The sequence below is a fragment of the Catharus ustulatus genome, chromosome 23, assembly GCF_009819885.2.
Source record: "Catharus ustulatus isolate bCatUst1 chromosome 23, bCatUst1.pri.v2, whole genome shotgun sequence".
Taxonomy (NCBI): Eukaryota; Metazoa; Chordata; class Aves; order Passeriformes; family Turdidae; genus Catharus; species Catharus ustulatus.
This window is the reverse complement of record NC_046243.1, coordinates 6,353,728-6,582,344: the sequence shown is the minus strand read 5'-3', so window position 1 is coordinate 6,582,344 and position 228,617 is coordinate 6,353,728. Positions and strand designations below refer to the sequence as shown.

The 228,617-nt window shown below is 55.8% G+C and overlaps 14 protein-coding genes across 31 annotated transcripts; 8 read left to right on the top strand and 6 right to left on the bottom strand.

The window, feature by feature from the left end:
- The first annotated feature begins 18,071 nt into the window (after positions 1-18,071).
- Positions 18,072-45,019, top strand: MAP3K14 (mitogen-activated protein kinase kinase kinase 14). Of its 3 annotated transcripts, none has more exons than XM_033079041.2 (16): positions 18,072-18,185; positions 25,802-26,074; positions 26,614-26,683; positions 28,819-29,026; positions 29,141-29,737; positions 30,741-30,878; positions 33,016-33,145; positions 34,295-34,426; positions 34,847-34,951; positions 35,990-36,153; positions 36,496-36,646; positions 37,238-37,588; positions 38,811-38,917; positions 40,172-40,316; positions 40,798-40,898; positions 41,936-45,019. In XM_033079041.2, exons 2-16 carry the CDS (start codon positions 25,822-25,824, stop codon positions 42,098-42,100), a joined length of 2,817 nt encoding a protein of 938 aa, XP_032934932.1. In that variant the 5' UTR covers positions 18,072-18,185; positions 25,802-25,821; the 3' UTR covers positions 42,101-45,019. The 3 variants fall into 3 exon arrangements, with proteins under 3 accessions (XP_032934932.1, XP_032934930.1, XP_032934931.1); XM_033079039.2 differs by having other exon boundaries at positions 28,816-29,026; XM_033079040.2 differs by having other exon boundaries at positions 18,072-18,189; positions 28,816-29,026.
- Positions 45,020-46,024: 1,005 nt separating this feature from the next.
- Positions 46,025-63,732, bottom strand: FMNL1 (formin like 1). Of its 6 annotated transcripts, none has more exons than XM_033078883.1 (28): positions 63,635-63,710; positions 57,875-57,958; positions 57,540-57,623; positions 57,378-57,451; positions 56,739-56,822; positions 56,394-56,525; positions 55,443-55,568; positions 55,090-55,198; positions 54,803-54,879; positions 54,617-54,710; positions 54,203-54,277; positions 53,587-53,697; positions 53,364-53,513; positions 53,171-53,272; positions 52,829-53,066; positions 52,311-52,616; positions 52,072-52,193; positions 51,410-51,612; positions 50,674-50,908; positions 50,528-50,596; positions 50,335-50,415; positions 49,622-49,751; positions 49,371-49,534; positions 49,053-49,154; positions 48,693-48,785; positions 48,389-48,512; positions 48,043-48,130; positions 46,025-47,462 (listed from the first exon to the last, which is right to left on the bottom strand). In XM_033078883.1, exons 1-28 carry the CDS (start codon positions 63,677-63,679, stop codon positions 46,748-46,750), a joined length of 4,017 nt encoding a protein of 1,338 aa, XP_032934774.1. In that variant the 5' UTR covers positions 63,680-63,710; the 3' UTR covers positions 46,025-46,747. The 6 variants fall into 6 exon arrangements, with proteins under 6 accessions (XP_032934774.1, XP_032934775.1, XP_032934776.1 ...); XM_033078886.1 differs by having other exon boundaries at positions 47,415-47,462; positions 48,039-48,130; XM_033078884.2 differs by lacking the exon at positions 55,443-55,568 and having other exon boundaries at positions 63,635-63,732.
- A 5,923-nt stretch (positions 63,733-69,655) lies between these two features.
- LOC117006244 (myosin light chain kinase, smooth muscle-like) lies at positions 69,656-76,470 on the bottom strand. 2 transcript variants are annotated; one of them, XM_033078618.1, is made up of 10 exons: positions 74,361-76,470; positions 73,870-74,028; positions 73,432-73,522; positions 73,107-73,310; positions 72,473-72,690; positions 72,012-72,135; positions 71,781-71,933; positions 71,513-71,633; positions 71,350-71,440; positions 69,656-71,005 (listed from the first exon to the last, which is right to left on the bottom strand). In XM_033078618.1, exons 2-10 carry the CDS (start codon positions 73,883-73,885, stop codon positions 70,890-70,892), a joined length of 1,134 nt encoding a protein of 377 aa, XP_032934509.1. In that variant the 5' UTR covers positions 73,886-74,028; positions 74,361-76,470; the 3' UTR covers positions 69,656-70,889. The 2 variants fall into 2 exon arrangements, with proteins under 2 accessions (XP_032934509.1, XP_032934510.1); XM_033078619.1 differs by having other exon boundaries at positions 73,870-74,024.
- Positions 76,471-85,368: 8,898 nt separating this feature from the next.
- Positions 85,369-86,824, bottom strand: HEXIM1 (HEXIM P-TEFb complex subunit 1). The gene has a single exon (XM_033079270.2). It carries the CDS (start codon positions 86,613-86,615, stop codon positions 85,680-85,682), a length of 936 nt encoding a protein of 311 aa, XP_032935161.1. The 5' UTR covers positions 86,616-86,824; the 3' UTR covers positions 85,369-85,679.
- Positions 86,825-88,309: 1,485 nt separating this feature from the next.
- Positions 88,310-95,574, bottom strand: ACBD4 (acyl-CoA binding domain containing 4). 5 transcript variants are annotated; one of them, XM_042779943.1, is made up of 10 exons: positions 95,470-95,573; positions 95,281-95,401; positions 95,112-95,196; positions 94,921-95,041; positions 92,733-92,846; positions 91,757-91,863; positions 91,044-91,194; positions 89,717-89,880; positions 89,050-89,094; positions 88,310-88,770 (listed from the first exon to the last, which is right to left on the bottom strand). In XM_042779943.1, the coding sequence occupies exons 1-10, from the start codon at positions 95,537-95,539 to the stop codon at positions 88,660-88,662; spliced, it is 1,089 nt and encodes a 362-aa protein (XP_042635877.1). In that variant the 5' UTR covers positions 95,540-95,573; the 3' UTR covers positions 88,310-88,659. The 5 variants fall into 5 exon arrangements, with proteins under 5 accessions (XP_042635877.1, XP_042635878.1, XP_042635876.1 ...); XM_042779944.1 differs by lacking the exons at positions 88,310-88,770; positions 89,050-89,094 and having other exon boundaries at positions 89,788-91,194; positions 95,495-95,574; XM_042779942.1 differs by lacking the exons at positions 88,310-88,770; positions 89,050-89,094 and having other exon boundaries at positions 89,788-91,194.
- Positions 95,575-99,556: 3,982 nt separating this feature from the next.
- PLCD3 (phospholipase C delta 3) lies at positions 99,557-111,275 on the top strand. Of its 2 annotated transcripts, none has more exons than XM_033078782.1 (16): positions 99,557-99,850; positions 102,150-102,311; positions 103,515-103,743; positions 103,819-103,948; positions 104,434-104,659; positions 105,436-105,637; positions 105,722-105,866; positions 106,009-106,161; positions 106,239-106,391; positions 106,561-106,596; positions 107,118-107,277; positions 107,948-108,064; positions 108,148-108,296; positions 109,273-109,408; positions 110,455-110,604; positions 110,685-111,275. In XM_033078782.1, the coding sequence occupies exons 1-16, from the start codon at positions 99,748-99,750 to the stop codon at positions 110,771-110,773; spliced, it is 2,340 nt and encodes a 779-aa protein (XP_032934673.1). In that variant the 5' UTR covers positions 99,557-99,747; the 3' UTR covers positions 110,774-111,275. The 2 variants fall into 2 exon arrangements, with proteins under 2 accessions (XP_032934673.1, XP_032934672.1); XM_033078781.1 differs by having other exon boundaries at positions 106,236-106,391.
- On the bottom strand, positions 111,240-129,104 carry NMT1 (N-myristoyltransferase 1). The gene is made up of 12 exons (XM_033078783.2): positions 128,860-129,104; positions 122,792-122,906; positions 121,425-121,569; positions 119,241-119,359; positions 118,650-118,741; positions 117,934-118,050; positions 117,026-117,196; positions 116,561-116,669; positions 115,379-115,549; positions 114,995-115,162; positions 114,471-114,608; positions 111,240-112,751 (listed from the first exon to the last, which is right to left on the bottom strand). The coding sequence occupies exons 1-12, from the start codon at positions 129,087-129,089 to the stop codon at positions 112,731-112,733; spliced, it is 1,596 nt and encodes a 531-aa protein (XP_032934674.1). The 5' UTR covers positions 129,090-129,104; the 3' UTR covers positions 111,240-112,730.
- A 101-nt stretch (positions 129,105-129,205) lies between these two features.
- Positions 129,206-138,286, top strand: DCAKD (dephospho-CoA kinase domain containing). 3 transcript variants are annotated; one of them, XM_033078786.1, is made up of 6 exons: positions 129,530-129,601; positions 130,835-130,938; positions 132,583-132,700; positions 134,695-134,898; positions 136,714-136,801; positions 137,247-138,286. In XM_033078786.1, exons 3-6 carry the CDS (start codon positions 132,589-132,591, stop codon positions 137,530-137,532), a joined length of 690 nt encoding a protein of 229 aa, XP_032934677.1. In that variant the 5' UTR covers positions 129,530-129,601; positions 130,835-130,938; positions 132,583-132,588; the 3' UTR covers positions 137,533-138,286. The 3 variants fall into 3 exon arrangements, with proteins under 3 accessions (XP_032934675.1, XP_032934677.1, XP_032934676.1); XM_033078784.2 differs by lacking the exons at positions 129,530-129,601; positions 130,835-130,938 and adding an exon at positions 129,206-129,411; XM_033078785.1 differs by lacking the exon at positions 129,530-129,601 and having other exon boundaries at positions 130,854-130,942.
- A 6,293-nt stretch (positions 138,287-144,579) lies between these two features.
- Positions 144,580-150,830, top strand: C1QL1 (complement C1q like 1). The gene is made up of 2 exons (XM_033079284.2): positions 144,580-145,246; positions 150,110-150,830. The coding sequence occupies exons 1-2, from the start codon at positions 144,686-144,688 to the stop codon at positions 150,287-150,289; spliced, it is 741 nt and encodes a 246-aa protein (XP_032935175.1). The 5' UTR covers positions 144,580-144,685; the 3' UTR covers positions 150,290-150,830.
- Positions 150,831-159,445: 8,615 nt separating this feature from the next.
- Positions 159,446-160,760, top strand: FAM187A (family with sequence similarity 187 member A). The gene has a single exon (XM_033078688.1). The coding sequence runs from the start codon at positions 159,446-159,448 to the stop codon at positions 160,682-160,684; it is 1,239 nt and encodes a 412-aa protein (XP_032934579.1). The 3' UTR covers positions 160,685-160,760.
- Positions 160,761-164,655: 3,895 nt separating this feature from the next.
- Positions 164,656-168,986, top strand: LOC117006547 (glial fibrillary acidic protein). The gene is made up of 9 exons (XM_033079072.2): positions 164,656-165,141; positions 165,604-165,664; positions 166,040-166,135; positions 166,202-166,363; positions 166,637-166,762; positions 166,964-167,184; positions 167,370-167,413; positions 168,058-168,143; positions 168,437-168,986. Exons 1-9 carry the CDS (start codon positions 164,678-164,680, stop codon positions 168,476-168,478), a joined length of 1,302 nt encoding a protein of 433 aa, XP_032934963.1. The 5' UTR covers positions 164,656-164,677; the 3' UTR covers positions 168,479-168,986.
- A 1,079-nt stretch (positions 168,987-170,065) lies between these two features.
- Positions 170,066-175,352, bottom strand: CCDC103 (coiled-coil domain containing 103). Its single transcript, XM_033079073.1, has 3 exons — positions 174,834-175,352; positions 173,754-173,886; positions 170,066-172,428 (listed from the first exon to the last, which is right to left on the bottom strand). The coding sequence occupies exons 1-3, from the start codon at positions 174,968-174,970 to the stop codon at positions 171,961-171,963; spliced, it is 738 nt and encodes a 245-aa protein (XP_032934964.1). The 5' UTR covers positions 174,971-175,352; the 3' UTR covers positions 170,066-171,960.
- A 217-nt stretch (positions 175,353-175,569) lies between these two features.
- On the top strand, positions 175,570-196,707 carry EFTUD2 (elongation factor Tu GTP binding domain containing 2). The gene is made up of 28 exons (XM_033079110.1): positions 175,570-175,621; positions 175,842-175,947; positions 176,630-176,795; positions 177,252-177,330; positions 179,395-179,470; positions 179,979-180,044; positions 180,298-180,333; positions 181,116-181,206; positions 182,044-182,126; positions 182,602-182,768; positions 183,759-183,883; positions 185,450-185,513; positions 185,879-185,969; positions 186,736-186,871; positions 187,135-187,262; positions 188,301-188,494; positions 188,631-188,742; positions 188,995-189,135; positions 189,583-189,684; positions 190,145-190,227; positions 191,823-191,909; positions 192,165-192,291; positions 192,741-192,828; positions 193,174-193,292; positions 193,644-193,738; positions 194,498-194,651; positions 195,549-195,656; positions 196,139-196,707. Exons 2-28 carry the CDS (start codon positions 175,843-175,845, stop codon positions 196,232-196,234), a joined length of 2,919 nt encoding a protein of 972 aa, XP_032935001.1. The 5' UTR covers positions 175,570-175,621; position 175,842; the 3' UTR covers positions 196,235-196,707.
- Positions 196,708-200,816: 4,109 nt separating this feature from the next.
- GJC1 (gap junction protein gamma 1) lies at positions 200,817-226,520 on the top strand. Of its 3 annotated transcripts, none has more exons than XM_033078861.1 (4): positions 200,817-200,864; positions 220,313-220,426; positions 222,213-222,285; positions 222,417-226,520. In XM_033078861.1, exon 4 carries the CDS (start codon positions 222,436-222,438, stop codon positions 223,615-223,617), a length of 1,182 nt encoding a protein of 393 aa, XP_032934752.1. In that variant the 5' UTR covers positions 200,817-200,864; positions 220,313-220,426; positions 222,213-222,285; positions 222,417-222,435; the 3' UTR covers positions 223,618-226,520. The 3 variants fall into 3 exon arrangements, with proteins under 3 accessions (XP_032934752.1, XP_032934753.1, XP_032934751.1); XM_033078862.2 differs by lacking the exon at positions 200,817-200,864 and adding an exon at positions 201,552-202,895 and having other exon boundaries at positions 222,216-222,285; XM_033078860.2 differs by lacking the exon at positions 200,817-200,864 and adding an exon at positions 201,552-202,895.
- Positions 226,521-228,617: the final 2,097 nt, after the last annotated feature.

Here is a 228,617-nt window from a genome sequence, read left to right as displayed (position 1 = left end):
GAAGAGAAGGATCCAGGAACCTTAGAACTTAGAACCCCTTCCAGTGCCTAAAAGGGTTCCAACAGAGCTGGAGAGGGACCTAGGATGGAAGGACAAGACACAGGGAATGGCTCCCCACTGCCAGAGGGCAGGGATGAATGGGATATTGGGAAGGAATTGTTCCTTTTGAGGGTGGGCAGGCCCTGGCACAGGGTGCCCAGAGCAGCTGTGGCTGCCCCTGGATCCCTGGAAGTGTCCAAGGCCAGGTTGGACACTGGGGCTGGGAGCAGCCTGGGACAGTGGAAGGTGTCCCTGCCCATGGCAGGGGTGTCACTGGATGTGCTTTAAGGCCCCTTCCCACCCACACTGCTCTGGGGTCCCATAACAGGTTAGGTCTTCTCTCACCTCACTCTCCTGATCCCACACAGGGTGAGCAGTTCCCAGTGCCACAGAGGAACTCTTGGCCACTCAGGCCTGGATTGACCCTTGATCATACATCAATTTCTATTGTGGTCTTTGACATTTCTTACAGCTGGCACCAGCAGACTTTGTCTTTACACCAGTGGCCATGGTGTACTTGGAATTCACAGGTATGGGAGCAGCATCTCCCAGTTGACCCCTTCACTCCTCCTTGGTAAGAAAGGTGAGAAAACCAGAATATTTCAGGGATGCAAACTGAAGCTGTGCTGGCCCTGGCTGGGCTGTTTGCAGTTAACAGCTTCTCTGTGAGTGTGAACACCCAAGTGCCACTGGCGAGGTGACCTGCGCTCCCCCAGCACCGAGCGGGTGCCAAGAGGCTGCACCTCGCCAAGTGTTTACAGTAATCCTTGGCAGGGACCCAGGCTCCAACAAAGACATCTGCTAATCTGCAGAGAGGAGTTTTCAGGAAAGAGAAGCTTGAGGGTTTCAGGGAAACTGCTCCCAGCCAGGCTCTGCAAGTCACAGATTTGCCTGTCCCGGCTGGAGAAGCACACCTGAATCTCCCGAGACTGGGATTTGTCTCAGACAGCAGTTCCCAGTAGGTTCCCTCTCTTGGATTAATTATTCTGCAGTGCTTGTGCCCTCTGTCCTCGTTCCTGGAGCCTCCTGGCTGTGCTGGGATCAAAGGGGATCCTTGTGAGACATCCACGTGGAACCTGAGCCGGGCCAGGAGCTCAATGACCGAGCAGAGCTGCTCCCCTGTCCCTCCCTGAATCACGAGGCTGAGGGAAAATGGGACAAGGAATGAGGTGCTGGTGAGAGCCTGGCAGCAGAACAAAGCCTGATCCTGCTGCCATGGAGCTCAGCCACACTGCCCCCATCAGAGCCAGGTGCCAGCTGCTGTACAGAGTCTGGGGCTCACCAAGGGGACATTTCCTCACATTCCATCACCTCAGTGTGCTGAACCAGGTAGGTGCAGCCCCTCTGCCCCAGTTCAAACTCCATCTTTGGAAATATCCATCCACATTTTTACAGCTCTGAGAGAAATAAGCCAATTTCCCAGGAAATGAGCTCAAAATCCAGCCAGATCTGAAGTTTTAAGGTGCTCAAACTTCTGACAGATTCAAAGTTTTAAGGGCTTTCCTTCTCTGAAGAGTGCAGTCTGCATTCTGCATGGTGCCTTGGCAGTCCCATGTCCTGGGCAGAGTCCTGCTCGGACACCATGTCCTTGGAGAGAGGATAAAGCCTTCCCTGCTGAATCTCAGCTGGCTCAGCACAGCTCCTCTCCCTCTGGAGGAGGGAGGCTCCCAGTGTCGGGCTGGGAAATCACATGCTCGATGGCTTCACCATGAGGTCATTGTTTTTGGAAGAGCCCTGGGCGCCGGTTGGGTTTGCTGGTTTGTCAGGCACACACCGATGTGGGGCAGGGGCATGGGTGACCAGAACCAGCCCGGCCTCCCCCAGGCACTGCTGGGTGTAAATATCCAAATGCTCCTTTGCAGCATCAGTAATTCCTGCAGAAATGGCTGAGAGGGGCTGGTGGGTGCAGTGCCACTGGGAGATCTCTCCATGGGGGTCACAGGGACCTCTGAGTCCCCCCTGTGCGCTTGTCCCCAAACCAGAAGCTGCCATGGGGGCAGTAGCAGTGCAGGGACAGCAGCCACAGGGAGCCTTCAGCTCCAGAAAGTTCTGCTGGGGAGTCCCTGCTCTGAGGCTGGTCGGTGCCAAGGTGCTTTGCCAGATGATCTTTGATCTACCCCATTAATGGATCTGATTCAAGCTGCCTCATTAATGAGCATTTCAATGTCACAGAACATGAACTGGGCACAGCCCCCATCTATCTCTGCCCACAGCTTCCAGGGTGTTGGATGTGTTTGTCCTCAGCTCTTGAGATGTGACACAGAGAATCATGTCCAGGAGAGTCATCTGCCATCCTTCACCTCAGAAATTCAATATCCAGCTACCAAATGAACCTGCAGTAGCTGAATTAGCCCTGCTAGCTCCAGCTGACCTGTGGTTGAGAGCTGGGGTGGACACAATCTCAGAAGCTTGACAGATTTTCCAGCACCTTCCTGTCCAAATCTTCCTGAAGGATCACAGAACCATAGAAACATTTCAGTTGGAAAAGCCTTCTAAGGTTGAGTCCAACTGTTCTCCCAGCACTGCCAAGGCCACCACTAACCCATGTCCCCATATGCCACATTCACATGCCTTTTAAGTCACTCCAGGCATGGTGACTCTGCCCCTGCCCTGGGCAGGCTGTACCAAGGCTGGACAACTTTTCCATGACGAAATTTTCCCCAACATCCAACCTGACCCTTCCCTGGCACAACTGGAGTCTGTTTCTTTTTGTCCTTTCCCTGGGAGCAGAGCCTGACCTACCCCCTCTCCCACCCTGGCTATTCCCTCCTCTCAGGGAGTTGTGCAGAGCCACAAGGGCCCCCCTGAGCCTCCTTTTCTCCAGGCTGAGCCCCCCATCTCCTTCAGCTGCTCCTGGTGCTCCAAACCCTTCCCCCAGCTCTGTTCCTTTCTCTGGAATGCTTTCCCTGGAAGGTGAGCCCTCTACAGTTCTCTGAGGAAAACTCTGAGGTATCCCTTGGACAAGTCCTTGTGCCACATGCAGGTTGGAATGGTCACAGCACAGGTGATTCAAGGGTCAGGGTCCCAGACCAGCTCATGAATTGAACACATCCCAGTGGGGATGCTGCAGAAGGTGGGAAGAGGATCCATCCCAATGGTTGCAGCTGTTTGCAGGTATTGCTGGACCCTTCACTCTTAACTGGACAAATACAGAGCTGGTAACAGAGATGCTGTTCCCAGTGCCCAGGAGATGAGGGCACAGTCCTAAAAATGGTATCACTGGTAAAAGTGATCTTTGAATTTTTGGAAATGGTGCCTGTGCAGCTTTGATGAAACAGGCAGCAAAATCCTGCATCTTGCTGAAGGAACATGGGACAATGAACGTGGCTCCTGGTGACACTCCCTGTCCAGGCTCCTTACCCAGCTGCCTCTGGAAGGGGCGTGGAGAATGAGTGTCCTGGGAGGGACAAGAGGGGATGAAAGATTCTCCTCAGATCTGTTTTTCTTAAGAAACACATTGATTTCTTATTTTTTTTTAAAGAAGTGATTTTTTAAAGTGTACTTTTACATTAGAAAAGAAGAACTTTTTCCTTAACCTCACGGGTTAGGAGCTGCTTCTGTCTAATACGAGAGTGTCTGCTCTGATCCATGACAATGCTTTGATCTGTTAAGACATGTCCGAGCCTGGTGCACAGAGGAGAGAATCTGGTCCCCGTCTAAACTTGGCAAAGCCGCAGCTTTTCCCCGTGATGTTGCAAGAGTATCTTGGGATCCCGTTGATGAATGAGCTCTTTTTGTGTCTGGTGTTACACGAGCCAGACTGGAGAGTTCGTTTCTGAGTCAAACCAGTGACAGTGTAACACGACACGGGCGGGGAGGGGACACTACCGTGAGCGTATCTGCGCTGCAATTCCATGTTGTGGCAGGAGCCGTTTATTTTAACACAGGAATTACTGTGGGAGATGGTAAAGTTGAGACAGACTCTTCATTTTGGTCCACTAAAGTGGATTCAATGACCTTTCCTGCTCTTTGTGCCAGCCTGGATTTGCCTCCTCCCTCCTCCTGGCTGTTGGCACTGGTGTTTCTGTTATTAAAATAAATGTCCTCCAACATTAGAATCGCCACTGGAGAACATGATCGAGTCACTGCTTAACTTTTCTTAAATTCAGTCTAGAATCATAGGATGGTTTGGATTGAAGGGGCCTTAAAGATCATCTTGTTCCCACTCCCTGCATGGGCAGTGACACCTCCCACTCCTGCCTTGGGCACTTCCAGGTTCCAGGGGCAGCCACAGCTGCTCTGGGCACCCTGTGCCAGGGCCTGCCCACTAATTCCATCCCAATATCCCATCCACCCCAGCAGTGGGATGCCATTCCACCTGTCCTGTCCCTCTGTCCCTTGTCCCAAGTCCCTCTCCAGCTCTCCTGGAGACTCTTTAAGCACTGCAAGGGGCTCTAAGGTCTCCCTGGAGCCTCCTCTTCTCCAGGCTGAACACCCCCAGCTCTCCCAGCCTTGCTCCATACTTGAAGACTTCAGATTTGTAACAGTCTGAGCTGACTCTTCTTGCATTTATTAAGTTACCAACAATTCAGGCAACCTCACAATGACAGATGGAAATGTTTTTCTGACCAAAACTCCCTGGGGAGGGGATGAGTGTCTAATCAGAAGGACATGGGTTTAGGACAGCAGAAGCCCTGTGAGAATGGGCTGGTTTAGTGCCGGAGCCAACACCACAGAGTGTGAATTTGTTTTCTATAGACCCAGCAGATTCACCCTGGGGGTCCTTGTTGTGTTTTTCCAGCCCATTACTGTCTTGTTGCTCTTACTACTGGGTTCCTTGGGTGAGCAGCACAGCCTGTGAACACAAACACCTCGGCTTTGCAAAGCTGGGAACAGAAGGAAAGGTGAGGCTTCACCTGAGTGTGCTGTGAGAACTCAACAACTGCACTCTGGGAAAGCCCAGCTGGGCTGGGCTGGAACTGTGGGCTAGGCTGGAACTGTGAGCTGGGCTGCAACTGTGGGCTGGAATGCTGCAGCTTTAACCCCTTAGGGCTGTGGAACTGGGTGACCTTTATGATCCTTTCCAAGCCAAACCATTCTGTGATTCCCTGCTTCTTCAAAGCACAACCAGCCCTGAGCTTCCCCTGGAAGCATGACAGGTCATGGAATCACCTCTCAGGTGCACACACTGCTCCCACCAGCAGCTCTCAGCTGTGCTACCAATGTCAATGGCAGAATGTCACATGTGAGCTCCAGAGAGCAAGTGGAGGAATCAAAAGGTTCCAAAGGCTGAGACATCACAGCCACCTGGCAGGTATTGGCTGTGCTGAAATGTGCTGGGCTGTGCCATGGAATCACAAAGATTTGGATTGGAAGAGATCTTTGCAGGTCATGGCACTGGCTTTGCATGGACAGATTTTGGCAGTGAGGTGGCTTCTGTGAGAAGCTGCTGGAAGCTTCCCCCATGTCCAGCAGAGCCAGTGCCAGAGGGCTCCTCATGGCCAAGGCTGAGCCCTGTAATGATGTAATGGTGGTGGCAGCACCTCTGGGAAAACAGAGTTAAGAAGCAGGGAAAAATATCCACTTGCATAACAGCAGCCAGAGAGGAGTGGGAACATGTGAGAGGAACAGCTCAGCAGGTCAGAGGAGAAGGAGCAGGTGTTGCTCCAGGCTCTGGATCTGAGGTTCCTCTGCAGCCCATAGTGAAAGCTGTGCTGAGGCAGCTGTGCCCCTGCAGCCAATTGAGGGTAGGAGGGTGCAGAGATGCACCTGCAGCCCCTGGAGGAGCCCTGGCTGGAGCAGGGGGATGCCCAAGAGAGGCCCTGTGTGAAGGCCATGCAGGAGCAGGGTCCTGGCAGGGACCTGTAGCCCTGTGGAGAGCAGACCCCACACTGGAGCAGTTTTCCTGACAGGACTTGTGACCCTACACTGGAGCAGCCAGTTCCTGAAGGACTGACCCTGTGCAAAGGGACCTTCACTGGAGCAGTGTGTGAAGAACTGCAGCCTGTGGGAAAGACTCATACTGGAGAAGTTCCTGTAGGATTTTCTCCTGTGGGAGGGACTCACACTGGGGCAGGGGAAGAGTGTGAGGAATCTTGCTCCTGAGGAGGAGGAAGGAGCCACAGAAGCAATGTGTCATGACCTGAGTTTAACCCCCATTCCCCATCCCCCTGTGCTGCTGGAAGGGAAGAGATGGAGAACTGAGGAGTGAAGTTGAGCCTGAGAAGAAGGGACTGGTGGGGGGAAGGTGCCTTGTGATTTGGTTTTATTTCTGATTTGATTTATAACAAATTAACCTCATTTCCCTGTGCTGAGTCTGTTTTGCCCATGATGGTCCTTGCAGAGTGACACCTCCCTGTCCTTACCTGTACCCTTGAGCCTTTAGCTCTATTTTCTCTCTCCTGTCTGGGTGAGGGGAGTGACAGAGTGGCTTTGGGGCACCCACTGTCCAGCCAGGGCCAACCCACCACAGGCAGCATCCAACCCTCTGAAAAGAGCAGGGACAAATTCAACTGCAAGAGAATCATAGAATAGAATGATGGAATGGTTTGGGTGGGAAGGGGCCTTAAACACCACCAGTTCCGCCCCCCTGCCATGGACAAGGACATCTACTGTCCCAGGTTCAGGCCCCAAGGCCTGTCCAACCTAGCCCTGGAGATTTCCAGGGATGGAGCAGCCACAGCTTCTCTGGGCAATCTGTGCCAGTGCTGCAGGAGCCCAGCTGTGGGGCTGTGGGGGCCCAGCTGTAGGCAGGCAGTCCCAGAGGAGCAATCACAGGAAGCTGGCTCCTTGTTGCCTTTGCCATTTAGCTGAATTTCCTCTTTATCTCCCTACAGATCCCACCTCCAGCTGGAATCCCCATCCCACAGGATGCCTTAAAGGCTTTGTTATTTTGACCAGATTATTACATAATTCCCTTTAAAGTATCACATGCATTTTTCTGTCAGATTAATAACTAATGTCTGGTGGAATTTTTAGCCGATTTCCATTTTTACACATTTTTTACAGTCTAGTTTAATTTCATTAGAAATTCTAGTCTCTGACACTTGATTTATCATATTGAATTTCCAAAGCCAAGGCTGAGCTGGCTGCTATTGCTGGAGAACTGCTGCTTTAGGGCTCTGTGTAAAACTGACTTTGTGCCAATGCCCTTGCTCCATCCTGGGCTGACCAAGCTTCTGCTGAATTGCTCTCACCAGGATTTACTGTCACAGGCCCTGCATTTCTCAGCCCAGGTAATGCTGCCTGTGAGCTCTCAGGCTGCTTGGTAAAGGGACATTTTTGGTGTTAGAAAAGCAAAGATACTCCAGGTGTTGGGCTTTGCAACCTAATATTAATTGTGGTTCTCCTGCCTTCAGCCCTGATGTCTCTCTCTGGATATCTCCCCAGTGACCCCACATCTCACTGTCAAACCTGCTGAAGGAAATTGTTCTCCTTTTTAGGCTCCAGGAGAAGGAATGGCTCCTGCAGATGGGATTACTTTGGACATGCTGCCTATGTTCCATGGCCAGCTCTGAGCCTCTGATGTATTTCTATCTCTCTTCACACATGACAGCAGGAATGAGGGCCACACCAAGCTGGGCTCCCTGCACCGAGACCATCCTTCTCCTGGGAAATTAAAAATGAAACACAAACAGGGAGTTAAAGCTCTGAGGTTTGTGAGGGCTTCCTGTCTATGGGCAGGGGGGTCACTGGGAAATAAAGGGAGGGAAGGACGGATGGATGGATGGATGGATGCATGGATGATGGATGGATGCATGGATGGATGGATGGATGGATGGTGGGTGGATGGATGGATGGATGGATGGATGGATGAATGGATGGATGGATGGTGGATGGATGATGGATGGATGGATGATGGATGGATGATGGATGATGGATGATGGATGGATGGATGGATGGATGGATGGATGGATGGATGGTGGATGGATGATGGATGGATGGATGGTGGATGGATGGATGGATGCATGGATGGTGGATGGATGCATGGATGGTGGATGGATGCATGGATGGATGATGGATGGATGATGGATGGATGGATGCATGCATGCATGCATGGATGGATGGATGGATGGTGGATGGATGGATGGATGCATGGATGGATGGATGGATGGATGGATGCGTGGATGGATGGATGGTGGATGGATGGATGGATGGATTGATGGATGATGGATGGATGGATGATGGATGATGGATGGATGGATGATGGATGATGGATGGATGGATGGTGGATGGATGATGGATGGATGGATGATGGATGGATGGATGGATGGATGATGGATGGATGATGGATGGATGGACAGATGGATGGATGGATGGTGGATGGATGATGGATGGATGGATGATGGATGGATGGATGATGGATGGATGGATGGATGGATGGATGGATGGATGGTGGATGGATGATGGATGGATGGATGGATGGATGGTGGATGGATGGATGATGGATGGATGGATGGACAGATGGATGGATGGATGGTGGATGGATGATGCAGCAGAAGATGAGCAGAGTTGTGGGAGAGAGCATGCAGAGAGCAGTGAGTGGGGTGTCACTGGACTAAGGAGCTGTGTGGGAGGCTGGGGACATCAGGAGAGGGACAGGATACCCAGAATCAACACAGACTAAAGCTCTGGAGCTGGAATGTCTCTAGCATCGCTGTATTTGGGGGGAAGGGAAAAGCCTTTGCTCTTCTGTTTTTATGGTTCTCATTAGCCCTTCCCACCACAGATGAGAACAGGAGAAAATTTGTGAGTATTTCCAGCATTTTCTCTTATTTCCAATCAGAGAAAATGAGTGACTGCATTAGAACTGTAAACAGTGCTAGTGGTGGCAGAGGTGTTCAGGCAGGGTGACAGCCTGGAGTGGGGCAGGAACCTGGGAACGCCATGTAGCAGTCAGGTAAAGAAATCGGCTGGGAGGATACCAGGAACGGCAGTGCCACGTCCCTTCTGCAGCTCCGGGAGGGGCTCGGAGGAGGAGGGGAATTGGGAACATGGACCTGTGCCTCCTCCTCACAAGGCAGGGCATGAGCACCGGGCAGAACCGGCGAGAAGCGCCTCACACAGGCAGCAGTGCTGGGCTTCGGCTGAGACCATCTGAATGCCTGAGAGAGCAAAGAGCTTCTGGGCTCGCGATTTCAGACGGTTCAAGTGCAGGCCAGAGGCTGGGATGAAAGGGGACATTGCAGAAGGGAGGCTGCACTGCAGCAGCCGCCGGCAGCGGAGCCCTCGCAGCGCTCCCCGTGCTCGGGATTTCCTCCGCTCTTGTTCCACTCGCAGGGAGCGTGTCCTGCTGCCCACCCTGTGCGAGGGCTCGGAGCACCCCAGCCTGGCAGGAAGCTGAGCAGGGATTCCAGGAAGCTGGGTGAGAGGCTGTGTACAGGCAGGGGATCCCACACACCTGGCACAAACGGAACTCAGGAGTTTCGCAACAAAATCCCACATTCTGGCACTCGGCAGCGACTGCAGAGCTGCAATGCCTGTAGCTGTGTGGGCTCAGTCCCACGCTGTTTGTCCAGCTGAGATTTGTTCAAAAGCCCACATCTGCAGTGCTGGGAGCAGAGAGGTTCCCAGGGCCTTGTCCCGGAGCCAGCCCTGCTCCTTCAGCACAGAGTGAGCAGGGGATGAGGGCTGAGCTCAGCCTGACCAGGAAGGGAGCAGCAGTGAGAGGGACGCTGGGCTCTGATCGCGGTGCCTGAAGCGCCAGCCCAGGGCAGCCCCCGCCCTGCCCGCAGACACAGCCGGCTGTGACAGGCAGGTCACTCACACTGCCCAAAGCCACCTCCCTCAGCCCCTGTGCTCGGGCTGGGCTCCAGGTAACACTAGCCCTGTCCCTGGGATCTGTAAAGCACAGAATCCCAGAATGGTTTGGGTGGAAAGGGACCTGAACCAGCACCCAGTCCCACCCCTGCCATGGGCAGGGACACCTTCCACTATCCCAGATTGCTCCCAGCCCTGTCTAACCCGACCTTGGGCATTTCCAGGGGTACAGAGGCAGCCAAGCTGCTCTGGGCACCCTGTGCCAGGGCTTCTTCACCCTCACAGGGAACAATTCCTTCCCAATATTTTATCTGTCCCTGCCCCCTGGCAGTGGGAAGCTATTCCCCCTTGTCCTGTCCCCTTGTCAAGTCCCTCTCCAGCTCTCCTGGAGGCACTGGAAGGGCTCTGAGGTCTCTCTGGAGCCTTCTCTTCTCCAGGCTGAAGCACAGCTCTCTCAGCCTGTCATAGGCGATGTGTTCCAGCCCTTGGCTTCATTGTCTAGCAGGAATCAGTCCGTCCCAGTATGATGACAAAGTCTTCTCTAAGATGCAGAAGCACAGATAAGACGTTGTTCCCCTTCCTGCCCCCACTCTGGGCTGAGGAAGGAGAGAAATGGAAATGAAAATGGACATGAAAATGGTAATTTATTAATATATTGTGTCATTATTAGTCACATGTATTCATACAAATGGACATGTATATTCAGACATATATATGGTCATATTATTAATAATATGAATGACCATTTATTCATATATTACAGTTCTCTGGAAGGTTGGATGGGGCTTGGAGCAACCTGGGAGAGTGGGAGTTGTCTCTGCCCATGGCAGGGGGTGGAATGAGATGGCTTTTAAGGTCCCTTCCAACACAAACCATTCCATGGTTCTATGATTTATAGACTACTGCAGTTTGGGGAAGAGGAAACTTTGAAACCTAAGTAAACCACTCAGTTTGTGTCTCATCCTGTGGCCTTCAAAAATTGCTAACTGGATTAATTCTTGCAATCAAACGTGCCTGTAGCCAGCCTGCCCAGTGAGAGCTGTGCTCTGCTGTGGAAGGAACAAACCAGATGCAGGGAATAAAGCCAGTGCTGTCCAACACAAGGAGCCCTGCAAAGCTGGGAGGCTGCAGCCAGGGAAGGATCAGCCTCCTCTCCCAGGTAACAAGGGATGGGACAAGAGGAATGGCCTCAGGTTGTGCCAGGGGAGCTTTAGGTTGGACATTAGGAAAAAACTACTCCCAGAAAAGGCAGCTCAGCCTCGGCACAGAGTGCCCAGCACACTGGTGGGTCACACCCCTGGAGTGTGGATGTGGCACTTCATGCCATGCTTTAGTGGTGGTGGCACGGGGTTGATGGTTGGATTTGATGATCCTAGAGGTCTTTTGTGACATGAATGATTCTATGATTTTGTGAAGTGCTGCCAGAACCCTGGATGGAAGCTCAGCCACCAGCTCACTCAGCTGAAACATAAAGCCAAATTCCTTCTTGCAGGTGTCTTGCTTGCAACAAGCCATGGGTTATCTTGGAATGACCTGCACACCTCAGCTTGGAATCCCAACAAGCCAGGACCCTGCCTTCTCAGCTCAGCTGTGTGGGACATTAACAGCAAACATTTTATCTGCTCATAGTGAAATCTGCTCATCACAGTGGGATATGACCAGAGCAGCTATCTAGTGACAAAGTCCTCATTGTACACAGAGCAAAACCTGCAGGGAATGTCAGCACTGGCCCCTCCTACTGCTGAAATACTCCATGGAATGGAGTTTACTCTATTAAACCTCCATAAATACTGTGCACAGGCAATCTCCATTGACTTCCCATCCCTGATCTCTATACATCAGCAAAGACAAAGTCCCTTGAGATGCACACTTTTCCCTTCCAAAAGGATGGATATGTAGATCCAAGTGCTAATGAGTAAAGGTGTAGCTGGGACATATTTTTGACATATGGCTACAAAGAGGTGAATTAGAACCAGCTTCCTGGGAGAAAAGTATTGCTCATTTTGGATTAAGAGTCACCAGTTAAACCAAACATATTCAATCAAATAGAAATACCAACCTCCTGACTTCTCACAATTCATGAGCCTGATCTCTACAAACCATATATTAACAATTCCTTTTCAAAAAACAGTATTTGAATTTTTCATTTGCTGTTTAATTATCAGAGCTGGAGCTTAAAAAGAAAACCACCACATGCCTGTTGTAATATTCTGACAAAGATTTGGGGTTATTCTCTAATATATTCCTAAATATGTGAGGTGAGTGACATCTGCACAACCTGTCACAGGTTTTAGGGAGCTGAGTTTGGAAAGCCTTTAGGGAATCATCACAACCACAGAAATCCTGTAATCTACAAGAAAAAGAACACTCAAATTTCCTTAAACTGAGCACCCACCACCCAAAATCAAAGGCTACTTTTAGTAATCTCAGCTTTGTCTTCCCAGTGCTCATTTCCTCTTTGATAAGGGCAGTGCCCGTGTCTCTGCAGCAGAATCTGATCAAGACTCAGCTCCACACAGAGCTCGGAGGAGCTCTGAAATCCCCAGCTGAGCTCACAGCAGAGGGAAAATCGATGTTTACTCGATCCTCCTGCCCATAAATGAGCACCCACGAGGAGCTCTGGCCCAGCTCCCCGTGGCAGCCCCGCCGTGTGTTTCCTGGTGATAGCCCTGCAGCGAGAGCTGAAAGCAGAACTTGCTCACAAACACAAGTGGCTGGATCATGTCTTGGCAAAGACAACAGGAAGCTCTGCAGCAGCGTATTCCCACAGGGCCCATCTCTGATTAATTGGAACTGCTTGGCATTCAGAAGAGCTGATTAAAAACTTTGGGAAGCCATTGAGGCATTTTCACTGGCACAAGCTCTTGGGAGGGATAACATCTATGTGATGTAACTGAGATTAGAATCGGACTCAAAGCCATTCTACAAAGGCCTGAATTGTTTGTTTTTCATATCCCCCACCCCAGGGAGATAAAACCAGCCCATTTCCAATGCTAGGATTCATTTCTCTTATAGAACCATTAATATCCCAAGACATTCTCTTATAGAATCATGGAATATCCCAAGTTGGAAGGGACACCCAAGGATCATCCAGTCCAATTCCTGCCCTGCACAGACCTCCCAGCAATCCCAGCCTGTGCCACCCTGGCAGTGCTGTCCAAACACTCCTGGAGCTCTGGCAGCCTCAGGGCTGGGACCATTCCCTGGGGAGCCTGGGCAGTGCCCAGCACCCACTAGGGGGAAGAACCTTTCCCTGAGCTCCAACCCAAACCTCCCAGACACAGCTTCACATCAGCCCTTTCTGCAAAACCTTTTAAGCACCAGACAGATGCTCCCGTGCCAACATCACACACTTTTAAAACCGTGGGCTCTGTTACCTGCGGAGGAGCAGCAGCAGCACTGGGTTGCTCTGACAGTTGTGCTCTTGACTTGCCCTGACACACACATTGCTTGAGGTGAGGTTATGCAAGGGGATGAGATAAGATGACCCACTCATTTTAAAATCTACCCATCTAGGTGACTTCAGCTCTTTCTCAATAAAAACATACAAACATTACAGACCTATGCCCATTGAGACATATGTATACAGAGAGAGAGAGAGAGAGGATATTTATATATTTCTAGGATATTTATATATTTCTATAGTATATTTATAAAACATCAGCACCCCAGCACTTCAGTCAGTGCACCCTACAGAGACAGAGCCTAATGGTTGAATTTCTAGTATATATCTTTATTCTATCTATCTATCTATCTATCTATCTATCTATCTATCTATCTATCTATCTATCTATCTAATACATATATATGATCTTTAAGGTCCCATCCAAGCCAAACCATTCTCTGATTCTGTGATAAGGAAGAAATTGTTCCCTGTGGTGAGGCCCTGGCACAGGATGCCCAGAGCAGCTGTGGCTGTCCCTGGATCCCTGGAAGTGTCCAAGGCCAGGCTGACAGGGCCTGGAGCACCCTGGGACAGTGGAAGGTGTTCCCTGCCCATGGCAGGGGTGGGACTGGATGGGCTTTCCATCTCACTTTGGGCTTCCATCCAGACCATTCCATGACTCTATGATATATATACACAACATGTAAAGAACAAGAGAAAAGCAGTTACCATTTGTTTTATACAGAAATGAAACCAAGGAACTAAGACCTTTGTCAAGGATCATAAATCAGTTGCAGAATCGGAAATTAAAGCAAACTAACTTAAGTACTTCTTTGCTTTGGACAGGAAAGTGCTCTGAGATCAGTTGATAAGAGTAGAATAAAGTACTAATATTCCTAAAGCAATGTCTTCATTCTGTGATATCAAAACAGCTGGAAGAAGTGAGTTTTTCCAGTCTAACTGCAGTAACTCTGTGTGCAATTCCCCTCCCTCTTCCCCTCCAGCAGCCCTCAGCAGCTCAAGGCTGCAACACGATTCTGTCCCACAAGCTCCTTACCTTGTGTTCACTCAAGGGTTAAGGAGTTTGCAAGTTACAAAGCCTGCTGTGTCCTGTGTGGGAGTAAATGTCATATCCCACTGCACAGGGTATTTATAGCACAGCACTATTTGGGAAGTGAAACTTTTGAATGGTGAAGTTTTCAAGCAGTTGCTTCAGGATGAAGTTCTGAAGAACGGAACAACCAATAGTTTGTCACTCTGGCTCAAGGTGGCTCCAAATGTCACAATGAGAGCAGCAGGGTCTGAGTGGGGCCACCTCGGATCTGAGAGCCCCAGTGTCCACTCAGAGGGAGGGTTTGTGCAGCTGGAATGTCAATCCCATATCCCTACTGGAGGATGGAGCACTGCTCTGTCATCGTCAGCACAGCACCTGGTGGAGGAGCTCTTCCCACAGATAAGGCACCCAATGTTCCCTGCGAGGGGCACCCTGCACACAGCTTCTCCAGTGTGCTGCCATGGCCAGACACCAAACTCCAACACAGCCTAAAGGAGGGGAGACCCTGACCCAGCAACAGACTCTGTTGTGCCAGCACACATGGTGGCCCCCAACCCCCTGTGCTCCAAGCTCAGCAGCACCCGTGAGGGCTGGACTCAGCTTCTGGGAGAGGGATTAGGACAAGACAGCATAGACTGGAGTGGCAGAGGGGCCAAGTGGTCAGGATTTTCCTTTGTTAAAATGGTGACATGTCACTGGGATTGGTGTGATGATGATGGAGGTGAGCCAAGGTACAATGAGCTGTCTCCATCTCTGGATCCAGTCTGAAGCAGCCAAAGCCCTGCCTAGCTCGAGTCTGTGTACTGTAACACGCCATGAGCACCAAATGTGGAGCAACAGATCAAGAACTTCCAGCTAAGAGCTTTTCTTGGCCAGTGGTCTCAGAGTGGATCACCACAATCCATCAAGGCAGGAACAAAAGGTTTCTGTGAGGCCTACTGGGGCACCCAAAAGGAAGACATGGAATACTTTGCAGCAATTATTAATGCAGCTATTTGTGCTAACTCTCCAAACCAAGTACAGATATGTCCTGTGCTGTTTCCATAATCAGGAGCACAGCTGTATTTGCATTCTCTCCATGTGTGCTGGTGCTCAGAGCTACTTGTGGGTTTGATTGCCGCAACAGAAACCCGAGCCGGCCGTAGGAGCCCCCGGAGCCAGGACAGAGGGGCAGGGCAGGGCCGGGAGGGGCAAGGCAGAGCCGGGAGGGGCAGGGCAGAACCGGGAGGGGCAGGACAGGGCCGGGACCAGCGCTGCTCCCGCTCCGGTGGACGGGGCGGGCGATGCTCTCACCCTGCTCCAAGCACTGGGGCTGGGGCTGCAGAGGTGTCGGGAGCTGGGATGGATAAGGACATGCTCCTGCTGCTCCCAGCTCTTCCCTTCTCTGAGCTGTACTTGTGCCATGATGGCTCGCTGACTGCAGTGTCATTGTTAGACCAACCAAACTTTGTTCGTGCCTTCAAGACATTCCTCACAGCTCCAAGAATGACAAACTTCTCTGCCAGTAACACTGAGAGCATTGATTCATTTTTGCACAATTTAACCACAAGAAAAAACAGAGTGTTCTGGATTTCAGTGTTGAACCTGGGCTTGTGACAAGCTCCACGTGTGCTTTTCTCAGTCCTGTCCACCTCCTGTCCTCCCTCCTCCCCAACTACTACAGAACATAATTCCAGTGGAAAGTGTGGCTTGTTCGAACCCATAACATGGGTATTATGGTCTTTTATATTTTGTCAAAAGCTTTGTTTGCTCTTCTTTCCACTGTGATAAAAATATCAAGGTCATAAATACCCCTAAATGCAACACCACAATCACCTCAACTACTAGCAAAAATAAAAACTACTGAGGTAAAAATAACCTCAGACTTCTAAAGGCAAATTATATCAAATGTGACCAGCTATTTTCACAACTCCTGCCTCACTTCAAGGTTTCATTCAGCTTGAATTAGGAAGAAATGCTCCCCTGGGAGGGAGGTGATGCCCTGGCACAAGTTGCCCAGAGATGCTGTGGCTGCCCCTGGATCCTTGGAAGTGTCCAAGGCCAGGCTGGATGGGGTTGGGAGCACCCTGGGACAGTGGAAGTTGTCCCTGCCCATAACAGAGGAACTTTCAGGTCCCTTCCCACCTAAAGCAGTCTCTGACTCTATAAAGCTGATTCTTTACTCAGGGATGATGGAGGTTGTGTGGATCCCAGGCTCTGTGATTCTAACACATTCTGCCCAAACACGAGAGCACCCAGAACATGAACCCAAAACTCAACTCTCTCCATACACCCAACCCAGAGCTGCTCCAGAGAGGACTGAAAACCACTTTCATCTACTGTCTCTCTCCCTGGAGGACTTGCCTGATGATAGCAACTCCACTCCCCATATTTTCCATGCGCACTTTAACCAATTCCACAAGTTCTGGAGTAATCTGCAGAAAATCCAGTCGACTACAACACATAAAGCATGACAGTGTCCTACTGTGATGGGTTCTTTTAACTCAGGGTTCATACCAAGAGTTAAACAGGAAACAGGGGACTGTTCTGCAAGATCATTGAGTGCAACCAACGCTCAATCATCAACCAACACAGTAGAATCCTCCTATGAAAGAACTGTTGGGAGCTAAAATTTCCGTCCAAATTATGCAAGGAGTTTGAGCAAGAGACTCCTGTGCAGAGCCAATGTATGCTGAAGGTGAGGGATGTGGCATCTTGCTACTGCCCATTCCAAGGCTGCTCCAAGTACCATCCCTGTGGTTCTCATACACTCTGCCACACAGAGTCTGCCACAGCTGTGAATTATTCCATGCTCATGTCTCACACAAGGATTCCTAATCCAGAAGGAATAAGCAATGGAAGAAATCCTTCCCTGTGAGGATGGCACAGGGTGCCCAGAGCAGCTGTGGCTGCCCCTGGCAGTGTCCAAGGCCAAGCTGAACAGGGCTTGGAACAACCAGGGATAGTGGAAGGTGTCCCTGCCCTTGGCAGGAGGTGGGACTGGATGAGCTTTAGGGTCTCTTCCAATCAAATCTATTCCACGTTTCTATGGTTCTCGAAGTTCATCAGAATCCTTTCTTGAAAGCTCTGAAACTACCTCTGAAATTATCTATTTCCCATGGCTCCCTCACCTCACTGAGTCAAGGACCGAGTCACCCACACCCACTCCTTCCTTTAATGTCAAAGCAAAACATAACCGTACTTGGGCAAAGTATAACCCGAATAATAAATTGTCGTTTACTGGGGAGATCAGAGTTAAGTTATCATAAACTCATACTACTCGAAAATTTCCCCACAGCAGGACTGACACCTCCCACTCCCCATCGCCGGGAGCAGCGCCGGCATGGGGGGACACACTCTTGCGGCCCTTCCCTTGCCATTTCACCGGCAAAGGGCGACGGAGTCTTAGACTACGGAAAAAAAAATAAAATCAGTAGAAAGTCTCAGCTTCCGGAGACAACAGCAATGTAATGAGCGAGTCTCTGGAGCGGCTGCTGACAGAGAAAACGCGCTACTGCGGCACCGAGGTACCTCCAAGGGGGCTTCGAGGTGGCCTCAAGACGCCTCTCGCCCCCAGTCCGAAAGAACCGAGGGACTCAGCGGGGCCCAGAACCGGCCAGACCCACAGCCAACATGGCGGACGAACGTGAGGGGACCGGCGCCCGCTCCCGACCCCACCCCCCGTGGCCAAACGCGCATGCGCAGCGCGACGGCTGCGGGGCGGGGCCTGCTTGGGAGAAAGCCCCGCCCACTTCTGGGAAACCCGGCCGGCCGGGGCCGCGCCGCGGGGCAGGGCCGCGGCAAGGACCGCACGGTGATTGGTCATAGAGGCGTGGTGGGCGGGGCCATGCGACCAGACGGGGTGGTGATTGGCTGTGCGGAGACCGGGGGCGGGGCCGTCGCTGGGCACCGCCTGTCAGTGAAGCGGGAGCTGGCGAGGAGGCCTGAGGGGCCGCGCCGGGCTGTGCCGGGCGAGCTGAGCAGAACCGGACCGGGCTGGACCGGGCTGAGCCGAGCTGTGCCGGAGCGGTAGGTGCGGGCCCGACCACCGCCGCGGAGGCGGGATCCGGGTCCGGGGTGCGGCGTTCGGTCCGGGAGCCGCGGGGTGTATCTGCCCGGTAGGGCCTGGCGCAGCTTCCGCGGCTGCCGGCGGGAACAACGCGTGAGGAGCCCCGGCCCGGCCGGGGGGCTCGGAGCGGCTGCTGGGCTGTGCGGGCCCCGCCGCAGCGCTGAGTGTGTGTGTCCGGAGCGTGGCTGTCAGTGCGCTGCCGGCCCCTTCTCGAGTCGGCGGCTCCCGGTGCCCCGAGCTCCCGGTGTCCTGGGCAGCCCGACTTTCTGATCTCCTGGTGCCCCCTCCGTTCCCTGAGCTGCCGGTGCCCCGGGTTCCCGGTGCAGGGACTTCGATGATCCCTTACTCTGGAGAGAGGAGAAGGAGCAAGGGATGAGCTCAGCCCATCACAACACAACCGAGCCAGACCTTAATTCACCTGAACCACCCCGTCCTTTTCACTCTGCGCGTCTCTTTGACACAACTAAATGCCTAATTCTTTTTCTTTTTCTTCTTCGGTTTTTTTTTTTTTTTTTTTTTATTTCTGTCAAAAGGTTAAAATGTTTCTTTGCTGATTAATAAGTTGCTGCTGTGGTTGATCTCAGATGCTTCCTGTCAGCTTTAACTGGTTACATTAGAAACATGTGTTGAGTGCTCCACGCATGTAGGACAGACTGCAGTCTGAAACCAGCACCTATAAACAAAGTCTGAATTTCTTTTTCGACTGGCTTTCTAAATGCTTTTATGAGTAATAACTCGCGCTTCTGTGCTGTGACATTAGTGATAAGAATAGTTGAATTGAGTGTGTCTGTAGTGAGCTGCTTTATTGCATTTTACCTCACTTGAAATCTGTTATTGGCACGGCCACCGGATTCCTTGGGAATGAGTCACTTGCTATTAACTATTAAATTTTAACTGTATTAAGAGACTGAATCTTGTAGAGTGCTGTGAAGGAGCATAACAAACAAACATAACCGAAAACCTAAAGGGTTTGTGGGACCTGATCCAACACCACCGGAGTTAATGAACTTGAAGTTAATGAGTCTGTCCTGAGTCTTCATTCTGTGTTAACTGGGAGGGGGTAGAGCTGAGCTGTTGTAGCAGTGATGAGGTGCTGAATTATTATTGTAATTGCCAAGATGATGGAGGCAAAGTGAGCATAAATCAGCTTTCCTTCTGTGACTTTTGAACTTTGCTGCCAAGTGTCAGATGTGTTAGTGGAGACAGAGGGATTGAGGCCTGGAGGACAGAAAGATTTCCAGGTTCTGAGATGAGAAGCTGGCTGGGACTAAAAGAGCCCTGAGTTAGGAAAGGATCAGGAGATGCTGGGAGAGGGAGATGAGGATGCATGGGAGGGACCAGGAGGAGGAACAGACATGTGGGAATTACATTTGTAGGAGACTGGGCTTTGCTGATCACAGTGTCATGATCAGGACCCTGAAGAACATGGACCTTGTCTTGCCTAAAAGCAATTCTGTTCTTCAGTTCATGTGGGAATTTGTGTCATGAGAGTCTGCTCTGGCTGGACAGGTAGAAATCTTCCCAATCAGTTCATATTTTGACTTTATAGTATGAAATCATCACAAGTGAATTGGCAGGACCAATGATAAATTACGATCATGTAGAACTGCTTCTATCTATACTAAATTTATCTAAACTTTTAGGTTGGTTTTGCCTGGCATCCCAGTCTTACTACTTCCCCATAGATTTAAATACAATATTTTATAAGTATGATTGAAATGTAAAGCTGCACAGCAGTGTAAAGTAATAGCTGGTGACAGTCTGGCTCCACCTGCTTGGGCAGAATTGATTTTCAGGTGTGTCTGTGGTGGTAGGTGGAAGTTGTCCCTTGAGGTGCTTGATTGTATCATTTGTTGTAGTTTAGGAAATAACTGCACAAGTGGATTGTCAAAAGCTGGATGTTGTTAAGCAGTGGCCTGAGAGCTGTGTGAGAACAGCTGGGAAGCAAATCCTTATCAGGCTGAAGTTTGTTCTGATTATTTCTACTCTCCTTGTTTGCAGTGGGGTTCAGAAAAACTCGCCATTCTTTGAGTGAATGGGCTTGTGCTGGTGTTTGTAAACTCTGGGCAAGTGGTGGTGTTCATACCTTTGTTCAGCAGCATGAAAAGAATTGTTCAGGGCTGAGCTGTGCTCGGGCTGTCCTCGAGGAAATGAGGATAAAGGTGTGTTTGGGTACTTTTAGAAATGTGCTGATAATTAAACCCAGTCAAATATTTCCCTGCAGATTTTGTAACCAAACTATTGCAATATCTTAATGTCTGGCAACTAAAAAAAACAACTGAGGCTCATTATCCTGATGTTTACAGTAAGCAACACCAGTGGCTGAAGCAGGATTTGGGAGTATTTACTATCAAACCACTTTAAAGAACATGTTTACACACACTGCCTATCATTTGTAACCTGACGTGCTCGTACACAGGGCTGATAGTGCAGTGTTCAAGCAGGGAGTTTGTGGTGCTCTGGGGAGAAGGTTTTTAGCCTTCCCTGGTGCTCCTCAGGTAAATCTGTGGATACACATGGGAGGAACCAGAGGGGATTGTGCAGGAGTCCCTGGAATGGCCAGATGGGTCACAGTGGTTATTGAAGGGGAGATGAAGGCTGTGAGAGCTCCCTGGAATAGCAACTGCTGCTCTGACTCACCAGGATTTTAATCAGTCAGGCATTCTATTTATTTTCACTTTGGAGCTCTTAGATACACATGGGAAGTCTCTTTCTTTTTTTCTTTTTCTTTTTTTTTTTCTTTTTTTTTTTTTTTTTTTTTTTCCCCTTAGACATGTTCACTTAAAGCAGCATAAAGTGTGTTTTGAAGTCGGGGGGCTGTTGAGTGTTACAACTGGATTTTTAAAGTCCCTTCTGACACAAACTGAAACTTGTCCTGCTGACAGCTCTGAGCAGTTTAAATCTCCACCCCAGGCCTGGGCTGCAGTAACAGGCCTTAAACTGCCTGGGCCAAAACCGGAACTGTCTGAATTTCAGTTCCATCTGAAACGTGGGCAGGCAGGGGAGCCATGGGTGCCATCCAGGCAGGGATGGAGGGCACTGGTGCCAGGCTCTGAAGGGGCTCTGCAAACAATTATGGAATGGTTTGGGTTGGAAGAGTCTTTAAGTTCATCCAATTTTACCCTCTGCCATGGACACATTCCACATTCCAGTATCCCAGGTTGCTCCAAGCCCTGTCCAACCTGGCCTTGAATCCTTCCACATATCTATCTATCTATAAATTATATATGTATGCATAGATGCCTTTGGCCCCAAACCAGATTTTTAATGTGATCCATCCATGTAACAAGTATAATCTATTTTTTTTTCTTTGGAAGAAGTTGTTCTTTGATAAGGTTTGGTAGCTTTGCACAAAAATTTTGCAGCTAATACCCTGTGTAGGTTCTTTTGGCTGCAGACTTGGAACTTTCTGCCGTACTCACTGACAGCTGTTAGGACTGGAAGGTCCCCAAAGGTGTGTGTGGTGTTCTTCTCAGTTGACATTCCCTGCTCTAGTGATGCAGAAATTCCTGGCTCTTCCCAGCTGTTGCTTTGTTGTGGTGGTCAGCAAAGCAACATGGCTAAAAATGCTCCTTGTGTTTGATCAAACCAGCAGCAACTGCAAAGGCAACCTGAGTTAGTGCTCTGTGCACAGAACTCTCCATAAGGAAGTGGGAAACCTCACTGAGACAACCTAATTTTTTATCTTCTTCTTTCCTTTCAAACTAAATATCATTGTGAAACTGCTGCTGAATGGATACACTCAGAGGAGAAGAAATTTCCATTCTGTGAACTTGACTTAGGAAGTCTTATGTATATTTTAAAGCTCTTTCCCAAGTCGTTTTTGACCAAATGTATGGGCTGGTCCACAAAGCATTAACTGAAATTCTCCCAAAAGTCATTGTGCAGGGGATTGGAGCCAGGCAAATGCCACATGCTGGTGTGCTGTGGAGAGGTGCAGTGCTGGAAAGGTGTTTGCATGGCTCCTGTCCAGCTCTGAGCTTCTCTCACAATGATTTCATGAAACATAGAAATGCTTTTTTTAAGGTCCCTGCTCTAAGCATCTTCCAGTTGAGATGGAAGAGCTGAAGAGGGACTTTAGAGAAGGAGGGAGGAGGTTTTAAAGGAGCAGAATGCACGTGGTTATCTCTCAATTAGTGTTTGAGTGTGTCGTTAACTCTGGCTCCCTCCCAGTCTCAGGTGACCTGATCCGGTATTTTAGTTTCTCCCACACGTTGGCTGAGGGAGGAGTTGCCATCGGAGCGGTGCCTTCACAGCACAACTGAGACTGTTTGGCTTTCATTCTGTAAAAACACACTTTCTGTTTTACAGCAGTGGGAACTAACATGAGTTAACCCAAGGTGAGAAAACTCTTGGTGAAGATAAGGAGCAAACAGGCTTTTAGCTGGTATCAAAAGCCCGTTGTAGGGAGTGCAGTATCCACTCTTATCTCCTGCATCATTACCTGACTTCTCCTTTCTGCCTCGAGAATAACGAGCCCATCACATGCCCACAGAAGGAAGAAAGTCTGGGATATGGAAATCAAGAATGACAGCTGTATCTAAGTGTGCTGAGGAGGTTTTGAAAGCCAGAGGAGCAGTTCTGGGTAGGACACAAGCACCCTGCAGCTCAGGCACATGAAGCTCCTCGTGCTGCTGGTCTGTGCCCTGTGTCTGTACAGGAAGCTGTGCTCATCCTGGAGCACATAAACAGGCAGGGGAACTGCAGCTCCAGAGTGGCTCATGTGGATAAATCCGGCTCTTACTGGGCTTCTTGTGGATCCTCAGGTACCCATCTGCTGCTCCCCAGGCTCCCTTTTAGCTGGAGCTCCCTGAGAAGGGCTGTGGGCTGGCTCTGGGCAGAGACCAAGTGCCTGTGTCTGAATTATGGGACTCAGGAGCTCTTTGCACCTCTCTTTGCCCTCTCCACCTGCACAGAGATGGGTCAGGTGTGTTCAGTTCTGAATCACAGAATCTCTGAGGTTGGAAAAGACCTCCAAGGTCTTCAGTCCAACCTTCAAATCCCACCATGCCCACTGAGCTGTATCATGAAGTGCCATGTCTGCTTGGTGCTTTAGAGGTTTTTGAACACCTCCAGGGATGGGGACTGCACCTCTGCCCTGGGCAGCCCATTCCAATGCCCGACCAGCTTTTGAGTGAATGAATCTTCCCAATACCCAACTTGAACATCTGACACAACTTGAGGCTGTTTCCTCTTGTCCTGTCTCTTGTTTCCTGGGAGCAGAGCCTGACCCTCAGCTGCCTTCAACCTCCTCTCAGGGAGCTGTAGAGGGCAATAAAAGTCTCCCCAAGCCTCCTTTACTTCAGACAGAAGTTACGCTTCAAAAACTCTTTTTAAAAAAAGTTCTGATTGCTTATTTTAAATCAAGCTTCTGCCTACCATACTTTGCTGTACACACCATAAAAATAGTTGGCATTTGACTTTTCCAAGGACTGAAAATTGTGCAGCAGCAGTTAAAGCAGGCTGGGCATGCAGGTTCTGGTCCTGCACAGCCCCACAGACCTGAGTCACACATTAAACTGCCTGAGCTGTACCCGGGTCGAGGCCGTTGCTCACAATTGCTGCCTCGGTCTCTTTGAGTCTGCAAGTGAGGTAGAGCTTTGTTGACTTTAATCTCAGTTATGTTTCCTTGTTATTCTTTGCCATTTCAGAGAGCAACAAGGACTTGCAGTTTTGTTTCTCCCCTCTCTCTGTTCTCCTTTGACTCAGCCAAGGAGGGACTTGCAGAATTCTGTATTTTTTGGCAATGGGGATTGGTTTGTGCTGAAGGACCTTGAAGGTGAGAGGAGGGCAAGGAGAGACAGAGTTAATGCAAGTCAGGAGAGAGTGAGGATAAAAATAACTCTGAACTTGTCAGTTTGGTCACTGGTGGCTGGGTTAGTCATCTGGCAGGCTCTGCTCCTGCTGCTCCAAGGGATTATTTTACAGCACTGAGAATTGACATAATTTCTGTAGAGGAGAGGGAGCGGGACGGCCCTAATGAGTGGGATACTGTCATCAGCACTTCTTTTGCACAGCAGCTGTTCTCTGTTTGGCCACTGAATGTGGTCATTGTTGACTTTCCTTGTATACCTGCCAGGTTGTTAGGTGACTCACAGCACCAAGGTTCATGCACTTGGCTCCCAAATGCTTCCCCTTTTTCTTGGTGGTCCTTCAGGCATGAAGTACCCACTCATTTTGTTATTTTCGTGGTTCATCTTGGTTGCCAGAAGCCTGTTGGAGTAAATGACCTGTTGCCCCAGGCAGCTGCTCAAGGTGGGGAAAAAGGAAAGGAAAAGGAAAAAAAAAAAAAAAAAGAAGAAGAAATATTTATGCAGATTGAAGCTGATGAGCTTCAAGGTGTGCTCCTGTAATGGTGCTGATATCTGGTTTCCTGGCCTCTGTTAAAATGTCCCTCCTTGTCCTATCCTGGGTTTGTGGTACTTATCACCCACATACATTGCCCAAGGTTTCTGAACTTCCATGGGTTGTTTAAGGGTGGAACTGTTCATTTTAAGGTTTTATACTTGTGGTACGGGAGGACTGGCACAAGGAAAGGATCTCTGCCCTTAAGAGGCAACAGAGCACATTCTATTTAAAAGGAAACAACTGGTTTAACTTCTCCAGAATCCCAGGTGAGGGGATCAGGGGCTGCACCAAAGCTGTATTCCCCATGGCCTTGTGCCATAGGGAACTCCTCACTCTCCACATTGCTGATTTTCACCCCTGGGTATCCCTGTCCTGTCCCTCAGAGCTTTCCTTCCATGCTGGTTTATGCTTCTCCCTTGCCATCCCCAGCTCCCTTCTACCTTCCCCTGTGCTGCCAATTGGCCAAGGTTTGGCCTGTGCTGGGACTTGTTTGGAGCTCCTTTTGTGTTCCTGGTCAGCTCACAGCCTGTGCTGATCCCCTCCAGCTCTCAGGCAGAGGGATCTGTTCCAGCACCATCACTGTCCTCTATCCCACACCAACTTCCATGGATCCTGCACTCTGTGAGAGCTCCAGTTCTGCTGGGCTTGAGCAAGGATTGCAGAAGTTGGTGATGTGAAGAGAGTGAGGGAGGATCTGTGCATGGGCAGGTTTGGCTGTCAAGCCTGGCTTCATTGAGGGAGAATGAGGAATGGTTTTGAGAGGACTGAGCACAGGGAAAAAGGGAATTAGCTGAGTTTATGGCCATTCATGTGGTGTGAGAGGTGTGTAATTTCCCCCAGGTGCACTCTAGGAGAACTTTGTCTTCCCTTTCTCCCTGTTTTTGGGGATTAATATTCTTCCTGTTTAGTGATATGGGAGTTCCTTCTTCTCCTTGGTTTCACTGTTTGTATTTAAGGGCATATACCAAGAATTCAATTTCTCCAAAACCCATGCAGCTGCATATTTTCAGTCATGAGAACGTTGAATATTCTGATCTTTACTGGTCCAAATTAGAAATGGAGGCCTGGCACTCCAGGGTTTTTCTCCAGCTCAGAACATGGGCAGGACCTTGATTTGAATCATTTATTAATCCGATACCTTCAGGAGCCTCCTGTTTATTGTGAACTTGAAGCTGCTTCTGCCTGTGAAGTATTTTGACAAGTGTTTTGTTTTTCTGTTCTTGCTCAGTGTCTCTCTGAAGCTGGGCAATGGCAGTGATGGGAATTGCATGCCAAGGAGCTCCTGATCCAGCCGTCAAGCACAAAAAGGAGCTCACAGCTGCTGAGGGGCTGAAGGAGACAGCCAGTGAAAAGCAGAGCAGTGTTTGCAAAGTAGAAGATTCAAAGAAGGTTATCTTTCACAATCAGTGGAAAATCCTGAATGATGTAATCACCAAAGGAACAGCAAAAGAAGAAACAGAAGGAGGCTGTGCATCAATTTCTATTATTGCCCAAGCAGAATGTGAGTAGCAGGACGGGCTGCGCTTCATTGAGAAAAAGGAATGTGTAAAGAGGGATGAGATTTCACTCCCTCGGCACTCCTGGAGAGCTGAGACCACATCTATTTGTAATCCCAAATGGGGTGGAGCTGATGACACATCCCAGACTCTATTTAGGAAGCTCATGAAATCTCCTAATAATGTGGCAGCATCCACTAAATAAAGCATAAATAACAGACCAGCATGAGGCCCATGCACCTCAACCTGTGTCCTGTGGGTCACCTGTTCTTAGCTGACTTCTGAAAGGTGTTTAAAAGAGGGGATAAAGAGGAGGAAACCAAAGGAAAGCTGTCATCTGGGAAAGAGCTGGGGGATCAGGAGATAACTGGGAAGCCTCCTAATTGTGGGGGAGGAGGAATGTAGTGTGGGTGGTGACATGACTGTGCACTGAATGTCTGCATCTCTCATTTAGCACAGTGGTGGAGCTGTTTAAGTCCAGTTGTTACTAGGAAACACTTTGCCTGGTTTAAGACAAGTGATGACCCTGTTTTTTTTCACACAGGTGAAAACAGTCAGGAGTTCAGCCCCACTTTATCAGAGAGATCCTTTATTGCCCACAGTAAACGTTACAGGTGAGAAACCTCTTAATGCAAACACCCCTCTCCACTGTTGTATCTGCTGACTTGTCCTTGTTCCAATCCACCCTGGCTCTCTGCACTTAAAATATTTTTCCAAAAGCACTCCTCTTGGAATTAACTCTTCAGTCTGAGGCCTGGTAAGAATGTGTCTTTCCCAAAACATCTTCCTATGAGGAAAAAATACCAATTTAGACACAGACCACTTGAAACACCTTGCATTGTCTTATTGCCAATACCTGCAGATTTACTGCCCTTGTAGGCTTCTACCACATTTGTTTTGAAATAACTAATTTCTTTAAGGCTCATAGGCTTGAAGTAGAAGGATCCAAGGAGAAATTTTCTTTTTAAACTGAAATGTGTTGATGCTTTTGAAACTGTTACACCATCTGCTGAAAAGCTCTGTAAAACCTGGGCTGCTGCTGCTAGAAGGAGTCCTCAGAAAAGGGAACAGCTCCATTTCTTGGAAGGATAAAAGGGGATGAGAGAACCTTTGCTTAATGACAGCATCAACAACAGAAGTGAACACAGAGAAGCTGGAAGTGGTAAAAGAGACCATGACATTTGTGATGGACAAGTGGAGGCCTGGGAATTGCTTTTCTGGAGTCACCTGGGAATGAGCTGCTTGTTCTTCATGAAAGGTCTCTTCCTGCTGGGGCACATACTGGAGCTGTCTGATGCACTGGAGCCCTGTCAGGCAACCCCTAAATGGGTGACTGGGGTGCAGGATTAGGTGCTGCCTGTTACCTTCAGGCACTTTGTGGGGTGTGTGGTTTGACACTGCCCAGTGGCTTTATGATGTGGTCCCATGAGCCAGCTGCAGAAGTGCAAAGTGCCCCATTTCTGAGGGGTTTTATGTGGGATCTGGGGTTTTCTGGGATGCACACCAGCTGTGTGTTCAGGCTCAAGGCACTGTGCTGATGCCATCAGCCAGAACTCTACTTGTGGCATCTTTTAGCACTAAAACATCAGGAAAAGATGGAAATAGTGGCTGTGCCCTGCATCACTGATCAGGAAAGGCAGAGGAATGTATCAGAACTCTTCTGAATCAATGGAGCAATTGCTTCATTTGAAGATCAAAAATCCTGTTTTCTCTTAGAGCTTGATTTAAAAAACCCAGCTGCTATGATTGGTATTGGATCGTTGAAGCACAGAATGGTTTGAGTTAAAAGAAACTTTAGTGACCATTTCTTTCTGACCCTAAGTAACTGCAGGCAAGTATCCCTCTTGAGAGTTCATCTCTTTGTGCAGATCCCAGCTGGAGTATTGTGTATATCTGTGCATTCTTAAAAATCATGTTGTAGTATTGGGCTTTACAAGCCAGCTTTTTGGCTTTTTGAAGCTGTTTTATTCATGTGCACTTAGACATCCCTCTTCTCTTTTCCTTCAAATTAGAGCAGGCATTGATATTATGAACACATTTATTAATTTTAATAATTCTTTAAACTAGACTGCATTTATACATCATCTCTGTGTTCACTAGAAATCAACCACAAACTGTCTGGGAGCAGCCTGGAGACATGCAGGGCTATTTGCTCTGCTTCACTCTGTTCAAAAAAGAGACATGAAAGAAAACTGGAGAGGACAAAGGAGCTGGAGTGACAGGACAAGGGGGAATGGCTTCAAACTGCCAGAGGGCAGGGATAGGTGGGATATTGGGAAGGAATTGTTCCCTGGGAGGGTGGGCAGGCCCTGGCACAGGGTGCCCAGAGCAGCTGTGGCTGCCCCTGGATCCCTGGCAGTGTCCAAGGCCAGGCTGGGCTGGGCTGGGGGCCGCCTGGGACAGTGGAAAGTATTCCCTGCCCATGGCAGGGAGTAGCAGATGGGCTTGAAGATCCCTTCCCAGCCAAACCATTCTGTGACTGTACATTCCAGTCTTGTTCTTCCTGAATGTGTAAACCCTGGGACACTAATGTTTTGTTCCCCCCACACTCCACCTTTGGTTTTATACAATAGAGGTGCTGCCGTGCCTGGACCTTGAACTTACCCCTATTAGAAGGCAAGAAGTTGTGTTTTAGTTCTCTGTTGAGCTCACAGAGTTGCTGATTCTCTTTCTGTGGGTCAGAGGTGTCAGCTGAGCTGTGCTTGCACTGTCCCATCTCAGAGCCCTGCTGTGTTCTGGTTTCCAGCAGCCGCTCGGACAGTCTCGATCACATCCCCAACAATGTGGCCCATGCCACGGAGGGGAGGATGGCCCCCACCTGGAGAGGGAGGCACCGGGGCAGGGCCAGGAAGAAACGGCACAAGAAGAGATCCAAGCTGAAAGGACAACCTGTGGCTGCTGGCAGGAGAAGTCCAAGAACTCCAGAACAGGAGAGCTGCACCCCAATCCCTGTCCAGGTGAGAATCCTCCACCTTCCTTTTGTACTGTCCCTGCAAACTCCTAACAGCTCTTGGGTGGATTTTGGTGTCTGTACTGAGGTTCCTGCTCAGCTGTTTGGTTTTGTTTTCTAGGAGGATGAATCCCACCAAAGCACTCTTTACAGAAACAGGTTTTGGCTTCCTGAATTTAGCAAGGACTTGGGCTATGATCCATTGTCTTTTGAGAAGCCTGCCCATGCTTCTTTGTCCATGGGCAAACTCCATTCCCCAAGGAGCCAATACAAAACAGAACTGCACAAACTGATCAGCCCTATTCAGTGCCTTAATCATGTTTGGAAACAGAGGGACACTGTTCCCCAGCCTGAGACTCTCCATCCTTTTCCCTACAACATCCTTCCCCCCCATTTCCCTCACATGGACAATCCTCTCCATGCCATGAAGCAGAAAGCTCTGGACACATACTTCCATGGTGACCTCAGCCATCAAGACTGTCACTTATCTGGCCTAAACTTAGAATATAATTTCACCAAATGCATCAACCAGTCTGTGCAAACCAGTTCGGACAAGCTTTCTGTGGAAGAATATTTGGTAGATGCCTTGAAGGGGAGCGTGAGTTTTGGTGAACCACAAAATTTAGCCAGCCTGGCCAAGACATGGAGAGGAGGTGGGCTGGAGCTGAAGGAACAATTCCATGAAGAGAGTGAAAATGAAGGCGTGCTGCTGAACGAGGTGATCTGAGCCACACTCTGGGGTGTGGGAGGCAGAGTTTCTCCAGGGCTTTGGGAGAGGGATAATCTGCACCCATGTGCTAGCTTCTAAAATTGCAATTTCTGAATGGTTCTGGATTTGGCTGAAGCTGCCAGATAACAGTACAGAGTTGTTTTGTGCAGGAATTAAAGGCCTGCCTGTCTCAGACTGCTGGCTCCGTGCTGTGCTCAGTCACCGGACGCAGGCCTGTCTCTGAGCAGTGCTTCTGTGCTTAGTCAGTCTTCAACCATGTCCTCTCTTTGCTGGAGAAGAGCCCAATCCGTTCAGCCAGCTGTAATATTTATTGGCTCTGGATGAGCTGGAGTGTGACATAAAGCAAGGCTGGGTAGAAGGGGAGGTGCAGGAGGCCCCAGTCTGTGCCTCTGCTGGGACCAGCAGCTCCTGCAGCGTCCCTTGCCAAGCACAGGGCCTGCACACAGAAATGCATTTGAATCTTAGGGACATGATTCACTTCTCCTGAATTCAGTGCTCTCTCAACACTTTAAAGTCCTCCTGGAGGACTTCCCAGAGTGTGACCCTGTTAGTGTGGTCTGTGGAGTTCAAGGTGCCCTTTACCTGCCTGAACGTGTTCACACTGAGGCACAGTCTCCATCTACTGACTGCAGAGAAGCTTTCACACAGTGTCTGCATTTAGTCACATTAATCTGGGTTAGTTGTAGGATTCAGCTTTGTGCTTATGTTCTGCATGAGAAGGGAGGTACATAGAACTCTAAAGCCATGGTGGCCTTTTTTACAACACTGGAGTGCACTTGTTTAGAACCAACAGAGCCCACAGAAATCAAATAGGTTGATCCTGTATGGCTTCATCTCAAGCCTGTCCAGAAGTAATCTTGTACAGGGATTTCTGGAGGTGCTGTGGTACCTGTCCTTGTGCTGCTTCTGAGAACATTGATCTCTGCCTATGCAGCTCAACATTTAAGTGTCTCTTTCCTTGTTTCATCTTGTTCTGTGTTGGGACTTCCAGAAGCTGAAGCCAGTGGATTACGAGTACCGAGAAGAGGTTCACTGGACCAAGTGCCATGGTTCCTTGGGCATTGGCTCTTTTGGGGAAGTGTACAAGATAGAGGACAAGCAGACAGGATTTCAGTGTGCTGCCAAGAAGGTAATTATGTGTGAGAGAAGGGGGGTCCTGGCAAGACAGCACATGGAGAGAAATCTCTTCCCAGGTTCTCTTTAGTCAGGACCAACAGCCCGGACTGAACAGTCACATTGAAGTGCTGCTGTTGTCTCCAAGGGAAAACTTCAGGGTGATGGCAGAGAGAGAGAAGCAGATGGAGGACATGTATGTGCACAGGGGCCAAGCTCAGCAGCCAGAAATAGCTCATTTGGCTTTAAAGTGTGCTGAATGGGATGCTAGGTGCTGAGGCAAGAGTGGAGATTTCTGACTGATTGTGAGTGACTGCAGGGGAGCAACAGCCTCACAGGTTGTCTGTTATCTGACTATTCTTATCCCAAACCATGTCTGGTGTAAATGGTTACATGACAGCTATTTATTTCCTGTTGAAAAAGAAATAAAGTAGGAAAAACCCAATCAGTCAGTAGGCTCTGAAAACAGAGCTTTCATCTCCTCAGTGTCAGCTGCAATGCTGGCACACTGGTTTGAAGTGCTGCTGTTCCAGATGCACCAAAGGATGTGTGTTTTTCTAGAAGCTGACACTAGAATCTGTTGTTCTCCAGGATATGCCATTGTCACAGGATGTAGGAAGTGTGTGGAATATAACTTGGGTCAGGGCATTGATTTGTGGGCTGCTGTGGGGGCCTCAGGGATGCAGACAGAAGGATAATGCAAGGAGACGAGGAAAATGTTAACTATTTTATTTGAACTTACACTTTAATAGTTTCATCACCCTGTGAACTGATGTTTCTCACATTACTTCACTAGAAAACTTCATGTGGGAAGTGTTTGCCTCAAGTACAAAAATATTGTGTGCAAAAAGAACCACAACTTGCGTTTTTCAGTTTAAAATGTTCATTTTCCCCCCCATTTGCACTGGGCCCAGCTTGCTATGCTCCCTGTGGAAAGATGTAAGTGGCAAGACAAGCCAGTGTGTGTATTTAACTATTTCATAACCATTCACTTGTCAGCTATAGAAACAAGTCTCTCTCAAGCATGTAGAAAATTAATTATTGTTCTGCATCCTCACAGTTCAGGTGTGAAAGCGTGTGGTGACACAACCAGCCTGTTTCCTGTCAGTGTGTAGCTATTTAAATGTATTTCCCATTTGGCATATCCACAGTCTTGGGAGAAAGAGCTGTTCCTTGTGGGGTGTATTTTCAGGAAGGAAGATGGTTGTGCTGAAAAGGGAAACATGAAAGTAGGAGAAAAGCTGAAGTCTTTCAAAAATGTCATTTTACCCCCTAATTACTGAAGGATAAATGATGCTTCTTTATATCAGAAATGCATCTTCTCAGCTCACACTCTGAAAGCAGAGAGTTCTAACATGCAAATTGGACGCTTCTCTATGCTCCAGTTAATTTTCCATGAGTAACTGTCTCCAGTTCCTGCTGCCTCCCTGTGACAGGAGGACACCACCTCACCTTCTTGCACCACACTTGGTGTTGGAAGCACCTGCTGTCTAAATTCTTGAGATGAAAGAAAACCAACTATAGCTGGATTGCTGACAGAGGGGAAACATGATGCATCTTTTTCCCACCAGAATCTTCATGACTCACGTTTTCCTTCTGGACTTCAGCAAATTCTTGTTTTATTTAGTTTGGCTGAACTTAGCAAGTACAGTTTTTCTTTAACCATTTGCAGGATAAGGACCACCTAACAAGGTGATTATGTAGATCACTGCTTGTGGACATATTTTTTATTCCCTTCTGCTTTGGGGGAGTTGAATTTTTGCCAAGTTTTGCATCATCCCCAGGGTTTTCCCCCCCCCACCCCTTTCATAAAAGCAGAACACATTCAATTGTCAAAATTATCTTTTTACTGAGACAGAAATTACCTTTCTCCTGAAGAGTACCCATCCTCAGGTGTAATCTGGAGTTATTGCAAGCTGGCATCTCTTGTGATGAATTTTCACTTCCATTAGACATTGAGGGTTTATCATCCCAAGTGTTCCTACCTTGCTGCACTCCCTTAGTTCTGCTAGGGTAGGTCACAATTAAGTTTGGAAAACACCTCCAAGACCACCAAGCCCAGTTAACCCATTTTCTGCCACACAGCCAGCAGGGAGGGACAGCTGTGTGAGGGTTCATGGCAGGACTTGCTGAGTGCCTCTCTGTTTCTGTAGGTGCAGGTGGAACATTTCCGTGCCGAGGAGCTGACGACGTGCGCGGCTGTGACGAGCCCCAGCGTGGTGCCCCTGTACGGTGCTGTCAAGGAGGGCCCCTGGGTCACCATCTTCATGAAGCTGATGGAGGGTGAGTAGGGGACATCACTGGTGCAATTCTGTTGAGACAGACAAGACTGGCATCACCACCAGTCTTTTATTAGAAAGTTTTACATGCCTTCTTTTCAGTGTTCTTCTTTCTGACAGCTCTGACTCCTTTCCTCATTAGCTGCTCCATTCAGCACTGACTCCTTTTCTTTCAGGCAGCTCCACACAGCTCTGACTCCTTATCTGCTCTCTGTATCACTGGCTGAACACCAACTCATCCCTTTCCCAGCCACCTTACCCTGTCTAACCCTCACCTTCTTACCTAACACCGTCTTGCCTTATCTGTCCCTTGCTTCCTCACAGCACAGCCAGGCTCTGCATGTCAAGCTCCAGCTGCAGCTAGTAGCCAGCTACCCCACTCTTTTATAACACCCAACCTCATTGGGCAGGCACAGATGTTTCCACTCCTCAGTAGTCAGTCCAGCTGTAATTCATGAGGAGAGATTGCCTTCTGCACCATCCTTTCAACCTATCCTCTCACACAGCCCTGTGCAAGCACCACTGGCGCTGCCCAGTGCACATTGACCTCTTCCTGCTGCCCCAGTACAAATCTGTTAGTTTGTCAATGCATCCAGAATATTCCTGCTGTGAATTCCCCAGTGGGTTGGGATGGGTGTGTGTAGTCCCTGCAGAGGGACTGTGGAGGTAGTAATTCCTAGTCCTGCCTGCTCCAGTTCAAGGTGTCTCTTTTTCCCAGTAAAACATGGCTGGGGCTGGTTTGTGCTTCCTGTTGATTTGCAGGACCCCAGTGGGGTGCATTGCCCTGGAAAAGGAGATACTGTCTAAGCAAACCTAGATGATTCCATTGCCTGATGCTATTTTTCTGGCCAGAACCATGGAAAACAGGCTGTGAAGAATGAGCTGGTGGTCAGTAACACCTAGAAATGCCTGTTCTGATCACAGAGCAGTTGCTTTTGCTCCAAAGCAACACTGTTAAACTGACACTAAGCAAAAAAAAAAAGTGGGCAGCAAAAACTCTGGGAATAAACAAAAGGAACAGAGCCATGTGTGGAAGATAAGTGCTGTCAGACCTGGAAAATCTAATTTTTTCAATGGAAACAACAAGGGATGCTAATGATGCTGGGGAGAATTCAAAGATAAGCTAACATGAACTCCCTGGATTCCTTTCTAGGTGGCTCATTAGGGCAGCTCATTAAACAGAGTGGCTGCCTCCCAGAGGACAGAGCCCTCAGCTACCTGGGCCAGGTGTTAGAGGGTCTGGAGTATCTTCATGCTCAAAACATTCTCCATGGAGATGTCAAAGGTAGGAAGGTGTTTGAAGTACCTTGTTCTTTCCTTTTCTTAGAAGAGGCAAACTGCTTGGAGATTAAATTATGGGATTACTTACTAAAGTAATGGGATCTACTTCCTAGATTTTCAGATCTATGTTTGATATTAGAGTTTCCCTTGGTTCTAGACTGCCGGGAATATCATATTTGTCACCTCTTCTTGTCACCCCGTGGCTCTGCCAGGCTGCTTGCCCAGGCTGCCCCACCACTGGGCTACAAGAATCTCCAGGGCAGGTAATTGGCAGTTTATAAGAGATAACTACAGCTCTGTACTTACTTAAACCAGTGACAGGAGAAATAGATCCTTTGGGCTTAAAAAGTGTAACTCTGTGTGCTTTTGAGTGTTTTTCCCATCTCCTAATCCAGAGGAACTAATGGAACCCTTGTGTTGGCAGCTGAGAACGTGCTGCTGTCAGCTGATGGGAGCAGGGCCCTCCTGTGTGACTTTGGCCACTCTGCTCACCTGCACCCAGACGGGCTGGGAAAGTGCTTGGTCACAGGTGAGCCTTTGCTGCTGCTCTTCTGAAGAATTGCCTTTCTGACTCATTCTTTCTTGTGAACATTTACATGCGGCTGATTTGCAAACAACTGCGTTTTCCAGGCTGAGCATTGCTCAGGGTGTCTCATTTATTGGTATTACTGTAAGGCATCCCACTGACAGCCAAAATGACCTGAAATTTGGGAGGTGATGGTCCTTATCTCCCAGGCTAGAAGGGTTACTGTAAGATTTTGTCAGCATGCTGCATTCACTGAAACTTTAAAATCCTACTCTGACTTGTTGTGTAACCTCACTAAATAGTGGGGAAGGGTCCTGACCTCCACTAAAGCAAAACTCCTTTTTTTTTGACACATAAACTTAACCTTGCTTCTTCATGCAGCTGTTGAAAGATAAGGTTTTCTAAAGTCAAGCTCATGTTTTTCCTCCCAGATTTGCTCGAAAGTGAAGTTTAATCCCTATTCTGTGTATAAGGGATGGTTTTGAGAGGGAGCAGCTTCTAAGAACACACAATACTGTTTTTTGGGTTAAGGTGGAGCCCCTCCACTATGGAGAAAAGGTGGGAGAGCTCAGATTGTTCATCCTGAAGAAGAAAAGGCTCAGAGGAGACCTCAGAGTCCCTTCCAGTGCCTAAAGGGGTTCCTAGAGAGCTGGAGAGGGACTTGAGACAACAGCCTGGAAGGACAGGACAAGGGGGAATGGCTTCCCACTGCCAGGGGGCAGGGTCAGATGGGATACTGAGAAGAAATTCTTCCCTATGAGGATGGGGATGGCCTGGCACAGGATGCTGGGTCCCTGGAAGTGTCCAGGGCCAGGCTGGATGGGGTTTAGAGCCACCTGGGACAGTGGAAGGTGTCCCTGCCCGTGGCAGGGATGGCACTGGATGAGCTTTGAGGTCACTTCCCACCCAAACCACTCCATGAAGCTGACATGAGTCTCACTTGAGCTGAAAAGAGAGGGATTCTGCCTTAGGCCTCCTACCAGTGGCACTGGAGCAGTTCTCTTGCCTGCATGCAGTGAGTTTTCTCCTGGATGCTTTTAGGGAACTACGTGCCTGGCACTGAGACCCACATGGCCCCGGAGGTGGTGATGGGGAAGCGCTGTGACTCCAAGGTGGATGTGTGGAGCAGCTGCTGTATGATGCTGCACATGCTCAATGGCTGCCACCCGTGGACCCAGTATTACAACCACCCTCTCTGCCTGAAGGTGAGTGACCCAGCCTCTGTGAGCTGCCAGAGCTTGTTACTGCTGGCCAGGGTGCACTGGCCTCGGGGTGGGTGGCTGGGAGCCAGCTGGGCATCTGACAGGATGCCAGCCTTGCTTTGGAAGCTGAGCTTTCCCTGTGCCTGCTCTGCTTGGGCCGGTCTTTCCTACCCTGCTCATGACTTGAGTGTGACTTTTAGCCACTCAGCTGTAATAAAATTACTGTTCAGGTCTCATTTAATGCTTTCATTTCAGTTGGAAATGCTGTTGGTGTGGGAAGAACCTTCCTGAAATCAAATTAAGCCTCTCTGGTCTAACCTCTTTCACTTCCTGTTTGTTACACAGATCGCTAAAGAGCCGCCTCCTCTGAGGGAAATTCCACCTTCCTGCAACCCTCTCACTGCTGAGATTATTAAACTGGGACTGGAGAAGGAGCCTCTGCACAGGGCATCTGCATCAGAGCTCAAAACTAAGACCAGTGTGGCACTCGAGGAAGGTAGAAATGTCCTGATGTAACTGTGGCTGAATGTTTGTATTCCCACTGGGAGAGCTGCTGGTGCTGTTCCTTTGGCAAGCACCAGTCTGTTTTATTGTCCAGTATATCATTTTCACAGCATTGATGCATATTTTGGGTTGATGGCTTTTGCCTGCAGCCCAGTGTTTGTCACCCAAATAAATGATCATTTCCTGTGTGCTGTCACATGCTCTTCTTCCTCCTCTACTGAAGGAGGTGAGCTCTGAGGTTTTGTTCAGGTGCTGTGCCTGGCTCCTGTCAGCTGATGCATCAGCTGCACCTGAAGCCTGCTGTGCAGCACAATTGCAAGCAGAGGTTTATTGCATCCTTAGCTCTTAACTCATGCTTGTGGTTTAGTCTTGCCCTTGACACCATCACTGATTGATTTCAACTTAATCCTGCTGAGTGGTTCTGTAACACAGCAAGAATTTGTGGAGGTGATCTGGTTTTGCCTTTTGAAGACACTGGGCATTTTACAGCAAATACACTTCAAAAATTCTTGCAGCAAAGGAAAACTTTAACCTCTTTTATTGCTTTATTTGATAACCTTTGTATCCTTTTTGCTTTTTGTAGTGGGAGGTGTGAGAAGCCCCTGGAAAGGTGAATACAGAGAGCCCAGACATTTATCTTTGAACAAAGAAAACAGTGCACAGACATCTCTGTCCCCCACAGTGAGCCCAGTTTCTGAGACTGGTTCTGACCCAAAACTGTCAGTCAAAGTTTCCTGTGCCAGCCCACTGCTACCACCTCCATCTCTGGAGCAAACAGAGGAAGTTGAGGGAACCCACTGGAGTGAGGGCAAGGAGTTACCTGAGACCTGTGATCCCCCACCTCTCTCTTCAACTCCCCTGCCCCTGAAGACCTGCAGCCATGTGGAAAGAGCCACAACCATTTCAGAGCAAGAACTTCAGCAGCTGGAAATTGGTGAGCATTGGGCTGGGGGAGGAATTCAGCAATTCAGCTTTTTTTTTTTTTTTTTTTTTTTGCTTGAGAGCAGGATAAAAATACAGCTGCTTTCTCTTGGTTTGTTGACAGTTATTTTTGGGTTTTCAGCTTGGATGTCATTTTGCTCACAGTTCCTTTCTCGTTACACAAATTGCTCAACCTTCCTCCATACTACCAAAACTAATAGTTCTTAACCAATTAAATGTGCAACAAAGGGAGTGAACAGAACTTCCTTCCCCCTGAACAGGAACCTGGGAGAGGTGCAGGAACCTCTTAGAAAACAGCCTGTTTCAGACTTGGGCTTGTTTGCACTGTGTAAACAGAATCAGAATTCCAACTTCATCTGGAATTTTAGGTTCAAACTTTTTTTTTTTTTTAAATTTAGGTAAACCAAGATAAAAATAAAGGAATGGCAGATGTCAAGCAAAGCAGTGCAGTTAAAATCAGCCTGCAGCTGTTTTGTTCTGGGCATTGGAAAACCTACAGCCATCAGCCAAGGAAATTAGTTACAACAGGAATCCAGAGTTTGAAAACCAGCAGTAAATTTAGTGTGGAAATCAGTGATTTGTCCAGTTCCATTGCCCCAGTATAACTCTGCTTTCACTTTTTTTTCTCCCATATTTTCTAGTCGTTTTGGGTGAATTGAAAGCTTCCAGTTAGGAAGAAAGTGGTTTGAATTGTAACTGTGTCAGGAAACTGAAGAATGAGGAATTTTAGGGGTTGCTGATGGGCAGCTGCTTTCTCAAATGGTTTTGGGTCTCAGCAGCATTGTAAGAGCTGGTTATGTATGGGATATCTGGATATTATCAGGAATATTTGCAGTATTTGTAAGTACTTGTATCCAGATAAGGGAGTACAAACATCCAGATACTTGTGAGAGCTGAGTACATGAGGCTGACCTTTCCCTGATAATGTGGATGGATCTAGAGTGACATTTCACAGGAGACATAATTGGGCAAGAATTGGTAAATTTTGGGTGCTATTTTGCATGTTGTTGTTGCACAATCCATCTCCTCTTGGCTCAGTTGCCCTGTGTCACACTGCATGGTAGAATTATGTGTTGGATTTTGCTGGCACCAATATGAATGTTCATTAAATATTGCTGAAGAAGCACTGGGTATTAGCTGCAGAGCTGTGATTAGAGCAGGGAGGCATGGATGGAAACACAGGAAATGTCTTCCTTCTCTTCCTTTTACTGCAGAACTGTTTCTGAACAGCCTTTCCCAGCCTTACTCTCTGGAAGAACAGGAGCAAATGCTTTCGTGCCTCAGCATCGACAGCCCCTTTGTGTCAGATGCCAGTGAGAAGGTGAGTGAGTGGGGATGGATGGGGGCTGGCTATGCCCCTGGGGGAAACAGGAAGCTGTCACCAACAGAAATCTGGAATTTCTCACCTTTGCTGCTGCTTTCTGACGCTCAGTTTGCTGGGGAGCACCTTGGGAACAAAGCTTTGCTCATGCCCAGTGGGGTGTTGAGGGTTGTAGCTGTGCTTTGGTTCCCTGTGGATCCTTTCCTCCAGAGGCTCTCCTGTGCTGCATCCTCACCAGAAGTTTCAAGTGTGTGGATATGGAAAATCTCAGCAGCCTCAAGCCTGTCTGTGCAGGAGAAGTGAGCAGTGATGGAAGTAGGAGCTGCAGCAAGCAGGGTTTTCATGGTGGGCCATGGTGGGAGGTTTAGGGAAAGACCAGGAGAGTAGGACAGGCAAACAGAGACCCAAACCTTGGACATTCATTCCCAGTCTATGGATCAATTTTCCATAAGCTTATTTTAACCCATTGATACCAATGAATACATAGTCCTAGTTATTTAAATACTAATTTAAATTAGATTGATTTACTCTCTCTGGTGTTCCTGAGGTGGGGAGTCCCAGTGAGGAACACTCAATAAGCATTGTTGGACCAGGAAGAACAAAAACCCTTTGACCACAGTTTTCAAAGACATTGAGTCCCAAATTTGTTCATCCTGGTAAATGCAGAGTCAGTTCTGATTGGGAGCAGCTTTGTGTCCTATTTTTGTCTCTCTTCTCAGTCTTCCAGTGCTTTTTGAGGAGGACTGAGGGAGCTCAGCTGTCGACACACACAGTGTGCAGTGTGGGATCTGACTCTGCTTGGTTTTTCCCACTAACACCTACCTGGTACTTTTAACTTCACTTTTGACTGGTTCAGACCACTGTGCTGATGTCAGAGTGACTGGGACAATACAGACCCTTCCCAACAGTGCAGCATCACAGGGTCTGTCGTTGGTTTTGTACAGTTAATTGTTTTTCCTGTGTTTCTAATGCCAGTAAGTGACAAATATTAACTGATGCTTAATTCTCCTGCCAGTCAGTACAACCTCTCTTTTCTCATCCAGCTTTTCAGCTCATTGTTGATTTAACTATTGAGAATATCTGATAATGTCTGCACACTTGCACTGCTATCCATTCCCTTTCCCAGATGGCACATAAATGTTGACTAAGGCCTCTGGATTTCCACCTTTTTCTTCCTGACCTTATTTTAATGCTCATCTCCTGCCAGCTCATTTTCTTTCAGAGCCTTAGGCAAACTTGTGCTTACTCCTGCAGAACTCCATGAAGGCTTCTCACAGCCTGAGGGACACCATGAGCTCTGGGATCCATTCCTGGAACAGCCAAGCAGACGGGCAGAGCTGCAGCTGGAACAACCTGCTGAGCCGCAGCCGGCACACGGACACTCCCAGCTACTTCAACGGTGGGTCTGCCTTCCACACCTGCATCAGTGGCCAGCATTATCTAGACAGGCTGGATATGGAGGTTTTGAGTTCCTTTTTTCCTTCAGTTGCTGTGCCCAGTCTGCCCCAGTGACAGATGGGTGGAAGGCACTGGGTCTGTACAGTAAAATCCAGGGAAGCTTCTGAGCACACAGAGCTGTGTGCCCTGCATCGTTCAACCTTCATGGAAGGAATGTTTTATAACTACAAACATCTACCCAGAATTTTGAGGGCATATTGTGCAAATTAATACATCCCTTCAGCTGCTTTCTTGCTAAATGCAGCTCTGCTCTGTGAGTCATTGCTGTCTGCAGCAAGCTCCATTCTCAGCAGAAGACCTACATAAATTAAATCCTTAATGACAAAAATTAATTTTTCCCCTCACCTTGTCAGTCAGTTTTGCTGTGGACTGAGCAGTCCTTGTGGCTCAGCAGAAGTTAAATAATCTCTTGTGCATTCCAGGAGTGAAAATCCAGATCCAGTTGCTAAGTGGAGAAAATTTGCACATCAGGGATTTCCACAGAACAAAGGTGGGAGACATTGCCACGGGGATAAGCAGCCAGGTGAGACACAGACTGGAGTTCAGTGCATCATTTGAGGAACAATTCTTTCCCTACTGCAGCCTCATAACCCCTGAATGCCAGAGAGATCCAGGAGTGGTTCAGGGATCCTTAGGACACCAGAGGATCTTTTCTGAATCACAGAATCATTAAGGTTGGAAAAGACCCCCAAGATCCTCAAGTCCAACCTTTGTCCAAATCCCACCACGCCCACTAAAACATATTTCCAAGTGCCACATCTACGCATTTTTTGAACTTTTTCAGGAATGGTGGTTCCACCACTGCATTGGGCAGCCTGTTCCAATGCTTGTCCACTCTTGCAGTGAAGACATTTCCCTAATATCCAGCCTAAACCTAGTACCAAGCCTGAATTGTGAGCCAGTGCCAATTGTCAGAGTAACCACAGAGATCTGTATCTTAGAAAGCATCTGTGCTGCAGCTTAAAAAATCCTTCTCCTCAATTATAAACTCTTTCCCCTCTCCCTAAAGAATCCTTATATAGCTTTTTCATCATGAGCAGTAGCATCAGCTCAGGGATATGAGCTGTGTTTGGCTGGGGTGCTTCCAACTTGTTCTGTTGGAGATGTTGGCACACTCCTGTGAACCTCACTGTGGGCTGCTTTGGCTGTTCCTGAAAGAAACTCTGGAGTGTCTGTGGGACTGTGACTCATCTGAGTGTAAAAGGGGATCATCTCTAAAAGACATTGCACCAGTCCAGAAAATGTTCTAGTGGTGCTGGTTCTCTCTAGATTCTGTTCTTGTGGACATCACAAAGCAAAATATCTGGAGAGGAGCTCATGTGCCCAAACATGGGCAGCTCAGGACCCCCAGCCCTGGCCCAGAGCTCGGGGAAGCACTTTGGCAGCAGGGTGGGCACTGCCCAGTCCCATCCAGATATTTCCTTATGAGAGGAGTTCAGGATGTTCCTGCCAAGCACGAGCCCCTCCCTGGGAGCTGTTCCTGTCTTGGGAAGCGAAGGAGGGGTGGGATGTTCTGGAGGAGCCTGGAAGTGGCCCTGAGGTGTGTGTTCTGCTCCACAGATCCCTGTGCCTGCCTTCAGCCTGGTGACCAAGGAGGGGCAGCCTGTGCACTACGACATGGAGGTGCCTGACTCGGGCATCGAGCTGCAGTGCACGCTGGCCCCCGACTGCAGCCTCAGCTGGGCCTGGCGCGTCAAGCACGGCCAGCTGGAGAACAGGCCCTGAAGCCCTGCCTGCTTTGGAGGTTTGCACCCTGTGCAAAGAAGGAATTGCAAAAGCTTCTGACCTCCCCTGCCACGGAGCACCAAGGCAGTGGCTGGTGTTTGTGCTGCAGCAGGATCACAGCTCGCTGCCCTCCGACCTCACTTCTGTTGGCTGTTCTGATCCACTTCCAAGACGTGTCCTGAGCTTAGACATTCCCCAGGACAGTGGGAATTGTTTTGGGTGTGTTAGAGCTTGAGAATGGTAGGTGGAAATTCCTCGTTTTTCAGAGGAAGGAGGTTGTGCTGTTCAGGAGAGCGGGGGATTGGGTGAGGACTCATGCTCTTGCTCCGAGGTGAGGTTGGTCTTTGCTGGGCTTGCCCAGAGGAGGAGGTTGGGTGCCTTCAGTGCAGCTGGGCTTGGTTGTGCCAAGGGGAACTGGCTGACTTCATTCCAGCTGGAGGAAAAAATACTTCTGTAGGCTCTGGGGAGCATCATCTCCACCTCAAGCCTTTTGCATGGGGAAAATCGACAGCAGTCACTGGCTGGCTCTTGGTTTCACCTCCCACCCTTCCCCGCAGTTGCTTCCTTCTTGAATCAGAAAAGAACTTTGTTCCCAGAAAGAGCTTTGCTTGCAGCTCCCACCTGCAGGTCTCAGAGGAGCTGGTGCTCTCTCTGGTGTCCCTGGCAGGCAGGGCAGGAGGAGGGTACAGAATTCCTTGGTGGGAGGGTGGAGGGGTTGTTCCTCCATCCTGTTCCCACCTCTGATGTGGGATTTCAGGTCCCATCCTTGGAGGAGTAAGGGACATCATCTCTGTCAGCTGTGACAGGGCTGAATTTTACTGCAGAATTTATAAAAATCTCCCACCCAGCTCCCAACGCAGCCCAGTGCCCCAGTTCTGTGAGCTCAGCCTGGCCTCAAAAGGCTTCCCACTCCTCCCCTCACTTCAGACTGGGTTCACTGAGTGGGATGAGCAGCTGGGCCTGGAATACCTTAAGCTTTGAACTGTCTTTATTTTTTTACTGATTTGTGAATGTTTGGAACATACTGAAATCTCACAGGTCAAGTCCAGGTGGGTGAGTGTTGTTCACCCTTTCCCAGACCAGATCCTGAGGGAGGTGTGAGCTCAGGTGCTCGTTCAGGGCTGCTGCAAGGCCTGGCACACCTGGAGATCACAGTCCCTCCCTGTGGCTGTGACTGAGGCTGAGCAGGGGCTCTGCATCCAGCCTGGGCAGAGAAACAGCTCCCAAAAACCAAGGTGGGCTCTGCCAGATCCGTGCTGCTCTGGGAGACACAACAGGGCAGCAGTGCTGGCAGTCTTCCCAAGAGAAGTTCTCTTAGAAAATAGCTGGGAAAAGCTGAACTCTGAGCCTCCTTTGTGAGGAGAAGCACTCCTTAAACAATGGATGGATGCTCTTTCCCTTTGGTCTCCCAGAACATGGGCTGGTTTTGCTCCACCAGACAGTGACATCCTGATCAGAGAACTCAAGTTGTGATGTAATAAAAAAGTGGAATTCACAAAGAAAAATGAAACCTGTTACCACTCTGGGTATAGTTTTTATAGCACTTTTTGTTCTAAAGCACTTAATACATTGTTCCAATAGGCACCTAATTATATCTACAATGCCACGTTCAGAGTCTTTTTAGTAAATAATTAACACATTATGCACATGTCTTCCAGGAGGGAGTGGAGAAAGGGAGAGGTTGGCTTGATTTCTTTTTTCAGATACCATAAACTACTAAGAGTTTAAGCTCTGGAGTAGGAGGGATCCAAGTGCCTCTTCCAGGGCTCCCAGGAGTGCCCAAGCACAGGTTCAGTGCATGCCTGGCTCCTTTCCTGAGCTTCCTCTGAGGGGGCAGGAGGAAAACTGTTGGTTATTTATGTGAGTCTGTGGTGATGTGTCACTCCCAAAGCCTCGTGGGTTCCATCCCAAAGGCTGTGCCTTGTGCCTCTGTCACCTGGGGGATGTTCCCATGCCCTGGTATCTAGTTCCAGGCCTAGGCATTGGGACTGAGCCCTGGAGCAGCAGGACTGTCTGCAGGACTCCTGGGCTCTGCATCTGCAGCATTAACCTGAACTCAGGCCACCTGCATGAGGGCAGGGAACCCTCCCAGGTCCAGGATGTCCTGACAGGGCCCATGGAGATGTCTGTGTCCCCCAGGCCCATGGAGCTGGCTGTGTCCCCCAGGCCTATGGAGAGGTCTGTGCTCCCTGGTACCCTCACAGCAGCATTAGCCAGGATTCACCCTCTTTGTTTTGTCCAAAGCTTTCAATCCTGTTCTGCTGCCACCATGAGTGCCCAAGTGAGGCTGCAGGTTCCCAGCCCAAAGCTTGGCCATGTCACTGCTCTCAGGGTGGGATGTGGTGTCACAGTCCCTGCTGGGGACAGCACCTCGGCAGCCCCACAAACCACTGGTGCCTTCCCAGTGCCTGAGCTGGGGTTCTCCTCTGGGACAATCTCCAGGCTGTGCTGCCAGCCAGCCTGAGCTCTCCCTGGCTCTGTCGTGCTGCCAGGACAGTTTCCTCTTCCCTTGGCTTGTCACTTTGCTGTGACAGGCACAAACAACCTGGCTGCCAGATGAAGGCAATACTGACAGCAGAAAGTCGGGGAAGATTTGCATTACCCTCGTTCAAATTTGGCTGGAACTGTCAGGTTTCATAACAAGTGTTTAGGACAGAACCCCAGCTCAGGGTGGGGAGGACAAGTAGGAGTGATAAACACAGATGGCTCTTGTCGTGCAGCTCCTTCCGGATGTCTGGAAAAATCGCTGCTGGTGAGGCGAGGTGGAGCTGAGGATCTCTTTGGGATGGGCAGGGGGGGAAGGTGCTGGAATGAGGAGCTTGCATGGAACGAATGACACTTTATAAAACTGTGATTTCTTGAAGTTAATGTTTTTGACCTGCATTTTCACAGGGAAAAAAAATAAAGCTAAAAAGATTTTGTTTGTTGTCGTTGCTGGTGGTTTGATGTGTTGTCCTGGAGAACAAGATGATGATGCTGAATAAGATTTTCCAGAAAGAGGAGCTCTGCTATATAATAATTACCCTTGGGTTTGGGGGATGCAGAAGAAGTCAGGGAGGGGGTTTGGGCACTGCCCAGGCTCCCCAGGGAATGGTCCCAGCCCTCAGCCCTGAGGCTGCCAGAGCTCCAGGAGTGTTTGGATAGGGTGGATTGCTGGGGGGTCTGTGCAGGGCCAGGGGTGGGACTGGATCATCCTTTGGTGTCCCCTCCACCCCAGGATCTTGAAGGATTCTGTGACTTTTGGGAATAAAGAAGCAGCACTAACTTTGATGGATCTAAGCCCAGGCTTTGCTGTATATCCTCGCATCTCTCTCCTTCCAAGCACAGTCCCTTGTCCTCCCTCTGTTCCATTGTAGGGGATTGGCTGCACTGGGAGGTGCAGGGGTGAGGCAGGTGGAGCTCTGGGGATCCCCCTACATCTCCCAGTGCTGCAGCCCCTCTGCTGTTGCAGGAGCTGTCTGCACAGAGCTGAATCCTTCCAGTAAATGAGCCCAGCGAGCTGGGGGGCTGTGGCCAGGCTGCTGAGTGAGGACAGTTATCCTGAAACACATTTTTGTGCTGTCATGCACCCACATGTCTATGCTGTGAACAGACCTCAGATCTGTTGTCCTCAAAAAAATGGTGGGTGGTTTATGCTAGAATTCCAGACTGGTTTGTGTTGGAAGGGACCCTAAAGATCATCTCGTTCCATCCTCTCACCTCCCACTATCCCAGGTTGCTCCCACACCCCATCCAGCCTGGCCTTGGACTTTTCCAGGGATGGGGCAGCCACAGCCACACCCTCCATCTTTCTATCCCTCCTTTCAGCTTCCCTCCTTCCCCCCTTCCTTTCTCCTCTATCCTTCCCTCACTCCATCTTTCCTTCTTTTCTCCCTCCCTCCATAACAGCATTGCCCTCCCATACAAACCCTTCTCCCAGACAAGTTCTTTATCCGCTGAGACATTTTATTACCAGTTTTGCTTTAGATTAAACAGGCCTTCAGTATATAAAAATAATGTATACAAATGAGCAGTTAATGGTTTACATTTCTGGCTTAAAGGCATTTATAAGTTACACATTCATTTCCCATCCCTCCCCGGACACGGAGCCGGCGCTGAAGCAGCTTAAATACAGCAGGAAGCAGCGGCTGCTCTGGCTAAAGCTGGGACGAGCGAGAAGGGACGGGAGGAGGGGCAGGAGGAGGGAGGAGCGGGGCCGGCTGATGAAGTAAATGCACCGAGGTTTAATTGCGGCACTGCGGGGTCGGGGCTGTCAGCAGAGCGGGGCAGGGCAGGGAGCGGCGGTCGGGTCCGGAGCGGTCCCGAGAGGATCGTGCGGCTCTGCAGGGACCCCGCAGCCTCGGGATTGCGGCTGCTGCGGGGCTGGGGCTGCCGGCATCTCCTGCGTGTCCCACCCCACAAAACGGGCTGCCAGTCCCGGTTTGTCCCGGGGCCCCAGCCCCGGCAGTGCAGGTGGATGCTGCGGATGCAGGTGGGCGGAGGTGTCACCACCTCGCGACAACTTGTCGCTGCTGCCGATTGCCACAGCTACGGAGCCTCCCCTGCGGCGAGGAGCAGCCCAGCGCTGTTCGCCACAGCCTTGGGGACACCCTGTGTGGGGGTGCTCCTTTCCCTGCTGCCGCAGCACAGAGAAATTTGAAGGAAGACTTATAAATTCATGTAAAATAGCACCGCTGCCAGCCCCTGGCTCCGGGAGGTGCCCGGGGTGGGAGCTTTGCAGCAGCTCCTCGCTGGCTCTGCAGCGCAGGAGAACGCGGGGCTGGGGGCTCTGCGGGGCCGGGGGAGGCGGGGGGGTGTGCGGGGAGCGCTGTGTCCCTGCCTGACACCCCATCCCCTCCCGCAGCGGCAATCAAAGGCACCAGCAAGCTCAGGGTGGGACACGCCGGAGCGCAGGGATGGCCCCGTGGCCAGCGTGCGAGGGAGCAGCGCCGGGGTCGGGATGGGACAGCCCCTCTTTTCCTTGCAGGACAAGCTGGAGCCCTTTCTGTGCTTCCCCCGCCCTGTCCGTAGCCAGGAGGGCCCCCCAGCCCTGCCAGCCTGGGGAGAGGAGCTCAGGGACGTGGCCAAGCAAGCGCCGGGGGTGCCCGTGCCCGGCCCCAGGCAGGCAGGCGGAGCTGGCGCGTTAAGCGGCTGGAGCAGCTCGGAGCGGGCCCTGTCCCTCCAGCACGAGCCCCGCGCTGAGGGACGGACACCCTGCGGTCCCATCCGCGCCGGGAGGCCGGTCCTGCCCCGCTGCCCCGCGGCAGGGACGGCGCCGCTCACAGCGCGATGTCCGGCGTGGCCTGCAGGCTCTGCCCCGCCGCCCGCTTCTTGGCGCTGCCGCGGGCCTTGTCCCCCCGCCGGTACGGGTTGTTCCGCAGATCTGCACCGGGGAAGCAGGGCTTGAGCTTCACTGCCCTCCCGGGATCACCCGGATCTGCCACCCACCACATTAACATGGAATGCTTTGGATTGGAAGGTTCTTAAACCTTGACTTAATCCAGTCCCACCCCTGCCATGGCAGGGACACCTTCCACTGCCCCAGGGTGCTCCAAGGCTTGTCCAGCCAGGCCAGGCCTTGGACACTCCCAGGGCTGGGGCAGCCACAGCTTCTCTAGCCAGGGTTCACCCTTACAGGAATTAAATTTTTGCCGAACCTTCAACCTAAAACCCTCCTTTGCTCGTTTAAAACCCCTGCCCCTTGTCCTGTCTCTCTGCCCGGAGCCGCCCCTCAGGGTATGAGGACACTCAGGAGAGCCCAGGGAGGAGCAGCAGCTACGAATGAGCCTGTGGGAGCCCGGCCGGCGGCTCTCGGAGCCCAGCACCGCATCGGGGCTCAGCCTGGGTTGGGTTCAGCGTGGGGCAAATCCGGCCACAGAGCCGGGGCGGGGAGGGGGGGAAGCCCGGCAGCCCTCGGCAGCCCCCGCCCACCTGCGCCGGCCCCGCTGCCCCACGTTACCTACAGAGGACTCTCCTCGTTGAAGCTCACGTCGCAGAAGAGCCGGGACGAGCGTTTGCCCGTCCGGGCCGTGAAAGGAACAGTTTTGAGAGCTGAGCAGAGTGGTCCAGAGACAGCGAGGAGGAGCAGGAGGAGAGAGGAGGAAGAAGCAGAAGAGGAGGAAGAGATATGAGACAGGGGAGGGAGCACTCGGCAGCTTTGCCATGTGGGATGTGAAGGTGCTTGCAGGTAGGTTTGGTCCCTGTGTTGCAGCTTGGTGATCCTCCAGCTCCTGTGACAGCCCCTGCAGCCCCCAGCCCTGGGTCTGTGATCTGGGGACACCTGGCTGCTCACCTGAAATCATCTCTCACCTGAAATTATATCCTCAATGGCACCATCTTTGCCTTCATAGATGAGCGGCTCCTTCACCATCTGCCTCTTCTTCAGCTCAGCAATCATGTCCATCTGCTGCCTCCTGGCCTTCTGGACAGGCAGCTGGGGAGGGGACAGGGTGCTTGAGTGGCCTGATGACACCCCAGAGGAGATGGGGTACCCTCACCTTCACCTCCCACTCAGTTGCCCCTCCCCAGGACCTGTTTAGTCCTTCTCCAGCACTCAGCCACTCAGGGCTGGGGCTGAGAACCCCCCAGGACACAGATATGGGGGCACCTTCACCTCAGGCTGCTGCTCGCTGCCAGGGGAGCAGGATTCTGCCTCTTTGGCTGCAGCCTCTTGTTTCTTCCACAGTTCGATGTCCTGCTCTGCTTGCTTGGGAGAGGGGCAGGAAGGGTGTGTTGAGGCAGAGGTGTCCAGAACTGCAGCCCCCTTCCTCCCTCCCCTCACAGCCCCCAGCTCACCCCAACCCAGTTCCAAAATCTCTGATCATCCCAAAGGGTCATTCCTGAGCACCAAGGTCTCCTGACCCCACGAGCCCCAGCTTTGCCTGTGACTTCCACTGGTTGCTCCAAAGTGAGGTCAGGTCCCCCAAATCTCCTCCCAGCCCTCAGAAACACAGAACCCCATGCCCCCTCCTACCTTGTAGGCTTTGATGAAGCGCATAAACATGGGGAAGAAGGTGGTAGGGGGACAGGTCTTGGGGTTCTCCCCGAAATACTCCACAGCTGACTCATATGCTTCCTGTGGGCAGAGACACCTGATCCAGGGGCTGGGGCAAGGCAGTGGTGCCCATTGCCCACCACCTCCTTCCAGCCTCTCCCACCTCCCCATCCTGCCCCGTGTCTCTCCTCGGGAGCCACATCCCAAGCAGGAGGGTCTCCCAGGGGGCAGAGGTGTGAGCAGAGGGCACCCCAGGGTGTCCCTATGCAGCGCCCATGACCTCACCCCAGCACCCACCTTGGCAGTTTTGCTGTCAGCCTGCAGCTTCTCCATCACCTCCGAGTTGACCTTGAGGAAGTCCTTGAGCACGGGGCTGTCGTCCTGTCTCATGAATTCCCTGCGGGTCAGCTCCATGCCCTGCTGCAGACTCCGCACGTCTTGCAGGACACCATCCAGGGACACTGTGGGAGGTGAGCAGTGCAGGCTCAGGGCAGGCTCCAAGTGCCAGGGGCTGCCCTGATGCCTGGCCCAGGGCACGTGGGCACTACCTGTGCCTGCCTTGTCGAGGAAGTGCAGCTCGGTGTGGAAGCCAGTGAGCTCCGGGTACTTCTCCATGATCACCCGCACCAGGTAGTGCAGCAGCGTCTGCTTGCGGTCTGTTGACTTCATCTCCAGGAGCTGGGCCAGGGCAGAGTCAGCCCTGACCTGCAGCCACGACCCCCTCACCCTGCCTCTGGTGGCCCTTTATCCATGTGGCTGGGTCTGTATGCATCCCCAGGCAGGTCTGCATCCCTCCATTCCCATGGCTGATTCCCATCTTTCTCCATCCCCATGGCAGGGTCTGCATCGCTCTGTCCCTGCAGCTGGTTCTTTATCCCGACATTCCCATGTGTGACCTTTCTCCCTCTGTCACCTTGCATCTTTCTTTATCTTCCTTCATCCCATCTTCCTTCATCAAGATCCTTGAATCGTTGAATCTCTCCATATCAGGTCTCCATCCTTCTGACCCCATTCCTGTGTATCTCCATCCCTTTGCCTCCTCCCCTTGCCTCTCTAACACAACAGACAATCTCTTCCTTCCTCTGTCCCCACAGCAAACCTCATGTCCCTCCATCCCTACTGCCGGTCCTTGCATCCCTGCAGGTTCCTGCATCCTCCTATCTCTGCAGCTGGTCCTTGTGTCCCTCTGTCCCCAGGGCTGGTCCCTGGCAGTGGCAGTGCCCCGATCAGCCCCACCCCAGGCACCCCACACCGACCCTACCGCATCGAGGCTCTGCAGCCGGAAGCCGTAGGCAGCTCCACGCTTGCTGCTGTTCATGTAATTCCCGAAGGCCAGGACGATCTGCAGGGACACCACAGCTTGGGGACACAGGGCCAGGAGGGCACAACGCCCACAGACACTCTGCCAGCACCCTGCGTGCACCCCTAGGGGCCACCTCCCCCGAAGCCCTCACCTCGAGGATGTGGCGCAGTTTGCTGGAAGACTTGAGGGACATGGAGGCGGCGATGATGGCGTTGAGTTGCTGTGGGGGAGGGAAGGGGGTGAGTGTCCCCGCAGGAGCCACCCCCGCGCCCCTGCCCCGCCCGGCCCCCCGCACACCGGCATGAGCAGCTGCGCTGTGTCGCCGAAGCTGCCCAGGAAGATCATGACGTTCATGCGCTCGGCCAGGCGGGGGATCTTGCTGAAGCGGATCATGAACTGGTCCTCGTCCGACAGCTCCTCTGGCGGCTGCTGGTCCCGCTCGAACTTCTCGATCAGGCTCCGCTCGTACTCGGTAGGCAGGAAACGCAGCAGCAGCTCCAGGAAGTCGAGGCTCAGGGCTTGCTGGTCGTACCTGCGGGGAGGGGACACTCCTGCTACTGTCAGGCCCTGCCATGGTCCCAAACACCCAGCTGGTTCCATTATCCCTCCACCCCCACAGGAGGTCCTTGATCCCTCCACCCCCACAGCTGGTTCCTGCATTACTCCATCTTTCTATGTCTCTATCTCTCCATATGGATCCCTCCATCTCTCTGTCTTTTGTCCCCACATCCCTTCTTTTCATATCTGCTTCCTGCATCCCTCCATCCCCACAACTGGTCTTTGCATCCATCTGTGTCTCTGTGTCTGACCCCCACAGCCTCATGTCTCATTCCTGCATTTCTCCATCCCCACAGCTGGTGCCTGCATCCTTCCACCTCTCCATATCTGATCCCTCACCCTCCATCTCCCCACCTCTATTCCTCCATCCCCACACCAACCTCTGCATCCCATCACACCCTCCACCATCCCAACCCCGTGCTGGCTGTGCCTGACCCCATCCTGCCCCTGCCCCACCCCAGCAGAGAGCACTCACGTCTCGATGGCCGTGCAGATGTCCTGGATGCTGCGGCCGCCCTTGCGCAGGGTGATGGCCAAGTTCTTGGCCCGGTTGGACTCCATGAGGGTCACCTTGCTGGGGGCCTTCTGTGTGGCCTTGGCCTTGAGGGCACTGATGTCCAGGGCTGGGCCCTGCGCCTTGGTCTTGAACTGCTCCTCAAAGTCACTCATGTCCAGCTCCTGTGGGGACACGGGGCTGTGGGCACGGCAGGGAGGTGGCGTGGGACATCTGGGGTGAGGACGGGGCCAGAGGAGCAGGGTAGGGGTGAGGAGTGAGAATCAAGATGAAGCAAAGGGATTGAGGATGGAACAAAGGGACAAGTACAGAGACAGGCAAGAGGACAGGGAGGGGGTAAGGAGGGGGTCAGGGGACCAGAGGATGGAGATGAGGAAGAAGAAAAGGACAGGATGTGAGGATGTGGATGGAGCAAAGGGACAAGGACAGGGTGAGAGGAGAAGCGCGCCAGATCCCATGTCCCTCTCCATGGTGCTAAGGAGTTTTCCTGACCTCCTGCTCCTGCTGCAGCCCTGTGACACCGAGGATGGGTGCAGGGTGGGCACCGGGCAGCTTCAGCATGGCCTGGGGCACTGAGCCCCCCCGGGCATCCCGTGCCCAGCCCCTTGTCCCCGTGTGCTCACCTGCAGCACCTTCTCATCGTTGAGCTCGGTGAAGACGGTGCCGTCGATCTGGCTCGGCTTCAGAGCCACCCAGTTGAAGACGGGCATGCGGAACTTGGTCTGGATCGGCTTCTTCACCTTCACTGCAGGGTCACGGGGGGATGGGGGAACGCGTCACGGAGGGGGCGTCCCAAATCCACCCCAGGGTACCCCCAGACCCCTCACAGGGAACATCCCCACCATCTCTGGGCCACACTCACCTGAACCGTTGGCAGTGGGGAGGGCACCCGGCCCGGCTGGGGGCTCCCCACCGAGGGGTGGGGGTGGTGGAGGGGGGGGCACGGGCCCCTCCGGCCCCCCCGGGAGCGGTGGGGGGGGTGGTGGCACTGCGGCACCCGGGAGAGGGGGAGCTGGGGGGGGAGCGGTGCCTGCGGGCAGAGGGGGTGCAGGGGGTGGGGGAGGGATGGGTTCAGCCCCCGGCAAAGGTGGGGGAGGTGGAGGGGGTGGGGGCGGGGGGGCAGCAGGTGCTGGTGGGGGAGGTGGGGCTGGAGCCAGAGCCGGAGCATCTGCAAGGGAAAGAAGAGGTGGGTGAGATGGTGACACAGCAGGGCACGGTGCCACCACCACGCTCCCTCTGCCACCGCATTTCCCCGAGTCCCCGGGCACATTCCCACACCCCCGCCTCAGTTCCTGTGCCCAGAGCCTTTCTGCCAACCCCTCTTTGGTGCCAGGTGTCCCCGCCCGCCGGGAAGGGGACATCCCCTCGCACCCACGGTACCTGTGCAGGTGGCGGTGGTGTCGGTGGTGGCGGTGGCCTCTCCAGAAATCACGGGAGCTGCGGGGGTTTCTATGACAACGGGGACAATTTCGATGGCGACGTCTCCGTCGGGCCCACGCAGGATCTGCACCAGCCCCTTCTCCTCGAGCTCCGCCAGCCGCCGCTCCAGTGCCAGCCGGTAGCACTCCTGGGGCTGGGGGGACGGCGGGCTGGGCGGCCGCGGGGGGCTCAGCTGCTCCTGGAGAGGTGACAATCCCCGGCAGGTCACCAGTGTCCCACTGCACTCTCTGAGCCCAGTCCCTCAGTCCCAGCGCCCTCAGTAGCGCAGCACCCCCGGCTCACCCGCAGCGCCTCCAGCTCCCGCCGTGCCTGGCTCAGCTGCTTCTCCAGCTCTGCTATCTTGGCCATGGAGTCGTTCTCCGCATCCTGCAGCTTCTCCGTCAACTGTGGGGGACGAGGCGCCGCCGCTCAGCCCCATCCTCATCCCTCCCTCGGGGCTTGCGTCAGCGGCTCTGCCCACGCGCCCACGGCCCACCTGGCTGACGTGCTCCTGCAGCTCCTCCATGTGCTCCAGCACCGCCGTCTTGGTCTCCGAATCCTCCAGCATGGTCCCCACATCGAAGACGTTGTCCAGGTAGGCTTGGATCTGCACCTGCAGCTTGTCGCTCTCGGTGAGGCGCAGAGTCTGCCGACGCACAGCCGGTGTCACCGCCAGCGCTGGCAGCGCCCCTGGCACCCCCACCCTCGGGATCACCCACCTCCAGGTACTGGTCCAGCCCCAGGTGGGTGAACTCGTACTGCAGGAACACGCGGAAGTTCATGTTCTCCACCGAGTGCACCACGATGTTGATGAACTGCATGCAGGCCACCTGCGGGGACACGGCTCAGCGTGGCCATGGCACAGCACAGGGTGGCCCTTGGGGATGTTGCCCCAGGGGCTGCATGGGGGGTTGGTGGCTCTCGGGGACATGGTGCCCCTGGGGAGTGCATGGTGGTTTACACAGTCCTGGGGACATGGTGCCTGGGGGACAGCACAGTGGCCTTGGGGATATGATGGCCTGGGGATAGTTCAATGGCTTAGAAGCCCTTGGGGACACGATGCCACAGGCCCACTGTAGTGGCTTAGAAGCCCCTGGGGACAGGAGAACAGCCTCACAGCCCTTGGGACATGCCACCCTCAGGACAGCATGGTGGCTCAGCAGCCCCTGAGGACACGGTGGTGTAGGGAGAGTTTTGGTGGCTCAGCCCTTGGGACATGATGCCATAGGGACAGTGGTCAGTAGCTCCTGGGGTGTAATGGCCTGGGGACAGTGCAGCAGCCTTGGTGACATGACACCCTGGGGACAGCAGAGCATGGGCCCAGCAGCCACTCACCATGAAGTCAATGTTGCTATCCTCATTTCGGAAATATTCCATCAGCTTCTCGAAGCGGTTCTTCTCCCCACAGACCTGGGGGGGAGGAGAAGGGTCAAGGCCAGGCAGGAAGGGTATGGCCAGGGGACACCCAGGAGAGTGGCAGGATAGGAGGTATCTATTGGTGACACCATTCCAACCCTGACTGGTGCTGCCAGGCACTCAGCCAGCTGGGACATGGCCCTGGGGACACATGGTAGCATGAGGACATCAAACCCAGTGAGTGGAACATCCATAAGTGAGGCAGAGATTTGAGGATGGTGCAGGGCTCTGCCACACACAAGGAAACTGAGGCACAAACCCCACTGGAGCACAGATATTCACATGGGGACTGAGTGTCCTTGCTGGGACTGGGTGTCCCTGCTGGGGACTCACCTCCTTGAAGTTGTCAAAGGCAGCCAGGATGATGTCGTGGCCACCTCGGACCAGGCAGACAGCAGCCAGCAGCTCCAGCACCAGAGCCTTGGTCCTACAGAGACCGTGGTGTGAGGGGGCTGGGGCCGTGGGGCAGGCAGGGGGACAAGGGACAACCCTTGTTGGGCAGGGCAGGGCAGCTCCTACCTGGCGCTCTTGTTGTTGAGGCTCAGGGTGATCTCATTGACACAGGCTGGGTGGTTCATCACCAGGCTGAAGCCAGACTTGGGGGGGAAAGGAGCATTAATGGGGTCGTGTGTCCCCCTGGAGACACTCCAGGACCGTGGCACACCCCCATGCCACACCCCAGCAGGCAGGAGGAGGTTGACATCCCAGCGCCGGGGGATGCAGAGCCGGTCCCACCCCGAAGCTGCGGGTGCGGGGGATCCCGGGGGAGCCCCGGGCGGATCCCCGCGGATGCCGCCCACTCCCACCTGGTAGTTCATGATGGCGCGGAGGCACATGATGCACACATGAACATCGTCCTTCTGGCTGACGAGCCGCGAGTTGCGCAGCGTCTTCCTGCTGTGCGAGGGGTTCAGCCTGGGCGGGGAGAGCGCGGCTGAGCGGGGCCCGGGGAAGCCGCGGGCGCAGCGTAAAGCGGGGAGGGGACAGCGCAAGGGGGTGGCAGCGGGGGCGGGGGGACACCGGGACACCCAGGCGGCTGCACCCCACGGGAGAAATGCTCGTGCCCGTGCCCATATAGAAGCCCTGGGACTGGGGCGGCGATGTGGGTGGGACGGGTTTTGGGGCCCCTTCGTGCACACGGGTGGTCTCGGAGGCTCACCGGGGCGGGCAGGAGCTGCCGGGTGACCTGGGGGCACTGTCCCCATCGCTGCCCGGGGCACCGCAGGGGACGCTGGGGTGGACGTGGCGGAGGAGGGTGTGGATGTGCTGGTTCGAGAGGCAGCAGCTGGAGGCGCGTTAGAGCCTGCAGGACAGGAGGGAGAAACGGGGCTCCCGCGCCGCCCCGGGGCCACCCGGGCTCGGGGACAAGGGGTGGGACCCCGTGCGGGTGCCACGTCCCTCCTGACCTGTCCCTGGGGCTGGGAGGGACACCCCGGCTCCTCCAGAGCTGCTGGCAGGCCGCGAGGGACCCCGCGCTCCCCGGGGTGCCACGTTACAGCTCCGGGGGTGACCGCGGTGGGGTGTCCCTGGGACTCCCCCGCCCACCGGGGATGCCCCGCAGGCCCTGTCCCCAATACCGGTGCCCAGCAGCGGGGTCCCGTGGGGTGTCCCCGTCCCGCCAGTGCCCCGTCACCTACCGTCAGCGCGTCCCGGCAGCGTGCAAGAGAAGAGCGGGGTTAGACGGGGCTGCGGGCGAGCGGCACCAAGCGAGAGCCACCAGCCACCAGGACCGGCTTGGGGGGACACAGGCCCGTCCCTCCCCCCGGGTTTAAACCAGGGGGCTGCGATTTGCTTCCCCAAAATCTCCAACACTCCCAATTTTTGTGTATTCCTGGGGTTTAACCAGAGCACCCCAGGACGGTCGCAGTGCCGGGGTGGGGACACGGATCCAGCCCAGCGCCAGGCAGGGCTTAGGTCCTGAGGGCACACAGGGGGATGTGGCTTTGTCCCCACCCTCAAACCAGCAATGGGCACCCATTTTGAGGGCCGGGCCTGCGTCTCCCTGCCAAGCCCCTCTCCAAGCGCGGCGCGGCCGGGGGTGCAGCGAGGCGAGAGCGGGGGACACGGCACAAGGACAGGGGGACAGTTTGGGGTCAGGACCACACGTTACCTTACAGTGAGAGGCCGCGTTTTGGAGGAGCCCTGCGTGGGGGACGAGGAGGTGCTTTTGTTCAGGTCCTCCAGTGACCGCTCCTTGCCCTTGTCAGAGCCGGGGCTGTTCTCTGCACTCTCCATGTCATACCTGGTGGCCCGTGGGGACATGGGCACGGGTGAGATGTGGCACCCTAATATGGGCACATGCCCCCCAGGGATGTTGGGGATGTTCTGCTCAGCCTGAGCTATGGAGCATCACCCTGATGACAAGGGAGGGCACCCCAGGGACCCCCCTAGCCCTGCTGAGCCCCAGGGGAGGCTGATCCCAGCCTTGGGGACAGGACACCCGGTGGGGACATACGCGACAGAGCACTGGGCAAAGGCGAGGTACTCCAGCAGCACGTCCAGCCCCTTGTTCTCCTCGTTGAGGAACTCCTGGACCCAGCTGGAGGGTGCAGAGAGTTAGTGGGCTCTGCCAAGCCCCCACTGCCAATCCTCTCTCCCCCTGCCCCCAGACTCTCAGCAGAGCCATCCCCTGGTCAGAGGTCCCCAGCAAGTGTGGAACATGCTGGGGACATGAGGTGACACCATAAGCTGACATTTTTCTGAGGCCAGGTGAATGCCATGGTGAACTTGATATACGGGGCACAAAGCCCAAGGGCTCTCCTGTCACCACTGCTGCCACCACTGCCACGACAGGACAGCCTGGCCCTGGGCACCGTGGGCACCCATCACCCCACAAGGGGTCAGGACAGCCAGGGTCAGGGCAGGGCCCCTCCTGGCACTCAGGGGGACCAGACAGCCCAAATGGGGCTCAGACCCACAGCACCCCCAGCTGCCTCAGCACCCTCAGCCTCCCATCAGAGCCCTCCTAAGGGGGCAGGATGAGGCCACAGCCTCCCCATCCTGCTGTCACCCTCCAGACAGAACCAGCAGCATGTCCATCCCCATCCCAGAGACAGTGGCAGTGGCTGGGTGACAATGCCACCCCCACCCTCACCCGATGTAGTTGGTCCTCAGGGAAATCTCCAGCTCTCGGAGCACCTGCGTTGACTCCTGCACTCGCCTCTTGAACTGTGGGACGGGGACAGCCATTGGCACCGTCCCTGTGCCCAGCCTAGCATGGGGACCAGGGGACTGGGCTGCAACAGGGACCCCTCACCTTCCTGCTGACACCACCCGTGTCCAAGTAACTCTTCAGCTTCTGGATGTAGGCAGACGGAGGGTTCTTCACCTGGAAACGCTCCTACAAGCCCCAGAGAGAGGCTGAAACTGGGCCACGGTTGTGGCACAGGGACATGCCTCTGTCCCCACAGCAACCACAGTGTCCCTGTCCCCACCCCAGCTGCATCAATGCTTAATGAGGTTAATAAGGTGCTGTGTCAGTAACGAGATGGATGTCAGTGCTCGGTACAGCCAGATTGATGCCCAAACCATTCCATGAGTGGCACTTGGGGACAGGGACAGCAGTGGGGACATTGTGAGCTTGGACCTCACCTGATCACAGATCAGTTCCCACTTCTTCTCGTTGTCATACTGGTTAAGCAGCTTCATCTTGTCCGGGGGCAGGTTCATGGAATTCTGTGGGTGAAGGGTGTCAGTGCTGGGGTTCACCCCAAAAACACCCCTGGGATGTAGCACCCCCTGCTCACCCAGCACTAGGTGTCCTTGCTCAGCAGTGGGACATGGGGACACCAGTGGGACATAGGGATACTCATGGGAGGATGGTGATGTTGGTGGAAGGATGGGAGAATGGGGACGCTAGTGGGACATGAAGATTCCAGTGAGAAAATGGGGACACTAGTGGGACAATGGGGACAGTGGTTGAACAATGGGGACACTGGTGGGAGGATGGGATCATGATGGAAAAATGAGAACAGCATTTTGAGGATGGGGACACTGGTGGGATGATGGGGACAACTGTGGGAGGTTGGGAACACCACTGTTCCCAGGATGCGAGCATCCCATGGATCTATCAACAATGCTCCCACCTGAAGGTCCCCAAGGGGAGGGCAGGGGTGTTGGTGGGGAATGGGAGGAAGAATTGGACACATCCATCCATGTCATGAGTGCACCATGTGCCCAGCCTCAGCCAGCCCAGTCCTGGCAGGGCCACACAGGGTGAGGGATGGGGACAGTGCCTGGTGACACACCTGAGGAGCCCAGGCCATGCTTGAGGGGCCACGCCTAAGTCCCCCCCAGCACAGGCGCATGACAAGCCCTCTGAGGAAATCAGTGTTTATTGAGAGACAATGATGTCAGGCCTGGCATATCCTCATGTCCCTCCGTGCCACCGTTGCACAACCCCAGCCCCCACGGCCGCCACAGGACGTGACGTGGTTTCCGCTTTAGGCGCTGCCGAAACTGCTCCTGCCGTGAGCTCCTCCTGCCTCTGCTGAGGGACACAGTGGGGTGATCTTCATGGGACACCCACCATGGGCTGGGCCAGTCTGCAGCTCAGCTTGGCTCACAGGTGATTTATTTTGCTAAAAGACCCGATTTTGATGCTCCAGCTCAGCTGGAGAGCCCCTGCAGGCTGGCACGATGGCATGTGGAGCCATGCACAGCCCCAAGTCACCCCTAAACCCCAGTCTTGGGGTTCCCTGACAAGGAGGATGGGGATGTGGGGTGATACCGTGCTGGAACAACATGCTTGGAGGAAGGCATCTCCCAGAGCTTTGGTTGCTCACAGAAGAGCAGGTCCAAGGGGAGAGGTGCCACTGTGGTGAGCAGGAACAGAAACCTCTCCACCACCTCCAGGGAGGACCTGTCAAGCTGCTTTCACAAGAAGCCAAAACCAGGAGCTGTGGGTGGGGACGAGCTGGGTTTGGCTGGGGCTGGCCAGCACAGAGAGCTGGGCAGGGGGCCCAACCAGGCTGCAGGGTCAGAAATGGTCTCATTGCGAAGCCACTGGAGCTGCTGGGTGGGTTCTGGGATGGGCAAGGTGACAGTAACCCCTGGCTGTCCCCATTTCTGGTCCCCACAATGCCATCCTTGAGATGGATGAGGGTCAAACCAAGGGACAGTGCTGTGCCAAGAGGGACCAACACCCAGACACCCCACCCAGGGCTCTGTCACACCCATGACACCCTCTGGGGGACACTGTTGGATGCCCTTGGCAGAGAGCAGATGTGGCACCTGCCATCACAGGTGGGACCTGGACAAAGCAGGACCCTGCACTGGCGGTGGGACAGGACCCAGCACGAGGGTGGGGCAGGGGCTGCGGGGCTGTCCCTGCAGAGGTGGCTCTGTCCCGCGGTCCCTCCCTTGCGGGCAGGATGTGGCACAGGTCGGGTACAAACTGGGTGGTGGGTGTGTCCCGGGTGGGCTTGTGGTGCCACGGAGGAAGCGACTGCGCTGAGGAGCCTCAGCCGGCAGAACAAAGAAACCGGTTCTCATTTCCTGCCGGGGAGGGGGGACCTGTGTGTGGGAGGTGGGGCTGGGTGGATGATGTGGGGCTGGGTGGATGATGTGGTGCAGAGCAGCAGCCAAGCACCCCACAGGAGTCTGAGGAAGGACTTGGTCCTCCTCCTCTTCCACCTTTGGGGACAAGGATGGGAGAGCCACAAGCGACTTGCACCCAGCAGCCACAACCCACCTGCCGTCATCCAGCACCCAGCACCCTCATCCCACCCCTGCCCGGGGCTTCCCAGCAGCCTCACAGCCCACCACGTCACTGAGTGGGTGCCACCAAATGTCCCCCAACAGTCCTGCTGTGACACAAAGTGTCACAGAGCCTGCAGTGCTGGCCCAGCCATGCCCAGCGCCAGGGTGAGCCTGGCTGGGACCCAGCACCGGCTCTGGGGTGAGGCAGGTTTGCCCTACACTGAAACCAAGGCCAGGGGAGGTGAAGCAGCACCATCATCATTTTCCAGTACAAAACAACCTTTTCCTATCATGGCTGGCAGGGATGGAGCTATTTTGGGTGTCAGACACCTCTTTTTGTTCCACACGTGAACGGGCAGCGCCGAGCAGAGCAGCGCTGAGCCGAGCTCTGCACCAAAGCTGGCACAGAATGTTCCAGCATCCTCCAGGGAAGTGTTTGTGCTGCAAACCCCGCCAGGCTGAGCGTGAACCGGGCTGAACCCTGGCAGTGCTGTTTCTGGGGCACGGGGGATGTGCATCCACACATGGAAAGCCTCGGCAGCACGTGGGACAGGACAACAGCCCAGTCCAGACACCAGCACAAAATCCTGCCCCAGGGAAGGGGACAGGAAGGAAACTGCCCCAGATGGTGGCTATGGGGCTCTCCAGCTGCAGGAGGGACCAGGTGCCCGGGTGACTGATGGACCATGCCACTCCTGGATGCTCCATCCCTCATGGCTACAGAGCACCCCTGAGGTGGTTGGGACATGCCCAGTCCTGCAATGCCAGTTGTCCCATGGTGTTCCCTCCAGTGCCCCCAACCGACACTGAATTTGTTCTCCTGCCTCTTCCCAGGGCTCAGTGCAGGGCACAGAGCAGGACCAGGCCTACCCAGGGCTCCCTGACCTCCCTCATGCAGCAAACTGGGCTGGGGAATGCTGCCAGGACCAGTTCATCCCATCAGGGACTCCCTGGATCCAGCCAGACCCCAAGCCACCGAGTGTCAGGCAGGGCTGGGCAGTGGAGGAGCAGACATGTCCCCAGGATGACCGGGGGGATGGCGGGAGCGGGCTGGGGTGGTGCCTGTTGCTCCAGCTCTATTTTAAGAACAAGCAGAAGCTGCTGTAGTTCAACCCAGAGTGCCCTCATCCCTGCTGGGTGCCTGCCTGCCCACCCTGCACTGGGATGTCCTCCTGGCTCACCCAGGGCTGGATCCAGCAGCACAGGAGCCTTCTGCACCAGGACACTCTCCAGGCCCTGCTCCAGCAGCTCGTGGCTCACAGGCAATTCCCCACCCAGGACACACGTCCCCCATGGGGACACCTGACTGCAGCCCTGCATCCCCAGCCAGCCTTGGCCACCGTGCTGCAGCCAGGCTGGAGATGGATCCCACAGGAAGCTGAGGACCGGTTCTGTTTCCTGGTTGAGCCGAGGCTGACACTGTGGCCAGGGCTGGCTGGTGACCTGTCCTGCTTCTGGGGCCAATAGCACATCTGCAAACATCTGCAATGGTGACGTTGGCCTTGCACTCCCCAGGGCCTGGGAGAAGCAGCAGCAAAGCCCCCACCAGGCAAAGCTCCTGGCTGGAGCAGCCCTTGTCCCAGTCAGCCACTGTTTGATTTTGACTCCACCACATTCAGCTCACAATCCCATTTATGTATTCCCAATTTATGCCTCTTGACATGCGAAGGAAGGGAAATCCTGACTGCTCCAGCAGGAGTGTGTGAGCATCCCTATCCCAGCAGCAAAATGCTCTTCCTCTGCTCCATCCCAAAAATCCACCTCATCATATCCCAAACCACTTGGCACGGTACAACCCTCCCATCGCTCTGCCAAAGTGGCATCTGCCACAGTGCCCCACCTGGGAAGAAGCCAATTTTTGAGAAAAAAGTTTTGGGAAAATAAATTCCCATCTCTTGGCACCGAATGGGTCTATCTGTCCCCTTCCTGGCAGCAATTTGGATCTCCTAGGCTCCTCCCTGGGCTTTTCTGCCAAGATTTTGTGCCACCAGCTCTCCCAGTTTGGGATGTCCAGCCCAAAACTGATTTTCACTGAGTTCTCATGGCATCACTGTAACCATGGCAACGTGTGAGGTCTGGATCATGTCCCACCAGGAGATTCCCAGCTCGTCCCCACCTGCTCCATCACTGAGCTCAGCAGGTAGAAAAGTTGAAGCCAAAGTCAGGGAATGTATTTGTGGTGGGTGAGGGCAGAGGGACCCCCTGTCCCCATCCCCCCGGGGTTCTGCTGCCCCCATAGCCACGAGAATGGGGAAGGGACTGCGGAAAGAGGAAGCGGGATTGGGACAGCTGCTTTCACAAGACACCCGCTTCCCGTCGGGGCATATCCAGCCCCTCGGGTGCCCCTTCTCCTAGAAAAGGGCTTTCCCTCGGGATGAAGGCAGACAAGGTGTGCTGAGGGCCTGGAGCAGCGCTTGCCCCTTTTCTGATCATTTTTTGGTTTAGGATTTTCAACCTTCTAGGCCCAGCCCGGCTGAAAGTGCTGCTTCCTGGGGCCTCGCAGCAGAAACAGCCCGAGGTCTCTTCCTGCCACCGCTGCTGTGACAACTGGAGCCATCACAGGCGCCACCACCCCACCCAGCCACCTGCCAGCACGAGTGTCCCACGGCAATCCCCTCCCTGTCCCACGGGGGTCCCACCAGGCAGAGCCCCTCACCATCACCCCCTGCAACTGCAGTGGCTCCAGCTGCTGTGCTCGCCCCCAAATAATCCCATCAACTGCACGAGATAGTAAAGCTCCCAAGTAATTCGTGCTCGGGGCTGGGATGGGGGACCCTGCCGAGCAGATCCCGGCAGATCCAGCCGAGCAGCTCCCGGGGTGCCGGCATCGTGGAAGCTGCGCCCGCCGCTGCTCCCGGCACGGGATCGGTGAAACGGCTCCATCTCCCAGCGGGGGCTCGGGGGATTAAAGCAGCAATTCTGTTTTCTGGGGGCAGTTTTGGGGAGGGCACGGGTCGGGCTGGAGCGGGTGGCGCGGTGGCGGGAGCCGGCCCTCCTGGCGCGAAGGTCACGGCCGAGCAGCGCGCTCAAGGACGGAGCAGCGAGCGGGAGCCGCTCTCCCGCAGCTCCGAGCGGCCCCAGGAGCTGCCATCCATCCCACGGGAACGCGGCCCGGCCATCGCCCGCTGCCCACGGCGGGCGGCCGGAGCGCTGCCGGGGCTTCCCCGGCTCCGAGGAGGAGGAGGAAGGGGAGGTGAGCGAAGCATCGCCAGCCGCAGCACCGGCTGCCTGCGCCGCTCCGGCCCTGCCGCCCATCCCGCCATGGCGGAGCCTCCCGGGGTCCGGCACTCGGGGTCACCCCAAGAATTTGGGGGGTGGATCCCGCCAAGGTGAGAGCGATGAGGGAAGGGGAGCGGCTGGGGGTCATCCCGGGGCAGGGCTGAGTGTGCCCGGGGAAACAAGGTGAGAGCAGGGCAGTCATCATCATTAATTAGAATGTCAATTAAATAATAAATCAAACAATTGTTAGAACGGTGAAATAGTAACAATACGATTACGACAAGATGATCACGGTGCTAACGCTGCTAACGATGCTGCTGCCTGCAGGGATGCTGAGAGACCCCCCCGGCGGGTCCGGTCCCCCCGCAGCGGCTCCCCCGATCCCCCGTTCTGTCCGGCCGGGCCCCCCCCGCCGCTGCCGTCCCCGCTCACCAGGACGCGGCCGAATCGCTCCTCCAGCTCGGCGGTGCCGGGCATGGGCTGCCGGGGGGACGGCGGGGCGGCAGCGGCGGGGGGGGGCCCGGGCTGCGGGCGGTGGTCGCGGAGCTCCCGCGGGGCCGCGCCCCCCTCCAGCCCCCCGGCCGCGTTGCCCATGGCGGGCGCTGCGGGGCGGCCCCGGCTCCGAGCCGAGCTTCGTCCTCGCCCGTGCCGCCGCCGCTCGCCGGCGTTTGCAACTTCTGCGGGCGTTATCGCGCTATAAACGCTCTGCCCGCCCCCGGCCCCCGCCCCGGCCGAGCCAGAGGCGGCCCCGGCACCTGCTCGGCTGCAGGGAGGGAGCGGAGCGGCGCTGCCCCGGCGGGGCTCACTGCAGCCCGTTTGGTTTATTTTATTTTATTTTATTTTATTTTATTTTATTTTATTTTATTTTATTTTATTTTAAACTTTATTTTATACTTACTTTTATATTTATTTCATATTTTTATTTTATTTTATTTTATTTTTCCTTTTTTAAACTTTATTCTACTTACCTTTATATTTATTTCATATTTTTATTCTATTTTATTTTATTTCTTTTTTTCAACTTTATTCTAGATTTACTTTTATATTATATTTATTTCGTATTTTTATTTTATTTTATTTTCATTTAGTTTTATTTATTTTTTTAAATGTTGTTCTTAAATTTTGGGGTTTTTTTTTATTTCCACTCCTTTTTTCCTTTTATTGTAACTTGCCTTATTTATTTAATTTAATTTTATTCTTATTTTAAATTCACTTTCATTCTACTTGTTTAATCAATTTTGCTTTAATTTTTATGTTCTATGTATGTATAATTTCATTACATTTTATTTAACTATTTTATTTCAGTGCTATTTCGTTCTGTTATTTATTTTATTTTAAAATTTCCATATATTTATTTTTTTATTTTTATTTTTTTATTTAGGCTTTTTGTTTGACTTACCTTTTATCATACAGGAATTTATTACTATTTTATATAATTATTTTTATTTAATTTTATTTTTTGCTATATTTAATTACTTTCTTATTTTATTCACTTTTCAAATTTTTGCTTTTTATTTATTTTATTTTATTTTAACTAATTTTCCTTTTTTTTTTTTTTTTTTACCTTATTCATTTTATTTATTTATTTACGTTTTAATGTCATGCTGTTCCATCACTCATTTATTTACAGGCAGAGGGAGAAGGGAGAGCACTCAGGAGTGCTGGGCTCCCTCTCCCACCTCAGCCAGCACAGGAGGGGCACTGAGCCCGAGCAAACTCTTCACAGCCCGGGCAGGGCAGGGCCTGGGGCTCCCTGGGTGGGGACACACGAGGGGCAAATCCTAAATTTGGGGTGTTCCTGCCGTGCCACAGGTCATGGGGACAGGGGACAGAGCTGGGCTGGCACCCACAGTGTCCCCACTGTCCCAGAGGGGCCACAGCACCCACGCCCCCAGCAGAGCACCCTGGGCACAGGGACAGGGATGTGGCACTGGATTCACCCTTGGGCCATGGGATGTGACACCAGATTCACCCTTGAGACACGGGATGTAACACCAGATTCACCCTTTGGACATGGGATGTGACACCAGATTCACCCCTGGGACATGGGATGTGACACCAGATTCACTCTTGGGACATGGGATATGACACCAGATTCACTCTTGGGACAGGGGATGTGACACCAGATTCACTCTTGGGACACGGGATGTGACACCAGATTCACCCCTGGGCACGGGATGTGACACCAGATTCACCCTTGGGACACGGGATGTGACACCAGATTCACTCTTGGGACAGGGGATGTGACACCAGATTCACCCCTGGGCACGGAATGTGACACCAGATTCCTGGGCACGCGGCTCCTGCCCACACGGAGCGCCAGCACATCCTGATCCTGCTGTGACCAGAGACCCTGCCAGGACTGCAGGGCATCAACAGAGCAGGTCTGCTGAGATTCAGTGAGGTTCAGTGACAGACACTGTGATTTGGTGAGATTTGGTGAGATTAATCACAATTTGGTGACATTTGGTGAGATTTAGGGCTATTTAGTGAGATTTGGTGAGATTCACCAGGGCTGGGTGAGACTCGGTGCGATTCACTGAGTTCTGGTGAAATTTGCTGAAATCTAAGGTCTGAGGAGAGAGGTGCTGAGGATGAGGGATGGATCCAGAGGGGATCCTGGCAGCCCCAGGCCAGACACCAGCACTGCCACATCCGTCTGGCTCCATCAGGACCTGCCAGGTGTCACCCACGGCACCGCGGGGACCGGGGGAACGCGCCGGGCCTGTTCTGCCAACCTGCCCCGCCCTCTGCAAACCCCAAATTCCTGGCAGGGGACACATGAGGACAGCAGGCACCCATTCCCTTGGGGTGACGTTGTGTCCATCCCATTGTCCCTGGGGATCTGGGAGCTGGGAGAGGACTCATGGACAGCTCAGCAGCACCAAAATTGGGGTCACCCATATTTGGGGTAGTTTTGATATTCCAAGGCTCAATTTTGCCGTCAAAATCTCTTTCATTAAATATTTCAGCTTCTCATTAAATATTTTACATTTCATTTCCGGATCCAGGTTTTTAAGGGAAGGCACTGCAGTCCTCTGTGGGCACAGGGATCCTGATGCAGTCCCAAAATATTGTCCCCTGGACCACGTGTGGGGACAGGCTCTGCTGTGGGACAGGGCACTGTGGGCACTCCGAGGTCTGGGACCTCCATGAGCATCTTGCTGCATGCCAGGATCATGGGATCATGGCTTGGTTTGGTTTGGATTGGATTGGTTTGGCCCTTAGCATCCAGTCTCCCCCCACATCTTTCCACCAGACCAGGTTGCTCCAGCCCCTGTCCCTGGACACTTGGGGCAGTCACTTTGGGATGAATCCCCAGAGCTGGGAGCACCTTCCTGACCTCGGCTGGAGCAGAGTGCGAGGAGCTGAGCACGGCTGAGGCTCTGCAGCCCCAGCAGAAGCAGGGCCAGACCAACAGTACCATCTCCTGGCCGCGGGGAGGGCTGCGAGAGCTGGGGAAGCAGGGTGTGACACGGCGGGGATCCCGCATCCTTTAGGGGGAGGTGTTCCATGAGGGGTCTGGACTCTGCTGATCCCCATGGGAATGGAACCGAGCTGCAAACAGAGAGCCCAGGCTGGATTTTGGGCTGCTGGAGGTGTTGGGTGCAGCTGGGACAGCGCAGTCCTTGCTCCAGGGACAGCAGGAGGATGAGCTGTGGAAGCATCCACCTCTCATCCCAGCCCCAGGCACGGGGATGTCTCTGGAGATGGGAAACCACCCAGACCGCCCGTGGCTAGTGGGGGCATTCACTGCTCATCTCCTGGGTGCAGCACCTTGGGGTGCTGGTTCTTGAGCTCCTGTAACCTCCAAGAGCCTCCTGAGCCCTCAGAACCTGGCTGGGACCCTTGGGAAGTGAGGACACCCCACTGGGGGAGCTTTGCTGGGAGGTGAGTGCATCCCAGCTCAGGTGTTCCTGGTGTTTCCTCAGCTTGCTCAGCCTCTCCCTCCATCGAGCCATCCTCACCTCTGCCTCGTCCATGTGTCCCTTGCACCACATCCCTGTCCTCATACTCCCATATCTTCTCTCCTTTCATGTTTGCTACATGTGGGTGTTTACCTGACAACTCCAATTAGCCCAGGGCTGGTCACTTCCTGTGTTCTACAAACATCAGATTCACATAACCATCTTCAGTGTGTTCCAGGGCTTTATTTTTCACATTAAGGGTGATTTCAGACACTTAAGTTGGTTTTCTTAATTAATTTCAATTCCTGGAAAACACAAGTGGGAATGGATTTTTTCCCTTCAATTTGCAGGTCTCAAAAAAAATGCCTTATTTCTTGATGTTAGAGCTCCCAAGCAATATTCCCTCATCCAAACAAGCATTCCCAGGTTTAGATTGTGCAGCCTGAGATTATCTGATCCCCTGGCACTGAAGGATAAAGCTCCAGAAACTGGAGGGTATTTGGACAGCTGACCCCACTTTGTGCTCCTCAAAGAGCTGGACCTGGGGGCACCTGAAATACCTGAGATAAAATACCTGAGATAAGGTGGAAATCACTTCTCAAGATGCCCCAGGGGACATCACTCATCCTTTCTGCCCCCATGGAGGATTCCTGAGGATTTGAGGACATTCTCTGGGGTTGTGTGGCTGAAGTGAAGGTCAACCCAAAAGTCTGTCTTGATGGAAGGACAAGATCTTAATTCCTTTGCCTCTGAGATCCTGAGATTAGAATTCTATTTTCAGCACTGCTGAATTTCTCAGTGGCTGTAATGAGTTCTAGGTATAATTCACTCTCCATTTCTTTCTGTATTGCAGTTTAATGTGTTAAGCCATGACAAGCAGCAGAAGAAGGAGCACACTTTCTATCAGTAAATGAGCTGCTTCTGTAGGTAAATCAGATTTTTACAGTATAAATATAGGTTAAGAGAGAAGAAGTTCATATCTGGAGTCCTGGGACTTGGACTTTCAGGGCCACGAGGAGTTTGGAAAACAGAGGAAGATAAACATCTTTCCCAACCAGAAATATTTTGGTAATGTCACATGGTAAATAGCTCATCAAGGGGATTGATTATACGCAACTTGGTGTTTGCTTATCATCTGCAGCCTGAGCACATTCAGCGCCGTCCCCGAGGGATGGGACTGGAATCTGTGTAATGAGGAAAACATGGAATTGATAGTGGGTAAAAACCAGGGTGTGATGTGTGGGAAAGGGGCTCCTCAGCCTCCCTCTGCTACTCTGGCATGGGAAACGCTGTAGGCAGAATATGGAATATTTTTGTTTGTTTATTTGTTTCTAAGGATTTTCTTCTCCAGCTAGGAGCAGGGAATCCAAGAGCTCTTGCTGAAAACAGGGGAGGAAGAGGAAGCAGGTGAGTTCTGTCAGGATGTCTGTCACAGCTGCTGGATCCTGTGAGGAATCACTCAGGTTGGAAAAGCCCTCTGAGATCAAGTCCAGCCATTCCCCAGCACTGACCCATGTCCCCAAGTGCCACATCCACAGGGCTTTTAAACTCCACCACTGCCCTGGGCAGCTGTGCCAGGGCTGGACAATCCTGTGGGGGAAGAAATTTTTCCTAACCTCCAATCTAAACCTCCCCTGGCCCAGCCTGAGGCCGTTCCCTCTCCTCCTGTCCCTGTTCCCTGGAGCAGAGCCCGACCCCCCCTCACTGCCCCTCCTGTCAGGGAGCTGTGCAGAGCCACAAGGGCCCCCCTGAGCCTCCTTTGCTCCAGGCTGAGCCCCCCCAGCCCCTTCAGCTGCTCCTGGTGCTCCAGACCCTTCCCCCAGCTCTGATCCTTTCTCTGGAATGCTTTCCCTGGAAGGTGAACCCTCTACAATTCTCTGAGGAAAATCCCCAAGCATCCTTTTCTCTGGGGAACATTGGGGATTTCCAAAAGGGCTCCCCCTTCTCCAGCAGGAGATCCATGCACAAGTTCACAAATAGAGTTCCTTCTTAAATTTCATCCTCCATTTCCAACAAGAGATAAGGCCACTGAGCCCCAGGCAGGGCATGTGACAATCTGCCGCCCCCCAGTGCTCTCCTGCTTCCCGTGGTCAGATGGACCCATCAGCCATGGGCATTGTAAACAGGAACAGGCTTTTGCCACAAAAATTTGAGTCAAGGCTGGGCACTGATAAAGCCCTGGCAGCTGGGAGTGTGTCTCACAACAGGGAAAGGGGAGGTGACACATCCCTGCCCATGAGCCCAAGAGCCACAGTGCCCCCAGCCCAGGGGTGCAGGCACTGGGGCTACTCTGCCATCTCTGGAGACTGCAGGATGCCAAATCTTGCTGTGGATCCTCCTACTGTGATGGCCACCAGCTTCCAGAGGGTTCAGCAAACTGCCCAAGACAGATTTGTCACCCCTGCCCCAGCAGCAGCTCCCAGGGCTGGTGTCCCTTTCAGTTGTGGCCCATGAGTGGCTCCAGGCAGAGCTCTCAGGATGTGCTCCCACGTGGAGCGGGTGGATTTGGTTCAGTTTAATAAAAATAACAGTTTCCTCCTTGCCCCTGCTCCAGGAAGAGGAGGAGGAAGGGTTGAAGCTGTGCATTATTTAGCACAGCTGGACCCTGGCACCGGGCACAGGCCTGGGCTGCTCCAACCAGGGCACCTCCAGGAGGGGTTGGAGGAGAGCAGCCCCCAGCCCAGATTCAGCAGATTTTATTCAGGGTTTTAATGGAATCACACAGTGGTAAATGCTGGAAGGAGCCTCTGGAGGGCACCTGGTCCACATCTCTGCTCCAGGAAGAGCCACAGGACTCTGTCTAGACAGATTTTGAATATCTGTGAGGATGAAGAGCACACAACCTCCCTGGGCAGCCTGTGACAGTACTCCATCAGCAGTAAAGTGTTTTTCTGAGGTTCAAATGGTGTTTCAGGTGGTGCCCATGGACTTTGGGCACTGCTGAGAGCTCTCCCAGCCAATCCTTGTGGCTGAGGAACTCCAGATTTTCCCTCATCTTTCATTAACCTGTCCCCTGTGTCCATGTCACTGTTGTAGTGGGGTGCCCAGAACACAGCACAGTCCTGCAGGAGTGGAGTCACTGAGTTTGGGAACGATCTCTCCCTTCTCCTGCAGCCCAGGGTCCCATTCACCACCCTTGACCAAGGGCACACTGATGGTTCATGGTCACCTCAGTGCCCAGCAAGAACCCCAATCCAGTCCCAGCTGGATGTCCCCCAGCACATCCTGGTGCTGCCTGTTCTTCCCCAGGGCTCCCAAACACAGAGTTCTGCCTCCTTAGGCCAAAGCTGGAGGTCCCACAGCAGTTCCCAACCCTACCAGTGCCAGAGTTGGCCCAGAAATGGAGAGACCAGAGGCCTCAAGGCTCCTCCTGGCTCATGTGAGCTCAGGACATAATGCAAACCCCCCTGATAAGGAAATAATACTCTTCTGAGCAAGGAATACCCACGGCTGCTGTGCCCAGGGCCATCTTCACTCCTGGAGAGGACAAGGCTGGTGGGCCAGGTGGGCAAGAGCCTGATCCCAGCTCCCAAAGGATGGGCACAGCTCGAGCAGCTCTTTCCTACCTCTCCCAGTGAGTTTGGGGAAAAGAGGAGCAGCACAGGGAGTGCAGATTGTCAGTGCTTTATTGGTGGCAGGTGCCTTGCAGGGACAGCAGCACAGGGACACCATGGGACCCCAGAGCTCACCCACGGCAGGGGGCTCTGGATCTGCCCCAGGCTGGCCAGGTCACTGTGGGAGGCACCATCCCCATCTCCAGGGGGTCCAGGATGGGACTGTCACTGCCCTGAGGCTGCAGTGCTCCCACCATCCTCCTCCTCCTGCTCTGGCAGCAGCTCCAAGGGGTTGGGACCTTGCTGGGGCAGAGCCCCAGAGGGCTGTTCCTTCTCCAGGCCTGCAGGAGATGGGCAGAGGGAATGGTGAGGAATTGGCTGGATCCAACCTCTCCCTTGTGCTGGAGGTGCAGGAAGGACCCAGGGGGATCAGCTCTGGGTCAAAGAGTGGGATGAGCCCGTCCAAGCCTGCACCAGAGACTGGCCCACAGGGATGAGGATGGAGAGAACCTCGGGCCCTGGAGCAGAAATGCCATTGTGGGGCCATGCCTGGGTGTTCAGTGGTACCCAGGACAGAGAAAGAGAGGAGAAGGCTGCCCAGGAGCACAGGGTGGAGATGGCAAAGCAGAGAGAATGAGGTGGGGGGGGGGGTGTGTGTTGGGAATGGTGTCTCAGCAGCAATCACCTTCCTCATCCTGAGCCTCGGACACCTTCCCCTCCAGGCTCTGGGACAGCAGGGTCAGTCTCTTGAGAGCCAGCAGGGCTTTCCCTGTTTTCTGGGGGAAGAGAATGGGCACTGAGCCCTTCAGCCAGAGCCACCCCCACGTCCCCATCATCCCACCAGGTACCTGCCACTTCCGACGCGCCAGGAACTGCCGGATCCTCTCCTTGGACAGAGCCTTGGGGCTGCTGGGCTGGGGGTGCTGCAGCCAGGGGTGCAGCAGAGCCCCTGCACTGGGGAGCCGCCGGCTGCAGCACACAGAGGAGGTCACAGGGGGGCTGCTCCACCCTCAGACCCTCATCTGAGGTGTCCCCTCCAGCAAACAGGCAGAGCTTTCCCCTGCCCACCCCCTCAGCACTGCAAAATCCAGCTGAGCAGCCACCCCCAGGCCCTACCGAGGGTCCTTCTGCAGCAGCTGGCTGATGAAGTCCTTGGCTTGCTGGGAGATCTCAGAGAAGGTCTCCTCCTCAAAGTCCCACTGGGCAGCTGTGACATTGCTCAGTGTCTCCATGTCAGTGTCCCCCTGGAAGGGTGACTCCCCACTCAGCCTGAAGAGGCGAACCCAGGGCATCAGTGACAGCTCAGCCCCCTCCAGCCCAGCCCGCCCTGCCCAGGAGGGCACTCACAGGATGTAGGAGATGACACCAACACTCCACATGTCTGTGGAGAGGCTCACAGGCTCAAAGGCGACCACTTCTGGAGCCATGAATTCAGGGGTGCCGTGCAACACCTTCACAGGGGTGTCTGGAGCTGCAGAGAGGATGCAGGAGGCCAGTTGGGATCTCCCTGGGGAAGATGGCCAGCTGGGAGTGCCCTGGGACAGGTGTCTGGGACAGAGGACACACCAACACATCCCAGGTGGAACTGCCACCCTCCAAGGCCGACTGCAGGTCTCTAGAGCATCTCTGTGTGCCAAACACCCACAGGTGCCTCAGCAGCAGCACTGGGGGCACACAGCTTTCCCCAGAGCATCGTGGGGTTGTCAGCAAGGGACCTGGGTTGGTGCCCCAGGGGCCAGATCCTGTCCCTGAGGCAGTGACCAGTGACAGTCCCTGCCCTGGACATTCAAGAGCTGCCTCTTGCTCACCCAGCTTCCGTGCCAAGCCAAAGTCAATGATCTTGATCCAGTGGCTGCTGGGGCTGACACAGACAATGTTCTCGGGTTTGAGGTCAAGGTGGACGATGGCCTGGCTGTGCATGAACTGCAGCCCCTCCAGGATCTGCTGCACATACTGGGCACTGCTGGGCTCTGTGTGCTCAAAGTCATCGTCCACGATGCGCTCAAAGAGCTCCCCACCTGCCACACTGGGGACAACGAGGTGCTGGGGACCCTTTGGGTCTTAGCAGCCCCAAGGAAGGGAAGCCAAACCAGAGAGCCCAGACTCAGGTCTCTGGGAGCATCTCTCCACCCTTATCTCCAGGAGCTGCAGGCTCCCCATCCATCCCACACCAGAACCCCACAGCACAGGGACCCCTTCCCACCTGCCACTGAGGGGACACTGAGGTTTAGGGACCCCTTTGGGATCTGCCAGCCCCGAGGAGGGGAAGCCTCACCAGAGAACCCAGACTCAGCACTCTGGGAGGACCTCCCCACTCATACCTCCAGAGTCACCAGGTTCCCCACCCACCCCCAGCACAGGGACCCCTCCCCACCCTCAGTGCTCCCCCTGGCAGAGCCCAGTACTGCCCCACCACCCCCAACCTGACTGCCCCTCACTCACTACTCCATCACCATCACCAGCTCGGTGGGGCCCTGGAAGGCGTCGAGGCACTGCACGAGGCGTGGGTGATGCAGGAGGTTCATCAGCTCCACCTCAGCCCGAGCTGCCTGCTTCTCCTTTGCTGTGCGTGTCCGGAAATATTTGCCAGCCCGGATTTTGCTGGTGGCCTTTTCCTGCAGCCTGTACACTGTCCCGAATTTCCCCCTGGGACAGAGGGAGGATGAGGGATGGAGGAGACACCACCACCTGCCTGCATCCCACCAGGGTTGCTCATGGACAGCCACAGGCCATCCCCAGGTGATGGGGACACAGGACTCTCACTTACTCCCCCAGCTTCTCCAGCTGTGTGTACAGATCTGAGACCTTGTCCTGGCTGTTGATGACCACATCACGGTGTTCAAAGGCCTCCTCAGCTCCTGGGGGGTGGATTAAGGTGGGCCATGCAGGGATTCTTCATGCTTTGGGGACCAGGGGGCCTGTCCTCCCCTGTAGCATTAATTTCTGTGTCCCCCCTACTCCATCTGGAACCAACCACCCTCCACAAAGGATGCCTCCACAAAGTGGATGGCACCTGGGGAGAACATGGGGCCAGGAGCTCCTGGGGCAGCCCAGCATCCTGCAAGTCAGGTGTGGGGTGAAAGGTGCTTTTAGGATCCAAAATCCCAGAGAAATGGGGCCCAGATGGGATGGAGATTGGTGCTGACAGGGGGGATGGACAGGGGGTCACACCATTGTTGGGGACAGACCCAGGGCACTGCTGTACCTCCTGCCTGGGACATGGTGGTGCCACCGGCTCCTCACGGGGTGCTGGCACAGTCAGGACAGGTACTGGATGTGTCCCCAGGCTCTGGCAGCCCCAAGCTGGGACAGGGGATGGCTGTGTCTCTGCTCCAGCTGCTCTCTGGGGCTCTGCACCTTCTGCCTGCCATGGGAGACCACTGGCATTGCTCCACCAGCACCCACACTCCCCCATCCCCCAAATGGGCCAAGCTAGATTTTAAAGCAAGGCCCCTTTTTGGATGGGGACAGCCCCTTCCTATGAGCCCCTTAGGCTCCAAGCCGATGTTTTTCCCGTGCACTGTCTTACATCAGCCAGGAAATCCCCAGGAAAACCACACTTGGAGGGCAAAGGAGCTGTTTCCTCACACATCCCCTCCATGATCCGTCCCCAGAAAGGTTGGGAGGACAGATAATGACACTCAAGGGTGTCAGGCAACAGCACCCAAACCCCAACCAAAGAGGCACACCACTGACCTGTTACTGCTCAGTCCCTCCTGTCCCAGGTCACCTGCAGGTCCCTGACCTTTCCCAGTCACTGCAGAACCGCTGGGGAGGCAGGGAAGGAGTGATGCTGGAGGTTGAGGAGAACTGGTACCACACATACAGGGATGTCTCGGGGTACAGCTGGGAGTATTCCTCCCACTCCAGTGCTCGGAACAGCACTGATTTTCCCCTCCCTTTCCTTCCCAGCAGGGCGCTTCCGGACTTGGGGGATAAACAACCCCCACCACTCCTGAGCTGTCCCCAGACCATGCCCCAACACCCCATTTGGCACCACACAGGGCCACAGGTTTGCAACACAGAGGTAAGGCAGAGGAGCCCCAGGATAGGGGGGCTGTAGAGACCTAACACACCTCATTACACAGCACAGACCCTCTGCTCCTCCCTCTCAGCCCCTATAAAGGATCTGTGGCCTCTCACGGGTTAAATCCGCAGCCCAGTCAGCCCCAGCCAACCCCCGCCTCAGTCCCACCCCATGGGTGGGTTCCTGCAGACGGGCTGAGCACCCACACCTGCCCCCCCTTCCCTGCTCCACCTGCAGCCAATATCCCAGCGGAGCCAGCGCTGCTCCCAGCACAGCCCCGGGCTTAGGCTTCAGGGAAGAGGGGGTGAAGGGGAATGGGAAATTGCTAAACTTCTCCAGGCCTCCAAAGTAGGTGGTTTGGAGGAAAAATGTGTTTCCCAGCTTTTATCCCCCCAAAGCAGGAGAGTGCAGCCGCTCTGGCGCCCGGTGCTGCCCTCGGCCCAGATTTAAAAAGGGAAGAACACCCAGATTTCCTCCCGGAGCTGACTCCAGACCCGGGGATCAGGCAGTGGCACTGCACAGGGACCCGAAATCCCCGGAGAGCCTGGTGGCACAGCAGCTGGGGCAGAGGGTTTGTCACCTGGGGTTACCTGCTGTCCGGAGCCGGGTCTCGGGCAGGTTTGGGGCTGTGCCAGCACCGCCAGACGCGTCCCAGTGCCGCTCCCAGCCTCGGCACAAAGTCCACGGCCTCCGCCAGGGAGTAGGGGACAAATGTCCCCAGGGCAGTGGCGGGGTCACCACGACCTCTCTGTGCCTGTGTCGCCACGACCTTGCCGTGGGCGAGGGTCCCCCCCCGGCTCCCGAGGCTCAGGGATGTGTGGATGCTCCGGGCTCGGCGGTGCCGCCAGCGCTCGGCTCGACCCCGCTGGGATATCGACTGCCGGGGACAGGATAGGACACGGGGGTGGCCTGCCTGGGGTCAGGCAGATGGAGCACGGCTGGATGCATCCCGAGAGCTGCCATGAACACCCTGCACCTGCGGCTGAGCCGCTCCGTCCCGCTCCGGGGCAGGATGAGGCGCTGGGCAGCTCCCGACACACGGAGAGAGCAGAGAGGAGACAGCCCAGGAACGCGAGGGATCCCGGCAGCCACTTGATGTCAGTGTTGGCCTGACGCTGGTCCCGATGACAGCGGAAAAAGGAGCAGAAAAATGCCAGGAGGGGACGAAGATTTGGGGTCTGGGGGATCTGTGGAGGGCTGGCAGCACCCACGTCCCTGCGGGATGTGCCGGGACCGAGCACTTGGCTGGAGGGTGAATCCCTCGGGAGGCGCGTTCCCTCTGGACGGAGCATCACATCCGTGGGACATCAACAGCAGGGAAAGCTGGCTGCTGGTGCAGGGATTGACGAGCAGATCAATCCATCCTTTGGGATTGTCTCGTTAGCGACAGCACTTCATTTACCGGCCACTGACCCGGCCCTGTCCCACACCTTTGCTTTGGGATTTTGGAAAGGTGACCAATCCAAAATGTCCAGTGATGCCTTAGCCACCACAGACACCCTTATAAAATTAATGCATTAATTAATTATTAGTAGTCACACCCAGGCAGCCGTGTGTTCCTGCTTTGGAATCAAGTTGTCCCCATCTGCCCAGGGGGATCTTCTAGCACGGCCAGGATGGGATTCCCAGGTGACTTCCCCCAGTCCCAAATCCTCTTGTTCTGCCCATGGGGTGCCCACCAGACCCCCCTGGTTCACCCCAACCAGCTGTGCAGCCCCCTCCCCTCCCACTCTGGGCTGAGTCAGGACCCTCTGTGCAGATTCAGCTGCCTCTGCTTTTTTGTGGGTTCTACAATAAACAGTGTCACTGCAGGGCTCAGCTTTAGACCTTGGTGCTGAGTGACAGCATGGGGGGACAGTCACGTCAGTAGGTCCTGGGTGCCACTTGTGCCTGAGGGAAGGGCTGAGTGACCTCAAGGGGACACAGTCCCTGCTCACTGTTATCCCAGGGGACACGGCCCCTGTTCCCATCACACAGGGGGAACACTGTCCCTGCTCCCCATTTCCCTGGGAAGGAAGACTCAGCACATGTGCCAGCTGTGTGAGGGGACACGGGGACATGGAGAGCACCGAGGGCTTGGGAGGCACAGGGGCATACAGAGATCGTGGGAGGCATGAAGGACACGAGGACAGGGGACAGCATGGACAGGGGGACGCAGGAGGGTACTCAGAGGCCTTGGGGGGACCAGGGGAACATGAAGGGGACACAGGGAAGGCAGGGACACTGGGGAGGGGGGGACATGGGAGCCACAAGGGCCCACAGGGCCCACAAAGGTCATGGAGCAGATCGGAGGATGTAGAAGACATGCAGGGGACAGGGGACATCGAAGGAACACAGAGGACGTGGTGAGACATGGGGGGGATTCCAGAGACAGAAGGACACCACGGTGGGGGCACATGGAACCACTGGGGACCTGGGAAGGTCTGGGGACACCTAGGAACACAGAGAGAGACAGGGAAGGGGCGGGAGGGGACACCCGGGGGACATGGGGGGGACACGGGGGGCGGGGCCAACAGCCGGGGGCGGGGCCGGCCTGGCAAGCGCTGGGGGCGGGGCTACGGCGGGGACGTTCGGAGCGAGGCTTCCGGGTTGGGCGGGGCTGAAATGGTGGGCGGGGCCATGTCCTTATTGGGAGCGGTGGGCGGGGCCAGGCGGGGCACACGTGTTTGGCTCTGGCGCCCCGCAGCGATGGCGGGCGGGGGGAGCGACCGGGGAACTGGGACTGGGACTGGGACTGGGACTGGGACTGGGACTGGGACTGGGACTAGAACTGGGACTGGGAGCTGGATGCTGCTAATGCTGGAAAATGGGTGCTGGAGCTGGGAGCACTGGGAGATGGGTGTAGAGAACTGGGTGCGCTGGGAATCCGGCGCTGGGAGCGCTGGAAGGTGGATGCTGGGAGCACTGAGAGCTAGATGCTGCGAGCGCTGGAAGATACGGGTGCTGGAGATTGGAGCACTGGGAGCTGGGCGCTGGAAGCACTGGGAGATGGGTGTGGAGGGCTGGATGTGCTGGGGGCGCTGGAAGCACTGGGAGATGGGTGTGGAGAGCTGGGAGAGCTGGAAGATGGATGCTGGGAGCACTGGAAGCACTGGAAGATGGGTGTGGAGAGCTGGGAACGCTGGAAGATGGATGCTGGGAGCACTGGGAGCACTGGGAGATGGGTATGGAGAGCTGTGAGCTGGAAGCAGTGGATGATGCATGCTGGGAGTGCTGAGAACAGTGAGATCCAGGCCGTGGGGAGTTAGGGCTGCTGGGATGCTGGGACATGGAATGCTGGGTGATGGATGCTGGGAGCTGGAGGTCTGGGGTGTGAGTGCTGGGTGTAGGGTACTGGGAGGTGGGATTGGGATGGTGCTGGGACCTGGGTCCTGGTTGCCGAGTGCTGGGGTCAAAGCCGATTCTGCAGGATCAGGGTTGTGCAAATATCCATTGCCCCAAAATTATTCCTAAGAATGTGGAAAGGGTTCTGGCAGCCTGGCTTTGGAATGCCATGAGGGGTGGAAGGACCCAGAGGTGGCAGTCGGGGCTGGTGGTGCTCAGCCAGACACGCCAGTGTGTGGAGGAGCTAAAATATGGCTGGAAAAGACCCAAATACATGGAAAATAAATCAGTCTGGATCTATAAACCACAGTATCTCTGGCACCAGCTTGGCAATCAGCCTGTCCCTGTGTGGGGTTGGCTGATCCAGCTCCTCCAGGCAGCCTTGGGACCTTGGGCCTGTTCCTCCAGCTCTGGGAAGGTGCAGCAAGTCAGAGACAGGACTGATGGTGCTCCCATGGCCAGGAAGTGCCCTGGGGAGTGGGATTGCCTCTGGATCCTGACAACCCCACAGGGTGACAAATAATGGCCCATGGGACCTCAGAGAGCCGTGGGTAAAAGCACCATGGGACAGTGACGTAGGGGATGGAGCTGGGCTCGGAGATAAGTCCAACGCCCAGAGGTGTAGAAGTTATCAGCACTCCAGGCTGCTCCTGGCTCCTCCAAAGCCCTCCATGCTCCCCCTGTGCTCTGCTTTGGGTAGCAGCAGGCAGGAAAGGGCAGGGACAGGCAGGGGATCCCATGATTGAGGAGGCTATCATCAGGCTCTGTCCCTCTGGCAGCACAAAATCCCAGGAAATGGGACATGCCAGGAGTCAAACTCCACCTAGCTGGGCACTGATGTGGTCTTGAGTGCTGATGTCACAGCTCCTGATACAGAAATCCCCCCAAAATGGGTGTTTTCTAGTTGGTAGGGATGGGTCAGCACAGGGAGAACATCTGACAGCTCAGGGGGTGCCAGGAACAACCCCCCACGTCCCAGGATCATCCCAGAGCATGTGGCTCTGCCTCCCCGCTGTCTCCTGGGAAAATCCCAACAGACTGGGGTGGGGGACAGGGACAAACCCTCTGGAGGGGCTGTGCCAGGGCCAGTGCCCCCAGTCTGGGCCTGTGGGGACAGAAACAGTCCCCAGGGGCTGGGGGCACCTGGTCCCATGCCAGGGTGATGCCTGAAAGCCCCTTCCTGGGATGTGGCACCAATGTCACCAGTGCCCCAAGCTCTGCAAGAAGGGTTCTGTCCCCCATACTGCTGGTAATACTGGGACAGTCCAGGGGGAAGTGGGTTTGTTCCCTTCCTTTCCTCCCGACCCAATTCTCAAGATTTGGCCCATTTTACACTCTCCATCCCCTTTCCCACTAAGGAAAAGCCAGGCCATATCCAGCACCAACCCTCTGGCCGTTGGCACAATTAACCTCCACTCATTAAAATCACATAATGGGGAGGAGACTCTATGATTGGGAATTTCTAGCCCAGAAAAACAAAAAAACCCACCAAACCAACCAACCAACCAAAAAATCAACCCACAAAAAACCTAAAAGACTAAACAAAACAAACAAACAAAAAAACAACCTCTTTTGTCTTTTCATAACATCAGAACTTAAGTCCAAATGCTTCAAGTGGCTGCTCAGGCTCATCCCCTGAACTGTTCTTCCCAAACATCATGCAGGGATAGGGCCTGGGCCCAGCCTGCTCCACAAAACAAGACTTCAAGATGACCAACTTTGGAGAGACTTAGTAGGTTTGTAGCGAGTTGGGGTTTTTTTTGGTTTTTTTTTTTTTAATTTTTAAAATTTGCAAATAATATTGCTTATTTTTGCCTTTCATGTGTCCTGATCTTCCAAGGACACGTTATTCCCTTAAAATTCCTGCTGACTGAACCCTCTGTCCACACCCCTCAGGGCTCAGCCAGCAAGGAGCATTACCAGTGGGGAAACCCTTGGGAAAGCTCATGGACTTTGCCCTTTGGGTCACTCCTCTCCTTGAGATCTGAGATGGAGCCCAGATAACCCTGGGAGGAGCCCTGAGCAAAACTGGAATTGGGCAGACGGGTGATTTGGGGACAAAACTGTCACCTGCAGAGCACACTGAGCTCCCACCGTGCTGAGGGGACGCGTGTCTGCTAATCGTGATCTGTGTGTGCCAATTGTGATCTATCTAATTGTGATCTGTGTGTGCCAATTGTGATCCTGATCTGTGTCTGCTGATGCCTGGGAAAGGTTTTGGAAGGCAGAGGCATTAGGGAGTTAAACACAACATGGCTGAAGAGAAAGCCTGGCCTAAAGCCAGGAGCTTCATCTGTGGCCGAGCACCCCGCTTAGGCGCTGGGGTCACCTCCTCGAAGCAGGCCCCTCCCTGGAGCATCCCCGGCCCCGCACAGGCAGCCTGAGCAAGGCCTCGGCCCCCTGGGCCGCCCCGGCCGAGCAGCCTTCAGGGCCGGCTTTCGGTGTCGCCATCCCGGCCAGAACCCTCTTGTCGGAGCCCCACGCGCCCTGCCCGCCCCACCGAGGGGCTCCGGGCACTCCGGGCCCCGCAACACCCCCCTGGTCACATCAGGGCCTGCGGGAGGCCTCGGTGTGGGCTCGGTTTGGGCTGCTCCGCCCCCGCGGAAGGACCGGGCCCAGCCGCGCCGGGGCCCGGCCCGTTTCCTCCGCCCACCGCCGTGACACAGCGCCCGCCACGTGGGGCCGCGGGGGGTCCTGGGGCGGCGAGTCCGCAACCGCCCCGGCCCCACTACCGCAACGCGTAGATGGACTACAACCCCCACAATGCCTCGCGGCGGATGCACGCACCGCCTTTTCCTCTACGATTCGTGTTTCTATTGGCTCCGCAGAGCCGTCACGCAGCGGTACGGCGGGTTCTGATTGGCTGGAGGGCGGCGGAGCCGGGACGGCGGCTATGGCGGCCGGGCGGGCGGAACGGGAGCGGTGCCGCGGTCGCCATTTTGTGTGTGAGGGGCCGGGCCGGGCCCACTCCCGTCGCGGACCCGGCCAGGGCTCTGTCCCGCGAGTGGAGCGTGGGGGGCCCCGCTGGCCCTAGTGGAGGGGCGGTGCCGCGGCGCCACCGGCCGCTCCCCCGTCAGCGCTCCGGGACCGGAGCTCAGCGCTGCCAGCCCCCTCACGGAGCTGCGCGGCCTGCCCCGGCTCTGAGCCGGTGGGGCGAAGGAGCCCGGACCGGCCCGGAGAGCTCCGGCTGCACCTGCGTTACTGGGCGGGGTCTGGGGCTGTTTTTCTATGAAAATAGCGTTAAACGGTATTTTAACGTTTCTCGACGGTCGCAGCCCAATTTCGAGCGGGGCCTACCCCCGTGAAGAGCACGGAGGGGACGAACAGCGCAGTTTTTATGGAAATTGGGGCTGGGAAGCATGTCTGGAAAGCTGGATTTGCCGGTGTCCCGTCCCGCAACTCCCTCATACACCGCGATTTTTGGGTGGGGGAAAAATAATCCCTGGCATTTAATCCTTTGTTTCACACATTTCAGCCAAACCCCACGGGGTTCCCGGAGGGATCCTGGCCGGATCCAGTGGATCTCAGCTAACATGGCCTCCCCGCCGGGCAGCTCGGAGATTCAAAAACAAAAGCGTTTGGCTGTTGCCAGGGCCCGGGGGAACTTCTCGGGCGGTAACAAACCCGAGCGACCCCGGGCTCAGAGGGAGCTGTGCCCCTCCGGGACTGGGGAAGCACCTGCGGCGTTGCTTTCCCCGTGCAAAGTCAAACCCCGTCTGTTTAAAAACTAAAAATGGCATTTTTTTGGAAGAGCTCAGCACTAGGGAGGGATTGAGCTGGCGCAGCCTCCCCACGGCTCCTCACTGGAGCTCCAGTTGCCGGCCCCGTTCTTGGCTCGGCAAAGGCCGATAACACCAGCTCATCCCCTGGTATTTGTGGGGCTGGGTTTAGGTTTAAAACAGGGAGATTTGGGAGGCTTCTGCTCTAAGTGCAGATTGTGCTGTCAGACGTGGGTCAGCCAGTTAAAACCAGATTATTTTACATTTAGGCACTTGGTAGGGTATTTTTTTAAAATTATATTTGTTGTTATGACTCTGCGGGTGTTGCTTTAGCAGGTCCTGAGTTCCAAAGCTTCCTATGGAAAGGTGATGGCTGCCCCAGCCCTTGAAGTGTTCAAGGCCAGGTTGGACACAGCTTGGAGCAACCTGGGACAGTGGAAGATGTCCCTGTCCATGGCAGTGGAGTGGAACTGGTCTTTAAGGTTCCTTAAACCCAGTCTATTCTGTGATTCCATGATATTTTTATATCCCACCTGAATTTCCTGGGTTGGGAGGTTTACTCTGTGTGTCTTCTAATGCTTGTGACAGCTGAATATGCAATTTCAAGCTGATTTTGTCAAACTTAGGAGGGTCACACTTGGTTTGAGCTGTGAGCTTTGCATGTGCCCAGGTATTCCAGGGTTTGTGGGGAGCAGAAGGGGAGCAATCCCGAGGGACTGGAGCTGCCAGCCAGGGTTTGCTCTGTTGCAGATGAACCAACAGCTGCAGGTTTTTGGTGATGGCCCCACCAGCTGCAGATTCTCCTCTTGTTTCACCAAAATGCCACTTGTGTGACCTGGGAAATTACCGGCAGCTTTGTGAACATATCCTGGGCCAGTGAAGCCAGTGAAGGGGAGTGCAGTTAGTGCAGCTGAAGTGGCACAGCAGGCACAGTGGGGCTGCCAGAGCTGTGTCCCTGGGCATGACCTTGGCATGGGATGAGGGAGCCACCTGGATTTACCGGGCCCAGGCTCGGAGTGCCATGGAAGGAGCACTGGGAGCAACTCCAAGGAGCAGCTGTGTCACAGGGCAGGGTTTGGGGCTCACCTCACCCCAAAGCTGTGGCATTAACAGACATTTCTTTCTTGGATTTGCAGTGTTTCCAGGGAACTGCTCTGTCCCTGCATTGCTTCTGTCCAAGGGAAAAGGTGATTCCTGTATGTGGGATGGAGCAATCTCCATTTTTTGTGTTGGTGCTGTAATTTCTGCTGCTCCCCTGGACAGAATTTCAGCCTTTTCCTCCCCTTGGGAGGAGGGGAGCTGGGAAAGCCCTCTGCCAGAGGGTCTCCCAACGCTCTGTGTTTCCAAGTGCCCCAAATCCAGTGTTGGTGTTACCCTCCCAACAGCCATGGAGCCCTGGGGAGGTGATTCCTGCCTGGCTCAGTGGCATCCCTCTCCAGAGAATCACGGAATGGTTTGGGTGGGAAGAGACCTTAAAGCCCATCTCATGTTGCTCATGGCATCAACACCAGGTGTTTGTGCTCCAGGTTGCTCCAAGCCCCATCCAAGCTGTCCTTGGACACTTCCAGGGATCTAGGGACAGCCACAGGTGTTCTGGGAACGTGCACCAGGGCCTCCCCACCATGGCAGAGCTTGGCACTGGATGGTCTTTAAGGTCACATCCAACCCAAACCATTCCATGACTGCAAGCTCTGGGTTCCAAGCCAAGCTGTGCCAGGCTGATCTCTGCTGCTGTGGGCTCTGTGCTCACACAGGTGAGCTCCAGTCAGCTCCTCTGCTCTGAACCAGCTCCACAGTTTGTGGGAAGGCTTGGGATGGAGAGCTCTCCCCCTGGCCAGGGAGGAGCATGGACGAGCTCCCTGTCCCATTACTGATCCACTCAGAGGTTTCAAAGGTCCCTGCATGTCACTGGTCCGTGTCTGCAGGAGATTTGGGCACAGGAGCTGCAATGAGCCCTTGGGATCAGGATAACCTGGTTCCTAGGGAAGGTCGTTAAAACAGTATGGAATAAAGCAGAAGGTGAGGGTTGGAGAGTTGGTCATCGTGATCCTTTTAGTTTGTTTGTTTGGGTTTTTTAAAGTTGTATTTTTTAAAGCATTTGCAGAGAAAATATTTATTCCAGCGACTTGAACCAGTGTGGGGTAAGTAGATGAGGGCAAAACCGGGCTGAGAGTATCACCTTGGATCAAGGTTTTCTCACTACCCAGATACCGGGAGCTGTATTTCACAGAGCTCGGGCCGTGAGGGACCCCCGCCGCTGCCATCGGCCACGCGTCCTGCCCCGGGAGAAAACGCCTCTTGTGGGAATCACGGAGAGGGAATCTCGGCAGGGAAATAAACGGCGGGGAAGCAGCGGCCGGGCCGGAGAGGACGCGGGGCTCGGCCCCATCCCGGCCCGCAGGATCCCGCAGGATCATCGCCCCCCCTCCCCCGGCGCTGCGGTGATGTCATGGCACAGGGAAGGAGCCGCTGGCTCCCGGGCTCTTGAGCAAGTGGCCCTGGCTCGTTTCCTTCCCCCCGCCGGTGCCCCAGAGCGGTGGGGGTGGGGGGACGACAACGACAAATGGGTGTGATCCCCCCTCAGCGGCTCGCTCGGCCCTTCAGCCCCCGATTTTACAGCACCGTACCTGCGCTGCTAGCGCTGGGGCTGTCCCTGTCCTCTCCCCCCATCGTCCTGAACACCCTGGTCCCTGATAAAGGCTGGTTTTCCCCCGTGGAGCGGCAGGGGTTTGGCCAGGCTGGGGTTAAACCTGGTGGGACATTTCCAGCCCCTCGGCGCTGCCGCTTTACCCCCGATCTGGTCCCACCGCACCTGCGCTGGGACTGCCCTGTCCCACCTCCCCTCCCCTCCCCCGAGCCCTCCGGTCCCGTGTAAAAGCCCCATTCCCCCATTCCTGCGGGCAGCTGCCCAGGCCCATCCCGGCTCCTGCCTCAATCCCAGCTCCTGCCTCGCCAGGTACAGCTTTCACATCACCTCCAATTCCGATCCCAGCTTCTGCCCCAGCCGGAGCAGCCTCCACCCCTCTCCTGCTTCACCCCTTCATGTTCCCGTTTGCCCCCTAAAAAAGGGCCAGCGCTCGGAGCTTTGCCTGCTTTTCCCTCCTCCTCCCCCTCTCAGGTGCAGCAGGAGGGAGGTTGAGCCATCGCCTTTCCCTGCTCCCTCGTCAGCCATTTCGGAGGCCAAGTGCTGACTACCAAAACTTTTCCTTGGGCTGCTCCAAAACTTTAAAGATTTTCCTCTCACTTGTAGCTTGAAGTAGATTTTTTAAGGCAGTTTTCTGCCCAGATTTCAGTTAATGACCTGGATTCCTACGGAGCTGCGGGGAAACAAGAGTCAAGTTTAAGTGAGCCTTAGGCAAACAGACAGACTTGAGGCTACTCCTACCTCAGTGAAGTGCCCTCTGTGTCCATCATACACCATTTTACCCCCTTTCCAGGTACTTTTAACTATTTCAGCTCAATAAGCAGAATTAAAATTGAAAACAAATGGGGGAAAATAATAACAAAAAAGGTTTAAGCGGGAAATTACAACTAAGTTTAATTAAACAACAGTTATAACATGATGAAAATAATCCAGGATGTATTCCCTGGTGGAATGCATTCTGATTATTTTCGAGAAATCACACCAAAACTATTACAGTTACAAGTAATTAAATTTATTAGACCTCTATATTTTTATAGTCAGTTTTGGCCAATTTACAGCTTTCCCGGGGATTTTTTTTTTTTTGGTTTAAACACAAAAAAAAAAAATAAAACCATAAACCAGATATCACCAATACATCAACCCCCCCCCCCCTCGCCCCGTCACAGCCACCTAAAAAAAGGGGGAGCCCTCGGCCCCTCCAGCTGCAGTTTAGCCCGTAAAAAGGGTCCGCGGCGACTCTGTACAAGGACCGAATGTTCCACCCAGCACTGTAAAAACCCCCCCGCGCCCCCTGTCCAGTGTCACTCCCCCGGCTTGCAGGGGCCCTTTTCCTGCCGGGGCAGCTCCTGCTCCCGCAGCAGCCGCAGGTTCTCGGCTCGCAGCCTGTCCACCTCCCGCTCCAGCGCCTGCACCCGTGCCGGGTCCGCCGCCTCCCCCCCGGCTTTTTTGCTCTCCATCCTCAGCCGGTTGTTCTCCTCCTCCATGCGCGAGAGGCACTTCTCCAGCTCCAGGTACTCCTTCACCAGCTCCTGCTTGCTCATGTTCTGCAGGCTCTCCACATGGTACCGCTCGTACGTCTCCGAGAAGTCCCTCTGCAGAAACTCGCTGCCGTCACCCCCCATCCCGTCGCTGCCCCCGTCCTCATCCGCCGCGTCGTCCAGGAAATCCTCCTCGCTCGTGTCGTCCGACTTGGCGGCCGTTCGCCGCGGGTACAGCCCGGTTTTCAGGTCGGGCTCCTCCTGGTCATGGTCCTCCATGAGGAACTGCGTGGTGTTGTAGGGAGCCACCGGCTGCCCCTTGGCGAACATCTCCGCCCGCAGCCGGGAGGCGCGGAGGCTCTGCCGCTCGTCGAACTGCTGCTTCTCCTCCCAGCTCAGCTTCGAGTACGGCTTCCAACGCCGCTTCTTCTTCGACGGCCGCCGACGGTGCTTCTTCTTCACCGGCCACTCCTCGGTGCGTCCCACGGCCCGGTACCGCGGGCCCAGGCCGGGACGCCCCGCTCCACCCGCCGGCGGCCGCCCCTCGGCGCCGCCCGCCGCCGCCGCCTCCGCCCCGGGGGGCGGCAGCCGCCCGGCATCGCCGTCCTCCGCCGGCGCCTCTCCGCGCTCGGGCTGCGGCTCGGGCTCAGACTGCGGCTCGGGCTCAGGCTGAGGCTCCGGCCGCGCCTCGGGCTCGGAGCGAAGCTCCGGCTCGCACTGGGGCTCCGGCCCCGGTTCAGCGGGCGCCGCGTCGGCCATAGCGCTGCGCTAGGCTACGCTCGCTGACGGGCGCTACCGGCGCCGCATGGGGCCGGCCCCGCTCAGGCCGACCGAGACATGGCCCGGGGGAGGTTTAACGCCGCCGGGCCCGCCTCCCCGCGCGCACTGCACGCGCCGTCGCCGCCGCTCCCGCCGCAATCCCACCCCACACTCCAACCCGCGCCCGCCGCCGCCCGCTCCCGACTGCCTCTCCTCGGCCGCCGCCGCCCCTTTTATACCCGCGCGCGCCCCGCCCCTCCCCGCGCAGGCGCTCTGTGCGCCCCGCCCCCCCGCGCGTCGGGCCCCGCCCCCGCCGCGCGCCCCGCGCCGCCACCACGGCCCCGCGCGCGCGGGCGGTGCCGCCTCGCGGCCAATCGGAGGGCGTGGGGGGGCGGGCCGGTACACCGGGACACGCCCCTGGCCGTTGCAGGGACTGGCCACCATTGGTCGGGATCGGCGTCAGTCTTGCGCGGTGCCACCAATCGCGAGGGGGCGAGGGCGGGACCGGGCCGTACCACGCGGCGGGGGAGTCGCTGTACGCGGGGCCGCGCGCGCCCTGCGACCTTCAGGCCCGCGCCGAGGGCAGCGCGCGCGCTCCCCCCTACGGCGGGGCTGTGGCACGGTCCGAAAAGAGTCCCCGCGCGGCGGAGGCCCCGCCGGCGGTGGTGCGGCCCCGGGACCGGTGGGGTTATACAGGGCCGAGCCGGTCCGGGCCGCGCTCGGGGGGGCCGGGAGGAGCTCCGGGGGTGCCCCGGCCCAGGGGGAAGGGGGCGAGCGGAAGGATCCCGGCGCCGTGCGAATGCAGCGGTGCTGCAATTGGCGGAGGGAGATGTAAACAAACCGAAGCGGAAAGAAGTCCTTTCTTAAAGGCGCCGCGTGCCTTTTTGCAGGGGCGGTGCGGAGCTGCGCTCCCGAAGCCCGAGGGTGCGGGGGGGAGGGGGAAGGGGGGGGATGGGAATGGGGAGGTCCTGGGCCTTGTGCTGGTCCCAGTTCTGGTTCCATCTCTGGTCTTGCCACCCCCACCCACGGTGGTGATGTCCCCCTCGGGCCCCACTTTCGGGAGGGAAAGCCCCCACGGCCTTGCGGGGGCTGGAGGGGTTTGGGGGGCCCCGCTGAGGGACACACGCCACGGGGACACACGGCTGGGGGGAGCCATGGACGGGCCGGGGGGCAGCTCTGGGAGTGCTACTGGGGCTGGGGGGGAACAGGACAGGGGGACCCTGTGGGACCCACGCCCCGGAGCGTCTCGGCCGGGCGGGGCACCGCTGTGTCACCAGCGGGGGGGGCCTGCCCTGCCCAGCCCCCACACCGGCAGGGCTCCCCCGGCCCGGGGCAGGGCTACCGGGGACCCCGGGATGGCACCGCTGCACCCCGCACCAGGAAGGTGTCGGGGTCCCCAGCCGCTCCCTTCCCCCCGCGGGGTCCCCAACAGGGTGGGGGTGCCGCTGGCACGGGCCCGGTGGCACGGGGGGCACCCTCAGGGTGGGCATGGACCCAGCCGGGGAGACAGCCTGGGCCTGGAGACAAACTGCCTGCACGGGGGACATGGCAGCCACCATGCCCCTCTAGCCACGAGGAGTGACCAGGCGGGGACAGGGGTGACCGGATGGGGACAGTGGCCGGGCCGGAGCAGGTGGCCAGGCCGGAGCGGTTCGCTGCAGTCCCCTCCCCTCGCAGGGCACAGGCAGCGGGGCTGAACCGAAAAGGCAACTTTAATTGAGGCAGGTTCGGTGATGTCCCAGCACCCCGAGGCCCCGGTGGTCGGGGACGGGCCCGTGGCTGTCCCTGCCACCAGCGGGGCCGCAGCTGGTTCTGGTCCGTCTGTGCGTGGCATTGGCGGGGTGGCGGCCCGGGTCCGCTCCCGGTGCCGGTGCTGGCCCTGAGTGTGGGTGCCGGTGCCCGGGGGTGCCCCCGCCCGGGCGGGCCCGGCCCGCACAGCCCCGTGGCTGGTGAGGCGATTCCCGCGTGGCTCCGTGGCGCTTCCCCGGCTCGTGCGAAGCGGGATGGAGAAGGAGGGATGGCGGTGGCAGCGGGGACGGGGTGGTCACCTCTTCCTGCCCTGCCAATGGCGCAGCAGCCACTGGGTGACGAAGGGCCAGGTGGCCAGGAAGAGCAGCGTTCGCGGGGACACGGTCAGGTGCCACGGAGACATCGCCTGGCAAGGGGACAGAAGTGTCACCGGTGTCACCAAACATCCCCTCTGCTCAAAGGAGCTACTGCCACTGCTTGGTGGTCCTGGTCACTCCCCTCCTCCTCTGGAGATTGTGCATCACACGGCCATCCCTAGGGCCATGTCCCCACGGATCCCACCTGCTCCCTAGCTGAGGGTCCCTTCCCTGACCTCCCCCAGCTGTGTCCCCAAGCCCCGGTGGGCTGTTGGGTGGGCAGGAGGACAGCAGGGCACCCTGCAGCACTTCCTCCACCCCCAACTCACCTGGGGAGCAAATGCCGGGCCTGGGTCTGTCCCAGCTGCGTCCCTCTGCAAGACAGGAGAGGATTTGGGCTGCAGGTGGGGCTGGCATCCCCCTTCCAGCCTCTGTGCCCTTGTGAGAGGGAGGGAATGGCCTGGGGAGTCTATGCAGGGCTCCTGCAAGGGGTCCAGATCATGCAGCTGGGCCAGGACCCCAGGGGCAGTGGGAATGAGGGGGCAGGGGGAATGAAGGGGGCAGGGGAAAGAGGGGAGCAGTGGGAATGAAGGGGGCAGGGGAAAGAGGGGAGCAGTGGGAATGAGGGGAGCAATGGGAATGTGGGGGCAGTGGGAATGAAGGGAGCAGGGGAAATAAGAGGGCAGGGGGAGTGAGGGGGGCAGTGGGAATGAAGGGAGCAGGGGGAATGAGGGAGCAGGGGGAGTGAGGGGGGCAGTGGGAATGTGGGGGCAATGGGAATGAAGGGAGCAGGGGGAATGAGGGGGCAGGGGGAATGACGGGGGCAGTGGCAGCGAGGGGCAGCAGTTCCCCGCCTGCACCATGGGCTGGACCCGGGCAGCACCAGCCACCGTGGGGAACCCCACACGTGGGCCAGCCCTGTCCCAGAGCCCAGAGCTGAGCGCTGCTGTCCCGGGCAGGCCGGTGCGGTGTCCCAGTCCTGCTCCCGGCCCGTACCTGGGCAGCACCGAGCGTCTCCAGCCGGCTCAGGCGCTCCTGCACTCGCTGCAGCTCCTCCTGCAGTGCCCGCACCGTGCTGGCCACGTGCGCCTCCAGCTCGGCCGCCAGCCCCGGGGCCAGCTCGGGGGTGCTCCCGGGGTCCTCCTCTGCCAGCCGCACATCTGCGGGCACAGGGACGGGCACACAGGTGGCAGGGCAGGCTGAGCACTCCCCAGGAGCCCGGCGGCTGGCACTGGCCATCCCCTGCTGTCACCCACCGGTGAGCAGTGACTCCCACAGGGCACCTGCCGTGGGCTGCCCACGCCACAGCTGCTCCCAGCCCAGCTGCACCCAGTTTGTCCCCAGGGCCATGCACCACTGTGTCCCTCCAGTGGCACTTGGGTGGCCAGCCTACCACAGGGTGTGTGCTGTGGTATGCATGGGTCACCTTGTGACACCTGGTGAAGGTGCCACCACTGGGCAGGACACCCAGGACCAGGGCAACTCCTCCCTGCCCTACTCCGGGCCCAGCAAAGGCCCCAGCCAGCCCGGAAAACACCTGGATAATCCAGGCTGTGAGTGGGACACAGGCAGGGACTCACTGCCAGCCCCTGGGGACAGCCCAGCCCAGCCTGATCGGCCTCGGGACAAGTTCACTGCCAAGGTCAAGCAGCCCGGAAGGGAACAGTAACAGGGGAAAGGGTGACACGTGGGCTGTGCCCAGGTGAGGCAATAGCACCAGTCCCAGGGATGAGGGTGGCAATGCCACCTCAGGGCAGCCCAGTATCTCTGGGGACAGCAGAGGGTGGAAAGAGGCTCCTCCCTGCAGTGGCACAGCTCGAGGCATGGTGGTCCCCAGACAGCAGCTGCAGTGGTGGGTGGCATCAGGTGAGTGGCACTGCTGTCCCCAAGGCCTCCAGGACACAGGGCCCAGCTTTGCTCCCTGCCCTCCTGGGCAGAACTCACCCCTGGCACCACCCACATCCAAAGGCACTGCTGGTGTGGTTGGACCAGGGGCAGGAGCTGGGCACAGGGAGCCAGGCACCAGCATTCCCTGCCTGGCTGCTGAAGGGCCAGCAGAGCACCCTCCAAATGTAGGCAATTTGTACCACTGCAAGAAATGGGCAAAGGAAGGGCTGTGTCCTGCAGGAGTAAAGCCACTGAACTGCTTGGGGACCAAGGGGTACAGAGACAGGACAATTATAACTTCCTTCAGTTAGTGATGACATGGGTGCTGGAGCCAAACTCAGTCTCCTGGGGGTGGTGGCAGCCCCCACCCCCCAGCCCAGCCTATGGGAGGTCGAACAGCAGCAGCAAGGGGAGCAGGGACAAGCTCTGCACGCACCTGTCTCGGAGCCCAGGGCTGTGAGGTCGGTGCTGCTGCTCCCCTCAGCTCTTCTGCCTTCGCCCCACTCGCCCTGCCCAGCACTGTGGGGCACTGGGGGCTCAGCCCCAGCCTGGACCCTGTTTGGGGTGAGCCCCCACACCTGCCTGGCCTGTGAGATGGGAGAGAAGGGCCTGAGACCCCTGCTCCCTTCCCCAGGGCAGGGAGGGGGATGCCAGGGCAGCAGTGGAGTCTTTCTCTGCCTTGTGATGGCATTTTTGGTGGTGGAGGGTACGTGGGACTGAGTAAAGCTGAATCCCAGTGGTAAAACCACCCAGCACCTGGCTTGGGAGCACCTGAGGGGAGTGAGGTGCCCAGACTTGAGGTAGCAAAAGAGGTGGGGCTTCCTCCCTCAAGGCACCTCAAATATGGCCCGTGGCAGCAGGGAGCAGGGAGAAGTGGCAGGGGAACAATCCAGGTGGTGGCATCCATGTAGAGCTGCTGGTCTTGCCCAGCCCCAATAGCCCCCAGTGCCCCATCAGAGCTGCACCACAGGAATGGGGGGACTGGGGAGGCTCCTCAGCATCCCCTCTGTGACAGGGACCAGGCTCCAGGTGCGACACAGAGATGTGCAGGAGGGTGTCCCTGTAGGTTCTGTGAGGCTCCAAGGCTGGAGGTGCTGTGCAGTGCAGGCAGGGCAGGGATGGCAAAGCCTCCAGCGCTTCCTCTGTTACCTTCTCAGGCTCCATCTGCTCCAGGGTGTCACAGAACATATCCCCCTCAGAGTCACTCGTCACCTGGCTCCCCTTGAGTGCCTCGGGGGCAGGAACCAGCCCTGCTCCTGGAAGGGAAGCACAGGGCTGAGCCCTGGGCAGGGCAGGGGTGCCCAGCTGTGTCCACAGGGATGTGCATGCCCAGGGTGAGGCACGAGAGGGAAACTGAGGCAGAAGCAGCTCTGTTAACATGGCCCAGATCATGGCCACGCAGCCAAGGACTGAATTCCCCCTTCTGCCCCCCACAGTGTCCCATTGGCACAATACCCACGGCCCTGGGGCAGCAGTGGCACAGGCAGGGAGACTGCCCAGCTCCCCGGGCACTGCCAGCCCCAGCACTGGAGGCTGCCATGGCTGGGACACTGGCACTCTCTCTGTGACCATATTTGCTCCTGGGGGGAGGCTACAGCCACAGCGGGAGGAGGAACCTCCCTGCAGCACCCTGCCCACCCCAGGGCACAGCCAGGGGCCCCTCGAGGGAGGCACAGGGTGGGACCTGCAAAAGGGGCTGCGAGAGTAAAGCCAGAGCTGAGGCATCCCCAGAGAGGGCCAGGGCTTGGCACTGTGAATCCCAGTGCCAAGAAAGCAGCAAATGTGGCTTGAGCTGAGGGAGAACACCCTCTCATGGATCATAGACCTTCCAGGCTGGTATTTTCCCAGTCCATGGGGGAACAGCCTCCCCTTGTCCTTGCAGTTTAGCAGAGTCAGGCCCCTTTGCACAGGCAGGAGTGAAGCAGAGCCAACCTCACATGTGCAGGGTTACCCCAGTGAGAGCTGGAGCCACAAACAGCCCTGTAACGTGAGCAGTGCCCAGAACACCGGCAGGGCAGGAGCAGAGGTGCCTGGAGTCAACAGCTCTGTGAGTGGAAGGAGCCCCAGCCCCAGTGCCTGCTCCACAGGGTCTCTGCCAGGTGCTGGCCACACCAGGGACACCAACCTGGCACTTGTTGCCTGTCCTGCTGCTCTCCAGGCACGGTGTCTCTGGGGCTCTCCGGAGCCGGGCTGCTCGCTGGGATATCCTGGCTGGGGCCATCCAGCCTCCCCTGGCTCTCTGCACAGAGGGGAGAGGCAGAGCAGGGTCATTTTGTGGGGTCAGAATCGTGTTGTCCTTGCTGGCTCCCTGTGGTTGGGCTGCCCTGCCAGCACAGCTGGGGACACACAGGTGCCAGGGAGCACCCAGGGAGCAGCAGCCTCTGGAGGTGCCAGCAGCTGGCAGGGAAGGAGAGGAGCCAGCTTTGTTTGCTGATAGCCCAGAAATTCATGTAAACTCATGTGGGTTTACCCTGTGCAGACCACTTTGCTCACCCAGGGGTGGCTGGGGTGTTCCTGTCCCCGAGTCTTTGTGGCAGCAGGCAGAGGGATCAGTGACAGTGACAGTCCTGTCCCCGGGCAGTGCCCACAGCCCATGGCACACCCATGGTAACAAAGAGCCCAATGCAAGAAGCGTTGGCTGGAAGAGCCTTGTGTGGGCAGCAGCACCCTGAGAAGATCTGACCCCAGCCCACGGGGTTAATCCCAGCCAGATTTCCAGGGACTTTGCTCCCTGCTCCTGGGCAGGCAGGTGTGTGGCAACGCTGCCCTGCTGCTCCTTGCCTGCACCTCTCTGCTGTCCCCAGCCTGCCTTCAGCATCCCAAGACACCCACTGAGGGGGACAAGGCTGCACCCCACACAGGGGTAGTGCCAGGGCTGCCCTGCTCTGGGATCCTCCCATTCCCAAATGCTGTGACCCACAGAGTGGTAGGTGCAGGCAGGGTCCTGTCACCTCACACAGCACAGGACAGACCAGCCACGTTCACAAGGCTCTGGTGAAAGTGCCACACACTGGAGACCTGCTGGGACCTGGAACCATCCATGATTTGGGTTCCAAGTGCCACTTTATAATGTGTTGTGTTTGTAAATAAACAAAACCAAAGCTGCCCAGACTCCAGCTCTGTCCCCAAAAGCCACCAGAGGCACCTGCCATGCTCCACACTCTGAAATCCACTTTCTCTGGTTAAGAGCAACCAAAGCTGCAATTGCAGTGTCTGAAGGCAGGTTTGGGAACCTTTAACACAAATGACTCAACACCTTTAGGAGCTCAGTGCTTTGCACCTCAGCTCCAGCCACCTTGGGTTCATTCACCCTACAGGCACTGCCAGGTTTAGATTTAAGTGACAGAGTCACCTGTAAGTGACACTCCCAAGTGGATTATGATCAGTTTAGACTCAACTTCTAAACTTCAGAGAAAAACTAAGTTTGCCTTTTAAAGGTTTTCAGCATCAAAATGGAGAACAAAGTACCACAGGAAGGAGTGGCTGCCGTGGGGCCAAGCCTTATAGACAACAGGTTCCCTGTTGGAAGCAGGGGGTGACAGGCACAGGACAGATGCTTCGGGAGTGAGTCTGTTTGCCAGGGCTACCCAAACCACTGACAGGTCACACACTCGCTGTGAATAAGCCCTGGAGGTCCCTGTGCTGCTGAGCTGATTGCTGCTGGTGCCTTTGTCACCCCCTCACCCTCCGGGTGCTCCTCAGCAGTCAGACACACCCAGCACAGCCCAGCACAGCGGGTGGGACAGGTCCCCAGCCCCCTTCCCGGCTCCAGGCAGCAGCCAGAGGCATGGAAAGGGCTGGGATGGATTCCCCTCTAGCACAATCCGGTCCAAATAATCCCATTTCTCAAGCCCTGTTTCTCCACGTCCCCTCCAAGCAGGAGCTGGCCGGCCTGTCCAGATGTTTACAGCAGCCGAGCCGGAGCCCAGCCCGGAGTGAGCCAGCGCCAAGGGGAAGCAGAGCCTCCCCGGGAGCTGATCCCTGCCCCTCTGCACACACGGACTGCGGCCAAGGGCCACTTGGAAAACAAATCTCAAATACTGGCCTCAAAGTTTTGTGGAGAGAAAGGCCAGAGTGTGTCACACAAAGGGACAGCTGTGTCACACAGAGGGACACCGGGCTGCCCAAAGAGCCCTCGGCAGCCCCGGCAGGGTCGGTGGGATGTGCTGTGTCCATCCCGTGCCCCCTCCAGACGTGCCCTGGGCACGAACCGGACCCGGTGGCGGTGCCGGTGCAGCCGCAAACCGGGGACAGCGGGAGCGCAGCGCCAGCAGGGCAGCACCGAGGGCAGGGATGCGCCGGGCCCCACTCACCCCCTTTCTTCTTGAAGAAGGACTCGGGGGGCCGGGGCATGTCGTGGATCACCTCGTAGAGCGGCTCGAAGTAGCGGAACATCTCCTCGGTGCTCTCGTCCATGGGCACGGTGTCAATGACCTGCGGAGGGCCGCGGCTGGACACGGGCACCGAGCAGCGCCCGGCCCGGCCCCGCCGCCCGCCCCGTTACCTTCTGGGCCACCTTCTTCATCTCCGCCACGTACGCGGCCATCGCCTCCTCCTTGGACATCCTGCCCAGGCTGTGCCAGGCGTCCCTGCGGGGCCGGCGGCCGTCAGCGGGGCCGGGGGAACCGGACCCGAGCCCGAACCGGAGCGGAACCGGCACCCCCCGCTCTTACCACTTGTAGCGGCCGATGGGGTCCCAGAAGCCGGGCCGCGGGCCCTGGCAGCACCCCGCCGTCGCCTGCTTGTAGTAGCTGTAGAAGCGCAGCATCTCCTCGTAGGAGGGCCGGTACGCACCTGCGGCACACGGTCAGCGGGGCCGCCGGCGCCGCGGCTGCCCGGCCCCGGTCCCGACCCCTACTCACCGCTCCGCGGCAGCCCCTGGATCACCTGCACGGCGGCGCGGAACTGCGCTCCGCAGCCCGGCTCCTCCATGGCGGGACCGGCCCCGCACCGGCCCCGGCCCGGCCCGGCGCGGGTCCCTCTCCGTGCGGGGACAGCGCGGGACCAATCAGCGCCCGTCTTCGATCGGCCCCTCCGCACCGTGTCCAATCAGCGCCCGTCTTCCATCGGCCCCTCCGTGCCGTGTCCAATCAGAGCGCGGCTCCCGGAACGGGCCCCTCCCTCCCGTGCACTCCCGGTGTCCAGCGCGGCGCGCGCGCCCCCTGCCGGCCGGACGGTGCAGCGCCCTGCGCGAGGGGCCGGGAGCGCCGCCTGGCGGGAACGGGGGGGGACTGCAGCGCTGGGGACAGGGACAGCGACAGGGACAGCAGGGCAGGGACAGGGACAGGGAACAGGGACAGGGACAGGGACAGGGACAGCAGGACAGGGAGAGGGACTGTGAGACAGGGACAATGGGACAGGGACAGTGGGACAGGGGGGCAGAGACAGCGGGACAAAGAGAGTGGGACAGTGGGACAGGGACAGGGGCATAGGGACAGGAACAGATGAACAGGGACAGGGACACAGGGACAAGAACAGCTGGACAGGGACTGGGGGGTAGAGACAGCGGGACAAAGAGCTGTGGGACAGTGGAACAGGGACAGCCGGATAGGAACAGTGGGACAGTGGGACAGTGGGACAGTGCACAGGGATAGTGAGCCAGGACAATGAGAGTGCACAGGAACAGTGGGACAATGTGGGACAGGACAGGGACAGTGCACCAGGACAGCGGAACAGGACACGGGGACAGGGAAACTGTGCACAGGCCATTGGGACAGTGTCTGGGACTCTGCCCTGGGACAGGGCCTGGGGACACTGAGATGGTGTCTAAAGACACCTCCAGGATGTGGGTGATGCTCCAGCACCCCAGAACAGCGAGGCTGTGCCCCAGGCCAGTGTGGAGCACTGGGACACGGCCCTGGGACAGTGCTCTGGGACAGCTCTGTGATGCACCAGGGCAGTGCAGTGACACTGCAGCCATGTCCTAGGACAGGGGCAAGAGGACAGAGCTCTGTGACACTGCACCAGGCACAGCGACATTGTTTAGTGAGCCAGCAGGTTTCACCCACCTGGGCTGTGCAGCAGGAAAGGCAGGCAGGAAGTGCCAGAGCACAGGGATGCTCTGGGACACTGGCACAGGGTGCCCAGAGCAGCTGTGGCTGCCCCTGGATCCCTGGAAGTGTCCCAGGTGAGGTTGGACACTGGGACTGGGAGCAGCCTGGGACAGTGGAAGGTGTGCAGGCAGGGGGTGGCACTGGATTTAAGATTCCCTCCAACCCAAACCATTCTGGGATTGTGTGATAATCATCCAGGTTTCTGGAGTCACACATGGGGACACTGGGGCCATGCACTGTGACACCAGGACACTGCATCAGGCATGGGGACAATGCAATGGAGCCACATACAGGGAAATGGAGCAGGAGACTGGGACACTGCACTGGGAGAGTTGGATACTGCACTGGGACACTGCACTGGGGATCTGGAATGTGGCACTTGGACAGTGTCACTGGGGCATGGGGCAGGAGCAGGGTCCCATTGTATAGGGAGGGCACAGCTGGGTCAGGCAGAGCAATTGTTGATTATTATCCAACTTTATCCACTGTTGTTTTATTCACTGTATACTTTTATCCACTGTTAATTATTATCCAACTTAATTAATTACAATAGTAAGGAAGGGGCAGAATTTGGGGTCTCTTCACCTTTGGAACCCCCAAGGTGAAGCTCCTTCCCCCTCTGCTCTAAGGGCTTTCCTTGAAGGCAGGGAGCTGTGGGGACACGGGGACATGTGTGACCCGGCAGAACAAGGTGCCCTGGGGAGGTGGGAGATTCTGGGGTGCCGTGGGGACCACCTGGCCCAGGGCTGGATGCTGGGATTGGGACACAGAGCAGCTTTCAGCATCCCTGTGCTGGTTTCCTTGGCCCACACTTGGGTTTTCCAAACTTAATCCCACCCCCAAACCCCAAATCCAAATCCCAACCCCCCCCAACCCTTCTAAATCTCATTCACATCGCCTGGGGAAACATTTCCTTTGCCAATTGAAGATAAAAAAGCAAAACAAAATAAATAGTAAATATATTAAATAAAAGCAGTAAAGCCTTTAAAGCTGCGGCCATTTCCAAGCTCTGACTCAGGATTCCTGCTCGGAACAGTGACAGGGCCTCGCTGGCTCCGGCTGCCGGCAGAGCCAGCCCCGAATCCCGAGCGCTGATTCACGGGACACGTGCTGTGCTATAAGCGGCCGGGAATGCGAGCTGCTGCTTTCCATGGGATCCCTTCCAACCTGCTGGCGGGCGGGAGAAAATAGCAACGCCGCGGGAGAGGAGGAACCGCACGGGGATTTGTTCGTGCTGCGGATTTTGCAGCCAGAGGTGTTTATCCTGCTCATCCCACAGGGTCGAGGCATCTGTTACTGAATTCCTGGGAATGCAGCTTCAATGGGAGGAAGAGAACTTGGAGCACAGCCCGGTTATGTGAGTTGCAAATGCATTTTCGGGGTGACTCTGGTGTCACTCCTTCCCAGAAGCATTCAGGAAGAGCTTTATCCCCCACAAACCCAGCCCAGGACAGCACAGATGTGTCCCCAACTGTCCAGATATTGCAGTTTTCCCAGGTCTTGAACTACAGCACTAAAATACTGTGAACTACAGCCTGTCCCAGGCTGCTCAGATGCTGTCCAGATGTCTCCCTGCATGCAGAGATGTTGCTGTGGGATAACCAGAGATTGTCTCAGGAGTGCCCATTTGTTGCTCTGGGTGCCCAGATGATGCTCAGGACACACAGATGTCGCCCAAGATGCCCAGATGTTGCCAAAGATGTCCCAATGTTCTCTCAGCATATTCCAATATCCCCCAGGGTACCCAGATGCTGTCCTAAGTGTCCAGATGTCACCCCAGGATACTCAGGTGTCACTCAAGGTGCTCAGATGCTGACCAGATGTTGATCCAGTCTGCCCTGCTCTCACCCAGCTATCCCACCCAGGGCTGGCAGCACCCCTGCAGACCTGGCACTGGGGAAAGTCACCTCCTCTTCCTGTCCTGTAGCTCCTGGTCCCAACAGCCCAGCCAGGCCTGGGATGGCCTCCCTGTTCCCCTGGGCACTCTGGATTTTTGGAAGAAGCCTGCAGTCACCCATCCCTTCCTGCCCCACCCAGAGGTGGCTGTGGGAAAACAGCAACCAGAGAGAGCAAGAAGAAATGGCCTTAAGCTGTGCCAGGGAAGGGTCAGGTTGGAAATCAGGAGGAATTTATCCATGGAAAGGATGGTCAGGCCTTGGAAGAACCTGCCCAGGGATGTGGTGGAGTCCCCAAGAACAGCTGGATGTGGCACTCAGTCTCTGGGCTGGTGACAAGGAAGGGGGTCAGGCACAGCCTGGACTCGATGATCCTGGGGGTCTTTCCCACCCTAAACGATTCTGGGGTCTGTGTGTATGTGGCTGCACACATGTGGGGCTCTGGGGCTGGCACTTCCCAGCTCACGCTGCTGCCCCTCCCTGACTGTCCCACCAATGGATCCCAGCAGCTGCCTGTGCCCCCCCAGCCTGGTGTCACCCAGTCCATGAGCTGGGGACAGGGCTGGCACGGCAGGACTGGTGCCCCCAGGCGTGGTGACAAAGGGGGTGCCCTGGGCCCCCACGGATGCTGCCAGGGTGGCACTGGCAGCCCTGGCCCCGGGCAGAGTGGGGTTCCCTGGTGGTGACCAGGGCGTCCCTTGGGCCGGTCCCCGGTGCAGGCGGAGCCGGGGGACAGTGGGGACTCGGGTCTGTCCCGGGACGGGCCGGGTCTTGGGACAGAGCGGGACCCACTGCACAGAACGAACACCTGGGTGCACTCGGGACCCGGCCCTGGAGCAGCCCCGGTGCAGAACGAGCCCCCCGAATCCCAGCGCGGTCCCGTCCCGGGCAGCCCCGCTCGGCTCGGGCCGGCACAAATGGTTAAACAGCGCCCGGGCTGCGATGGCTCCTCCCGGTCCCTCCCCGCGGCCGGCCCCGGTCACGGCCCGGCCGCCCAGCCCAGCCCCAGCCCCAGCCCCGACCTCGCCACCGCCCAGCCCGGTTACACCGGCCGGGGGCACCGGGAGCACCGGGAGCAGCACAACTACCCGGGCCACCGGCAGCACCAAGAGCACCGGAGTCCCGGGGACACCGGGAGCACCGGGAGCAGCGGGAGCAGCGGGAGCAGCGGCGGTACCGGGGGTCCCGCGTCATGATCTGCGGCAGGAAGGCGCGTCCCCCCGCCGAGCGGCTCCGCGCCCCGTCTGACGGTGCCGGTGGCTCCCGCCGGCCCGGGAGAGCCCTGAAGAAAATGGGTGAGTTCGGGGGGAACCGGGCAGGAACTCTGTCAGGGCTGTGCCAAAGGGGTCCGGGAGGGATCTCCGTGCTTGGGAGGGTCCCCGAAACGGGTGGGGGTCCTTGTGACAGGAATGGGTCCCCATGGCAGGGTGGAGGCCGCCGTGGCAGAGATGGGTCTCCAGGGACAGAAAGGTCCCCAGGGACAGAGGAGTGCCCGTGGTAGGGAGGGTCCCCGAGGTGGATGGGGTCCCCCACACAGGGAAGGGTCCTCCGGGATGGGAGGGGTCCCGAAGGCCACCCCAAAATAGCTGTGCATCACCCCAGCTGTTGGGGGACAGTGGGGTTAGGGTTTGGCCACATCACAGGTGACAGGACCCCCCTTCCTCAGGGTATTTATTGTCCCCAGGGCTCAGGTCCCACTCCCTGGGACCCTCCCCAACGCCCTGCCTCAGTTTCCCCACCCAGGGGTGCTGTCCATGACACGGTGGGCACACGGGGTTCAGTAGTCCAGGCAGGGACAGTGGGTGCTTGGCAAGGTCAGGATGTGTCCCTGGGAGTGGCCGGGCTGGTCCGGAGTGGGAGCAGTGGGAAGGGCCAGGTCTGGCCCACAGCTTTGGACACGGGGCCGTGTGCCTGGAGCTGCTGCAGCTCTGTGTGTCCATGTCCATGTGTCTGTGTGTCCTTGTGTCCATCTGTCCCTGTACCTCTATGTCCATTCATCCACGTGTCCCCCTGTCCCTGCATCCCAGCAGCTGTCTGTCCATGCATCCCCTTGCCTGTGTCTTGGAGCACCCACCCCTATGCATCAGCATGTGTCTGACTGTCCATGCATCCTGATGCTTGTGCATCCACTTGCCCACGTGTCTGTGTGCCCTGGCAGCAGTGCATCCATGCACCTGTGTACCTATGCATCCCACCCATCTCTCCATGTGTCCGTGTATCAGTGCATCCCTGTGTCCACGTGCACCTGCGACTCCACATGACTGAGCATCTGTGTCCATGCATCCATGTGTGCCTGTATCCATCCATGTGTGCCTGTACCCATCCATGTGTGCCTGTATCCATGTGTGCCTGTATCCATCCATGTGTGCCTGTATCCATGTGTGCCTGTATCCATGTGTGCCTGTATCCATCCATGTGTGCCTGTATCCATGTGTGCCTGTATCCACGTGTGCCTGTATCCATCCATGTGTGCCTGTATCCATGTGTGCCTGTATCCATCCATGTGTGCCTGTATACATGTGTGCCTGTATCCATCCATGTGTACCTGTATCCATGCATCCATGTGTGCCTGTATCCATGTGTGCCTGTATCCATCCATGTGTGCCTGTATCCATGCATCCCTGCACCTGTGCATGCATCCACCTGAATATCTATGTGTTTGTCCTTGCATCAGTGGATCCCTGTATCCACACATCCCTGCATCTCTGTATCCATGCATCTGTGTGTCCCTGTGCATCCATGTGCACAATGCACCCAGGTGTCAGTGCATCCACACACCTGTGCCCGTGGATCTGACATTCCATGTGCCCATGGACCTGTATCCGTGTGCCCATACATCCCTGCATCCCTGTGCTCGTGCAGCCATGTGTCCATACCTGCCCTTCATCCTGGACCTCGGGCAGGATGTGACCATGCAGGTGGTGCTGGCAGCTGATGGTTGTATCCCCAAGGCTCAGGGTGTCCCTGGGAGCCCCAAAACCACCCTTTCCCAGCCCAGGAGTGGAATCTCTGTCCAAAACAGGACATGGCCACTGGGGATGTTAGGAATGACTGCCAAAACAAAAAAAAGGGAGTAAATAACCACTGAGTGAATAGATGGAAAAGTCCTGGCTGAGGCGTGGGCCCACAAGTCCCCTGAGTCCACCCTGTCATTGTTCCCAGCCTGAGTTCCGCTGCTGGCACAGTCCTGGCACTCTCCATGCAGGATCTGGGCAGCTTTACTGGGATTTAGCAGCTGGGCTGTGTCACTGCTGTGTCCTGTCCCCTCTGAACAGCCACACTGTGCTCCAAAGGGGCCCAAGGGCAGTGGCTTATCCTGTCCCATTCCAACCCATTCCTGATCCCATCCCATCCCATCCCATCCCATCCCATCCCATCCCATCCCATCCCATCCCATCCCATCCCATCCCATCCCATCCCATCCCATCCCATCCCATCCCATCTGTCCTGTCCCATTTGTCCCATGCCACCCCACCAGATACAGATGTGCACACAGATGTGCACCAACCCCCCCTCCCAGCCCATACCCCCATCACACCCTTAGAACCTCCAGTGTGCCCAGACCCCCCAGTAGCCCAGGGCTGGTCCCCACAGGCCTGACAGAGGATGAGGATGTCCAGAGGATGCTCCAGGGGTCCCTGCTCTGGAAGGTGAAGGCCAAGGGGGGCTGCAGGGAGCGGCTGTTCCGCCTGCAGGAGGACGGGGTCACCGTCTGCTTCGAGGGACGCTTCAGGCACACCCGCTCCCCCCAGAGCTGTGAGTGCTGGGACTGTCCCCTGGGGGCTTGGGGACACTGAGACACATCCTGCACTGCTGTGAGCTGCAGGGAGGGCCAGGACCTGGGCAGTGCCCCAACCCCGCCACTAGACCCCCACCAAGGACCTAGACCCTTACTCAGACCCCCAGCTGGGACCCCGATCCCAATTCAGGACCTAGTCCACAACCTTGGACCTGGACTCCCACACAGAATCCAGAGACCATGTGCAACCCAATCCTGGACTCCCACCTGGGACCCAGACCCTACTCCAGGACGTAGACCCCACCTGGGACCCAGATCCATTCCCAGCATCCAAAACCCTGCCTGGAGCCCCACCTTGGACCCCAACTACAACCCAGTCCCCAAACCCCCACCCAAGACCTGGATCTGCACTCAGAACCCAGACCCCACCTGAGTTCCAGATCCCAACCCAGGACCTAAATCCCACACTGAGAACCAGACCCAGTCCTGGGACATAAAATTCCACAATCCAGACCCCACCCAGATCTCCACCCATGACCCAGATGCCCCCTGGGACCCAGATCCCTGCCTGGATTCCCACCTCTGACCTGGACTCCTGATCCCCATCTAGGACCCAGACAATCCCCTCACTCAGATCCCAGTCCAGGACCCAGACTCCCACCCAGCACCCACACCCCAAGCCTGAGATCCAGACCCTCACCCGAGATACGGATCCAATCCAGAATACGGATCCCCAGCCAATACCTGAGCTCCAACCCACTTCACGCAGTGGCTCCCAGAGCCTTCCAACACTTCCCAGTGCCTCCCAGTACACCCCGTGCAGAGCTGTGAGAGCCCCCACCCTTCCCCATCCCGCGGGGGTCAGCACCAGGTCCTGTCTCCATCCCAGGCACTCTGTCCCCGTCCCCGGCGTCACCCGTCATTTTCCACCCTCTCATCTGGGATGGGTGCCTGGAGCTGGCACCGCTGCAAGGCGGCTCCATCCCCTGCCAGCGTCCCCGTCCCCATCGCCGCAGGGACAGCGGCCACGGCTCCTGTCTCGCCTGGGATTAGCGGGCTAAGCCGGGCTGCGGCACCGGCCGGAGCCGAGCCGTGCCCCGGGGCGCCGCGGGGACGCGCGGGGTGTCCTGCAGCAGCCGGGGTGTTCGCAGGATGCTCTCGGTGGGTGCCCCGAGCGAGCGCGTCCATCGTCCCTCCCCACCCCGCGCGTGTCCCCGCAGTCTCGGTGGCGCACATCGAGGGGGTGCGCGAGGGTCGCCAGTCGGAGGGGCTGCGCAAGCACGGGGCCGCCTTCCCCGAGCGCCACTGCTTCACCCTCGCCTTCAAGGGCCGCCGCAAGAACCTCGACCTGGCCGCCCGCGGCGAGGAGGACGCCCGGCACTGGGTGCAGGGGATCACCAAGCTGATGGGGAGGCTGCAAGCCATGAGTCAGATGGAGAAGCTCGACCAGTATCCTTTGAGGGGCTTGGGGACAGGGCGGGGATGGCTGCGGGTGACGCCGGGAGGTTCCTTACCTTGGTGCAGTTGGATCCATGGGGTCCTGCAGCGAGCAGACAGCAACAAAGACAATAAGATGTCCTTCCGGGAGGTGAAGAGCATGCTGAGGATGCTCAACATCGACATGGACGATGTCTACGCCTCCAAGCTCTTCAAGGTACCCGTCCTGTGCTGCACCGCCTGCTGTGCCCGCTGCTGTCTCCGGGAGGGAGTTGCTGGCTCCTTCTGTGCCTCCCCAGCACAGAGAGCTGACAAACTCCTCACCAAAGCCACCCACTGCCACCAGCTGTTGGGTCCCACCAGGAGCACATGGCAGAGAGGGGTGAGGTGGGGTGAGCTGTCCCAGCCACTGTTCCCTGTGTCCCCAAGGTGGGACATTTCTCCTCTGTGGAGAGCTGTCCCTCTGGGTATCTGCCAAGGTCCCTTTCCACCTAGGGAAACTGAGGCACAGAGCTCTGCTCCATCCCCGAGTGGAGGGTCAGAGGACTCTGGATGGGGGAACAGAAGGGACAGTAGCTGAGCCCCCCAAACTCATCCCAGGCACACTGCCAACTCTAGGGGACAGGCAGAACAAGGCAGGGGGTGGCTGTGCCCCGTGCACACAGGGAGGGGACAGTCCCTGAGGCGGGTGTGTCCCATCAGGAGTGTGACCACTCGGGCAACGAGCGGCTGGAGGGCCGGGAGCTGGAGGAGTTCTGCCGGCGGCTGCTGCGACGGCCGGAGCTGGAGGAGCTTTTCGGGCGCTACTCGGGCGAGGACCGGGTCCTGTCGGCCGAGGAGCTGCAGGATTTCCTGAGGGATCAGGGAGAGGACTCCAGCCTGCGCCAGGCCTGCACCATCATCCGCACCTATGAGCTTAACGAGAAGGGTAGGGCTGGGGGTGTGGGGTGATGGGATGGGCACTGCCACGGGAGGTCATGGATGTAGGGGTGGGGCTCTGACTGCTGGCATCACCCCCCCAAATGGATATGGGCTCCTCCAAGCTTTCTGTTGTTGTCCTGGTGTCCATTCCCAGGGTGCCCCCAGTGTCAGCCATCCAACACATGGCCTGGCTGGTACCTGGTGGATGTGACACTGTGGGGACAGGGAATGTGAAGGTGGGGATGGGCAGCAGGTGGACTTTGACATCTCATGGGTGATGTGAGGCCAGCTCTGGTGAATGTGTCACTGCTGAGGGACTTCTGTCTTCCTCAGGTCCCACCATGGCAGGTGCAGGGTGAACACAGCACTAGGGGACATCGTGGTGTTTATAAAGGACCTCCATGTCACAATAGTACCCTTAAGGTAGATGTGGCACTAGGAGGATGAGGGACATCAGATAGGAGATGGAACACAAAGGGGACCTCCCCTGGGTGCCACAGGTCTGGGGTGACATGGCACTGGGAGGGGATCAGGGTGGGGACAGGGAACCTCTATGCCTCATGGGTGCCATCATGCCACATCCAGAGTGAATGTGGCACCAGCAGGGTGAGTGACATCAGGATGGAGGTGGGACACTCAAGGGAACTTACATGTTCCCTGAGTGCCACAGTGCCAGGTCAGAAGTGAACATGGCACTGCTGGGACCTCCAAATGGGGAAACTCCCCAGGATGCCACCCTGCCAGCACCATGCCAGCCCTCTGTGACACCTGCCTGTCCCACAGCCAAGCGGCAGGACCTGATGATGCTGGATGGCTTCATGATGTACCTGCTCTCAGCTGCTGGTGACATCCTCAACCAGGAGCACACCAAGGTGCACCAGGACATGAGCCAGCCCCTGAGCCATTACTTCATCTCCTCCTCCCACAACACCTACCTGACCCGCAACCAGATCGGCGGCAGCAGCAGCACCGAAGCCTATGTCAGGTGTGTGTCCCTGGTCCCCGCCGAGCCCAGGAGGTCCCGTGGCTCGAGGGGGACAGGGACACATCTGGTGTGATGTGGTGGCAGGGCGCTGAGGGCAGGGTGCCGCTGTGTGGAGCTGGACTGCTGGGAGGGCTCGGACGGGGAACCTGTCGTGTACCACGGGCACACGCTCACCTCCAAAATCCTCTTCCGTGACGTCATCGAGAGCATCCGCGACTACGCCTTCGAGGTGAGGCCGGGGCCGGCAGCCCTGGGGGGGGCAGGGTGCTGGGTGTGGGTTTTGGAGTGCTGGGTGCCGAGTGTGGGGTGCCAGGTGCTGAGTGCCAGGTGTGAGGTTTGGGATACTGAGTGCTGCCTGTCCCCATGCCTAGAAATCCCCCTACCCCGTCATCCTGTCCCTGGAGAACCACTGTGGGCTGGAGCAGCAGGCCACCATGGCCCGGCACATGAAGGCCATCCTGGGGGACAGGCTGCTGACACAGCCCCTGCAGGGGCAGGACCCCAACCATCTCCCCTCACCAGAGGTAAGGCCACCTGCATGCCCACAGTGTGTCCCCGTGTCCCCTCCGAGCCCTGAGCTCGGACCTGCCTCCTGTAGCAGCTGAAGGAAAAGATCCTGGTGAAGAGCAAGAAGCTGCCAGAGCTGTGGCAGGAACCCCAGAGTGTCACCTCCCTTCTGGACCCCGAGGAGGAGGAAGAGGAAGAGGAGGAAGATGAAGAGGAGGAGAAGGTGCAGGAGAGAAGCCCCCGGCGGGTAAGAGACTTCCCCAGGGTTGTGGTTCTGGGGGACCACAGCATCCTGGTGGTCCTGGTGGTTCAGAGCATCCTGGTGGTGCCAAGGAACACAGCATGCTGGCACTGTCCCAGCTGAGCACTGCCAGCTCTGCCATCCCCCTCTGCAGCCCTGCTCTCTCCTCTTTCAGTCGCTGCAGTCGCTGCAGGAGATCAAACCTCTGCAGGTGGGTCATGGGATGGAGCTGGGGGGGCTGGCAGGGCAGGTACTGTGGGGGCAGCAAGTGACTGTCACTGCTTGGAAGAGGGGACTGAGCTTGGAGACCCCTCAGCTGTGCCTCCCTCTTCCTGTTGGGCTGGGTGGCCTCCTCCTGAGGTTTAGTGCTTTGATTTCTCTGTCACCTCAAACTCTCCATCATGTTGGGCTCCATCATATCCAGGGTGACCTGTTGGGGTCTGCCTCACTCTGGGGTCTCTGTCACCTCAAGCATTCCATCATCTTGGGCTGTCCATTCCCTTGGGCTCTCCATGACTTCAAGTTCTCAGCCTGCTTGGGTTCCCCATCAGCCCCTGGTCCCTCCACTGCCTCAGGTCCTGCACCACCTTGGGGTCTCCACTGCATTGAGGGTGGCCATGGCCTTGGGGGTCTCAGCACTCAGCACTAGCCGGGGAGGGGGTCTGTAGACCCTTGGGCTGGCTGGTGGCCACCAAGGCCAGTTTGTCCCTGATGCCACAGTGGCTCCCACAGGCCAAGGACGCGTCGCAGGTGTCCCCAGAGCTGTCGGCATTGGTGGTGTACTGCCAGGCTGTCCCCTTCCCCGGGCTGGCCCAGGCCCTGCGCCACCCCCAGCCCTGCCAGATGTCCTCCTTCAGCGAGAGGAAGGCACGGAAGCTCATCAAGGAGGCAGGTGAGGGCCACCAGATGGGGACAGGGATGGGGACAGGGTGGGTCCCTACTCCTGAGTCACTGGATGGGCTGGGAATGATGGGCTCTGTCTCTAGGGCCCTGTGGGTGGTGGGCAGGGTCACACTGGCCTCACACAGGCTGCCCTGGATGGGTGAGACTGGGGTCTGCTGGCAGGGCCTGGGGCCAGAGGCCAGGGTTGGGGTCACACGATCAGGATCAAGGTCTGGGATCACGGTTTAGGATGTGGCATCTGGGTCCAGGGCCTGGCAGTAAGGTCTGGGTCAGAGTCCAGGGACTGAGGTGTGGGGTCAAGGGCAGGGGCTGGGAGTCAGTGTCAGAATCTGAGGTCAGGGCCTGAGATTAAGATCTGAGTCAGTGTTCAGGATCTGGGGTCCAGGGTCAGTGTCTGGGGCCAGGGTCAGGGGTCTAAAGTCAAAGTGTGGGCTCAAGATCAGGATCCAGGGTCAGAGGTTTGGGGTCAGGGGTTCAAGGTCAAGGTCCAGAGTTGGGGTCTGAGCCCCAGGGTCTGGTTTCAGGGCCTGGGTCACATTTCAGGCTCAGGCCCACCCAGCTGGGCGGGCTCTGTCCGTGTCCCTGGGCCCATCACCCGCTGTTGGGGCCCTCAGCAGCACTAGAGCTGCAGTGACCCCGCTGAGCCGTGTCCCCCCCAGGCCCGGCGCTGGTCCAGTACAACGCCCGCCAGCTCAGCCGCGTGTACCCGCTGGGGCTCAAGATGAACTCTGCCAACTACAACCCCCAGGAGATGTGGAACGCTGGCTGCCAGCTGGGTGAGACCCCCAGGCCCCCCTGAGCTGGCACCCACCCCTGGAGCCATCTCCCACCCTGACACCCTGTCCTGCTGTCCCCACAGTGGCCCTCAACTTCCAGACGCCGGGGTACGAGATGGACCTGAACGCCGGGCGCTTCCTGCCCAACGGGCGCTGCGGTTACGTCCTGAAGCCCCTGTGCCTGCGCAGCCCCCCCGGGGAGGGGCCCCGGCGCCTGGCGCTGCACATCAGGGTGAGGACACCCCATGAGCCTGCCCCAGGCCCCCATGGGTGCCACCCCTGTCCCTGCTGGGTCACAGCCATGACATTCCAATGCCCGCCCAGGTGCCACCCGCATCTTTTTCCAGGTGACACCAACCCTGCTCCCAGCCAGGTGCCACCTAACCTCTTCTGGGTGACACCAACCCCATGTCCAGCCAGGTGCCACCTAACCTCTTCTGGGTGACACCAACCCCATGTCCAGCCAGGTGCCACCTAACCTCTTCTGGGTGACACCAACCCCATGTCCAGCCAGGTGCCACCCATATCCCCTCAGGGTGATGCCAACCCCACGTCCAGCCCGGTGTCACTCACACACCTTCTCCTGGATACCACCAACCTCTCTTGCTGGGGACACTGACCAGCCCCTCACATCTGTTTGGGTACCACCCACGTCTCTACTCCTGGGTGTCCCCAAATCCAGCTGGTATCAGCCATGTCCCTTCTCTGAGACGGCATCAGCCACCTCCCTCCTCTCCACCCGTCCCCAATCCCAGCCAAGTGCCACCCACATCCCTTCTCCTGGGGACCCAGCCATATGCCACTCATGTTCTTTCTCCTGGGTGGTACCAACCACCTCCCTCCTCCTCACCCTATCCCCACTCCTGGCTGGGTGCCATCTGCTTCCTTCTGGGGACACCAACCCTGTCCCCAGCCATGTGCCACCTACGTCCCTTCTCCTGGATGGCACCAGCCACCTCCCTTCTTCTCACTCCATCCACACTCCTGACTGACAATTCTCCTGGGTGACACCAACCCTGTCCCCAAATTCAGCTTGTGTCAGCCACTGGGTGGCATCAGCCACCTCCTTCCTTTTCACCGTGTCCCCAGCCCCAGCCGAGTGCCACCCACGTCCCTTCTCCTGGGGGCAGCAGTCCTTTCCCCACACCCACGTTCCCCCAGGCCCCTCGTGGTCGCTGTGCCCTGGTCCCCAGCTCCCTGTGCCACAGGTGATCACAGCACAGCAGCTGCCCAAGCTGAACAGGGACAAGGGCAGCTCCATCGTGGATCCCTTTGTGCGCGTGGAGATCCACGGGATCCCGGCTGACTGTGCCAAGCAGCAAACCCACCACAAGCTCAACAACGGTGAGTGCTGGCACCTGGGCACCCCCAGGGACATCCCTGGACACCTGGGGACACTCCAGGGCACCCCAATCCCCAGGGACATGCCATTATCTATTACCCCTATTACTCCCTGAATCCCAGGAGTGCCCGAGGACAACCTAGTGCTCCAGGCCCTGATCCCTGCAGACGCCCCTAGGGAACCTGATCTCCAGGGGTGCTCCAGGACACTCTGACCCCCAGGGACACCTCAGGGCCTCCTGATGCCCAGGAGTGCCCCAGGACACCCTGGCCCTAGGGTCCCTCAGGACACCCCAGGGCACCTTGATGCAGGGGCACCCTGATCCCTGTGAGGGACAGTGCCTTGGGCACCCTCACCCAGCACTCACTGCCAGTTGAACCAGTGCCTAGGACATCCCAGTCCCCTCTGTGCACCACAATACCCCCTCCCCAGCACAGCCAGATCCCCACAGTGGCAGGGTCCATCACGTTCCAGTTATTCCCAGTGCTGCTCCCTTATGGCCACCAGTACACCTAGCCCAAGCCCAGTGTGATCCCATTCTCCCCAGTATCCACAGCCCCAATATAAATTCCCATTCCTCCAGTGTACCCCACCACTGCCCCAGTGTTACCCCCATTCTCCCAGTATGGTCCAGCCCAGCTCCAATATAACCTCCATTCCTCCAGTATATCCCATCAGAATCCCAGTATGATCCCATCCTTCCAGTATACTCCACTACAGTCTCTGTACAACCTCTATTCTCCCAGTATAGCCCAGTCTAGCACCAGTACAGCCCCCTTTTCCCCAGTATATCCCATCATGGCTCCAATATGACCCCCATACCCCCAGTATGACCCCAGTATACTGAATCACAGCCCCAGTATGACCCCTCTTCCCCAGTACATCCCACTGTGGGCCCAGCATCACCCCCACTCCCCCAGCCTGCCTCAGGGCAGGGCAGCAGCTCAGCGGGGGCAGGGCAGTGCCCGGGGGTCCTGCTGGTCCCTGCGGGGCACTGGGTGTCCCCGGTGGCCCCGGTGGCCACACCCACGCCCTGCCGGTGCCGCAGGTTTCAACCCGCGCTGGGAGGAGACGCTGCGGTTCCAGGTGCGGGTGCCTGAGCTGGCCCTGGTGCGCTTCGTGGTTGAGGACTACGACAGCACCTCCTGCAACGACTTCGTGGGGCAGTTCACGCTGCCCCTGCCCAGCATGCGCCAAGGTGGGTGCAGGTGCCACCCCACTGCCCTCCGGGGTTGGGGACAGCCCCCTGCCACCCGCTGAGCCCCCGTCTGTCCCCAGGGTACCGCCACATCCACCTGCTCTCCAAGGACGGGGCGTCCCTGTCCCCAGCCACGCTCTTCGTGCATGTTCGATGCAAGAGCCTGTGAGGCGTCCTCAGGAGGGACATCCTTGTGTCCCCAAGGTGCCCATGGGAGGGACATCGTGTCTCTGTGGGGGGGACAAACAGCTCCTCCGTGGGTGGACACCCTGTGTGGGGACAGTCCGAGGACACCGCCCACCTCTTTGTGGTGACAGTAGAGCTGGGAGGACCCAAAGGGGTCTCTGTTCCCCAGTGCCACCCAACCTGCTCCTCCCCTCCTTGAGGGGACAGAGGTGCTGTGACAACCCCCAACAACAGCCCAGCACAGCCCCACAGGGGTGACATGGGTGACAGCAGCCACCAAATCTCACCAGTCCTGGCCACGCTTGAGCCCAGCCCCTCTCTTGGGGTGCAAGGACGGTGCCATCACCCTGGAGTCCCTGAGGGGACCCTGCCACCACACACTCCAGGTGGGGACACATTCCCAACCTCTGCTCTGGTCCCAGCGACAGTTAAAGATTGACACCCCGGGATCAATCCAGTCGAATAAAGGTTTTATTTTAACAGAACCTGTCCCAGTGTCCCTGTCACCCCCCAGGGCCCGTTGTGGGTGGACCAGGGCTGAGCCCAACCCCAAATGAGCGGTGCCCTGGGGAGCTGCCATTGAAGCAGCCTCAAACCTGCCAGGGGGCCACGGGGAGGGTCCCATGGGGTGTTCCCCACCTGCCCCCAGCCTCCCCTAGCCCAGGACAGCAGGGACACTGGAGGGGACACAGAGATACTTGCATAGGTGACACAGGACCCCGAGCAGGGGGGATGTGATGGCACTGCCAGGGGGGATGTGATGGGCTCCTGGTTCCCACTGAGGCCCCGCAGGTCCAGGCTGGGATGGGCACAGGCTCTCAGGGCCCGTGGTGCCACAGGGTGTGACAGGGACACACAGGGACAAGGAGGCATGAGAGTGCATAGACGGGGTCTTGGCCTTGGTGTGCAGCTTTGGAAACCTTTGGCTGGGCGGGCAGGAGCATCTCGGAGCTCTGGATGGACAAGGTTCGTGACATGGCAGGAGGCTGTCCGGGCACTCCTTTCCCAAAAGATCTCGATGGGATGAAGGCTTTCCATGGAAACATTTCCTTTCTCTGGGCAGATCCCACAGCACGAGGTGACAGCGGGAGCTGGTGCTGGAGGCACGGGGGGGCTGGGGAGGCTGGAGCCCCGGGCTGATGCCAATGGCATGTGTCCACATTTCCATGCTTCCAGAGAAAAGCAGCTGAGCAGAGAGGCTGGAGGTGCAGCAGTGGAGCATCCCCCGGTGCCCACAGCGCCGTGGGGGAGGCTGAGGGGAAGGAGCCCCAGGAGTCTGAGCAGAGCAGGGTGTGCAGGATATGCTCTGGAGCTGAATCCCCCTGGATCTTCAGGCGCTGCTGCCCCTCAGTTCAGCAGGAAGGGCTGGATCTCCGTGGCCGGGCAGGAGGTGGGACAAGGCATCGCTTGCACAAATAGCCCTTTGAAAGGAATCTCGCCGTGCTCCCGAGCCCGCGGGGAGGGGCCCTGCTTAATGGAGTCAGGAGCAAACCGGGGGCAAAGAGCCGAGCAGGGGAGAGCCTGATGCACCCTCGGGGCAGGCAGGAGGGTTTGGCCAGCAGCCACCATGTTGCCACAGCATCAACCGCAGCTGTCCCAATGGAGCAAAGTCCCGGTCCAGCAGCCCAGTGATGACCTTCAGCAGCCAAATGCAACTCATGGCAGTTGGGAACAGGAAAGATTTAAAATATATATAATATATACTTTTATTATTCACCCGTTAAATCCATTATATGCCAATCATGATCTAGTTTCAGCAGTTACATTCCCTTGATCATGTCTTTATGAGATGCAGTTAAATCAAACAAGGAGACGGCTGATGGCAGCGGGGGCAGCGGCTCCGGCCCCCCTCTCCCAGCGTGGGTCTGGCTTTGGCAGAAAGGATGAGGGCAGCACCTCCACAGGCCCAGCTCCTCCACGCTCTCCTGGCAAGGGCTCCCTTACTGCAGCACCAATCCAACCTGGGAGCAATGGAAACAGGGGTCAGGATGTGTCCTCTGCTCTGCTCCCAGCTCTGCCCTGACGCAGCTGGGAGGGCTCAGTGTTGTCTCTGTGGGTTTCCCCACTGCTTTTGGGACATTTGAGAGCAGCAAAGCCCTGGGTTTGAATGGGCACACGGGCCCTGCCCAGCTCTGATCTGGGGAGGTGACCAATGTTTGGGGTGTGACAAGCTCTGTCAGGTTATGAGACAGCCTTGATTCATGAGCCAAGCTTGTTTCTCTGCTCATGATGAAGGGTGGGACACCTCTCCTACGAGTTGGGGTTGTTTAACTTGGAGAAGGTGGCAGGGAGGCCTTAGAGCCCCTTCCAGTGCTGAAAGGGGCTCCAAGAGGGACTTTGGACAAGGGTCTGGAGTGACAGAACAAGGGGCAATGGCTTCCTACTGCCAGAGGGCAGGGATGGATGGAATATTGGGAAGAAAATTCTCCCTGTGAGTGTGGGGAGGCCCTGGCTCAGGGTGCCCAAAGCAGCTGTGGCTGCCCCGTCCCTGGAAGTGTCCAAGTCCAGGTCACACAGGGCTTGGAGCAGTCTGGGATAGTGGAAGGTGTCCCTGCCTATGAAAGGGGTGCAACAAGGTACTCTTTTAAGGTCCCTTCCAACCCAAACCATTCCATGATTCTGTCACTTGGGAGAAGCTGCTTCCCAAGAGCCTGGTCCCTGGACATGTCCCTCTGCAGGCAGCTGGCACTGCTGGGGACTCTCCAGGGCATGCTGGTGGCTGGTCATGGCTCTGACCCAGTGAACCCTGAGGCTGCCCCACCACAGGAAACATTGCCAGCATCAGGCTCTCCCACCCCCCAGCTCTCTCAGTGAAAGAAGGGATTGCTGACACCTCCTGGGAACCTCTTGGGACTTCCTAGGAGGCTCAGTAGGCAAGTGAGGCTGGCTTAGGGCACAGGGCTTGTGCCCACAGACAGACCTGGCTTCACACCAGGGAACCAAAGCTCTGTGACTGTCATCAAGGCATTAATTAGCTGTTAAGAGATTAATTAGCTGTGATATAGCTGGGCAGATTCTGGTTCTCAAGCCCCATGCTCTGCAAGGTGGCTGTGGACTGGACAGGTGCTGAATCACATCTCTGGCATGGAGGGACAGTAGCAACCAGGTACCTCAGAATGACCCAGGGCAGGCAGATGGGGCTGCAGCACAGCTCTGGGAGCAGCTCAGTGGGGAACAGGCTGCTGGCCCTGGGGACAAATGACATCCTGGGACCCTGTGGCTCAGCCCCCTGCATGTGGTGGCAGAGCTCCTGTGTCAGCAGCTCCAGCCGCTGTTCTCTCCAGCAGGGGGCTGTTCCTCCCACCCCAGCAGGACACACTGACACCCAGGGCTGAGCAGTGACACCTGGGTGCTGTGCAGGATCACAGGTGACTGTCACAATCCCCGGTGTCACATCTGTCACCCTGCAGCCCTGTGTGGTCTCCTGTGTGCCTGGCCTCCTTCCTCAGAGGGAAGAGGCTGGTGAGAGGGGAAGGACTGAACCTGCACTAGTCCAGGAATAAAATTAGCTTTGGAAGATGAGTGAGGAGGGATTTTCCCCAGGGACACTCTGCACAGGGACTCAGCCATCCCTGTGTGTGGCACTGCAAGGACACCAGCTGGGCTGCAATGCTGAGTGTGGTGACAGCAAGCCCATGTCCCCAGGGCTATGGGATGGGACCCCTCCTCACAGCACTGACCTTCTCTGGTGCCATGCTGGGACACTTCCAATTGTACAGGTAATACTGCAGGTTCCCATCCCCGATCCCAAACTTCAGCTTCTCCAGGAAGGTTTTGTTTTCCATGAGATCCAGTGCATTGAAGACGTCAAATCCTTTCTGCACAGGGAGACATGAAGCCATCAGTTCCTGCTTTTGTGCTGGGGACTTCCTCCCACCTCTGAGCAGCCTGGCCCCCTTTCCTGCCCAGCTTTGAATCCCAGAAAAGGTAAAGAGCTCAGGGTGTCCTCACTCCCAATCCAACTGCTACAGAACAGTTTGCTGTAGGACATAAGTAACACCCTGAGCTCAGCTCACAAGCTGGAAGGTTCAAGGTACCCCTGCATCCCTCTCCTGGGGGGCAGATCCTTTTGGATTTGGATTTCTATAGGAACAAGCCCTTCCCATAAACCCAAGGGTGGCAAGCCTGCCCAGTGAGTTTCCTGCTGAGCTCCTGGGAGCTGCCCAGGGGCAGGATGGGTGCAGCCCACCCCTGGCTCCCTCACCGACTTGGCGAGGATGAGCGCGTCACTCATGAGGTCGATGAGAGGCGTCTTGGTGTGAACGTTGTAGAAGGAATAAGCAGCTTTCAGGCTCTTGTGAGTTGGGTGGTTCATGATGGTGGAGGGCAGTGTGTAAAAGCTCAGGAAGTCTGTCACCTCTCCTGGGGCACTCTGGAAGGCAAAAGTGACATCACAACACGTCAGGCTGGGATAAAGCCAGAGGGGCTCTCCCAGCTGGGGTGATGGCTGCAGGGAGACCCAAGGCCCAGAATGAAGGCACCATCCTCCAACAAATTCCCATCCTGAAGGGGCATGGAGCTCCTCCCTGATCGCTCCCACAGCTCCAGCCCAGGAAAACACCCCTCCCATCGTGCTGCTGCCCCTCACCTCTACCACGAAGGTGTCGATGATGTTCTCCTGAGGTACAAACCAGTGCTCCACCTCCTCTCGGCTCATCACAGGTGTCAGGTGGAACTGCTTCAGGTACTCAGTCAAGAGCTTGTGCACAGCAGGGATGTCCTTGTGCTCCATGGGCCGCAAGCCAGGAGTCTTGGGAGTCTGCAGAAAGTGGGACAAGTTGTTTTGTTGCTTGCACAGTGGTTTTCATCACCCAAGGGCTCTCCAATGAGCAGCAGAGACTCTCTGCTTACATCAGCCCATTTTCAGCTCCCCAGCCCTGCACGCCCAGCAAAGACGGACGTGATCGGCCGCGACACCGCTGGCAAAGATCACAGAGAGCACAGCAAGTCCCAAATCCCCAAGTGCCAGGTCAGGTCAGGTCCCACTGGAAGTGGTCTCCTACCCACTAACAACACAAACTCTGCTTCCCTGCAGGTTCCTGTTCCCACTCACAGCAGGCACAGGCTGGGAGGCATGTCCCAGGCTCCACAAGATGTTTTTCCCAGTTGGCCTCAATTACTATTCTAGGGTTGGGATGGCTCAGCAAGCTGAGATCTGCTCTGGGGCTGAGTTTCTGTGCAAAAACCAGTAGCTCCAGCCTAGCAACTGCCGTCTCTGCAGCTGTGGGAGGCAGGAGCTGGGAGCTGCCCAGCATGAAAGCAGCACTTTCCACCCCAGAGGGGCAGCTCTGGCTGACAGAAAGGAGCCAACAAGGTCAGGGAAGGTGGTGGCAATTTTAATGCAGTTTGTTTCTTTCTCTTCTATCTCCAGCTGGGGAACTTCCCCAGTAGGACAACTGCAGTGCCAGAACTGATCAGTGTGACTGAAGAATGAGGGACTAACCTAATCCAAGGTCACACTGAGGCTGTGTTTGGACAGATGAAGGCTGTCACATCTGCATGCTCGTTTTACCACGACGACAAGGCTATGACTCACCAGCAAACAAAAGCTCACAGGGTCCTCTAACTGCAAGAATTTGCCCTTAAAATGCAGGTACCCAGGCAAAAAATACATAAAGATTAAATAAAGCACAGCTGCTTGACAGAATCATTTACTACATGGAACAAACTCTGGGTCTCCAGGCAGAGGACTTGACCTCAAGCAGGACATTTGTGCCTCTCCCCTTGCCCAGTGAGGAGCAGCTCCTGAGCTCTGCTGGCTCACACCCACCTCGGGCAGGCGGTAAAGCTTCGTGGTCCGTTGCATAGTCATGTTCCTGCTCAGGTGGGAGAATTTCACCTCGATGAGTTTCCGAGGGTTCAGGGAGCGGTGCCAATACCTGTGGGAACACACTGGCAGTGGGAGACTCGCTCTGGGGCAGCGGGGTGGCTGCAGGGGCACGAGGCTCCCGTGGCTGCCATGAGGGCAAGTGAGAACATCAGGCTAGCAGCTCCCCACAGAGAGAAACAAGGTTCTGAAGTACTTGTGCTGCCAAAGCCTCCCCTCCTGTGTTACATGAGCAGCTTTAGCAAAGCCACTGCACTTAATCCTGGAAGGACAGTGTAGGAGTAGAAACCTGGGCTGGGATCACTCTCTGCTGTCCTGGGGAATCCCACACACTCTACTGGCCACAGAGGTGACCATGGGAAGGGAAGGTTTGCAGACAGAAATTTTGGGAGGGCCACAGACACTCACCTGCAAGTCCCCACAGGTTTTGGCAGCACCACTCCCGCAGTGTAAACAGCCTGGAAGATTCCCTCTAGGTGCACCCTCCGTGTGATCTCACGGATCAGAACCGGAGCCACCCGTTTGGAGCGCAGCTTTTTGTGGACACACAGGAAGTTTATCTCCACCATCTTCTTCTCTCTTGGGATAGAAACAATGCAGAGCATGAGGCTTGACAGTCCTGACCTGGGTGGATCAGACCAACACCCTAGGCAATCTACTTCCAAGCCCCTTCAAGGGGATGAGGAGTCAATGCCTCAGGGAAGGGGCAGAGGCTGGGTTTGGAGAACCCTCCCTCAAGCTGCTACCCAGGGATTCCCAGGGCAAACGGTCTGAATCTGTGTAAGGGGAGGGTCAGATTGCATATTGGGGAAAGGTTCTTGCCACAGAGGGTGGCTGAGCACTGCCCAGGGAATCTCTTGTCCAGGGAATGGTCACAGCCCCACAGTTGCCAGAGCCCCAGGAGAGTTTGGACAACGCTCTCAGGTACAGAGTGGATTGTTGGGTCCCCTGTGCAGGGCTAGGACCTGGACTGGATGATCCTTGGAGATCACTTCCAGCTCAGGATATTCTATGGATTCTCCATTCTAAATTCTACATCTCCATCTAGCCTTGAATGATTTCTGTAAGACAGACCTCTAAGTTAACCTACCTCGTTGAGGAAACAGTGGTCAACTACAAGATGTCCCTGCCCAGAACCTCCCTGCCAACCATTCAATATCCCCCATCCCCCCTTTCAAGTAGCAAAACATCCCCAAAGTTGCAGGGTGCAGGTCTGGCTGTGGGCTGGGGAGGACAATGTAGCCAGACCCCCTCAACACTCCCACAGAGCCCCAGGTGTCAGCAAGGGGCAGGATGAGAAATGCAGCAGCACTCACGTGTCATAGATGTGGATGGTGGCTGGAATCGCGCTGATAAATCCCACCAGCTTCTTGCTGGAGACCACTCGGACCCCACAGTGCCACTGGGGCAACCAGCCTGGAGGACGCAGTGCCCTGGGGAGGGGACACACCTCAGCTGTCACCTCCCACCCAAGGTCCCTGGTGTACCTGCTCCTGCTGGCCACCCTGCCCTAGGACACCCTGAGCCCTGCTTGCTGGCAAGAGGATGAGAGAGTGACAGTGATGTGACAAGGACTGTTGGGATCCAGGGCAATTCCTGCACTCCAGAGCTAGTCCTCACTAGGGACACAGGAGGAAATCTCTGTTCCTCAACTCAGGAACACCCTGAGGAGACAGCAGCTCTGCTGCAACAGGACTCCAAGGGTAAGTGCTGACAGCTGGCTTCATCCCACAGCTCCAGGGCACTGAGGAATGTCTCAGCTACTGGGATTTCCACAAACACTTGAGGGATTAAACCAAAGAGAAAAAAGTCCACTTTTAAGCTCCTGTATCTGGAAGGAGCCAGAGACAGGCAGGGCTGGGTGACAGCCCCTCTCACCACGTCCCCGGGACACTGTACACAGTGACAGATGGGGAAGGCACACTTCAGGAAGAAGGGAGATGGGATAAGCAAAGGCAGCTGCAGCCCTGTCACTGAGATCAGGCTTGTCAGCATACCACATCCCCTGCTCTGCACTCCTGGTGCCACTCACCACAGCAGGAACTCGGGCGAGTAATCGAACCGGAACATGTTGTCATCGTCCTCCACGTAGTTCTCGTTGAGCAGCGTGTAGAGCTCCTTCAGCTGCAGCAGCACAGAGCACAGAGGTTAAGGAGGTTACTCAGCCATCAACTGCCCCCAGGACCCTGAACACTTCATGTGTGGCCACTAGGGCATCGTGTGCAGCCATGTCCCTGCTCCTGGCACATCCCCCTGCACTGGGGTCCTGGACCAGTGCCACACAGAGCAGGGGGAGCAGCAGGACACAGGTAAAACCTTGTCATCTCCCAGGGAGGTGGGGCATGCTCTGAAGGGTCTTCCTACAGGAGAACTCCGGGCTTCAGGCATCCTTATATCCCCTTGAAAAAGCCAGGCCAAGCTGCCCAGTCTGGGATGGGTAAAAGGGAACTGCAGTGGGGGGAGTCAGAGCTATCCAAGCCCCAGGAGATGGTGTGACAAGCCAGAGAGTCACCTGTTGTGCTGAAGGACATGTTTCCATCCCCAAAACCATCTCCAACAGCCCAAGCATTGAACTGCCAACCAAGACACTCCAACACGCTCGTGCTGAGCTGCCTGTACTCACCACACCTCTGTCCCCCAGGTCCAGGGCATCCCAGGTGAAGCCCTGGGGCAGGGTGTAGGGCTCCTGGCGGATAATGTCCTTGTCTGGCTCCACTGGGCCATGGGTGTTCACCACTTCTCCTGTAACACACAGCAGGGAGCCATGAAGAAGTTCTGTACTGTGTGAGAACTGCCCTGCAGTGGCAGACAGGGATTGGCATTTTACCCAGTCAGATCAGGATATGACAATGGACAGGGGAAAAAAATGTATTCCAGGGCAATGCTGGAGCCCATCAGGTGACCAAACACAGCCACAGCTACATCCTCCACCTCCCCACGTGATGCCTGATCCTTCCCCATCCCCACAATCCCAGCCTGGGCCAGCACTTTCCCATGAGGCCCTCCATGGGATGGTGATCTCCTGCCAGCCCTTGCCACTGCCACTTGGCAAGTGTCAGGCTTCCTGCCCACTGTGCCTAAAGAAGAGCTGCAGTGAACAACACAACTTTTGTAGTAAAACCACTGATTCCTGAAGGCCCTGATTCAGGCAGGAGATGTCGGCTCGAGCGCCGGCTTTCTTGGGGATGTCGGTCCAGCAGCATCACTTCAGTGTTGCCAAGAAAAGGGAGTTGTGCTAATTAGGAATTCCTTTAAAAAGGCACTGAAAAGGTTTCCAAGCAATGGGGAGGTGATGAAAGCATGGAGCAAAAACCTCCCCCATCACACCCACCCCAGGCAGCTTCCAGAAACACTCACCCCTGGCTGCCCTCTCTGCTTTGAGCAGGTGTTGAACTGTTTTGAGATCTGGCCCCAAAAATCCCACAGCACTTCTGTTATCCAGCCCTAAATAGCCCTGTGTCCATAATGCCGTGTGCCAGAGCATGCCAGGACCACGAGGAGTGCTGGGACACAGTGAGTGGCCAGCAGCCAGGCACAGCCACCACTCTGCTGTTGGGAGCAATGAGCTGCTTTGTGCCTCCCACTCCCCAGGAGACACCTTCCACCCTTTCCCCAGGGTTTTCCCAAGCAGAAATGATGTTTCCCATGTCCAGCATCCTTGGAAAAAGGGGTGAATGCAAGAGCAGGCTCTGCTGTCTCACACGACCATGTACCATCTCACTGTGATTTTCCCAACTTAAAGCTGAGATTGTTGCTCCCAGGAAAGTTTCTGAGACCCAAAAAGGCCTCAGAGTGGTATGGACAACATGGAATGGGAATCAAACACTGCATCTGCAGCAAAAGGGACACACACCTATGATGGGAAATACTGAAGAACTGCAAATTAGAAGCCATGACAAGTTTTGGATAAATTTATGAACTGTGGGCTTGTACTCACTCTCTAGTTCCCAAGCTGTGAGGGAGGCAGATGAGGAGAAACTAAAGTTATCCCAGGCACCCCAATCAGCCCAAGAATGAGTACCTTCCAGCCAGGCAGCTCTCCTGGCACATCTGCTCTCAGAGCTCCTGCCATGGTGGCAGTGGTAGATCAGTGCCACAGGCTGTCAGGAGTAAGAGGAAGGGCTGCAGCAAGGACCAGAGCTGGGAGGCACCACTGGGATGTTCACAGGGGGATGAGGAGACCAAGAAATGGGGCTCCCAATCCTTAGATGCTCATGGCAGTCTGAGTTGGAGATCCTCTGATGTTTGTGCTTCCCCTCTCCTGGCTCAGTTCTGTGAGCCCAGCAGACCAAGGATGTGGCAGTTCAGCACTGGACCTGCCCACCAGAGCTGCTCCCAGCACATCCTGCCCCAAGTCACCCTGAGTTCCCTTCCCCACCAAGGATCCCTGGCTGGGAAGCTTCAGCCTCCAGGCAGGGGAGAGCTGGACAGCTCCAAGTCCACAAGTCATGGCAACACCACACATGAAACTTGGGTACAGAGGGCTAGGGAGACCCAACTGCAGGGCTAAGGACTGGGATTAAGGGATGCACAAATGCAGGAGGCATCAGGTCAGATATCTGAAATGGTTCCTTGTCCCTCTGTATCACCTGAAGTGCTTGCACAGCTCTTCAGACCCTCCCCATTTACTTAGCCCATATTGCTGAATGGAGAAGTGGTTTTGGTGCCTTTGAAGCCCAGGCCAGGCAAGGACTCACTCAGTGGTCACAGATCAGCATCTCCAGGCTTCTCTGAGGGCATCCTGGAGCAGCCTGGGGACCACAAGGCCTCCCCCAGGGCCCACAGGATGTCAAGGGGCTGCACATACCTAACTTGGGCACTGGCTGTGTGTCCCAGAACTGGTAGCTCCTCTTGCTGGCTTCCTCCATGGTTTTGGCAGGGCCCTGACCCACAGAGAAGAGCTCAATGGCTTTTTGAATCTCCTGGATCCTCTCAGCAGGTAAAGAGTTCACCTGAGGGCAGAAGAGGAGGGTGGAAAGACAAAATGAGTAAGCTGAGCCACCAGGTTTGTATGTGGGCTCCTCATTAGGAGAACCTGGAGCTGATCCTGTCGTGGGGTGCTGCCAGGAAAGGGAGAGCAGGCAGAAACCTCCCTTCCCATCCTCAATTCTTGACTGGATGGATGAACCCTTTCACCAGCCACTCACCTAGATCTGTTTCTAGGTATTCCTAGGACAAAGGGGATGGAAGAATGCTTTAAGCTTCAGTTAAGTGGGTGCTGTGAGTCCCAGGAGCAAACCTCCCCACCTGATATCCTGCAGAGACAGATGGATCAACCTACACCCAGCACTCAGTATTCCTTCAGCTGCTTTTCTCTCTCACTGCTCCTCCCTCTAAGCTGGATCTGTATTCACAAACTGCAGCTTCCAGAGGAGTCCCTGGACACCGGGGACAAGGGACAGGCAGAGAGGTTGAGTCAAGATGAAAGACACTTTCATCCTCCTCTTCCTCAGGGTGGATGGCTCTGCACTGAATTCCCCACCCCAGCTCCTCTCTGATCCCTAAGGAATTTAGTTTGAAAAATGCAAAGCTGCAATTTAAAGCTCTGCACAGTCAGATGAACAAAATATTCAAAATATTTGGATGGGAACCGGGCATCAGACAGAAAAGAGCCTCTGCTGAGGTGTGTCCTCTGCCACAGGACCAGAGAGGACAAGAGGGCCAGGAGGGTCAAACCCTGTGTGTCCCATGCTGCTTCCTGAATCACTGGCTGCTGGAGAGGATCAGGCAAAGCCCAGAGGGATAAGATAGACTCTGCTCTCTCCAGCTGCTGTTCTTGTGATCATCAAGCAAAAAATCAACACCACCAGATGTCACCCCCGTGCTGCTGCAGGCAGGACTCAGAGCTGGCAGGTGGCAGCTCCTGCCTGTGACAGGCAGCTGGTGTCTGGGAAGAATAACTTGGAGGCGTCAGTCTGACCCTGGCACTGGCTGGGCTATCCAGCCAAGGACTGCATTATCCCCAGAGTGCTCTGCAAACACCTTCTGCACCAACAGGAATTCCCACACATGGAGCCAGCCTGGGAAATCACTCTAAAATATGAAGGTTTTTTTAGCAACCAAGCACCTAAAACCAGGACTGGGAACTCTTTGCTTGGCCTAAGTAACACTGGAGAGGTTTGGGATGGGGCTGGCTGTTGTGGAGGGGCAGAATTGCAGGAAGGGGCTGGTTACCTTCACTGGCTGGTCCTGAGCCTGGTCGGGTTGGTCTCCTCCTCCTTTCTCTTTCTTCCGTTTGGGTTTCTTTTTCTTCTTTTTGGCTCCGCTGTCATTTGCTGGACTCAGGCCCCTAGGGAACACAAGAAACATCATTGGAGCCTTGGGGTTTTCTTTTGGGAGGACATTTGTTTGGTTTCTGAAGCACTCTAAAGAAAATGCAGGCTCCCTGCTGAGTCCAAGTCTCCAGGAAGGGGAATACTCCGTGCACAAAGGGTGCAGCCAAGCGCTCTCCCCACGGCACAGAACTCCTTGTGAGCTCCCAAAAAGGGACCAGCACCAACACCTCCCACCCCACAGCTTTGCTGGGCAGTGGGGACTGTGCCCTGTGCTGCAGGTGACCACATCTCCACACTCACATCACTCACTCTGCCACCCTGTGGAGTGGCTTCACACCCTGTGGAGTGGTGTGATGCCCAGCTTTGGCTTTTTCCTCTTCTCCAAGCGCAAGGAGAGATGTGGAAGCATCAAACACTGGTTCAGCCCCAGGAGATAGAGCCCCACAGCCTGTTCAGGCACCAAAGAGAGGTCACTGGCCAAGGTACTGTGCTAAATGTCACCTTACCTGCAGACGTCTCTAGGGAGATGAGGCTGTTTATTTGGAAATTATTATATTGTTATGCTGCAGTTGGAAAATGGAGAGTGAGGAGCAAATCTCTGGGAGTGCAGGGTGTGAAGTGCCTGTATCAGGGCACAGCTCCTCCTTCCACGGATCCAGATCATGATCATCCCTGAACAGCTGCTGGTGTGAAACCCCTCACTAAGCCTGGCCTTTGTTCCAGCAGCATCCTGATGCCAAAACACAAGGAGATGCCTGCTCCCAGCATGGCAGATGGGATCTTGTGATGATGATCTTGTGATCCAGCATGGGATGACCTGACATGGGACAGGCAGCAGGCACAGGACAGGGGGAGCTGGGAGCTGGCTGCAGCCTCTGAGACAGTCATGGTTCAGAGGGAAACTCAACCCTGGAGCAGGTCTGAGTGGAGGGATGAAAGGGGAAAAGGAGGAGGACAGGGCCAGGAGAGCTTTGCCAGCTGATGGCACACCAGGAGTCTCCTGCAAAGAAAGCTGAGGGGCAGAGGGTGCCAGCACATGGCTCAGCTCTGTCCTGTCCCTCAGTGCTGCCCAATGGGGTCAGGATACATTTGTACTCTACAACAGAGCTGTGCCCTTCCTTGCACCCCAGAACAACCCTCACAGCAGGGACTACCCCACAGATCTGACCTGCCCAGAGGCACCAGCCTGGAATCTCCCCACAAAAGCACTGCTCATTTCTGGAGCAATTTAATGTCTTTAACAAACACAAGATAGTGGTGAAGAGGGTGAAGCAGGGAAAAGAGAAGAAACGAGCTGGAAAATACGTTGGAGCAGCATTCAACTATTTATTTCAGCAAGGCCAGAACGAGGAGCTGGGAGGAGAACAGAGCTTGAAGGTATCAAGTGGAAGGTGTCCCTGCTCAAGGAAGAGGGGTGGAACTGCAAGATCATCAGAGTCCTTTCCAACCCAAGCACCCTATGCAATCCCTGGGCTGAGCAGTAAGAAGGTTATGAAACTAGGGAAAAGTGGATGGAGAAATGTTTTTTGAGGGATGAAGCTGGGAGATGCCTGTGGATGTAGAAAGCAAACGTGATGGGCTGCATTGCCCTGGCAAGCAGAGGATGGTTTGCAGGACATGGAACTGCTGGGCTGGAGAAGCTTTTCCTCTGGATGAAACCTGAACACAGCAGAGACTCTGCAGACAGCACATGCCAGGGAAAAGAATTCCCATCTATCAGCAGAGTCTGGTGGAACACCAGGAGATGGGAAGCATTCCTGACATGGGAACAAGCAGTGGTTCAGGGCAAGCTGCTCCACAAAAGGGGGTGAAGAGAACCCCCCATCCTTCTCCAGAGCAATGAGAAGGGGAGCAGGGAGAGGAGGAGGAGCAAAGCCACAGCTCTGACAACCAGCAGCTCCAAGCACCATGCTGAACCATCCCTGTGGGGAACCTCACCTTCCCTCCCACTGCCAGGAAAGGGCTCTGCCTCCACCCAGGAGATGCTGCTTGGACATGACAGCAGCAGCAACCCCAGCACAGCGCTGCTGACACCACTATTGATTCTAGTGACAAATAAATGGTGGCTTTTTTAACTCTCTGGGGAGGAGCACTGGCAGATCCTGGCCACACTGACGTCCTGGGATGAGTAAAGCCACCTTGGAGCTGCAATAAACACATCCAAACTGTTTCCTATAAATTTTAACACCACAAACTGACAGCACCAGAGGAATTCTTGAGCATACCCTAAGGGCTGACACTAGAAGTTGCCCCTTCCAAAGGGGATGGAGACGTTTTCCCAGCTCACCTGCACATTGGGATGCTGCAGGTGTCAGTTGTGACAGACAAAATGCTCCCCTCATACTCTCTTGGCATTGCTTTGCTTCATAAATCAGAGCTGCCAACTCCCAGCTTGGTGCTAATGAGCTCAGCCCAACCACGCCGGGCTCGCAGGTGAAATGCTGATTTATGAGCAAAGCTGTTGTGACCTGGAAGAAATCAGGGTGGCAGAAGGTGGGATGAGGTTTTGCATTCCAGGTGGCATGGCCTAGGGAAGGCCCTGGTCCAGCCAGGAGATGAACACCAACCTGGCACAGAAGTCACCAGCGTGTAAGAAAATGCTGGAAAACCTGAAGGTTCCACTCACTACACCCAAAGAAACAACAATTACAGGTATTTTCTATTTTAAATCTATTTAGGAAACCAAGTATCTTCTTTCTCCAGGGTAGCTGCACCCCCCAGATACTCCCCAAATTAATGACAATGCCCCACCAGTGTCCTGGGACCATCCAAAATCTCAGCTACTGCAGCTGGCCTGACCCATGAAGCTGAGAGGGCTGGAGCAGTTTCACCTCCAGAAAGGGTGAGCTGCCAGCCCAGCTCAATTCCAGCAGCCCACAGCCTTCCCAGCTGCACTTAAGGCCTTTTTCCCCCCATATCCCTTTGCATTCTGAGGTGCATTGAGAGATGAAGTAGCTGAACAAAGGCACCTTGGCTGCACTGTGCAAAACATCTCCCAGTTCCCTGGGGGGTCACCAAGGTCTCTTTTCTGGTTAAGGAAAACACTTTTCCCTTCTCCTGGGAAGGGCATCCCCACCATCATGGTCATAACTTAGCACTCCAGTCCCTCCTGTCCTGTTACCACGTGGCTCCTTCAGCTGAAGGCAAAGGCTCCAGCACCAACCCCTGCCCAGAAAACAACCCCCATAACCTGAGTATCTTGAAAACAGATTTTTGGAAGCACTTGAAGACAGCAGCCAGGCTTGTTCAGGGTGAGACCTGCTCAGACTGACTGTGCTTCACCAGCTCAGCCCCTCTAGAGGCAGGAAAACACCAGACTCATCCAGTAACAAACTGGTGCTCAGCACCCACTTATGGGTGTTCCACTGTATTCCAAAGCTGAGGGAAGAAGCACAAGGGGAACAACTCCAGCTGTGGGTTGCTCCCTCAGTCTGGTGGGAGGCTGAAAGTGTCAGATGAGAAGGAGTAGATCCCTGCTCCGTATTTAGGTGCTGGAAAATCCTTCTGCCATCCCAGGGGCTAATCAGGCACGGTGCTTAGGCTGTAATCTCTAATCTCGTTAGGGGCTGTGGCAGGGAGGAAGGGAGCATCTCCAGATGGCAGAGCTCAGCTCCCTGAGCCCAGCATGCCACCAGCGTGCCCCCTACACCTGCAAGTGAATCCCACGTGGAGGAGCTCAGTGCCTGTCCCAGGAACCCCTTCTCGTGCTAAGTGCAGGCAGGGATTGCCAAACCCACAGCCAGCCCTCTGGAAAAGCCTCTCCATCCCCTCACACCCCAGCCAGAGACAACCCAGCTGTGCCACAGGGTGCTTCCAAACTCTTCTTGCCTGGAACAGCTTCCTTGGGTGGTTTTGACAACAATAGAACCATTTCACAGGACTGGGACACTCCCAATCCTTGCTGTCACCACTGCTCTCGCTGCCTGTGAGGTGACAAATGCCACCAGGCTGAGCCCATGCAAAGCTCCTGCCTTTCCAGAACCAGGGAATGAATCCTCCACAGCCACCAGGGACACAGCAGAAGCTGTCTCCACACAAAGGTAAATAAGAAAAATAACAAAGTGGGATTATTTTCTTTGGAAAATCAGCTTGGATAGCCACAGCAGAGAGCAGTGCAGACACTTCCCAGTGCTGACACAGAACTGAGGCTGAGGAAACTCAATTCCTCTTTCCTGTCCTTAAAAGGAAAGGAAGTATTGCTTTCACTAAGGCATATTTTCGTGTTTTAAACCTCATTGCCAAGATCCAGTGACTCCCAGCACAAACTGGCACGGGCAGGGCTCCGACTGTGGCACTACAAATTGTGGCAGCTCAAAGCCCTTCCCTTCACCTTGTTTTTTGGGGACAGTGTCACTGGGGTGACAGGAAACACTCCCACACCCCAGTGTAATGGGATGGTATGGAATCAACAGAATTAATGACTGTGCAGTCAGTAAGAAAACAAACCATCCTCCTTCCCATCACTTGGTCTCTCCCTGCTGGGTCCTTGGTGGGTTTTGGGGGTACAGGAGATTTGCCAGAGAGCTCTAAAGCCTCCCTGCCTCACGCTCCTTGTGGCTGTGCCCACCAGCCACGTTTTTGGTGTTATTTCCCACGCTATCCAAACTATTTCCTACTGAATACTCCCCAGGCTGCTTGTGGTATTCCAGCTCCTCGAGGTGGCCAGAGTGATGTCCACTCCAGGACCCAAGGAGGGCTCCAGAAGACACCTTTTCCTGGCAAAGGGCAGGATAAACCGCTGGGCTGGGGAGCAGCGGTGATTGAGCACCGTGTCTCCTCTGCTCAGCTCTGGCTTCCACAAACCTAATCATGTCAGAGGGAAAGAAAATAAAAATCTCCCCAAGCTCAGCTAAACCGATTAAACTGAGACACGGTGCCACACCCGGGAGGCAAATGAAATATAAATGGGCAGCTGTGCTGTCATAAAAAAAGCCTCTGTGATATTTCTTGTGTGACCTTTTATTCGCTCCGGTTCCTGGGCTGGCGATATTGCCCATGGAAAGCTGCTGATGGAGGGAGAAGGGCTCTCCAAGCACATGGTCTCTGCTCTGCAGGGCCGGGAAAGCAGCACGAGGTGAGCAGGAAGAGCTCAGTGAGGTTCAGGTGCAGGAAGAACGAAGTGCAAAATCGCCGGAAATCTCTGAAAAGCTACACACTGAGGTTCCCATTCCCAGCAGGAATGAGCACGAAGCCTCTCCCGCAAATGCCAGGCATGGTGAGGCAGCTCCGCACCGTATTAATTAAGGCAGTGAGTAAGGAGGGTGCTACGTTAAGCATTCCAGCTCTTCCCTACTGAGATAAGGACCTGCCTCGCTGCCTGTGCTCGCCCCCTGCCTTGTTGTTGTTATTCCACCATTCCACAGCCCTGGAGGCTGCGCTCCTCCAACCATGAGACAATGTAGGCAGAGCTTTGCAAAACCCTGGGCTGTGTTTAGGATAACGACGGGATGAGTGTGCAGAAGCCCGGGATTATTCCGGGGCACGGGAATGCCACATGCTCCGGAAAGCAGGATCACGCATCCAACCGTGCCACCACCCTGGGTGTCACCGCGGGGATGGAGATGCCACGAATGGGCTGAGGCTTGCGCGGGAGGGCAGAGGGAATGTGGGGAGACACACCCTAATGCAAAGCCAAGGAAAAGCTGCTAAATGGCCTTATTTCTGCCCAAAAGAGGCACTCGCGGCCCCGTCCCGACCGCCCCACAACCACCGCAGCCGTCTCCCATCCACGCCGCGGCTGCGCCCGACCCTGCTGAGCTTCGGACACGCTCCCGCAGCGGGTGTCAATGAGCGCCAGCGGCACCGCCCCCCGCCAGACTGACCGGCGCCTCGACCAATCACTGCCCGGGATGCTGCCCAGCGACCAATCAGCGCATCGGAGAGGCGGGGGGCCTCTCACTTCCCGGCCGCTCCTCGCCTCAATGGGCCCGGCCGCCGCCGTGGCACGCGGTCCCGGCCACCACTCACCCCCGGTTGGAGCCATGCTCCGCCTCGTTCTCGCAGTCACTGCAATGCTCGTGGTCGTTCTCCTCCGCCGCCGGCCGCGGAGGCCTCGCCGGTGGCCGCCTCACTGCTGTCTCACTGTCGTCCGCCATCTTGAACGGGGCCTCCGCGCGTGCCGCACCCCCGCAACAAAGCACGCCGCGATTGGGCGGTGGGCCGCGAGGCATGCCGGGAGTGGTAGTCTGCGTGGGCATGCGGGGGCCGGGTCGCGCCGGGGCCGGGACTACAATTCCCGTCAGTCTGTGGGGACGCCGAGGGGCGGGGCGCCGGTGGCGGGAGGGCTCCCTCACACCGGGCAGCCGCGTGGATGCCCCGCCGGACGGAGAGCCGCGGCCCGTCCCCCCGCTCGCCCATTCCCCGCTGAGGCCGCGGTGCTCGCGTCTCCGCCCGCTTCCTGCGTGAGGGGTGGGTCGAGTCTAATGAGGGCGGCGCCGATTGGCTCGGAGAGACGCCCCCCATCGTCCCACAGCCAATAGGCGTGCGGGACACTGCGGCGGGTGTGAAGCCGGGCAGAGGGTGAGTGGTGAGGGCGGGGGCCTTGGAGCCCCCGGCACCCGCGGGCTGGGTCAAGGTGCTTGTGGCGGTGGCTCTTTCCCCGCCAATTGTATTTGATGGCTTTTCTCTCTAACTGCAGCCTCCTCGAGCCAAGCACCAGCTTCCTCAGCCCCGGCCAGAGACGAGGATGGGCTCCAGAGGAGGGCCGGGGGTAGGATGGTGCTGGAGAACACGGTCCAGCTTCATCTCCAGTCCCTGTGCTTGCCGGATGGATGCATTGAGACTGGCAGCTTGTGCTGTGCTCAAAACCCGCACGAGTTGGGACGCGGGGATTTTTTGGGCACTTAATTCTTTGAAAAACATTTCTTCAGTGCCCTCTGTGCATCTCCCCGTTTCTCACCGAGTTTTCCAGCCTGACCAGCCTCTGTGGCTTGTGTTTTTCCCCATGTCTGGTTTGGTTGGAGCAGGCCAAATATATCCCCCAAAAATGGTGTATTTGGGGGAAAACTGGTTCTGGCTCCTGCTGGTAACATCTGCAGGAGCGGGCTGGCCTCTCCCCTTGTGTGCAGTTCACACTCCAGCTTGTTAAATATTGATGCCTGAGATCTGTGCAGGCCCTTGGACAGCACAAGTGTTCAGCTCCCTGGCTGGCCCTGGTTTCCAAGATAACCCTTCCAAGGGCTGCTTTCCCCCTGCAGTAATTCCTGTGGTGGAGGCATGCGACAAAGGGACAGAAATAGCAGGGTTTTGGGAGCAAGTCCCAGCTGAGGCTGCAGGCCAGAACGCTGGGGTTACAGCAGTTAAAGCCCTGTGTTTACCAGGGCAGGGCAGTTTTTAGTGTATTTTTACAAAACAGGCACATGGAGCCTCCACTGCCGTGATCCGGATCCTCCTGGTGCAGTGTTGCCCTTCACAGGCTGCAGCAGCAGCATAAAGTCCTGGTAGGAGGGCAGGATTTTAACCTGCTGGGATAAACAAACAGCCCCTCAGTCACTCCAAGCTCCCTGTAACACCAGACAGGCTCCCCATGGGCTCCAGGTCCTGCTTGGGATGTGCATCAGCCTCCCCAGTCATTGCTGTTTGCTATTATTATTTTGGCCCTCTCTGATTCCTGTTGGATCCCTCCTTGTTGCTTCTGGAGCTATCCCCATCTGTTGTCCTGGTGTCTGGGAAAGGGAAGGAGCACGTGGTGCTGCTGCAGGCTGGGTCCGTGCTCGGTGGAGCTGCTGCCTGAGCTGCCAGCAGGGGCTGCTGCTTCTGCTCCAGCTCTGCTGCTTCTGCTCCAGCTCTGCTGCTTCTGCTCCAGCTCTGCTGCTTCCCTCTGCTCAGCTGCCTCCAGCTACCACAGGACTTGCCCACCCCCTTCCTCCCCCCACACTGTGGGTTTGGGTCCTGTTTGTAGGACTGAATTATGACTAAAGTGTCTCTTTTTGTTGTTTTCTAGCCAAAGGGTCGCAGTGCTGTGTTTTCACCCATCCTCAGCCCTCTGGCAGCCCTGTGTGCCCACCTGCTGTCCTTGGGTGCCACTTGTGGGGGACAGTGTGGGCAGTAGGTGCCTGATTCCTTTTTGTGCAAAATTTTTGGGGGACTGGTGGTGTCTGGAGGGAGGGGTGAGACCAGAGTCAGGTTAAGCAGAGTGATGGTGACTGAGATTGTTGGGGCTGGGCTACCAGGAGGGAGCAGGATCTGAGCAAAGGGTGACAACCAGGAGCCTGTGGCTCCTGGCCAAAGGTGATGGAATCAATTCCTTTTAGATGCAACAGCCACAGGCTGGGCTGTGGGAGGTACAGACCCTCACCCATGGTATTGCCCTGGATGAGGTGACAGCAAAGTCAGAGCTTCTGTCCTTGGGGATTTGCACGACTTGGCTGCACACACTTGGGCTGCAGGAGGGACACTGCAGTCTGTACCCAGCCTGCTCAGTGGTTTTGGGATGCAGATACTCACAGTAGTCCCCTCAGCTCTCCAGAGCTGCTTCTATGTGCCTGAATATTTTGGTTTTGAGAGCACACAAGCAGGATTTAGAGGATTGCAGGTCTGGGTTGAGCAGGGAGATGTCTGTGCTGGAGCTGTGGGAACAGAGTTACCAACCCCCTCCTGGCCTGTAGGCCAAGGGCAAGCACGGATCTGTGCTTAGGGCTGTTTGGCAGCTCACATACACCAGTTTGCTGCTCAGAACTGTGATTTCCCAGTCCTTAGGACTGCCAGTGGTGTGGGAATAGGATTCACTGAGTGCCTTATGGGCTCTGTGTCCCAATTGTGTCAGAGGTGGCTGACCTCTGGTACCTGGCTGCAGGGATTGAGCAGGGTTCTCTTCTCAGGCCTTGGGTGCTCCAGTCCTGGATGAGATATTATCTGAATTCTGCCCTTTTTCTGAAGAAAAAACTGCTCCTGGGTCACCCTTGACAAACCTGCCAGAAATTTCCTGATTTCTCTGAGCAAGTCCAGAGGAGGCCAAGGAGATCTGTAAAGGGTTGGAGCCCCTCTGCTCTGGAGCCTGGCTGGGAGAGCTGGGGGTGTTCATCTGGAGGAGAGAAAGATCCAGGGAGAGCTCAGAGCCCCTTCCAGTGCCTAAAGGGGCTCCAAGAGGGACTTTGGATATGTGTGACAGGAAAAGGATAAGTGGCTTCCCACTGCTAGATGGAATATTGGGAAGGAATTCCTCCCTGTGAGAGTGCTGAGGCTCTGGCTCAGGCTGCCCAGAGAAGCTGTGGCTGTCCCATTCCTGGAAGTGTTCCAGGCCAGGTTGGACAGGGCTTGGAGCACCCTGGGGTAGTGGAAGGTGGATGGGCTTTAAGATCTCTTCCAACCCAAACAATTCCATGATTCCATGACTCAGGGTGCTGTAGATGGGACTGTGGTTTGATGAGTGGAGATGCTAAAGGGGAATAAGTTGCTGGAGCTGCAGATAAACCAGCTGCAGGAACTTAGGGCTGGCTCAAGTGGCACATCCAGAGTTAGGGGGGTCCAGAGAAACCTTGTTTAATCCAACACTGTCCTCCTGCATGTGGAACAGGGATACCCAGGTCAGAGGGTGCCAAAATCCTGCTGATATCTCAGTGACACCCTGAGAAAGTAGGAAAATGAGCTTTGAATGAAGTTGCCTGCTCAGGACTAAATATTTGATGTGCTCAGTATGAACAAAATGGCCTTGTTCTGGCACGTTTTGCAGCTCTTCTCTTTCCCTTGCAGAGCACGATGTTCCTGGTGGGACTCTCGGGTGGGATCGCATCGGGGAAGAGCACAGTGGTGGCGGTGCTGCGGGAGCTGGGCTGTGCCGTGATCGATGCCGATGTTATTGCCAGGCAGGGTGAGTTTTCCAGAGCTGCTCCTGCTCGCCGAGGTTCCCCTGACAACCGGGATCGCTGCCGGGAAGCGCTGACGGCAGAGGGTGCTCTGGGTACATCGCAGAAGGGTTTCCCTCCTGCCTCCCGGTCCGCGGGGCTGCGGAGCATCTGCCCGGGGGGGGGGGTTGGAACTAGGATATGTTTTTAATAAAGAAAAAAAGAATCATGACCTAATAAACACCGTGGGGAGATTGTGCTCTGAGTTTCCATCCCCTGAGGTGTGATGCTTCCCAGCTTTGAAAGCCAACTCTGGGCAAAAATAAATGTGGTTCCCTGTAAAGTGGGATCCCCTGGCTAGAGTGTGATACCTCCCCTGAGCCCCAGGACACCCATCCTGTCACTCAGATACATTGGTGAAAGAGAATGTTCCTCTCTGCTGGATGTTGTTTTTCTGGTGGTTCTGAGAGATCAGACCACAAAATTACAAAATTAATGTGCTAAAAAAAAAAAAAAAAAGAGGTTCCAGAGATCCCAGGTCAGGGGCAAGAGTTTGGTACGTGCTCCTGCACTGCACACCTGCCTCTTGCTGCTCTCAAAATGTGCTGCTTGGGCTGAAGAAAAGACCCAGAATCTCAGATCTGTTGACTCAGTAAAACCAGAGCAGACCTTGTTTTTGCTGATTATCTGTGAGATGTTAATCCCTTCACCCCACCAGGAGAACAAGGAGAGCAGAGGCTGCCCAGAGCAGCTGTGGCTGCCCCATTCCTGGAAGTGTCCAAGGCCAGGCTGGACAGTGCTTGGAGCAACCTGGGATAGTGGAAGGTGTCCCTGCCCATGGCAGGGGGTGGCACTGGATGAGCTTTCCCCTAAATCAGTCTGGGATTCTGAGGGCTGTAGATCCTACATGCAGCTGGTTTGGGGTCTGCTGCTGAGCCATGGTGCAGTGCTGTCATTTGGAAGTGCCTGAGCTTTTCTGTTTGGTGAAGAACTTACTGTGTAGCCACTCAAAGCTGTGATGCTTTAACATTTTATTGCACTGTAATTCCCCTGGAAGTGCAGGAAATTTGCTGGAGGTGCTAAAAGCCCTCAGAGACGGTAGGAAAACACTACAGATACTCTCTGAAAGTTTTCTGCCAATCACTTTATTTTGCACCAATTCCTTTCTTATATGTGTTTGTTTACTATATGGATTTCACCCGTCCTGAAACTGCCTCCATGTGATATTCCATGGGAGAAAAGAATTGGTCTTAAAGACTTTTATGAGGTTGGCCTGAGGTTGCAACCTGTGGCAATGTTCCTGGATTTGGGAGAGATGATTATCTGCGGTCTGTCCTTCGCTGTGGTTACCCTCAGCTGGAGCTTAATTATGGTTTTATTGCTTCATCCCTTTTGTTGGTGATTTTTTTTGGTGGCTTTAAAGTTATACACTCCTGTAACGACAGAGCCCCTGCAAGGGCTGATTGGGGATTGAGCTTTTAGAAGGTTTTTGTGATCATTTTCCTGAAGAATTTAGTGACACTGATGTGAAAGACAGTAAAAAAAACACCTCAGCAGCACCCAGAGCCAAGTTGCAGCAGTGAGTATCCACATAGTGCTGAAGTTTTCAGCTGGTCCTGGTCCCTTTAGGATCTCCCTGCTCAATCCCTGTTGGGAATGGGCTCAGCCCAGCTCCTGCTCCAGCCTTGGCGTGTGGCCATCACCGTGTCCTCCTGCCTGCCCTGCTGACTTGTCACCATGAGCAGCAGCACGTGCCAGGAGGGTCGTGGTGCTGAATTAATGTCTGCAGGACTTTGATCTCCCAGGTGTCAGCCCTCAGAGGGACCTTGGGCTGTTCTGGCAGGAGCTGCTGGGCTGTGCAGATGTGGTGCCAGGACAGATGTGCTGCAGGCAGATGTGCTGCCATGGGAGCATCAGCTCTGTTAGTTAATGAGCAAACCCCATCTGAGGGTGATTGCTGATGCAAACACTGACTGTGCTGTAAAACTGGCTCTCACCCCTGGCTGTTTGATGTTCTCAGTGGTGCAGCCCCACTCCAAGGCCCATCAGCAGATCCTGCAGCACTTTGGCACCGAGATCCTCCTGGAGAACGGCGAGATAAATCGTGAGGCTCTTGGAAACATTGTCTTCTCCCAGCCAGAGAAACGGCGGCTGCTGAACTCCATCACCCACCCTGAGATCCTGAAGGAGATGCTGAAGCAGGTCCTGAAGTACTTTGTACTCGGTAAGAGGCCATGTCCAGCCTGCCAGGACTCCTGCTTGGGCAGGAGCCATCCCTGCTCCCTCTGCCTTTGGTTTGAATGTGGAGAGAGGGACAGGGATGACAGAGAAAGGGAAGGGACGTTGAGTGACAGCCTTTGTGCTCTGCCTTCAGTGGCCTTTGGTGTCAGTGTTTGGAGGATTCATTCCTGATTCACTCCTGCCTTTCACTGCTGCCCTTCACCGCTTTCCTTTGCGGTTTAAAGTGTATCTGTAGGGCCTTGGAGCAGCTTTGCCGAGATTACCCACCGGATAATGTCACATTCCCGAAACGGCCAAATATCCCTCCCTGCCCCCAGCCTGCTCCAGCTTCACTGCAAGCTGTGGAGCCCTTTGAGTGTCGATAAGGTGAGGAATGGGCTGACAGCTGTGGCTTCCAAAGTCCCGTGTTCCCCCTGATAAATGGAACAAATGCAGCTGTCAGGCTGGGCTGGGGAAATGCCAGATAAGATCACCAGCTGTTCCGGAGGTCTCCGTGTAGACAGACGGATGCTTTAATAGAGTCAGTCTGGATTCGTGGTGCTTATCAGAGCTGAGCCCTGTGAGAGCTGAGCAGGCCAGGGCACCACGGGGCCAAGCTCTGCTGCGGGGTGAGGAGGAGGAAGCACAAAGGAAGCAACAGGCAGGAATGCCACGAGCCAGAGATGCAGTCTTGAACTTGGGGCTGCGGGCTCTGGAGGCGGATGCTGTCCTGGCCCTCGGCGAGAACACTGTGTGGCTTCAGCAGGCTGCTTTGTCCTCATTAGTCAGGATTTAATGATTTGGGATAGCTGGATGTTGTCTCTGAGGATCGCTGTGTAAGGAAAGCTCTGATCGATCAAATCAGAGGGCAGTGAGAAACCTCTCAGGGCGGAGATGCTGGTGGAATGGTGGCTCCTTGGATGATGATGTCTTTGTCAAGACTTTCCTTGCTGTAGGCAGCTTGGTTTTAGGGGGGTTATAAAGAGGGAACACCAACAAGACCTGAGGTGTCCCCATGACTGGGGCACACATAGAGGAGTGAAGTCGTGACTTAGAGCTTTCCCCTCCCCTCACCTTCTCCCTCAGACTCAGCAGGGCATCTCCCATCTCCCCAAACACTGGCCAAGGGCAGAGGCACTGGGAGAACCAGGGGGACAGCGATTGACTGTGACAAGCTCTGTTTCCTGTGGTGACAGAGGTTTTAAACCAAACTCAGCCAATTTTAGTGAGGGTTCAGCCCTTGGGCTGTGCCTGGAGGCTCCCTCGTGTTTCAGTGTCACAGCTGCAGGAGGTCTGCAGGGATTTCGTTGCTCCCCTTGAAAAAATGGAACTATTTAGCCAAAGCTTTTCATAAAGGGAGGAAAGCTGAGCTGGGAAATGTTAGCTCAGATGGCTGCAGCCTGGTGAAGTCTTGGACAAGAGAAGGAGTGGAGAGCAGATCCTGCTGTGGGCACTGCTTCCCGGGAGAGGCCAGCACAGCACACTGCTGCTGCTCTTGCCAGCCAGGCACTGCTGCTCTCATTTCAGCTCCTCATTTCAGCTCCTCATTATATTTCTGCAGTTTCACCTTTGGTCTGGAGCAGCCAGGTTAGGGTTGTTTTTTTTTTTTTTTTTTCCTCTGGAAACTTGGACTGGAACCATTTCCTCCCTGTGAGAGGGAGGAGGGCCAGGAGGCTCTGCTCTGCTTGGCTGTAATCATGGAGCTGTAGAGCTCCTGCTTGCTTTGCTTTTCCCAGCCATGGTGTGCGTGCATCATGAAGGATTTGGGAATGGGGGTTAACACTGTTCCCTTTTTTGGGGAATGTTGCCATTTCCACAGGCTATCACTACGTGATCCTTGACATCCCTCTGCTCTTCGAGACCCGCGGATTGACCAGGTTTATGAAATACACAGTGCTGGTTTATTGGTAAGTGCTCTGGCAACCATGAGGACAGGGACAATGCCACGTGTCTCAGAGGGAACCACTGTGTGTCTCCACTCTGGTGAAGGTTCAGTTTCAGCTCTGGTACAGAGCCCATCGAGAGAAGTGACACCTCCCTTATAGTGCATGAGAGCCTTCCTGAGCTTTCCCTGGAACCTGGCACCATCACAGAGGGAAATTCACTGCCTTTGGGCCTTCCACAACCCATGCTCTATCAGGGCAGGATTTAGGGCACTGTTAAAGGCTGTGTGAATGCTGAGAACAACCCAGGCAGTGGTGGCTCTGCTGATCCAAGTGCAGGCTGGCTGTGTGAAACGACAGGGGCACCTCTCTCATTCCCATTTTATCCCAGTGATTCCCCCTGGTGCCCGAGGAAGGCAGATCCCCCGTTCCCTCCCACCCCCAGCTCAGCCTGTGCTCCGCCCGGCAGTGACCCCCCGACGCAGCTGGCGCGGCTGATGAAGAGGAACGGGTTGGGCGTGGCCGAGGCCGAAGCTCGGATCAGCGCCCAGCTGCCCCTGGAAGAGAAGCGCAAATGGGCCACGCATGTCATCGACAACTGCGGGGACCGGGAGAGCACCCGCCGGCAGGTGCTGCGCCTGCACGCCCACCTCGAGGATTCCCTGCATTTCCTCTGGGCACGCCTGGCCGTGGGCACGGCTGTGGCTGGGCTCGGAGGGCTGGTGTTCCTCCTCATCCGGCATTTCATCTCTTAATTCACCTTTTCTCTTAGTCAGGGAAGGGGCCTGAATTTCCCTGTTTGAAAAGGGCAGTGAAAGGCCACCTCTGTTAATGAGCTTTGCCAGCTGAATGCAGACAGCGGTATGAGGCGTCTCCTTGCACGCTTCCCAAGGTGAACACAGCCAGAGCGTTTTTCAGGCACGTTCTCCTTGCTCAGGTTCTCACCCACCAGCTGTGTCTGTGGGATGAGGCCCTTGTCCCCATGTGGGTCTCTGTTGTGGGTCTTCAGTAAGCTGAGGCACTTTAATCGGGTACAATCTCACCTTAATCGGGTACAATCTCACTTTAATGTCTTCCAGGACAATCTCCTCCCTAGGGCTGGGTGTCTTTTCAGGCCCTATTATTGCCTCCTGTGATTCCTCATAGCTCAGCCCTCCTAATCCAAATTTTGACTTGGGATTTCCCCTCTTTCATGTTGATTTAATGAAAACTTGTTAAATCAGCAAAGGGGAGGACAGCACCTCCTTCACATGGATAGGGTGTTCAGATGGCTGCTCCTCCCCCCTGCCCTCTGTTTCTGTAGCCATCACTTGTGGGTCATCCTTGGCTTTGGATCCGAGGCTCTGATCCACCTTGTAGCAAGCTGGGCTCTGCCTCGTTCAAACTCATTTCCTGCTGTATGAGCTTCCTTCGGCGGCAGTTTCCCGGTGGGAGAGCCGAGTCTGGGCGAGGCGGGTGCTGGATCTTCACTTTTGTTTTAATAAAACACTGAACAGCAGCTGCTCTGCATCCTGCGGCTGCTCCCGTGGCTCTTCCCAGCCTGCTCCCAGCTTGTTCCTATGCCGGGGCACGGCTGCACTCTGTAAAGTTCAGCACACACAGGAAGAGCTGCTGGCTGCTCCTGCTTTTCCCAGTAAACATCCCTGAGCTGCTCCAGGAGCTGCTCAGAGCATCAGCCCTGCCATGACCTTCCTTGGGGTGGATGTGGCTCAGTGTTGGCTCTGGGCACCCCACAGAGTGGGGCTGGCTTGCTGGGATGTGATGCTGGGACCTGCTGTGGTTCTCTGTGGCCAGCACAGGGTTCCCTCTGGGGTACCCCTGTCCCCACTGCCACTGCTTGTCCCCACACCTTGAGAAAGGTGGGTGCTGCCAGCCCCTGGCAACCTCCCTGCACATGGTGATCCCTGGGATCCTGCAACATGCTGCCACCCTCCTGCCTGACCTTGGTCCTGTGAGGCAGTGTCCTGCGTGTCCCCTGTGCCATCCTTTAGGCACGGCGACCTTCCCAGGGTGTCCCCAGCCAGCACGTGCCCCTTGTTGGTGCCAGGCACTCTTCCACCCCTGTCCACCCCTGAGTCCCAGTCTGCACCTGCATGAGTGAGGTCCCATGTCTCACCCACCCAGAGAGAGACCTGGTGGTCCCTGTGTAGCCCCAGGGAACATCCCGAGCTGGATTGCCCACCTGGCTACCCCGATTCTTCAGCTGTGCTGGGGGAGCCGTACTCGAGCGCTGACCCCGTGCTTTAAATGCTCCGTAATTGTGCAGTGCCGCTGGAGTTCCTCGCAGCCAGCCATAAATCACGGCCGGAGCGGGATTTCTCGGCCGAGATAAGCGCCAGTTCCGTCTCCCTGCCGCCCGCCTCCGCGATAAATGGGGCCGGGGGTGGAAGGAGGGAGCGAGACGGGGCCGTAATCGCATTTGGCGCTTCGCTCCCGCCCGGCTGACGTTCGCCCCGCCGCTAACGAGTTTAGCGGGGCCGAGGGAGCGAGCGGATCTAGGGGCATGGCGAGCCACAGGGCTGCTGGCGTGGCCGGGGAGCCTGGTGCGGGGGCCCTGGGCTAAAGTGAGGGCTGAGCCCCCTGCGTGGGCTGTGGGCCCAGGCGTTGGCACCCACGGGGGAAGGGCTCCGGAGCTTGGCTGTGGAGTTGTGTCCATGGCAGCTGTGTAGTGCCCATCCGTGGGAGCTGCCCCAGCACCACCAGTCCCACTCCTGCCCGTCCCACGCCCCAGCCAAACCCCCTCGGGCACAAGCCCATGGCCACCCGTGGCAGTGGCCGTGTGGCCGAGCCTCAGCCGTCCCCTGCCGGTGCCGGGTGGCTCAGCTCCCTGGGCTGGGCGGTATCGGCGATGGGTGGCCGTGTGGGGGCCTGGAGGACACCCTGGCTGAGCCCCTGCGCTCGTGGCACGGGTGCTTCCCCCTGAGCAGGCCCCACATGAGCTCCTAAGGCCCGTGGGTGCTGATGGAGGATCGTGGGTGCTGCAGCACGGCCCAGCCCCGGCACAGCCCCGGCCCCAGCTCACCTCACGTCCCGCCATCGATCGCGGAGCGGCCACCGCCGTCACCGCGGGCCCGCGCCCACCGGGGCGGCTCGAGCAGAGCCGGCCCCGCGCCGTGAAGCCAAATATTTGACTGTGCAAATTGGCGGCCGGATCGATTCTGCTGCGGCTGGAGGGGCTCGTGACAGACGGACACTCCTCCTGCTGCACCCCCTGCTCCTGCACCCCGTACGAACCGGAGCAGCCCTGCAGGGAACACTTCCTTCCTCAGTGCACCCCCTTCCTGGGGCACCCCCTCTCTGCAGCACCCCTTCCTCAGAGCATCCCCTTCCCCCGGCACTTAATTCCTGAAACCTCCCTTTCTTGGAGCTCCATCCCTGAAGTATCCCCTCCACAATGCACTCCCTCCCTGGTGTACCCCATTCCTGGAGCACAATCCATCTGTCCCCGCTGGGACAGGGGGTGGGGGCACATTTTCCCCGCTGAGGCTGCAGGTACAGGGTGATGTCCCCCCATGGGACATGTCCGCAGCTGTGAACTGGGTGGGCGCCTCAACACCCACAAACGGGGAACAGGCCGGGGGGGCCGAGAGTGGTGTCACTACATGGTACTGGTGTCACCAGTGTCACTGCATGGCATCTGTTGTTACAGGTGTCACTATCACTGCGTGGCCCCCGGGGTGTGGCACAGTGTCCGTGTTACTGCACACCTCCCTGGGGTGTCACACAGTGTCACCATGGCTGCACAGCTCCACTCGTGTCACACGGAGCTGCTGTGCAGCCCTGCGGTGTTGCACAGCTCCACTGTTGCTCCCTGGAGTGTCACATGGTGTCACTGTCACCGCGCAGTGCACAGGGTGTCACTGTCACTGTGGGGCCGCCGGGTGCCACGCAGTGTCACTGCAGCTCCCGTGGATTGTCACACAGAGTCATCATCAGTCCCTGGTGCTGGGGCTGTCACACAATGCTATGTCACTGCGTGGCCCACGGGGTGTCACCCGCTGTCACCGTCACTGCCGGCCCACGGTGTATCACCCAGTGTCACTGTCACTGCATGGCCCACGGGGTGTCACCCACTGTCACCGTCACTGCACAGCCTGGGGTGCCACACACCGTCACAGTGCGGGATCCTCCCCAGTGGCACCCCCTGCACCCACTTGTCACTGCGCACCCTCTCCGTGTCACCGGCCGTGAGGCACCCCGCGACAGCACAGCTGGTCCCAGCAGCCCAAATCGCGGCTACTCCCACCCCACGTCCCCCTGGGGGGACACGTCCCCGAGCCCGTCCCCTCCGCCAGCCGTGCGGCCGTCACCTCCCAGCACTCACCGCTGGCGCTAATTAACTGCCGGTGTTGGCAGCCCTTAATTGCCGCGCGGTGGGAGGGTGACGGGCCCCGCCGTGTCCGTAATGAGAGGCAGCGTGACGGGGACAGGGACGGGGGATGTGCCACCCACACCTTGCCCTCCCCCTGCCTGCGGCCGGGCTCCCCCCGCTGGGCAAGGGACAGTGCCTGGTGCTGGGCTGGGACACGCTAGGATGTTGCTGGCCCCGGGGCTAGGGCTGACCTGGCCAGCTAGCCAGCCCCTGGATCCGCTGGCTGACCACCAGCCAACTGCTCAGCTGGCCAGACAAGTAGAGAGCGAGCTGGACAGGCAACCTGACCGGTGATCTACTGGCCAGCCAGCCAACGAGCTAGTGACCCAGGCAGGCAATCAACTGGCCAACTGGCCAGCCAGGCAACCAACCCTGCAGCCAGCCAGCCCAGCCCCCAGCCGTCTACTTATCCAGCCAACCGGCTGGGTGTCCAACCAGCCCACTCACTGCCCGTGAGCCAGTTGGCCACCAATCACCCAGCTCACCAACCAGCCATCCAGCTGTCCTTCAAGGCCACCAGACAGTTGGCCCTCCCTGCCCACGGCTGAATGCTCCCCTCCCACGGCCCCTTCCAGAGCCCGTCCTGAGGACACAGTTGGAATTCAGGGGACAGCATCCAAACTCATCGGGATAGCCTGCAAATGGCCACTCCCTCCCCAGGCTCGTCCTCGTGGGCTAACATTGGGCTCATTGGTTGTGTCCAGCTCTGTTTTAATTCCAGCTGAGCCACTCCAGGGCTGAGCCACGGCGGCACGGCCTGCAGGCAGGTGCGGGGGGCACAATGTCACTGTCCCCTTGGCCAAGTGTGGTCCTATGGGCAGCGTCTGCCACAATGCCAGGAGGGGAAACTGAGGCACGGCACAGTGCCAGCCCCACGAGTCCCCTGCCCTGGCCCGGCCACCCTCGCCCTTCCCCAAATCCTCCTCCATGAGTTCCACAGCGAGCAGGAGATGGGGGAGCACAGCCACCCCCTGGCCAAAGCTGCGGCCCTGGAGCATTGATTGTCCCCCTCCCCGCTGCCGGCGTCCCCAGCACGGCCCACCCGCCCCCGCGCCGCGCTGCCAAAGCAAACAGCCGAGGGCTCGGCCGGCATCGATTCTGCGGGAGCTGCTGTTTGCTTAACCTTTGCAGAGGAGCGGCGGGCGTCGAGCGGAGCCGCAGCCACCACCACCGCCGCAGCCACCGCCACAACAGCTGCAGCCACCGCTGCCACTGCTGTCACCACAACCACTGCAGCCACCGCCACAACAGCTGCAGCCACCGCTGCCACCGCAGCCGCTACTGCCACCAACATCACTGCAGCCACTGCTGCTACCGCAGCCACCGCGGTCACCACAGCCACTGCAGCCACCACTGCCACCACAGCCACTCCATCCACCATTGGAGCCACTGCTGTCGCTGGAATCACTACTGCCGTCACAACCACCACAACCACTGCTGCTGCCACCTCCCACCATTGTGCCTTTCCCAGCTCCTGCACTCCCAAACGTGGCCCTTTGGAGCTTTGCCGATCCATTCCCTGTGCCCAGGTGGATGGAGCTGGTTTGAGGGACTGCACTGCATACCCTTCCCGTGCAGGGCTTGGGGACAGGGACAGGGAGCACCTCAGGGGCGCCAGCCAGTGTCACCTGGGGTGTTGTACCCCCCATACAGTGCTGCTGTCCCACGGCAGTGTTGAGGCTGTCCTGGCTGTGCACCTGGCTGAAGGATCACAGCGTGAGGCATGGTGGCTGAAGGTGATGGCCTTGCCATGGGGACAGGGTGGCCCAGAGTAATGCAGTGGCCTGGGGTGATGGCTATGCCAAGGGGACACAATGTCCTGTGGCAACAAAGTGACGTGGGGCTGTGTCCCCACCACGAGAATGCAGTAGCCAGGACCAGGGATGTCCCCTTACCCTCCAGGTGAGATGATGCAACCAGCGTGGGCCTGTCCTCCCTCTGTGTCCCTGCCATGGCCACCCCGACCCCACGCAAAGCCCCCTGCCCACCCGGGCCATCCCTGTGCTGACGGTGACTCACGCAGCCCGTGACCTCGTGAGGCGTATTTTTAGGCGCTTGTTAAAACAGAAAGATAATGAGGAATAGGGGGCTGTGAAGGGGGGTGGCAAAAATGACGGAGAAAAGAACGAGGGAAACAGCTGGTGACATAATGGTGACAACTTTGAGGGGGGATACGGTGCTGGCAGTACCCCCACCCCAAAATATTCTCCCCCTCCCCAGCCTTGTAAAGCCCCCAGGAATAATTGCCTCCTTAAAGGCAGCTAATTGATTTATGCTCGCTGATTAAAGCCTCTGCGGGAGCCGGGGGACATGCGGGGGCGATCGATGGCTGTCAAACGTCCCCTTGGTGCCCCCTCTTTTGGGGCGGGGGTGGGGCTTGTCCCCCGTCTGTCCCCTGGCGTTTGGGGCCATTGCACAGGCGTGAAGGGGATGAGGGGATGTACCCCCAGGGTGTCTTTTGGGGGTAGGGGGGATGATGACCCTACGGACCTCACAGGTGCCACCGAAGTTGATGCCACCTCGGTGTTGTCACCCGGGGCCACTGAACGGCTGTGGCGGGCGGCACTGGGAGCGGCCCCGGGCTGCTCTACTCCTGTGTGTCCGTGTCCCCCTCCCCCGTCCCCGCGTCCTTCGCTCACCCCCGGCGCTGGCGGCGCCTGTCACTTGCCATCGCGTCCTGCTGTCCCCGCCGAGGCTGATGGAGATGGCAGGCGACGGAGCGGGCGCAGCCGCGTGTCCCCATGTCATGAGCCCGCCGGTGCTCGGCCCGCGGGGACGGCTCTTGCGCGTAGCCCGGCCATGCCCGCGGTGGCACCTGAGGCTGCTCCGTTGTCACTGTGGCCTTTGCCACCAGCGGTGACTTCGCATCCCACGGACCCACGGCTGACCGCGATGAATGCTTGGCCACGGGGGTGCCACCTGGGCCGCCCCAAAGTGTGGTCCTTCGTGGCAGGGGAAACTGAGGCAGGGAGTAGGGGCGGGCCCTGGAGACCATCCCCCGTGGATGTTCTTCTGTGGGGACACAGGTGACGGGTTCGGGGGTGTCCCAAGCTCCACGGGAACGCTTGGAGTGCTCGAGGTCTAGCGTGGGGTCAGGGCGTGGCTCGGGTGACCACGCGGGGCCGGGGTCACCGAGGGATCCCTCTCGCTTGGAGCAGGGGGGTCAGTGGGGCCGATCCCAGCTCCCTGCCTCAGTTTCCCTCTCTCGGAGAGGGGTGATGCGCTCCCGTAGGCGCGGTTAGCATCAACAGAGGCGTGTCCGGGACTGATGGGCGTGGCAAATGGGCGTGTCCGGCGGCGGGGTGGGCGTGTCCGGCGGGGTGGGCGTGGCCCGTGCGGCGCGGGGCGCACCGGAGCCAGTGGAGCGCAGCGGAGCCGCCGCCGCCACCAGCCCGAGCCCCCCCGCCGCCGCCGCCGCCGCCGCCCTGCTCCCCCCCGCCGGCACCATTCCCTCCCCCGGGCGCCAGCGCGCCCCGGCCGGGCGGCGGCTCAGCCTGGGCCGGAAAACTTTGCTGGCGGCCGCGGCGGGGGTGGTGATGGTACTGGTGCTGGTGGTGCTCATCCCGGTGCTGGTGAGCTCCGCCGGTACCGACGGCCGGTACGAGATGCTGGGCACCTGCCGGATGGTCTGCGAGCCCTACGGCCCCGCCGCCCCCCCGCAACCGGCCGAGCGCGGCCCCCTCCCGCCGCCCTCCACCCTGGTGCAAGGTCCCCAAGGCAAACCGGGGAGACCGGGGAAACCGGGACCACCGGGACCGCCCGGAGAACCGGGACCGCCGGGGCCGGTGGGGGCGAGGGGTGAAGCAGGAAGACCGGGACCCCCGGGATTGCCGGGACCGGGGGCTACGGGCGCGGTGAGCGCGGCCACCTACAGCACCGTGCCGCGGGTCGCCTTCTACGCCGGCCTCAAGAACCCCCACGAGGGCTACGAGGTTCTCAAGTTCGACGACGTGGTCACCAACCTGGGCAACAGCTACGACGCCGCCTCGGGCAAGTTCACCTGCGCCATCCCCGGCACCTACTTCTTCACCTACCACGTCCTCATGCGCGGCGGCGACGGCACCAGCATGTGGGCCGACCTCTGCAAGAACGGGCAGGTAAGGGCTGCCCATCCCGGCTCCCTCTGCGGGAGCTCTGCTGTCCCCAAGCACGGGAGAAGGGCTGTGGGTGCTTTCTCGGGATGCCCCGTCCTTTTCCTGGCCTCAGCGATGCGCCCTCTGGGTGTTCCATCCTTCTCCTGGCCCCGGGGATGCACCTCCAGGTTGCCACATCTTCTTTGTGCTGATGACGGACTGCGGGTGCTTCCCCAGGGGCCCCGTCCTTTTCCCGGCCCCAAACTGCCCTTCCTGGGTGCTCCATCTTTCTGCTGGCCCCAGGGATGCACCCCCAGCGTGCCACGTCCTTCTCCCAGTGCTGATGATGGGCTCTGGGTGCTTCCCCAGGGGCCCCATCCTTTTCCCATCCCCAGAGATGCACCCCCAGGGTGTCACATCCCTCTCCCAGTGGCAATGATGGGCTCTGGGTTCATCCCTGGTGCGCCACATCCTTCTCCCAGACACGACGTGCACCCCTGGAGTGCTTTATCCTTCTCCCAGTGGTGAAGATGGGCTCTGTGTGCACCCTCAGAATGCCCTGTCCTTTTCCTGTCCCCAGAGATGTACCCCCAGGATGCTCTGTCCCTCTCTTGGTGGCAATGATGGGATTTGGATGTGTTTCCAAGGTACCACGTCCTTCCCCTGGGCACGGAGGTGTAACCCCAGGGTGCCCTCCTCTCAGTGACATGACAGACGCTGGGTGCACCCCCGAGGGGCTCTGTCCTGCTCCCATCTCTGGAGCTGCATCCTCACCATGCCCCATTCTTCTCTCAGTGCTGGAGATGCTCCCCCAGGATGCTCCATCCTTCTCCCGGTGGCAATGACAGGCTCTGGATGCGGCCCCGGGGTGCTCCCCGCCCTGAAGGAGCATCCCTGAGGTGCCCTGTCCTTTTCCCAGGGACACTGCAGGGCTCCGGGTGCACCCCTGGGGTGTCCCATCCTCCTCCTCCTCCACCTCCTCCTCCCATTCGCAGACGCTGCCCTGGGTTCTGTGTCCCTCTCCCAGTGCTGGGGACAATCACTATCCACCCTGACGTGTCCCCAGGGGTTCCCTCAGCTCTTTCCTTGGCCACGGAGATGTTCCTTGGGGTGCCTTGTGGTGCCTTGAGACATCCCCACAGCGTCTCCGGGGTGCCATCCCCCGCCTTCCATGCCATTGTTCCCGATGAGGTGCCCAGGGGGACAGGGCTCCTCCGCAGGGACAGTGTCCGCGGTGGCCTCGAGGGGGACAGTGCCTGCCCTGCTTTTGAGGGACTGCATCCGCAGCCCGGAGCCAGCTCTGCTGCTGCTGCTGGCTCAGGACAGGCGGCGTGGGGACACCGCGGGGAATACAAACCCCCAGGGTGGCTCCATCCTTCCCCCTCCCCGCTCCCGCATCTCCCCGACCCCATCCCGCTGGAACCCCCAATGCCAGGACTCAGCCTCGTCATCCACACGCTTTCCGGGTGCCCCTTTTCCACGCCATGTCCCCCTCCCTGCCACGTCCCCCTTCCTGCCACCACTCGAGGGACAAGATGTGGCTGTGACCCTCGGGTTGTCACCGAGCTCAATTCCCCTGGATGTCACCGCAGCCGGCATTCCCGCGGGATCCATCCACTCTGCTCCCGCTTCCCATCCTTATCTCGGGCATCACAACCGGCGGTGCATCCTTGTCCTGAGGATGCAGGACCCCGAATTAACCCAAAACTGAGTTATCACCCCAGAAACAGCCGGGGTGTGAGGCAGGGAGCGGGAGCCTTGTCGCGGCCACCGCGTTTCACCCCTCGCCTCTGAGCGCTTCCGAGCGGGAGCACAGCAGGAGCCGCTCGGCAGCTTTTCTCCATCCAAACAGTTCAAATTTCCTTTAATTGGGATTGTTTTTGTCCTCCAACGCCCTCCAGCCCTAAATTTTGGGGGGTTCCAGCACTACTGGCTCTTCCTCCCAAGCAGCATCCGTGTAACTCCGGACTGAGCACCCCAAAAACTCACTTCAACCCTTTTGCCTCCCTCAAAATATTTTTGGGGACCACTCCAAACCCTCCTACCCCCCAGCTCTGCGGGGCATCGACATTCCTGGATGAATTTCCAGAAGCTGTGGAGCCCCTTGTCAAAAGGAGCTGCGCTCGGGTGGGCGATGCAACTTAATTAACTGCTTGTTAATTACTATCAAGGCATCACCGCATCGATATCTATAAAGAAGATTCCCCCCCGCCCATGCCCCAAATAATTAAAAAATGGGGTTATTTAGGGGGTTGCTGCCAAAAGTCCCCCGTCCCTGGCATGGTGTGGGGTTCCCAGCAGATAAAGGTCGATCCTGGCATCTTCAGAGCGAGTCAGAACTTGGGGTCCCCCTCTAACCCCAAAAATCCCCTGGGTGCTGCCGGTTTGGGGGCCGCCCGTCACCGTTGGGTCGGGACTGAAGTTAATGAGAGCCAGGGGAGCTGCTGCTAGTGGTTCATTAGCATTAATTATTATTTGTATTAGCGGGTAGCTGAGGCGAGGGCAGCGGGAGGGGGGAAGTGGACGGACGGAGGGATGGATTGATTGATGGATGGATGGATGGACAGACGGCCAGGGCTGGTACCGGCTGGTTTTGGGGTCCCACGCTGTAGGAGGGCCACTCACAGCTCAGGGAGGGTCACAGCCCCGAGGGACTGTTGGGGACAGTCCCCAAGAGTACACAAGGACCTGCTGGGAGGTCCTGGGGGCACCCACTGCTCTGTCTGGGAGTCGGGGGGGGGCATCTGCTGATGCACCCAAGGGCCCTGGGGGGCACCTGCTGCTGTGCCAGGGGGGTCTGAGGGGGGCACCCAGGGGTGCTGCAAGGGCACCCAGGGCTGTGCCTGAGGATCCTGAGGACCACCTGCCACTGCACCCCCACTCTCTGGGGGTCTCTCGAGGCAGCTGCTGCCGTGCCTCGGGGGTGCTGGGCCATGGTGGTACGTGGGGCAAGTGTCACTGCACATGGCAGCCCCCCAGTGTCCCTGAAAGCTCTTGGGTGCAGCCACCTTGGGGACCACTCTAGAGTGTCCCCAGAACCGGAGATGTATTGTCACTGGGGTCAGGGACAGCAGCCGCAGCAGAGTCCAGGCTGGGGCCATGCCACCATCATAGCTCCCAGCTGTGCCATCGGGAAACTGAGGCACAGGACAGGACAAGGGGGTGAGAGCATCGCGGGGGGCTGTGCTGGCAGCCCCCCTCCTGTGGCACTGCGGTGCCGGGAGCGGCTCGGCCCGGGCCCAGCGCTGCCATTTATCTTCCCTGGTTAGCGAGGGCTGGCGGGCGCGCGGTGACGAGGCGGCTCCTTAACGAGGGAAGACGGATGGCACCGGGCAGCTCCAGCTGTGGCGGGGGGGGGACGATGGTGGGGGCCCGGCGCCAAATGGCTTTTCCTGGTTCTCTTTTCTCACGGCTTCTTCCTTCACTCCTTTTCCTCAACAAAACCCCAGGAGAGGCAGCGTCCCCTGGAGATTGGGGTGCTGTGATTGACTGGCATTCAGGGTCCTTCACCGGGAATGGGGACCCTCGCGGTGGCAGGGTAGACACAGGGTGACTCTTAACAGGGTGGGTGTTGCTGGTGGCATGAGGGACACGGCTGCGTGGGCGCCAGCAAGTCCTGTGGGATCACCAGCCTGGCCGTCAGTAGGTTCCGGAGTTAACAGCATCTGACCCCAGCACCGCAGGCTGCTGGTGGGCTCGGGGAGGTGCAGCTGGGGACGAGTGGTCCCCTGGGACTCCTGTCCTGGGGCCAAAGGACAGGACTGCATGGGGACAGCAGCCCTTCTCCCACCGCTCCGGGACACCCCAGCCGCTCGCCGGTGCCTGCCCGCCCTGCGCGAGCCAATTAAGAGCCGATTCTCGTCGGTTGTAATTAGCGGCACCTTCTCCCGGCGCAGCGCTTCTGCATTTCACTTGGGATTTCACCAGCCGCCTTGTCACTGTCACCCAGCGCCGCGATCTCCCCGCGAGGCGCCGGTGGAGATTTGATTACCCAAAGAATTCTGCAGCGGCAGCGGGCTCCAGCCACGGAACCGCTTCTGCAGGCAGTGACGGCTCCTCTGGCTCTGCCGACACCCCGGAAATCTTTATGGGGGGAGCATCCTGCCCCGCGGTGGGTGCGGGTCCATGTGACGAGGGATTTGAGCTCAGCCCTCACCACACGCTGACGGTCCCCGTGCAGCTCCTAGGAAGCGCTGCGGGATGCGCTGGGTTCAGTGGTTTGGTTTGGGGCTGGGCTGGGACATGGGGTCCTGTGTCCCAGGCATTGTCCTGTATCCAAACACAGAGACGAGGTCCTGTGTCTGAGCTGGGGTCCTGCATCCAAACCTGGACCTGGGGTCCCATGACGAAGCTGTGGTCCTACATCCGAGCTGGGAGCTGGGGTCCTGTGCCTGAGACATGGTCCCACATGGGACCTGTGTCTGAGCTGGGATCCTGTATCCAAATCCGGAGTCAGGATCCTGTGTGAGAGCCCTAGTCCCGTGCCTGAATGCGGAGCTGCGGTCCCTTGTGGTCCCAGAGTCCTGTACCCAAACCTGGATTTGAGGTTCCGTGTCAGAACTGTCCTGTATCAGAATGGGGTCCTGTGTCTGGGCTGTAGTGCTGCATCTGAATCCAGACCCGCAGTCACACGTCTGTGCCATGGTCCCCCACCCAAACCCAGAGCCGTGGTCCCGTATCTGTGTCCGCCGGGTCATGGAGGGGCTCTGGGGGGTGCTCGGAGGAGCCTTTCCCCGGGACCTACTCACCCGCAGTGGGGGATCCAGGGCACCCCACGCTGCACCGGGGGAGGTGGATCTGATGTGTGTGAGGCGGGACCCGCCGTGTCCCGTGGGGTCCGCGGGCCGCGGCGCGCCCTGAGCCGGTCCTGCGGTGTCCCCATGGCAGGTCCGGGCCAGCGCCATCGCACAGGACGCCGACCAGAACTACGACTACGCCAGCAACAGCGTCATCCTGCACCTGGACGCGGGGGACGAGGTCTTCATCAAGCTGGACGGGGGCAAAGCGCACGGTGGCAACAACAACAAGTACAGCACCTTCTCCGGCTTCATCATCTACTCGGACTGAGCCCGGAGCCGCGGCACCGCCCCCGGTGCCCCCCGCACCCGCCCAGCCCCCCGGCACCGCCCCGGCATCCCCCGCAGTGACCCCCCAGCCCCACGGCATCCCCGTGCCGTGGTTTGGTTCCCTGCTGTCCCCAGCTCCCCTCGCTCCTGCCCAGCCTCACGGCGCCCCCCGCCACCGTCCAGCCCGCGGATTCCCCCTCCCCGCGCTCCCGGCTGCCTTCGGTGCCCAGAATTTCCCCTTTTTCCTGAGCTCACACCAAGGCTGCCATTCGAGGGCTTGGGGTTGCGGAGGGTTGGGGACGGCAAGAGGCTGGGGGTGCCCCCCGCGCTGCCCCACGGCACCCCCATCCCCGGCTGTGCCCCCCTTGTCCCGCCCCTGCTCTCTGCCCGCCCCGGGGCGGTGCCGGGGTCTCGGGGGGGTCCGGCTGTACAGACGCGCAGTGTCCGCACGGCCCCGGGCCGGGGGCTGTGCGGGGCCGGGGGGAGCCGCCGTCCTGCCTCCCCGCCGGGGTGACAACATGGTAAAGCAGAGCTGTGATCTCTCCCCGTTTGCTGTGTGTGTCCCCAATGTCCCCCACTCTGCGGATGAGGTCTTTCTGCCACCCCTACCCCCTACCCCGACCCCGCTTGGTTCAGCAAATCAGCCCAGTCACGAGAGGCTCCCCGTCCCTCCATCACCTTCACTGGGGCCACTCGGGGTGCCACCATTACCATACCCCAGGGCCCAGGTGGCCCCATGAGGGGATGTCCCCTGAGTAACACAGCACTGCCGCTGTGAGGGGAGGGACACGGTCAGGCCACGCTCAGGGACCCTCGGGCACACGCGCCCGTCACCGCTGCCTCGGCACAGGCAGGACATGGTCCGATTCGAGGTGACAGCGGGTGCCCGGGGCCAGCGGCCACCTCCAGAGTGGCTATGGTGGGATCAGAGGATGGGAGCCCTGGGGACACGGAATGGCCTTGGGGACAGGACGGGGCTGGGTGTCCTCCTGGCTGTGTGTGTCCTAGTTGTGTGTGTGTCTCCAAGAATGTGTGTTCATGTCCCCAGGTGAGTGTGTGTCCCCAGGTATGTGTCTGTCACGGGGTGTGATCCAGGTGTGTGTGTGTTCCAGGTGTGTGTGTGATCTAGGTGTGTGTGTGTGATCCAGGTATGTGTGTGTTTTTCAGGTGTGTGTGTGTGTGATCCAGGTATGTGTGTGTGTTGTTTCAGGTGTGTGTGTGCATTCCAGGTGTGTGTGTGTGTTTCAGGTGTGTGTGTGTGTGTGTTTCAGGTGTGTGTGTGCATTCAAGGTGTGTGTGTGTTGTTTCAGGTGTGTGTGTGTTGTTTCAGGTGTGTGTGTGTGTTTCAGGTGTGTGTGTGTGTGTGATCCAGGTGTGTGTGTGTGTGATTCAGGTGTGTGTGTGTTTCAGGTGTGTGTGTGCATTCAAGGTGTGTGTGTATTGTTTCAGATGTGCTCCTTCCCCCAGCTCTGTGTGTGTGTCCCAAGCCTGGCGTGTCCCGGCTCTGTTCCCCAGCACCGATCCCAGCTGGAGGCGGCAGCGGGGCAGGGCTGGATCGCAGCCCCGAGCAGAAGGTCCCCGAGAAAGGTGCGGACGAAGCCCCGCCCGGGGACCCTCCCTGACCCCCTGGAACCCCCGGGACATTCCAAGCCCCCTCGAGATGCCTCGGGGCCTTCCAAGCCCCCTCGGGACCTTCCAAGCCCCGCCGCCCGCCGGGCTCTGAGCAGCTGCTGCTGCTGGCCCGGGACCGCCGGCAGGGGGCGCAGGCGGCAGCGAGACTGCAGCTCCCATAGCGCATCGCGCGGGGCTCGGGACTACAACGCCCATGAGGCACCGCGCGGGAAGCAGCCAATGGGAGCCGGAACGCGGCACCGGGCCAATCAGAGAGCAGGGCGGGGTCTCGCGGGCAGTTTAAAGACGGCGCGGCGGCAACAACCAGCCCAGAGCGGAGCGGGGCCGGAGCCAGGGCCAGGGCGGCACGAAGTGAGTGCAGTGCCCTGTGCGGGGGGGTTTTAGGGCCCCAAATGTGGTGCAGGCACAGTGAGGAGGCCGTGGTTTAAGAGGGCGTCAGGTCGTGAGGGGCTGAGCGGGCACAAAGGGGACGGTGTTGCCACTATGGCGTAAATAGTTCCAGGAGCGGTTTGGAGCCTCTCCCTGCGGATCGCCCCGGATCCCCTTCCCGAGGAGGCTCCGTGAGCACCGCCAGCGTTCCTGAGGGAGCAGCTCCTTCCCCGGGGTTTGTGCCCCAGCAGCACGGCCTGCCCTGACACACGAGCAGTGTGGGAGCTGCACAGGAGGGATCCTGCCGTGGAAGGGCCTCAGAAAGGAATCACTGCACACTAAATGCAGTGTCCAGCGCACGACACAGCCCAGCGCTGTGAACAGTTTCCCACTGCACCCTGGACTTGGAGCTCGCTGTGTCCCCGCCGAGCCCAGCTCAGACCCTGCTCCCCCGGACCTGCAGCAGGGGCAGGCACAGCCTGGCCTGTACTCAATCCACTGCAGGAACTGCACCCAAACGCTGAACAACGGACAGACTCAAACCCACTCTTACAACTGATGTGGAATCTGCTCAGGACATATTAACACTCTTCCTTTCTTTCCTCCCTGCTGCAAGGATCCCAGGTGAACTCATCCAGTGTCAGCAGTTGGACGTCTGGAGAAGGAAAGTGGGCTGGGGTCCCATACGGGTCAGCAATTGTTCAGGAAACTTTTGTGGTCATCCATCCCACAGAACTCGCTCTGCAGCTCCCAGGGCAGCTGTCTCCCAAGTTCTCTGCACTAACTGTGGTCCTCAACACAAGGGACCCTCATTACACACCCAAACTGCAACAGAGCGACATCCCCAGTCACCCTAATCCACAGTGCAGCCACAGGCTGGAGCTTCCTTTGTCCCCTTTACAAATCCAGCACACCAGACACGGTCCCACAGGACATCCTCATCCCTGAACTGGGGGGGGCACAGGGCTGCTGGGTGGGTGAGGAACTGGCTGGCTGGATGCAGCCAGAGGGTTGTGGGCAGAGGCCCCATATCCTGGGGGAGGCTGGGGACCAGGGGTGTCCCTGAGGGCTCTGCAGTGGCACTGGGGCTCTGAGGGCCCTTCCTCGCTGGCACCGACAGTGGCTCAGCACGTTTACAAAGGTGACGCAAAGCTGCAGTGCAAGTGACATCTGGAGGGACCTGGACAAGCTGGAGAAGTGGGACCAAGAAAACAGATCAAGTTCAATGAAGCCAAGGGCAAGGGGCTGCTTGGGACCGTCCCAGGCACTAGCACAGAGTGGGAGAAGAGCTGAGAGCCGCCCTGCAGAGAAGGACTTGGGGCTTCCACCGGAGGAAAAGCTGCACCTGAGCCGGCAGGGAGCACTGGCAGCACCAAACCCAAAAAGCAACCTGGGCTGCAGCAGAAGAGGAGTAGCCAGAGAGGGGTGAGAGTGGGGACGCTGCTCCTCCGCTCTGGAGTGCTGTAACGAGATCACCTTTTAGAGTCCCGTCTGACCCAAACCCGTCAGTGACCCCCTGGTTCCACGATAATGAATCCTCGGGGGCTCCCTTGGTCCCTGCACAGCTCCAGCGACACGAGCGACGCCGTCCTGGGGCTGCCGGGCACCGGCGGATCCCCGAGCGCGAGTGACCCCGGCCGGGCTGTGCCACTCCCGCCAGCTCCGGGCACATCCTGGGCTCGCTCAGCCGCGCTCGGGAGCCCGTTCTCGGTGTGACCGAGGCTGTGCCTCGCCCCTTGCACAGCGCCGACCCCACGCGTGGGTGCTGCTGTCCCCGCTGGGGCAGCTCTGCTGTGCCGGAGGGGCGGAATGGGGACAAGGGGTCTGGAGGGGAGGGAGGCCGGGCTGTGGGAGGGGGCTCTGAGTGCACCAAAGGAGTGACGGGGCTATGAGAGGGGCTGTGGGGGCCAAAAGGATGGGAAGGCTGAGTGGGCTCAAACAGAAATGTTGGGACCTTTGGGAAGGCTGTGGGAGGGAGCTGTCTCAAAGGGATTCAGGGTCTCTGCGGAGGCTGTGGGGGTCCAGGGGAGCAGTAGGAGCATGGAGGAGTTTGTAGGGCCGTTTGGGATCCAAGGAGACTCTAAGGAGGGCCATGGTTTTGGGAGAGGCTGTGGGAGCCTGAAGGGGGCTCATGTCCAAAGGGACACCGGGCAGGATTGGCACAGGGAGGGGGTGGCACAGACCCCGGGGAGGGGGGCTCTGGGACCTCACCCAGCCTGGGGATTTCTCTCCCCCACTGCATCCTCCAGCTGAACCTACTCCCCCCAGACCGCATGAGGACCCAGATTATTGGATCGGGAGCCGTGTTCCTCAGCAGCCCCATGCCCCAGCCCCAAGTGCCCGTTGGGGTGCAGAGCCCCTCGCCCCAGGAGGGCTCCGTGGCCGTGGTGCTGTGTGTGAGGCTCCCCAGCCCCGGGAGCGAGCTGCACCCCCCGTCCTGCCCGTCCTGAGCCAGCACGGGGTGCTGCTCAGCCCCGAGGAGCCCGGAGGCACCGGCGGCACCGGCTGCCGCCACAGGAACCTCAAATTTGTGTTCGACCACGTTTTTGGCTAAGGAACCACGCAGGAGAAGGTGTTCCAGCGCACCACGCTCCCTCTGCTGGAAACCTCCTCGCTGGCTACAGCTGCTCTGGTAAGGCTTGGCACACACGTCTGATCCTTGTAGGAGCTCCTGCCCCATCCGCTCCCAGGCTGGGTGGGCTCAGCAGAGCCCTGGATTTAATTTGGAAGCCCTCGTGCATCTTTGGGAATGGGGTGACACAACAGCAACCCAAAACCACACAGTCTGAAGCTTGTTGGTTCCAGCAGTGCTCGGCACTCTGGGAGACGGGATGGAGAGGATGGATATGGGCTTTGGGGTAGAGGTGAGGCTGGACAGGAGCTGTCCAGGCATTCTGAGCAACAAGGATCATTTGCTCATGTCTGTCCTGGGTCAGGCAGGATGGGAAGAAATGCGGAGAGTGCATGGGGAAAGAGCCCCTTGGCTTTGCCATCCCTTCCCAGGCTGAAGGGCTCCATAGGAACGGGTCTGACAGGTCCTGGGTAGATCCCACAGCCCCTCGCTGCTGCTGCACCCCCGAGCCGTTCCCAGCTTTGGCAGCCATTGGATGTCACGGTCACCTGGGAGGAGCTCGGCACTCTCCAGGGTCACCCTGCACCGGCTGCTCAGACCAGGGAACGCTGCTCCAGCTCTCGATGGCTCCCGACAGCCACTGAAGAGCTGTCCCTATCCCCAGGCCCCAGCACTGAGTGCTGCCCTCGGCAGAAGGGCTGAGCTCCAGAGCAGTGCAGCCCACCCTGATGCAGAGGCTTCAAAGGAGGTGCTGGAAGATGGTGGGGAAAGACAGAAAGCAGAAATGCCTCGTGGGGACAGATCAGAGGTGAGCTGAGCATGGGAGCTGTGTTCATCTGGAGACTCATTCTGTCCCTGCTGCATTAGAGAGGCTGGGAGAAAAATTGCCCTGAGGAGCAGTAGGGAAAGTGGAGTTTTACCTCCTGTCTTATCTGTGTGGGAAGCTCCTCTCCTCTGCTCTGCTCTGCTCTGCTCTCTCTCCACTCCAGCCAGGACCCAACATTATGCTGCACCAGGTGTGTAATAGATCATTTCAGCACCTGCCCCTTCTCCTTCCAGTGTTTGCCTATGGTGTTTTGGGAGTTGGGAGAAGCCACACCATGGTGGGCTCCAACACCAGTCCCGGCACTGTGCACCTGGAGCTGCACAAGAGCCTCAAAGCCATGAAGGACAAGAGCTGTGAGGTCCTTGTCTCCTACCAGCAAGTTTGCTGTGGCCCAGCGTGTCCCCTGCTGCCTCAGGGTCCCCAGGGAAGAGATTTGGGGTTGATCCAGAGCCTGTAGTGCCCCACTCAGGTACCTGCAGTGTCCCCTGCTGTGCCTGGGGTTCGCAGGGCAGCCTGACTGGACACAGGATCACCCACCTGCTGCAGTGAACTGGAGCTGCTGGTTTCTGCCAGCTGGAGCAGGGGGTTTTTCTCTTCCTTGCCGTGCTCCACAGAGCAGTGAGGGCTTCCTGGCTGGAGAGGAGCAGGTTTGGGGGAACTGCCCAGCAAAGCTCTGGGAGCTGCTCCTGTCTTCTGGGCCCCATCAGCTGCTCCTGGTGGAATGAGGTCCCAGAGGGGGGGTCGGGGGAACTCCCAGCTGTGCCAGGTCCTGCAGGGGTACCCAGCTCTTCTCCCAGCTCCCTCCCAGATAATCAAACTTCAGCCTGGCCTCGATTTCCTGCTCCAGGTGTACAAAGAGCACATCTGTGACTTGCTGGAGCCCTGGGGCCGCTGAATATCTGGGGAAGGAGCTGTGGCACAGGGTATCTCCTTCCACTAGGTCTGGACACAAGAAGCGCACAAAGGCTGGGACAGACTCATCTGCTCCAGTGCTGAGAGTGGCTGGGAGTCCTGGGGACAGGGGGCTGTGGAGGTCCCAGTCCCTCCTGGCTGGGAGCAGACAGCTGTCTCAGCCCCAGGGTGTCCAGCTGCTGATCCAGCCCCTGCCCTTTCTCCCCCAGCCCACATCACCAGAGCAGCTCCTGGACACGTTGGCCAAGGGCAATAAAAACTGGGAACAGTGTCACACCAAGGCCAGCACCACCTCCTCTGCTCCCACATCATCTTCCAGGTGAGGGCTGCTGCCTCTGGGATCGTTCCCATTGCTGCTGGAAATGGGGCTGGAAACCCGTGCCAGGACCAACATCCCAGGGCTGCCCCCTGAGCACTGAGCTGGGGATTTTGCACCCTGTCCATGGGCTCTCTGGTTTCTCAGTGCAAAGCTGCCAGTGGATTTCAATTCCAGCCAGGCCCTCACCCGAATTCTCAGGGCTGTCACGGCTGCCTGGGCAGACGGAGGCTCTGGCTGTCACTTCAGCCTGAGCTGGTGCCTCGCCCCTTGCTGCTTGCAGAGGAGCAGCCCAGGTGTCTGGATGCTTTTCCAGTCTCTCAGGGGACCTGACCAGCCATACCCCTCTCTATCGAGTGTGGGAGACGCTGATTGGTCCCATAGCTGTCCCTTCCTGCCAGATCCCTTCCCTGGCTCTGCTCCTTATGTCATCACCAGGTGTTTGGCTCATCCTCCCGGCGTGCCAGGTTCCTGTGCTCCTCCTGCCTCATTGTCCCACAGGATTCACTGGCTCTTCCTCTGCAAACACAGAGCCCTGTCCCCCAGAGCACCTGTGTAGAGCCACAGACTTACTCCCCTCTGTGCTCACAGATCCAGGTGAATCAGAGGGACCCCACTGGCGGCTTTGCTGGGGACCTTCATTGTTCAGGTGGGCTCAGAGTGAGCCTGGGACACCCCGGGCCGGGGAGAGAGGCTGTGGGAGGGCACCACCATCAACAGCTCGCTGCTGGCCTCAAAAGCACCGTCTGCACGCTGGCCAAGGTGAGGCTGTTCCCAGCCTGGCCCGGCCGGACCGGGCTCTCTGGAACGGGTCTGGGAGGGTGTCCCCAGGGCCCGGAGCCGAGCGGAGCCTCCGTGTCTCGGGACAGGGCGGGCAGAGCCACGTGCCTTCCCGGGACAGCAAACTGCGGAGGGACTCCCTGGGCAGCAGCTGCCGCAGAGCCGTGATCCGTGAGCCCCGCGGTGCCCGCCGGCCCCGACACCTGCAGCACGCTCCGGTGAGCACCGGGCGGCTCCTTCCGGGCTCGGGAGCTGCTCGCTGCGGGCAGGAGGGTGCGTGGTGGGGTGCATCAGTGGGTGCTTCCCGGATCCCGCAGGAACCTCCCAGCCCGGGGGTGCCGCTGCGGGCATGAGCTGCCGATGGAGCTTCAGCAGCGTGTGCCTGCTCTGCTGCTAAAGCCGCTCAGCTCAGAGCCCGCAGGGCTTTTGCCCATGGCAGCAGGTCTCTGAGCACACATCGTGTCCCCTGCAGCCACCCTGGGGCCCTAGAGCCTGGAGGAGGCTGAGGAGCTGCCCTGCTCCAGCCCTGGAGATGAGTCTGTGCTGCCCCATTGCTTTAACCACTGCCTCATCCCAATCCCTACAGGCACACTGGGATGTCTCCCTGCACCCCCAGAGCAGCCTCCCTGCCCGATCTGCAGCTCCAGGACAGGACACCAAGTCCCCTCCTGCAGAACCTGTCTGGGCACCAGGAACAGAAGTGAGTGTCCTCGTGTCCTCCCAACGTCCCAGTGCCACCTCTTGGCCTGGGCAGGCTGGGCTGTCCCTGGTCTGGATGCACGACCAGGGCTGTGTTCGGAGATGCTGGTTTGTGTCACCTCTGTTGCCTCAGTCCTGTTTGGATGTTTGGAGGTTATTGGTGCATTTAGGAAATAAGTTATTGTGTTTTTAATGAATTGTTCTGTTCCAAATCCAAGGGCCGACCTGTGGCTGTTCTATCCTATCTCTCCCTCATGTGGGGAGCCTGGAAAATGCTCTTGCTCTGGGGCTGGACTCCAACCTCCTTCTCCATCATCCCAGGGCCTGTGGGTGCCTCTGCACCCTTTGCTGAGGGGGGCTGGGCCCTGTGGTGAATGTCCCAGAGTGCAGGTGAGGGGTGTGGGGGGACACATGGCCATCCATGACAACACCCCAGTTAGGTGAGCTGTCCCATTGTGTCTCTGTCACTGCAGTAGGATCATGGCCCTGTCACTCCACATTTCTAGTTCATGTTTGTTCCCCATGCTGTGACTGTTTGTGTCCAGACATATCAGAGAGGGGATCAAGAAACTGTGTGAGAGGTTTCACCACAGCCACACACAGCACTGATGGGGTTTGCCCTCTGATTCTCATCTTGAGCCAAGGACCATCAGGCTCCATGAGCTGGCCTGGTCTCCTCCCCAGGAGGAAGCAATGGCACAAGCATTGCACTTTGGAACCCACCCCCAAGCCTTTCCATTTGAAGCCCCTCTCATCAGATTGGCCAGCCCACGGTTGAAGGTTCTCTCTGTGACAGGGGCCAGTCATTAAAGCACAACCTACTGCCCCAAAAGCCAGCACCTTCTCCGTGGCACCAGCCATGAAGATATAGATCTGCATTAGACATCTTCTCTAATTCCCATTCACCTCAAACCATGATGAAACGTTGGGGGTTCCACTGGTCCCAGCACAGCTCCATTGTTGCCAGGCACAGGGGTGATAACACTCCAGAGCTGCAGGGGACAGGTGAGTTCCAGAGTGGGTGACAGAGGCTGGGCTGTTTCAGGGCAGGATGAGGCTGCTGGGAGCCACCATACTCCTCTCCCTGGTGGATGTTCTCCAGGCCTACGCCATTGAGAAGAAAGGGGACGTGTTCAAGAAGATGGCGTGTCCCGCCTTCCTGATATTCGAGAATGCTGCGTACATGGCAGACATGACCTTTGAGCTGCCCTGCAAGTGTAAGCCCGAGGAGACCTCCTCTGTTGTCTGGTACTTCCAGAAGAACCTGTACAGCCACGAAACCACAGTGCTAACAGACTTCAACGGCACCGTGATTACGGACTCGAGCCACATCCGCACGGGCAGCGACCTCCTGAAGCGCTTCAGCATCCGCATGTTCAGCCTGATCGTGTTCCGAGCCCAGGTGAGGGACTCGGGCCATTACCTGTGTGGCACCAAGGAGGGGCTCTTCTTCTATGGCTACGACGTGGACGTGCAGCCCAGCAGGCAGATCACCGTGGCTTTTCTGGATAATGATGAGCATGTCCAAGAGGACTACACAGAGGAGGAATTCACGCTCTTCACCATGTTCTGGGACTGGACCAGTTGTGACCGCTGTGGGGTACGGGGTGAGCAGCGGCGGATCGGGCTCTGTTACGTGCAGAGCGCCCAGCTGAAGCCCCGGTACCGCACAGCACTGCCCAATGTCACCTCCTGCGGCTCCAGGGCTGTGCCCGCACACTTCCCGCGCCTCTTCCGCCTCCGGAGCCCCGAGGTGGCCGTCCGGAGCTGCCTGGCCCCTTGCCCGGAGAAGGAAGGCCCCGAGGAGGGCGTGCAGTCCATCTCCAACATTGTTTACAAGGTGGGCAAGAAGCCCCAGCTGCCCCATGTCCCCATCCAGTACCACAAGCAGGACCCCAAAACCGACCTGGTCATCACGTGCCCGGGAGCGCGGCCGGAGCACGCCGTGGCCTGGGACAAGGGCTCCGTCCGGCTCTACCGCACCCACTACCTTGTGGGGGTGAGGAAGCACATGAGGCTCTTCATCGACCACGGGAACCACCTGCACCTCCAGCAAGTGCGCAGGGGGGACAAAGCCACCTACTTCTGCTGGCGGGAGGGCGAGCTGGTGGCCGGCTTCCATCTCACTGTCACCTACCAGCCACGGCGCCAGCGCAGCCCCACTGACCCCGAGTCAGTCTTCGTCATGAGGGCTGTGGGAATCAGCTTTGCTGTCATCATCGGCATCTTCTTCCTCATCCACATGTCCCAGTACAGCTATCTGCTGTTCAGGAAACCGGCCAAGTTATAGCAGCTCCCCCACAGGACATTCGGACACCTCAGGTCACCCTCACATAGGAAATTTCCAGTGTGAGAACCATTTTCGTACATTTTGGTTTCAACATTTTTTTCAATGTTAGGTTTTGACTTTTTGAAGGGAAAATTATTTTTTTTTTCAAATTAATTTGGCAATTTTTTTCAGAACTGTCTCTGCTTTTGAGGTATTTTTAATTCACCCGACTCAGCACAGAATTGGGGGTCAATATTTGTGCCTGACAGAGTTATCTGACACATCCCCTAAAGGTGGTGGCATCTCTGCAGAGTCTTAGCAGGGAGCAGGATGTGCCCTCCAGGCTCATCTCCTGTTTGAGGATATGACTTGAAGATTTCAGCATTCCCAAGTGCTGTGCAGGAGGGCGCTGTGGGTCCCAGCGATGCTCTGGTGTTTGAACCACATCAGTGATGGTGAGCCAAACACCTGGTGATGACATGAGAAGCAAAGTCAGGGAGGGAGGCAGGAAGACACAGAGCTATGGAACAATCTGCATCTCCCACACTCAGCTCTGGAGCAGGGTACAGCTGGTTGGGTCCTTGAAGGGCAACAAACCCACCCAAAGCCCCAGCACGAGCCAGAGTGGGCTCACACACAGAGGCAGCTCCAGGCCTGACTCTCTCTGGGGACTTGGCCACCAAACTCAGCGCCCAGGCAGAGCCTGACAGTGTCCTCAGGGAGACACCAGCCAGGGCTGTGGGTGACACAGCCACCAAGACTCACCCAGCAGCTCTGCTCCATGCCTTTCCCTCTGAATCCCTAAAGATCTCCCAGAAGAACCCAATGTGCTTCTCCCACTGCCCTGTAATCCCCTCACCTCCCAGGAGCATCCCCTGAAGGGACAGAGGTGCTGGAAGCTGTGGACTGCTTGGTAGCCTCACCAGCCTGTGGTTTTGCTTGTTGGGAGGCAGAGCTGGCAGCAGGAAGGGCAGATTTCCAGCACAGCTCAGGGATTTGTGTAGGCAGGAATCCAGGGCCCACCAACGAGCCCAGCTGGGAGCTGGCTGGAAAAGCATCCAGACACCTGGGCTGCTCCTCTGCAAGCAGCAAGGGGCGAGGCACCAGCTCAGGCTGAAGTGACAGCCAGAGCCTCCGTCTGCCCAGGCAGCCGTGACAGCCCTGAGAATTCGGCTGAGGGCCTGGCTGGAATTGAAATCCACTGGCAGCTTTGCACTGAGAAACCAGAGAGCCCATGGACAGGGTGCAAGATCCCCAGCTCAGTGCTCAGGGGGCAGCCCTCTGATGTTGGTCGTGGCACAGGTTTCCAGCCCCATTTCCAGCAGCAACAGGAACGATCCCAGAGGCAGCAGCCCTCACCTGGAAGATGATGTGGGAGCGGAGGAGGTGGCGCTGGCCTTGGTGTGACACTGTGCCCAGTTTTTATTGCCCTTGGCCAACGTGTCCAGGAGCTGCTCTGGTGATGTGGGCTGGGGGAGAAAGGGCAGGGCCTGGATCAGCAGCTGGACACAGCAGCTGGACACCCTGGGGCTGAGAACCCATCTGCTCCCAGCCAGGAGGCACTGGGACCTCCACAGCCTCCTGTCCCCAGGACTCCCAGCCGCTCTCAGCACTGGTGCAGGCACAGAACACTTTCAGGATGTGTGTTTTGGGGTTGTTGTTGTGTCTCCCTATTCCCACAGCTGCTTGGGATGGGGTCACAGAGGACATGGCTCCAATGGTCTGGGTCCTCATGCACTCCTGGAGGGTGCAGTGGGGGAGAGAGATCCCCAGGCTGGGAGAGGCCTCAGAGACTCCCCCTGTGCTCTGCTTCCCAACCCCAGCCAGTGCCCCCTTAGAGCTCCCCATGAGCCTGAACCCCCTTCAGGCTCCCACAGCCTCCCCTACAGCATGACCTAACACCCCCTAAACCACAGCTTTCCAGTTATTCTGCACCCCCTTTTAGGTCCCAAAGCCCCTATCACTGTTGCCCTTTGGGCTCCCACAGGACTCCCCATGCCAGGAACCAGGGTTCAGGAGCAGCTCCCAGCTGAGCTGCCCTGAAAAAGGCACTTGCTCTGGGGTTGGACTCCATCGTGACTTCTCCCCATCTCCATTATCCCAGGGTCCCATGGGTGCCTCTGCACCCTCTTCTGGGCCTGGGGAGGTCTGGGCACGCTGCTCAGTGTCCGGGGTGTGGGAGCCACCTGCCTTCCTGTATAGTGATGGGGGAAAGGTTTTGTTCTGCATTTCTCCCCTGCTCCAGTCCCATCACTGCCACCCGTGTGACACCCCCACTCTGGGACAGAGACCCCCAAGCACCCAACCCAATGGACCAGTGTTCCCACCACCCCTGTGATCCACTTCCCTGCTGTGCCAGGGCACATCTGGCACTGACACATCTGGTTCCCTGCACCAGCTCCTCACCGGGAGCAGGGCCGGGGTCGGGACAGCTCCGTGTGTGCTGCTGTCCCGCGGGGTCACCGGCTCCTCCCGGCTCCTTCCCTGCCCGGCAGCAGCTCAGCTCACCTTTGTCTCCTTGAGCCTGGAAGCTTCCAATTAAAACTCCCAGCCCGCTCCCAGTTCGTTTGTGTCATTAAGGGGGGGCCGGGGAAGAGGAGGGGGAGCCCAGCTCTGCCTCCCGCCGCTGCCGTGCTTTGATCCCGGCGCGTGGGAGCCGGGAGAGAATCAATCCCTGGGGAGCCGCGGGTGCCCACACAGGACCCCAAAGCTCCCCAGCCCCCGCTCTGTCCCCCCTCCACCCCCCGTGCACCCCAGGGAGGGAGGCTTCCTGTCACTAAAGCTGTCACACACTGTGTCTCCAGGGATGCCACTGTTGTCTGAGGACACAAGAGTCACTGGGGAATGTGTAGGTGTCCCAAACCTGGAATTTCTGTGGGCACAACTGGTGACACCAGCACAGGACAGCCAGGGGAACACAGGGCTGGCTGGAGACAAGGAGCTACTGGGGATTACAGAAGGATGTGGGAGCGGTCCCAGCGCCACCAGTCTCACCAGTATGGTCCCTGGTGACTCTGGGTCTCCCCAGTATGGTCCCTGGTGGCTCTGGGTCTCCCCAGACTGCACCCACAGGGACACAGCCGTTGCCACAGCCCTCCCCACTGGTCACTGTTGGTGGCCCAGGGATGGTGGCCGTGGTCCAGCGGGGTGTCCCCGTCCCACGGCAGGCAGGAGCCTTTCCCGGCCATCGGCTGCCATCTACTGCCAGCGGCGGGCTCAGTCCCCATCCCTGCTCCTGTCCCTGTCCCCGTCCCTGCAGCAGAGTCCCAGGGACCCCTCTGTCCCTCAGCTTCATCCCGGCTGCCTTTCGGGGCACTCACCCTGGACACCCCGTGTCGCTCATGTCCCCAGGTCCCCAGAACTCCCCCATCCCGTCCCCGTGCCCAAGCCCCATCCATGCCCCAGTTTGTGCCATTATGCTGTGACTGGAAGGGACGGGGCTCCGTGCCCGCCCCTGGATCCAGTCCCCCGCATTTCCCGGCAGTGCCGTGCCCTGGCACCAAGGTCCCTCCCGGCGGTGCCACGGCTCTGGCTCCGCACAAAGCCCCTTTCAGCCGCTGCGGAAAGCCCCTGGCAGCCGGTCCTGGCCCCCACCACCCCCTGCCATGTGCCACCGGGGCAAAAGGCCCCCAAGTTCGGTGACACGGCCATGCACACTCAGCCGTGTGGGACAAACACCTGCCCGGGTTGGGAGCGGCTGCCGAGGCTTCAGGGCCACCAGGCTCCAGCCATTAACATCCAATCTTCGTTAGCAGATCCCATGGCATCGCACCCAGCCCCCACCCTCGGGGTGCCCTTGGCCACCGCTCTGTCCCCACCCTGGCGCGTCCCCCAATCCCCGTGGGGGGGCCGGCGGTGGGCAGGGGCTGAGCCGCGGTGCCCGGGCTGGGTGCCAGGGCACAGCCACCCCTCCGGGCGCCACAGCCTGGCTCCGTGCCGGCCCGCTGGCTCCTGGCCGGGGCTCCCGGGCTCCATAAAAACCCTCGGCCGGGCACATCGCGCCCACCGCCCGCCATGGAGAGCCGCCGCCTGTCCTCCTACGGCCGCCGCCTCGGCCCCTCCATGCCCGTGTACCGGGTGCTCCCCAGCCCCCCGGGCCGGCTCCGAGCATCCCGCAGCCCCCAGCTGAGTCCCCGCCCGGGTCTCCGCCTGGGCTCGGCCAGGGTGGATTTCTCGCTGGCCACGGCGCTCAACTCGGAGTTCAGGGAGACGCGAACCAACGAGAAGGTGGAGATGATGGAGCTCAACGACCGCTTCGCCAGCTACATCGAGAAGGTGCGGCTGCTGGAGCAGCAGAACAAGGCGCTGGTGCTGGAGCTGAACCAGGCGCGGGACCAGGAGCCCTCGCACACGGCCGACATCTACCAGGAGGAGCTGCGGGAGCTGCGGCGCCGCGTGGAGCACCTGGCCACTGCCAAGGCCCGCCTGGAGATGGAGAGGGACAACCTGGCCCAGGACCTCGGCAGCCTCCAGCAGAAGTAAGGCACTGTTCAGCCTGGGGTAGCCCTGGGGACCAGGGTGGCCCACTTGGAATGGGTGTCAGGGTGACTACCAGGACCAGAATGGACACCAGGATGGTGATCAGGATCTTTCTGGGAACCATGGTGGTGACAAAGGAGCAGGGTGACCCCTGGGATGAGAATGGAGTTCAGGGTGTACCCAGGGGTCAGAGACAGGAGCAGGAGCTCCTATACTTGATACAGGAGCAGGGTAGCCCTGGGCACCAGGGACTGGTGTGCACCAGGATTGTGATGGGATATGGGTGACCCTTGGGAACAGTGTAGGATTGTGTGGGGGTGTGTGGGGTGGGAACAAGAGCTGACCTGGGTTTGGGGGGTGCTGGTGCTGTGGGGCTGTGTTGGCCCAGGGGGGTCTGTCCATGGGCTGAGAGTCACCAGCAATGGTTCTGGACATGTAACTGTGTCTCTGCTCTGGCACAGGCTGCAGGACGAGGTGACCCTGAGGCTGGAGGCTGAGAGCAACCTGGCTGCCTACAGGCAGGTGAGGGCATGGGCAGATCCCAGCTGGGCTTCCCTTGGCAATGGGCAGGGATGGGGTAGGGATGGACAAGGATGCAGCAGGGACAGGAAGGGATGGACAGGGAGGTAGTAGGGATGGGCAGGAGCAGGAACTGAGGGGCTGGTATGTGTTACTGTGGGCAGGTAGGGAACAGGAATGGAGCAGGGATGAATGGGAAGGGCAGGATGGAGCATGGATGGGCAGGAATGGCAAGAGCAGGCAGTGAGAGACTGGGAAATGCTGTGATGGGCAGAGAGAGGCAGAGCTGGGTGGGAGTTGGGGAGAATGGACATGACCAGGCAGCTCAGGACAGAGGAGACCCAGGTGGCCAGCTGGGACAGTCCCTCCTGGTGACAGGACGTGGACAATGCTGCCTTGGCTCGCCTGGACCTGGAGCGGCGCGTGGGGACCCTGCAGGACGAGATCGCTTTCCTCCACAAGATCCACGAGGAGGTAACCCCGCTCTGGGGCTGGGGTCCCGGGGTTCAGGGGGCTGCCCTGACCCCCCTGTCCCCACAGGAGCTGCGGGAGCTGCAGGAGCAGCTGGCCCGGCAGCGGGTGCACGTCGAGGTGGACGCGAGCAAGCCGGACCTGACGGCCGCCCTGCGCGACATCCGCAGCCAGTACGAGGCCATGGCCGCCAGCAACGTCCAGGAGACCGAGGAGTGGTACAAGTCCAAGGTGCAGTGGGAGCTGGTCACACCACAGATGGATGGGCTGGCTGTCCCCTCCCAAGCTGTCACCATCTCAGGGCTGGGGTTGGGTGGTTCTCGGTGATGTGCAGGTTTGGGATCTCTGCTGTCCCCGCTTGTGCCAGGGATGTTCCTCCTTGCCACACGTTCCTGGGGCCATGTCCCTGCTGTGGAGCAGAGCAGGGTTGTGTTCTCACACTGTGCCACCAGAACACATCCCTGCCCTGTGGTCCCATCCCATGGCACACATCCCCTGTCCCAGTTTGCAGATCTGACGGACGCGGCTGCCCGGCACGCTGAGGCCTTGAGGGTGGCCAAGCAGGAGGCCAATGAGTACCGGCGCCAGCTCCAGGCCCTCACCTGCGACCTGGAGGCTCTGCGGGGCTCGGTAGGTGACAGCCATGGGCTGCAAGAGCAGGGACACGGCCTCAGGGAGCTGCCACCATCAGGGGCTCCCTGTCAGAACCACCACCCAATGCCAGGGGAATGGCTGGTCCCCAAGGGTGGGAGATGGATGGGCACTGTGACAGCCCCCAGCTGCTGGAGGAGGTGGCCATGGAGGGTGACACAGCCCCCTGTGGCCCCCCAGAACGAGTCCCTGGAGAGGCAGCTGCGGGAGCTGGAGGAGCGCTATGCCCTGGAGACGGCTGGCTACCAGGACACGGTGGTGAGGCTGGAGGAGGACACCCACAGCCTCAAGGAGGAGATGGCCCAGCACCTGCAGGACTACCAGGACCTGCTCAACGTCAAGCTGGCCCTCGACATCGAGATCGCCACGTACCGCAAGCTGCTGGAGGGCGAGGAGAGCAGGTGATGGCTCCGTCCTGTCCCTCACCCCATCCCAGCCATGCCCCCAGCCAAGTCCTCGTGGTCCCTCTGGGGTGTCCAGCTGGCTTGGGGACCATCCTCCAGCCCTGCTGCCACAGCCCCAGGCAGGTGGAGCTGGGGGGCAGCAGGACCTCGTGCTCTTCCCCATGGTCCTGTTGTCCCTGCAGGATCACCATCCCTGTGCAGAGCTTCTCCAACCTGCAGATCCGAGGTGAGGCTGTGCCCCAAGTGTGGGCCTGGGGAGTGGGATGGTGGCACAAACAGGGGTGGCTTCTGGGGGCTCTGTGGCAGGAGAAGCCATCTTTGCCATCCCTGCCCCATTCAGAAGAATCAGAAGGTTTTTCTCTCAGTCTCAGGGAACCAGGACTCCTGGGTGCTCCCATGGTGGGGGCAGGAGGGGGCCATGGCTATATCCCCAAGGCTGAACATGTCCCCAACGCTGATCACATCATCATATCCTCAATGACAACCACATCCCCAAGGGCAACTGTGTTCCTCAGTGACAGCTGTATCCCCAAGGACAACCCTGTCCCTGAGCTCAATCACATCCCAAAGCCACCCATGTCCCCATGGTCGACAACATCTCCAAGGCCAGAAATGTCCCCAACTGTCCCTGCTGCCCAACTATGATCACAGGATGCATCAGATCCTGCCACATGCCCAAAGCCAACCATGTTCTTGAGACCAACCCTCTTCCTGAGGCTGGTTGTGTCCCCAGGGGTGCTGTCTCTCATGGTTCAGGGGTTTCCAATCCATTTCCAATCCATTTTTTTTGGGGCTTCTCCTCCTGAGTGTGGCTGGAAGTGCCATACCCTGGGCAGGGTGTCACTGCCTTGTCCTGCCCATGTCCCCCAGAGACCAGCCTGGACACCAAATCTGTGTCAGAAGCCCATGTGAAGAGGAGCATCGTGGTCAAAACTGTGGAAACCCGAGATGGAGAGGTGGGAAATCCTCATTTGTGTCACCCACACTCCATCCCTACCTCCCCACAGGGTGTCCTCAAGGGACTTGCACCATCCCTGAGCCCCACAAGCAGCCCAGGCAGGGAGCCAGTGATCCCTGAGGGTATGGTATGATCTGCCCTGGGTATGGAGTAGCTCAGGCTGGCAGCTCATAGCCAAAACTGTCCTGTCCCTGTTCCTGTCCTTGTCCCCAAGCCCGTTCAGAGCCCAGGCAGGCTCAGGCGGTGGCAGAAGCCGATCCCGGGCTGACGTCCCTCTGCCTCCCCCTCCAGGTGCTGAAGGAGTCCAAGCAGGAGCACAAGGAGGTGCCGTAGGGCGGGGGAGCCGCAGCTCCGCAGGTCCCGCCGGGCCGGGCCGGGCACGGGGCACGGGAGGGACCGGGGGCATCTCCCTGCCGTGCACCCCTCGCCTCTCCCTCGTGCCCCCGTGCCCAGGGGCCGGTGGCATCCCGTCAGGCCGGGCAGCACCGGGGGAGTGCAGGGGGTCTGAGCTCCCCGCCGGGATGCTGCCGGGGCCCTGGGTCTCCAGGGACAGTCTGTCCTGTTTCCATCTCCGTGCACCGTCAGACAGCACGATGGTACCAAGAGCATCTCCCTGCATCCACTCTGTGGTCTGGGTGACGCCCCTGTATGTCCCCAGTGCACCCAGACCCGGAGCACCCTCGGGTGGGGGGATGCAGGGTGCGAGGTACTGGCTGGAGAGGGACATTTCCCTGTCACCAACTGCTGGGTGAGCTCAGCTGGGACGCAGGGACAGGAGGAAGGGGAGGATGGAGAGGCAGGGACAGGAGGAAGGGGAGGATGGAGAGGCAGGGACAGGAGGAAGGGGAGGATGGAGAGGCAGGGACAGGAGGAAGGGGAGGATGGAGAGGCAGGGACAGGAGGAAGGGGAGCTCCTGGGATGGTGTCAAGGGGTGACAAAACTGGCATCGGGAGGGGCTCCTGAGGGTGCTGGGTGCCCGGGCTGGGTTGTGCCTCAAGGGCTTCTCCTGACACAGAGCCATGGGGCTGTCCTGGTCCCACTGGGTGACTGTGACCAGGGTGTCCCCAACACTGGCAGGAAAAAACAGATCTGAGGGGCTCATGGTGAGGGGTGACCCCCAGCCCTGTGGCAGGGGAAACTCATGCAGGGGAAAATGGAGAAGAGAGGGGTGCAGGGGAGGAGAAGGAAGGTGTTGGGGCACCTGTGAGGGTCTCACAGCACAAGGTGCCACCTGCAACCTTCACTGCAGCCACTGACCTGAGCAGGACCTGCCTGATGCCACCTGACATAGGAACAATGACCCAGCAGCACTTCCCGTGCCCTGTCAGCCTTTGGGATGAGCATACAGCTGCCCTTGGTGCCATCCCCTCGTCCCCTCTCTGCTGGTGTCCGGGGGGGATGGTGCAGGGCTGGAACACCACGAGAAGCTTCCCTTGCTACTGAATCAATGCACTAACACTGCTGAGCTCGGGGTTAGAATAAAGCTAATGAACACACTGAGCTTCCATGGTTGTGCCTGCATCCACCTCTCCACAGCCAGAGCAGTGGGATTTTGGGATTATCTGGGCTGTTGGGGACCTCTGGGAGCCCAAACCAATCCTAATGTTGCAGGGGGATGTGCTCAGGTCTGAACCCCAGGGCATGGATGGACTCCACAGGGGACTGAGCAGAGGGGAGGGGTGCAGGGATAACACCCACAGCCAGCAGTGGGGTGGGAGATCCCCTTCCCAGGATGGGAGTCAGGGATCTGCTGGGGGTTCTTCACCCTCCAACCCAGCTCCTTCCCCACACAACCCCAGGCTGCAGCTCCTGGGAAGCTCCCAGCTCTCAGCTGTTGGGGCTGGGGGTGAGTGGAGATCCTGCACATCACTGACATGGTTCAAGGGCAAGACCATTGATGGGACCCTCAGTGCTTGTTGAAATCCTCAAGCCACATCCTCAGAAAATGGAGATGAGCCTGGAGGGCACATCCTGCTCAATGCTGAGGATTAAGTGTCCAGTGAAACCCTGCAGAGATGTCACAGCCTCTGGGGGATGACTTTTGAGTCAGGCACAAACACTGACTCCCAACTGTGCTGAGCTAAAAACACCCCAAAGGCAGCCATTTCTGAAGAAAATCACCAGATCTGTTTGAAAAATATTTTTCCCCCTTCACAATTAAAAACAAAACAAAACAAAAATTAAAAAGTATGGATCTGCTCCAACTGAGGAGCTCAAAAGGAACACTGAAGGGTTTGGGACACACAGTACTCACCAAGGAAAACAAGGCAAACAAGGGTGAGAAAAGCAAGTATTAATTGGATTAAAATAGTTTGGTGGATGTTTTTAGCAGCCTCTTAGAAAAACAGCTGTAATAAATCATTGGTGCAGATCAAGAACTCCACAGAGTTTGGCCAGAACATCCTGCACCAGCTCCAAGTATTCTTTTGAAAAAGACTTTATTGAGCTTTAACCCCCACTGCCAACCAGTGGCAGAGCCAGGAACAAATCCTGGTAGTGTGAAATCCCACCTGGAGCAAACCCTGGCACTGTCAAATCCTGCCTGTCCCTACTGAGCAGTGCCAAAACAGGGAGTTTCCCACATCAGTCCTTGCTGTCCCACTCCTGCCCTGAGGGGAGGGGGAACGGGGACTTGGCAGTGTTTGACTCTTGGTGGCCAGAACATCGGGAATTTCCAATGGGAGATGGTCCAGGGTGTCTGAGTGCCCATGGGGATGATGTTCCAGCCTGGATGGGCTCCTGAGTGCCTGCCAGCAGCCACCCATGTGGGCAAGGATGATGAGATTGATGATGATCATATTGATGATGATGATGATGATGCCCATGTTTGCTCCCTGTGGATCCTGCCTGGATGCCCAGGTGGGTGAGGATGAAGATGATGATGATGATGATGATGATGAAGCTCATGTTTACTCCCCACAGACCCTGCCTGGCCCCTCAGCTCAGCTCTTGGCAGCTCAGGTTACACCATGAAGTGGCTGACCTGGAAAGGCTCCCAGTGGGTTTCACAGCCCATCCTCTGTCACCATTCACACAATCTCTGCTCCACTGCACTTCTCCTGAGTCTTCCCACCCAACCCCGGGGATTTTGCCTTTCCCAAGAGGTGGGGATGCAGCAGGCTGCTTCCAGCCTTGACATCCTCACCCTGAACCTTGGCACCACTGAAGCAGCATGCTGTTCCCACCAGAGGTGTGACTGCTGTGCCAGGGCTGGTCTGGCATCAAAATCCTCCATCCTGATCTTGGGTAACTCCAGGATCTTCTCCCCTTGAAGTCTCCAGCCCTCAGCTATCCTCAGGTGTGCAAAGGCAGGAGGAATGGCACCATAGAAGAGTGCAGGGACACACATGTCCCCTCAAGTGATGTCACAAAGCCCAATATTCCCATGCCAAGCCTTGGGCATGAACCTGGACCCTCCATCAGTGCCTGATGGTTTCTCCAGGGCAGGTGAGAATTGGTGGTTCCAGTCTGCTGGGATCTGCCATTTGCTGCACTGGGTTTGGGAAAAAACCTGACAGTTGTCATTGATTACATCTCCTAAAATCCCTCAGTGACCCTGGACAGGGATGGAAGAGGAAAGAGACTATTTAGGTTCCTCCTTCAAAACTACCACCCAATGTTCTCTTTGCCTCAATTTTCTCCTTATTCAAGACTCTCCCATACTCATCTGTGAGGACATCCTGCTCAGAGATCACAGCACCACAGCTTGGGAGCTAAACTTTATTTGTGCCCTGGGTGATGCCAAAGTCAAGCTTTGAGTTTTTTCTGAGCCTCTTTTACCCTGTTCCTGCTCAATCCTGGTGCTCCTGCTCCCTCAGCTGACCTGGTAACACTTCATCAGCTCCACCACTGTCCTCTCCTCCTCAGTTTCCTTTTTCAAGTGGGTCTCCATGGGATGGGCTTCCCTCCCTACCTCAGAGTTGGCTGGGCTGCCAGGTTGGCCAGCAGCCTGACACTCCCTGCTCTGCAGCTTCCTGAACAATTCCTGGCTGCCCTCCTTCTCTGCCTGGCTCAGGAGAGCCACGTTCAGCCCGAAGCGCCTGGTGCCCGCCAGGCTCTGCAGGATCTGAAGGATGGCAGCTCTGTCTCCAGGACAGATGTTTTCTGCCAGCACTGTCAGGAATTCCCCCAGGAGGCCAAAGCCCACATCAGCCTGGAAGATCCTGCCCAAGGCCTCCCCTCCAAGCTCCAGCAAAAACTGGTATTTCTGTGTCCCACTTTTGAAGCATCTGCGCCAGTCTCTGTGAAATTCCGCAGCAGTCCTGGGCAGCTGATCTAGTTCCTGAAGGAGAAAGGAGACACTCAGTTCCTTTGTTTTGTTCCCACTTGAAGACTTTAATCCCCTCACTTTGATCAGCCCATGGACCACTGAGATGTTTTTACCAGGGGCTTTGGCAGCATGAGGAGCTGCTGAGGGGGAAAAGGGGAAGACAAGGACATGCCAGGTGCCTTTAACCCTGAGAAACCAGGGAACTGCAGGGGGAAAAGGGAAGTGTGGAGGAGATGTGACAGCCAGAGTGAACACACATGGTTGTGGAGTGACCCCAACCCCAACCAGAGTCAGACTCTCTGCCCAGCCTGGATCTGCCAGCACTGCCTGGGAAGGGATCTCAAGGAGATCAGGACAGGGAACACTCTCAGCACTGAGAGGAAAACTCAGGGAGTGGCAGAGAAAAGGTGGGAGATGCAAACTCCAGAAAATGTGCAGGCACCAGCCAGCATTGGTGGGTCTGTGGCAGAGCAGAGGCTGAGAGCCGAGCTCCAAATGGCATTCCAGGGTAAAGGAAATCCCATTTTATCCCAGCTCTAATTAACTGCTGAGCTCATCCCCGCTGGGTCACTGACACACAGGCAGAACGAGGAGGCAAATGTGCAGCTTTTCTACAGCCAGGGAACAAGGCAAAGTGACATCAGCTGGGGCTGAGCACAGAGGGGAAAGCTCTGGAGATCTGAGCCTGGTAGAGTTGCAACTCTACTCAGTGGAGTTGCAAAAGATCTTATAATAAACACAGGTCAATGAAATCCAGCACCATAAACAATCCTTGGGATTGTTTACAAGGCAATCCATGAAATTGCCTTACCATGGGAAACATCCATGGGAAACATCCAGTGACCAGGACACTCCAGGGTGGACAGAGCCCATGGCAGGGCAGGACTGAGGTGACTCCAACCACAAATGACCTGGACAGAAAATGTCCTGTCCCTGGTTCAGTGAGCCCGTCAGGCTCGGTCAGGATTGACCCAATCCAGCCCTTTTCCATGACCCCTGTGCTCAGGGAACCTCTGTAGCCAGAGGCTGCTCCAGGGAGGATCCTGGTGCACAGCCCCAGCTCTGGGTCCCAGGCTGCAGCTGCTGAGAGCTGGGAGCTATTCCCAGCCAGGAGGAACAGCTCCCACAGACTGTTCCTGGCCACCATGGGGACACTGGGAGCTCTGGGTCCAGGGTGGGCAGCCAGGCCTCCATTCCCACAGGGATGGAGCAGATTGTTCCTGAAGGGGCCCAGCCTGACCCCGAGCTGATCCAAACCCCAATATTACCAATTAACACCCAGATGAGTCCTGAGTAATTTCCATCTGTGGATGAGGCCCTGGCAGCCTCTCCCTCACCTGTGGGACCTCCACAGTGTGGGTGGGTGCTGCCTTGGCTGAGGCTGCACAGGCATTCCACAGCACATTCCTCCTCTGGCCCAGCCTGTCCTTCTTCTCCAGAGGCTTCAGGTGTGAGGCCAGCACAATCTCCCTAAAGGGAACAGGGACAGGAGGGACACATGCCAAGAGAAAACACTTTGAGCCTTCTAGCTGCTTCTCTGAGCTGATTTCTGACTTTGGACTGTATGGATCACCCAGAGGGGCTGGACAGTCTGGGGAATCAGGCCCTCACCAATACAAGGATAAACCAGTTTAAAATCCCTCAGGAATCCCATCATAAGAAATGGCAAGATATTTGGGGGAGAAGCCACTTGAAAGTGTTTTCCTGCCTCTCAGGGATCAGGTGTCATGGGGGAATGAGACAGCTCTGAATCCATGAATGGAACTTGAGCTGGTCCCAGAATGCCTCCCAAGTGTGGCTGAAGTCCTGGATCTACCTCTGGACCCTCCAGGTCAATGGACAGGGAGTCCCCAGATGGATCCACAGGGAATCCAGGAGTTTGGAGGGCACTGGGAGTGTCTAACACTGCCCCACAGAGCAGCCCTGGCATCCCAACCTGCTCACAACCCCCTGGACAAAGCAGTGAGGACAGGGAGCAGGAACAGGCTGGGAAGGGCACCGGGGACACTGTCACCCTCTGCTTCTGCATTCCCAGAATGGCCTGGGGGTGTGGGGAGAGACGGGGAGGTGCGTGTGGGAATGGGAAGGTGTCCCCTTCTGGGGAGGGTACAGTGTTCTAGAGAGGGGACAGTGCCATTCCACTGCTGGCCACAGCCCGGCCACCACAGGGACTGGCCACGGAACAGAGCTCAGCCTACACTGAGTTTTGGCACAAATCTCAGCCACAGCCGAGTGTCCGCGCCTGCGGGCTCTGTCCTCGGGGCTGTTCCGGGCATCCCGAGGCTGCTGCCCCTCGGGTCCCCCAAGAGCAGTGCTCGGGCCATCAGCTCCGAGCTCAGACCCCGAAGGGTCCCGGAGCCCCCAAACGAGTCCCCGGCTCCTCCCGGGCCCCTCGGGCCGGTCCCCGAGCCCCGGACCTGAACTGGCCGTAGTCAGGGACGCCCTGGCGCAGCGCCCGCAGCTTGGCCTCGCCCTCCCGCTGCCGCCGCTCGTCCTCCGCCAGCGCCGCCCGCAGCTCCCGCTCCAGCGCAGGGACAGCTCCAGCCGGATCCATCCCCGGATCCAGCCCCGGATCCAGCCCCGGGCACCGCCGCCACCTGCGGCACGTGGGGACGGGGCCGGCCTGGGGGTACACGGACTCCTCCTGTCGAGACAGCCCTGCCTAGCCACGACCACTTCTGTCACAACAGCGCTGCCAGGACTGGCCCGATCTTATCGCGACAGTCCTGCCTTGCGGTCCCCCACTGTGACAGCCTAAAGGCCGCGCACGTGGATGGCAACTGGGACCATCTCCTCTATCGCGAAACCCCCCAGGTCCTGACACACTGCCGGCCCCCGGGCCCCTCGCTCTGTCGCGACAGCCCCGCGGGGTGACGAACACTTCGGCCCCACAGCCGCTCTCTCTATCGCGACAGTCCCGCTCCCGCCGCTAGAGCGCCGGGGCCGCGCAAGGTCCCCGGGGCTGCCCCGGCCCCGCCTGACAGAACCGGCCCCGCCGCCCCGCGCTGCCCCGCTCGGCCCGCGGCCCCCGGGACGCTCCGAAACCGGCTCCGACCCGGCTCCGGACCCGTCCGACACTTCTCCAGTGGGCGCGGCGCTGGCGGCGGGCGCGGGACGCTCTGTCGCGGCAGGCGGCGAGGGCAGCCTGGGGCCTTCGGCAGCGGCGGCGCTGGCGAGAGCAGCGGCGGGAGCGGAGCCGGGCCAGGTGAGGGAGAGCGGGGCCGGGCCGGGGCAGGTGAGGGAGAGCGGGGCCGGGGCCGGGCCGGGCAGATGAGGGAGAGCGGGGCCGAGGCGGCTTGGGCTTTCGAGCAGGGCCGGGGCTTGGGGCTGGGGCAGGGCCGGGCCCCCCGGTGCTACGGATTCTGAGCGGGTTCGGTCAGCGGCTCCCGGCCTCTGCACCCCCACCGACCCTCTTCCCTCCCCAGCATGGACACCGACCTGTACGACGAGTTCGGGAACTACATCGGGCCCGAGTTGGACTCGGACGATGATGACGACGAGTTGGGCCGAGAGTCCAAAGACCTGGACGAGGTGAGTGCGGAGGACGGGCAGCGACCCCCGGGGCCGGCGGGACTCGTCCTGCCCCGGCCCTTGAGCGGGGACGGGCCCGGGGCTGCTGCTGCCCCGGGCGGGGTCTGGGGAGAATGGGCAGTGCAGGGTCTGAGTGCCGCGGGTCGGGGTGGGTTTGTGTTTAAAGAATGTATAAAATCTCTTCCTGGGGTAAAGAGTTCTTGCTGGAATCGCGGTGGGAGCTGGGACCTGTGTTTGGCTGGTTTTGGTGTCAGTCCCGTGGAGGATCCGTGTCCCTTCGGGAGCCCCTCAGGAGGGAGCTGAGGCTGCCGCATGGAGCCGGGCGAGGCAGAGCAAGACCCCACGGACACGGGGGGAGCAGAGGGGCTGTCCCACAGGGGAAACAGAGAGCCCCTTCCCATCTCCTGCCGGTCTGTGTGGGGTGGGGGTTGTGTTGTGTTACCCAGGTGTGGTTCTTGCCTTGTGCTGTGTGTGAGTCGCTGTCTGTGCCGGTGGCCCTGCAAGCCCTGGGGCTGTTCATGGTCCAGGTGCTGTGGGAAGAGCTACACTGCTTCTCCAGGAGCTGCTCCCAGGGCACCTCTCTGGGTGCTAGGGCTGCACTGGGGGTCCCTTGCTCGGGGGTGACCCCAGTCCTGTCCCCTCGGGGGGCTCTGCAGCAGCTAAGGGTGAGCCTTGGTTGCAGCTGGAGGATGATGATGATGATGATGACATGGGGGAGCACGACGAGGAGCACCCTGGGATGGAGGTGGTGCTGCACGAGGACAAGAAGTACTACCCCACAGCAGAGGAGGTGTATGGGCCTGAGGTGGAGACCATTGTACAGGAGGAGGACACACAGCCCCTCACTGGTGAGTGGGGAGGGAGCTGTGGGAGGGAGTGAAGGGAGGAGAAAGATCTTAATGGATCCTTGGAAGGGGGAAATAATATTCCCTTCTGCCCTGCCCCTTTGGAATCCCCTCATAGCCTCAGGAGCTCTGCCTGGTGTGTGCAGATTTGGGCACTTGTGATTTTTGCAAATCCAAACAAACGTATCTTTGGAAGAACAGGAATCAGCAGAGATGAGAAAGCTCTGTAAGGGGAAAGTAAATGCATCTAAGTAATCTCCTTTGATCTCTATATACTGCAGTGGTTTGGCTGGAAGGGCCCTGCAGTCACCATCTCCTGCAGCTTTGACAAACAGCTGAGAGAATCTGGCAACCTGAAAATTTAGGGCTTGTTGGCAAAACTCCCCATTCTTGGGGGCCATTCCTGACCCCTGGTTCAGGAGCTCTGGGAACAGTTTGTTGTTCTTTCTCTTGTTTCAGAGCCCATTATTAAACCTGTGAAAACCAAGAAGTTCTCCCTGATGGAGCAGACGCTGCCAGTCACTGTCTACGAGATGGAGTGAGTGTGGGGCTAGGGGAGGCAGATTTGGGGGCTCTGCCTTGGTGTCTTACTGACCCCAGCACAGATCTGAGAGCAGCCAATTCCCAGGTTCTGAACCCAAAACAAGAGGAAATGCAGGACAAACTATTTCACAGACTTTTTCCCTCCCCACAGCAGCACAGTGTAGGGTTGAACACAAAAGATTATCACCTCAGGGGCTGAGATCAAGCTCCATAGCAACAGCTTGTGGTTCTTGGAATGGTTTGGGTTGCAAGAGACCTTAAAACCCCTCCAGTCCCATCCCTGCCGTGAGCAGGGACACTTTCCACTATTCCAGGCTGCTCCAAGCCCCAGTGTCCAGCCTGGCCTTGGAGTCACAGCTTCTGTGGCCAACCTGTTAAATATCCACATGGTCAGAGTGTAGCACACATCATGTTGGGACATTTTGGGTTGATCCCAGTCTCAGATTAGGTCCCATCTATTGCAGTTTCCACTGGGAATTTTTAGCTGCTGGGTGAGTGCCGAGTGCTGTGCAGTCAGCAGGACACTGCAGCTGTGCTGGGTGGGTCTGTTGGTTGTGTCCCAGAGCAGCTTCTTGGACACCAGAGATGGGAGAAAACCTCCTGGGAAAAATTCCAAATGCATTTCAAATTGGAGATGTGATAGCTCCAATGAGTTTTCTGTAGAATAAGAGCCATCCTTTGCTTTTTCTGGTAAAAGTCTGATGTTGAAGCAGTGTCAGCATTGTGGGCAGAGGGTCTGTGTCCCTGTATGTGCACTGTGTGTGTGTTGTCTCTCTTTGGGATGAGCAGATGGAGCTGTGGGAGTCTCCTTGGGCTCATCTCTCCACTCACCACTTTGTGGCCTGTCAGGGCTTTTCCCAGTTTTAAATGTTCATCTCCAGGTGTAGGTGACAGAACTGCTGTGGCTGAGCAGCAGTTCCCTGGTGCTGGGCAGTGCCTCTGCCTGGCACCCAGCACCTCGTGTTTTCCAGAGGGGACAGCATGTTCCTGGAGCTTCTGTTCACTCAGGGGTCCCTCAGCTGCCCAGGGCTGTGCTCAGTGCCTGGGGGGTTCAGCAGAGCTGGAGCAGAGCCCAGAGCTGCTGGGGCTGGTTTTTCTCAGCCCTTGTTTTGGCTCAGTCCCTGGCCCTGTTCTCCACCACTTCCCTTATCCCTGTATGCTCTGCTCATTCCATTTGTAATTAATTCATTTTACTCCTGTTTGTTGATATAAATGGTTAGGATGGGCCAATTCCTTGTGGGATGTAGCCAGAAACCTGCAAGCATGCTATTGATTTCCCATTTAGTCTTATTTTCAGACCAATTAGGAAGGTTTTAATCGGGGTTAGTATTGATTGCTGTATTTTTTAGCTCTTAATCAAAACGTTTTACATTTTCACTGTTGCATCAGTGAAAATTAATCTGTTTAAAAAGGAAATTATTTGACAGCACTTATTCTCTGCAGGCCTCTGGCAATGGCTCCGTGTTTTATTGCCTCCCATTATTTTTTAGGGGTGGTAATTTAGGATCTCAATTATCTTTTGGCCAACATCCATCTAGAAGTGACCAGCTCATCATTACCCAACTCAGCTGCTGATTTGAAAAAGACTTAATTCCTTGAGTCCCTGGAATGTCACTGTTTTAAGACTTGAAAATCAGAATTAATTGTCTGTGGAGTCCCTGGCTGCTTTCAAAGCTCCATGGGGTGCTTGTTATCCAGCACCACTATTTACCTGACTACCTGCCACAGTTTGAGTGCAAGTGCTTCATCATCTGAGTACATGGATGTGATTTTTGCTCCAGTACTGACTAGAAGAGAAGAAAAATATTCAATAATATTCCATTGCTGGCAGCTTTGCCAGCTCCGTATCCTCCCACCCACTGCCATCTGTCTGGGACTCCAACTCTCTTGTCCTCCCCATCTGGAAAGTGGGATTCTTCCTCCGCAGGGCACTGGCAGAATCAAACTTTGGCGAGGATTCAGGGGGCACCTTGGATAGAAAATGTAGCTAAAAAGCAGCACCTGCTTTTCTTAGACACAGCAGAAGCCTCCAACAGCCTTTTGTGTTTTGTTCCTGCAGTTTCCTGGCAGATCTGATGGACAACTCGGAGCTGATCCGGAATGTGACTCTGTGTGGGCACCTGCACCACGGCAAGGTGCTGTGAATATCCACAATCCAGGAGTGGGGATGGTGACCTGTCTGGTTGCTTTGCCAGCCCTTTGGCCCCTGGTTCTCTGCAGCAGCACCTCCTGTTCTTCCTGCTCACACACTTATTTATAGAATTCAAGGATGGGTTGGGTTGGAAGGACCTTAAAGCCCATCCAGTGCCACCCCTGTCACAGGCAGGGACACCTTCCACTGTCCCAGGGTGCTTCAAGTGCACTCCCAGGAATCCCTCTGGGCAATGTGTGCCAGGGCCTCACCACCCTCACAGGGAGGAATTTCTTCCCAATATCCCATCTAACCCTGCCCTCTTCCCGTTTAAGGCCATTCCCCCTTGTCCTGGCACTACATTTCCCTGTGAAATTTGTAGATTTTTGTGTAGGTTGAATTTGTAGGTTTTACAACAACCTGCTCAGCGTGCCCTGTGCTGCTGCTGGAGGGGTGGGGTTGTGTTTATGTCTGTCTGAAGGGAGGCACCTCCTGTCTCTGCTCTTTTCCAGACATGTTTTGTTGACTGCCTGATAGAACAGACGCACCCAGAAATCCGGAAGCGCTACGATCAGGATGTGAGTGAGCTGCCGGGGAATTCCTGCCCTGGAGAACACGGGCTGGCTTTTACACCCTCAAGGAGGGTGACAGTGCATGGGGACAAGGTGGTTCAGTGACTGGAATGTAGGATGGGATGCCAGAGCTCAGTCCTAATTCTCCTTCTGTCCCTTACTTGTCACCTTAGTGATGTATCAGAGTTACTGTGTCCTGCTTCAAACTGAATATCTGATACCAAAATGTGACACTCTGATTTTTGTTTTGTCTCTGCAGCTCTGCTACACAGATATATTGTTCACAGAGCAGGAGGTGAGTGGTCTTGTAGTGATTTTGTCCAGTTGTCTCATGCTTTACTCACAGTTGTTTTAGGCAGTTTCCTCATCTATTTTAGTGTCTTTCTGTGCCTTCCACGTTTTGGTTATTTTCTTTATCAACAAAAAATCTGCTCCTCTTTTTTGCCTCAGGAAGATTACTGATCCAACTTCTTCCCTCATCTCCATGTATGATTTTATAACCTGTGTAATGTTAAATCTACACAGAGTCACCCCAGCCTGGGGGCAATTCTCACTTTCTTTGAGAGAAAAAGAAGGAAGGGGTTTGCAGCAGTGGTAAAAACTTACTTCAAAATAAATACATTTTTCCTTCTTTTCCTTAGCTCTGACTCCATGTGGTTGGGCATGAGTGGAAATGTTATTTTGTCTCATGAGCAGAACAATCTTTTGAAGCATTTTTGTGTTCTCCTCTCAGTGTTCTGCTTTATACTCTGTGTGATCAAATCTTGTGCTTTGAGGTGTAACTTGGTGGCAGCAGAGAAAGCACAAACAAACACCCACATTCTGGCTCAGGTATTGCCTGTAGTACAACCTCAGCTGAAATCAGGTGTGCAGGGTGCAGTGGTGGCTCACCAGTCTGACCAGTACAGATGGGAGAGCTGGGCTGGGTACTTTGGTGATCTGAGGTTATTACTCTCTTCCAGAATGACTGTTTACTTCTTTCCATCTTTCTGGCTTTTCCTTGATTTTCTACATCTGTATGTGGTGATCCTTCTGTGTATTTTTCTTTACCTGTAATCCTGGTTTCCTGTGTTTCAGAGGGGGGTGGGGATCAAGAGCACCCCAGTGACGATTGTTCTGCCTGACACCAAAGGGAAGTCTTTCCTCTTCAACATCATTGACACTCCAGGTGATTCTGCAGTCCTGAAAATCCTGCTGTGGGAAGCACTTAGCTTTGTTTTGTACTTTTTATGGCTGATTCCAGCCTAGTCCTGAGCCTTCAGCTGAGTTCACTCCTGTGAAGTCAATCCAGCAGTACTGACCCGTAGTCACCCAGGATGGTTTGAGGTGAAGGGACCTTGAAGTCCATCTAGTTCCAGCTCCCTGCCATGGGCAGGGACAAGTCAGGCTCGTGTTTGTGACTGAGGGCTGGTGAGGCTGAAGAGGTGTTTCACTCAAGTGGCACAGGTAGAATTTCCCAGGTATTGCCATGTACAGGGTGACCCTACTTTGCACAAATGCTGTTGCCCCCCAGTGAGACTCAGCTAATTCCTCAGGCCTGACAGGCTCCTGTGGAGGGAACATAATCAGAGATCAACTTGTAAGAAACTTTAGGGGAGAAGGTCTTGGGACACATCTGCTGAGCTTCAGCTCAGGATGCAGGAGGTTAGAGCGCAGGAGGAGGCTGGGGGGAGAGGCATCTGTTGTCTTTGAGAAGAAATCTTCCTCCTTTTCCCAAAGTACTTGCACAGAGCTGTGAGAAAAACAGTCACAAGTGTGAGGAAAAGTGCCTGTTAAACAAGTTGTGTGCATTCTCAAAAAACCAGCATTAGAGCTGAGGCTAAATCCCCATGGGGAGCTCTGGCAGCCGCTCCCAGATCCCTGTCTGAGGAGGAACCATCTCAGTTCTGCCTCTCTGGGTACCAGCAACAGAGGAGTCTGCAGAGCCCCACAGCTTCCCACTCTGCTGCTGCTGCACCAGGGCTCACTGTGCTGCTCACTGCCCACCTTTGTGTGCTTTTTGAAGGTCATGTGAATTTTTCTGACGAGGTGACAGCCGGCCTTCGCATCTCGGATGGCGTCGTGCTCTTCATCGACGCGGCCGAGGGGGTGAGTGCCACCTTCTCCTGGGGCTTCCATCCCTCCCTCTGCAGTCTGTGCTCCTGCCTTAGCTGAAGGCCTGGGATGGGTTCAGCTTTCTGAGGTGAAGGGTTTTTGGAGGACAGTTTGGGAAGTGAGGGTGTTTTCCATCTGAACAGACAGCCGAGCCTCTGGCTGCTGTGGCCAGGCTGATGTGATGCTGTGGCCTGTAGGCTGATTGTGTGACTTGTGTGCATCTCCATCCCCATGATACCTAAAACTGAGCAAGTTATTTATATCAGAGATGTCCACAGGGCTGGATTCAAGGAGTTTGGTTGGGTTAGCACCTATTTCTAAATTTCACGAGGATTAGCTGATTGCTGGTTGCTGAGCTCGGGCTTTTCTCCAGCCTGGCAGCAGAGGAAGGGTCACTGCTTGGCTCTCATGCCCCAGATAGCATTTTGTGGAGGCTTTCCTGGGGCTCTGAGCTCGCTGCTCCCCGCAGGTGATGCTGAACACGGAGAGGCTGATCAAGCACGCAGTGCAGGAGAGGCTGGCAGTGACTGTGTGCATCAACAAGATCGACAGACTCATCCTGGAGCTGAAACTGCCCCCCACAGACGCTTACTACAAACTCAGACACATTGTAGATGAAGTTAATGGTCTGATCAGGTGAGGGTGATGCATTGTTAGTGCTTGCTGTCCCTGTCCCATGGCTCTCTGTGCGCCCTGCATGTGCCTGAAAACTTAGCAGTTTGTTTCTTGATGTGTTGAGTTATAGAAAATGGGCCAGGAAGAACCCCTGGAAGTTCATCTCACCTAATAGATTAAATTAAGAAGGATTGGCTCTTCCTGGTAAACTCCAGGGGTTTTCATTTTCCCTGCCCCATTTCATTTTTCCTCCATTTAAAAGTAGAGAAAGTGGACATATGACCAGAGCAGGGAATTTGTGCTCCCAAATGTCTCAAATACACTGAAATGATCCAGGTTGTACCCAAACTGGAGACTGACATGTCTCAAAGCTCCTAAATACTTGCTACAAAACTAAAAGAGGATTTGCTGTCCCAGCTCCTAAAGAAGGATTATGATAGTGACAGTCCAATCTCATTGCCATCCCTGCTCAGGAAGGGAAGGAGATTTTAGTAGCTGTGCATTGTTTCTGTAGGTTCTTGTGCATCCAGGGATTTTTTAACAGCATTCTGCCCTTCAAGTGTGTGTGGATTTGCACACAAACCCTCTTTGGTGTGTGCTGGCATCAGGCAGCTGGGAGCAGGGTAATTCACCCTGCCTAGCACGGCTGTGAACTCATTAAACCTGTTTGGATTAAATTATATCCCTATGTTATCTTTTCCCTTACTTGGTTGACCAACTTGACTGCTTTTTTAGGGGAAGAAAAATTATCCTAGATAAGAAATCTGAAGCATTTGTGCTGGTAACTTTTTAGCTCTAGGATCTTTAAATCTTTGCATTAATGCTTTGAAGTTTATAGGCAGAAAATGTTCCTGACCCTGAGATTCTGATGGCAAGCAAGCTGGAGACTGTTTAAAGATGCTTTTTGGCAATGCAGGCTCCTTGCCTGTCATTACTGTAGGGTGTGGGAAGTGGGTTGAAGTGTCTTCTTTGGTTCATAACATTGATTTGGTTTTATTTTTCTCCTCTCAGCATGTATTCCACCGACGAGAACCTCGTGCTGTCTCCCCTTCTGGGGAACGTGTGCTTCTCCAGCTCTCAGTACAGCATCTGCTTCACACTGGGGTCTTTTGCAAAGATTTATGCAGACACATATGGTGAGGATTAGCCAGAAACCTGGTGCACTTCAACATCTCATTTCCCAACCTTTCTTGTGGAGGTTTTCTAAGCTGTTCAGCTTCCCCTGCACATGGCCAGTGTTTGTGTTCTGGAATTGCTGAGAGTTGAGTCGTGCTGCAGAGCTGAGCCTTGGGGGTTAAAAAGCAAAAACACAGTTTTAGCAAGATATTTTCTCCTGATAAATGTTTCTTGAGTCAGGAGCCAAGATTTTTTCATACCCTAAGCAGAAATAACAAGCAGTTGAAGGCAGGTGTGTGTGTGTTGTGCTTTGCCTCGCTGTCAGCAGCTCAGGAGTGAAGCAGTTAAGCTCTTCCTGCCTTTTCCCAAAAGTCCAAGACTCAGCTGCAGCTGGGCACAAGCTTTGCCCACAAGGTTTTGCACTCTTGCCCTCTTTCTTTTTTAAGAAACTGTCTTTTTCTGGCTTGGATTTAATTTTCTGCTCCCCAGGTGCCCACTCAAGGCAATCTGCCGTGTGTAGCAGAGGGCTCTGTGCTGGCATTAGCAGCTGCACAGCCCAGGTTTTTGAAGTCCCCCACTGGGGAATTTGGGATCTGTAGGAGCTGAGAGCAGGAGAAGAAGGAGGTTGTAAAGCAGCTGGGCCAGCTCTTGCAGAGAACTTGGCCTGAGGGAGGATGAAGTTGTAGAGGTCAGGGACTGATGGTGTCAGGACTGTCACGTGTCCTGAGAGTTCAGAGCAATAAATGAGCTCCCTGAGTGTCACAGCATTAACTCAGAGCCTGCTGGGGTGAGACCCCTCCCTGGAGGATGAGGACAGCACAGTTGGCAGGAGATGCCAAGCAGGTGGAGAAGGCAGGAGCTGAATTGGTGCTTGGAGTTGGAAATAATGGATTCTGGTCACCAGGAATTGTAGGTGCAGCCGCCACATGTCAGCTAAGAGGAGTTAGAGCAGCATCAGTGTCCAGACTGCAGCCACCAAGGAATTCCTTGTGCTCACACATCTGCCCACAGCAAACGCTGGTTTGGAACCTGCTGTAGGCTTTCACCCTGTTCTGGTTTTTGTAAATTCACTGTGACAGCCACTGGACCTTCAGCACTGGGTGTTTGGCTGTGTCCTCCCTGAGAAAGAGAAAGGAACCTGGAGATGTTCAGCAGGGCAGCAAATGCTGGTGCTGAGCCTGCAGGGCCGAGGGGTGGAGGCCCCGTTCCAGCACCTTGGCACTGCAGCAGCAGTCACAGCATTCTGTGAAGTGCAGCAGATGTGGTTGTGCTCCTGCAGCACTCCTCAGCTCTGACCCTGTGGGTAGCAGAGAGCTGGAGTGTTCCTGGGAAGCCAGTCTGTGAACTGCAGTGTCCCTGGGCTGCTGGGGACGTCCCCCAGTGGAGTCTCCCTGCTCATCTCTGCCTGGTCTCCCCAGGACAGCGCTTAATCTTTCACTCAGAACTGGGCCGAGGCATTCACTCATCAGCATCAGTTCATTAAATTGAATCCTCAGGCTTGTTTTAAAAGCCGAAAAATAAAGATTTCTAAGCTAAGAGAAAAACAGTGACATCTGAGGAACTTTTTCATTCGCTTTTTCCTCTAGGAGACATCAATTACCAGGAGTTTGCAAAGCGGCTTTGGGGCGACATCTACTTCAACCCAAAGACGTAAGAACCTTGTTTAAATGTTTTAATGTTGCTTTATTCCTGCGTTTTTCCATCCTTTCTGTGTAAAATGTGGACTAGATGACCATCCAAGGTCACTCCTGATCCTATGATCCTGTGGTGGAGCAGTATCTGGGAAGGGTTGAGTCAGGCCTCCTGCCTAATGTGAATCCACATGATCCTCCTGAATCGCACAGGCAGAAACAGAGAGGCTCCTCTGGCCTTCATTTGGAGTAAGCCTTGCCCATGTGTCTGACAGCTTCCCAGGGGATTGGGAGGGAGAAGAGGAGAAGCTGGGAGGAGCAGAGGCTGTGTAGGGGTGCTGGCAGGCTGCAGTTCTTGCTCCTCACCTCTCTGCTCTCCAACAGCCGCAAGTTCACCAAAAAGGCCCCGACGAGCAGCTCCCAGCGCAGCTTCGTGGAGTTCATTCTGGAGCCCCTCTACAAGATCTTGGCTCAGGTCTGTGATGGGTCATTCTCCCTCCCACAGTTCCAGGCAGGAGCAGCTGGGGCTGGGCACTGGGTGGTGGCTGGTGGGTCTGATCCTGTCCTGTTCTGCAGCGGGGTCTGCACAGGGTGTAGAGTAATCATTATTTCTTGCAAATGCAGTGCCATATTTACAGTGAATAGAACAGTCCTTACTCTTCCTTGTGTGCTCTGATAGCAACCATGTGACAGTGCTTGGACTTGGAGCAAAGACTTGGAGCACAAGTCAGATGAGGAGGAGTTGGAGGGGCTCAGCCTGGAGAAAAGGAGGCTCAGGGGGGACCTTCTTGCTTTCTACAAACCCTGACAGGAGGGGGCATCTGGAGGGGGTTGGGCTCTGCTCCCAGGGAACAGGGACAGGACAAGAGGAAATGGCATCAGGTTGTGCAGGGAGAGGTTTGGATTGGAGATTAGGGAAAGTTTCTTCCCCCAAAGAGATTGTCCAGTCTTGGCACAGCTGCCCTGGGCAGTGGTGGAGTCACCATACCTGGATGGATTTAAAAGCCATGTCAATGTGGCACTTGGGGACATGATTTAGTGCTGGCCTTGGCAGTGCTGGGGGAATCTTAGAGAGCTTTTCCAGCCTTAATGATTCTACAATTCTGTGATTTGACCCATCTCATATGAGCTCTAAACCAGTGCAGGTCCAGAGCCCTGTGGCTGGTGTGTGATGCTGCACTGGGGAGTCACTGACTGGGACCCCCACAGTGAACCTGAGGGTGGGACTTGTTGTCTTGCAGGTGGTGGGGGATGTGGACACGACCCTGCCCAGGACTCTGGATGAACTTGGCATCCACCTGACCAAAGAGGAGTTGAAGCTGAACATCCGGCCCCTCCTGCGGCTCGTCTGCAAGAAGTTCTTTGGGGAGTTCACAGGTACAAGCTGTTTGTCTTCCCCTCCACAATCCTCCCTCTATCCTCAGTACCTCACACCAAGAGCTGAGGGTTATGTTTTGGCCAAGGAGTGCTCAATTTCCTGCTCAATTTCCCAACTTGCCCACAGACAGCCTGAGCCACTGCTCACCTCTCCCCTTGTGCTGTGGGTACTGCAGTCACCATGGCTTTACCTTGTGTTTATGGAATCCATTTCTTTCCTCCACACTGGTTAACGCTGTCCTCACCAAGTGTTCCTGTTCCAGGCTTTGTGGACATGTGTGTGCAGCACATTCCCTCCCCAAAAGTGGGAGCCAAGACAAAAATTGAGCACACCTACACCGGCGGCATCGACTCTGACCTGGGGGAGGCCATGAGCGAGTGCGACCCTGACGTAAGAAAACTCCTGTGTGTGTTCTGAGCATGCAAAACCACGGCCAGCAGGCTCTGCTGCCCCTGCCCTGCCAGGGCAGCTGCCTCCCAGCCAGCTCTCTGCACAGATTTGACTTGCAGCACTCTGAAACCTCTCATCCGACACTGGAACAAATCTCCACTCCAAGGAGCTTCAGCTGCCTGCCTAGGCAGCCCTGGAGAGAGGGAATTGTTTCACAGTGTTCAGAGAAGAACAGGACTAGGTCAGGACTCCAGAGCATGTGGGGGCTGCAGGGTGGTTTTATGTCCTTTTGCTGTTTTTTGTCCCTTTTCTGTGAAGTTTGATTCTGTCTCCAAACTCTAAAACACTGCATGGTGCTGATAAAAATAACCCAGTGTTAGTTAGTCAGCACCTTTCCTCTCCCAGCCTTGCAAACCCTTCCTCCTCCAACAGCTTGCACTGAGCTGTCATTCAGAGTTGTCTGGAGCCACCAACGCTGGCAGCTGAGTGAGAAATTTGCCTGTGACTTTTGCTCTGATGTCTACAGAGAAAATTAATTTCTTTTTTTAATGAGTTGTGATTATCCATATAAAACTCCACAGTGGTGACTGTCACCACATCACCAGTGTGGAGTGACCTTGTGGAAGGTCCAGTGATCACTGGAAGCTGTGATCTTGGGGGGCTCAGGTGCTCTGCCCTGAGCAGGTTTGCAGGCCAGCAGGTGACATTTTTCCTCATGGCTTTGTCCCAACCACCATTTGCTGCTCTACAAGAGTAAGGACAGGAGCTCCAGCCCAGTCCACCAACAGTAATTCCAGGGCTTTCCACACAGGGCAAGGAGACATAGGGCTTACAGTGGCAGGAACTGAAGGACTTGGCAAATCAAAACAATTATTTCTAAATTCCAGCCCATTAATCCCTTTTATCCACAAATCATGGAATATCCTGGGTTGGAAGAGATCCACAAGGATCATTGAAGTCCAGTCCTGCCAGATCTGTGTCTTTTTCTTGACTGTGTTTTGAAAGAAGCTCATTTCTGTCTCTCTGTGTCACGGAAAGGGTCCCTTGATGTGTCACACAACCAAAATGTACAGCACTGATGATGGTGTGCAGTTCCACGCCTTTGGCAGGGTGCTCAGTGGCACCATCCACGCTGGGCAGCCTGTGAAGGTCCTTGGGGAGAACTACACCCTGGAAGATGAGGAGGATTCCCAGATCTGCACCGTGGGACGCCTCTGGATCTCAGTTGCAAGGTAAGGAAAGCTCTGGCAATGTGCTTATTGGGAGAGGAGTCACCTAGAGTCAGGTGAGGGACTGAGAGGGAGGGAAGCTACCAGAGAGAGGGAGGAGGAAGGTCTGAGGCTGCAGTGGTGCTCTCCTGCCTTTCAGGTATCACATTGAGGTGAACAGGGTTCCTGCTGGCAACTGGGTGCTGATCGAGGGCGTGGACCAGCCCATAGTGAAGACAGCGACTGTGACAGAGCCTCGGGGCAATGAGGAGGTACTGAGCCTGGCTGGCATTGCTCAGCCTTGCAGGGAGGCAAGGTGGAGAGCTACAGCCCAAAAGCTCCCCTGGTGGGGTTAAAGAATCCTCCTTTAGGGATTCGTTAGCCTCTTTAGGTGAGGCTAAAAAATCTGACATGGTGCCAGGGCACAAGAGCCGCTGGGGGAAAGAGCAGAGCTCTGCATGCTGTGTCTTACCCTGAGGACATGTGGGGATGCAGTTTCAGCTCTTTGTCCTCTCTGCTTCCAGGCTCAGATCTTCCGTCCCTTGAAGTTCAACACCACATCTGTTATCAAAATAGCTGTGGAGCCAGTCAACCCCTCCGAGCTCCCCAAAATGTTGGATGGTCTCCGCAAAGTCAACAAGAGCTACCCCTCACTTACAACTAAGGTACTGCTGGGGGCAGTTGGAATAGATAATTTCCAGAAGTCCCTTCCAGCCTTAACTGTTCTGTGATTCTGTGTGTGTGGCTGTTTCCAGCCAATGCTGGGGGCAGCCTCTGGGCTGATCTTCAAAATAATTAGGTTTTGTACCATAGGTTGTTATGTTTGCGGTGGCTCTTTCCATGCTGTTTCAGTTGACCTCATAAATTATGTAGAAATAGCAGAAAAGTGTAAATCCAGCAGAAAAACACACACCCTGCTGTGCCAGGGAAGCAGCTTTCTGCAGAGCCCAGCAGCACTTCCTCCTGGGAAAGGCTGTGGGAGCTTTCTTTGGGGTGTTCTGACTCTAACAAGTGTATTTAAGGCTGGTCCTTCCTCAGGCTTGAGTAGGAGCCTGGAAGGCAGGAGCTGTGAGCAGGGGGGCTGCCAGCTGAATCCCTCTGTTCTGTTCCAGGTGGAAGAGTCTGGGGAGCATGTGATCCTGGGAACAGGAGAGCTGTACCTGGACTGTGTGATGCACGATCTGCGGAAGATGTATTCCGAGATTGACATCAAGGTGAGGGAATGAGGGAAGGATTTTCCTGCTAGAAACCCTGGACAGGGATTTGGTCCCCTGTCTCAGAAGGATGAGGAAAAGAACCTATCTGAACATGCAGCATGGGTTTTGTCACATTCCTGTTAGGGTGCAAAAGGGCCTCTTACAGCCTGACTGTCACACCAGTGGGACCAAGAGACTGCCCATTGGCTTGGAGAGGAGATTTCCATCTTCCAGCCTTCCCCCGTGCTTCAGCCATTGCCTGGCTAGCATCAAATAAATAAATTGAGCAGAATTTTTCATACCTGGGATTGGATTTAAGTTTTCCTGTCTTATTTGGGCACCTCAGTGCTTCATACATGACCCTGATTAAAACACTGTCAGTTGAACTGGCTTTTCCTTGTAGATGTTCGGAGGTTTCAAACAGACTTTCTACAAACAAAAGAGTATTGGAAACCTTACAAATATTTTGTTCTTTTAGGTGGCTGATCCAGTGGTGACATTCTGTGAGACAGTGGTGGAAACATCTTCCCTGAAGTGCTTTGCTGAGACACCCAACAAGAAGTAAGGGCCCTGGGCGAGCTGGGCATGGGAGGGGGCACAGGGAGGGTCCATCCCATCCAAGGGGGCTGTTCCCACTGGCTGTTGGCCACCAAGTAGCACATGCCTGAGTGAGCAATGTCCCATTGAGCTGAGCTCCTCAGGAACACACCAGAGTCCCAGGGATGTTCCTGTGCTGTATAGGAGCTCTGAGAATGGAGGAAATAAAGACAGAGCCACATTCTCATTTCTCCCTAAGTGTCACACCTTCTCAGCAGTTCTGAGAGGTGTTCTAGGATCCTGCAGCAGGTGCCAAAGAGCCTTCAGTAGCAAGAGTTAGGTCTTCTCTCATCATATGTAATCTTGGATTTGTTCTTCCTGGTGATGTCCTGGAGCCTTGCAGCTGCTCTCATCTTCCTCCTCCAGCACCTCACAGTGCATGTGATTGGAAGAGGGAGGCCTGGGAGGGGACATGGAGGAGATCTTTGTGTGCAGGATGTTCCCATACCTGAATTTTCAGAGAAACTATGATCTACTGAAGTTTGCTCTTCTGTGTTCTGTGGTTTTTGGTTCTCCTTGCCTTTATTTATTCTGAGACAGCACTGCCATGTTTGGCAGCCTTATTTGTGGGAACAGAGAGGTTCCAGTCTTCACAGAATCACAGGATGCTTTGGGTTGGAAGCAACCTTAAAGACCATCCAGTTCCAAGCCCTCCTGTGGGCAGGGGCAGCTTCCACCAGACCAGGTTGTTCCCAGTCTTAGGTCAGGCTTTTACCTTCTGGGCACATTGAATGACCTGTGCTGGGAGTGGGGTTCAGGCATTGGGGCATTCTCTGAGGCAGCATCTGGTGTGTCAGACACAGCTCCCAGAGGCACTTTGGGCTCCCTTTTGCAGCCTTGGACAGGGCCTGGATGTGGGACAGGAGGGCTGGAGCCACCCTGTCCCTCAGCTGTTTCCTTCTGGGGCTGAACAAGCTTTGGGGAGCAGTAGCTGAGCACTTGGGCTGTGTTCACAAGGACACAGGAGCAGCAGTGGATGCAGGTGCCTTCATCAACTCAACTGCATCCAAGCTGGGTGCATCAGAGAATCACAAAATCGTGGATTTGTTAAGGTTGAAAAAGACCCTAAATGAAGTCCAGCTGTTAACCCAACACCACCATCATGTTCAGCACTAAACCATGTCTACAAGTGCCACATCCACATGTTTTTTAACAGTTCCAGGGATTATGACTTTACCACTGCTCTGAACAGCTGTGCCAGGCCTTTACAGCTTTTTCTGTCTAGAAATTTTCCCTAATATCTCACCTAAACTTCCTCTAGCTCAATTTGAGGCCACTTCCTCTCATCCCTGGGAGCAGAGTGACCCCCACCCTGGCTGCATCCTCCTGTCAGGGAGTTATGGGGAGATAGAAGGTTCCCCCTGAGTCTCCTTTTCTCCAGGCTGATTCCTCCAGCTCCCTCAGCTGCTCCTGATGCTCCAGATCTTTCCCCAGCTCTTTTCCCTTCCCTGGACACATCTCAGCCCTTCCATATCTTTCTTGCAGTGCAGGGCTGTGAGTCCCTGTGGTCTTTACTCCCATTTCCATCCCTGTGGCTGATGGTGCCTGTCTCTCCTCAGGAACAAGATCACGATGATTGCTGAGCCCCTGGAGAAGGGACTGGCAGAGGACATTGAGAACGAAGTGGTGCAGATAACATGGAACAGGTATGAGTGATCTGGGAGTGCAGGAGTCCAGCTGGAAGTAAATAACTGGGGAAAAAGAGAATGCTGGGATCTGCAGGGTGCACAGTGTCAGGCAGCACCTCTGGGCAGGGGTCCTGGTTTGGTTTTCCTGCCAGCCAGTCTGTGAGCATCTCTGGCTGAGACTGTTTTGTGCCTGAGGGGAGCAGCGTTGTAAATACATCATGAGTGCAGGTCAGATTCTTGTTTCCTAAAGCTTCTTCCCTTTCTCTCTATCAGAAAGAAGCTGGGTGAATTCTTCCAGACCAAATATGACTGGGATTTGCTGGCTGCCCGTTCCATCTGGGCCTTTGGGCCGGATGCCACTGGCCCAAACATCCTCGTAGATGACACACTGCCCTCAGAGGTGAGGGGTGGGGGCCACTCTTCAGTGAAATGTCCTGTGATGCCAGGAGGTGCCTACTCCTCCCAGAATTTTCAGCAAGGCCCTGGTGCCTTTGGGGTGCTCATTGTTTGCCACGGCTCAGACATGCTGCACTTTCCCACCATGATCCTACACTGGTTACCAGGTCACCTGTTATTTTTCAGGTGCTGCTGTTTGGGCCAATCAATGTCCTCATCTTGCCAAAATTTGCAACTAATGGCCTTGCCTTTTAGGATCACCAAAACCTGGACTCTAAATTCACAGTACTCTGGAAATTATATAGTGCTGATACTCTTGAGCTGTGGGAGGTGGGGGTAGACATTGGGGACACAGGGACACTGCTGCTCTTTTGGAAACTGGCTTTTAAACACTGGGTGTTGTTGGCTGTGATGAGGTGTGGTCTCTGAAGCTGTCTGTCTGTTTGTCTTTAGGTGGACAAGTCTCTGCTGGGCTCAGTGAAGGACAGCATCGTGCAGGGCTTCCAATGGGGGACCAGGGAAGGGCCTCTCTGTGATGAATGTAAGTGGCACCTGTGGGGAAATTGAGATGATGATACTGGTTAAATTCTTCCATCTCTAAGCATTCAGGTGTTCCAGGCTAGGCTGGGCTTGAAGCAGTCTGGGCTAGTGGAAGGTGTCCCTGCCCATGGCAAGGAGTTGGAGTAGATCAGCTTTGAGGCTCCTTCCAACCCAAATCACTCCACGATTCTGTGATCTGCAGGGTTGTGATGTGGTCATGCATTCCCTGCTGGAATTAAATTTAGGAGAACTGCTGGTGGCTCTGGGCACTTGGGCATCTGGGGACATGGTTGTACTGGCAGAGAATGTCCCCCGGGGTCACTGGCTGTCATTTCTCCCTTGGCAGTGATCCGCAATGTGAAGTTCAAGATCCTGGACGCGGTGATTGCTCAGGAGCCCTTGCACCGGGGTGGAGGGCAGATCATCCCCACGGCCCGCAGGGTGGTGTACTCCGCCTTCCTCATGGTGAGGGTCTGCCCCGGGGGAGGGTGCACACTGACTCATTCACCCTGCAGTGTCTGCAGCGCCCTTGTGGGCTGACACAGGAGTCCTACAGGCCTGGGTGGAAACTGCTGTGCATCTGCTCCCTCTCTGCTTCCTGCTCCTGCTGGGCTTGTGGGAAGGGTGGGTGTGGGGGAGAGGGAGGCATGTGACACTTGCCCCCAGGGAGAAAATGTCCTTTCAGTGTTTATGATGTTGGTTTGGGCAGCCATGGGGCAGCAGGAACCCTGTCATCTCGTCAGGTGCTGGGTTTGACCAGAGAACTTGAGCTGTGCTGCAGGAGGCTCAGTGGCTCATGTCCCTGTCCCCTCACAGGCCACCCCTCGCCTGATGGAGCCCTACTACTTCGTGGAGGTTCAGGCTCCTGCTGACTGCGTGTCTGCCGTGTACACGGTGCTGGCCCGGCGCAGGTGAGCTGCTCCTGCTGCCAGCACTGGGGGTTTGCAAAGCAGCAGTGTTAGGATCTGGGCTGTTGGAGAATTCCACAGTCCTGGCACTGGTGCAGAGGGTGAAGTCTGCATGAAGTGACAGTTGGAAGCTTCCTGACTGATCCTGGCCCCAAGCAGTGTGGGGAGGGATGTTCAGGATCACACACAGCCTTTGGGTTGTGCCTGGTTCTTTCTGGGTGTCAGAGAGGAGAATGTACAAAGCACTGTGCTCAGCCCTGGGGAAAGGAAGGTCTTGGATCTCCTTCAGTGGCTCCAGACAAGGCCAAGAAGATGCTCAGGGGGCTGGAGCCACTTCTCTGTTAGAGTGGGTTGGGAGGTCTGGAGTGGTTCAAGCTGGAGAAGAGAAGGCTTCAGGGAAACCTTAGAGCCCCTTCTAATGCCTTAAGGAGCTCCAAGAGAGCTGGACAAGGGCCTTGAGTGCCAGAACAAGGGGGAATGGCTTCCCACTGCCAAGAACAGGGTTAGATGGGATATTGGGAAGAAATTTTCGGCTGTGAGGATGAAGAGGCCCTGGCACAGGGTGCCCAGAGAAGCTGTGGCTGTCCTTGGATCCCTGGAAGTGCCCAAGGCTGAGTTGGACAGGAGACCCTGGGATAGTGGAAGGTGTCTCTGCCCGTGGTAGAGGGGGTGGAACTGTGTGGGGTTTGAGGTCCCTTCCCACCCAGAGCAGTCCATGACTCTGTGACCCATAGGAAGGCTGATCCTTTGACACATTTGCAGAGGCCACGTGACACAGGATGCTCCGATCCCAGGCTCTCCCCTCTACACCATCAAAGCCTTCATCCCAGCCATTGATTCCTTTGGGTTTGAGACAGACTTGAGGACCCACACACAGGGACAAGCCTTCTCTCTCTCTGTCTTCCACCACTGGCAGGTGAGTCCATGCCCTGGGAAGATGGGGAAGAGGGACAGGTAGTATCAGGCACCAGGGAGGTGCTCTCAGTGCCACAGCTCCAACAGAGCAGGAAAGCTCTGGAGAACATCCTCAGAGGATCTTGGGAAGGCTTTGTGCACCAGCTGTTCCACGTCTGCCACAGCTTTGTTCCAAGTCCCATCACTCCAGTCCTAGTGAGGGAGCCCTGGAAGCTGCTGCTGGCTGAGTGTCAGGGTCCTGCAGTATCTGGGGAGAGGACATCCCCTTGGGAGGAGGGAAACTGTTTGGGTCCACTTCATGCTCTGCAACCTGGGCAGCAGAAGTCTTGGAATGGGGCTCAGACTCACTGATCTGCCATAGGAAGTTTGATCTGTGCCACACTTCAGCTTTGCCTCTCAGAGGTGGTGTTTTAAACCTATAGGAAACAAAGTTTGGGACAAAATACTGTTCTCTGGCCACTGATCTGTGTCTGGGGCAGATCAGGTCCTGTTGGAGCCACAGCTGTGAGGTGCACAGTGGTTTGGGGTACAGTCTGAGCCCTGGCCCCTAAAGGCTGATGTGTCAAAGGCCAAGGCTCAGCTCTGAAACAGTAAGTGTGCCTGGTTTGTGGAGGGGGTTGTGCTGACCAGGACTTGAATGGGTTGTTCTGTTAGGAGGTGTTTAGGGATCTTGCAGTACTCCTGGGAAAGGGACATGTTCTTGGCTCGAGTTTCCAGCACTCTACTGTTGACTTCTCACAGGCATGATCACCAGCAGTGACATGAGTTTGTGTGCCAGGAGAGCACAGGGGGTGTTGGGGTGTCTGTGGGACCCAGGGATGTTTCCTGTTGTAGCTGGTGTCTCCAGGAGGTTGTACCAGCCCCAACATCACACTCACATCCTGGTCCTGTGTTTCAGATTGTACCTGGTGACCCCTTGGACAAGAGCATCGTCATCCGGCCGCTGGAGCCACAGCCAGCCCCACACCTGGCCAGGGAGTTCATGATCAAGACCAGGCGTAGGAAGGTACATCTGGGACAAATCCCTGTAGTGTCCCTCTGTCCCAGCAGCTGAGCTGTTGCAGTGTTGTCCCTTGAGTGTGCCACATCCCCTCTGTGATGTCCTTTGTGCCCCTGGACTTCCCCCGTGCTGCCTGTCAATCCCATCAGTGACTCCAGCCCAGAACAGGATCCTGTGGCCTCTGCTGAGCCCTGCTTCCTCCCCAGCCCCTCTGACCCCTCAGTGGGCTGGTGTAGCCCCCTTGTCCAGCAGAAACAGCAGGAACTGGTCTCTGTGCTGGTTTAGTGAGCTGAGCTGAGGGGCTGGAGGGGCTGCAGAGGGAATCAAGCTGCCCTGTGGGGGGCAGTGAACTGGGAGATGTGCTCAGCAGCAGGAGCCACGTGTGTGCAGGTTCCTGAGGGGTGTTAGATGCCTTCAAGCATCTCTTCAGTGGGCTCTCTGGGCAGTGGCTGTATGGAGAATAACCCTGGCTTTGTGTTACCCTGCAGGGCCTGAGTGAGGATGTGAGTATCAGCAAGTTCTTCGACGACCCCATGTTGCTGGAACTGGCCAAGCAAGACGTCGTTCTCAACTACCCCATGTGAACCTGCTGCCCTGGCATGGGGGCTGACCCGAGCCCTGGCCAGCACCTGCTGGTCCTTCCCCATCCCTGCTTGCCCAGCCCTGGCTCCTGGAGGCTCAGGGCAGGCAGGGAGCTGCTCCTCAGGTCACTTCCATGGCTGTAGAAGTCTCTATGGACCAATTGTGGGCATTCTCCATAAGGGGAGCAGCCCAGACCCAGAGCCCTGATCCATTGTGTATTGTCAGTCTCCAGCTGCTGTTGCCTCCAGCAAGGTTTTCCCTTTGGAAAGTCTCCTCCAGCACACAGAGCTGAGCAGTGTCAACATGGATTCCTGAGGACTGGGCCTCAACTGTGTCAAGCATTTCAGGCAGCTGAGAAGGGTGGGGAGCTGGGTTGGGCAGTGCTTTACCAGTCTCCCCAAGTGGAGAGATGAGTGTGGCTTTCACCTTTTTGTACCCCTTTTATGAACCCTTGTAAACATTTAGTACAAACTTCCAGGCTGTGCTTAGTTTGATTGTGCCCAGACATGGCAGTGCTGGGGGAGGCTCTGCTTTCCCAGTGCTTCCAGTACACACTGTCAGGATTTCTCCCACCCTCAGCACTGTATCACTCCCAAGGATTCCCTGCCTCCCAGCTATCCCAGTCCTACCTGTGGTAGTGAATGGACCAGCCAGCCCAGGCCTATATTTTCCCTCTCTCACTCAAACTTGCCAAGTTTTCAGGGAGGTTTTTGGTGCTCCCTCTACCCCCCTGTTCTGTCTCTCTCTCTGAACTCTGCCCCAGTTCTGTCCCAAGTATGTGCTGTGGAACCAGGGCTGCTTTACATCTCTTGGGGACATTCCTGCCCTCCCTGTCACCTGGCTGCCCCCAACCTGAGGCCTGGCCCTGCCCTGATGCTGGCATGCTGCGTTTGGCCCTGGCAGCCTTGTTCATCCCACTGGCACCCCTGGGAACCTGTCCCAGAGTACCCCTGTGCTTGGAGGGGCTTGGGATGGTCCTGGGGCACCAGCACAGGGGAAACAGAGGATAAAGCCGAGGACAACCTCATCCCCCTCTCCCAAAACCTGCCAGCTGCTGCTGGAAACTGGGAGGCACTGGGCTGCCATAAGCAGCCTCTCCCTAAGCGTGGGATAGGAAGCATCCATGGGAAAGCACATCAGCCATCCCAGCAGGTGCTGGGTCTCTGTGGAAACTGGATGTGAAGGATAATTCAGGCCAGTGGAGCATCAAAAACAGGGAGGGGAAAGGAAGGATTTCCTGTCAACCAACATTGGCATTGCCCCCAGGCCGTGCTGCTGCCCCACCCCATCACCCAGCGGGAAGGGAGGTGCACCGGGAAGGGAGGTGCACCGTGTCGCCTCCAGCCCTATCAGCAGGCTCAGCTTTTCCAGGGATGCAGTCCTGGGGCTCCAGCCCTATCAGCAGGCTCAGCCTTTCCTGCCAGGCAGTGCTAGGAGGATCTCCCTCACCTCCCACATCTGCCCTGGCACTGATGGCATGTTCCCCCTCTGTCCTGGGGTAAAGTGGGGCTCAATCCTGGCTTGATGCAAGCAGAATACAACCCTGGCACCCCCATGGCCACCCCGGGGGTGCTTGTCACCTCCCAGTACAGCCCAGCACCAAACTGGGCCCCCAGGGAGCAGGCCAGCTGTCTCCTGGAGCAAAGCCTGGATTGCTCCCACCAGGGCTGCAGCAGGATCGGTGTCTGGCGGTGCTCGGTGCTGCACTGCACGTCCCAGGGCTCGGGGCTGGCCCCTGGCTCCAGAGCCAAGTGCTGGGCTGCTCTGGGCGGGTTTGTCGTAGGAAGAAGACATCCATCATCCCAGCCTCGTGCTCTCCAGGGCTGGATAATGGGGCTGGACGGGGCCCTGGGCACACCCTGGGTGGGCGTTGGTGCCACTCGCACCTGCCTTCAGAGAGCAGAGCCCGGGGCTGCAGCACCCAGCAGCTCCCTGCGGCTGCGGGCATCGGCCCGGCCTCGCCCCGGGAGAGGGCGTGGGAAGGAGCCGGTTCTCACGAGGGCTCTTCCCAGCAGCTGGAAAACGCTGACCCGCAGTGGGGCCGGCAGCCGCAAACCTGGCCCTGCTCACATGAGCTGGGGATTTTCCAGGAAACTGCTTTGCCCTGGGAGCGGGGGCTTTGAGCTGGAGCCTGACCCCAGCCCCTGCCACGTGGCTGGAATTTCCCCACACAAAGGACACAAAGGATCTGTGCGGGTGCAGGATGCCCCAAGGGATGTGCCTGCCCGGGCCATGGTGCAGGTAAACTGAGGCATTAGAGGGACCAACTTCTATCATCTGTGACATGAGTTAGTCAGGGCTCGGCTCTGGGACATACCCCGGTGTGCCCCCACCCTGTGTTGACCCCCCCAGTTGTCCCCATTCCCAGGGACTTGGGAGGTCATCGGCACCTTGAGCAGCCATCTATCTCCTGGGGGGATGAGTCCCCACCCTGTGCTGTGTCCCTGTCTCCATCCTGCTCCCAGGGACCCTGGCTGGAGTCCTGCTCCTACTGTCCTCATGCCTGTCTTGCTCCCAGTGCCTCCACCCTGGTCCTGGTGTCCAGCCCCATTCCCACTGTCCCCAACTGCTCCCTGTGTCCTTGTACCTGTCCTGATTCCCCATCCCACTCTGCTTTGGTCTCCCTGTCTCCATCCTACGCTGTTCTGCTTCTCAGTGTCCCTGCCCCCACCCTGTTTCTGCTTTCTCCATTTCCTTCTTGCTCTCATTGTCTCCATCACCCATTCTGCTCCCAGTGCCTCCATAATTTTCTACTCCCCCTGTCCCAATCCCTGATCCCAGTGTCCTTTCCCATTGCCCCCATCCTGTCCCTGTTGTTTACCCTGTTTCCACTGTCCCCGTCACTGTCCTGCTCCCTGTGTCCCTGACCTCATCCTGCTTGTAGTGCCTGTGTCCTTGTCCTACTTCTGATTTCCTCATCTGCCCTTCTGTCCCTGTACTGCTCCCAATGTCCCTGCTTTCCACCCTGTTCCTGATGTCCTCATCCTGCTCCTAGTGTACCTGTCCTGCAGCCCATGTCCCTGTTCCTGTCCTGCTCATCCCTGACACTGTCCTTGTCCCTGTCTCAGACCTCCACCCTGCTCTTGGTGTCACTTGTCACTGTCCTGTGCTCCATGTCCCTGTCCCCACCCTGTTCCTGATGCCCTCATTCCCATACTGCTCCAGATGCCCCCATCCTCACATCCCCACACCTGTCCCTGTGTCCCCATCCTGCTCCTGCTCCCACTGTTCCCATTCTTGTCCTGCCCCCATGTGCCTGTACCCCTCCTGCTCCCTGTTCCTTGTCCCTGACTTGCTTCTGATTCCCCCATCTCAGCCTGCTTCCAATGTCTCTGGTCCCCACCCTGCCCCTGATGCCCTTATCTCCTTCCTGCTCCTGGTGTCCCTGTCCACAGCCCTGCTCCCAGTGTCCCCATTCTTGTCCTTCTCTCCATGTCCCTGTCCTGATCCTGCTCCCTGTGTCCTCATGCCCCTTCTGCTCCTGATGTCCCCATCCCACCCTGCCCCAGTCTGTGTCCAGCTCCCTACATCCCTTTCCTCATCCTGGTCTCCCCATCCCCATCTTGCTCCCAATGTTTCCATATTTGTCCCCCTATGTCCCCGTTATCCTCTCAGCATCTTTGTCCCCTTCTTGCTTCCACTGCCTCCATCCTGCTCCCGGGCTCCATCCACAGCCCCATTCCCACTGTCCCCATCACTGTCCCACTCCCTGTGTCCTCGCCCCTGTCCTGCTCCCAGTGCCCCCTTTCCATCCTGTTTTGGTCTCCACATCCCTACCCTGCCCCAGATCCTGTGCAGCTCCCTATGTCCCTGTCCTCATCCTACTCTTGCTATCCCCACCTTGCTCTCAGTGTCCCCACTCTGTTCCTGTCCCTATCCTGCTCCTAATGTCCCTGTTCCACCTTGTTTGTGGTGTCCTTGTCCACAGCCCTGCTCCAGTGTGCCTCCCTATGCTCGTCCTGCTCCCCATGTTCTGTCCTGCTCCGTGTCCTTGTTCCTGTCTTCTGCTGTGTCCCCACCCTGACCCCAGTCCCGTGTCCTTGTCCCTCTGTCCCCACTCTGACCCCAGTCCCGTGTCCTTGTCTCTGTGTCCCCACCCTGACCCAGTCCCGTGTCCTTGTCCCTCTGTCCCCGTCCTGACTCCAGGGCCGTGTCCTTGTCCCTCTGTCCCCACTCTGACCCCAGTCCGGTGTCCTTGTCCCTCTGTCCCCACCCTGACCCCAGTCCCGTGTCCTTGTCTCTGTGTCCCCACCTTGACCTCAGTTCTGTGTCCTTGTCCCTCTGTCCCCACCTTGACCCCAGTCCCGTGTCCCGGTCCCGGGTCCTTGTCCCCGTGTCCCCACTCTGACCCCAGTCCCGTGTCCTTGTCCCTGTGTCCCCACCCTGACCCCAGTCCCGTGTCCCAGTCCCGTGTCCTTGTCCCTGTGTCCCGCCCTGACCCCAGCCCCGTGTCCCGTGTCCCGTGTCCCGGTCCCGGTCCCGGTCCCGCTCCGGCCGCTCCCGCCCGCCCGGGTCTCTCCGTCCCCGCCCGCCCCGGCCCGCGCGCGCTGAGGGGGCTCCGCGCATGCGCCCCGCGCCCCCCGCCCGGGCTCGGCGGCCGAGGGGCCCCGGCGCCGCCACGGGCCGGACCCGGTGAGTGGGGGCTGAGGGCGCGGCGGGACCGGGCCGGGCCGGGCGGGGGCCTGAGGGCACCGAGCGGCGCCCCCCGAGCGGCCGGAGTCACTGGGGACGGCGGGAGGCTGAGGGGACCGAGCGGCCGTTCCGGGGGCACCGGGGGGCGGGAGCCCGAGCTCAGCCGCGGGCCCCGAGGGGACGGAGCCGCGGCGGGCTGAGGGAGCCCCGGAGGGACCGAGCCGGGCGCTCCGGGGGGATCCGGGGGCGCCGGGATGAGCCGGGCGCGCTCCGCCGCCGGTGCCGACGCGAGGGGCCGGTGTCACCCCCGGGTCCCCGCGTTCTCCCCTTTCCCCGCTGCCTCCCGCGCTCCGGGTCGGGCCTCTCCGGGCTGTTTATCCCGAGGGAAGCGGTGCCTGAAGGGCTTTCCCGGGCGGAGCGCCGGGTGCCGGCCCGCGCTGCCCCTCGGTGATGAGCGGAGCGCTCCCCGCGCTGCCGAGCGCGGGAACGGAGCGATCGCACCGGGAGACGCCACCTGTGTCACCTGTCCTGCGGTGTCACCCCCGTGCCCACCTCCCCTCCGGTGTCACCTCCCGTGTCACCCCCGTGCCCACCTCCCCTCCGGTGTCACCTCCCGTGTCACCCCCGTGCCCACCTCCCCTCCCGTGTCACCTCCCGTGTCACCCCCGTGTCCCTCCCGGCTCCGGGCAGGACGGGGCTCACAGATCCCCAGTGCTGGCTGCTGCAGCTCCAGCACAGTCCCTGGAAGCAGCAGCTCAGAATTCCTTGCCCGGATAAATTCAGAACGCTGCTGGCAGCCGAGCCAGCCCTGCCTCGGGCTGAGGGGCGGTTTGGCATTGCTTGAGGAAATACTTCTCCAGCTCCAGGAGTGTTTGCACAAAGCTCCCAGGCACGTTGGTGGTGGGATTGTTGGGGGTGTCCTGTGTGGGGCCATCACTTGGGCTTGATGACCTTGTGTGTCCCTTCTCACTGAGGACATTCCGTGATTCTCTGTGCTTGACTCAAATGCAGAGCACGATGAGAAGAATCCTGCTCTTTTATCAGATGAGAGTTTTCGCTTCTGTTGGGCCTAACTTTAACCCAGCGTCATAAAATTTCACAAGAATGACATTTGTGCAGCTATTTTTACTGGCCTTTTAAAGCCAATTCTCATTTCTGTTAGTAGGAATTAGTCCTGACACTTTCTGGTCAGTGTGACCTTGCTTCCCAGTGAAGTGCTGATTTTGTTCCACCGTCAAATTAATTGCAAATAGGAGATAGTTGCTAGGGATTAATTAGGGCATGGATGTACCGTATGGATTCTAGAGCAACAGTTGGTACCACCGGGTTCTGAATTTTCATTGGGTGTTTGGTTGGTATTTGGAAATGAGAGGGAGAACAGAACCCTTCTATCTGACAGACCGTTGATTGTTGTTATTATTTCCATGTCTCCTGCCTGCTCTAAGTCAAGGATAATTGCTTAAGAAAAACCCCAAACTGTCCGTTCTTGTTAGAAATCTATGTCCTGGGGATGTTCAATGAACCAGCTGTCAGTGCAGTTACCAAACCCTCCGTTCTCCAGGTCATTTAAGGGAAAAAGTTGTTTTCTGTCAAGACTCGTGCTTAGGAAAATGCAAGGTGCCCTTCTCTGTATTTTTGGTGCTTTCCAAGTCTGTTCCAAAGTTGTTTTGTGCTTTCCTGAGGGCACAGGTCAGCAGGGCGCTGGGAAGCAGGATAGGTGAGGAGTTTTAGAAGGGAATGTGAGCCTTGCTGTGCCGTTTGACTCCGAGGGCAAGTCCTGGATTTGCAGCAGCGCTTGCCTTAACTCCGGCTCTTCTGCAGCTCCGGGAGCAGCAGGGACGGAGCTCTGTGGTCACTGCTGGCTCACGGGGGGTGGGCTGAGCTGTCACACGTTCTGTGTGTGGCGAATGCACCGGGAGCTGCAGCGAGGGGCTGGTCCTCAGTGGCACCGAGGTGCAGCAGTTGCAGTGCTGGGCTGTCCCCGGGGCTGGCCGGGGCTCTGACCATGGCTGCGGGCGTGGAGGCGGCCAGGTAAGAACTGGGGCTGGGGCTGGGGCTGGGGTGCCTTTTGAGCCTTTCTCTGGCTCCTTAAACAAGAAAAGCCCTTTGCAGGGTATTTCTCCAGAATCAGGAACTTGTCTGACATTTCCAAATTGAAATGCCAGCGCATGGGACAGTGCAGGAGCACGGTGACACATCCCTTTGGAGGTTTCACATCACATGAAACTTGTTTTACAAGAGCATCGCTGTTTTTTGAACTGTGTTGGAAACATGACCAGCTGCTCCTTGGCTTTGTTACCCAGCACCTCTTGTCTTTTTCAAATGGGTTTATCAAGGTTTAGTTTAGTTTAGTTTGAGTGATGAAAAGTTATTAAAAATATTTTGCTGAAAGGCTGTCATTACCAAAGAGTCTGACTGCTTTTAGTGCTTTTAGACTAGATTTTGTTTGTCCTACCATTGATGGAGGGGATTATTGAGTTATTGCTAATAAAAACATTTCCTTTTACAAATCTAAGTGTTTTCTTAATTTATACAACAGTATTACAATTCTAGGTTTTTTTAAAGCAACTCACAGGTCTGAATGCAGGATTCTAGACAAGGAATTGTCATGAAATATCTCTTTTTCTAGATGTGTTCCATCCTTAGCCCTTCATTAGGGACTATTTTTGCCTCTCACTTCAAAGCAAACACCCAACTCATCACAGATAACGTGCAAGTGATGGAAATACTGGTAAATAACTGGAAATTGTGGGTTAAGGACTGAGAGCACAGTGCTTGCTTTGAACAAGGCAGAGAGGAGCCCCAAGACAGTCGGAATGTGCAGGAGGTGAGGAATTCCAGGGATCCCAGCCCTTGGTAGGGGGAAAGTTAAAACCCAGATGGTTTGTGGGCAAATTGACCAATTTTAAGAATCTAGCAAAGCTTTTGGTACACCCCAGAGAGTTTTAATTATAGGCACAGTTTTTCTAAAGAATTCTGTGGTTCTAAAGGTAACTGGTGTGGAAACTATATTGCTTAGGTGAAACTTCATCTTAAAAAGTCTTTTCTGGGTTTGGATGGTTCTAGAGTTTACAAGAACAATTTTCTTATAATGTGTGAGATCTAATCACTCCTGGAGAGTTTGTGATGAATTTTAATGCCTGAATTTGTTAAAAAAAAATTTGTTTAAAAAAATTTTTGTTTAAAAAAATTTTGTTTTAAAAAAATTTTGCTAAAAAATATTTTGTTAAAAATTTGTTTAAAAATATTTTGTTAAAAAAATTTTGTTAAAAATATTTTGTTAAAATTTTTTAAAAAATTTGTTTAAAAAAATTTTAATGCCTAAATTTGTTGATTTAATAATTTGCTGACTGCCAGCAACTTCTGTGAGTAAAAAAAATCCCGAAACTTTCCTCATCCACCACTTTTGCCAAGGAAAGAATGAGATCCAGTGCCTGAGATGCACCTAGGTGTGATCCAGCCACTCAGGACCAACAGAGCAGCCTAGGAACACCCAGGTAGGAGTTGGATAATCCAGAAGGTGCCTTCCCAGGGTGTGTTATGGATTGGCTCACTGGAAATCCAGTGCCTTGGTGCTTCTCTGGGGACCTGGATCCCTGGAATCCGGAGCTGCAGGGACTCAGCAGTGCCGCTGCCGCCTCGTTCCTGTCCCAGCTGCGGTGCTGCAGAACGAACAGTCCTTATGGAATGGGGAGCTTTCCATGGAGAGCTGCTGGAGCACCACAGAGTTCACAAAACTCCCCCCACATCCTGCTCCCTGGGGGGAATTTTGGTGATTTGTGGTGGTTGGCACCTGCAAGGGGGCACTGGCTGAGGAAAGAGGTGATGGAATTGGGAGTTGGATTTGGGTGATCCTTGTGAGTTTTTTCCAGCTCAGGATATTCTGTAATTCTCAGAAATCAGGCTGGAGCTGGGGAGAGGGGGCTGATCTTGTGGCTTTTCCCTTCAGAGTTTCAGCCCTTTTTTTTTAAACATGGAAATCACAAAGAAGAATTGCCTTGTACAAGGTACCTCTGTCGTGCCTCACCCTTCCTGCTCGGACATTGGGGATTCTCTGAACCCCAGCAGGAACTCGGAGGAGGGCAGCGATCATTAAACCCTTGCAGTTAAAGCCTGTGGATAATGGACCCCTTTGTTGTCCGTCCCGGGGGATGGGCACTGCTCCCTCATTAGGGGGAAGGTGATTCTTTGCTCCCACCCTGCTTCCAGCTTTGTGTTCTGTGCTGCCACTCCACAGGGTTGACTTGTGCTCCAAATTTATTTATTTTTAATCTGCTTAATAGGAAGCAAATTGTTGCCATTAAAAAAGTTCCGTTCCTATTCCTTGATTTTTATGGTGGCTCTGCTTTGTCTCTGCTGACCTGGTCAGGGAAGCACATTCCTGCCCAGCAGGATGGGAGATTCCCTGAGTTCCAGATGGTCCCTGGACCCTGCTGCCAGCCCCTCACCTCTGTGTGCCCTGCTTTGGAGGGGAGTGGAGGTTTTATTGCAGAAGCTCCTGGCATTTATCAGCGTTTCCAGCTGCTCTCGGCACTTCCCGCGAGCAGCAGGAGTGCAATTGCACTGTCCCGTGCTTGTGCCATGGAACAACAGGCTGTGCTTTTTATTGACTCGAGTTCTGGTTAATAATGGTCAAATTGTATTAAATCACATTTTGTTTGCCGAGTTCAGTGTTGCTCAATATGTAAATCCTGCTGTTGAAAAAAACCATGTTTTTAAAATGTCACAATCACCAAATCTGCCATTCACTGCCCATTCTTGATCCTGGTTTTGGGAGGCTCGTTGCTTTCCATCAAAAGCTACAAAACGGTATTTATCTTCAAAATGCTTCTTGGAGGGAAAAGGGCAATGTTAGCATTGCCTTTTCTGGCCTTCTCATACCATAAATATGAATTGTTGTCGTTGCTCGGGTAGTGATGCACAGTTCTCCCAAATTCCGGACTGTCTGGAAGATCTGGTTGGGGTTTTTAAAAACTTGACTTTGTTTTGATGTAAAATGAAGATTTAAGGCGAAAGTTCCTGGATGTGATGGGGGATAATTGATATACACAATGTGTGGCTGGGCAGTTGTGGTTTTACTGGTGATTCCTGGTGAAGGAAATACTGAGAATGCCAAATATTGGAGCAAAAAGAAATTCCTTTTACTTCTGCAAATCAGAGAACTTGGTTTCATGCCTCAATACTGGCCAGTAATTTCTCAATGATTGTGTTTTAAGGAAGAACATGATTCTGTTTCAAAGCAGAACCCAAGGCTTTAAGCAATAACACAAGTTACAAGGTTCTGACTATAAATAAAAATCTATATTTGGAAAAAACAAATAGTGTATTTATGGACAAACTGTATTAAAGGAAATGTGATGGAAAAATTGAGTCAGATGAGCTGATGTATGAGGCATTTCCCTCTGGAGTCATTGGGCTGAAAAATGTTTTATATGCCTAAACTTGAACAGATGCTTCAGCACACACACAGAGTCCTCCCCCGGTTCATATTAGCAGTTCTGCTCATACCACTGTGATTAATTCCCAAACCAGCCTAGTTTAGGCTCTTTTCCGGGGGCTCAGGGGTATTTCCAGATCATCCAGGTACTTAAGCCATGCCTAGCTGTAAATAAGCAATCAGCCCGGATTATTAGCGGGATTTGTTTCAAGCTTTGCATTAGGCATGTGCTTGAATGACTCACTGAGCTGGGATTTACATTTTTACATGGAGTGAAGGATTTCTCTCTCTTACCTTGCCTAGATGGAAATTGGTGGAGTCAGCCAGCTTTTTTGCCTAAACAAGTCCATGAAACCAGCTTTGGGCTCTCACACTTATTAGTTCCACCTTTTTAGTTACAAATTTGTCAGAAAACGAGTCTGAGTGTGCATGCCTGACCTCGATTGAGACACTGAGGAGGACTGAAGGAGGGACGGAGGGAGGCATCCATATGGATGACCAGCAGATTGTGCCTCACATCCTTTCCAGTCCGAATGTCACAGTCGGTGGCGCTGGAGGAGGCTGACAACTGCATTTGATGATTTTCCATCGAGCCCCCCTCTGGTGTCCCGTTAATCTCTGTCCTGAGGTGCAGTGTGTGCCTTGTGCACAGCATTCCTCTCCTCTGAACATCCCCAAAGTCTTCCCAAAAAGTGCCACATCTCAGGGATGCTTCTGTCCACTCTGCTTTTCTGATGAAGGAAATGATTTCTGGGTCTGCACGTGGGTCTGGCTGTGGGGAACGCAGCTCCTGCAGGAGGGACGGTGCTGGTGGCAGCAGGGGATGGAACTCCTGCCCCCGGTGACATCCTGGCTGAGTGCTGCAGCCCTGCCACACTCAGAACCAGCCATTGCCTGTGAAGTTCTGTATCTCTCTCTTGCTTAAAATAGTCAAGAGCCTGGAAGGGTGATTGTATATCTTGTGTGTGCCCATGTTCCCCTGAGGGGGAGTTTTGACTCCCTGTTAACTCCTGGAAGCCTGGCTCTGCTGTGGGTTCAGGGACAGAGATGACACCCGGTGCTGCAGAGTCCTGAGCTTAGAGCTGTGTCTGTAGGCAAGGGGGTGGGTGTGGGTTGTGCTCATGGGGCTGGCCTAGGTGTCAGTACATTTTTTAATGGCATAAAATTAAAAGAGTTAAAGTTCCTAATGTGCCTGGCAGATGTGCTGCCCTGCGTGCAGCATGTCCTCCTAAAAATCTAAAAATCCCCTGATGCTCATGGTAAACATTGAAGTAGTTGAGAAATGACTGAATTTTACTTGCAGCAGATTTATTCACAGGAGTTACTCAGCTGCTGCTCAGATATGGAGTTAAGCTATTTTGAAAAGAGAAGAATTTTCATGGTGGAAACTGTGATTCCTGAGATATTATAAAGCAAAATAAAATTGAAGTGTTTGGGAGGAAGCACACAGCGATCTTCCACGGAGCCATATGGAAATTATCTTTATTCCTTGGTTTGTGTGAAGTCTTTGCTCCTTCTGGAGCTGCCTTGGAGCCTTCTCCTCAGTGCCATCCCCAGCTTGGTTTGTATTCCTTGCCTGCTCTTGCTCTCTTTGCAATCTGTGACCAAGCTGTATCGATCGGGTGTCTGCAGAATCCGATTCCCTGGAGGGTTGTTCTGGAGAGCCGTGGACAGAAATAAATCATCAGTGCCCTTCAGGTGTTCTGATTGCCTGGGATCGTCTGGCACATACACAATTCCAGGGGGCTGCAACTGAGCAGTGATTAACAGCCCCATGTCTCAGTTCTGTTCCCTTTGCCATCTGCTGGTGCCTCTCTTTCAGCTGCTTCACGGAGGGGCTTTTTCCCCAGCACCTGGAGCCACTTCTGCTGGCTCCTTTGGAACAGCCACATGGATCAGGTGGAGTCTTGCCTGCTCCAGAGTCCTGTTTCTGACCTGTCCCGTGTGGGGGCTGCAGCAGAGCATGGGAGAAGCTCTGGACTCTCAACATGCAACTGCTTTGTGCCTACAGACTTACCCTTGCCTGAGCACTGCTCTGGCTTTTGGTTTTTGAGGGGTTTTCCTTCTCCAGGCTACTCGGGGTGTCACAGCTCCCTGCCTGTTTCCTCACTCAGCCTTCTTGCATTTTTTCACTGTCCTTTCCTCACCAACCACTCCATACCTCTTCTCCAAGCTCTTCCTGTTCTTCTCTGTTCCCATGATAGGAGCTGGCCAGAGTGAGCAGAGCCACACTCCATGGGTGAGCCATGGGCACTCAGGGGACATGGCAGTGACCAGAGCCACACTCCATGGGTGAGCCATGGGCACTCAGGGGACATGGCAGAGTGAGCAGAGGCACACTGCATGGGTGAGGCATGGGCACTCAGGGGACATGGCAGTGAGCAGAGCCACACTGCATGGGTGAGCCATGGGCATTCAGGGAGATGTGGCAGTGTGTGCTGGGTGTGCTTGCCCTCTGACTCTGGTGAAACGCTCTTTTGGGGCTATGCTGAGCAGTGCCAGAGCATTCACAGAGCAGCCTGACAGCCCCAAGATCTCCTGCTTGCTAAGGCCATCTCAGGCCATATCTATTTTTAGGTGAAATTGAGATTTATTTGTTTTATTCAAAGTATGCATCACTTTATCCATGTGGAATTCCATCTGCCATTTTATTTCCAGGTTGCATAGACTCATATGGTCCCTGTGCTGCTCTTCATAGTTTCTTATCCACCTCCCCTTGGATATTTCCATCAGGATCCTGGGTTGCATCCAGGCAGTGTCCTAGTCTGGCACAGGTCCCAGCCCCTCCCTGTGACCCCTGCTTTGACTTCCCTCATTGCAGGAAATGACTGTTTACTCCTACTCCCTTGTCTCCCACCCACTTGTCTCTCCATGCAGGGACAGTCCCTTTTCCAGTGGCCTTTTGGGGTCCCTGCAGGAAGCCTCAGATGAGAGGGACTTGCAGAGGTTCAAACCCAGAAGATCTGGAGCCCTCTGTGGGGCTGGAAGTGCCTTTCCAGAAGCCAGGCTGACTTTTCCCCTGGTTTATTGTATTTGTACAGATAATCAATGCCCACTAATTTGGCTCTGTGTCATTAATCCTGTGTGAGTGTTGGGTTTGGAGAGCTACACTTGGCCAGGATTTTCTTCACAACCCTTGTCTTGCAGAGGTGACATGGCAGTTCCTTCCCTGTCCCAAGACAATTTTAGGAATGGCTGTAGCCAGGCTGGGGTCCATCTTCCCCTGCTCCCTTAATCCCATCCTGCTGGGACTCCTCAGTTTGGCTCTTTGCTCTGTAACCTCCCCTCCAGTCCCTGCAGTGGGAACCAGTTTCCCAGTGAGTCCCAGGGGAAAGAGCTGGCCAAGAGCCTGGAGCTGTTCCTGGTGCTGTGAGTTGTGTGTAAAGGAGTCACATCATTTTCCCTGGATGGGTTTGTTATTTCTTTTGGTGACATTGAAGCTGAGCCTGTTCCTGATGGTGGCTTTCTGCAGGGAGACTCTGTCAAGATATAGGTGGGAATCTGAAGTGGGAATGGAACAGCTCTGCTCTGGGGATGGGTTGGGAGACCTGGGGGTGTTCAGCTGGAGAACATAAGGCTCTGAGGAGACTTTTCTGTGGCCTTTCAGCTTATAAAGGGGCTTAGAAGAAAAAAGGGGACTTTTTACCAGGGCCTGTAGTGACAGGGCAAGGGACAACACTTTTAAACTGAGAGATGGCATGGTTAGATGGGACATTAGAATGAAATATTTTGCCATGATAGTGGTGAGGCCCTGGCCTCACAGGGTGCCCAGAGAAACTGTGGCTGCCCCGGATCCCTGGAAGTGTCTGAGGCTGGGCTGGAGCAGCCTGAGATAATGGAAGGTGTCCCTGCCCATGGCAGGAGGAGGAGCAAAAACAAGATGAGCTTTAAAGTCCCTTCCAGCCCAAACCTGTCTGTGACTGTGATTGGCAGAGTGGGTACGATTGCATTAATGAGACGATCCTCCAAACAGGCAGTGGTTCTTTATCAGGAGCGATCTTATCTGCAGCTAATTGCCCTTTGTGAGAGGGAACGAGCTGTGATAGAGCAGTTGCTCAATTCCCCTTTGTATTCAGGGTGTTCTTGCTGGGCTCTGGTAGGAAGTGGCCCAGCCCTTGTGCATTCCCTCCATGCCAAATGGGGGTGATCTGCTGGCTCCTGCTTGGAGCTTGAAGAGAACATTATAGAACAAGCATGAAGTTCACTCAGTGACTAACAAGATGTCACCAGCCTCTAAAATCCTGGGAGCCTGGAAATGAGAAGCTGGGGGAAGCTTGGCACTGTCACCCTGGCTGCAGTTGTGGCTGCAGTGTCTCAGTGGGGTTTTCCTGCCTGCAGCAGCCCCACAGCCCAGTACACACCAACACACCGTCCCCTGGTCCTCCTGGTGCTCCCCTGGCAAGTCTCATGCCTGACTTAAGCACTGGGGAGGCTGATCTGCCTTCAGTTTGCTGCTAATTGTCCCAATCTGTGTCGATAATAAGTCAGATAAAATCCTTGGCCATGGAAAGCAGTCAGGTGGAAAAACTGACCCGTCTGCCACTGTGTGCTTGGTGCAGCATGCCTGTCACTGGGAAAAGAGCTTCTGGCCTCCTTTCATGAAACAGGAGTTATTTCCAGCTGTTCTCAGGGGGAAAAGCCCCAGTTGGTGTGTGTGTTTCCCAGCTGGAGTGATGGAGCATAGGGAGTTCATCAGTGCTTCGGGTCTCTTCCCAAGGGAGTCTCAAAGTATTCAAGTCTTTCAGAAAAGGACAGTTTTATGTTTCTTATTTCATTGCAGGATTTTTCTTTTCAACAAATAAGTCAGTGAATCTATGTGCATATTTATATTCTAAATTTTATCTTTGGCAAAATAAAACTGTTAAGACTCCTGTTGAACTCAAGCTGGAGTAACATTTTAATGCCAGTATGGCAATCTGCTGCCTTACTCTGCTCCTTGTCTCAGAATAAACTGTGTAAAACCAACTTTATTGAAACAAAACTCTTCAGCTGTTTCTGTGGTTTAGCAGCACTTGGGAGAAGTTGAAGCAGCAGTAGAGTGAGGTGCTGGCTTGTTGTGGACCTGTTCTCTGACAAGGTGCTGTCCTTGGCTGTCCATCCCAGCACCATCCCCATGGATTGTTGTGCCATTTGGCACAGCTGGCTGCTGCCCTCAGCTTGGTGTTCTCTGCTTGGGGAGATGCAGAGTTGGTTGAAGTCACAGGGGGCTGCAAGGCTCTCTACTCCTCTGTGTCTCAGCACAGGAACAATCCAGGCCCAGTTTAGCAGAGGTGTTCAAGTGCTGGGTGCACCACTGAGAGCACCAGCATGGCAGGGAGGGTTTCCAGTGGTGAGACTTTGGTTTGCAGTGTCCTCCTCTGCTTCTGAACATCCTCCCTCTCTGCAGAGCTGCTGTTGTAGGAAACGTGATGTGGATTTGGTGGAGTTGTAGGCTGAGGCTCCCACTAGACCAGATAGAGCTGGGGAATAAAACTCCTTTTTCTGAATGTGGGTCACAGAGAAGCAGCTGCTGTGCTGCAGGATGGGTGGCTGGGGACGTTGTGGCAGACTGTGTCGGGGTGTGTGGTATCTGTTTCATTTACAAGCTGTTCATGGGAGTGTTTGAGGCTTATCTATGAAGCAATCACTGTCGTAGTTTCTCTTGACTGTCGTAAGATGGTGGTGGGAGCATTAGGTGTTCATCCCCATCCAATTGCCTCCCGCTCAGCCAAGTGAGAGCTTTCATTCTGATCTACAGGAGCCGACAGAATTGCTCTCTTTTGGCTTCTCTCTCCTTTCCCGAAATGGCCGTGAGAGTGATATTTGGGTCAGCTGCTTCCAGTGTGTCATTTTCTTTTGACACTCATCCCTCTGAGCGCCCTGAGAGGAGGAGCCCGGTGGGGAAATGCTGTGGAGCTGTTGGCTGCAGTGGAATTGGGTGTAGTTAAAGGGGTGTTGTGGTTATTTGAATCGCTTGATCACATCAAGGCAGGGAAATCTCTCTGGTGCCTGGCTGGATGGGATTGAGGATGGCCTTCCTCAGAGCTTGCTGCTAGAGAGCTGGAGGGATCCAGGTAAGCACATGGATGCTGCAGCCTGTCCAAAGGCTCCTGCTCCCCAGCAGGGCCTGTCCCTCAGTGCTTCCTGCGGATGCAACACCCACAGGTTCTGTGTGTTCTTCCCTTGGGACCCTTGTGGGTCTATCCAGGGGAACAGGATTGTTCCTTCCTGCCTCACTGCAGTGCTTGGGGTCATGGTCTGAGGTTTTGGGTGGGCCCAGGTTCTGCTGTTCCCTGGGTGGCACAGGTGGGTTTGCATTGTCTGGGCTCTGCTGAACCCTGTGTGTCCCTGGGTGCAGCCCTGAGGGGCAGTGCTGGTGCTGGGCCTGGAGAGTTTGCAGCAGGACACTCTGCCCTTCCTTCCTTCCTTCCTTCCTTCCTTCCTTCCTTCCTTCCTTCCTTCCTTCCTTCCTTCCTTCCTTCCTTCCTTCCTTCCTTCCTTCCTTCCTTCCTTCCTTCCTTCCTTCCTTCCTTCCTTCCTTCCTTCCTTCCTTCCTCCCTCCCTCCCTCCCTCCCTCCCTCCCTCCCTCCCTCCCTTCCTCTGCTGTTCCTTGACTGGTGAGTGTGTCCTGAAAGGGGCTGAATCGCAGGTGTGTGCAAGAACCCGAGCCCTGATCCCTCACACTCCCACTTGACTTGCTCTTGGCCACTCAGGACCTGCCCTTTGTCATTCTCCCCACTGCAATTTTTCCATCTTTACCCTTCCATTTGTCTTATTTGTTAAAATAGCTGCTGGAAACACAGTTCTCAATAGGCAGCAGTACAATATTTTTAATGATATATTGTGTTATGTGATGCCAGTACGAGTAGCACTGTGTGGCAGCTGTCCTGCATTGGCAGGGGGAAGGATCTCAGGTCACAGTTTCACTTGCTTGTGTGGCTCCAGTCCCTACAACTTGTCTCTTCTCTATTATGTTCATTCTTACAGGAAAAATTGTTAAATTGCTTTACTCCTGTTGTTGTTGCCCAGGCTCTTCTCCATAGTACCCAGGGAATGGTGACATAAAATTGATCCACAGAAAATTCCACTTAAACATAAGAGAAGCTTTTTTTTACTGTGCCTGTGGTCAGATGTAGAATCACCCTGCCCAATCTCACTTTTCAATGCTTCTGTCTCTGGAGGTGTTTGATAGGATCAGGCTGCCCAGAGAGCATGTGGTGTCTCCAGCCTCAGAGGTGTTTAAAACCTGGTTTGACGTGGGGCTTCCAACCTGCACTGCTTGACCCTGCTTTGGGATATTGTGGTTTAAACTACCAGTTATCAGAGCATTGCACATTTCTGAAATGGTTTGGTACAAGGGAACTTGGGGGTTAAGCACCTTCACAAGTGCCTGGAGTAAGGCTCTGTCATGTACAAAGGGGCTGTCACAGCCTCAGAGCAGTCAGTGTTGGGGTGTTTGGTCCCATGTTTTGTCAGAGGTAGCTCATGGTGTGTCTGAGCCAGAGTTCAGTGGCCCTGAGCTGAGGAGCACGTGGTGCCTCATCACATGGATGCCTGGGCCAGGAGCTGCTCCTAGGAAGGAGAGCTCTGGTGTTTGGGAGATGAGTGCTGGCTGTGTGATCACCTCATGGAAAAGCCTGCAGGATCCCCATGGTAGGGGGAATGGGAACTGGCAGCTCACACTCAGGAGTGTTCTGTGCACCTGAGGCCATGTTCACCCAGCTGGTAGGAGCAGTCTTTCTCAAGGATGCCCTCCCAGATTTTTGAATTTTATGGGTATCAGTTCCCAGCCCTGTTGTCTGCAGACAGCCTGGGCTGGCAATCCAGCAGCTCAGGATCTGGTTAAACACTTGGTCTTGATCTCAGAACAGCAGTGTTGGGTGTTTTCTCTCATATGGCTTGAACTTCAGATTCAAATTCTCAAAAAAACCAAAAAGCAAAAAAACAGTTGGATGTTGAAAACTGAATTACACAGGGAAAGCTTTCCTGTGCTTCACTGGCTCCTCTACATAGAGGAGCAAGAGCAGGCAGGGCCTGGTGGTTGTGCTGGACCTGCCAGTGCTGCAGGAGCCCAGTTCCTGTGGGAGCTGCTCAAACCATCCAGGCTCAGTGGGGTTAAACTGGGGTGGAGATGAGCTATGAGATGTGTGAGGCTGGAGGAGAGGGGAGAGGGGGAGTGCTGGTGGAGTAAACACTGGGTTGGTTCTGGGCTCCAGTGGCTCTTCCTTGCAGGATTATTCCTCATCTGCCAGCAGGTTGTGAAGGAGGGGATTTGTTCCAGTCCCTGCACTGTGCTGGTTCCCCAGGGTTTGGTGTTGGTGTGACCAAGGCTGCCCGAGGGGTTTCAGTGTGGCCTGAAGCAGCACACAAGTCTCTGACCACTTTTTTCCTCCTTGATCATATCTCACATCACCACTGTTATAAATACATATTATGATACTGGCATTTTGCAAATATTAGAGTGGATACCATATGTGTGGTGTTGAAATGGTTTTTAAGATGTAGTTTTCTTTAGGAATAACATAGGCTAATAAAGTAAAGTATCTTTGTGGTAAATGAACTGCCTGCTTGGTTGGAAAACACCCAGTGAAACACCTGCTACTGCTACACCAGTTACCAGCACCAACCACCTGTAAAAATTGAAGACCACAGCCCAAATTAAGACTAATAAGAAAAATAAACTAAAACCACAGCCAAGAAACACGCAGGCGAAGTCAAGTAGTGGCCATGTAAAACAGTTCTTAGAATATGGAAAATAGTTTATAAAAAAGTTTAAAAATGTATGATGGGTGCAAATGTAGGATAGATGAATATGCAAGGGGCTGATGAATTTAAGGGGTGTCTCCAAAGCAGCAGGGCTGCTCTTGGCTGAATCCCAAGCACCCGGCTGTTGTAACCTTTTACTTTATTGTTTGTCTCTTATTGTCTTTTATTAAACCTTTTAAAATCTACCAAAAAGTGAACCTCATTTCTCACAACCACAGTGCTGGTACTTCTGCCTCCTGATACCTGGCATGTGCAGGCTGGGTGTGAGGAGCAGCCTCAGGCTGGTGTTAGGCTACAAGAAGTGCCAAATTGGGAGCTCATTCTCACAGGCTCTGAGCTGAAACTCCTCATTCCCATCCTTCAGAAGGGATGCTGATAGCTGAGCATGTGTGAAGGGATTCAGGGTGACACAGACCCCACAAGAGGCCTCCAAAAATCTCATGAGGTGACAGACACTGCGCAGCCCAGCCTCCATTTTCCATTTTCCTGTTGTCACTGCAGGCTGCTGCTCTCAGCTGAACTGGAGTCAGGCTCAGCTCGTGCTGTCCTGGTGCTGCTGGGGCTCCTCCAGCCGGGTTGGGGGTGCCTGCCCTGCTCCTGCAGCAGCATGCTCGCTGTAGGTGCAGTAAAAGCTGCTTTGGGCCAGCACAAAACACGTTGTGATTTCATTTGAATTTTGTCACTGCGGGGGAGTGTTGCTAAAATAGTCACTTGGCTTCCCATGTTAGCAGTACCTAGAGGGCACGCCGAGGCGACCGGAGGTTCATGTCTTAGCTGCAAATTCCAGTTTATCTGTGAGCTCCGTGCTCGGGTGGGTATATGTTGATTTTCAAACAGATATGTACTTGACATCTTTATTTTTTTGACAGCGCAAGAATCTTATTATATCTCTACCTCTTACCCATATTTTCCTGTTCTATTTATATCCCACATGGGATCTGTGGTCTCAGAATTCAACGTGGGGTTTTTTAGACTCGAGGGATTGGTCTGGGAATCAGCAGAGCCTTGTTAGCATGCCTGGGATTGGAAGGCACCATTCAGAAATGGTTTCCAAATTGACATTGACATTGTGGCTTTTTCCAAACCATTCTCTGCTGTTGCCACGTGAGCCCTGCCAGATGACAGAGGATTTATTTGAAAGAGCACTGTGTGCTCTCCAGAAAGTCCCAGCCTTTTCCTTCCCAAGTATTCTGTAAGATTAAAAATAAAATTCAGTGCGCTTTTCTTATTCCTTTTCATCTTTATTGCTGAATATAGGAGTAAAATTGGTGGTGATTGAACCCACTTCCTTCAAGGAGGACAGAAGGGTGAGTTGTGTTATCCCAGGGATATCCCCACATCCTTGCCTTGTGTCACTCAGAACACTGGACACTGAAATTGCTGCTCAGGGAATGCAGGTGGCATCAGCACAACGCTCACCAGGGTTTGGGATGTGTTGGCACCATTCCAGTGCTGGGTCTGGCCACAGCTCTCTGCTTTCTTGAGCAGCAAAGTCTTACTCGTTTTCCAGGTTAAAAAAAACCAAAGGAACCTCTCTGCTCCTCAAAAGTAGTTGTAAATCATGTAATTTCTTACTTTTCAATGTAAATGAGATCTGAATGAATAATGTTAATTATTCATTCATCCTAATTCAAATACTGTTTTAATTAGCCTGTGGGCCCAATTTCACTTTCATGCAGCATGAAACCTCTTTTGATTAACAACAGAATTGCTATGCATTTCTTCTTTTTTTTTTTCCTGCTCAGCACATGTCTTTTAAAACTGCTTAAAAACAAAACAAAACAAATAAATCATTAATAAATTAATCAAATTTCATTAGCATGACCTGGGAAGACATAATTTAGGGAGGAAAAAAGTCTTCTGGAGATATAGTTACTCTCCTTAGCAACTGCCTTGAGGCTACAAAGCCTGCAGAGAAGCTGTGTCTGAGGAAGTGCTGGTGAAATATGGAAATTTAGGGACCCTCCACCACTCCCTGCCATCAAAGAGCAGGGACACCTTCCACTTGACCAAGCTCCATCCAACCTTGGACACTTTCAGGGATCCAGGGGCAGCCACTGCTGCTCTGGGCATCCTGTGCCAGGGCCTCCCCACCCTCATGGTAAAATGTCTCTGATGTCTGTAGTGTCCCATGTAACCCTGCCCACTCATACTTTAAAGGCATTGTCCTTTGTCCTGGCAGTACAGACCTTGATAAAATGTCCCCATTTTTTTCCAAGCTCCATTTAAACTGAAAGGTCACAAGATGGTCTCCCCATCTTTCCTTCTCCATGGTGAACAACCCCTGTTGTCCCAGCCTGTCTCCATAGCAGAGGTGCTCCAACTCTCCAGCAGGTCCCTGTCTGTCCCATGCTCCAGAGAATTCCCCCCTTGCCCAACTGCCTTGGATGCAGCCCAGGGGACACTTGGATTTCTGGACTGTTGCTGTTTCATGTCCTGTTCATCCTCCAGTATCCCCAAGTCCTTCCCTGCAGGGTTGCTCTCCATCCCTCCACCCCCACTCTGTGCTGCTGTTGGGGATTGCCCCAGCCCAGATCCAGGACCCTCCAGTTGGCCTTGTTGAAGTTCACAAGGTTCCCATGGGCCTGCTCCTCCAGGCTGTCAGGATCCCTGGGGATGGCATCCCTTCCCTGCAGGTATCAGCTGTGCCCCTCAGCTGGGTGCCATCCTTGGACATGCTGAGGCTGTGCCCAGCCCCACTTCTGTCACTGATGGGATGACATGAGGTGAGTTCTGGTACCATGGGAACATCACAGAAGAGCTTGGATTGGATGGGATCCACATGGATCATCCAGTCCAGCTCTGTGATCCCCACAGGCTGCCTAGTGCCAAACCAAACCTGCACTCCCTGCACCCTCATGCTCGGGTGCTTTGGGCTGGAGCTGCCAGTTTGTACTGGGCTGGAGCCAAGGGGCTGGGCCCAGTCTGTGCTGACACAAGGCCAGGAGATGGTTCTGGAGGTGTTTGGGGTTCGACAGCCTGGAGTGAGGCTGTCTGACACCCCCCTGGTGCTGGCTGTCCTGCCCTCCTGTTCCATCTCAGGGGAATGGGGACACTGCTGGAGCACTGCAGCTTCCTCCTGTCCCACTGCTGTCCCTGCCACACCTCAGCTTCCCATCCAAGGGCAGGATTTTGAGCACTTTACAGTAATTGCTGCTCCATGGGGCAGTTCTTCCCACCCTGAGCAGGAAGTTGTTGCTGTTTGAGGAGAAAGCTGAAAGGAGGTGAAATTTTAAATGTTAAAATGTTTAAATTCATAGCCAACCCCCCATGGGCTGGGTAGAGCAGGGGGCACGCCTGAGGGGCCATTCCCTGGCTGTATGTGAACAGCAGCCATGTTAACTCCAGAAATTCTTCACCTGGAGCTGATTTCTTTTTTCCCATGTACCTGCTCCAAATTCTTCACTCTCTCTGGATGTCAGTGCTGCAAAGCTTTAATTCAGGAGCCAGCCTGCTGTCAGGGGTAAGCCTCCTGATATTTCATCCTGGATCCAACGAGCCTCCTCCGCTGGAAGTGCTGAAATGAACTTATGACAAACACAAGGAATGAAAGTCTCTCTCAAATGCACTTTCTGGCATGACTTAAATTAGCTGAAATTGCTGACATTCTGTCTTTCTCAGATGCGTGTCAGTGTCCATAGATTTTTCTTTCAAACATTGGAAAATTATTGAGTTAAATGTTGCCAGAAACAGCAGATGCAGGAGCGTGGGTGCATGTTGGGTGAAGGTTGCTGTGATGTGTCTGGGTGCTGCAGCACGTGGTGGGGAGGCAGAACCTGCCCCCCTGACCTTGGCTGATCCCACAGAGCGGAAGCACAGCCCCGGAATTCCGCTTGGAACTTCTTGGGTTTGTATTTCAGTTAATTTGGATGGGCTGAGCCTTTCCAAGATTTAATGGCTGGTCATTTTGCTTGAACCAAAACATTTGCTTAAAGACCAGGAAGTTCTTTGCCCGCTCGTGGGTCCTCCTGTGTTTGTCTCAGCAGGTCTGCTCAGGACTAGGACTAAATGGCCAAAGTGACACTTTCTTGGCAAAGAGGATCAGCTCTTGGGCAGCTCCAGAGCTCCACAGCCAGGACACACTAATTGGCAGGTCCTGGTTGTTAACCATAGGTTGGGTAAATCCTCCTGCATCCCAGGGCTATGGCAGCCCCAGCACATGTCTGTACTTAGGTCTGGCACTCTGTGCATTGATACAACTGTCTAATTTGGGTTGGGAATCACAGGAATGATTCCTGTGTTGTTGCCACATGTCTACAGGTAGAAAATGCACTGTGAAAAGCTGGCATGTACCTTGAAGAAGTTTCTTAGATGGGAGGTAGCAGCTTGTCTAAAAGTAAAGATTCTCTTACTGAAATCTGCACTCATTTCAAACTTCCCTGTCCTTAACTGCTGAGGAATGTGACAGTATATGAAAATTTAAAGCCTGGCTCCTGCTGTTACTCCAAATTTACATAGGCAACAGTGTTTAATTAATTTCAAATTTACTTAGTAGTTTACTTTCAGTGAAAAGTGTGGCCCTGACATTTTCAGGGAATAAGAATTAACCTCTTAAACTCTTTTGGGTTTTTTCTCTTTTTTAGTTGATGAATCATGAGGTGTCAGTGGGGACATGCCTGTCCTGTTGGTGCTGGGATGGGCAGAGCAGTGTGGTGGGAGGTGGTGTTGGGGCTCCTCCCCATCCTGCTCCAGATGTGGGATTCACCTGCCTTTGCTGCCCATTTCAGCCTTCTCAGGTGCATGCAGGACCCCCAAACTCACTGTGCCCCTCATCTGGACTCCAAATTGAGTGGGAGATGCTGAGTATGGGGTGTCTGAAGCACTGTCTAATCCCACTGACACACAACTTGGGTGGCAGAGCTGCACTTGGGTGCCTTTCTGAGATGGGGGTGCTGAGCCCCTGCTGCAGGAAGGGGCTGCACTGGGACTGGAACCTCTGGTCTCTTTGTTAAAAGCCTGTTATTTCAGCCAGTGCTCCATGGAATGATGGCAGCAAGGTTGTCTTGAGGAGAAGCTTGGATGGAAGCCTTGGGAGGATTGCATGCACCTCTAATAGCTGTTAACTGTGGAACACATCTGATTTAAACATGTCCTTCTTCAGGGCTGAGTGCAGCTGGGCTGTCCACCTGAGTGAGAGATTTTTGTCCTAAATGGTAATTTTGGTGACACATCGTGATTCTGACTCATTACTATTGGGATTCACTTTCATTTTCCTCCTATGTTTTCTAACTAAACAAACTGATCTTTCTAAATCACTCACTTTTAGGCATCTGCCCCGTCCCTCAGCTGGTTTTGAGCCTCCTGTGTCCACCCTCTGATGCTGGAGCAAGTGCTGAAGGATGCAGCCGCAGGCGCCCGGGGCTGTCTCGCTAACAAGGAGGTAAGATCACCCCCTGGCTCCTGATTGTAGGGGACACAGCCAGGGCTCACATCCATCACCTGCACTGCATCAGCAGCTCTCCTGGAGACCCTGATCCTTCAGGGGTCTCATTCCCTGTTAACTGACACCCACAGTAACCTCTCCCCATTACAAAAGCCTGTGCCCATTTTGTCAGCAGCCACTCCCCAGCTGAGCTTGGGAAGACCCAGCTTGGCTGCCAGGGATTTTCAGAATTGCTGTAATTATGGAACTGATCTTGGACCTAATGTGGAAATCATTTGTCAAGACTTTTGTTATTTCTGATCACTTAATATGGCCTTTTTTAATACTATCCTGTGCTATTTTTTTCCTCCCACTGTCATGAAGTGATAAATCAAATGTCCTGCACAGCCTGTCCACACCATATCCCTGCTTTTGGCTTTTCAGTGAATCACTGAATTCCACCAGAGGGAGATCACATTTATATCCTTTAGTTCTGCATTGCTTGCATTTCCTTACACTTCATTATTTTGCCTATAAACAACACTGTAGTTACGTGGAAGAAGTTCCAAGTACTAGTTTTCTTCCAGTCTCCTGAAATTTCTTCAGATTAAGAATAAATCCCTTTTAAGATCAGAGTGCTGGAGGTTTGTCCAGTTCTAGGTTCAGGATCTGTCACCAAATGTTGTTCTGATGTAATAATTTCTTTTAATAATCTTTAACAAATTGATATTTGACATCATCAAAGGTCTGAAAGATGCCTCATCCCCTGGTGCTCTAACAGTGTCCAACAGTTGTTTCTGGTTTTACCAGTTTCACTCCTTGGAGCTCCAGGAGGGCTTGCAGTGTTGCTGGGATTTGTTCTAAGTGTTGCAGACAGGAGTTTCCAGGGATGGGATTTTTACTGTTAGGATTGCAGATTTATCCTGGAGTCATGGAATGGTTTGGGATGGAAGGGGCCTTGCAGCCCATCCAGTGCCACCCCCTGCCATGGGCAGGAACAGCTCCCACTGTCCCAGGCTGCTCCAAGTCCCATCCAGCCTTGAACACTTGAACACTTCCAGAGATCCAGGGGCAGCCACAGCTTCTCTGGGCAACCTGGAATGTGCAGCCATTGGAATTTGGCACAGCTGCCTGTGGCTCGCTGTGCCAGGCCCGGCAGTTCCGGCTCCGCTCAGCTCCTGCCAGCGCTGTCCCTTCTGCCCTCACCCACCCACCACTCACTTCTGTGACTCCACTTCTAAAAGTTTTGGCAGGTAACTCTTTCTAAACATGTTTTCACTACAAAATCCACACTGAAATCTTTCCTGAACGTTGCAGGAAGGTTTTGAACCTTCCAGAGGGGCTGTACCCAAATCCATCCACAGTTTGAGCATACTTAGAAGTTCTTGGCCCAGCCCTGTCCATAGGCTGGCCCTGCAGAGTGACACTGCTCAGGCCACCAGGTTGTCCTGCCTTTGCATGACAGGTGGGCTGGGCCATCCCTTCCTGAGTTAGGACAGCTGGTGCTGCCCTTGGACACAACAGTGTCTGCTGTGGGTTGTGGCTGAGACCATGATCACCAGCCCAGGCTTTAACAAATTAAAATAAATCCCCTTGTCAGTGGTGGAACATGGCAAAGAGCACCCAAAAATCTCATGGGCGCTTGTCTTCCCATCCACTGTGTTCTGGAGTCTTCAACTTCCACTTGAAGTGTTTTTATCAACCTGTGACATACACAGCAGCCATGTCTCTGTCCTGGACTGGGAAGCAGCTTTGGGTTCACATTTTTAATTAAATGATACTGAACTGCTACTTTCTCTTACAGCAGATTCCTCAAAAGCCTGCGGAGGAGACGTAGGATCTTCAAGCAAATTCTGGCAGCTGGATCCCGATAGCAGGTGGTGGTCACAGCCATGGATGGGTGCTGGGTGGAAAATCTGGAGTTTTCGGACTCTCTTGGTTGCGTTTGAACCTTTTAGGCTCAAGCTGATAAACTCATAAATATTTGGGGGTTCTGTTTGTTTTTTAGATAAACTCATTTGACCACCATGAGTTGGAGTTTTCTGACCCGCCTGTTAGAGGAGATCCAGAACCACTCAACCTTTGTTGGCAAAATCTGGCTGACAGTGTTGATTGTGTTTCGGATTGTCCTAATTGCTGTGGGAGGAGAATCCATTTATTATGACGAACAAAGCAAGTTTGTGTGCAACACGGAGCAGCCTGGCTGTGAGAATGTCTGCTACGACTCCTTCGCCCCTCTCTCGCACGTCAGGTTCTGGGTGTTCCAGATCATTCTCGTGGCCACTCCCTCAGTGCTCTACTTAGGCTATGCCATCCATAAAATCGCCCGGATGGTGGAGCACAGCGAAGCCAGCAGGAGAGCCAGGAGGAGGAGCTTGCCCATCCGCTGGAAACAGCACCGGGGCTTGGAAGAAGCTGAGGGTGACCACGAGGAAGACCCCATGATGTACCCAGAGATAGAGGTGGAGAGCGTCCAGGAGAGTAAAGAGAAGCAGAGCCCTGCCAAAGCCAAGCACGACAGCCGGCGGCAGATCCGGGAGGACGGGCTCATGAGGATTTATGTCCTACAGCTCCTGGCCAGGGCCCTGTTTGAGGTTGGCTTCCTGGTGGGGCAGTATTTCCTGTATGGCTTCCAGGTGAGCCCCGTGTTCGTGTGCAGCAGGAAGCCCTGCCCGCACAACGTCGATTGTTTCATTTCCAGGCCGACCGAAAAGACCATTTTCCTGCTGATAATGTACGGGGTGAGCTGCATGTGTCTGCTCCTGAATGTCTGGGAGATGCTGCACTTGGGCTTTGGCACCATCCGGGACACGCTGAATGCCAAGAAGAAGGAGCTGGTTGACTCTGGGACCTTTAACTACCCCTTCACCTGGAACACGCCCTCGGCGCCCCCGGGCTACAACATCGCGCTGAAGCCGGAGCAGATGCAGTGCACGGAGCTGTCCAACGCCAAGATGGCCTACAAGCAGAACAAAGCCAACATAGCTCAGGAACAGCAGTATGGCAGCAACGAAGGCAACATTCCCAGTGACCTGGAGATCCTGCAGAGGGAGATCAAAGTGGCTCAGGACCGCCTGGACCTTGCCATCCAGGCTTACAACAACCAAAACAACCCCGGCAGTTCCAGAGGGAAGAAATCCAAAGCGGGCTCGAACAAAAGCAGTGCCAGTAGCAAGTCAGGAGATGGGAAGAACTCGGTCTGGATTTAACTCTGGCTCGGTTGATATGCTGTGGTTTTTTCTCCTAGTTTCTCATAACCAGCAGTCCCATGAATAATGGTTTCCATGAAGGGAATATTTGACTCTGCTGATTTTCAGGGATACCGTTGGCTCGTGATTCAGCCCCTGGAAAGGGTTTATACACTGACTCTAGGACTTTAGAACTTTATTCTTTTGTCTTCCAAGTCAGGAGACAAATAGCTATATTTAATTCATTCTCATTGAACGGTTTATGCTGTATGTACAGTATTATAGTACATTTATTATGCACAATTTTTTTTGTATTTGTACACTGGATCTGAGGTTACACTTTTTATATCAACAAGGACAAAGCAATGGGTAGCCATTAGCATTTTGTTAATTTTATTATTGTTGTCTGCAGTTATGTCATTGTTCTTCCTTGTTTTCCAAGTAAAACTTTTTATAAAACTTTTCTATGCTGCGTTTCCAAAGTGCCTTGAACATGCAGAAGTGGAGTCTCTGGGCAGCTCATGGAAGCAAATCATGGGCGGGGAAACATTTGGGAAACCTCTGTCACTGGTGCTCCTGACTCTGTCCTTCACTAAATTAATGTGCTGCTTGCAACCTGGAACTGTCATCCCATAAACTCCTGTGTCCTACAGGCTTTCCTCTATGGAAAATGACTTATAGGAAAAATGTGTGTGTGTGTGTGTGGGGAGCAGGAGAGCCAACTGTGGGGCAGAGAGGGCTCAGGGCTCCCCACACGCCTTGTGCAACAGGAGGGAGGAGACACTTCCAACTCCTGCAAAACTTCAAAACATCCGGAAAAAGCTGAATGGGAATGACTGGATTCAGTAACTCTGTGTGTCTCTGTGAGAGAGATGGGAAGAGAAGTTTGTGAGGCCTCCTGTTATGTAACACCCCGTGCCCAAGGGCAGGCAGTGGCACCTTCTGGGGAGGATTCCTGTGCTTTCCAAAGGAATGGGGTCAGGTGGAGCCATGGTGACTCTGGCTGGCTGTGGAATCCCCTCCCTGTGGTGCAGCCAGCGCACACGAGCTGTCTGCAGGAGTCTCAGAGCCCTCTCCAAACATCAATGGTTCTGCCTTATTCCAGACCCCTCTTCCTTCCGTTCTGTCCAAGGGATTTTGTTCAGACAGAGCAATATGTATAATTCAGCTTTCTGCTTGAGAGACCAGTCCGATCTGGCATTCTGTGGGTTTGGCATTAAACTTGAATTTACAATTAGCAGAAGGGGAGTGAGGGACTGATGCCTTTGGCTCTGTCTTTCTGGCAAGGAGCCGGCTCGGCTTGGAGAGACACTGATAAATGTCTCTGCTTTCTGCTGCTATTTATAAGGGATTCAGGACCTTGCTCTGCTCCCTTTCTTTTTTCAGGTCTCCATGCATTTAAATATCGTTTGGGGGCCTGTTTCAAGCAGGACTGTTTTCTTTCAAGGCTACCTCAGTCCCTTGTCAGAGCTGGGCCAGGAGTAGGATTCATAGAATCATTGAATCCCAGAATGATTTGGGTGGAAGGGGACCTTAAAGAGCATCTCATTCCATGCCCTACCATGGACAAGGATGCCTTCCACTGTCCCAGGCTGCTCCAGGCCCTGTCCAGCCTGGCCCTGGACACTTCCAGGGATCCAGGGGCAGCCACTGCTGCTCTGAGCAGCCTGGGAGGAGTGAGGGATGTGGAGTGAGGCTCCAAGGAGGACACAGATAAATCCCTGCCCTATTCCTGTCCCTGAGGACATCCAGGTGCAGTCTCCACATTAAATTTGTTCCAAGGGGACATGAGCATGTCCTTGCTGTCCCCCTCTGCCTGAGCACTTCCTGTAAATGCTGTGCTGAGTTGTTTTGGTCTGTTTTCCCTCTGGGACAGCAGGCAGGCCAGGCATGGGTCCAGACTATCCCTGAGCAACCTGGAGAGCCCCTGCTGGGCCCAGAGCCAGCACAGCCCCCCTGTGAGCCCCTCTGGAACTGTGGGGACTCTGGGAAGGGAATTGCCCTCTGGCCTTTGGCACTGACCCCTGGCTGCTCTGGGGAGCAGGTGGAGGAGTGCCAGGGTGGTGTCTAAGGAAGTGAGAGTGACCCAGGACGTGTGCAGCAAGTGGATGTGGCAGGGATGGCCCAGTGAGCTGGGACTGGCTGTGTGGTCCAGGGGCAGCTCAGCATTAGTGCTCCTCTAATTAAACAGTGGCCTGAAGAAAGTCACAGCCATGGGCAGAGACTGCCAGAGCCAGCTGAGTGTGGTTGGGAAGCTGGGTGGAAAATGTCTGAAAGTATCAGGGAGAGACATTTGGAGCCTGGAGATAAACAGGGCTGGTGGCCACAGTCCACTCATCACCCCCTGCACTTGGGTTGCTCTGTTCAGTGTCCCAAATGGGTGACATTTAACCCCATGTGGTGCTTTGGGAACAGCCTTTCCCCAGTGAAAGCAGGAAAAACCCTTCTCCTCACTGCTCTCTTCCCAAACTATAGCAAATTCCTATTAAGGACCTAAACCAGACTCCCACCTGTTGCTCCCTGGTTTTGTGTTATTTCCCAGTTAATGACCTGAGTGAAACTGCTGCCTCAGGGCAGTCCTGTTAATGAGCAGAGTGTCCACAATATTCCAATCCCAGCGCTGGATTCATTCTGAAAATCCCAAGTAATTGAGCTGTTTCTGTTACTGCTTTTTATCTTCATTTTCATTGTGTACGAAGTTTCAAAGTGCACATTTGGGTTGAAGCCGAGCGTGTGTTGCTGGTTGTGGGGTCTGTCCCAGCTCTGGTCTGGTTGTGGCTGGTTTTGGAATATCAGACTTCGTTTTTCCTTTGGAATAAACAATACCTGCATTGCTTTGAAATGCTCTTGCTTTGGCTTAATGTAGACCATTTTGAAATAAACGTCCAGGAGAGACTGGGACAAAAAGTGATGGATGGAATTTGGATTCGTGATGACATTCTCTGGGTTTGGAAAAAAAAAAAAATATTAAATCCAGTGGATTACTCCAGTCTGAGTGAGATGGCTTCTTTTTTCCAGCAATAGAATATGAGAGAGAGGGGGAGGGATATTTAATGATTTGTCATAGAGCCACAATTTGGAATTTTGATATGTGTGACCTCCATAAAGAGTCGGCATTAGCTGTGCCTTTGGGTGGGAATCTCTCTGCAGGGACGAGAACAATCGCGTTAGAAGAGGGAAAATCCACCAAGTTGGGAAGGCAGAGCTTGGGAAGGGTGGAGAGGAGGCAAATCTGCACTGATGCATGTGGCTGAGCAGGCGGGCAGTGCCCAGCGAGCTGTGCAGGATTTGCTGCCCCAGCTGAGCCGCGGTTCGGGCGCTGTCACAGGGCACGGCCGGCTGCCTGTGGCTGTCACAGGGTGGCTCCGCTCCGTGTCCCCGCTGTCCCCTCGCTGCCCGGGCTGCGGAAGGAGGTGTGCAGTGTTTGTCCTGCGTGCTGCTGGCAGGAGCTGCGAGGGAGCTGGGTTCTGTTCCGGGCCTTGGAACAAGAGCTGTTTGTCCGGAGTGGGGACAGCGGCCGCGGTGCTGCCCTGCTGCCAGGAGGGGTGGCGGTCACCCGGGCCAGCTCCAGCACTAACATCTCCTCTTTTCTCCACTGCCAGGGCACCCACAGGCAGCCCACAGGCTGCACAGCCCGGGAGAAGAGCACGGGACAGGGAATGCCTTTGCCAGCTCCATGCCTGGGAAGGGAAACACCGGCCTGAGCCACACCACAGGATCCAGGGCAGGGATAGCTGGGGCCAGGGCTGCTGTACCAGCACAGGATCCAGGGCAGGGATAGCTGGGGCCAGGGCTCCACCTGTACCAGCACAGGATCCAGGGCAGGGATAGCTGGGGCCAGGGCTGCTCTGTACCAGCACAGGATCCAGGGCAGGGATAGCTGAGACCAGAGCTGCTGTACCAGCACAGGATCCAGGGCAGGGATAACTGGGGCCAGGGCTGCTGTACCAGCACAGGATCCAGGGCAGGGATCACCAGGACCTGTACTCCTGCTCTTCCCAGACCCTTCACCCCCTGCAATCTTTACACACGTGGTTATCCCTGTGTGAGTCCCTGTAGGGAGTCACAGGTCCCCAGCTCAGCCTGGACCCTGGTAGTTTTAGGAACAGAAGCCTCTGTTGAACAGTGAATTCACAGTCAGAAGGTCTGAAATTATTTTAACCACAGCTGAAAAAGTGGATACAGCCCCAGTACTCTGCCCTGGATCCTGACACATCTGTGGGGCAATGGTCTGGTAGAAGCCCAGCCTGTGATGGTTGTGTTTGATCCTGTGCTCGGCAGAAGAGCCAGAGGTCAAAGCTGGGATCACACACAGCCACTGCAGGCTCGGCTCAGCTGCCCTGGGCAGATGTGCAGAGCTGCTGGAGGTGCCCCTGGGTGTTTGTGTGGCCTCCAGCTGCAGCTCCAGGAGGGAGCAGAGAGGGAGCAAAGCAGCTCCCAGGGGTCCCTGTCACATCTGCCAGCCCCGGGCGGATGCCTCGGGTGCCTGAGCAGCTCTCCCAGCACCACACGTCTAGACGTGATCCCAGCAGAGGCTTTGTGGTGCCTGCTGGCAGCTCCACCTCCTTTTCCTCTGCTGTGAAATGAGGGTAAGGGTACTGCCAGTATGAGATCCTCTCTGCAGAGTGATTTTCCCTTTGGAAGCATAGGCTGGGTGTTAAATATTGTTAACGTTAAGTGTTCCTTCCTGTAGTTCAGCTACGGTTTGTAGCAGCTTGTGTGGAAGTGTGTTACATTCCTGTAGCTTGATTTGTTAATAATTCAAGAATTCCTGGTCCCAGGCACACAATTTGCTGCTGTGAGGTTCCATCCAAAGGAGCTGCTCATTGAGACACGCTCAGTGCCTGATCCCTGTGAATGGGACGTGTTCAGCTCAGTTACTGTGGAGCAGTTCCTGAAGGACAGATCCGTTTGCATGAGTTAAATGATGTTCTGTTAATCCAGAACTCGGTGTAATCCACCCTCCAGAGCAGCAGGGGAAGGAGCTCAGGGGCTCCTGCTCCCAGGGAAATTGTCATTCA

Excerpts from the sequence above, each read along its gene's own strand:
- EFTUD2 (XM_033079110.1), top strand. The coding sequence starts at position 175,843 with ATGGACACCGACCTGTACGACGAGTTCGGGAACTACATCGGGCCCGAG. Across the intron at positions 182,769-183,758 it reads GAAGTTAATGGTCTGATCAG|CATGTATTCCACCGACGAGA; the intron begins GTGAGGGTGATG and ends TTCTCCTCTCAG. Across the intron at positions 188,495-188,630 it reads CTCTGGATCTCAGTTGCAAG|GTATCACATTGAGGTGAACA; the intron begins GTAAGGAAAGCT and ends CCTGCCTTTCAG.
- C1QL1 (XM_033079284.2), top strand. The coding sequence starts at position 144,686 with ATGGTACTGGTGCTGGTGGTGCTCATCCCGGTGCTGGTGAGCTCCGCC. Across the intron at positions 145,247-150,109 it reads ACCTCTGCAAGAACGGGCAG|GTCCGGGCCAGCGCCATCGC; the intron begins GTAAGGGCTGCC and ends TCCCCATGGCAG.
- LOC117006244 (XM_033078618.1), bottom strand. Across the intron at positions 72,691-73,106 it reads CTGGTGATGGTGATGGAGTA|TGTGGCAGGTGGGGAGCTCT; the intron begins GTGAGTGAGGGG and ends CGTTGTCCCCAG. Across the intron at positions 72,136-72,472 it reads TGGCTTGGCACGGAAGCTGG|CTCCAGACACCCCTGTGAAG; the intron begins GTGAGCAAGAGG and ends TCCTCTCTGCAG.
- ACBD4 (XM_042779942.1), bottom strand. The coding sequence starts at position 95,539 with ATGGAGGAGCCGGGCTGCGGAGCGCAGTTCCGCGCCGCCGTGCAGGTG. Across the intron at positions 95,402-95,469 it reads CCAGGGGCTGCCGCGGAGCG|GTGCGTACCGGCCCTCCTAC; the intron begins GTGAGTAGGGGT and ends CGTGTGCCGCAG. Across the intron at positions 95,042-95,111 it reads TGAAGAAGGTGGCCCAGAAG|GTCATTGACACCGTGCCCAT; the intron begins GTAACGGGGCGG and ends GGCCCTCCGCAG.
- NMT1 (XM_033078783.2), bottom strand. The coding sequence starts at position 129,089 with ATGCCCACGCAGACTACCACTCCCGGCATGCCTCGCGGCCCACCGCCC. Across the intron at positions 118,742-119,240 it reads ACCTGGGGGACAGAGGTGTG|CTGAAGGAGCTCTACACGCT; the intron begins GTGAGTACAGGC and ends GTGCTGCTGCAG. Across the intron at positions 115,163-115,378 it reads TCGACACCTTCGTGGTAGAG|AGTGCCCCAGGAGAGGTGAC; the intron begins GTGAGGGGCAGC and ends TTTGCCTTCCAG.
- PLCD3 (XM_033078781.1), top strand. The coding sequence starts at position 99,748 with ATGATCTGCGGCAGGAAGGCGCGTCCCCCCGCCGAGCGGCTCCGCGCC. Across the intron at positions 106,597-107,117 it reads AGGAGATCAAACCTCTGCAG|GCCAAGGACGCGTCGCAGGT; the intron begins GTGGGTCATGGG and ends TGGCTCCCACAG. Across the intron at positions 107,278-107,947 it reads GAAGCTCATCAAGGAGGCAG|GCCCGGCGCTGGTCCAGTAC; the intron begins GTGAGGGCCACC and ends TGTCCCCCCCAG.
- DCAKD (XM_033078784.2), top strand. The coding sequence starts at position 132,589 with ATGTTCCTGGTGGGACTCTCGGGTGGGATCGCATCGGGGAAGAGCACA. Across the intron at positions 132,701-134,694 it reads CGATGTTATTGCCAGGCAGG|TGGTGCAGCCCCACTCCAAG; the intron begins GTGAGTTTTCCA and ends TGATGTTCTCAG. Across the intron at positions 134,899-136,713 it reads CCTGAAGTACTTTGTACTCG|GCTATCACTACGTGATCCTT; the intron begins GTAAGAGGCCAT and ends CCATTTCCACAG.
- HEXIM1 (XM_033079270.2), bottom strand. The coding sequence starts at position 86,615 with ATGGCCGACGCGGCGCCCGCTGAACCGGGGCCGGAGCCCCAGTGCGAG.
- CCDC103 (XM_033079073.1), bottom strand. The coding sequence starts at position 174,970 with ATGGATCCGGCTGGAGCTGTCCCTGCGCTGGAGCGGGAGCTGCGGGCG. Across the intron at positions 173,887-174,833 it reads CCTGACTACGGCCAGTTCAG|GGAGATTGTGCTGGCCTCAC; the intron begins GTCCGGGGCTCG and ends TGTTCCCTTTAG. Across the intron at positions 172,429-173,753 it reads ACACTGTGGAGGTCCCACAG|GAACTAGATCAGCTGCCCAG; the intron begins GTGAGGGAGAGG and ends TTTCTCCTTCAG.
- MAP3K14 (XM_033079039.2), top strand. The coding sequence starts at position 25,822 with ATGGCAGTGATGGGAATTGCATGCCAAGGAGCTCCTGATCCAGCCGTC. Across the intron at positions 36,154-36,495 it reads ACCACCCTCTCTGCCTGAAG|ATCGCTAAAGAGCCGCCTCC; the intron begins GTGAGTGACCCA and ends TTTGTTACACAG. Across the intron at positions 40,317-40,797 it reads CACTCCCAGCTACTTCAACG|GAGTGAAAATCCAGATCCAG; the intron begins GTGGGTCTGCCT and ends TGTGCATTCCAG.
- GJC1 (XM_033078861.1), top strand. The coding sequence starts at position 222,436 with ATGAGTTGGAGTTTTCTGACCCGCCTGTTAGAGGAGATCCAGAACCAC.
- FMNL1 (XM_033078883.1), bottom strand. The coding sequence starts at position 63,679 with ATGCCCGGCACCGCCGAGCTGGAGGAGCGATTCGGCCGCGTCCTG. Across the intron at positions 51,613-52,071 it reads ACGATGAGAAGGTGCTGCAG|GAGCTGGACATGAGTGACTT; the intron begins GTGAGCACACGG and ends GTGTCCCCACAG. Across the intron at positions 50,597-50,673 it reads CAGCGCAGCTGCTCATGCCG|CAACTCAACGCCATCATCGC; the intron begins GTGTGCGGGGGG and ends CCTCCCCCACAG.
- FAM187A (XM_033078688.1), top strand. The coding sequence starts at position 159,446 with ATGAGGCTGCTGGGAGCCACCATACTCCTCTCCCTGGTGGATGTTCTC.
- LOC117006547 (XM_033079072.2), top strand. The coding sequence starts at position 164,678 with ATGGAGAGCCGCCGCCTGTCCTCCTACGGCCGCCGCCTCGGCCCCTCC. Across the intron at positions 165,665-166,039 it reads ACCTGGCTGCCTACAGGCAG|GACGTGGACAATGCTGCCTT; the intron begins GTGAGGGCATGG and ends TCCTGGTGACAG. Across the intron at positions 166,364-166,636 it reads AGGAGTGGTACAAGTCCAAG|TTTGCAGATCTGACGGACGC; the intron begins GTGCAGTGGGAG and ends CCCCTGTCCCAG.